Source organism: Phyllobates terribilis, unplaced genomic scaffold (genome assembly GCF_046119375.1).
Source record: "Phyllobates terribilis strain yellow unplaced genomic scaffold, ASM4611937v1 Scaffold_11__3_contigs__length_659146591, whole genome shotgun sequence".
NCBI classification, from domain to species: Eukaryota; Metazoa; Chordata; class Amphibia; order Anura; family Dendrobatidae; genus Phyllobates; species Phyllobates terribilis.
Window position 1 is genome coordinate 380,954,192 of NW_027362771.1, and position 288,358 is coordinate 381,242,549.

General features: G+C 44.6%; 1 protein-coding gene across 1 annotated transcript; it reads right to left on the minus strand.

Moving 5' to 3' along the window:
- Positions 1 to 29,173: 29,173 nt before the first annotated feature.
- Positions 29,174 to 201,556, minus strand: MINDY2 (MINDY lysine 48 deubiquitinase 2). Its single transcript, XM_073652964.1, has 9 exons — positions 200,856 to 201,556; positions 168,363 to 168,420; positions 95,566 to 95,630; positions 76,756 to 76,914; positions 49,394 to 49,496; positions 47,174 to 47,316; positions 44,611 to 44,784; positions 36,330 to 36,509; positions 29,174 to 33,918 (listed from the first exon to the last, which is right to left on the minus strand). The coding sequence occupies exons 1-9, from the start codon at positions 201,438 to 201,440 to the stop codon at positions 33,796 to 33,798; spliced, it is 1,590 nt and encodes a 529-aa protein (XP_073509065.1). The 5' UTR covers positions 201,441 to 201,556; the 3' UTR covers positions 29,174 to 33,795.
- Between the last annotated feature and the right edge of the window lie 86,802 nt (positions 201,557 to 288,358).

Below are 288,358 nucleotides of genomic sequence, written 5' to 3' on the forward strand. Positions count from 1 at the left end.
CCAACAGTCTTGGAGGGATCTATCCACTGTGGGTTAGTGTCAGACCAATAGCGGTAGTTTTGTTTAACTTCACCATTCACAAAAAAGTTTGCCTGATCACCAAACATAATGTTCTGTGTAAACTGAGGGTGCTGTTCCAATTTTTGTTTTACAAATTCAGTGCGCCAATCTGGGTCATCCTCGTTGAGATGCTGCAGCAGCTGGATTTTGTAAGGGTGCCATTTGTGAGTAGCTAATATCTGCCGAAGGGATGTTCGACTGATGCCACTCTCCAGTGACATGCGGCGAGTGCTACGCTGTGGGCTCTTGCTGAATGACGCTAGGACAGCCACTGATGTTTCTTCATTAGTGACAGTTTTCTTGCGTCCACATTTTGGCAAATCCAACACTGAACCTGTTTCACGAAATTTGACAAGCAGTTTGCAAACTGTAGCATGGGAGATGGTTGGTCTCGTGGGGTGTCTTGCATTGAAATCTGCTGCAATGATCCGGGTACTGTGTTCACAAGACAACACAATTTCTATCCGTTCCTCACGTGTTAACCTCTGCGACATGTCAATGGCTGTAAACAAAGAGAAACTTGTAAATAACTCAAGAAAGAATAAAGTTGCGCTAAAACCAAGCACACCATTGTTTTTCATATGACATTCTCAATAAGTTTGATGTCACATGAACCTCTTCCCATTGAAAAAAATTAAGTTGGATCCAAAATGGCTGACTTCAAAATGGCTGCCATGGTCACCACCCATCTGGAAAAGTTTTCCCCCTCCCATATACTAATGTGCCACAAACAGGAAGTTGATATCACCAACCATTCCCATTTTATTTAGGTGTATCCATATAAATGGCCCACCCTGTAGTTTGGGCAGCAAGAATCCAATGATGGGTTCCATTTCACAATTGTGTGCAACTCCTCCTAAACCAGAAGCGGATATCCTTTGAGGTGGATGTATCAGAGTTGTGGGAGCACTTTGAAAGTTTTATCTACAGTTTCCAGGACGTGACCCTCTTGACAGCACCACTGGACTTCTCTGCTTGGCCTCTGTAAGACATTATGAAGAGAAGTTATAGGAACCCTCCCATAACTGCCATCTTGTCTTTTCAATTACTACACCAAGATAAATTTCTCATATAAATGTTTATTTAAATATGAATTGAATATAATATTTGGAGGGTAAATAAATGTGCAATCAACATGTCCTGGAAAGCCAAATTACTAGTAGGATGAAGTCTCACTTTTCTATATGCCCATAATAGAAAAGATGCACTGTCATCAATACATAAAGTATAAATATGGGTTCTATGTCGGCATGGGAAATAATTATGAACAAAAGGGAAAAGACAATGGATCTAACAATCTGCACACCTATATGTCACGGTTTACAACTCATAACTCCATTATTAAAACCTAATTAAAAATATAAACATTGTGACTTAGCTGGGCATATGAGCGGTCGCAGCTGGAGAGCTCCGGGAACACCGGCCTGCATAAGACTCCACTGGGCAGGTGATACTGTACTTCAGCTGCAAGGTCCGCGGAATATCCCGATACCCGTTGATTATGGCCAGAGGTGCTGATAAAAAGCTCTGGGAAGCTGTTCACACAGCAGACATAGAAATCAAAAATGGCGCCTTTTGCAGGCACCAGGATGGGAAAAGCAGCAGCGACGTTATCCAGCTTTGCTAGGACCCCAGGCTAAAGGGTTTTCTCCCCTGTAGTGAATCATAACAGGACTAGAGGATATATATTTACTCACATGAGGAGGGAAGGAACCTACCCCGACGACGCCGTTTCGCAAAGTGCTTCTTCCAAGGGGGCACTTCCCTCCTCATGTGAGTAAATATATATCCTCTAGTCCTGTTATGATTCACTACTTATCCACTTACATCTGTTTATCCACATCCAGCTGTCTCTACTCATAATAAGGGATTTCCCTGATATATGCACTTTGCACCTTTATGTCTGAGATTAGTAACAGAGTCCAGTATTGCTATTTAGCCTGCAATTTTGGGTGTATTTACCTGGTTACTTTTGGCTGATATAGGATGATTTGATATTGTATGGGGCTATGTTATATAATTATTTTGTATTTATTTGAGAAGCTGTGCTTCCTGTTATTCATGTATGACGTTGATGGATGGAACCCGAAGGTCTCTGTTTCAGCAGCAGGAGGGAAGGAAGGGAGACACAGATTCTCTACTTCGTGGGTAGGCGGAGCCCCATAGGATAGTCACCTCAGATTGGAAAAAGATTACCGGCCCCTCCAGTATATAGGCTCCTCCTACTCCCATGTTCATCAGTCTTTTTTATCTGAGGTCTCAGAAGATAGTCGCTGCTTCGGCAGCTCCTCAGAAGAGTTGTTATTTTATATCCAGCGAGTCCTGGACCCCCCGTGGTCTAGAGGTCTCTGGGGGTCTCGGCGCTGCTGAGACCCCTGACCCTCCCCTGGCAGCTCTGTGTACCCCTTGAGGAGGTTCCCACTTATGCCTGCCGGCCCCGGGGGATATAGGGCGCTCCCTGGCGGAGGCGCACACCACACATCTGAGAGGGTCCCTGTGTGCTCCGCCATAGGGGGGAGCAAAGGGCCATGGCGCCACACATCCCTGAGGATCCCTGTGGCGTTCAGCTGGGTAAGTGCTCTTTGGTCTAAAGAGTATCTTTGACGGCTACGGCAAGTGTACTGCCTGTGTGTTTCTTGTCTATTTCAGACGCTGCCTTGACTGGGGAGCAGAGACGGAGGCCAGTAATTTTTGTTTTTATTTGCGCATGCTTTTTCGTTTTTGCTTCCTGCCTTCATTGAGGCAGGAAGCTCCCTGTATTGGCGCGCGTTTTCTTGCTTTTATTGACTTGCTTCCTGCCTTCATAGAGGTAGGAAGTTTTCTGCCCTCATTTTTGTCGTTTGAATAAGGTGGGGGTGTGGCCTAGCGGGGGCGTGGCTTAGCGTCTCCTGGCTTCCTGCCGTCATTACTTAGGCAGGAAGCGCTTGGTTGAGCGTGCGCTGGCGGTCCCTGCTTCTCCCTCCGGCGTCCAGCGGCGCCTCCTGCTCTCTGCTCCCCGTCCGTCCACACACTTAGGAGGAGCGGTTGCCGCAGTACCGGTGAGTCCCCTCTGCCTCTGGCAGGGGTTCTTTGTCAGTGCTGTCTCTCCAGGCTACCTATTAGGAGTCCTCAGGAGCACTGCCGCTTTCTCTCCTAAAGCTATTTACTTCACTGACCTTTTAGGCTGTGTAGTATTATAGTTGCTGTGATGTTAACCCCTTCTGAAAAAGTGGAACTTTAGGGGAAACACATGGTGTTTAAGGGAGTTTCCCCCTATTGATTTTTTGCTTGCCATTTCTGGGGTAGCTCTTTTCTAAGGGTGAGCTTTAACCCTTCAGAGCCTGTCGCATATATATATAAAGAAAAAAAAAAAAGTTAGTTTTGAAAACAGGCTGTGCAGCTTTCACACTTTTTTTTTGCCATCCTTGTTGTACATCCTGGCATCTGGTGTTGGTGGCATGTCGGATCAGGGGCCTGGGAGTGCGGATCGGTCTCCTGATCCGTTTCAGGTTCAGTCGCACGCCTCTGATACACTCAGGCCTTCTACTACATCAAGTTCAACGCTCAGTGATGTTAAGGTGGAGGCGCTCACTCGCTCCATTGATAGTCTCTCTAGTCTCCTGGGACAGTGGGTGTCAGCTAGATCACACCCAATGCCACGAGGTAAAAAGCGCCGCAAGACTATGGTGGCGTTGTCTCCCTCGCAGAGCGCATCAGAGGCTTCGGATTCACCAACAGATTCGGTTGATGAAATTTCTGAGTCCGAAGAGGAGGATCAACAGGATCGCTCTGTTTCTCTTTCTGGTCGCGTAGATGGGCTTATTAAGGACATGCGGGAAGTATTAGAGCTGTCTGAAGAGCCGACAAGACCGTCTAGGTCGGGCCGTCTGTATCAGAAGACGCGCCGTGTTTGTTCTACATTACCTGCGCATGAGGAACTTAACGAAGTGGTGGAGAAGGAGCGTCAAGTGTCCGGATAAACGCTTCCGAGGAACGCGTTTTTTTGATGCCCTATATCCCTGTGCCAAGGAGATGGTTACTAATTGGGTTCCCTCTCCTGAGGTGGATATATCTCTGTCTCAGCTGACCAAGTCTTCCCTGCTTCCTGTTAAAGGGAGAGCCAATCTTCAGGATCCTTTGGACAGAAGATCGGAGTCAGCGGCGAAATCCATCTATGAAGCCGCGGGTCATGGTTTCCGAGCGGCCTTGGGGGCCATGTGGGCCGGTGGGCTTCTCTGCGGTGGTTGGATCAGCTGCGTGCGGCGTGGCAGGATGGGACTTCGCGTTCAGAAGTGGAAAAGCTTTTTCAGCGAATGGAAGAAGCTATGTGTTATGGCAGAGATGCAGTACTGGACACTGCTTCAATTCTGTCCAGGGCTCAGGCTTCGGCAGTCACGATTAGAAGAGCTCTGTGGCTTAAACAGTGGACCGGGGATGCAGTATCCAAACAGAGATTGCTTAGTCTGGCATATAAGGGCGGTCAGCTCTTTGCTTCAGATCTTTTGGAACTAATTGCTAAAGCTAAGGATGTTACTCTGCCTGGGGAAAAAGGCAGTGGCATCCACCTCCAGCAGGACAGGGCCCGGCAGAGGTCTTCGGTCCTTTCGGGCCAGGGGACGATTCAGTCAGCCTTCTTGGAGATTGGGTCGTCCCTCATCCTCCGGCAGATCCGCCCAGAAATCTTGTACTACTTGGAAGCAACGGTCCCGTCAGGACAGACGGGAGGTTGATAAAAAGTCCGCTAAGGCTGACTGACGCCAGGGATCCCCCCGAGGGCTCTCGGGTGGGAGGTCGTCTGCTACAATTCGGGTCGATCTGGGCATCCCACATAGCAGACGCCTGGGTGACACGGGTTATGTCGGTAGGCTATTTCATAGAGTTTCATTCGCTGCCTCCAGACAGGTTTCGTCTGACGGGCATTCCGTCCGTGCCAAGACTGGCTGCCGCACTGTTTCAAGAGGTCGACTCTCTCCTACAGCAGGGTGTGGTGGTTCAGGTTCCTCCGAAAGACCAGGGAAAGGATTTTTATTCCAACCTTTTTGTGGTCCCCAAAAAGGAGGACAAGTTTCGTCCGGTGCTGGATCTCAGGGATTTGAGTATTTACGTCCGGACACGGAAGTTCCGCATGGAGTCTCTCCGGTCGGTGATAGCGAACCTGTCGCAGTACGATTTCTTGGTGTCCATAGACATCCGCGACGCCTATTTGCATATCCCTATCGGCAGGGCTCACCAGCGTTTCTTGCGTTTCGCTATAGGTCAAACCCATTACCAGTTTGTGGCCCTGCCTTTCGGGTTGGCCTCAGCTCCCAGGGTTTTTACAAAAATTCGGGCTCCTCTCATGGCGCTTCTTCGAAGACAGGGGGTTACGATCCTCCCCTACCTGGACGACCTGTTCATAGTGTCACCCACAGCGGAGCAGGCAATAGCGGCTCGCGATCTCTCCCTTCAGTACCTGATGGACTTCGGGTGGCTGATCAATTGGAAGAAATCGTCATTGGAGCCAGCACAGTCCATTCTTTTCCTGGGGATGCAGTTCGATACTGTTCGGGCAGTTGTGTCCCTGCCTCCTGTCAAACAGACGAACCTTCGTCTTCTGGTCCAGGCTATGAGGTCGGCGCTGTCAATGTCCCTTCGGGAATGCATGCGCCTTCTGGGTCAAATGGTGGCAACTATGGAAGCAGTACCATTTGCACAATTTCATTCCCGGGATCTCCAGAGCCTTATTCTGACCCATTGGGATCGATCGCTAACTTCTCTGGATCACTCGGTCATTATCTCCCGCAGGGTGCGAGAATCTCTTGGATGGTGGTTACGTCCGGAGACTCTATCCGTGGGGAAATCCTTCCTTCCTCCGAGATGGTCGGTGGTGACAACCGATGCCAGCCGGACAGGCTGGGGGGGAGTTTGGAACAACCTCTGGATTCAGGGAGTCTGGTCGCCAAAGGAGTCGTCTCTCCCGATCAACATTTTGGAGTTGAGAGCAATATTTCTCTGCCTCCAACATTGGACGGTCTTATTGAGCGGTCTACCGGTCCGGATCCAGTCGGACAATGCTACGGCTGTCGCGTACATCAACCACCAAGGCGGGACGAGGAGTTCCAGTCTCATGTCGGAGGTCTCTCGGATCCTGGTCTGGGCCGTGTCCAAAGTTCCAGCAATCTCTGCAATTAACATTCCAGGGGTGTTGAATATCTCGGCGGACTTCCTCAGTCGCGAGCAAGTGGACCCTGGGGAATGGAGTCTCCATCCAGAAGTGGTTTCTCTGCTGTGTTCCCGTTGGGGGACTCCTCAGGTGGACTTGATGGCATCCAGGCTGAACGCCAGGGTTCCGACGTTCATGTCCAGGTACAGGGACCCGGAGGCGGTGGCGGTGGATGCTCTAGTGGCCCTGTGGGGTCAGTTCAAGCTGATCTATGCGTTTCCGCCGATATCCTTACTACCTCTGGTGATCCGACGGATCAAACTCGAAAGGGTATCAATAATTCTGATAGCACCAGACTGGCCGCGGAGGACATGGTATTCGATGCTGGTGTCTCTTCAGGCGGCACCTCCTTTTCCGCTGCCCCTTCGCCCGGACTTGCTCACTCAGGGGCCCATTCGTCATCCGGACCTGAGGTCCTTTTGTTTGACGGCGTGGCTCTTGAGACCGAGATCTTGACCCGTCGCGGTTTTTCGCCCGAAGTCATTGCTACCTTGCGGGCGGCCCGGAGTCCAGCTACGTCCAGGATTTATCACAGAACTTGGGAGTCTTTCTATTCATGGTGTTCTGGATCCTCAAGAAACCCGAGGGTTTTTTCCATCCCCAACTTCTTGGCCTTTCTGCAATCTAGTCTGGCCAGGGGTTTGGCAGTTAGTACGGTGCGGGGACAGGTATCTGCTCTTTCCGCACTTTTTAGGAAGGCTATTGCCTCTCGCAGGGATGTGCGCTCTTTTTTTCGCAGAGTCGCACGTCAGTTTCCGCCACGGAGGGCAGTTGTGGCTCCATGGCGGCTTAATCTAGTCCTGGAAGCCCTTCAGCATAGGCCTTTTGAGCCTATGGATTCTGCTAAACTTTCACTACTTTCTTGGAAGGTGGCCTTCTTGGTGGCAGTCACCTCTTTGAGAAGGGTATCGGAATTGGCAGCACTTTCTTGCTCACCTCCTTTTCTGGAATTTTTTCCGGATCGCGTGGTGTTTCGTACTCGTGAAGATTTTTTGCCTAAGGTAGTGTCACAATTCCACATTAATCAGGACATTGTGTTGCCTTCTCTTTGTCCAGGACCTAAGAATCCAAGGGAGCGGGCCTTGCACTCGTTGGACTTAGTGCGGGCATTGAAGTTCTATCTTACGATCACCCAAGGTTTTCGGAAGTCGGACTCTCTTTTTATAATTCCGGCAGGTCGTCGGTGTGGTCAACGTGCTTCCAAAGACACGATAGCTCGGTGGATCCGTTCAGCTATCCTGGAAGCGTACCGGCTCAAGGGCGAGCCTTGTCCAGTTAAAGTTAAAGCTCATTCCACGAGAGCCATTGGCTCATCGTGGGCTTTTCGTCAGGGGGCGTCAGGGCAGCTCTGCCGGGCGGCCACCTGGCGCTCCGTTCACACCTTTACTAAGTTTTATAAGGTGGACGTAAGTGCTTCAGCCGATGCGGCCCTGGGACGCAGGGTCCTGCAGGCGGCGGTAATTTAAGTTATCCCTTTACTTAGTTTTCCGTTATTTAGCGCGGTTTGCGCTCTTGCCTAAGTTTTGGGGTATGGAAGCTTCTGCCTCTATTTCCCACCCTTAAGTAGGTACTGCTTTAGGACGTCCCACGAAGTAGAGAATCTGTGTCTCCCTTCCTTCCCTTCTGCTGCTGAAAGCCGGATTTTGGTAAGAACTTACGTTTAAAATCCTTTTCAGCGAAGGAAGGAAGGGAGACACAGCACCCTCCCAGGGCAGAAGTGTTTTTTTGTGTTTCTAGATGCAGCGCGTCTCCTTCCTGATGTCGATCTTCTGGACTGGGTTTAGCGCTCTACGGCTCTCCTTCCAGTTTCGCCAGCTCTACACAGTTGTCAGGTCCAATGGGGTATGCCTAAGACTGTGTGTTTCTATTACATAACCTGTTTTCTCTCATTTCTGAAATTTCAGAAGGGGATATGTTGTTCTGCTGGTTGGTCTGCTCTTCCTTAGCTTGTGTACGGACTGATGAACATGGGAGTAGGAGGAGCCTATATACTGGAGGGGCCGGTTGTCTTTTTCCAATCTGAGGTGACTATCCTATGGGGCTCCGCCTACCCACGAAGTAGAGAATCTGTGTCTCCCTTCCTCCCTTCGCTGAAAAGGATTTTACAGGTAAGTTCTTACCAAAATCCGGCTTTTTTAATTATTTTTTAATTATTTGTTGATTTTAAAGATTGGAAATAAAATCTAATTTTTTATCTACATATTTTATCCATCTTCCTTTGAAGCTGGGCCAATTGAGCTTGAGCTTTTTGTGCGTTATATTGTGAACTCAGGAAGTATATTTATGTGACCTTTGTGACTTATCCTCAATTACCAGCCAGATGAGTTTGCTGAAGAATGAATTTTCCTGTATGCGATGAGGTTTGCAAAAAGTTTCTGAACTACAGCAGCGGAGGGGAGAATCTGTGACCTGGAGGAAAAAATACCCCAAATAGAATGGAACTCATGCAGACATAATTTCCAAATTATCCACTTTGGACCATAAAACTGAGATTTGTTGTAAAGGCTCAGGAGAAACAATATAAGGGTCGTGTGCATTCCTGAAAAAACTGAAGGAAATAACTCCACAGCGAACTATGAAAAATGAACCCACTCATTATTTGGTGCCGAATTCTTGTTCCCACTTTACGCTGTGGAAAGAGCACATGGGGTACCTACCAGGCCACTACCACCAGGGGCCCCTCCACATCCAGTTCTCATTAAGTTGCTCCATTATCAGGACAGAGACGCCATCATCAGAGCTGCCCACACTAAAAGGGATTTCTCCATCAATGGTCATAAAATATATTTTTTTTACAGATTACTTCATCGAAGTCTCAAAACGGAGAGCACAATTCCTAGGTATAAAGTGTCGCTTACGTAACTTGCATATTTCCTATTTATGCTATACCGAGCGAAACTGCCTCTTTAGCATGTTCAAAGAAAAGGCTCTCTCCCAGAGATCTCTGCTCATTCAGATCCATCCAGCAAAGACTTTGACGCAAACCGCCACATTGATGCTCCATATCACAAGCTATGCTCCATCGGTACCTATCCGATTGACTGTAGGAGAGCTATAACTCTTGTTAAGCCATGGCCCAGTGGAACTACGTATTCTATCTATTCTTCTTTAATGGCAGGCTCCCAAGGAATGTTTAGTTCCTTCTGACAGTTCACATAGTCCATCCTGCAACCAGGCAAAGAGCGGCTGATGCCTTCTTTTATCTGTCCTCATCAGATGGAAATGTGATTTCACGTCTGTTTGTTGGGGTTTAGAGTTCGTTTCAAAATATGCTACACATTTCTTAATGCAATACCGTTATTACTCATCTTGTGTGTGATCTGCTTTACTAATGTGATTCTGTATGGGAAAAGGTGATATTTTTCCACTGCACATTTTTCTGTTCATATACAGATGGTGTCATTGGTTATTGCACCCAAGTTTCTCACATGGAATTTCAGGGGTTTGAGTGGTGTCTCAAAGAGCGGAGCTGTCATGGTGTATATCTGGGAGCTTTTGCCTGCAGTGGTATCTGCAGGAGAAACACCTGGAAAGAGATAAAGCTGCGTCCATAAATCGATCCTGGATTAGCCAGTTTTCACTCTCGAGCTACTCCAGAGGGGTTGGTATTTTGGTGCATAGATCCATTCCATTTGCATTAATCTTCTCTAAAATTGATGAAGGGGGGTAGATTCATTGGTATCCATTATAAAATATACTCCAAGGCAATTCTTTTGATATCCGTCCTCCTCCCTATAATAACTACGTGATGAAGATGATAGCAGCATTTATTGATAGAATACCAGATGTCTCTGTACTTTGGTGAATTACTATTGGAAATTTCATTGACATTTATGGCTTGTTAACCCAGAAAGCAGCTGTTCTCCCGTTTTTCCAAATCTCATGAAGCCCTATCACATATTGATTTTTGTGTCGATAATGTTAGTTCCCTTTGCACCACTCCACAGGCTCCATGCTTCCTTGGGGCAACTTCCCATCAAATCACCAGCAAATTTAGAGACAAGCTTCATCTGCCATTTTGTTTATGCTTGAAAAAGGCCGCTTGCTGGCTGAAACGTTGCTGTATGATGCATTTTGGATGAATAAAGGAATAGAACTATCTCTGGTGCCTTGTAAACAATTTGTCCCCAGCTGTTGATTTGGTCTTGGGCTCAGAACATATCCTTCCTCTTGTGGAATCAGTGGAGTATCTGCCTAGAGTCTTATCAGACCGCTCGCTTCTTCTGACCTCCCTATGTTATTTACCTAGACCAATAACATCTTTGGTTTTATGGGCTTTGTACCCTTCCTGGCTCCAAATCACAGATGATAATCTGGCGTTATCCACTGTCATATATTATTTTCAGGAAAACAATAACACCATTTTGCCTAACATTACTTGGGATGTCATGAAGGCGTGGTGAAGAGAGGTATTAATACAGGCTAGTAGTAGGTCTAAAACCAAGGCGACACAGTTTGGGGAATTCCTCCATTATCATGTTAAAACTACAAAGGAATGGTTTGTTGTAACTGGAGCAGTGGGGATTTATGAAGTTGGAAGGAGGCGCAGAAAGCATACAATCTGCATGTGAATGAAAAAGCCAAAAAGAAGCGCATGTTTTCTCAGCAATGTTTTTAGAGGAGGGGGGTAAGAGTGGAGCACCTGCTGGCAGTGATTGCAAATGTTCAAGCGGGGTCCTCTTTTATAGGGGCCTTAAGGGATAAAGAGGGTATAATAGTCAACCAACCAGACCAGATAGAAAATATTTTTTTTTCAGAATTCCATCAGAATCTTTATAGATCCAAGCTACTTCTTAAAAAAGAACAACAGATTTTGGTGTATTTGGTTGAGATTGATCTCCCCAGATTATCAGAGGCTGACTGTAATGACTTAAAATAGTCCTCTCCAACTTGAAGAATTACAACTGGCAGTGGCTCCTATAGCCAGTATAAGTCTACAGGCTCACTGTAGCGTCGGCGTCCCTGCCCCCTGCCTGATATCCGCTTACCAGATTGCAAGCCTGCGGTCCGACGGTCTGCTCTCCGACACCTGTCAGTCTGTCTATGGACCAGCCTGCCCGCTCACCTGGGAGCGCTCACCTGTTACTTGCCTGCTAGCCTACCTGGAGGCTCTGCCGTCACTTGCCGTGACCACCTGCCTGTCCAGAGACTCTCGCCCGCTCACCTGGGAGTGCTTACCAGCCACCAGCCCGCTGTCCTTCTACCCAGAGACTGTCCCTGTCACTTGCCGTGACTACTGCCCCTCTACCCAGAGACTGTCCCTGTCACTTGCCGTGACTACCTGCCCGTCTTCCCTGGGAGCCACCCGCTTCCTTACAAGGACTGCCCCCTTGTATAGTTGCACAGAGGTTCCACCTCCCAGACCCGTTACAGTTTGCTCGGGCCATGGAACCCGGTGGCCCCCAGATCTCCGATCTGCACCAGGAAGTCTTACGTCAGAAAACTCAGCAGGAGGTGGTACTGTCCTATCTACGGTCCGTTAACTCTCGTCTAGGCGCATTGTGTGACTCGTCTATGTCTACCTCTGGTCCAGCCGTGCCCATTCCTGCGGTACCGCAATCCAGTCCCTTCATGGTACCCGACTATGGACCTTGGCTTCTGGCACCTCCACGCTTTGCCGGCGAACCTACTTTAGCTCGGGGTTTCATAAACCAGTGCACCCTGCACTTTGAGCTATTGGCATACCAGTTCATCTCCGACCGGGCCAAGGTGGCCTTCATCATGTCCCATCTCACTGGGGAGGCACTGGCATGGCTAAATCCCCTGTGGGAGAGAGGGGATCCCCTGGTGTCCGACCTGCCGTCTTTCCTCGCTGCTTTCCGGAAAGTCTTCGATGAACCTGGGCGGAAAACCTTTTCTGCCTCCTCTCTGCTACGTCTCCGCCAAGGGAGTCTCACCGTGGGCCAATATGCCATATGGTTCCGCACCCTCGCTTCTGAGCTTCCTGGGAAAATGAGGCTCTGGTGTCCGTCTTTTGGGAGGGTCTTTCCGGTCGTATTAAGGACGAGCTAGCTGGTCGGGACATTCCTACCACTCTGGATGACCTGGTGTCACTAGCTACCCGGATTGGCATCCGGTTCCAAGAACGTGCCAAAGAGACTACCTGGGAGAAAGACTTTTCTTGCTCTGCTCCTACTTCTCTGAGACCTGCCTCTCAACCAGTCACTCCGCGGGCGCCCTCGCCTGAACCTATGCAGATTGACCAGACCAAGATGGTCAGATCTCGCCAAGAATCTCGCCGAGCCGAGGGAAGCTGTTTCTATTGTGGCAGTATGGAGCACTTCATCCGTTCCTGCCCGGAGAAGCTGGGAAACGCCAGTGTCTAGGACCGCTCGGAGAGGTCGTCCTAGACAAAAGTAAGCCCTCTCCGTCTCTGACTTTACCGGTCTCTATTGCTTGGGGAGAAAACCATCACTTTGAACTCGCCCACCTGGATTCTGGAGCTGCTGGAAACCTCATCTCCCAGTCTCTGGTAGAGAGATACCGTATTCCCACCAAGTCACTGGCTGAACCATTATCAGTCGCCTCCGTGGATGGAAGACTTCTCTCGGAGACCATCCTGCTCGTCACTGAACCCATAACCCTGCAGGTGGGAATGCTGCACTCTGAGGAAATCTCATTCCATGTGCTGTCCGGACTTTCTCACTCCCTGTTGCTAGGTCTACCTTGGCTCCAGACACACGAACCCGTATTGAACTGGCGATCCGGTGAAGTACTCCGATGGGGTCCAGACTGCCATAGGACCTGCCTGGTTCCGGTCCGCCCAGCTCGCCCTCCGCCAACTCCAGCTAATTTACCAGGTCTCCCGGCTCCTTACTGGCCCTATGCGGACGTCTTCGGTAAGAAGGAAGCAGAGACGTTGCCACCCCATAGGCCATATGACTGCCCGATCGACCTGGTACCTGGCACCACTCCTCTCCGTGGGCGTATCTACCCGTTGTCTGCAGCCGAGACCCGGGCCATGTCTGAGTACATTGAAGAGAATCTGGCTAGGGGATTTATCCGAAAATCTATCTCCCCGGCTGGAGCCGGATTCTTCTTTGTCAAAAAGAAAGACGGCTCGCTACGCCCCTGTATTGACTATAGAGGACTCAATCAGATCACGGTTAAAAATAAATACCCCCTTCCGCTCATCTCTGAGTTATTTGATCGTCTTAAAGGCGCCAGGATCTTCTCCAAGCTGGATCTACGTGGAGCGTATAACCTGGTCCGTATCCGTCAGAGAGACGAGTGGAAAACAGCATTTAATACCCGGGACGGACACTTTGAGTACCGTGTGATGCCCTTCGGTCTCTGCAATGCTCCCGCCGTCTTCCAAGAACTTGTCAACGACATCTTCCGTGACCTTCTTTACTCCTGCGTGGTGGTATACCTGGACGACATCTTGGTCTTCTCTCCGGATCTTCCCACACACCGGAGGGATGTTCGTCAGGTCCTGCTTAGGCTCAGGCAGAACCACCTCTATGCTAAATACGAGAAGTGCCTTTTTGAGCAGACCTCTCTTCCTTTCCTGGGCTATGTTATCTCCCAGACAGGCTTGCGAATGGATCCCGAGAAGCTCTCTGCTGTCCTAAAGTGGACCTGTCCGGAGGGCTTGAAGGCGATACAGCGATTCCTGGGCTTCGCTAATTACTATCGTCTCTTCATTCCTCACTTCTCGTCACGGACTGCGCCCATATCTGCGCTCACCCGTAAGGGAGCAAATCCCAAGGTATGGTCATCCGAAGCTGAGGAGGCCTTCCTTTCCCTGAAACAAGCCTTCTCCTCTGCCCCTGTGCTGCACCGTCCGGACTGCAACAAACAGTTCTACCTGGAGGTTGATGCCTCCTCCTCTGGAGCCGGAGCGGTGCTCACCCAGAAGTCTTCCTCCGGGAGAATGGTAACCTGCGGCTTTTTCTCTAAAATCTTCTCCTCCTCTGAGCGCAATTACTCCATAGGAGACCGAGAACTGCTTGCCGTTAAATTGGCGCTGGAGGAGTGGCGTTACCTGCTTGAAGGGGCTCTATACCCGGTAATCATCTATACGGATCACAAGAACCTGGCATATCTCCAAAATGCCCATAGACTTAATCCACGTCAGGCCCGGTGGTCTTTGTTCTTTGCCAGCTTCGATTTCATCCTTCATTTCCGCCCGGCGGACAAAAATGTCAAAGCTGATGCCTTGTCCCGATCCTTCCTGTCCTCCGACCAAGAAGAGGAGCCTATGCACATTATCGACCCCTCCAAGGTGATGAATGTGGCCCCCTTGGATTTAACTCGTCTTCCACCCGGCAAGACGTTCGTGGCGCCTCCAGACCGTGAGAGGGTTCTTCGCTGGGGTCATTCTTCTAAACTAGCTGGCCATGCCGGCCAAAAGAAGACCTTCCTACTCATTTCCCGGCATTACTGGTGGTCTACCCTGCGTAAGGATGTGGTAGACTTCGTCTCTGCCTGTTCATCTTGTGGCCGCAACAAAGTTCCCAGACACTTACCAGCTGGTCATCTCCTACCGCTTCCCATACCTGTTGCCCCGTGGCAACACATCGCTATGGACTTCATTACCGATCTTCCTGTCTCTGCCGGGTGTACTGTCATTTGGGTGGTCGCGGACCGCTTCTCTAAAATGGCCCACTTCATTCCCCTGCCTGGTCTTCCGTCTGCACCTGAGCTGGCTAAGGACTTTATTCGCCATATCTTCCGTCTCCATGGCCTACCCCTCCACATCGTGTCGGATCGAGGGGTTCAGTTTACCTCACGCTTCTGGAGAGCCACATGTAAACTGCTGGACGTCACCCTGGACTTCTCCGCTTACCACCCTCAGTCCAATGGTCAAGTGGAGGGGATCAATCAGATCCTTACCAGCTATCTCCGGCACTTTGTTAATGCCCACCATTCTGATTGGGTGGACCTCCTTCCTTGGGCCGAGTTCTCTTATAATAACCACGAGAGCGAATCCTCTTCCAAGTCCCCGTTCTTTATTGTCTATGGCCAGCACCCCCGGATTCCGTTTCCTGTCTCCGCCTCTGTGGACAACCCTGCCGCGCAGTCTCTTGTCAGCGAGTTTTCTACCATTTGGGAGAGTACCAGGTCTGCACTTCTTCAGTCCTCCGAGCGGATGAAGCGTTATGCTGACAAGAGACGTCTGGATCCGCCTCAATTCCGTCCGGGAGACAAGGTTTGGCTCTCTTCCAAACATGTACGGCTCAAGATACCCTCCTACAAGTTAGGTCCTCACTTCATCGGTCCTTTCGAAATCCTCAGGCAAATTAATCCAGTGGCCTACAAATTAAAACTCCCGGCCACCTTACGGATTCCCAACTCCTTCCACGTATCTCTCCTCAAACCCGTTGTCTTTAACTCTTTTTCCCACAATCCAGGTACTCCTCCTGCTCCGGTTTCTGCTGAAGACGTCTTTGAGGTAGAGAGTATTCTGGCCACTAAGAGGGTAAGAGGAAAGACCTTTTTTTTTGGTAGATTGGAAGGGGTTTGGTCCTGAGGAGAGAACATGGGAGCCCCGGGAGAACATCCATGCCCCTCTCATCCCTGCTAAATTTCTCTCTGGCCTAAAAAAAGGGGGGGCCTAAAGGGGGGGGTACTGTAGCATCGGCGTCCCTGCCCCCTGCTAGGCAGGGACGCCGTTCACCTCTCCGCTCCGTGCCCGGCGGCTTCCTCCCGCTCTGCTGGCAGCGCGCGCTGCTTCCCGGTCTCTGTGCTTAGGGCGCGCGTGCGCTCCCCCTCTCTTAAAGGGGCCGCGCGCGCCGTCCTAAGGAGTCCCCGGCCAATGGCCGGAGGATCTCTCCATATATAAGGCACCTCCTCCAAAATGGAGGTGCCCGAGCAATGTTGTTGCAAAGCCTTCACTCTGCTTCAGCCCTCAGGTCCCGTTGCCAGTGACCTGCCAGTCACCTGCCTGATTCCTGCCTGTTACCTGCCAGTCATCTGCCAGATTCCTGCTTGATACCTGCCTGATATCCGCTTACCAGCTTGCAAGCCTGCGGTCCGACGGTCTGCTCTCCGACACCTGTCAGTCTGTCTATGGACCAGCCTGCCCGCTCACCTGGGAGCGCTCACCTGTTACTTGCCTGCTAGCCTACCTGGAGGCTCTGCCGTCACTTGCAGTGACCACCTGCCTGTCCAGAGACTCTTGCCCGCTCACCTGGGAGCGTCCACCCGCTACCTGTCTGCTAGTCTACCTGGAGGTTCTGCCGTCACTTGCCGTGACCACCTGCCTGTCCAGAGACTCTCGCCCGCTCACCTGGGAGCGCTTACCAGCCACCAGCCCGCTGCCCTTCTACCCAGAGACTGTCCCTGTCACTTGCCGTGACTACCTGCCCTTCTACCCAGAGACTGTCCCTGTCACTTGCCGTGACTACCTGCCCCTCTACCCAGAGACTGTCCCTGTCACTTGCCGTGACTACCTGCCCGTCTTCCCTGGGAGCCACCCGCTTCCTTATAAGGACTGCCCCCTTGTATAGTTGCACAGAGGTTCCACCTCCCAGACCCGTTACACTCACGACAGAGATCTATAAGAAATTTGGGGGTATATTGCTACTGCAATAACCATGCACTTTTTAAGAGGTTGTTCAGTGGTGGGAACACTACCTAGCTCAATGCAAGAGGCAGTAATAAAAATTATACCTAAACCGAGTAAGGACCTTCTTCTCCCTGCCTCTTATCGCCCTATATCCTTCTTGACCAGAGACCTAATGATCTTAGCGAAAATACTGGCATTCGACTCTATTGAATGGGAGTTCCTGTGAGCAGTGCATCTCGTGGATAAAGTTGCTGTATGGGAGGCCTGTAGCTACATTACAGGTTAACTGGCAGCTTTCCTCCGCTTTTGGACTAGGTAGGGGCACCGGACAGGGTTGCCCGCTGTCTCCCTTGCTCTTCGCACTAGCCATTGAGCCTCTTGCCGCAATCATTAGGACTCATCCTGGTATCGAGGCTTTCCGTAGAGGAACGATAGAGGAGAAAGCGGCGCTTGATGCTGATGATGCATTATTGTTTATAGCAGAGGCCTCCACTACCCGTGGCAATGGAGACTATTGACAGATTTGGGAGATATTCGGGTTTAGTGATTAATTGGAGTAAATCAGTCCTGCTTCCACTGGATAAGGGTGACAATGATTCTTTTTATGCTAATTCTGGATTACGAGTAGTCTCTGAGTTTAAATATTTGGGTATTAACATAACGACGCAAATAAACAATTATGAAAGATTAAATATAACCCCAATTCTTGCAAAATTCAAACATAAAATGGGACCTTTATCTAAATTACCATTGTCAGGGGTAGGTCACACTAATTTAGATAAAACGATATAGATGCCCACTCTCCTATTTGGATGCTCCAAAGATAATTTTTTTTTAAATGGACTAATTCTTGGAGTTTGCTTGCCTCAAATTAGGCTGGAGCCATTGCAAAGAAACCAAATCCATGGGTTTATTTTACAGCAGCCCAACTCCAACATATTGGGGGATGGGATGATCTTAAAGGGATGGGGGGAGCACAGCGTCCTCTACTTCAGCATCACTTTATGAGGTAGTAACTCTAATGCTTCAGCGGATCCCACTGATTCTGAGATTGTTTTTTCGTGACATATTATACTTCAAGATAGTGGTAAAGTTTATTTGATATGACTTGCGTTTATTAGTGAAAAAAACAGAAATATGGCGAACATTTTGAAAAGTTTTCCAATTTTCAAAATTTTAATTTTTATGCCCTTAAATCAGAGAGATATGTCACATAAAATAGTTAATAAATAACATTTCCCACATATCTACTTTACATTAGCACAATTTTGGAACCAATTTTTTTTTTATTAGGAAGTTATAAGGGTTAAAAGTTGACCATCGATTTCTCATTTTTACAACAAAATTTACAAAACCATTTTTTTAGGGACCACACCACATTTGAAGTCACTTTGAGGGGTCTTTATGACAGAAAATACCCAAAAGTGACACCATTCAAAAAACTGCACCCCTCAAGATGCTCAAAACCACATTCAATAAGTTTATTAATCCTTCACAGCAATTAATCGAATGTGAAAGGAAAAAAATGAACATTAACTTTTTTCACTAAAATTTTACTTTAGACCAATTTTTTTTATTTTCAAAAAGGTAACAGGAGGAATTGGACCCCAAAAGTTGTTGTGCAATTTCTCCTTAGTACGCTGATACTCCATATGTGGGGGAAAGCCATTAGTAACATAACATAGTTTTTAAGGTTGAAGGAAGACTAAGTCCATCTAGTTCAACCCATAGCCTAACATGTTGATCCAGAGGAAGGCAAAAAAAAACCATATGGCAAACACTAAGCTCCACATTGGGTAAATAAATTCCTTCCAGACTCCACATATGGCAATCAGACTAGTTCCCTGGATCAACGCCCTATCAAGGAATCTAGTATATATAACCTGTAATATTATACTTTTCAAGAAAGGCATCCATGCCCTTCTTAAATTTTAGTAGTGAATAACTCATTACAATATCATGCGACTGAGAGTTCCATAGTCTCACTGCTCTTACAGTAAAGAATCTGCGTCTGTGATTATGATTAAACCTTCTTTCCTCCAGACGTAGAAGATGCCCCCTTGTCCCCGTCTCAGGCCTCAGAGCAAAAAGATCAGTAGAAAGGTCTTTGTACTGTCCCCTCATATACTTGTACATAGTAATAAGATCACCCCTAAGCCTTCGTTTTTCCAAAGTAAATAACCCCAAGTGTAATAACCTGTCTTGGTATTGCAGACCCCCCAGTCCTCTAATAACCTTGGTCGCTCTTCTCTGCACCCGCTCTAGTTCAGCTGTGTCTTTCTTATACACCGGAGACCAGAACTGTACACAGTATTCTAAGTGTGGTCGCACTAGTGACTTGTATAGAGGTAAAATTATGTTCTCCTCATGAGCATCTATGCCTCTTTTAATGCATCCCATTATTTTATTTGCCTTTGCTGCAGCTGCCTGACACTGGCCACCAAACGTAAACTTGTCCACCAATACACCCAGATCTTTTTCAGTGACAGTTTTGCCCAGTGTTTTACAATTAAGCATATAATTATACATTTTATTTCCTCTACCCAAGTGCATTAGCTTACATTTATCCCCATTAAAGCTCATTTGCCATTTATCAGCCCAAGCTTCTAGTTTACATAGATCCTCCTGTAATATAAAATTGTCCTCCTCTGTATTGATTACCCTGCAGAGTTTAGTGTCATCTGCAGATATTGAAATACTACTCTGTATGCCCCCTACAAGGGGGCAAAGTAAACTCCGATGTTTCATTGGGGCTTCAACGCGACATCGGAGTTTACTTTGCACATGGGTGAGTCATTCGACTTGCTGAAGACATCACTATGATTGCCTTACATTTCTATGAGAATGGCTGGAATGGTTACTGAACCTGTATACCTATAGATTCCATGCCATCTCTTGGGTTCTTTTGACTATATATACTGCCATTTGGTTAGACTATCTATGTACGTTTCTTTATGCGGCTAGTCACACTTATATCAGAGTGTAACCCCTGTTCAAATGTTGTCAGAGGATCTCATGTGTATCTCCATACATAACTGTCACCTTGAATCTGTGTTTTCCATCCCCGGTGACCTACTAATTTGCTAAGAGTATATTGATTTTAAAATTTATACTGAATAAAATTTGTCTTTTTAATATTATCCAATATTGTTCCATACTTCTTTTTGGGGGTCATACTCCATATATTTCTATAGGCTATGCATTCCAGTAGGAGTACCCTGTGTATATAATATGGTGCCCTTCCATACAGTCCCGTTCAATTGTATTCTTGATTTGTTTTTTACTGAATTTATTTAATTTTCTGTATTTATTTAATGCCTCATCACTACCTACTTGCTTTAGTTCTCTAAATGCTTTTTTTGTCACTTATTTCGCCCCTTACAGCTCTATTTAGTCATAGTGGTTTCCTCCTATTTCTAGCATGTTTATTCCCATAGGGTATATATTGTGCACAGGTCCTATTCAGGATGTTAATAAATGTCTCCCATTTGCTTTGTGTAGTTTTATGTTTCAGGATATCGTCCCAGTTAATTGCACTAAGATCATCTCTCATCTCTCAACCGTTGGAAATTTGCCTTCCTGAAGTTTAGTGTCCTTGTAACCCTTCTACTACACATCTTATTAAAGGATAAATGAAAATGTATTATTTTGTGATCACTATTACCCAAGTGACCCCCAACTCGTATATTTGATATGCGGTCTGGCCTGTTGGTTAATATTAGGTCTAGCAGTGCCCCCCTTCTTGTTGGGTCCTGAACCAGTTGTGAAAGGTAATTGTCTCTCATAGTTGTCAAAAACCTATTACCTTTGCTTGAACTACAGGTTTCTGTTCCCCAATGTGTTTCAGGGTAGTTGAAGTCTCCCATTATAATGACTTCTCCTTGAGTCGCTGCTTCATCTATTTGCTTTATGAGGATATTCTCCGCTGCTTCCATTATTTTTGGAGACTTATAACAAACCCCTATCAGTAATTTATTATTTTTTCCCCCTCCCCTTATCTCCACCCACAGGGACTCTGCATTTTCATTAGATTCACATCTATTCTCATGCAAGATGGGTTTTAAGGATGATTTTACATATAAACACACACCCCCCCTCGCTTGTTTGTACTTTCATTTCTGAACAGACTATAGCCCTGTAAATTAACTGCCCAGTCATGGCTCTCGTCCAGCCATGTTTAAGATATCCCCACCATGTCATAATTATTTTCCAACAAAATTAATTCGAATTCCTCCATTTTGTTGGTGAGGCTTCTGGCATTAGTGTACATGCATTTTATGTATCTGTCTGTACCTCTATTCCTTCTTACTATACACTGCGTGCAGAATTATTAGGCAAATGCGTATTTTGATCACTTTGATACTTTTAATACATGTTGTCCTACTCCAAGCTGCATAGGCTTGAGAGCCAACTACCAATTAAGTAAATCTGGTGATGTGCATCTCTGTAATGAGGAGGGGTGTTGTCTAATGACATCAACACCCTATATAAGGTGTGCTTAATTATTAGGCAACTTCCTTTCCTTTGGCAAAATGGGTCAGAAGAGAGATTTTGAAAAGTCCAAAATTGTGAGATGTCTTGCAGAGGGATGCAGTAGTCTTTAAATTTCCAAACTTTTGAAGCGTGATCAGTGAACAATCAAGCGTTTCATGGCAAATAGCCAACAGGGTCGCAAGAAACGTGTTGGCCAAAAAAGGCACAATAAACTGCCCATGAATTGAGGAAACTCAAGCGTGAAGCTGCCAAGATGCCATTCGCCACCCGTTTTGCCATATTTCAGAGCTGCAACGTTACTGGAGTATCAAAAAGCACAAGGTGTGCGATACTCGGGGACATGGCCAAGGTATGGAAGGCTGAAAAACTACCACCTTTGAACAAGAAACATAAAATAAAAAGTCAAGAATGGGCCAAGAAATATCTTAAGACTGATTTTTCAAAGGTTTTATGGACTGATGAAATGAGAGTGACTCTTGATGGGCCAGATGGATTGGCCAGAGGATGGATCAATAAAGGGCACAGAGCTCCACTCCGACTCAGACGCCAGCAAGGTGGAGGTGGGGTACTGGTATGGGCTGGTATCATCAAAGATGAACTTGTGGGACCTTTTCGGGTTGAGGATGGAGTGAAGCTCAACTCCCAGACCTACTGCCAGTTTCTGGAAGACAACTTCTTCAAGCAGTGGTACAGGAGGAAGTCGGTATCGTTCAAGAAAAACATGATTTTCATGCAGGACAATGCTCCATCACATGTGAAAAAGACTTAGGTATACTAATAGATCATAGACTGAACATGAGTCAACAGTGTGATGCAGCAGCAAAAAAGGCAAATACAATTCTGGGATGTATTAACAGAAGCATACAGTCTAGATCACGTGAAGTCATTATCGGTCTTTACTCCTCTTTGGTCAGACCTCATCTGGAATACTGTGTACAGTTTTGGGTACCACATTTTAAAAAAGACATAGACAAACTGGAGCAAGTTCAGAGAAGAGCGACCAGAATGGTGACTGGTCTGCAAACCATGTCCTATGAGGAACGGTTGCAGGATTTGGGAATGTTTAGCTTGCAAAAAAGAAGACTGAGAGGAGACTTAATAGCTGTCTACAAATATGTCAAGGGCTGTCACATTGTAGAAGGATCATCTTTATTCTCATTTGCACAAGGAAAGACTAGAAGCAATGGGATGAAACTAAATGGGAGGAGACACAGATTAGATATTAGAAAAAACTTTTTGACAGTTAGGGTGATTAATGAGTGGAACAGGCTGCCACAAGAGGTGGTGAGTTCCCCTTCAATGGACGTCTTCAAACAGAGGCTGGACAGACATCTGTCTGAGATGATCTAGTGAATCCTGCTTTGAGCAGGGGGTTGGACCAGATGACCCAGGAGGTCCCTTCCAACTCTACCATTCTATGATTCTATGATTCTATGCATCCAATTACTCCACAGCCTGGCTGGCCAGTAAAGGTCTAAAAGAAGAAAAAATAATGACATGGCCCCCTTGTTCACCTGATCTGAACCCCATAGAGAACCTGTGGTCCATCATAAAATGTGAGATCTACAAGGAGGGAAAACAGTACACCTCTCGGAAGAGTGTCTGGGAGGCTGTTTTGGCTGCTGCACGCAATGTTGATCGAAAACAGATCAAGCAACTGACAGAATCTATGGATGGAAGGCTGTTGAGTGTCATCATGAAGAAAGGTGGCTTTATTGATCACTAATTTTTTTGGTTTTTGTTTTTGCATGTCAGAAATGTTTATTTCTAAATTTTGTGCACTGATATTGGTTTACCTGGTGAAAATAAACAAGTGAGATGGGATTATATTTGTTTTTTATTAAGTTGCCTAATAATTCTGCACAGTAATAGTTACCTGCACAAACAGATATCCTCCTAAGATAGCCAAATCTAAAAAACCCCACTCCAACTTCCAAAAATATTAAGCTTGGATATTTATGAGTCTTTTGGGTTGATTGAGAACATAGTTGTTGATCAATAATAAAAATAATCCTCTAAAATACAACTTGCCTAATAATTCTGCACACAGTGTATTGACTCTTCTAACCCCACCCCCAATTTCTTTATTTGTGCCCAGATCACTATCTGCACTATCTTCCCCACCTATAAAATGAATACCCTCCCCCCCCAATCCCTAGTTTAAACATTGTTTGGGCACACGTCAGGGCTCAGAAGGGAAGGAGCACCCTTTGACCTTTTCAATGCAAAACTCGCTGGAATTGAGAGCGGACACCATGTCGCATTTGGAGAGCCCCTGATGTGCCTAAACAGTGGAAGCCCCCCACAAGTGACCCCATTTTGGAAACTAGACCCCTTAAGGAACTTATTTAGATGTGTGGTGAGCACTTTGAATCCTCAAGTGTTTCTCAAAAGTTTATAACGTAGAACCGTAAAAAATAAATATTTTTTTCCACAAAAACAATCTTTTAGCCGGAAATTTTTTATTTTCACAAGGGTAACAGGAGAAATTGGACCCCAAAAGTTGTACAATTTCTCCTGAGTACGCGGATACCCCATGAGTTGGAGAAAACTACTGTTTGGGCGCAAGTCAGGGCTCGGAAGGGAAGGGTTGACGTTTTGGAATGCAGACTTTGTTGGAATGTTCTGTGGGCATCATGTTGCGTTTGCAGCCCCCCTGATGGGCATTTTCACTGTTTAGGCACAAGTGCCCCTTTTTGGAAACTAGACCTCCCCCCCAGTGAATTTAGATGTGTGGTGAGCACCTTGAAGTCCCAGGTGCTTCATAGAAAATTATAACGTTGACTTGTGAAAAATAAAAAAAATAAAAAAATTTTTTTCCACAAAAATGTTTTTTAGCCCAAAAAAAATTATTTTCACAAGAGTAACAGGAGAAAGTGGACCTCAAAATCTGTTGTGCAATTTCTCCTGTGTACGCCGATACCCCATGTGTGGGAGAAAACTACTGTTTGGACCCACGTCAGGGCTCGGAAGGGAAGGAGTGACATTTTAAAATGCACTTTGATGGAATGGTCTGTGGGCGTCATATCGCGTTTGTAGAGCCTCTGATGTGCCTAAAGTGCCCCCTTTTTGGTACTGATCTCCTGATATGTGAATTTTATAATGTAGTGTGATACGTAAGTTGTGTAGTGTTCGTCAGGTTGTCATATGTCAGTTGTGTAAGTCAGAAATGAATTTAGTAGTGCATGGAAGCATGGTACCTTCTGAAGCAGTCTTTCTTGCACAGGCCAGGTTTGTCGGGGCAGGTGTCTCATTGATAAATGGGGTCCTTGCGTATTCCCCATTTGTCACACACTCGGTACTCCTTTTGCTGGCCTGGTACGATTTTATGTCCTTCAGTTCCAGAAGTACTGGGGCCCGCTCCGTCACCACTGCTAAATATGAGGGCTTTGATCTCTACCTCCTGGAACTGAAGGTATGATGTAGAAGTCTAGCCTGCACATCGTACCATATGCACAGCTAGCTTCTTGTACCACACCTTGGCCTTTCTCAAAGCACTGTACTGCTGGAGGGCTTCATTAGAGAGATCATCTCCCCCCTAAGTACCCCAGTACACAGTCTGGTTTGACGACCTGTGTAGAGGAACCTCATACAGTGCTGAGGGTGCTGCCATCACCATGTATGGTGGTTAAAAGAAGGACATCCCTCTTGTCCTTGTACTTGACCACCAGCAGGTGGTTGCTACATTGGTATCTGCTCTGACCCCTTCTGAGCATCTGCCCAATTAGCGTCTTCGGGAGGCCTCTCTGATTGTTGCAGACAGTACCGCAGGCTGCGATATCTCGCGCAGTGGGGGACTTGAAGAGTGGGATGCTGGTATAGAAGTTATCCATGTAGAGGTGATAACCTTTATCTAGCAGTGGGTGCACCAAATCCCACACAATATTCTCACTCATTCCTAGAACAGGGGGGCATTACCTTCATAAACTAAACTTGTGAGTGTACCCTGAGGTACTCTCACAGTTTATACAGCTTAATTCCGTACCTGGCCCTCTTACTGAGCAGGTACTGACAGAATCCAAGCCTCCCCTTAAAAGGAACTAGAGACTCATCTACGCAGATGTCACTTTTTGAAGTGCTCGATGACTGGCCGAACTTCGAAAAGACTATCAAAGTTGGGGTCATCGCGTGCAGGACAACGTACATTATCGTTGTAAAGCAAGAACATTTGGATGGCCTCAAAACGTGTCTGGGTCATGACCATTCGGAACACTGTTATACAAAACGTCAACACTCCAGTATTGCCGAGCTTCTTGTTTCTTCAGGATCCCCATGTGAAGAACCAGGCCCCAAAACTTCATCATTTTCCAACTGGTCTCCTGTAGACACAGTATAAATTATGAATAGCGTTTTTCTGCCAAAAATTGTTGAGCGTACAAATTAGTTTGGCCCACAATTAGGTGTACAAAATTCTCAGAGAAAAAGACTTTGAAAAAGTCTTTTTGTGAGGCCGATGGTGTCAACCTTGATTCCCGATTCCACTACAAAATCAGGAATCAGTGGCTCATAATTTTCAGGGGGCAAGGTCCATACGGGGTCAGTAATGGGGGGTGCTGGTTCATCTTCTGTCCTGGGGCATCTGCGTGGCGGTTCAGCAGCACCTGAGGAGGAGGAGGAGTCAAAAATATAAAGAAAGGTGGGATCCTCTCCCTCTCTGTCAGAAGCAAGGAAAGCGTATGCCACCTCCTCTGAATAGCGGGTTTGGGACAAGCGGGACATTTTTTTTTCATGTACAGTGGTGGAAATAAGTAAAAAAAAAAAAAAATTATCTAATTTATACAATGTGATTTTCTTGAATTTTTTTGGGATATTCTGTCTCTCAATGTTTAAATTAACCTACCCTTAAAATTATAGACTGTTCATGTCTTTGTCAGTGGGCAAACTTACAAAAACAGCAAGGGTTCATAAGAGAGATAGAGAGAGGGATAGAGAGAGAGATAGAGAGAGAACTGTGGGCACTGATCAGCGCTTGGCCGCTGCAGGAAGCACGAAAAAAAAACTGCGAAAAAGTTGAGCGATTGAGTACTGATCAGCGCTTGGTGGTAGAACAGAGGGGTGGGGAGGGAGAAAGAGGGATCAAAAAAATCTTACAGTTGTCTTGTCTTCTTTCTTTTGTCGGATGTCTTCTGTCCCAGCAGGAGCAGCGATTGTGGTGTCACTGGCTTCTGTGGCACCGCAAGGCCCAGCAGAGTGCACGATCTGACAGTGTGTCACAGGTGTGTCAGAGGTGACAGACAATCGCCCTGCAGTTGGTTGCAGGAGATCTCTACGTTTGGCATTACAGACATCTTCTTAGAGGCTGTTTCTAGGACTCAGCAGCTACCTCCCTCTGGCTAATTAACACCCTGCCTGGGTGTATAAATACCTGCTGTGTTTCAGAGGGAGGTGCCGGTGATATTCATTACTACTTGTGAAAACACGTGTTAAACAGCGAGCACAAGTATTGATCGGTGATTTGCAGCACCGATCAACGCTCGGTGGCTGCTTGATGCATGCACGGAGGTGGTGCAAAGTGGGGGGGAAATGGACAGGGACAAAAAAAAGTCCTGGAAAACAGCGAGCATGGACGTTGATCATTGATGTAGTCACAGATCAGCGCTCGGCCACCTTCCAAAAATCGAGCGATCAAGTACTGATCAGCACTCGGTGGCAGAACGGAGGGGTGGGGTGGGACGATGGGGGGAGAGGGGGATTGGGGTGGATGAGGAGGCATTAAAAAATCCACTTCCTTTGGAAGTGCATTGAGCTATAGGTTGGATTGCTGCTAAAGGGAAAAGAAAAAACCTCTTTAAATCTTCTTCCTTAGTGAGTGTGAACGAAGCGTAAGTGCGAATGGAAGTAAGTGTGTGACTTGTGATTCAGTGACTTTGGATTCAGGGAGTTTGGAAGGGAGGAATTTGGACTAAATTGCTGACTGTATTTTATTAATTCTTTACATTTCTTTTTACTTAACATTTCTGTTTAGTGCAATCCCCATTAGGAAATGAGCTCAATTATTGACAATGCTATCCAGTGTACATCTTGCCACATGTATGCAATACTTGAACAGCCAGTCGTGGGTGCATACTGCTGTGTGAGATGTGTGCACGTTGTGCGTTTGGAAGCCCAGGTACTGACTCATTGCCAGAGAAAGTAAAAATAATCCCAAAATGTTCTTTAACTAGATAAATAGTAAGAAACAAAAATATGATAGTGTTGGCCCCCTTAAAAATAGTCTGGGTGAAATGGTGGATGAGGATGAGGGAAAAAGCCAATATGCTAAATGATTTTTTTTCAACAGTATTTATACAAGAAAATCGCATGACAGAAAACATGATCAGTGATAAAAATTCTCCATTAAATGTCACTTGCTTAACCCAGCAGGAAGTACGGCGGCGTCTAAAAATCACTAAAGTTGATAATTCCTGCAGTACTCGCGGGTGTATCCCATCCGGGCCCGAGGATTTAAGTAACGTCATAGATAGACCAATATTTTTCATCTTTAAAAGATTCCATAAAACAGGGTCTGTACCACAGGACTGGCGTATAGCAAATGTGGTGCCAATATTCAAAAAGGGGACAAAAACCGAACTTGGAAATTATAGGCCAGTAAGCTTAACCTCTACTGTGGGTAAAATCCTGGAGGGTTTCCTAAGAGATGCTATACTAGAGTATCTGAGGAAGAATAACCTCATGACCCAATATCAACATGGGTTTACGAGGGACCGTTCTTGTCAAACTAATCTGATCAGCTTTTATGAAGATGTAAGTTCCGGACTGGACCAAGGAAATGCAGTGGATGTTTTGTATGTGGACTTTTCAAAAGCTTTTGATACGGTTCCACACAAAAGGTTGATACATAAAATGAGAATAATGGGGATAGGGGAAAATATATGCATGTGGGTTAATAGGAAACAAAGGGTGGTTATTAATGGAACACACTCGGACTGGGTCTCAGTTAACAGTGGGTACCACAGGGGTCAGTATTGGGTCCGCTTCTTTTTAACATATTTATTAATGACCTTGTAGGGTCTGACCAACAGGACATCCTGAGCAAATTAGACATTGATAAATCCCCTGGTCCAGATGGCATTCATCCACGGATACTGAGGGAATTAAGCTTAGTAATTGACAAACCGCTGTATCTCATATTCTCAGACACTCTGGTAACAGGGGTAGTGCCACAGGATTGGATGATAGCCGATGTGGTACCGATATTTAAGAAAGGTAAAATGGTGGATCCAGGTAACTACTGTCTGGTAAGTCTGGCATCCGTAGTGTGCAAAATTTTTGAGGGCATCATAAGAAATGACCTGCAGAGTTATATCGCAGAGAATATAATAAATGATAATCAGCACGGATTCATGAAAAATAAGTCATGTCTAACCAACATGTTGGGGTTCTATGAGGAGGTAAGTGCAAATCTGGATGTTGGTAATGCGGCTGATGTGATTTATATGGACTTTGCAAAGGCATTTGATACAGTACCACATAGCAGCCTTAGGGTTCTTTCACACGTCAGTATCTCCGGTACGAGTGGTGACAGTTTCCACACATACCGGAGACACTGACACACGCAGACCCATAACTAGGGATTTTATTAATACCATTACTAGAATCACTAGAGTAATACAAAATATAATACTAATTAAAAAATTATAAACGGGTTCATTTTTAATTGTAATAGTGCAGCAATAATAAAAATGCTAATAATACATTTGTGAGGCCTAGTCCCAGTTAGTAAGTTAGTGTAGTGTTAATGTAGGGAGTACAATTGGGGGAGAAAGGTTGAACTGGATGGACCTAGGTCTTTAGTCAACCTACGTTTCTATGCTATGCAAAGACATTTTGACTGATATGATCATAACTTCAAACGGTTGTCTGTGAAAAATGCTTCTTTGGAGTTTTTCATCCATGAAATAATTTATTGTACCACAACACGATCATGGGTTTTGCAGTGCTTTATTTTAAATAATTTAGGATATAACAATTCTGAAGTGTTTAGAGTTGACATGGTTACTCATAGCTTTGTGTTTTGAACTACTATCTCCTATTAATCTTCAAAGCTGTAAGAACTGATTCCATCAACAAACATACACAATTGACTAATCACAGATACAAACAGTATATACTCACACACCATAGAAAAAAACAGTTAAGAACACATTCAGACATGGGTGCAGTGCCGAAATACAAAAAAAGTAAATCCAAAAGATCAGAGGTCCAGTTCTAGGATAGATGCAAAAGAGTAAGAGGCAAAGGAAATATTCTAAAACTTGATAAAAGTACATACCCAGAAGGATTAGTAACCATGTTGTAAAGTTAACTTCAGGAGAACTTTTACACCAGTCAAGATGTGGCTATAACCCAGAATTTTGCACCTCAACCTCACACAAATAATTGAGTTTAGAATATCATATGGTTAGGAAATGACCAGTAATAGGACATCATACTGGGTTGCTAAATAATGATTTGCAGCCATAATCCAGCAATAAAATCATGCCCTTAATGTAGCATAAAGTTATTTATATTTATGCAAAAATGATATTGTTGTTACCACAAATGCAAATTATCTTTGACTAGTCCTGTGGGTTTTTTTTTTTCCTGCCTTGATATGTCCGGCTTCACAGTTGTTAATCACAAGCCCACTGAAGACTATAGGATGTGATTAACAACTGAAGCCGGCAGATCTATAAAAACAAGGCCCTGCTTGACTAGTCAGAGATAATTCATATATGCAAGTGACAAAAATAAGGGCAGGTGTAGACAACCGTATTTTCGGTCTGTGTGCAAACCGACAAAACACCCATGTTATTCTATGGGGCCATGCACATTTCCAATTCTTACCTTGGACAGAGTCTGTCCAAGGAAAAAAAAATCACTATATGCCCCAGTTTGAACTGATATTCGGATAGCCCTCGGCCAATCAAGTCAATGAGTCCATGGAAACCATTGGACTGAACTCGAATGATATCCGGTTTCCACGGACTGAAAAAATGGAGATGTTTTGTCCTCCATCTTCTCACCCGAGAGAATTGTATGACACTATGATAATACTCTCCTGATCAGAGGTTGATCAGAGTGTCATTTGCATGATCCGTCCAATTCTCTTGGATGAGATAGTCTACAGTCGTCTGCACCTGCCCTAAAAGTAATGAATAACTCTGTGCTACATCAAGGACATGATTTTATTGCTGGATTAAAACTGGAAATCATTGTGGAGGCAGTATGAGAGGCATTGGGGGACCGGACAGGTATCCTTTAAACCGTATAAGGTTCAAACAATCTTATACAAGTTCTGAAAATTCAATTTTCGAGTGCAGGACCAAGGTTACTAATCAGATCGGTAATAACCTCTTAACACAATGGAGGAGGAGATCTTTTCAGTATTGACTGTGTAAATCCAATTGGTCAAAAGTCTTATAGTAGAAGAAAAAGTCACATTCAGATTATCAGGTTGTTTCCGGAGATTCTACCATTAAAAAGATTTAAGTCAGTGGTATTTTGCAGAAACCTATGCTAAAAAAATGATGCCATTTTCAATTTTCCACATAAATAGCTATATAAAACATAGGAAGATTGCCATTTTTAGACAGGCCACTAGGCCTTACATTAGACCCACACTTACTGTTCTGTTCAAATGACTTTTCAGTATTCTCATTATCAACACAGACATGATTACAATGAAAGGTAACAACTCTCCACACATTGAACAACACAGGATTCACAAGGTCATGTTACAGCTCACCTCCAGCTCCTTTCACAAAGACCTTTTTACTGATGAGCATCCTCATTAAATACTTCAAAACAATTCAATATGGTCTGAATCATTCTACTACTGCTTATAGCCATGGACTCAACAAGAAGTGTCAAAATGGCAAAATTATTATTTTTTCTTAATATAGTGATTTAATGCAAAATATATTTAAACATGTCATTTTCTGATATCATCTTTTAAGAACTCATAAATCGGTTAAGAAGGAACAGGGTAGAGAAGGAAGGGAATAATACACTGCAGTGGCATTACCCCCGACACAGGGCTTGTTTGTATAAAATCTGCATATGCAGATTAGTAGATTTAAGACAATTAAGACCATTTGCATACTTTTTTTATGCTTTGGGAAAAAATAGAAAGAAAAAAAAATGATTGCAGAGAGGAGTTCAGGATTTCCATAGTATTGTACATGTGATCATTCCACCATCTGTGTAACACTAAGAAAATTATAAAAACTTGAACTTTTGGTGGGCTTGTGCACTAGATTTGGGCAGCACTGTTGTAGGGGGTCTATGATTTTGTGCAATATATTACAGAAATTAGATATATAACAGATTAACAAGCAATATTCCCAATCCATATCGGATGTGTAGTGTAGGACATATGTTGGGAGAAGAATCCTTCATTTACATTTCTCATAGTTATTACATGGCCTATATGTCTGTACTTTAACACTTCGACCAAGTTACTAATGTAATAAGACAGTGCAATACACACATGTAGAGTGTATCTTGTCAATAACAGCATATACATATATAAAAATAATTATAATACTTGCTAACAGTGTAAATTACTTCTCTACCTCTACTAATTTTGCATAAAATGACTAAACGCAGGTAATCGGGAGTGATTATTGTGCAATGTTTAGAGGCCGTCAACAACCCCAATAAAGAGCAAACTCTTTGGGTGAAATGATTTTTAAACTTGCTTAAAAATCATAGTTCTCGGCAGCACATTGTCCTGTGTAAATAGGACAAGTGCTGCTGAGAACAAACAATCTATTCACACAGAACTATCGTATTAATGATCATTCTGTGCGCATGGAAGTGCGGTCGGCCTGCCTAAACATCAGTTTATATCTGGCCAATCAGCGGTCGTTTAACAGTGTTTAATCTGCTTGTTTGATCAGAAGGGCTAACTACAGCCTTAAGGCTCATGCAGACGTACGTGGATCTTGGTCTGATCTCAGACCGCAATGCACAGACTGGCCGCAGGTCTCCCAACCCGAGCGTGATAGCCTCATAGAAATACATGAGACCCGCGGCCAGTCTGTGCTCAGACCGGTTCGCACGGATGTCTGTATGAGCCCTAACAGTCGAGGCTTGCTCATGGTGTTGGGAAGCCATAAGCTTAAGAATGGCTGGACACTTAGCAGAAACTAAAGATGGAGTCAGGAGGAGAGGCAGTATGCTACCTGGATATTCTTCATCTCTTACCATCTTGATAATTACATTTGGTAAAATATGAAGAACCACATTTGAAGCAATTTTTGTAGATGAGAATTAATGCCTATCTATAAAATAAACAAGAAAAAAATAATAGCTGCAAAATTCCAAAAACTGGCTGACAAAAGTAGGTTATTTTGTCCACCTCTCATATTGTATTCTCCAGCTCTGGAGCTGTCCTTTAAGAAAAGAATGAAAATGAAAGAGAACCCAAGTACCAATTTGAAGAACGTGGAAAATAAAAACATTGTGTGTTAGAACATATGTTCTACATTTGACCAAATATTATTGGAGGTTAAACATTAGAAACCAAGACAGTCCAAATATATTTACATCAAGATACAAGCTTCGGCTTTAGATGAAAATCTTGCAACAAGCAAAAATGCAGTTCATAGGTTATTATAAAAAGACACGAACATAAATGATGACAGACTGATTGTCAATCCTAGGGTCAGAAAACATTGAGCATGACAACATTACCCAGAATGGCCGTAACATTAATACACTGCGGCACCATCGCTCTCCAGTCATTTACAACCACGTTGTGTGGTGATGTGCCCCCCGGCCTACAGACATGTGCGTACTGTAGTGTGTAACAGTCTCACCATTATTAGCTTAAAAATTAAAGGGTCTCTACCTTTAGTTCGTTCTTAGACTGGACAAACAAATCCGGTTGTTCAACCGTGTCACCATATACAGAATATTATGTACATGAAAAAGTCACACTGGTCCTAAATATTAAAAAAGTGTATTTGTCACAAAATCTTCAAACCTGATATTTTTAGGCACAGAGCCCAGGCTATGACACAGTGAGGGGGCAAATATCCCCTTACTTACATTCTATGTAGCTATGGGGTAAGAAGTAGAAAGAGGACTTGGGCCGACCACATACTGCAATGGCGAACAGCACAGGCGGTGGGAAGAAGCCAGAACATAAAAAGCAATGCATGCTGGGACACTAGTCTTCATCCAGCCTTCCCTTACATCTGTGCCCTTTATAATACAGTCCTTTCCCTAAGACTTATCTGACAAAATGTAACCACATCTTTGCTCCCTGTGGTCATAAAAGTCTGCAGTATTTTATGGCTAAATATCATGAGAGAAGCTAGGATTTATTTAAAAAGATGTAGTGATGTACTTCTTGTCCCAAAATGTGGGACAAGGACACAGGATAAGATCACACAAGTCCAAATGACAAGAGAGTCTAAACATGTCTGTAATAAATCCCCCCTTTCCAAACTGAAACACGGCTGGGGGGTTCAGGCACAGATGGCTTATAACCGGTGTCTCCATCTCTCCATACACTAACATGCCTCTTCATGGTTTCAGAAAAGGACATTCATTTCTGTTATAAAAGTATGCAAGAATTCTTGTCCTTCTCCTTCTCTTTGGGCTCTTTTCTCTTTTTCTCACTGCTCCCTGGTGGTCGTCCACTGGAAGGACTGGCAACTGCCTGAGGTGGCTGTCCTGCCTGGAATGAAAACATGAGACGCAATTAAAAAAAAACAAAACATTTTTATTAGATACACTGCAAATAATGAAGTAACTAGAGCAGCAAATACATGTATAGCTAGAATGTATGTATGTATATATCTATCTCAGTAACGTGGGCCCACCCTACTGTGCAGAGGGGAGCTGTGGGCCCACCCTACTGTGCAGAGGGGAGCTGCAGGCCCACCCTACTGTGTAGAGAGGAGCTGCGGGCCCATCCTACTGTGTAGAGGGGAGCTGCAGGGCCCATCCTACTGTGTAGAGGGGAGCTGCGGGCCCATCCTACTGTGTAGAGAGGAGCTGCTGGCCCATCCTACTGTGTAGAGGGGAGCTGTGGGCCCATCCTACTGTGTAGAGGGGAGCTGTGGGCCCATCCTATTGTGATTAGGGAGGTGACTTTAAATGTTTAGTGTGCACTTAAGAAGCACTATTATTATAGGAGCACTCAGAGTATTGTAACCATCAAAGGTGCATATGGGGCATTATTACTTTCCAGAGGCAAAATGTTGACACTTCTTTCTAGGTCACTTGCACAGGGCATTAATATATTCTAGGGGGCTATTTTATCATCTAGACAGCACATAGGAGGCATTTTACTTTGTAAGGGGTGCAGTGGTGGGCATTATTATGTGGGGCACCAAGAGGAGCGCTGTTATTGTGCCAAACAGCAGGTCCAGTAATCGGGCCACATAGAGCAGAAGCGGCTCAGCATTGGATTGAGCAGTTTGTGTAGGTTGGGAATAGATGGAGATGGTGTTGGAAATGTGAGAAGTCAAATATGTCTTTGTTGTCAAATCTGTAGGAAGGTCGGGGCTGGAAGAAGTTGTCATGTCGGCCTGGGCCAAATGGAAATGTGAATTACTCCATCAGAAAGAACTTCACCTGTAAGTAACCATATATAAAATTGTACTGTAATCTCTTACATGTTCTACAGTCACCAAATGGCAGCAATATCAGTGTTGATCTTTGCATAGCGATTTATTTTCAGTAACATCGCGGTCATCTGCTGAGGTCCCCTATATACCTACATTTAGGCAGCGCTGTAGTTGTAATCAGGGTTACCTGGTTAGGGGCCCACTCTATCTATACACACAGTAAGAAAGTCTATACAGATCTGAAGGATTTTAGAAAAAAACATGTTCTACCCTTTTGGGCTACGGAAGAGCTTTATGAAGAAATCAGTAATTCTCAGTCGCAGAACTTGCCACAGTCCTGTAAACATTTGCAGGAAAATTGCATTTAAAGTGTTTACTGTATCGAAGATTTCTTCAACTCTGACAAAAACTATTTTAAGAAATTCAGAGCCAGGCCCGTAGAGGACCTCCAGGTACATGTGGGCTGCAAACCCTCAGAAATGTAGCTCTCTCCAATGAGCCAAAACACCATGCTGTTGAGCAGTAATGTTTTGATTCCTCAGTCCCCATTGCTTGTTCTCCAGTATTTCTCTGCATACAGGAGTCTATTGGCTTTGGCCTTTCTTGAGGACCATTTCTGACAAGACTTCTACTACAAAGAGCTTTTCAGCTTGCTCTACTCCTTTTAATTTAGGAAGGCCCTTTAGTTTCCATGCCCATCCACTGGGATTCTGTTTAACAAGTGTGTTGAGTCCGTTCAACAGAAGTTATCAGGCCATCTGGAAACTAGTCTACATCACAAATGACAACATGTAGAAGACTTTACAAGGTGGAAAATAATCATTCACCATCAGTAAACCTGAAAAAAAAATCTCTCAATTATTTTATGGACAATTCATGGCTAATAAAGTGGTGGTCTAATCTTCATAAATGGGTAAAATGACAATCCTCTTATAAACATAACTTTGCAATTCACCTAATTTAAAATCCTCTCCACCCTGAAGAACCAAGGTATTTTTAATTTTATGGTCTACCTAGATTACTGGCCATTGCTAAAGTCTAGCAGCTATGACCATTTTGCTAGGTAAGGAGTGCAGCACTTGCAAGAAGCTATTTGCCTTGAGAGCAGTGCTTGCAAGCTTTCTAGCAGTGTCCTTGTGCTCCTTCGATGGCTGCCTCTTCTTGCAGCATCAGAGAGACGACACTTCAGGCCAACGGCTCAGCCATTCTGCTGGTCTGAACGATCAGTCATCAGGAAAGCACCACATCCCACAAGACTCGGGAGTGGTGAGCTCCTGAAGATAGAAGGTACGATAACTCCTTTAACCACTTGTCTAACAAAGTATAACAGAAGACACAGGATGTCCAAGACGTCTGCACACATATAACCAGTCATTCCATCATGGTGAGATCCCCTTTTTACTTTACTGTATTTTTTATACCTACTTTGCATCTTTATCACCAGAGACTATCATTTATCTATGGTGTTAGATGACTTTTGATGCTAAATTATGGACTTTTTTCTTTGATCAAATACCGGTTGGGGGGCAGAGGCGGCCGCCTGCTCCTGTTCCTGGTAATATTGAGAGGCTCTCCTGTCCTCTTCTTCCTGAAGTTTTTTAGCCAATTCGAGATCACTGATGCCTTCTGGTATCTGTTCCCAGTCAATGTCTTGATTCTGCTGCTCTTGCTGTAGTGATAAAGCCATCAGATAGTCCTAGGAAAGATATAGCTCATCAGTATTTTATAGAAATAAAGACATTTTTTATGCACTGTTCAGCATGATTCGTGACCATGCCAACTTATTAGCGCAATATTTCCACAACCCCTCCATTATCCGTCTAAAGTAGTGGAAACATGTCAGCGTCCTATGTAATAGCGGAGATCTTTATTTGAGATATGGCTGCTTCCAAAAGTAGATTTATATGGGATTCTTAGCAAAGAAAGTAACAGAAATTGGGGTGCTCCAGATTTATGGGACTATGATATCATTAAGGGTCCAACTTGTTAGCAGCACATCCTTTATGTATTTTGCTACAAAACTGCAGTGAATGTACAATACGACTGCAGTAAATACGCAATGTGTGCATGTACCTGCCAAAGTCCACACTGCGCACTAGGTCGCACTTGTCACTAGAACACCTGCTTGAATATATATTATTACATACAGTAACAATCACTTACCCACTTTTCTTTTACACTTGCACAATTCACTAATCACATTTGTGCATACATAGTATACACACATACTACAAGGAGATAAATGGCTGTCTCTCCTACTTCAGCAAAACCCTGATATCAAGAAGAAGTCACCTAAGGGCTTGAATCTGCAATATGCCCTCCATTAATGCTATAGCACTCCATTTATTCTGGAAAAAGCGCTGATCCACTGGGTACAAACAGCAGCATTTCCCAAATGCCTGCCTTCACCGTCTCTGCATTCAGATAGAACTCATATTGTTTTATTGCATCGACTGACCTGAATATGCCACAATATAATAAAAGACATCGCTTCTGGGATCCCGAGGATCAACGCTGGAAGTACATTTTTCAGCAACTGTAAGCAATGGTGAAACCTACTTTATGAAAAAGTAGATATCATCTCAGACTTGGATGGAGATGTCTTCACTTTATTTGATGAGAACATCAGTGTACTTAAGAAAAAAAAAAAAAATAATAATAAATTTTCAGTCTGGATTCTAGCTAGGTTAAGGCTATGTGCACATGAAGCGTTTTTGATGCGTTTTCGCGGCGGTTGTCCCACTGCGGAAACGCTTGTTAATAGGTCTGCCAACTGTAGCAATGCTTATCCAGATGTGCTGTGCACATGATGCGGAAATTTCTGCTCCGGATTCGCATTGCGGTAAAAAACGCAGCATGGCTATTGTTCGGCATTTCCGCCGCAAATTCGCGCCAATTGACTTGAATTGAAACGCAGCAAAACCGCAGGTAACCTGTGGATTTGCTGCATTTCAATTAAAGCCAATGGCCGCAAATTTGCGGCGGAAACGCGCAGCTTGTAGTACCCAGGTCGGAGAGGAGGACTACTACTCCTCTCATCCGACCGCCGCTCTCGATGATAACAGTGAGAGCGGCCTGGCTGGGAGGAGCAGTAATCTTCCCAGCCAAGTCAGCTACCACGCAGTGTAAAAAAAGAAAAAATAAAGTAAAAATTTTTTAAAAAATCCTCAGTCACCTGTCCAGCGGCCGCTGGTGTCCGCCTAGTCTCCGGTGGCGATGCGCTGCTCCCGGCGGGCACCCGCAGTATACTGTGCTTACAGGACCTGCGGTGACGTCAGCGATCGGTCATGTGACCGATCAGCAGATCGCTCACGTGACCTCACCGTGAGAACCTTCAGAAGAAAGTTCCCAGGGTGATGGCGGTGAGAGCTCACCGGGGCTTATCAGCTGATCTTCAGTTGATGAATCCCAGTGACCTCCTGCACAGCAATGTACACTGACAGGGGTGATTTTACACTCCTGTCAGTATACACTGCTGTCTTCTACAGCTGTGACTTCAGTGATTGCTGATGTCACAGCTGTAGAAGTGACCCGGATCGTCGTGGGACAATCGTAGGTGGTACGTGGACTGTGTTGTTGACGGTGGACAGGTGAAGAATATGGTGGTTTGTTATTTTACATTTCTTTCAGGAGATCGATGGCTTCGTGCACCCGTACAATAATTAAGAAAAAAAAAAAAAAAAACATGTGTTTTTTATTTCATTAAAATACTTTATTCTGGCCGTGTTTTTATTGAAAAGGTGGCGATAACTTTACTACGAAGTTAGTAATGGGGGTGTCTTATAGACGCCCTCCATTACTAACCTGGGCTTCACGTCAGCCACCAATACAAGGCTAACGTGAACCCCAACTGCATTACCCCACTCGACATAGCTACAGGGAAGTGGGAAGATCGAAGGCTAAGCGCCAGATTTGGCGCATCTTATGGATGCACCATTTATGGGACTGCTGAGGGGTGATATTAATAGCTTCGGAAGGGGCTAGTATTCATGGCTTCTTCCCTGGCTATTAATATCAGCCCGCAGCTGTCTAGTTTAGCCTTTTCTGGTTAGATTTTATAAGGGGACCCCACGTCAATTTTTTTCTGGGGTGCCCCTGTAATCTAGCCAGTAAAGGCTAAACAAACAGCTGTGGGCTGATATTAATAGCCAGGAAACATTGTTGGCTAGTGGTCCCTTCCCCGGCCCCCAGCGGTCGGGCTTTCCCTCTGCTGGATATAATGACGCGGCAGCCCACGCCATTTTTTATCTTTTTTATTTTAGGCTCTGTGCCCATGATCCGGTCGTAGCAGCGCTTTGGACACAGCATATTCCGTGTCCAAAACGTTGCATTCTATTGAAAGCAGGTAAATCCACATGTGTTCACTGAACCATGCGGATTTATCACATTCAATACATTCTAGTGGTTAAATTTCTGTTGCGGAGACTAGTAACGCCGCAAGAGAATTTGACATGCTGCGGTCCTGGAAGACGTGCGGCATGTCAATGTCCACGGGTGGTCCGCAGCCTTTGATGCACGCATAGTGGACATCCACTATGCTGTAACATCTGGACGCTGCGGGTTTGACGCTGTATAAACATGCAGCGTCAAACCTGCAGCGGCTCCTGACCGTGGCCATGTACCCAAACTCACCCGCAGCATGTCAATTTCTGTAGCGGACACGCCAGTCTCCGCTGCAGATTTTGACCGATTGAAGTATCATTATATGCAGTGGTTTCACATAAACTGACAACAAAATTGCAGCATTAGAACACCGCGTTTTGGACGCAACAAAAATAAGCTGCGTCCAAAGCGCTGCTGAGTGCTGATCGAGGGGATGTAGGGGCTAACACACCAGCTGTGAGCTCTTAGTTATGGCCAGGGACAATGTTTGCAAATGGCACCTCCCCAGCCTAAAAATAGCAGCTCACAGCAGCCACATAAATTACATGAATAGAAATGCTACTGAAGATGGGGCGAATGGGATCAGCTGACAAATACAGTAGGTACGGAAAGTATTCAGACCCCTTTAAATTTTTCACTCTGTTTCATTGCAGCCATTTGGTAAATTCTAAAAAGTTCATTTTTTTCTCATTAAAGTACACTCTGCACCCCATCTTGACTGAAAAAAAAACTGAAATGTAGAAATTTTTGCAAATTTATTAGAATAGAAAAACTGAAATATCACATGGTCATAAGTATTCAGACCTTTTGCTCAGTATTCAGTAGAAGCACCCTTTTGAGCTAGTAGAGCCATGAGTCTTCATGGGAATGATGCAACAAGTTTTTCACACCTGGATTTGGGGATCCTCTGCCATTCTTCCTTGCAGATCTTTTCCAGTTCCGTCAGATTGGAAGGTGAACGTTGGTGAACAGCCATTTTCAGGTCTCTCCAGAGATGCTCAATTGGGCTTAGGTCAGGGCTCTGGCTGGGCCAGTCAAGAATGGTCACAGAGTTGTTCTGAAGCCACTCCTTTGTTATTTTAGCTGTGTGCTTAGGGTCATTGTCTTGTTGGAAGGTGAACCTTCGGCCAAGTCTGAGGTCAAGAGCACTCTGGAAGAGGTTTTCATCCAGGATATCTCTGTACTTGGCCGCATTCATGTTTCCTTAAATTGCAACCAGTCATTCTGTCCCTGCAGATGAAAAACACCCCCATAGCATGATGCGGCCACCACCATGTTTCACTGTTGGGATCGTATTAGGCAGGTGATGAGCAGTGCCTGGTTTTCTCCACACATACCGCTTAGAATTATCACCAAAAAGTTCTATCTTCGTCTCATCAGACCAGAGAATCTTATTTCTTATAGTCTGGGAGTCCTTCATGTGTTTTTGAGCAAACTCTATGCGGGCTTTCATATGTCTTGCACTGAAGAGAGGCTTCCGTCGGACCACTCTGCCATAAAAGCCCGATTGGTGGAGGGCTGCAGTGATAGTTGACTTTGTGGAACTTTCTCCCATCACCCTACTCCATCTCTGGAGCTCAGCCACAGTGATCTTGGGGTTCTTCTTTACCTCTCTCACCTAGGCTCTTCTCCCACGATTGCTCAGTTTGGCTGGTTTGGCTGGACGGCCAGGTCTAGGAAGACTTCTGGTGATCCCAAACTTCTTCCATTTAAGGATTATGGAGGCCACTGTGCTCTTAGGAACCTTGAGTAATACAGAAATTCAGACATTCTTTTATAACTTTGGCCAGATCTGTGCCTTGCCGCAATTCTGTCTCTGAGCTCCTTGGGCAGTGCCTTTGAGCTCATGATTCTCATTTGGTCTGACATGCACTGTGAGCTGTGAGGTCTTATATAGACAGGTGTGTGCCTTTCCAAATCAAGTCCTATCAGTTTAATTAAACACAGCTAGACTCCAATGAAGGAGTAGAACCATCTCAAGGAGGATCACAAGGAAATGGACAGCATGTGACTTAAATTTGAGTGACTGAGCAAAGGGTCTGAATACTTATGACCATGTGATATTTCAGTTTTTCTTTTTTAATACATTTGCAAACATTTTTTTTTCAGTCAAGATGGGGTGCAGAGCGTACTTTAATGAGGAAAAAAATGAACTTTTTAGAATTTACCAAATGGCTGCAATGAAACAAAGTGAAAAATTTAAAGGGGTCTGAATACTTTTCGTACCCACTGTAGCTCTTTTGTTTGGTCATGACAAGGTGTCAATCAGACCTTTTCATGACCAAACCTAATTAAAAGAAAAGTAAAGAACACAGACACAGAGTAAACACTTTATTTGAAATACAACAGACACATTCTTTAATCATTTAAATTAACCAATATACTCACCCCAGTTCTGACGGTAATCCAAGGGTTTAAGCAATGTTCCACCAAATAACTTTATTTAGCTCCAAAAAGCATTAATTGATGTACAAAACGCTTAAGAATGCGTCAAAAACGCATGGAATTTCCGAATGCGTTTTTCCTGTCAAGGAGATGTAGAAACGCTCAGGAAATTTCTGCTTCAAAGACGGACCGTGCGCACATAGCCTAAAATTGTAAACCCTTTTATATGGAAGAAAAGGACTCTCCCATAAATAGCCCTCCTAAAAATTAATTATTCCAATTAAGCCTGCTGTACAAAGATATGAAATTTTTGGGGTATCTAGGGTACAATAGATAGTATAGGTGTATAGGTATCGTACCAAAAAGTACAATAAAGCAATATGCTGAGATATCAACCACTGCAGGGGATGTGAATAGGCTGTTGGGGTAAAAAGAAATAAATTGGTCACAGTCTAGTCTAATTGGGGAAAAGTCGTTTTGCCAAACTGATCAGGACACAACTGCAGGTCTAGAAATCGCAACTTTAAGCATTTGCTGCAAACATTTCTGCATCACAAACATGTCTCTTGGCAGGAAAAATGCTGCATAAAATATGGTGTCTTTTTCTAATGCATTAGAAGGGTTGAAAAACGCTGCAAAAATGCAGAGAATGGACATGCTGTAGATTGGAAACAGCATCGTATCTCCAAGGAAAAAATAAGCAGCAGGTTTATGAAATTTCAGAAATCTCATTTATTTTGCTGGAGAAATAAAATGCTGTGTTTTTCTTGGCAAAAACGCAACATGTGGACATATGAAATGACTAACACATTAATCTTCCTTGTCGCTGGCTCAGTAATAAGGTCTTCAAACCTTCTGCAGGTTGATTCCCAGGACAGGTTATGGGTTCGTAAATGTTTTTAGCATAACATAAAAGGCAACCTGTTGAGGTGTTGTGGAGAATCAAAAGTGGAGCTTGCAAGGCCTGCATTTTGGACTACGTCAGCATAAAATGACCGTTCAAACTAAGCACAAGTGTTCAATGCAGCCTTGGCAAGGTTCAGTAGTTCAGTTCTCCTTTCCACCTACTTGATTTCCATCTATGTCTACTCTGGCTCCTCTAAAGCCGGAACTGTATCAAAGAACAGAAGGAAGTCAAAGAAGTAGGTGCACTAAACTGCTTGGCCACACCAAGGGTACACAGAGCACCTGTGCTTGGTTTGAACAGTCATTTTGTGTTGATAGACTTTAATTAATAACTTGAATGCTGAGCTCATGAGGGATTTTTCCAATCCCGGATTACCTTTTATTTTGTTATATTTATACATAATTAAGGAAGTTGTCTCTTCAGAATTCGGATCCTAGAAAACAGTTCATTTTGCAGTTGGATTCAATTTATCGTTTATGTAATCCATGAACGGCTGGAGTCCCATATGCCATAACAAGGCAGTTTCTTAGGATACTGTTATGTGTAATGTTTTGATGCAGATTTTTGATGTGAAAACAAGAAATGGATTGTGAAAGAATTTCTATAGCAAAGGGTCTACTTCTCTCCTTGTTATTCCACTACTAATATTGGCTTTGAAAACCAAATTAAAAATGGTGCATGTGAAAGAACCAAATACTCAGAATCCTCCATTTTCTTCGGAAATGTTGTAAAAAAATAATAGCTGTATACAAAATAAACAACCCCACAAAAACCATTTCCCTACCCTATAGCAACTGTTTGCCCAACAGAACCTGTAGATGGTCATTACTGGCCATTTCACAGAAGCGATACAATCACAGCTAAATACCAGCGCTTCTAGTGAATGAAAATACTCATTGAGGCCGTCATCAATTCCGCACATTATATATACTAACTGCTATACTTTACTAAACTCTGGAGTTTCAGTGCCAGGCTGCAAACATGAAACAACAAATAATTATAGGGTGCCAAAGTCATCAGCAAATGTTGCCGAGCCGATAAATAATGCATTGAAGTCTCCTAAGCTTCGCTGTAATACTAGGCAGTGAGATGACAACAGCACTCAATCACTGCTCACATCAGTGGGATTCCTGCGCTAATGGCAAAAATCAAATAGAATTTTCAACATGATTCTTGAAATAAAAAAAATAATAAAGAGCCCTGTTGTGAATCTGTTAAAACTATTTGATTAAACAGGAGGCCTTGCCAGAGACTGAACTCCCACAGCGGCCATCATAGCTTCGCTTCATGGCATTAACGATTTCCCTACATTTTCATTACTTTCAACGGAAAGTAGACCAAACTTCAATACTTGTATTGCCCATGCAATAACAATTATGAAGAACCGGCATCTGCCCAGCTTCAGTGCTCCTGCAGTTGGAGTATTGGGGTGAGAATGCTGATGGTCCAAACTGTTCATGAGGAGCGAACTGCCACTCAAAGCTGTAGACGTGAGAGAGAATAACTGCATAGCATCATTGGGAGCACATAAATCAGGCAAGAGGCCAATGGCCAATGCCAATGGTTCCAACAGTCAATCATTTAGGAGCACAGTGTCACCCTGCAAGCAAAAAGGTGATGATTAAGATTGATCATGAGAATAACCCTGTAATGGCCACATATAGGAAGGCTACCATGCCTTTGACACAATAGGACATATTTATCAATAATATTTACATTTTAAAGAGTGCCAACTTAGACTGGACAGCCTTAAAATGCGCCTGACTTATCATTCACTTTTTTTCCATCTTGAGATGGTCTAGTCTAAGTTTACAGTAACTATTAACTGGCTTACTTTGTGTCAGAAATTTGCTCTACATATTGTTGCATTGATTTTGCATGTAAAACTACTCCCCTTTCCAGCAAGGCCACACCCCCTTGTCACACAAAGTGCAGAATGCATGTAAAACACATAAGAAATATGGCATAAGTTATGAAAGACTAATAGTGCCAGGATTCTGCAGTGTTTCGATGTAGTAGATCTCCCCCATGACCAGCAGTTTAGCTACTTATTATACAAGTCTGGAGACTATGATGACTAATGAGGAGAATGTGTTTTCTGTCCAACTAATGACCAACATACCTGATCAATCTGGTCTTGCTGCCCTTGGTACACAGTTTCTGGGTCAGATGGCGGTCTGAGGTGGAAATCAGAGTCACAGAAGTTTCCATCTCCATCCACATTATGTAAACTTTCCCAGACAATGTTTTCTTCCGTGAGAAATCCCTGGTCCGTAACAAGCAGGTATAGCAGTCCCTAATGACAACATTAATACTAATATATGATAACTGAATAAGAAAAAACTACTGGTCATTTGTAACAATGGTAAGGAGGATCTTCCAGCTCGTGTTTTAATGGACAATGATGTGAAGGTTCACTAATAATGTTAAATCATAAAAAAATCTCCTTTACCACTGGGAGGTTATCCTGAGATTCCACTGGAGCAACACAACACGGAAGGTAGAGTCCCTTTCTCTAGTCCTAAATTCAGAACACATATATTACTTTCCTAATCCAGCCGTAGTTTTCACCAAGTATAGGCTTTGTTTGCGAGTATAAGGGCTGAGGTTAGTGTGGATGTGGGATTGGGCACCTAGGCCCGTATCACCTGGGAGGTAGTGTCGATGTAAAGTCGCTAAGGGACGATTTCCCTGAATAGTGCGTGTCTTTTAAGCTGCCAATTTGAGAGTTCTTCAAGTCTGTATATTTGTTCTACTTTAGATTTCCATTGGGTGACAGAAGGTGCTATGCTGGATTTCCATAGTTTGGAAAAAGGTTTAGAAGGCATATTTGTGGGGCCAAGACGTCTTTCTATTATGAAAGATGATTCTGGGGAACAGGAGATATCAGGCTGTTTTTTTTCCCAATTGTGCCATGTTATCTCCTATGAGTATATCATTTCCTACTCTACTCATATAGTAATTTTCACATCTTACTTTGCACATTAATATAATGTGCCATTGAGAGTCAATATATACTCATATCTATACTCTTAATATTAGTAATTCTTTGTAGAAGATAAAACACACGTATGAAGATTATAGGGCAATGTTCTGTGCACTGAATAAAATAGGATGTGAGCAATGACAGTGGAGGTTGGGGGCTATACTTCACACATAGAGACGGAAACACAGAGCATTTAAAACAGGCCACTGATAACTGCACTTCTATCCCGTTCTGAGCATTTATCTTCCATGCTGAGCATTGTGCTGTTTAGGAGATAATTTGATAGAAAGCTCCTAGGAGGCATTTGGCAGAGTTTTTTCAGCAATAATTCAGAGGCTCAATTATAGCCTAGAAAAATACCATATAATTCACTATTGGTGGTGTCTACTCAGCAGAAATACGTTCATTTAAGTAGGTCGTTTGCAGCACAAAATGTATCTTGCAGCATTAAAACAAAACTGTGGAAGTTCACAGTCCATGAACGACGGCAATTCTCTGCCCATGACAATGAGCACACGATATAATAACACACTACAACTTCTAGATTAAATTAGACATCCTCGCTTTCCAATTAATTTTGGCTCAGAAGCCGTGAAAATTTCACCTCTCTTTATTCAATGAAAAATTAATATTATTTTAATGACAATCAACAGGGATCCTGAAATTCTCGTAGCTCAGGCTTTTTATATGATCGGCTAATTATAGAGCAATTAATTTCTCACCAAGGAAAGGAGAGAAAATAATGGGAAAGTGAGCTCATATAGTGCAAAAGATCACTCCACCAGATAATTGTATTATATCTAAACCTTACTATAGTGCGCGGTCAGCCCAGGCCTGGCTTAGCATGGATTCCATCTCATCTGGTTTAGACCAAAAGCATCAATATAGAATTTTATGTGTTCCTCCATTGAGTCTGCTATCATGAATGGTTTTCTTTTTTCAGGGTAAAGCTCCACTTTATGTAAGTTTGCCTGGTATGATCGATGATCTTCTCTATAACTGCAGCATCTGTCCTCAGTTTATGAAGCTTGCATAACACAGACAAGTGTAATGGCTGTCCGAAATAAAGGCATCAGATACAATAACTTGGGTTTGTACCCTCTGATCATGTAATTTTCCAAAGATTGATCAATGCTTGGCACTTTAGGTAGGATCTGATAATGCATTTGTAGGACTTTCATAGGAAACCCGTCCAATAACTAGAGAACCTCCAGACAGAGCATGACTTAAATCCATGGCCAGTGTAGATGGGGATATTTGGCCACATGCTGCAGCAAAATTATGGGTTACCACAGCTGTCCAATAACCTCAACATTTCCCTATCGGGTAGTAGTTTTGGGACTACTGCAACAATTCTGGTTGAAATTTTGGAAAATGTCACGTCACCTGTGCCTAGTTCACTATAGGAAACATTGAAGCAGCATGGTTTTAACGGAGACTGTAAGGCCACCAAAAGCTGCAATGGAGTACTAGTCTAAATGTAACAAGACGCTGCACAGCCCACTTCAAATAATGGCAATTAGTTAAAGGCCTTCAAAGTTGTTGCGACCAAAACTGGTCAGCCACTAAGGTAAAATAGGCTACTAGGCTTCCTGACACCACTTGCCCAGATAAAACTGCGACTGGTAATGATAGGGAAAGCCAGTAAGACCAAGTGTCACCAAAAGCAATTTCTCATTTTATGTTCAAAGAAACCCACCTTATATTTGGTCATAGTGCTAAAATGATTGTTCCTGAAGAATACACATAGCTCTCCCTCCTGTAGGGTTGAGGTCAGTTCACTGAGCCCGTGGAAAGTCAGCTGTGTGGCTGTGCTATTTAGAAACTGTTCTGCTACCAAGCCTAGAAGAAAGCACAATGTAGAGTCACTTCTCGGCAGGAACAAATACAATGGACTACACAAGGCACAGATGACCATACATGTAGAGATTTGTCACTAATATGTCAGGAGATTTATTCCGCCCTCCATCTGAGGTAGAGGTCAGATATACAGCTTAACACTAGAAGTCCCAGAAATTTCGAGCTCCCTGGGTTCCAAAGGAAGGAATGTTAAATGACCCCTCTCTGGGACTTCTAGTGTTAAGGCCCCGGCCCCACTATCAGCATTCGGTCAGTATTTTTTCTCAGGAGTGGGAGCCAAAACCAGGAGTGGGTGATAAATGCAGAATTGGTGACTTGTTTCTATTATACCTTTTCTCTGATTGTTCTTCACCTGGTTTTGGCTCCCACTCCTGAGAAAAAATACTGACCGAATACTGACAAAAGACAGATAGTGGGGCCGTGGCCTTCGTGCGTTACTGCTGTACTCATTTCTTGGTTGTCACATGAGAGGAACACAACAGCACAATGTTGTGTAGGGGGGGCACCCCAACTCTCCTCAGAAAGAATTAGTCGGATTTTCTGAGATTCCAGAATATACTCGTATATATCGTTTTTGCCATGCATTTCAAAAATTGCGACAAAAAAGTTTAACTGCTAGTTTGGAAAATTGCAGAAGAAACCCAGCAAGATCACATTGTGTGAACATATCCTTACAGTTACCCATGTATTATAGCACACACAGACTCACACTAGTATACCAGCATTATTCTATTATAGTACTAATCAGGGGTGAACAACCTGCGGCCCACGATGCCATTCTGTGCGGCTCCCAACTATATGGACAGAAAATGCTTGACTGACAGGGTAACTACATGTGATCAGCCTCACACAGAAGAGGAGCGGCAGCAAGTACTAATGGTGCCCGATGTAGACATCTCTGGATGCCTCATGCATCAGAAGAATGGGGTTTCGTCACCTGTTTGGGACTCCAGAAAGGAGTATGTGAATTAGACAGGTGGCCTTCCGTGTCTGACTCGTTCCACTGTAGTCTATGGGAGTTGTGAAACATTAGGCAGGAAGCAAAAACCCACCATCAATTGTAGAGAGCTATGTGCATAACCGGCCTCTTCCTCTTTAGGGCCCATACACAGTTTTTTTTTAGTATTTGAGAGGATTTTACTACAAAATCCACATTAAAATTTTTCAAATACTCATTGAATAAACTTTTTATTAGTTTTACTGGCAAATTTTCATAATAACGTGAAAACGAAATATACTGTGTGCACTAAAGGAGCTATACAATATAAATCAGTCCAGTTCATGATGTGGATTTAGGAACAGAATCTATTCCTAAATCCTCGTCAAAAAATTCTGTGTGAATGTACCATGCAGGCTACATTCCTACTGAGTATTTGGTGAGTTTTTGATGTTGCAGATTTTCTATACCCTTTCCGAACTTATTAGATCAATTATATTACTTGTGTTTTTTCACATTCATTTTTACCGCCTTCTTAGTGCAGCTATTCTCATCTATTTTGGTCATGTATTTAATAAAAATTTGGCATTGACAAAACTTTATTGATACAGTCATGTGCGGAATACATGTGGTTTTCATCGATGCATTTTTCACATCCAATGTAAGTCTATAAGGAAAATCCGCACATAAAACTCAACGTACTTTAAAGAGAAAATGACATGTTGCAAATAGGAAACACGCACCGTCGGTCAGTTTATGCTGTGTAAAAAAAACAATAAAAAAACCCACAATAGGCACGAGATCTCTATACGTCCCAGACACTTTGCTGGAACTGTAAAACTCATTGAGTACTGATTGGTACAGGTAAGAGTTCTATAAGTAGAATTTGTACCCATCAGACATTTATGCTATATTCTTTCAATATGCCATAAATGTCACAGACGGTAATACCCCTATAAGTTTTAGTGCAGTCCCTGAATTGGTTAAAGTGTCCGTGGAGGGGTGCCATAGGTTTGTTACTTCTGGAAGTTCTTTTCTTACCATAAAATTAAAGGACAGATGAAAGTCAAGTTCCCCACTGATATGCGATCTAGCAATAATAAGCCAAAATCACTCACCCACCTTCACTAACTAGCTCACTGTTCTCCGACTGCTTGCAGGAAATAACCTTCTCCACCAGCTGGTTGTAGCTGCAGTTACCCACAGCCGTCACAATCTCAGCAATCTAGGAGATCAAATGCAACAGGCAATGATAGTGAGACAATTGGTGAAATTACAGGATTAGAGCTGTGATGTGATTTACGTTCACAGATAAACTTCAAAAGGAAACAATAACACGTAAAGGCTGAAAATAAAAAAATGTCAGGAAAAAATATGCCGCATTTTACAGCATCTATATACAAACAAAAATAAATGTAATGAGTTCAGGAGGCCGGGAGAATGGAGCCAACACTTGAATGAGGATGGAAAACATCGAGCAAACTCAGTCTTTACAGGAGACTTGCTCAATTCACTTTTCTACACTCAGTGTTGAAGGAGCAAGATACAAGAGGCCGCTTCTCTCAGCCCGTACACAAATACTTGGGTGAATACAAGGAGGAATAAGAAAAAAAAGTGATCACGCATCCTGCCATAGGAATGGGGTAGGGAAGATATGCAATATTTGTGATGATCAGAATAATATCACAATCTAATCCATGCCTCCCCTGACTTTCTTCACCCCAGGATGGACACTGAACCATCGCCACCAGTGCTTTTCCATCGCACACCAATAAAAAGGTAGAGAAAGTGTGGATCAGACTTAACGCCACTTCCCAAGCATCTGCAGTGCCCACTTTGGACATGAACAGATCAAAACCAATATTAAGAAGTAAAAGGAGTGGCAAGAGATTGGGGGCCATTAGGTATAGTTATTATACATTATGAATATACAGCCACATCTACTATGAGGGTGGAAGACATATCAGAATCACTCTTGACACGTCGTCTGCTACAGTAAATGCTTATTATTACGGAACATCTTTTCTAAGAACCACGTGACACAACATAGCTGAATGCGTCTCTCGCATGCTGCTTTGTCAGTGGAGTCCTGGGGCAGTGTCTGCCGCCATTATTTATAGTACGCACGTACCAATAGGCACTGATCATAGTAATCGACATATCTGATGGACGTCACCACAACACCGGCCAAGCACAGTGTCCTGGAAGTTGCACTGCACAAGCATGCACAGTGTCTAACTAGCACGCCAGTTTTACACACATGCACAGTGTGAATAGTCGGCGATGCAGTGACATCCATCAGACATAAGTCGATTCTCTGCCTAATTAGCTTGTGATAATTAAACCCACCTACCGTATATACTCGAGTATAAGCCGACCAGAATATAAGCCGAGGCACCTAATTTATTTATTCTAATTTACTTTGATTTGTATACCAAGCAGACAATTGTGATCAAACTGCTCTTTCTTGGATATTTATTAAAAATAGAAAAAAAGATTCCTGTTCCCTAATCTGAATTTACAGGTTAAAGAGGACCTATTACCAGTTCAAAAGTGTCCAGTTTTTTATTCCGCTGTTCCCATGAGTAATCTGCTGAGTTTTGTTTTTCTAAATCCACCATATGGTTATAGAGATATATGCCTTTTTATCTAGTGCTGATTCTTCTTATAACTATGGGAGGTGGCTCACAGCATTGTCTGGAGATCTTTAGGCTGCTCTGCATTATCACCCCATGTGCCCCACCCCCTTGGTGAGGACCATCAAAATTAGCACTAAATATAAAAGGCCATATACTGGATTTAAATAAAAGAAATAGCAGAATACGAAGGGGAGCAAAAACTGGCCACTTTTGACCCAGTGACAGGTCCTCTTAAGCTAATGGTTGCATTTCTGTTACGGGCAATTCAAGTTCTCATAATTAAGTCCCATTGTTCTGGGTTCCTTACTATATAATTTTAGATCCAATCAAAGACTCACATTCTAGAGTGCGATAAATCACTGCAGGGATTTGTAATTATGGGTGATTAATTGTACTTTAGTCTTCCAAATTGAAAAGCACCTAGCATGAATATCCTTTTGTTAAAGTTATACAATTTGCTCAGTTATTCTTATGAGCCCCCAGCATATTAGTGAAGCTTTCACAGACTTAGTCTCTCCAAAGATTCTGTAGAGGAACTAAAATTCCAAGTTACAATGTCATTTACATCGCCCCAGTTGAGGCTGGCACAATGATTTCAGGTGCTGCCATGATCTCTCAGACAAGACCACCACATCCTTCCCCATAAACAGAAGAAAATGAAGAGGTATTGAGAAATTACCAGCTGGCAGTATTAAAAATAAATTCCATTTATATTTCTACAGTTGAAATTTATCATTTTGTGCGCTCTGCCTGAATGGAAAACTTACTAACTGAAAGAATAATTACAGGTTTTTATAAGTTCACTTAGTAGCTTTTATTAGTTCCAGGGACCTGGCAGGTTCTAAGATTTATTTTCTACATAGAAAACCTACCAGTACTGGGTCGCAGCCTGGACATGGCACAGAGAGGACGCGCACACACACGGAGAATGCTCTAATCAGACCATGTTCCTGGGGGCATTATAAGCAATTTACAGCCTCCAACATGCCGTCCGTTATGGGAAAGAAAGACAAGAGATCAGAGGTTAATCTGAGGTCCTCCACCTCTGTCAGTACGCCTGGTATGCAGCGTTTCTTATCAGAGGCCTCCTCTTCCTGCACCAGCGCCATTACCGCTTCACCTCAGGTGGAACAAGAAGCAGTCTTAAAGAGAACCTGTCAGCAGGATTTAGCCCTATAAACTAAAGGCATAGCCATAATGGCGCCGTTATGCTGATTAACATGATATCTGATGGGAAGGGATCCGCTCAGTGACTGCTGAACACTCACCTTGTGAAGCTTTCAGAAAATGACGACTTTTGTGCTTCAGAGCATGACGTGGAGGCAGGGTCTGGGCCCTGGACAGTCCCAGAATCCATATATCTAACTGGACACCTGCTCTGCCATTGCCACAGAGTGTTCCAGCACGTCGCAGAAGGCATTCAATGGATCAGGAACTTGAGAGTGAATGCCCCTAGATGGGAAAGGAACCTGCCAATCATATGAGCTCTTGAAGTTAATCTTGCCTTCCCTGATGAGAGAGACAGTTTGCAGATGCTTATTTTTTTCTTTAAAAATGTTATGATGTTATCTGTGTGACAGTGTGGCAAATCAGGGATGTTCGTGGGCAGAGCCGATTTTTTAGCGCAAACAAGACGGAACCCCGAACAAGAGTTTGAAATGCCGAACAAATTCGCTCAACACTAGTTTTCATTACCGCAGGACTCGGTTTGTCTCCAATCTGTGGAGGGTTTTTTCGGAGCTCTGGCCCTCATCTATGATGCCCCTGACCAAGTCGCCTTGACCGAGTCTAGGCTATGTCGCCTTCAGCAGGGGATTCAGTCAGTGGAAATATACAGTTCGGAATTCCGTAGATGGGCAACGGATTCCAAATGGAATGACTCATCCCTTAGAAGTCAATTTTGTGAGGGGCTTACTGAAAGGTTGAAAGATGCCTTGGCTGTATATGAAACTCCTCAATCCTTGGAGGCACCCATGTCTTTGGCCATAGATCTTGATAGACGCCTTCGGGATAGACGGGTGCAACCACCTTCTCCAGGGCCTTTTTGCCGGGGTTGTGTAACTCTGCCAGGGGAGCGGTCTGGGGGAAAACCAGTACTGGAGGAGGAACTCATGCAGCTAGGGGGTGTCTCTACATTATACATCTCCCGGAGATTCGCAAGAAAAAAGGCATATGTTTTTTTTGTGGGAAAAAGGGACACTTTGTTGGGACCTGTCTTTCAAATCCGGAACAAAAGGAGACTCTATTAACTCTCGGTAGTCTGGAGTTGGATAAACAAGGGGTGCATTTGTGGCCAAACTGTAGTTCCCACTTTGTCCTGACAGCAGAGGTGGCGCTAGAGAGCAAAACCGAAAAAATTTCTGTGTTTGCTGACAGTGGAGCTGGAGTCAGCATGGTTGATGCTGAGTTTGTAAAAACTCATGGTCTTACTTGCTGTGCTTTAGCTGAACCTATTCCCATCTTTGCAATTGACTCGGCGCCACTTGCATAGAAAGCATTTACTCAGATTGTACATAATGTAAAACTGAGGGTGGGGTCAATTCATTGTGAAATCATCCCTTGCTATGTTCTGGACAATCTTCCTACTCCGATTGTCTTGGGTATACCTTGGCTTGTTAAACATAATCCGTTGGTGGATTGGCAAATCGGGGAGATTATTGAATGGGGAGATTACTGCCATGAGAACTGTCTAGATATTTCCATTGCTCCTGTCACTATGGAAATATTACCTGCTTTTCTGTCTGGTTTTGAGGACGTTTTTTCTGAGAAGGGGTGTCAGGATTTGCCTCCTCCTCGTGCTTATGACAGTCCTATTAACCTGTCCACCGGAGCTAAATTACCGAAGTCCAGACTGTACAATATTTCTGGCCCTGAGAGACAAGCCATGAAGGATTTCATTGCGGAAAGTCTGGAGACGGGACATATCAGACCCTCATCTTCACCCGTGGCGGCAAGGTTCTTCTTTGTGAAGTAAAAAGATGGCAGTCTACCTCCCTGCTTAGATTTCCGGGAATGAAATCAAATTACCATTTGTGATCCATACCCTCTTCCTCTGATTCCTGATTTGTTCAGCCAGGTTGTGGGAGCTAAGGTATTCTCCAAGTTGAAATTAAGGGGAGCCTACAATCTGGTGAGAATCAGAGAAGGGGATGAATGGAAGACAGCGTTCAATACCAAGGAAGGACATTTTGAGAGTCTAGTTATGCCTTTTGGTTTGACCAATGCACCTGCGGTATTCCAGCATTTCATAAATTATATTTTCCATCATTTGGTGGGGAGGTTTGTGGTGGTCTATCTGGATGATATTTTGGTTTATTCACCTGATTTTGAGACTCATTGGGGGCATGTTAACCAAGTGCTTCAGATATTAAGGGATAACAACCTTTATGCCAAAGTAGAAAAATGTGTTTTCGCTGTTCAGGAGGTGTAGTTTGTGGGGTACTTGTTGTCATCTTCAGGTTTTCGGAAGGAACCGGAGAAGATCCGTGCAGTTCTTGACTGGGAACGTCCCGAGAACCTGAAGGCTCTACAACATTTTCTGGGCTTTACTAATTTTTACAGGAAATTCATCCAAAATTACTCTGTTATAGTGAAACCCCTTACTGACATAAATAAGAAGGGGTCTGATTTTTCCAAATGGTCGGATGGTTCACTTCAGGCTTTTTCTTCCTTAAATAATCATTTTGCCAATACACCTATACTCAGTCAACCCGATGTTTCTCAACCCTTTATTGTGGAGGTCGATGCTTCGGATGTCAGGGTTGGGGCTGTGCTGTCTCGATGTGACTTCTTTTCAAAAAAATTGTCTTCGGCTGAGAGAAATTATGACGTGTGTAATAGGAAACTTTTGGCGATCAAATTGGCAACATTGGTTGGAGGGGGCTGTCCATCCTATTACTGTTACTACTGACCATAAGAACCTGTCATATCTCCAGTCAGCTAAATGTCTCAACCCTAGGCAAGCCAGATGATCCCTGTTTTTTACTAGGTTCAATTTTGTTGTAACTTTTTGTCCAGAGGTCAAAAATGTCAAGGCTGATGAATGGTCACGGAGCTTCCCTGGTAGTGGTGACCCTGAGAATCCTGCCCGGATATTACAGAAAGGGGTAGTCATTTTGGCTCTTTATCCTGAACTGGAGGGTGAGGTGCTGGAGGCTCAGGGTGTCGCTCATGCCTCCTACCCTTCAGGAAAGTTATTTGTACCATCTGATCTGTGCCGCAACGTAATCAAGGAACATCATAACTCTGTGCCTGCTTGGCATCCAGATGGTAAGGCAACCGCGGACCTCCTCTCTCGTCGTTTTTGGTGGCGGGGTTGCATCGGGATGTAACTGAACATGTAGCTTCTTGTAGTATTTTCACGAGTTCTAAGGTTTCGCATACCTGTCCGTCTGGTACTCTTCTTCCATTATCTATCCCTAGTAGGCCATGGACACACTTGTCCATGTATTTTATTACTGACCTACCGGTTTCTGCAGGCAAAACGGTGGTTTTCATCGTAGTAGATAGGTTCAGTAAAAGAGTTCACTTCGTTGCATTACCTGCACTTCCCAATGCCAAGACACTTGCTCAGGTGTTCATAAATGAGATTGTGAAGCTTCACGGGGTTCCCTCCATTGTGGTGTCATATCGGGGGACCCAGTTTGTTTCCAAGTTCTGGAAGGCATTCTGTTCTCAACTGGGGGTGCAACTGTCCTTTTCCTCTGCCTTCCACCCTCAGTCAAATGATCAGACCGAGCGTGTCATTCAGAACTTGGAGACCTACCTCAGGTGTTTCGTCTCCGAAAATCAGGAGGATTGGGCATCCTACTTACCGCTGGTAGAATTTGCCATCAAGAATCCACTGGCAGGTCACCGTTCTTCGGTACATACGGTTATCATCCACAGTTTGGTACCTTCAGTGGGGGAGGAGCTTCGGGAGTTCCTGAGGAGGAACGGTTTGCTTCGTCGCTCTCCTCGGTATGGCAGGGTGTTCTGTGTAATTTGAAGACCATGGGAGACAGGTATAAACGTATGGCTGACAGAAAACGCTTGACAAGTCCGGACTTGAATGTGAATGACTGTGTGGTTGTCTACCAGGAATATAAGATTGAAAGTTCTTTCTTGGAAGCTGGGACCTAGGTTTATTGGTCTCTATAAAATAACCGCTGTCCTTAACCCAGCTGCGTTTCGTTTTGAACTTCCTCAGGCCCTTAAAGTCCACAATGTGTTCCACAGGTCCTTACTCAAAAGGTATGTGGAACATCTTGAGCCCTCACCTCTACCACCGCCCCCAGTAATAGTTGATGGTAATCTGGAGTTCCAGATTTGAGGATTGTAGATTCTCATCTTAAACGTCATTCTCTACAAACCTGGTGCACTGGAAAGGCTATGGTCCAGAGGAGAGGATATGGGTTTCCGCGTCAGAGGTGAACGCTCCCAGATTTGGGGGGGGTTACGGTCACGGGTGTGTCCGAGGTGACAGACAGCCGCCCTGCAGTGGGTTGCAGGAGATCTCTACGTTTGGCATTGCAGACAGCTCCTTAGATAAGAGGCTGTTTGATGTCTGTCTGCAGCTACCTCTCCCTTGCTAATTAACTCTCTGGCCTGGGTGTATATATACCTGGTTTGTCGGAGAGGGAGTTGCCGGTTATACTCATGTCTACTTGTGAAGCTTAGCAGGAGCAGTACTTCGTCCTCTCAGGAGCTTGAGGCAGTGTGCTTATTTGGAGTTCATCTAAAGCCAAGCAGTTTTCCCCCTGTTTTGTCTACCCTTGTTGTCTATAGAGTTTAGCGGAGGTTGACTAGTGCTCATCTCCCATCCCTAGCAGTAGCCATATGCCAGGGAGAGTATGGCGAGGCACACGTGCGGCGATTACTGAAGAGGCAATATAGGGAAGCTAGTTGAGACAGGGCGACGCCAGATCAGACTAGGAGGTCTCCACTTCCCCCTTTCCCTAGTGTCTGGGCTACCTTTCCTTTTCCCTCTGTGTTGCACTAAGTCTTTCCCACACCTGGCGTCACAGTAGGAGAGGCCATTAAATCATTCCCTATCGGAAAGAGCCCTGGGCCAGATGGATTTAAATAGATTTTACATGATGTTTGCACCCCGGTTATTACCATGTTTAGCCAAAATATTCAATAATATCTCAGAAGACTCCCCAATATCATTAATTAGTGTAGATGTTAAAATATTCTCTAAAATAAATGAAACGTTGCTCTCCCACTACCTACCCTCAATTGTTAGCAACATTCAGGTTGACTTCATTAAGGGTACAGAAGCTTGTGATAATACAAATAAATCATTGTTAATTTCACTTGCAAAACAACAGCGAATCCCGAAGTGCCTCGTTTCTGTCAATGTTGAAAAAGTGTTCAGAGGCCATTGGACTTTCTTGAAGAGCATAATACAAAAAATTTGGTTGGGCCCTTCCTTGCTATCTAAAATTCTATCCTTACACACTGACCCTAAAGCGAGAATTAGGGTAAATGGCCTTCTATCTGACACATTTTCTATTAAAAATGGGACAAGTCAAGGGTGTCCCATATCACCTCTCCTATTCATATTGGTGATGGAATGTTTAGCAATAGCATTAAGTAAAAATCCAGATATTGGTGAAGTTACTATAGGCTCACATCATTATAAACGCTCTCTATACGCAGATTATTTGTTTATGTTTCAAGCCCAATGATCTCATTTCTCTCTATAATAAAGAAATTTGAAAAATTCAGCCATGTAAGCAATTTTAAGGTCAACTATAGTGATGAGCGAGTACCGTAATATTCGTAATCGCTATACTCGTAACGAGTACTTTTGTAATAATCGCGTATTTGTTCCGAATAGCGAGTACATTTTAAGTCAATGGGAAATGCGAGTAATTTTCTGCTGGACCCTACAAAATGGTCTGGGGGCCTGAGGAAAAGGCTGAAATGGATGGGAAAGTGATATAACAAAATGGGAAGAGCCTGGAGAATGTGCCTGCATGCATTTCTGCCTCGCATATGATTTATGGGAATAAGCTTGTCGCAGTATTACGCCACTTTTACAGACACAGAAGAACAACTACCAAACCTAACCTAAATTGCATTTAACAGGCCAAAAAGGTTAAGAAACAGTTTTTCCTGCACAATCACTTGTATATAAGGCTAAATAAACCAGAGAAACAAAAAGATATCCCTTTTAGCCTTTGTTCACACATACTGTTGTGGCTTTTGTTCGTCTGTTTGAATTGGGAGGGCCCTGACTTATACATTTTGTAGGTCCCTCTGTCATACATCATTTTTAGTTCGCTATTCCCTAGCACTTTACAAGCACAGCTTGAACGTACTAGTAGGTATGTTGATCTTTGACCCGAGAGGCTTCAGGTGGCTCTGTAACATGTGTTTTGGAGGGGCAGCTGTTACTTAGACATTTGGGCGGTCCCTCCATCATTGACACTCACATAATGGAATACATATTCAATAGCAGTTTACAATGTGCCCATTGTAGTGTTGGGCTTGACCCTCCTCCACCACCAGTATGTGATACTGCGGCCCTAAATTCAAATGTTCAGAAGCCCTGCTGTAGGCAGGAAAACTGAGTTTTGTGAGAGCCTTCGTGTGGCCCTGTAACATACATTTTGAAGTGCCCTCCTCTAGAGATTTTGGAGGTCCCTCTTGTGTACAATACATTTGAGAGTGCATTCACTTATTCATATTGTAGGGCCCTCACTCTATTATTTAACTTATTTAAGAGCAGAGACTACAGAGAAAAAGGCCAAGAGACATGGAGAACTAGAAGGTAGCAGTGAGTGCGGCCTGCGATCCTCAGGTTGAACTCTGTGAACCGGAAAAATAAAGCTGCACTAGTCAAGTGGATGACGAGCTCAAATATATCACTTGTGCAAGTCAAAGGACAAAGGCTATATGGTGACCCCTCTCCAGGATGGGTTGGAGAAGCTTCTCCAAATGGCTCAGAGATTTTGACTGTCAATATTCCCCAGATTATATAGGAAGAGAAGACTTCTTGATACTGTACTACTTGGTCTAGTGCAGAATGTGCATCGTATTTCCAAAATTTACTCCTGGGGGCTGTGTGATAGGTGCAGGGAGATTCCATGACAATGGCCTCCCTTGTCAAACATTATCTACGACGGAGTACTGTAGTAATTGTGGCCCTCAATTCAAGTTTTCAGAGGGCCATCAGTCGGTCATCAACAGTCAGTGTAAATTTCTATTGAATATTTATCCCCCATCTCAGTCACAATGTGGCACAACCTGTGACAAGGGCCTCCAATGACAAATATATTAGTTTGGTAGGACCACTGTACATTCCAAATTTGTACACTGCACAATGTGCATAGGGTTTGTAAAAATGAGCCCTATGGGCTGAGTCATGGTTGACGTAGGTAGCCACCATCCCAAGGGCCTCCAATCACAAATAGTAGTTAGGCTGGAGTAGGAATACTGTCCTGGTTTGTCCACTGCACAATGTGCATAGGGTTTGTAAAAATTAGCCCTATGGGCTGAGTCATTGTTAACGAAGGAAGGAAACGGGTTTTCATGTGAAGGGGGTGACGTTAACAGAAGTAGAATGGATCTGCATTTTTGGTGAATTTAGGTTGGCTTGTTGTCATCTGGAGGGATTACAAAATGTGGAGATATCTAGTCCTTGCTGAATTTAATCAGAGTAAGTCTGTCTGCATTTTCCGAGGAGAGGCGAGTGCGCCTATCAGTGATGATTGCCCCAGCGGAATTGAAAACATGCTCTGACACCACACTAGCAGCCGAGCAGGCCAGCACCTCCAAGGCATATAAGGAGAGGTCGGGCCAAGTGTTCAGCTTAGACACCCAATAATTAAAGGGAACTGAAGTGTCAGAAAGGACACGCGTATGATCACTTAAGTACCCCTTGACCATGTTCTGCAACTTATCCCTCCTTGGCACTGTTACAGGCACAGATAGCCCTTGCTGTTGTGCTGATTTATTGAAAATTGCCCAATTTGTGCACATTTTCCCCCCACCTCTGTTGAAGCTGGTGTTCGTGTCTCTCCCCATTATCCCTTGGTGTCGAAAAGAGCCGGTACCTCTGCCACCAGCATTGTCTGAGGGTGATGATTTCAGCAACTGATCTACAGCGGCCCTCTTGAACGATTCCACTGTAAAACGCTTTCATGACTCCAAAAGGAGAGAAGGAAATTTCTCCATGTACCGTGGATAGAAAAAGGTGGCCAACCAGTATAGGTTGTTGGATAAAATGTGTATCACGCGAGGGTCTTGCCACAGACACTAACACATGAACTGTGCCATGTGGGCCAAGCTGCAAAAAGGCAAATGTTCTGTGTCCCCAACAGTAGAAAAAGTACCCATCCTCTCCTCACGCTGACTGGCCTCCTCATCCTCCTCTCCAGCCCATCGAGCCTGGACAGACATGAAGCTTGGGTTGGGTGTTCCCTCTGCAGGATTAAGAGTTCCATCGGTAGCACAGAAAAACAAGTCCTCTCCCTCCTCATCTTCCTCCTCTTCACCCATTGTTGCCTCAAAATATTGGCTGGGCTGGGTATTAACACCTTTTAGGAAATCTGGCTCCATACCAACATGCTGGGCACTCAAAGCTTCCTCTTTGAGATTATGCAGTGATTGTTTCAAGAGACACAGCAGCAGGATGGTTACGCTGATAATAGCCTGATCACCGCTCACGAGGTTGGTGCCGCACTCAAAAGTTCTCAAGAACCTCACAAATGTCAGCGATCCACACCCACTCGACAGTTATGTGTGGTGACTCTCAGTCTGACGGGAATGCTGAAGCTGGTATTCAGCTACTGCTCTCTGCTGTTCACTAATCCTCACCAACATATGGAGTTCCACCGAATGGGCAGGTCGCAAATGTGTCGCCAACATAGGTGGAGTTCCACCGCATGGGTAGGTCGCAAATGTGTCGGTGACTTGGCAAATTCGAGCACTTTTGCAGCACTGTAAGAGCAGCAAAAGCGGTAGAGGAATGGCGGAAATGGGCACTAATACGGCGCACCTTCTCAAGTAGGTACGGCAAGTCACGGTAAGTTATCAGAAATTTCTTAACAACTAGGTTCAGCACGTGAGCCATGCAGGGCACATATACCAGCTTGCCGACCTTTAAAGCCGCTACCAGGTTATGCCCATTATCGTAGCCAACCAGACCGGGTTGGATGTGCAGTGGGGAGAGACACAGATCGGTCTGTTGCTTTAAAGCTTGCCACAGGTCTGCTGCAGAGTGTGCTTTCTGACCTAAACAGATAAGCTTCAGCAGAGCATGTTGCCGCTTTGCCGAAGCGCTGCTGCACAGGTCCCAGCCTGGCAGTGATGGGCAGGGTAATTCAGCAGAGGATAAGGAGCAGGAGGAGGGGAGAGAGGAAGTGGAATATGAAGAGGCGGAAACCCTGACAGAAGTTGGGCCCACTATTCTTGGTGTGGGTAGGATGTGTGATGTTCCCGTTTGCGCCTTCGTGCCACCCTCCATCAGGTTCACCCAGTGTGTCGTGACAGAAATGTATCGTTCCTGTCCACAAAAACTTGTCCAGGTGTCTGTTAGGTGGACATTCCTGTTTACGCCGTTGATGAGAGCACAGTTTAGATTGTTTAACACGTGCTTATGTAACGCAGGGACGGCACACCGGGCAAAATAGTGGCAGCTGGGAACACTGTATCGTGGGGCAGCCACAGCCAAGAGATCACGGAGAGACTGTGTTCCCACAAGCCTAAAAGGCAACATCTCCACAGCTAGCAATTTGGCAATCTGCGAGTTTAGTATTTGTGCCTGTGGGTGCGTGGCTGGGTATTTACGCTTTCTTTCCAAGCTCTCAGGCACAGACAATTGGACGCTTTGCTGGGACAAGGAAGTGGATGTGGTTGATGTTTGTTGTGTGTGAGCAACCACAGCTTGTGGCAGAAGGTATGAGCGCCTGCTTCCTGAACAGCAGATTCTGAAGGACATAGCCCAGGCGACATGGCATTGGTTTGACCCGCAGACACAGATTTGGTACCCTGGTGTTCCACCCACCTACTGGGATGCTTGGCTGCCATGTAGCTTTGCATACTGGTGGTGCTTAGGTTGCCTTTGCCCTGGCCTCTGCTCAACTTGGTATGGCAGATGCTACAGACTACAATGTTTTTCTCTGAAGGACTTTCATACAACAAATTCCACACCGCAGGTGAACGACCTACTGCCCTGACTTAGGCACACAGTAGGAGTGCTCTTGGGAACAGTTGACCCAGTTCTCACTCTGGGCAAACCACAACCCCTTGGTGCCTGTGTTGGTGCTACATATTCATCTTCCTCTGTGTTGATGTCTTGGCTATGCATGCCAACGGGATCAGAGGACTCATCATCGACCACCTCGTCTTCCATCTCATCCTCCTTCCCAGTTGACATTGTAGGCTGACCTGATGACAACTGTGTGTTATCATCAGCCTCCACCTCTCGAGACAGTAAATGATGTTCCACCATGTGGCTTTCTGCTGGCCGTAGGTCCTCAAATACTTGAGCATCAACGCACGCCACCTCCTCTTGTCCCCCTTCAATGCTGCACGGTGATAGGCCAGAGCCAACCAAAGGATACATACCAAACAGATCCTCGGAGTGGCCAAGATTAGGGTCATATGTCTCCTGTGACTGATAATGGTGGGAGGAAGGAGAACCAGCTTCAGGATTGGATGGGCCAGCCTTCTGCGTATCCACATTAGACTGTGTGGTCGTGGAAGATTTGTTGCTGCTTGACAACAGCGTAGAGGCCTTGTCTGCTATCCAAGACAGAATCTGCTCTCGCTCTTCTGGCTTCTATACACGTTTACGTTTCAGACCGGGAAATTTGTCCAGGAACATAGTGGATGCATCAAGCTTCTTCTGACCTGACACAGACTGAGTGCCTTATCGCGCAACAGTGTCAACACCACGTCCATGTCCCTTAACAGGCTTTTTTGGCATTTTGGGTTTTGTTGACAGATTTTCAGATGTTGATGGCACAAGCCAAGCTAGCTGTCAGAGCCAAAATAGTGGTTAAAATGGGCTGGTGCGTGGTTTGTAGCAGGCAGTAGGAAATGTTTGGTCCACTGCTTTGTGCAGGGCACTCAATGATTTTTTAAGTGGACTAATATGGACAGAAGGCAGGCTGACACCCCAAAATAGTGGTTAAAATGGCCTGGTGCGTGCGTTGTAGCAGGCATTAGGAAAGGTTTGAACTGCTGCTTTGCACTGAGTACCAAAAACCTTTTTAAGTGGACTAATGTGGACAGCAGAAGCCAGGCTCTGACCCCTAAAACAGCAGGGAAAATAGACCGGTGCTAAAAAAAAAAAAAAAAAAAAAAAGGCAGCACAAAATGCTACTTCTGTGTGTGCTGGAAAAATATTGCTTTGCCTTTGACAAGACCTGTTTTAAGATGGACACTGGAAGAACACTACCTAATACACAATCTCTCCCTCCCTGTACTCTGACTTTGTTGTGTGCCTTCTGCTCTGAAAAGAGCTACTTTTTGGTGGTATTATGGAGCTAGTGAGTAGCTCCTTTAAACACAGAACTAGTATACACTTCAGGTAGCCCTTAAAAGGACTTTTGTTTTATCAAGAGGCCTAAACACTCTCCCTAGCAACTCAGCGATCTCTCCCTAGGCTATTACAACGGAGTCTCCAGATGCAATGTGCACAAAATGGCGGCAGCAGTGCTTAAATAGACGCAAATGATGCTGGGCGGCCAGCCAACCACAGTAATGCCGCAACTGTGGCATTACTGTGATTGGTTAAGAAGCCCAGCATGTTTAGTGGCTGCAAAGGAGGCTCCAAAACTGCAGGACGGGACATCCGACTATAGCAAGGCGAGTACACAAATACTCGCAGAATAACGAGTAACCCGAATACCGTACTATCCGTGCGAATAGCATATAGCAAAGGATACACTCGCTCATCACTAGTCAACTACTCTAAAAAAGGAAGCCAAGAATATGGATGAGCGGACCTGTGGAAGTCACAATCAATCGGGACCCGAACATTGGAGCTGGAAAATCTCTCTCATGTCCTAAACAAGCCTAAAAGCAGTCTTGCTGCACAGTAGCAATGCGCTACCTTTAATTTCAGTTGGTTAAACAGTCCACATGAAAAAAACCTATGACAACATGAAACAGCAGTTGAGGTGCCTGAACTGTGAGGAACATCCGTGGCCACCAGGTGGTGACTTAAAGATGGTTGCCCTCGTACTTGGTCTCCAGGGTGGATACACATAGTATAGATGCTTTTTGCGTGAGTGTGATAGTCGTGCAAGAGAATATTACTACAATAAAACAGACTAGCTTCTCTGACATTCACTTCAGCCAGGGAGTAAAAACGTCCTACGTTCAGCATTTGTTGACCCACATAAGATTTTGTTACCACCATTGCATATTAAGTTGGGCCTAACGAAGAACCTTGGATAAAAATGCAAAAGTATTCAAGTATCTCACTGATAAATTTCCAAGGTTGAGTGAAGCAAAGATAAATTTAAGGAGTCTTTATTGGGCCTCAGATCCATAAGTTTATTCAAGATGAGGAGTTTCTCTGTTTGTTGCAGGGCAAGGAAAAGTATGCATGGGTATCATTCACATTAGTGGTAACTAATTATTTTGGGAAACTCAAGAGCAGATAACTATTAAGAGTTTGTGGAAAATCTCCTCAAAACATATAAGGATCTTAACTGTAACATGTCCTTAAAGATTCATTGTTTACAGTCGCAACTAGACTTCTTTTCCAAAAACTGCGGAGCAGTGAGCGATGAGCACGGTGAATGATTTCACCAAGATATTGCGACTATGGAGAAAAGTTATCAAGGAAAATGGAATCCATCAATGCTTGCAGATCACTGCTGGACAATAAGAGATGATCTTATACCGGAGTACAAGAGATGAGCAAAAAAGGGTTGTCACTGAATGAGGATTAATGTTTGCAAATGCACACAGGAACATTAATTTTTGGAGACATGTCCTGTGGTCTGATGAAACTAAAGTTGAACTTATTCGGCCATAATGATCATCGTTACGTTTGGAGGAAAAAGCGAGAAGCCTGGAAGCCTAAGAACTCCATACCAACTGTGAAATACGAGCGTGGCAGCATCATGTTGTGGGGTTGTTTTGCTGTAGGAGGGACTGGTGCCTTTCACAAAATAGATCATGAGAAAAGAAGATTATGTGGCAATACTGAAGCAACATCTCAAGACATCAGCCAGGAAGTTAAAGCTTGGGCGGAAATGGGATACTGACCTGAAGCATACTGCCAAAATGGTAAAGTGGCTTAAGGATAACAAAGTCAATGTTTTGGAGTGTCCATCACAAAGCCCGGATCTCAATCCTATTGAAAATTTATGGGTAAAGCTGAAAAAGCAGGTGCGAGCAAGGCGACCTACAAAACTGGGTTAGTTACACCAGGTTTGTCAGGAGGAAAGGGCCCAAATTCCGTCCAACTATTGTGAGAAGCTTGTGGAAGGATATCAAAAAAGTTTGACCTAAGTCATTCAGTTTAAGGGCAATGGTGCCAAATACTAATGAAATGTAAAACTTTTGACTTTGCCGTAAATAATAAAAACGGCTTAAAACATTCTCTCTCTCTCTCATTATTCTGGCATTTGGCAAATATTAAAAATTTTCAAAATGGTATATAGTAGCGCTAATAGGTCTCCCTGATGTTTCCTGCTGCAAGTAAGGACTCCTACCACGGGTTGTCAAGTAAATACAAAATTAATAAAATAAGCAACTTGCGCTGGAGACGCAGGAGGAAAAGGGGTGATATCAATGGGGTAGTTATGGGGTGATATCAACGGGGTAGTTAAAAAACCAAGGTAATGGTAATAATCATTAGAATTGTACAGTAATGAGTAAAAACAAACCATTTTATTGGTTAAAGGGGTATTCCCATCTCCAAGATCCTATCCCAATATGTAGTAGGTGTAATAATAATAATACTAGCAAATACCTACAATTAGAAATGTAGTATAGTTTTTCTGATTTGCTATGTCTCTTTCCTCATGTGCAGGCATTGCAGGACCTTATGTATCCATGGTTACGTCCACTGATAAAGTGACAGTTAGCTGCTAGTGGTCGTAACCGTGGATACCTAAGGTCCTGTATTGCCTTCACATGAGGTATGTGGCATAGCGAATCAAAAATACTATACTACATTTCTAATTGTAGGTATTTGCTAATATTATTATTATTACACCTACTACATATTGGGATAGGATCTTTGAGATAGGAATACCCCTTTAAGTTAAAACAATTATTAAAGATAAAAGATGGCGTGCGGGTTAGATCGGGGGATTTAAAAGATGAAAACCGTTGTAGGCGGGGAGTAAAAGATTTCCTTGTAGCTTTTGGTTTAGTATATAGAATGGTGCTTAGTTTTCCAATGTGTTTAACATGACTTAGAATGCAGTCATCCCCTGGAGGAGAAAAGAGAAGAGAAAAAAAAAAAGAACCTCAGGTACACTAGTAATTGCCTGTGGAACTGTGGATAGAAAAACAGTTACCTTCCTAGGGGTGGGGGAGGGGTGTTATGGAGGGAGGATCCGGGTAGGAAACCTTCTCTGTGGACTGAAGGAAAAATAGACAAGTAAGGTAAAAAGTGGTTAAGACAATAGAGAAAATGTTAGGATATGGATATATACTATGTATTTGAAATAAATTTGTTGTAATTTTTTCATACTTGGAGGCTCCAATGTCGTCTATTTTTTCCATGCGCTTTCCCCTCATATACTTGTACATAGTAATAAGATCACCCCTAAGCCTTTGTTTTACCAAACTAAACAACCCCAAGTGTAATAACCTGTCTTGGTATTGCAGACCCCCCAGTCCTCTAATAACCTTGGTCGCTCTTCTCTGCACCCGCTCTAGTTCAGCTATGTCTTTCTTATACACCGGAGACCAGAACTGTACACAGTATTCTAAGTGTGGTCGCACTACTGACTTGTATAGAGGTAAAATTATGTTCTCCTCATGAGCATCTATGCCTCTTTTAATGCATCCCATTATTTTATTTGCCTTTGCAGCAGCTGCCTGACACTGGCCACCAAACGTGAGCTTGTCATCCACCAATACACCCAGGTCTTTTTCAGTTACAGTTTTGCTTAGTGTTTTACAATTAAGCATATAATTGTACATTTTATTTCCTCTGCCCAAGTGCGTTACCTTACATTTATCTCCATTAAAGCTCATTTGCCATTTATCAGCCCAAGCTTCTAGTTTACATAGATCCTCCTGTAATATAAAATTGTCCTCCTCTGTATTGATTACCCTGCAGAGTTTAGTGTCATCTGCAAATATTGAACTACTACTCTGTACCTACAAGGTCATTAATAAATATGTTAAAAAGAAGCGGGCCCAATACTGACCCCTGTGGTACCCCACTGTTAACTGAGACCCAGTCTGAGTGTGTTCCATTAATAACCACCCTTTGTTTCCTATCACTGAGCCAGTCCTTAACCCACATACATATATTTTCCCCTATCCCCATTGTTCTCATTTTATGTATCAACCTTTTGTGTGGAACCGTATCAAAAGCTTTTGAAAAGTCCATATACAAAACATCCACTGCATTTCCTTGGTCCAGTCCGGAACTTGCCTCCTCATAAAAGCTGATCAGATTAGTTTGACAGGAACGGTCCCTCGTAAACCCATGTTGATATTGGGTCATGAGGTTATTCTTCTTCAGATACTCTAGTATAGCATCTCTTAGGAAACCCTCCAGGATTTTACCCACAGTAGAGGTTAAGCTTACTGGCCTATAATTTCCAAGTTCAGTTTTTGTCCCCTTTTTGAATATTGGCACCACATTTGCTATACGCCAGTCGTGTGGTACAGACCCTGTTATTATGGAATCTTTAAAGATTAAAAATAATGGTCTATCTACGACGTTACTTAATTCCTGCAGTACTCGCGGGTGTATCCCATCCGGGGATTTGTCAACTTTAGTGATTTTTAGACGCCGCCGTACTTCCTGCTGGGTTAAGCAAGTGACATTTAATGGAGAATTTTTGTCATCACTAATCATGTTTTCTGTCATGCGATTTTCTTGCCCAGACTATTTTTAAGGGGGGCAACACTATCATTTTTTAGTTTTTTACCATTTATGTAGTTAAAGAATATTTTGGGATTATTTTTACTTTCTCTGGCAATGAGTCTCTCTGTCTCAATCTTTGCTGCCTTGATTTGGTTTTTACAGAATTTATTTAATTTTCTGTATTTAATGCCTCATTACTACCTACTTGCTTTAGTTCTCTAAATGCTTTCTTTTTGTCACTTATTGCGCCCTTTACAGCTCTATTTAGCCATAGTGGTTTCCTCCTATTTCTAAGATGTTTATTCCCATAGGGTATACTGTATATTGTGCACAGGTCCTATTCAGGATGCTAATAAATGTCTCCCATTTGCTTTGTGTAGTTTTATGTCTCAGGATATCGTCCCAGTTTATTGCACTAAGATCCTCTCTCAACCGTTGGAAATTTGCCTTCCTGAAGTTTAGTGTCCTTGTAACCCCTCTACTACACATCTTATTAAAGGATACATGAAAACTTATTATTTTGTGATCGCTATTACCCAAGTGACCCCCAACTCGTATATTTGATATGCATTCTGGCCTGTTGGTTAATATCAGGTCTAGCAGTGCCCCCCTTCTTGGTGGGTCCTGAACCAGATGTGAAAGGTAATTGTTTCTCATAGTTCTCAAAAACCTATTACCTTTGCTTGAGCTACAGGTTTCTGTTCCCCAATGTACTTCAGGGTAGTTGAAGTCCCCCATAATAATGACTTCTCCTTGAGTCGCTGCTTCATCTATTTGCTTTATGAGGATATTCTCCGCTGCTTCCATTATTTTTGGAGACTTATAACAAACCCCTATCAGAAATTTATTATTTTTTCCCCCTCCCCTTATCTCCACCCACAGGGACTCTACATTTTAATTAGATTCACATATATTCTCAAGCAAGATGGGTTTTATGGATGATTTTACATATAAACACACATGCCCCCTCTCGCTTGTTTGTACGGTCATTTCTGAAAAGACTATAGCCCTGTAAATTAACTGCCCAGTCATGGCTCTCTTCCAGCCATGTCTCAGATATCCCCACCATGTCATAATTATGTTCTAACAAAATTAATTCTAATTCCTCCATTTTGTTGGTGAGGCTTCTGGCATTAGTGTACATGCATTTTATGTATCTCTCTGTACCTCTATTCCTTCTTACTATATTGACTCTTCTAACCCCACCCCCAATTTCTTTACTTGTGCCCAGGTCACTATCTGCACTATCTTCCCCACCTATAAAATGAATACCCTCCCCCGCAATCCCTAGTTTAAACACTCCTCCAAACTTCTAGCCATTTTCTCCCCCAGCACAGCTGCACCCTCCCCCCCACCCTTGAGGTGCAGCCCGTCCCTAGTGTAAAACCTGTAGCCAACTGAGAAGTTGGCCCAGTTCTCCAGGAACCCAAACCCCTCAATCCTACACCAATTCCTGAGCCCCCCACCCTTGAGGTGCAGCCCGTCCCTAGTGTAAAACCTGTAGCCAACTGAGAAGTTGGCCCAGTTCTCCAGGAACCCAAACCCCTCAATCCTACACCAATTCCTGAGCCACTTATTTATCTCCCTAATCTCCCATTGCCTCTCTGGCGTGGCACGTGGTACAGGCAGTATTTCAGAGAATACGACCTTGGAGGTCCTTGCTTTAAGCTTGCAACCTAATTCCCTGAAATCATCTTTAAGGACCTTCCACCTAACTCTAACTTTGTCATTTGTGCCAATGTGCACCATGACTGCTGGGTCCTCACCAGCCCCTCCCAGTAATCTGTCAACCCGATCAGCGATGTGCCGGACTAGAGCGCCAGGTAGGCAGAACACTGTTCGACGATCCCTCTCTTTGTGACAGGTTGCCCTATCAGTTCCCCTATTAATTGAGTCCCCCACTACCAGAACCTGCCTGGCCTGCCCTGCTCTCCTATTTCCCACCTTACTGGAGCTGACACTCCTCCGGCTTTCAGAGGACATGCCTTGCTGCAGCGGTGCTGCCCCTGTACAGACACCGCCCTCATCTGCCAACTATGCAAACTTATTGGGGTGTGCTAGATCAGGACTAACCTCCCTGGCACTCAACCATCTACGCACACCCCCCCTTCTGTCACCCAGCTAGCTGCCTCACTGTCCTGCAGCTCCCTATTACCACCCTCCCCCACATCTACCCCAGTGAGCAGCCGCTCAGTGAGCAGCAGACTCCTTTCCATATTGTCAATGGATCTCAGTGTTGCCAGCTGCTCATTTAGATCCAGTACTTGGGCTTCCAAATGCAAAACGTGCTCACATCTCGCGCAGCAGCATGCAACCCCGACCGGCTGTTCAAGGATTGCATACATGTGGCAAGATGTACACCGGATAGCATTGCCAATAAGGGAGCTCATTTCCTAAAGGGGATTGCACTAGACAGAAATGTTAAGTAAAAAGAAATGTATAACTCCAAAACCCATCAGCTAAAAAGAATTATACATAAGCACTGGGATATCCTGAAAGATGATAAAATCATTGGGGACAAGATTTCCAAAAACGCAGATTAATTTTCAAAAAAGCCTGCAATCTGGGTAACCTGTTAGCACCCTCCTTTCAAAATTCATCTAATAAAAATAAAAATGGTCCAGTGCTGCCATATACTGCAGAAACAACTGGCTTCTACCCTTGCAAAAAATGTAAGGTATGCAAAAATATCCACACAAAAAAATATTGAAGAAGATGAGAGGCTGTGTGCCCACGATGCGTATTTCATGCGCTTTTGGTGCGGAAATTTCCGCAGCGTAAACGCATGATAAACGCATGGTAAGCCTTCTGTCATGGTCCCATATGCAATTCGACACTTTCAATGTCCATGCTGCGGATTTTTCCGCAGCGTTTATACTGTGCTCAAAAATCCGCAGCATGTCCATTAACCCCTTTACCCCCGAGGGTGGTTTGCACGTTAATGACCAGGCCAATTTTTACAATTCTGACCACTGTCACTTTATGAGGTAATTACTCTGGAACGCTTCAACGGATCCCCCTGATTCTGAGAATGTTTTTTCGTGACATATTGTACTTCAAGATTTTGATAAAATTTCTTTGATATCACTTGCGTTTATTTGTGAAAAAAACGGAAATTAGGCAAAATTTTTTACAATTTTGCAATTTTCAAAATTTGAATTTTTATGCCCTTAAATCAGAGAGATATGTCACATAAAATAGTTAATAAATAACATTTCCCACATGTCTATATTACATCAGCACAATTTTGGAACCAAATTTTTTTTTTGTTATGGAGCTATAAGGGTTAAAAGTTGACCAGCGATTTCTCGTTTTTCCAACAAAATTTACAAAACCATTTTTCTAGGGACCACATCACATTTGAAGTCACTTTGAGAGGTCTTTATGACAGAAAATACCCAAAAGTGACACCATTCTAAAATCTGCACCCCTCAAGGAGCTCAAAACCACATTCAAGAACTTTATTAACCCTTCAGGTGCTTCACAGGAATTTTTGGAATGTGGAGAAAAAAATGAACATTTAACTTTTTTCACAAAAATGTTACTTTAGACCCAATTTTTTTTATTTTCACAGGGGTAACAAGAAAAAATGGACCCCAAAATTTGTTGTGCAATTTCCCCTGGGCATGCAGATACCCCATATGTGGGGAAAAAACACTGTTTGGGCGCACGGCAGGGCTCGGAAGGGAATGAGCGCCATTTGACTTTTTGATTGTAAAATTTGCTTGAATAATTAGCGGACGCCATGTTGCGTTTGGAGAGCCCCTGATGTGCCTAAACATTGGTGCTCCCCCACAAGTGACCCCATTTTGGAAACTAGACCCCCCCAAGGCACCTATCTAGATGCATAGTGAGCACTTTGAACCCCCATGTGCTTCACAAATTGATTCGTAAAAATGAAAAAAAAAAAAAACTTTTTCATTTTTACGAATCAATTTGTGAAGCACCTGGGGGTTCCAAGTGCTCAGTATGCATCTAGATAGGTGCCTTGGGTGGTCTAGTTTCCAAAATGGGGTCACTTGTGGGGGAGCTCCAAAGTTTAGGCATGCAGGGGCTCTCCAAACGCAACATGGCGTCCGCTAACAATTTGAGCCGATTTTCCATTCAATTTATTAGCGGACACCATGTCGCGTTTGGAGAGCCCCTGATGTGCCTAAACAGTGGAGCTCCCCCACAAGTGACCCCATTTTGGAAACTATACCCCTCAAGGATTTTATTAAGGTGTATAGTGAACATTTTGAACCCAGAGGTACGACACAGAATTTGATAACATTAGGTCATCATATTGAATAAGTTGTCATTAGTCTTGAGCGCAAGTGCTCGCTACTTGAGTTTGCATCGGGCACTCAGGTATGCACCATGTACTGCGTGTGCTCGAGTGACATGCTCGAGTCCCCGCCCGGATGTTTCACGGTTATTAGATACCCAAAAAAAAAACATGCGGGGATCGCTCGTGCATGGCAGGCAATCCCCGCAAAGTTTTTTGGGCCGTGAAGCATATGGGGCGGAGACTCGAGCATGTCACTCAAATACCCACGATACTCAATGCATACCAGAACACCCGATGCAAACTCAAGTAGCGAGCACTTGCGCTCAACACTAGTCGCCATATCGTCATCTTTTTTTCTTACTTTTGAAAAAAATCCCAACCCCATCACAACCCTAACCCCAACCCCAACCCCAACCCCAACCCCAACCCCTAGCACAACCCTAACCCTAGCACAACCCTAACCCTAGCACAACCCTAACCCTAGCACAACCCTAACCCTAGCACAACCCTAACCCTAGCACAACCCTAACCCTAGCACAACCCTAACCCTAGCACAACCCTAATCCTAGCACAACCCTAATCCTAGCACAACCCTAACCCTAGCACAACCCTAACCTGAGAGTTTATTTTTTACGCCGTTCCTCATGCGGTATAAGTGATTAGATGACTTTATTCTTCGGGTCGGTGCGATTACAGCGATACCAGAATCATATGGGGTTTTTATGACTGACAGCTGTCACACACTAAAAGATGCATTTTTTGTAAAATCTAGTTTTTGCATCGCCATATTTTGAGAGCTATAATTTTTCCAGATTTTGGCAGACAGTCATTTGATGGCTTGTTTTTTGCGGGATGAGTTGACGTTGTTATTGGTGCCATTTTCAGGCACGTGACATTTTTTGATCGCTTTCTATTCCGATTTTTGGGAGGCAGAATAAACAAAAACCAACAATTTAGGAATTGTTTTTTTTTTTTTTTTTTTATTCTGCTCCGCGTGTGGTAAAATTGATAAGGCAGCTTTATTCTTCGGGTCAGTACGTTTACAGAGGTACCACATTTATATCGTATTTCTATGTTTTGCACTTTTACATAATAAAAGCAATTTTATAGAAAAAAATATTTTTTAGCATAGCTTTATTCTGAGAGCTATAACTTTTTTATTTTTCGGCTGATGGAGCTGCATGGCGGCTTGTTTTTTGCGGGATGAGATGACGTTTTCAGCGGTACCATTTTTATTTATATTTGTCTTTTTGATCGCGTGTTATTCCATTTTTTGTTTGGCGGTATGGTGATAAAGCATTGTTTTTTGCGTCGTTTTTTATTTTTATTTTTTACCGTGTTCACTGAAGGGGTTAACTAGTGGGACAGTTTTATAGGTCAGGTTGTTCCGGACGCGGCGATACCAAATATGTGTACTTTTATTGTTTTTTTTTTATAATAATATTTATTGATGGGTACATTATATTTTTATTTTTGGTGTATTTTTTTTTTTAAATATTTTTACAATTTTTTTTTTTCACTTTCTGATAGTTTTTATACTTTATTACTTTGTCCCACTATGGGACTTTCACTTTTTTTTCTCTGATCGCCTGCATGGCACAGGAATGCAGCACCATCCCTGTGCCATGCAGACTGTCAGCGCTGGACAGGGAGAAGATTGTTTGGAGATGCACTGCGCATGTCCAAAAAATCTTCCTGCTGTCTGGTGACCCGGATGTTGTCATGACGACATCGGGTCGTCATGGCAACATCCTGGAAGCCACGGCAGACAGCGCTGGAAGCCGGAAGAGGAGGTGAGTATCTGCGATCACCTCCCCTTGCCACCGCAATGCTGCGATCGACTTCAATCGCAGCATCGCGGGGGTTAATGTGCTGGGAGCGGTGCGTGACCGCTCCCTGCACATAGTACCGGGTGTCAGCTGTGACAATCAGCTGACACCTGGCGGCGATCGCGCCCGCACAGCCTGTGTGCGTGCGCGATCGCCATGACGTACTAATACGGGTCTGGCTCTTAAGTCCCAGGGCACAGACGCGTATTAGTACGTCTAATGTTGTTAAGGGGTTAATTTTGCGGTAGCGCAGCGTTTTCGCCGCCATTGACTTGCATTAGAACGCGCCAATGTCGCAAGACTGCATCTGTACTTGCGTAATTGGCGCGTTCTAATGTGCGGATGGTACCCGGGTGTAGAGGAGAGGAGAGTCTCCTCCACACCCAGGTACCATAGAAACTGTAAAAAAAAAGACTAAAATAAAAAATAAAGATTATATTCACCTTCTGGCGGCCCGCGCTGCACTCCTTCTCCTTTGCCGGCACATCGCGTTGGACTGTAGGACCTGCGGTGACGTCACAGGGCATCGCGATATCTCGGCAGCCAGGAACGAGCGCAGCAGCACACCCCGGGCCATCGGAAGGTAAGTATACATTTATTTTTTTATTTTTAACCATTCTGAAGGTCACACTATATAAATCCATGCTGCTTGCATGGATTTATATAGTGTGACCTAGTTGTCAAGCACTTTCAAAGTGATGCTAAAAATCGCTTTGAAAGCGCTTGTCAATCCGCATGCGGAAACGCATGTGAATCCGCATGCATTACGCAGGAAAAACGCATGTACAATCAGCATGCATTTTTTCTGCCAGGGAGATACAGAAATGCTGCAGAAATTTTCTGCTTCATTTCAGCATTGTGGGCACATAGCCATAAGGTATACCAAAATATCAGACTTCATAACCTGTAAGAGCAAAGGGGTTATCTATAGCCTCAAATGCCCATGTCAAAGATTGTATGTAGGAAGAACAAAACGTCCCATGTACATTAGAATAAATGAGCATTTATGAAACATAAAAAAGAAGTTTGATGGTCACCCCCTTTCCAAACACTTTGCTGAAAAACATGGGGGCTCTCTACAAAACATTCAAGTGACAGGCATGCAACTTGTACACAGACAATGGCGCCAAGGCAACTTTATCAAACTGATGTCGCGTACAGTAAGTAAATGAATTTTTTACCTTGACACACTGAAACCAAAAGGCTTAAACTCTTTGCTTTCAATGAGTGTCAGCTGCAATCCATCTGCAGCAGCTGCCATTCAACCAGTCATAAAGATGTGATGCATATAAGGCTGCGTGCCCATGTAGCGTTTTTCAAGCGTTTTTGATGCGGAATTTCCGCAGCGGAAATGCTTGTAAAACGCTTGGTAACCCGCACCCCATGGTCCCCAATGGGATTCCGCAAGTTCTATGCACATTCTGCGGATTTTTCCGCAGCGTTTATGCTGCGTTCAAAAATCCGCAGCATGTCAATTAATTTTGCGTTTCCGCAAGCAGAATTGCCTTTGTCCAATGCATAAAAAACGCAAGGCAATTCCGCATGTGGAAAACGCGCGATAAACGCGTGCGGAATTCTGCATGCGTTTTTCCGGGAGAGGACTTGCAGAAATGAAGCAGATTTCTGCTTCATTTCTGCAACGTGGGCACATAGCCTAAAAGGGATCCCTGACAAACCCTGGACCAACCCAGAGGAAGGAAACCGTTGTTTCTGAAACGCGTAGGTCTTTCTGGTCCCTACAGGCGCCCGTACTTGGTACATACCACGTGACACAGCGTCATGCAGGTCCTTCAGACCTTCACAACCACGCCGACGCCGGGAGAACGCGGGAAGCATTGAGTCACTGGCCAGGACTCTGCTCCTCCCCCCTCCCCTTGCTATTTTCATCCACTCGCTGGAATGCCGGGGAGAACACCCGCCTTACCGGGCGGCCTCACGGCCTTCCAATCATCACCGACCGCCTGCACTCTGGATCTCCGAGGACCTGGATGCCGGTACTGTAAGTGAAGACCTTACCTACGGTATCATCACCTCTTCTGTTAAGCGCTTATACACGCAGCCGCTCACCACAACACCAACGCTTCTGCAGAAAACTGCAAGTGTGCATATGGAACCAGCTACCTGAGAGGAATCTCAAGCACATAATTCACCCTACTCTGCAGTACCTATCTCTGATTGGCCGGCAGTCTGTATTGCCGTGCACAGACCCGACCAGTTCTCTGTGCCACAATACACTTCAGCTGAATGTGCATCCAAGGACGCAAATCCAGTTGAAGTTTGCACTGGCGGGTCCCTCACACGCAGGGGGCCCAGCATGGTCACAACCTCTGCGACCGCGATTGCTACACCCCTGCACTTTGCTTGTTAATCAGGTGAATGCCGAAATATTTACAAGGCCCACAATCTTACAAAAGCTTGTTAAGCGATTTTTGTTTCCCTGTCTAAAATTCACTTTTAATAGGGATTGAATAATTTCATTTTTAGAGATGGGCAAAAAAAATTACACTGCATTTGTCCAACTGAGACTGAGTACTGAAGTGGATGTCAGATCAGTCTAGTGGGAACCTTTTTGCTCAACTCTAGTTATATACTTTATACTTCAGGGGTGACAATCTGGCTCACAGGAGGAAGTAATTGAATAATTTCTCTTTTGGTTTAAATAAAGAATAAAAAATAAAATGGATTAAAAAAAAAAAAACATCAGTGTTTAAGAAATGAAAGATGTAAAGGGTGCATACCTCTGGATCCACCAACCAGCCATGATATAAGGGTATGTCCAGAAGATCAAACACAATGCACTCAGGTGTGTACTCAAAGACTCGCACTCCAGTGAACTTCACATTGACATCTAGGCCGGTCTGTAACTTGTGTAGGATTGCCATAGCATCACTCATATTCTGTAACACAGTAACAAAAGTGGTTTTACTGAATTTCCTTCAAAATGTGATATTACTGCTAATATTAGAAGGTAATATAGAGCCCACAATGAGTATTTACAGTCCTGTTCTACACACAAACTGTAGCCCATATACTATATGCTTGATAATAAAGTAACACATTTATAATACAGTTTAACCCCTTTACCCCCGAAGGTGGTTTGCACGTTAATTACCAGGCCAATTTTTACAATTCTGACCACTGTCACTTTAGGAGGTAATAACTCTGGAAAGCGTCAACGGATCCCCCTGATTCTGAGATTGTTTTTACGTGACATATTCTACTTCATGATGGTGGTACAATTTCTTTGATATGACGAGTTTATTTGTGAAAAATCGGAAATTTGGTGAAAAGTTTGAAAATTTTAATTTTTATGCCCTTAAAATCAGAGAGATATGTCACACAAAATAGTTAATAACATTTCCCACATGCGTACGTTACATCAGCACAATTTTGGAACCAAAATGTTTTTTTTTTTTGTTAGGAAGTTAGAAGGGTTAAAAGTTGACCAGCGATTTCTCATTTTTCCAACAAAATTTACAAAACCATTTTTTTGGGACCACATAACATTTGAAGTGACTTTGAGGGGTCTTTATGACAGAAAATACCCAAAAGTGACACCATTCTAAAAACTGCACCCCTCAAGGTGCTTAAAACCACATTCAAGAACTTTATTAACCCTTCAGGTGCTTCACAGGAATTTTTGGAATGTGGAAGAAAAAAAATAAACATTTTACTTTTTTCACAAAAATGCTACTTTAGACCCCAATTTTTTTTATTTTCGCAAGGGTACCAGGAAAAAATGGACCCCAAAATTTGTTGTGCAATTCCTCCTGAGCACGCCAATACCCCATATGTGGGGGAAAACCACTGGGCACACGGCAGGGCTCAGAAAGGAAGGAGACCATTTGACTTTTTGAATGTAAAATTTTGTTTGAATAATTAGCGGACGCCATGTTGCATTTCGGGAGCCCCTGATGCGCCTAAACAGTAGAAACCACCCACAAGTGACTCCCTTTTGGAAACTAAACCCCTCAAGGATTTTATCAAGGGGTATAGTGAACATTTTGAACCCACAGAATTTGATAACATTAGGTCATCATATTGAATAAGTTGCTATTAGTCTTGAGGGCAAGTGCTCACTACTTGAGTTTGCATTGGGTACTCGGGTATGCACCAAGTATCGCGGGTGCACAAGTGACATGCTCCTAGCCCAACTAACCATAGCCTTAGCATAACCCTAGACCTAGCACAACCCTAACTGTAACCCTAGACCAACCATAGCACAACACTAGCCCAACCCTAACCGTAACCCTAGCTCAACCCTAGCCGTAACCCTAGCCCAACCCTAGCCGTAACCCTAGCCCAACCCTAGCCGTAACCCTGGCCCAACCCTAATCATAGCCTTAGCCCAACCCTAACCTAATTAACTCTAGCCCAACCCCAGCCCTAGCCCAACCCTAGCCGAAACCCTAACCATAGCTTTAGCTCAACCCTAACCGTAACCCTAGCCCAACTCTAATCGTAACTCCAGCCCTACCCTAACCGTAGCCCTAGCCCAACCCTAACCCTACCCATAACTCTAGCCCAACCCTAACCGTAACCTTAGTCCAACCCTAGCCCTAGCACAACCCTGGTCCTACCCTAACCCAACTCTAAGGCCACGGCCCCACTATCAGTATTTGGTCAGTATTCGGTCAGTATTTTTCCTCAAGACTAGGAGCCAAAACCAGGAGTGGGTGATAAATGCAGAATTGGTGCACTTGTTTCTATTATACCTTCTCTCTGATTGTTCCTCACCTGGTTTGAGCTCCAATTCCTGAGAAAAAATACTGACCAAATACTGATAGTGGGGCCGTGGCCTTAGCCTATCCCTAGCACAACTAACCCTAACCCTAGAGTTTATTTTTTACGTCGTTCCTCGTGCGGTATGTGATTAGACGACTTTATTCTTCGGGTCGGTGCGAATACAGCGATACCAGATGGATATCGGGTTTTTATGATTGACACCTGTCACACACTAAAAAAACACATTATTATTTTTTTTTGCAAAGACTAGTTTTTGCATCGCCATAATTTGAGAGCTATAATTGTTCCATATTTCGGCCGACATGTGACAGCTTGTTTTTTGCAGGACAAGTTAACGTTTTCATTGGTACCATTTTCGGGCACGTGACATTTTTTGATCGCTTTCTACTCTGATTTTTGGGAGGCAGAGTAAACAAAAACCAACAATACAGGAACAGTTTTTTTTTTATTTATTTTTTTTTTATGCCACTCCGCGTGTGGTAAAATTGATAAGGCAGCGTTATTATTCTGGTCAGTAGGTTTACAGCGATACTAAATTTATATATTTTTTTGTTTTTGCGCTTTTACACAATAAAAATTTTATAGAAATTTTTTTTTTTTAGTATCTCTTTATTCTGTGAGCTATTACTTTTTTATTTTTCGGCTGATGGCGCTTCATGGCGGCTTGTTTTTTGCGGGACAATATGATGTTTTCAGCAGTACCATTTTTATTTACATTCGTCTTTTTAAGAGCGTTTTATTCCATTTTTCGTTCGGCCTATTATGATGATAAAGCATCGTTTTTTGCTTCTTTTTTTTACCATGTTCACTAAAGGGGTTAACTAGTGGGACAGTTTTATAGGTCAGGTCGTTCCGGACGCGCGATACCACACATGTGTACTTTTATTGTTTTTGTTGCTCATAATAATATTTATTTATGGGTACAGTATATTTTTATTTTTTTGGATTATTATTTATTTTTTTTTTTTTACTCTGACACTTTTTGAACTTTTACACTTTGTCCCACTATGGGATGCAGCACCATCCCTGTGCTATACAGCCTGTCAACACTACACAGGGAGAAGTTGCTTTGATCGCGCACTGTGCATGATCAAAGTAACTTCTTGCTGTCTGGTGACATGACGACATCCGGGTCTCCATGACAACCACCGGGACCCGGCAGAAACTACGCGGGACGCCGGAGAGGAGGTAAGTATCGGCGCTTACCTCCCCTTTCTCCCGGAATACTGCAAACGACTTAGATCACAGCATTTCGGGGGTTAATGTGCAGGGAGCAGTGCAGCACCGCTCCTTGCACATAGTAACGGGTGTCAGCTGTGTGAATCAGCTGACACCTGGCAGCGATCGCCCGGCACCGCTTGTGTGCGGGCGCGATCACATTATGTGTAATAGTTCGTCCCTGGCCTAATAGTTCCAGGGCACAAGGACGTACTACTACCACATATTTCAAAAAGGGGTTAAAGAAGCACTCCTCCCATCAAAGTTTTTATCCTCTTAATATATTGCAATCACATTATAAGGCACTGCGTACTTACAATTGCTCATTTGGCCTTTCTACCCAGTTAATTCTTCTCTTTTCTTTGCTCTATGTAAAAACAGGAAGTCTCTTGTCCTTGCATTTAGCATTCCCCTCTTCAACTCTTGTCCCAGCAACTCTGCTCCTCCCCTCTGCCAGATACTTTTGCAGTGACTCATACAAGGAAAATGGACTTCCTGTTTCTACATAGAGCAAAGAAGAATTCAGCAAGTCAGTTTTTAATCACGTGATGTCATAGACCTAATGGAAAAAAGAAGAATTAACTGGGTAGAAAGGCAAAATGAGCAATTTTAAGTACACAGTGCCATATAATATGATGATTGCAATTAATTACGATAAAAACTTTGATGGCAGTGCTACTTTAAGATGCTTCAAAAACAGTTTCCTAAATTCGAATGGAGGAGCAGCATTTAATAGCCACAATAACACTTTTTTATTACATAATAAAGGGGGAATTCCCTATGTAGCAGTCCCTACTGCTTTCTTCTAGGTAAGCCAAGCATGTATCCCTGTCCCTAGCTTTGTCATTACCCGACAACTAGAGCTCGGCACTGGAAGAGCAGCCTGCCTGGGAAACAATATGCTCAACACACATTTTTTAGTTTTAATTTTTGTTTGTGAATCATTATTAGGTACAAAAATTAAATACTGAAAAAGAACTGTAGAATGAGAATTTGTTGGGGGCTTGTAGTTTTGTTCCGGCTGCCTTATTTAGTTCAGCAGTACATCAGTGTTATAACCTATTCGTGTGGAAGAATTGGGTTAATGTGCTCTTTTTATAGGTACCGCTCTTCAGTCGGTGTAACACAAGTGAGTTACTATACAGTACAATCAGCCAAGAAAGCACAGAACATGGCACGCATTAATGCATGGACATAAGTGACTTAGTAGCTGAAGAAACTCATACAATGTAACTTGGATTATCACATTTGGACTTTACAGTTTAACCTCTTTCGGACAGGTAGTCTTTGCACTCCATCAATACTTGATCGTTCTGTTCATGCAATCTCCTTAGTAGCCCAGAATTTAGCAGAATTTTAATGCTTGTCGGTGCCGTTTGTTAATTCATGTATCCAGCAAAGCTGCTAAGTGACATCAAGTTGCTCACCATTTATCCCCACCCTATATGGCTTGATTGGCATTCATAAGGATAAGGGTCATCATCATAAGCCCATCATGAGTCAATGGGACACCGAAATCTGAGTAATAGCTACACACTTTACAATGGGATTTAATGGTAAAGAATACTAAGACTAACAGAATAGGACTCTTAACCAAAATCATTCACAGTGTGTGGCGAGGATGGAGTAATTACATAATGTAGAAGAACTTCTTGGTAACTTTCTCCATTGAATGCAACTTTCGGGAAAGAACACAGGACATTCTAAACTTAACAGTTATCATTGTAAGTAAGGCTATGTTCACACTTTGCATTTTTGCATCTTTCTAAGCAGCATTTTTTTTTAAACTTAAAATCTGCTTTTGACAGTACCGAAAAAAGCTATGAGATTTCAGAATTCTCATTAATAAACTTGTTTTTTTCCTGATTGAATTGGAAACCTGCTGCATGTCAATTCTAAGCGTTTTGGCAACTTTTTTTTTTTACTTATAGAAAGCAATGAGTAAGTGCAAAAACGCTGCTATCAGGTTTTGCAGATGTTCTGGTAAAAAAAAAAAAAAAAAAAAAAAAAAAAAGACACACGCAGGTACAACAGAATGCGAAACCCATTTATTTTTGTGATTTTCCCAAGTAGAAAACATAATGTCTTTGTTTTGTCGCATGAACATGAATTTTATTTGATTTTTTATTGTAAAGTAATTTGCACTTTTTTTTAATGCAATCTTTTTATTTCCCCCACTCAAACCATAATTAAATTAGTGATAATTAGATTGTTTAATTTAAGACATCATTAATGTCCTACCCTTTCAATTTTGTTCAGAATATTCACTATTTTTTCAGACATACAAAAACTATATTTTAAAGCAATCCTTGTGTGTCTCCCACTCCAACCATAGTTTAATTGAACTAGTGATAATTAAATTAATGGTGTGTTAAATAAAAGTAAACAATGTTCTACCTAGTAAACGTAAAAAACATTTCCCCTTAATTCAATAAATCAAATTGCCCTTTTATTTGCAAAATTGTTTCCCATGCTACGTGCATTGGTGGCCTAACATCTTGCATTGTTTACGCTTGCAAGGTGGAAGCAAAGCTGAACTTTTGGATCCTGAAAAAAGTAAGCAAAACACTCATCTAAAACACAGAAATAATGCAGCAAGAAAAAGCGGCAAAAAAACGCCTGCGTTTTGGTTGTAGCTTTTTTTCTGTGGCAAGAGATCAGGTTCTGGCTGCAGAAAAAACGCCCGCAAAAATACAAAGTGTGAACATAGCCTAAGAGTACTACCCTTAGATTGCTTTTTGGACAGGAAGCAGCAAGCAGGAAGAAATATACAGGGTGGGCCATTTATATGGATACACCTAAATTAAATGGGAATGGTTGAGGATATCAACTTCCTGTTTGTGGCACATTAGTATATGGGAGGGGGGGAAACTTTTCCAGATGGGTGGTGACCATTGCGGCCATTTTGAAGTCAGCCATTTTGGATCCAACTTTATTTTTTTTCAATGGGAAGAGGGTCATGTGACACACCAAACGTATTGAGAATTTCATAAGAAAAATAATGGTGTGCTTGGTTTTAACATAACTTTATTCTTTCATGAGTTTTTTACAAGTTTATGACTACTTATAAAATGTGTTCAAAGTGCTGTCCATTGTGTTGGATTGTCAATGCAACCCTCTTCTCCCACTCTTCACACACTGATAGCAACACCGCAGAAGAAATGCTAGCACAGGCTTCCAGTATCCGTTGTTTCAGATGCTCATCATAAATCATAGCCTAAACTTTACAAGCTAATATCTCCGCAACAAAGATGAGAAATTAAAAAAATTAAAATAAAAGATGCTTTATTATATTTATACCATTCCGTGATGTGGCGCCAGTTTACCATGCAAAACTGGTGAAAGGTCCTATTTAAATTTTCTTATTCAACATAATTTTAGCCACTTTCTCAGGGTAAATATGAAACCCTTTGGAATACTTTCTTGGAGAGGGAACAATTTAGGATCAGATAAGTTCATATTTCATTTTATCTAGATTTACATTACACATTCTTTGTACCGTCAGGAATTTTTATGAATGCAGTAAGTAAAAAGCCAAACTTCCCCACTAATGTGCAGCCACAGTAACATCTTTCATAGGGTTTGACAACACAAAGCACCTGATAAAAATTACAGCTCAGTTATGGCCGACAATAAAGCAAGTCTGCAGCGGTGATAAACGTCTTATGTAGACTTCGCACAAATTACCCCCTCTGCATAAAATGCCTCTGAAAGAAGGACTATTGTACTCATACCATCTTTTTGTAGAAGGGATGTGAATACACTATCTGGAGAGAAACTACGAGGCAAGACATTAGAATCACCCAGCGCTACATTATATTGTAATGACAATTATAAACCATAAATTCATTTTTCACAGTCCATACTGACCATAGCCTCATTTCACAATTTTGTAATCAAAGGGATTAATTACCAGATTACACATATACTCAATACAGTATAATTGCACCCTTTGAGGTTGCCTCAATTTATTAAATTGGTTAAATTGCAAAAAGCAACTTTGCAATTTAAATCTTTTTATTAACCCCTTCCCACCATAGCAAATTTTAGTATTTTATTTTTTTCCTCCCTTTCTTATAAACGCAATACCGTTTTTAATTTTGCAGACCACATAGCTACCATGTATGGCGACTTGTTTTTTTTTGCAAATCAGGTTTTTAATGACACCATTCATTTTACCATACAGTGTATTTTAAAAAAGGGAAAAAATTCCAAAGTGGTTAAATTGCGAAAAAAACTGCAATCGAAGAATTGTTTTTGGGTTATGCTTTTACGGCATTCCTTTTACTGTAAGAATGATTCTCCATGTCAGTTCTAATAAGGCGATGCCACACTTGTCCAGTTTATTTTTATTACATCAGAAGTGAAAAAAATTGCAAAATTTATAAAAAAACAAAACAAAAACCACACCAATGTTTGTATCACCATTTTCCTAGTCCCATAACTTTTTTTCAGCCATCTGAGTTCTGTGACGGCTTTTCACATTTTTATTTCACTATAGCGTCTATCGTCCTGGTAAATTTTATATTTTGGTATGGACGTTACTAAATAAGTTTTTTTTATTCTTTCTTAATATGTTTATTTTAAATGAGAAAAGGAGGGTGATTAAAACTTTAGTTTTTTTTCCCATATATGTTAAAATATACATACAAATTTTAATGTAGTGCCGGCGTCCCTGCCCTCTGCTAGGCAGGGACGCTGCTCCCCTCACCGCTCTGCCCCGTGCCCGGCGTCCCTCTCCCGCTCTGCTGTCAGCGCGCGCTCCTTCCCGGTGTCCTCCTCCCGCTCTGCTCTCAGCGCGCGCTCCTTCCCGGCCCCTGTGCTTAGGGCGCGCGCGCTCCCCTCCTCTTAAAGGGGCCGCGCGCGCCGTCCTAAGGAGTCCCCGGCCAATGGCCGGAGGACTTCATCATATATAAGGCACCTCCTCCAAAATGGAGGTGCCCGAGCAATGTTGTTTGCACCTGTGTCTCACCTGTGCTTCAGCCCTCAGGTCCCGTTGCCAGTTACCTGCCAGTTACCTGTCAGATTCCTGCCTGATTACTTGCTACCTGTCTGCTAGTCTGAGGTCCGACGGTCTGCCTTACTACTCCTGTCAGTCTGTCTAAGGACCAGCCTGCCCGCTCACCTGGGAGCGCACCTCAGCTACCTGCCTGCTTGCCTGAGGTCCGACGGTCTGCCTTACAACTCCGGTCAGTCTGTCTATGGACCAGCTTGCCCGCTCACCTGGGAGCGCTTCTCCGTTACCTGCCTGCTTGCCAGCCCGGAGGCTTCGCTGTCACGTGCTGTGACCACCAGCTACTCCACACTCTTGCCCGCTCACCTGGGAGCGCTTCTCCGCTACCTGCCTGCTTGCCTGCCCGGAGGCTCCGCTGTCACGTGCTGTGACCACCAGCTACTCCAGACTCTTGTCCGCTCACCTGGGAGCGCTTCTCCGCTACCTGCCTGCTTGCCTGCCCGGAGGCTCCGCTGTCACGTGCTGTGACCACCAGCTATTCCTGAGACTCTTGCCCGCTCACCTGGGAGCGCTTCTCCGTTACCTGCCTGCTTGCCTACCTGGAGGCTCCGCCGTCACGTGCTGTGACCACCTGCTATTCCAGAGACTCTCGCTTGCTCACCTGGGAGCACACATTCTTCATCTGCCTTGCTAGCCTACCTGGAGGTTCAGCCATCACAGGTCGTACCTACCCCTTTATCCAGAGACTGCCCTGATCACTTGCCGTGTCCTCCTGCCCGTACACCCAGAGACTGTCCTGGTCACCTCCTGTGACTACCTGCCTGGTCGCCACCCGCTCCCTTACAAGGACCGCCCCCTTGTATTGTAGCCCAGAGGTTCCGCCTCCCAGACCCGTTACATTTAATATATATGGACAAGAAAAAAACTAAAAAGTTGAAAGCACCCCTCCTTTTCTCATTTAAAATATATTAAGAAAGAATACAAAAACATATTCAGTAAAGTCCATAAAAGTCCAACCAAAATATAAAAAAATGTGCATATATACTACATATATGTATATATACACATACATTACATACATGATTTTCTAATTTTGTGAGAAGCACATCAAAAAGTTAATTTATTTCAGTTCTTCAATACAAAAAGTGAAACTCATATTATAAACAGAGTGATCTATTTCAAGTGTTTATTTCTGTTAATGTTGATGATTATGGCTTACAGCCCATGAAAACACAAAAGTCATTATCTCAGTAAATTAGAATACTTTATAACAACAGCTTGAAAAATTATTTTAAAATCCGAAATGTTGGCCTACTGAAATGTATGTTCAGTAAATGCACTCAATACTTGGTCGGGGCTCCTTTTGCATCAATTACTGCATCAATGTGGCGTGGCATGGAGGCGATCAGCCTGTGGCACTGCTGAGGTGTTATGGAAGCCCAGGTTGCTTTGATAGCAGCCTTCATCTCGTCTGCATTGTTGGGTCTGGTGTCTCTCATCTTCCTCTTGACAGTACCTCATAGATTCTCTATGGGGTTAAGGTCAGGCGAGTTTGCTGGCCAATCAAGCACAATGATCCTATTGTTTTTAAACCAGGTATTGGTACTTTTGGCAGTGTGGACAGGGCCAAGTCCTGCTGGAGAATGAAATTTCCATCTCCAAAAAGCTTGTCGGCAGAGGGAAGCATGAAGGGCTCTAAAATTTCCTGGTAGACGGCTGCGCTGACTTTGGTTTTGATAAAACCCAGTGGACCTACACCAGCAGATGACATGGCTTCCCAAACCATCACTGATTGTGGAAACTTCACACTAGACCTCAAGAAGCTTGGATTCTGGCCTCTCCACTCTCCCTCCAGACTCTGGGACCTTGATTTCCAAATGAAATGTAAAATTTACTTTCATCTGAAAACAACACCTTGGACCACTGAGCAACAGTCCAGGTCTTTTTCTCCTTGGCCCAGGTAAGAAGCTTCTGGCATTGTCTATTGGTCATGAGTGGCTTGACACAAGGAATGCGACACTTGTAGCCCATGTCCTGGATACGTCTGTGTGTGGTGGCTCTTCAAGCAATGGTCCAGCAGTAGTCCATTCCTTGTGAATATCCCCCAAATTTTTGAATGGCCTTTTCTTAACAATCTTTTCAAGGCTGTGGTTATCCCGGTTGCTTGTACACCTTTTTCTACCACACTTTTTCCTTCCACTCAACTTTCCATTAATATTCTTGGATACAGCACTCTGTGAACAGCCAGCTTCTTTAGCAATGACCTTTTGTGGCTTACCCTCCTTGTCGTGTGTGAAAATGACTGCCTTCTGGACATCTGTCAAGTCAGCAGTCTTCCCCATGATTGTGGAGCCTACTGAAACAGACTAAGGGACCTTTTTAGACGCTTAGGAAGCCTTGCAGGTGTTTTTTGTTATTCTAATTTACTGAGATAATGACTTTTGTGTTTTCATTGGCTGTAAGCCATAATCATCAACATTAACAGAAATAAACACTTGAAATAGATAACTCTGTTTGCAATGACTCCATATAATATATGAGTTTCACTTTTGTATTGAAGAACTGAAAAATGAACTTTTTGATGATATTCTAATTTTGTGAGAAGCACCTATACATACATCAGTATATATAATTTTCCTTTTTATCCCCCTAAGGCAGTGTTTCTCAACTCCAGTCTTCAGGACCCCCCAACAGATCAGGTTTTCATGATCTCCTTAGTATTACACAGGTGATGAAATTATTATCAAGGCATTAAAAAATGTCACAGGTTCTCTCACCTGTTCAGTACTAAGAAGATCCTGAAAACCTGATCTGTTGAGGGGTCCTGAGGACTGGAGTTGAGAGACACTGTCCTAAGGGGACTTGAACTTATGATTATTTGATCACTAATTGTATATATTACATTACAGCTGTATTGCAGCATATACAGAAAATCACAATCGCCTATTAAACTTACAGGCACCATCATGGCAACCCATAAGCAGCCCGAGATATTATCCTAAGTAAGAGGCGATGGGATTGTGAAATGGAGAGCCCCAGAACACAGCAGCATTTGAGGGGAAATAGGAGTGTTCACAGCTCAGCTCCTGAGCCTGATCCATACACCTCTGCCCGACTTGTCATGTACTTGTATGGCGAACGCTGGGAAGGGGTTAAAGATACTGTTCATTTTCAAAAATGGTGTGACTTCTAAATCTTTAGTTTACTGCTCATTGCCTAGGTTACTGACCACCTCTGCTTTCTATCAAAGGTGTCCGGTTTCCTAGGCAAGAAATGTGCGATAGCAACGGTTATCTTTAAGCCTCATTCACACGTCTGTATTTATTAAACATATCCGTGAAAAAATGGTATTGATGTCATCAGTATTTATCACGGATGGATAAAGAAAGAAATTACATATCTTCTCCTATACTTTGCAATGTTAAACGTGGATTGTACACTGATGCCATCTGTGTGCTTTACGTGTTTTCACTGACCCATAGACATGTATTGGCCCTTTTCATCTATGCTGCTGAAAAAAAAAAAGGACATATCTCTGAGTTTTGCACAGACATGGTCGGTGAACACGGACATGTGAATAACATTGTAGATTATAACTGGTATGTGTTGTATCCGTGATAAAAAACGATACAACACTAACGTCTGAATGAGGCCTTAGAGCTTGCAAGCACTGATCTGAAGCTGGCTTTATGGCTAGATCTGACCAGCTTTAACACTTCTCTGATGCTGAATAGGCAAAGCTGCTTCTGCTTGCAACATGGGAGACTACATAGTTAGGTCCTGCATTGTAATTGTGCTGCTGTTCCTAATCTTCAGGAGTGCACCGCCCCTTCAGAAAGAAGAAAGCAAGGAAGCAGACGAGCTAAACAGAAAAAAACATGAGACATTCCCTTTAAACATACATGTGATGTAACATCCCGTCCTTTGTCAGATCACCGTGTATGGAGTAGCTTAGGAGCTGAACCAGCATCATGCCACGCAAATGTAGGATGGTGGGACAGCAGTCCGGCGCTTCAGCGATGGAGATACAGTATATGCTGACCCACCAAAGTGGTACAAAGTATAGATACCAGTGTTCACATGAATATAAACCTTGTTCCCTGCAGATATCAGCTCATCCATTTATATATGCTAATTTATGATATGTATAAGCTGCAATGGTGTAATGTGACCACTGGTTCCTTATTACGCTCTGCAACGTTTTTTTCTGTCAGTTGATCAGTTTGAGTGCAGGAGGAGAGAGAGGAGACAGCGCCACCATTTTGTCGGATGGAAAAGGACCGCAGATGGCAAAGGTGGGCGAGTACACCCGGAGGCCCACGTGAGTAGTGACGGTTGTCTGGATGGATATACCCCCGTTTGGGAAGGAAGCCCCCTCAGTTGCCTGCTGGCACCTGACGAGTCAGACCCGGGTCTTAAAAAGATTTAAGGCCCTCAGCATCATTGTAGAGGGTAACCGTGCACGCAACTACATTTTTTTTGGCGCCTAAACCGAAGTCTTATCAGAGGCCTGTATATAGCTAGTCAGTTAGCTAAATGGTGTTTTTGCGCAGGCTAGAACTTTCCCCACTAACGGAGCCTGGGATCTTGTTGTTATTTAGACTTTTATCTTTTTATTTTATGCTGGACTCCTGAGTATCTAGTATGGTGTGGTCGTACTTCACATGCTATATAATTAAGTAGCTCGGAACCTTACGGACAGACTTGTTTTACATAGTAAGGTGCTTGAAAGGCACCTATGAACATTGCTATTGTAAAAGTCCCTGATCCAAAGTCCTGTTGGAGCAGCTGCTGTTAAAACTTAAACGTGTACACTAAGCGCTTTGGGGAGCCGGGATATTTAGAAGTAGTATTATAAGATTGTAAAGATTGTAAACTGCTGTGTTGCACCGCGGGCAGCCCAGGCCTCGTATTCACTGAAATTGTTCCTGGTTCGAGTATTAATAGTTTTTATATTCTGAAGTTCATATCGTGGGCTGCCCTGCCGTACAGCATAATAGTCTCAACTCTGTATAAGATAGTCATACAAACATGCTGCTTCTTGGTCAGTCGTATTGCATTATGCATTGGTCATAGCAATCTGCTTCTTACTTGTTTTAACTTCTGCCTTCTCATATCTCATCCGTCCTTTAACACATTCTGTGCACTCACTCCATATCCACCCCTCCCTTCTCCCATGTATAACTCTGAGGCTCTACTGACATTTCTCACCCACTCCAAACCATCCACTTCCACTATACAGCACTCAAAACGTTTATATAAATCATTGCACCACCTGCTCTCTCTCTTTTTTCTCCTTCTCCTAGTTGCTAGCGACATCTCCCCCCAACCCTGGGCCTCCCTCCACTAGCATACACCACTCTCCTCCAGCTGCATATAGAAACCCTGCTAATCTTATTAACATTCAGTGCATGCCCTCTCCTATCGCTTTCCATTGTGCTCTCTGGAACGCACGGTCTGTGTGTAACAAACTAACTTACATTCACAATTTTTTCCTCTCTAATTCGCTTAACCTTCTGGCTATTACAGAAACCAGGATCCAGCATTCAGACACCACCGCAGCTGCTGCTCTCTCCTTTGGTGGGCTGAAATTTTCACATACTGCCAGACCCGAGAATAGACAGGGTTCTCCTCCTACCTCTCTGACCACTCCTTCACTGTTTCTTTTGCCGGCTCCTCTTCCTCTCCTCGTCCCCTTACTATCGGAGTTCCGCAGGGCTCAGTCCTAGGCACCCTCCTCTTCTGTCTATAGACTGCCCCTATTGGACAAACAATCAGCAATGTGGGTTACAGTATCATCTCTATGCTGACACCCAACTATATACCTCTTCACCCCTACCCTAATACAAAATACCAAGGATTGTCTGTCTGCTGTGTCCAATATCATGTCCTCCCTTTATCTTAAACTGAATCTCTCTAAAACTGAACTTCTTGTGTTTCTCCCCTCTACTAACCCAACTCTACCTAACATCGAAATTACCTTGGAGAGTTCAACCATAACTCCCAAGCAGCACGCCCGCTGCCTTGGGGTCATATTCGACACTAACCTTTCCTGGACTACTCCAACTCTCTTCTGATCGGTCTCCCTCTTACCAAACTTTCTCCTCTCCAATCCATCCTGAATGCGGCAGCCAAGGTCGTATTTCTGTCCAGCCGCTTCACCGATGCCTCCATCTTGTGCCAGTCATTACACTGGTTACCCATCCGCCTCAGGGTCCAATATAAACTCATTGCTCTCACCCACAAAGCTCTCCACAGTTCTGCACCTCCTTATATCTCCTCTCTCATCTCTGTCTATTGCCCTACATGTGCCCTCCGTTCTACAAATGACCTAAGACTAACATCCCCCATAATATGAAACTCGCACCTCCGTCTCCAAGACTTCTCTCGTACTGCGCCAGTTCTCTGGAATGCACTACCCCAGGCAATCAGACTGATGCCTAGCCCCCATGTCTTTAAGCGCGCTTTAAAAACTCATCTCTTTAAACAAGCCTACCACCTTAACTACTCAGTAAACTAAGTTTCCCCTGTCCCCTCCTTCTAAATATTATTCAGAATCTGTTCCCTACTCTTCATCTGTCTCCACACCCTCCATGCACAAGATAACTGCACTCGGTACTTAAGTATTGCACTTAAACATACAGGCTGATGACTGGATCATACAGCTTTATATGAAAATCCCTATTTATTATAATTGCCAGACCTGAAATAACAAGCACTTTTCACCTATTTTGTCCCCCCATTTCCTTGTAGAATGTAAGCTTGCGAGCAGAGACCTCACTCCTATTGTAACTGTTTAAACTGTCTTAAATTGCATTGAATTTATTGTCTGTACATGTCCCCGCTTAATTGTAAAGTGCTGCGGAATTTGTTGGCGCTATATAAATAAAAATTATTATTATTATTATTATTAACTCTAGGCTGAGTGTTTGGATTTGTATACGTTGTGGGTGTAGTTTAATATATCTCGCTCTTGATTCAGTAAAAACGTATTTTCTGGGGATAAACTGTCTGGGTCGTCTTCATTGTCTGTGACTTCGTCGTATCCTGAGAACTCGGCTTACACAGATGCTGGCTGTGTTACATAGCCGGCACCTGCCTTCAACTACAGCGACCGGGGCTTGCTCAGATCATTGTAATTTAACAATTTAAATGCCACTGTCAATCTCTGAAAGTGGCATTTAGATTACGTCAGCAATGGTGCTTCCACCAGCCCCTCAACCCAATCGTGGGAACAGATGGGTGGCTATGGCAGCCAGGGGGCCTACTGAAGGTCACTGTACATGTCATCTTAGTCCTCCTGCTGTTTTGAGAATGCCAAGGGGGTGTAAAGCTATGATAAGAGTAAAAGGTGGGTGCTTTGAGGAATCTAAAGTTTAACACGTGCTTGTTTACGTCTTGTTTCTATGAGTTCCCGTCATGGTTTTGAAGCCTTCAGTCTGAATCTACAATGTGCAAATTCTAATAAGAACAAGGGAAACCACTGCATGAACAGGTGTGTGCAAACTTTTAGCTGGTCTTGTATGTCAATGGAAAAATAAAAAAGCTATGGTGCTTGGGAGAAGGGGTGAAAACACAAAAGCATAAAAGATGAAAATCACCCAGTCAGGAAAAGGAGACCCATCATCACCCTTGACATATCCATTTTAATAAATTATTGCATTCTTTATTAAATTATTCTGGGCCATCTTTTTTAACTCCATATTGTGCTGTTCCTCTTATTCCAACTAGAAATATCTGAATAAATTGAGAATAGGGTTTAGCATTTCCCTTGTGAAAGGGATAAACACTCATGGGACATTACACGACTAAGGACACACCCTGAGCTGGCAACATCAAATTGTCAATTCACAAAATTTCTACAAGGAACAACAGAGGAACCGTGCAACAAGTTATAGGACAAAATGATTCAGAAATGTAATATTATCGGAAATATAATAAGCGACCTAAAACAGAAATCCAGAAAGTTACAAACAGCGTTGCGCATTCTGTGACTCTTTAGCTGTGGGACAACTACATGACTTTGACATCAGGGCAGCCACAGGCTTCCATAGCATCCTGAAACCCAACAGTAAGTCTGACATGTGGACATAAAGTTATAACAATACACTGGATTCTAATTTCATTTTGGCGGTGCTGTGGAAAGGATTTATTTTTTTAATACCAACAGTCACTTTATGTAAATCCTACACAACTGAACTCAAGCGTCCACTACTGAAAAAAAAAAATCACAAATTTAGGATAATAGTGTTTGGAGAGCTTTATCAGCCTCCTAATACTAGTCCGGGACTGCTGTCAATCATTAATGTAGCGTGCTGGGTCACAGCCCATAGTGGCATCACTGACATCCCTATGTGCACAGAAAGGAGGAGAAGAAAAAGGGAGGAGAAACGATGAGAATAAAGTGCTTCCAATACCACACCCCTGTTAAAGTTCCCTTTTAAAAGTAGAGGAATTGGGGGCTTTGGCTCCAGACCATATAAAGCGTTAAAAAAAAAAAAAGGGACAGACTCCTTTTATCCATTTTAAGACCAGGTCACATTCTCCTGATACAGACCAGGCACTTGCGCTTTTAACAACTCTAAATGCTTTTCCGAAAAATCGGATTTTCTAATTATCTTTGAATGGGCCTTGGTTTTTATGTCTTGTAATTCATGTTTATTTTTCACTTTGTTGTTTGTTTTTGTGTTTAGTTTTTTACAGCCAGTCTTATTAAAAAATATTTGAAGTTGCATTCCTCTTTCCGTATAAATTATTTTCGTATATAGAACTTTTTTTGCTGACAGGAGCAGGGTGACAAACAACGATTTGGACTGGCAGTGTTTTAATTTTTTTATTTTGTTTTATTTTTCTTGTTTCTTCATTTTTTTCACACACTGTGCCCCCCATAATGTCTGAAGAGACCTTTTGGGGGGGGGGGGGGTCTTATTTCAACATACTAATATTCTTTTCATTGTCAGTTTCCCCTGGCATTGTTATCTGACTCTTGAATACACTGCAGCTTGCAAAGGAGGGGGCTGAGAAGCCAGGAGAGAAATCCCCCACAGCGACAGCCAGCTACACAGGATGTCCCTTCCCCCGACACCATGTGCTTCTTTGTTCAAGAAACATAATTTAACAGCAGTTATGGGAAAACTATACAAACGAGTGATAACCCAACCAGATTTTTGGATACTGAAAGGAATGGAGAATCTCACCAGCCCTTTCTCCGCCGCCCAGCAAGCAACGATAGGGAGATATGCAGCACAGCCTTTCAGAAGCCCCTAGGGCCACGGTGTTTGGTCTCCACGCGTAGCAGGGGCCCGGCTAGATCCGATAACACCAGAACCAGCTCCCTAGGATCGTCCAGTAGGGAAGTGTAACCAATTTTAGTTTTTAGAGTTGTAGCTGAGAGAGACCAGGGGGAGGAGAGTTGAATCCAGCTTGGTGGCAGGAGTGGGCGGGATCCAGAGAGTTTAACAGTTCCAGCAGCCCTGAGCTCAGAGTCTTTGCTTCTGGGGAGGTCGTGACATCAAGACGTGTGGGACAAGTCCATCAACCAAGTGAGGGCCCACAGTCTCCAATGTCGCAGCCCATCCCCCGAAAGCCAGGCCTTTCCATCTAAAACCGGTAAATGACTCGTAATAACTGCTTTATACCTTTTGTACCCATGCTTTTGTGCTTGCAATTCTGACACTGTATATATATAACCCTTATGTATATAGCGTATTGTTTAGTGTGCCCTTACGGTGATTAAATATAGAATTGAATCTTGGGCTGTTCTTTTATCTCGATCCACAAACCTTACACCTGTTGTTCGGTCCAACGAACACGCTCCCGGGCTGGTTTCTAGCCCGATATAGTCCGTTGTATCAAATAGAAACTGGTGGCAGCTCTCCCAGGCCGACTAGGCTCTGCTTCACTGGAGCTAGTGAGTGGAGCCTCTCAGCCTGTCAGGGTTGTGGGTGAGTGGTTCCACGCCAGTGACTGAGTGGGCCACCTCTACCCACTCCCTAGTGCCTTCCTGTACCCGTGTGGACAAGGAGTGTCTGTGCATAACGTACCAACCTGACCTTACGCGTCGCTCAGGGGAGGTGCGGAACATCAGGTAGGTGCAGAGGGCAGGTCCGTACCACGTTCTCCGTCTGACGTAACTGTGACGTCAGGCAGGAGGCGGGGTGTGGATTCATCACAAGCGGCGGCAACAGCGAGATTCTGCGGGGTCCCTCTGTTGCCGTTTCTTCACACATAGTAATAAACCTTCTTTGCCTTCTCTGTGGTAGTCTGGCTGTGTCTGACAACTGGCTCCTCACTCTTAAAAGCTTGCAGCACATTGTGCAGCTGTAACTCTGCATTAATGTTTTAGAACGTCAGTGCTGAGAAAGTGTGGACGCCCGGATTTTTATAGTCTCAGGCTGTCCACAAATAGTTAATAATAAATAAAAATTAAAAAAAAAAAAAACCTGTTCGGGGGTCGTTTGTGATCCAAAACACTCTGGTGAAAGAATACATAGGCAAACTAAGATGAATCCTAGCTGCTAGAAATACACATTATAAATAATAATTATGACTAATTGTTATCGATCAGGTTTGGAGAAAGTACACCATTACACAAGCACAAGAATAAAACAGATAAAATGGAAGTTATTACCTGCTCGTAATTCAGTCTTTGAGCCTCAGAAATCTCTTTTGGTTTGGCTTCTAAAATGTAGTCACCTACAAAAAAAAAACCTTTGTAAAGTATAGACAAAGTTACACTTTTCCATTTTTTAAAAGCCAGCAAAAAAGGAAAGCAAAAAGAAAATCAGCCAACAGAAACATTAAATTTTGCATCAAAGAAAAAAACAACTTTTGACATATCAGTTATGAAATCTTCATTAATATCGGTGCATTCAGTTAAACTAATGTTTTTTGATTATGCCCAATCTGAAACTTATAGTTTAAAATGGTTAATCTGAACCAACAGTACAATACACTAAACTGGAATTTGTAGCCGCCATGCCCAAAACACAAGCTTGGGAACCAAATTTTACCACATAATGGCACAAGCACAAAGAGTTCCAGTCCCGATGCTGAATGCCTTCAGCATCAGAGTTTTCAAGCTTAAACTGTATTGAAGGCCACATATTTAGTGAAGCATGAAATAAATCAGATTATAATATCATACCTAAAATCACAGTATAGACATAATAATGATATGCAAATACTAACAAAGAAAAAAAGTAGAAACTCATCGAGTATGAGTGCCACACCCAGAATTATATGAACTTGCTTGCCTTGGCTGTCATCAATGAGGTTATTAATGGTTGTGTGAGGAATGTTCTGCCACGTTGAATGCAAATTATCAAAATTTGCTTCTTGCAGCTCACTTTGTAGTTCCTGACCAATGACGTCCCAGATATGCACGATGGGAGACAAGTCCGGAGACGCTGCAGGTCAAGGTAGCACGTTTAAGTCATACAGGCTGCTCACAGTAGCATGAGCAACATGTGGCCTGGTGTGGTCATGTTGAAAAATGGTTTCTGTTACACTTGAGAAAGGGCCATATCACTGATTCCACAACTGAATCAATGTAATACTAAGCTGTTGATGTACCCGAAATAAAAACTAGTGGGGGCTGGCTACAGTACATTATGAAACTGTACCCAGAAAAAGGGCCAGTTGAACGTTCTTTATAAAAGTCTTTTCATGGTGTTGTCCAACTGGTCTCCAGACCAATCTCCAGCATGGAGTCTCTCTCTTGTCTTGAAGAGTTCATACCTCCAATTCAGCCAACATTGTTGTCCTGCTCTCCTTTGTGATAGCCTTTGAGAGCTGTGGCATGTGGTCAAAGGAACATCTGTAGCTGAACATCTCTCTGAACACTGTTTGAAGCCTTAGGCTTGGGAAATGACGTCCAATTTCACTTACAGTACAGACAGGATCACTACGCACCATTCTTTCTAATCTGACAATCCATCCATGAAGAAATTCATCTCTGTGCGCCTTATGCTTTCATTCTAGTTCATTGTCGTTCTCCCAACCACTAGGACAAACAATGAACACTGCAGACATCTTAGTGTATGTGCGTTACGATCTGCTAGAGGGATAAACCAAGGCCTCCCACATTAAGGGTTGCTCACAGCGTATAAATCGGATGAGTGCAATTCAATTAAGAATTGGATTGCATTGGGTCCAATGTTATACTATGGGGGAGTGCACATCTGCAATTATTTTCTCATGCCGATTTGCGGTTGCATTAACCGGTTCCCAACCGCCCACTGTAGATAAACGTCGGTGCTTGCTGGGCTCTGTGCAGCGCCGACGTTTAAAAATGGTGGGTGGTCTCGCAGCGCTCAGGACCCCCAGGGTCCTGCAAGCGCTGGGATTCCGATGCAGAGCGTTAGCTCTGACAGGGGACATCATCGGGACCTGATTGGATCAGGTCCCAGTGATGTTAACCCTTTGCTATGTTCTATATGCCGCGATCTACAGTGATCGTGGCATATAGAAGATAGAAGGAGGAGAGGGGGTCGTCTTACTTACCTCTCCGACGACCCTTGATAGCTTCCAGGACCTGGGGTTGCTATGGCAGCTGGAGGTCACATGACCGCCTCCAGATCTGCCATATATGGTGTCCTGCCTGGCTCAGCCTGCAGCTGAAGCCAGGCAGGAGACTGACTGTGAAACAGTCAGCGAAGATCTCATGTAATGTAATACATGTCTATTACATTACATGAGATTAGCGATCAGAAAAATAAAAATGAATGTCCCATACAGGGACTAAGTAAAAAAAAAAGTTTTTAAACTGTTAAAAAAAAAAAATCACAAAATAAATTACAAAATAAATAAAATATTAAACCGATAAATCCGTATATTTATGCAAAAATAAAAAAAGTACACATATTTGGTATCACCGCGTCCGAAACAACCCGAGCTATAAAACTGTCACACTAATTAACTCCTTCTGTGCACACCGTAATAAAAATAAATAAAAAACGGAGCAAAAAAATATGCTTTTTCATCATATCGCCAAACAAAAAGTGGAAAAACTGCGATCAAAAAACAAAATAGAAAGAAAAATGGTACCGCTGAAAACGTCATCTTGTTCCGCAAAAAAAAGCCGCCATACAGCTCCATCAGCCAAAAATGAAAAAAGTTATAGCGCTCAGAATAAAGCAATGCAAAAAAAATTTTTTTTTCAATAAAATTGTTTTATTGTGTAAAAGCGCCAAAACATTAAAATACAGTAAGTGTAGTATCGCTGTACACGTACTGACCTGAAGAATAATGCTGCCTGATCACTTTTACCACACGCAGAACGGCATAAAAAAAACCCTCAAAAAACAATTCCTGAATTGTTTGTTTTTGTTAATTTTACCTCCCAAAAAACGGAATAGAAAGCGATCAAAAAATGTCACGTACCCAAAAATGGTACCAATAAAAATGTCAACTCGTCCCGCAAAAAACAAGCCGTCACATGACTGTCAGCCGAAATATGGAAAAATTATAGCTCTCAAAATATGGTGATGCAAAAACTAGATTTTGCAAAAAAAAGCATCTTTTAGTGTGTGACAGCTGTCAGTCATAAAAACCCGATATAAATCTGGTATCTCTGTAATCGCACCGACCCGAAGAATAAAGTAATCTAATCAGTTATATCACACTAGGAACGGCGTAAAAAATAAATAAAACCAATTCTTCACCTGCTACTGATTTGTTTATTATGTCTCCCAAAGATCGCAGTAAGGCTCTGCTCACATTTATCCTGCGCTCTGCGCTAAGCGCTTACACCAGAGTTTCCGTGTAAATCTCTGAAATATGTGATTCAGCCGGAACCCATGACGGAAGATTCCCTGTAATGAGGCAGATATAGGCCACTGTGGATGCCATCTGGCCTGTGATCCCATGGTGTCAGTTTTTTTAGGCGTGCATAAAAGTGCGGTTGGCCACAGTTTTGTGCACTTCAGAAAAAAAGGACACTGCTAAACAGAGGCCAGACGGAGTCCAGAGTAACTCTGCTGCCTCATTACAGTGAATGGATCCCGCAGGGGTTTCATCTGAATTACATCACTTGGAAATTTACATGGAAACTCCGATGTAAGTGCTCAGCCTAGAGCGCCGGATAAATGTTACGTAAAATGTTCCCAATAAAAGCTTCAACTCAGTCCTCAAAAAAAGCTAGTCCCCACTCAGGTCCGTCATCTGTTAAAAATATAAGGGACTTCCAAGTTACTGGTAGCAGAAAGGCTCTGGAAAAGCGAAATGGCCCTTGCCCCCCAAAAGAAATTCTGAAAATTTTGTGCTCCCAAATCCAAATGCCTATTCTACAATAATTTGTTCTCCAATTGTCAAATAGCACTTCGTCCCCCCCAGATCTCGCCGTATGGCTGAGCGGTACGATACAGCCACATATGGGGTATTGACACTTTTAGAAGAAATTGTGTGACACATTTCGGCACCATTTTTACCCATTGCCCTGTTTGAAAATGTAAAATCTGAGGGTAAAACATCTTTTTGTGGTAAAAATATAATTATGCTTTTTTCACTGCCCAATGGTATAAATTTAAAAATTAAAAAATACTCACTACTTCCCTAGATGAATTCCTTGAGAGGTGTAGTTTACAAAATGGGGTCACTTGTGGGGGTTTCTGCTGTTTCGGCATGTCAGCGACTCTTCAAATGTGACATGGTGTCTGCGGCCTATCCCAGCCAACATAGCGCTCCTTTCTCTTCCAAACCCTGCCGTACACCAAAGCAGTGGTTTTCCCCCACATATGGGGTATCGGCGTACTCAGGAGAAATTGTACAACAAATTTCATGGTGCAATTTATCCTGTTACCCTTATGATAATACAAATTAGGGAATGAAAAACATTTTTTGTGGGAAAAATGTGAAAATTTTATTTTTACGGCTCAATATTATAAACTCCTGTGAAGCAGCTGGGGGTGCAAGGTGCTCACCACACATCTAGATAAGTTCCCTAAGGGGTCTAGTTTCCAAAATGGTGGCACTTGAGGGGGGTTTCCACTGTTTAGGCACATTAGGGGCTCCCCAAATGCGACATGGCGTCTGCTAATTATTCAAACAAATTTTACATTCAAAAAGTCAAATGGCGCTCCTTCCCTTTCAGACCCTACTGTGCGCCCAAACAGTGGTTTGCCTCCACATATGGGGTATCAGCGTGTTCAAGAGAAATTGCACAACAAATTTCATGGTGCAATTTTTCCTATTACCCTTATGATAATGCAAAATTAAGGGATGAAAAACGGTTTTGTGGGAAAAATGTGAAAATTTTATTTTTACAGCTCAATATTATAAACTTCTATGAAGCACCTTGGGGTTCAAGGTGCTCACCACACATCTAGATAAGTTCCCTGAGGGGGTCTAGTTTCCAAAATGGTGTCACTTGTGGGGGGTTTCCACTGTTTAGGCACATCAGGAGCTCTCAAAACGCAACATGGTGTCTGCTAATTATTCAGACAAATTTTACATTCAAAAAGTCTAATGGCGCTCCTTCCCTTCCGAACCCTGCAGTGCGCCCAAACAGTGGTTTTCCCTCACATATGGGATATCAGCACGCTCAAGAGAAATTGCACAAAAAAAATTGGGGTCCATTTTTTCCTGTTACCCCTGTGAAAATAAAAAAAATTGGGTCTAAAGTAACATTTTTGTGAAAAAAGTTAAATGTTCATTTTTTTCTTCCACATTCCAAAAATTCCTGTGAAGCACCTGAAGGGTTAACAAAGTTCTTGAATGTGGTTTTGAGCACCTTGAGGGGTGCAGTTTTTAGAATGGTGTCACTTTTGGGTATTTTCTGTCATAAAGACCCCTCAAAGTGACTTCAAATATGATGTGGTCCCTAAAAAAATGTTTTTGCAAATTTTGTTGGAAAAATGAGAAATCGCTGGTCAACTTTTAACCCTTATAGCTCCCTAACAAAAAAAAATTTTGGTTCCAAAATTGTGCTGATGTAAAGTAGACATGTGGGAAATGTTATTTATTAACTATTTTGTGTGACATATCTCTCTGATTTAAGGGCATGAAAATTTAAAGTTTGAAAATTGCAAAATTTTCAAAATTTTCGCCAAATTTCCAATTTTTTCACAAATAAACGCAAGTGATATCAAAGAAATTTTACCACTATCATGAAGTACAATATGTCACGAAAAAACAATCTCAGAATCAGGGGAATACGTTGAAGCATTCCAGAGTAATTACTTCATAAAGTGACAGTGGTCAGAATTGAAAAAATTGGCCCGGTCACGAAGGCAAAAACAGGCTCTGGTGCGAAGTGGTTAAATTTGAGATTCCACACCACTATCAGAAATCTACTCAAACAGTCCTTGTAAGGACTACTTCTGAAGAATATTAATCCTGATGATTGCCTAACTAGTGCTGACTTTGTGGAGACATAGTATAGTACAGAATAGGGTCCATTGCACATTCTTTCTGCTAGCTGGAATTCCTATCAATGGCCTTAGATATCAAGGCTAATAGTATTCTTTTTGCTCTTAATCCTGCTAATATTGGAGAAAAGCAACATAATACACCATTTTACTGTTCCATTTGCTTGTTAGCCGCATACAGCCAGAGTTGGGTGATTTGAATAGTATTGCTGCATTGTGCAAGCTGAGAAACGTTTCCATCATCTCAGGTGGTCAAATATGATTGCAGTATTAATCCTGATTTTTTTTTAGAAGCTGCAAAATATTATACTGCATTTTAAGTCTGCTACTTGTGTGTCCAAAATATATCCACACTTGCTCGCTGACCAATAGCATCTGTCATTAGATGTGATCAAATACTGCGGTATTAATCCTGACATTTTTTTGCAAGCTGTAAAATATCAAACTCCATTTAAGATGGGCAAAGAGTGTGGTAAGGGACGGGGAAGTGGACATGATGGTGCACGCAGAGCCCGAAGCCGCAGGCAAAATGAAATTGTGCCTGCAGAGGGAGCACAACAAGCACGCACATCATGTCGACCTAGCTTCCTGTCCCACTTTCTACAGGGCCGCGGAACACCACTCCTGAAGCCAGAGCAGTGTGAAAAGGTTGTTGGTTGGATACCAGATAATGTTTCCAATCAGTTTGCCACCACCACCCTGTCTTCCACACTGTCCAGTCTCAGTAGTCGTGAGTCTGAACCATATATTCCTCACCCTGATCCTCCTTCCTTCCACCATGCAGAGTGCATCCCACACTTGGACACTCCAAAGAGCAGAGACACACAATCGCCAGCAAGTCAGGAGGAGGCTCAAAGTGCATACGAGGAAGACCAGGTGGTGGACGATGAAGTCACTGACCCAATCTGGGAAGGTGACATGCATAGCGAGGAAAGCAGTGCAGAGGGGGAGGGAGGTGTAGCACCACAAAAGGCAGGTAGAAGCAGTGGTGTGGCCACAGACACAAGGCAGGCAACTGTTCCCCAAAACACCAATACGAGGGAAGTTGCCAGTCCAACTGCGGTGTCTTCCTGAGTCTGGCTCTTTTTTAAAGACTGTCCAGTTAACCCAAAAAGATGCCAGCATCCACAGGGGCAGCAAAACTACAATCCTGACCATCACCAGAATGCTCAGGCACATGACAGCAAAGCACCCGACTAGTTTGGCCGAACGCCAGAATCCACAAACAGTGTCTGCGGGTGACACCACTGCCTCTTCCGCTGTTCTACATGCATGCAAAAACGCAGCCACCCACCCACAGGCCACAATACTAAACTGACACATTTCTCGACTGTTTGCACTGGAAATGTTGCCTTTTAGACTTATTGAGACAGAAATTTTCTGAAACCTGTCCCTCGGGACTCGGTCCCAGCTGCCACCATTTCTCCTGGTATGCCGCCCTTGCCTTACACAAGCACGTGTCCCAGAACATTACCCGTACCCTCACTAACGCAGTTACTGGGAAGGTCCACCTAACCAAGGACACGTGGACAAGTGCTTGTGGCCAGGGACGGTACATTTCACTGACGGCACACTAGGTTAATATTGTGAAAACCAGAACCCAGTCAGACCCTGGGACGAAACACGTCCTCCCGACGTAGAGGTTTGCGATCCCTGGGTCAATCAGGGTTGCTCCCACATTCTACAGCTCTTGCGCCTCCTCCTGCTCCTCTTCAGCCTCCATTTCCGAAATGACCGTATCAGTCGCAAGCTGGACTGGAAGCAATGCAGCACTGCCTCAGCCAAGTGGCAACAGGCTATGCTGGAGCTTATCTTCTTAGGCAACAAAGGGCAGAGTTGTTGAAAGCTATAACAGAGCAAGCAGATCTGTGGCTCTCACCGCTGAACCTACAGCCAGGCATGGTCGTGTGTGACAATGGCCAGAACCTGGTGGCGGCTCTGAAGCTTGGCAACCTCGCACACGTACCATGCCTGTCCCACGTGCTCAACTTAGTGGTTCTGCGGTTTCTCAAAACTTATCTTTGCAGCTTCCAGCTCACAGACTGGTGAGCGAGGTCATCACGCATTGGAACTCAACGTTGCATATTTAGGAAGGATTCGTGAGCAGCAGAGGGCAGTTGTAAGGCACAGAGGAATCTGGTACTCAACAAGTATTGGGTATCCAACCTTGACACGTGGCATGAACTGTCTCTCTATGCCTTGGAGGTCCTGGCCTGCACTGCTGCCAGTATTTTGTCAGAGGGTATTTAGTGCAGCCAGGGGTATTATAACTGATTGGCACATCCGCCTTTCAACTGAAAATGCTGACAGGCTGACTCTTATCAAAATGAACAAGGACTGGATTGGGCCAGACTTACCACCACCGGATGATAGCAGCGGAACATAAACTGAAATCCAGTGCTTTTTTTTTTGGAGGGTCTAGTCCCATGCACCTCTGTTTTAGGTCGTCTTCCTCCACCACCATATCACCAGGGTGACCATTATGCAACGCCCACAAAAATTTTTTAAGATGAGCCTAGCAACTATTTTTAAAAGCCTGCCTCTAACATTCTATAGAATATATATTTATACCCCACAGGGGTAAATGCCTGTGCACATAGTGCATAGGCATTACCAGTCTAGAAGACCCACTCCTTAATAATGAAAAATATTTTTTTTTACTGAGGCTCTCCACTACGTCTCTTCAAATTGGTATTGGAATGCGTCATAATTTTTGGCAGCCCTTGCACTTACTGCATAATCAATAACAGTATAGGAGACCCACTCCTAAATAATGGGAAGGCAATTCAAATTGATTCTATATTCAACAATATTAATTAACTCTTATCTGAAATTTGTGTAGGGGTGAGCTATTGCACTATGGCTAGCATGTTACACGCATCCAGATAGGGATTACTGCCTTATACTCTTGCTGCTTCAAGCAAACCAAAAAAAATCTTGGTTATTTATTTTGCCTTATGTACAAGTTATTACCCAGGAAAGAATATTTCTTAACATTTTTTCCAGGAAAATCTATTTTAGTGTTGTTTTTGTATGTTTTATTGTCAATCTGTAAAAGTGGGGTAATACTCTGACAACATAGTTCACAGCAGTGACCTGGGATTCAGAGATGCTTCCAGGGGCTTCCCCATGTAATTTCAGCACTGTTTCCAACAATTTCACCAATTTTAAGTCCCCCTCCAGAACTCCATGGGGACCGTCAGAAAAATGCACGGGTTTCCCAATGACTTACATTGTACTCGTTACTCGGATAGACCACCCGAGCATTACAATTTACTCGACCTGAGTAACGAATACCTGAGCATTTTAGTGCTTGCTCATCACTAATAAGGACTAATTGCTTCTTGATGTGGTCAAGTTGATAATTTTTTTTTAGGTCTGAGGCAGGATTCTGGGGTACAATAGATCACAATAATGATGAATTGCTACAGTGACAGCCATAAAGCAAGGCTTGATACGCTGACATACAGAACAAGAAACATTGGAGGTGACTGAGCAGAACAGAATAACTTTCAGAACTGACAAATGAGAGCTCTCTTGATATTAAAAGATCTAATACACGTTACATCCATATTCATGTCTTTTTTGAAAATGTATCTGTTGTAAAATCTCACACTAGGGCCAAGATCACACGAGCGTATAAATAAAAAAAATCAATCAATGTTCATCCAGCAAAACAGACGATATTCTTCAGTATTGCCATCTGTATACCATCCATGAGACCATTTTTAACATCCGTATGGCATTCGTATTAACACATCAGCAAGTAATAAGATTTACAAGAGCAAAACACATTTCCAATGTTAATAATGTCATTGAATCCATGAAAATAGAATGCTATATGGTTGATCCGTATGGTATCTGATTTTTTATTTTGCATCCATAGAATGGAATGGGAAAATCTCGTCCGAAATACAGAAGATAATAGTGTAAGCTGAGATTCTTTTCACCCGAACATTCGATCCGTGTGAAAAAAATCTAAAGGTCATCTGAACAACCCACTTGAATAACACTGATCCTAGTGCTGTCCGTGTGATGTTAGTTTTTTCCACAGATAAAAATTGGGGTCGTGTGAACATAATAGAAAAAATCTGTGCAGATATTGTCATGGAGTTGTGATGAAATCTGCATGTATTACATGTGAAAGTGGTGCGTATTTTACCGTATGCAAAGAATGAAATCCACAGTGAACATTTACAGAAAGAATTGATATGTTGGAGGTTTAGAAATCCACAGTGCAGGTGAATTTCTGCCCAGAACTGATCCACCGCGTGTGGATGAGATATGTCAGTTCTGCTTTGCTCTACTGTAAGCCACTGCTGATATCTGTCCATGACTATAGACCAAAAATAAGCAGAAAATGAAAATTGTGTGAGCAAGCCCTCAGAATCCCACTGAATACATCATTTCCAGACAATGCCACATATTTTATTGATGAAAATCCATTACAGACGCAATTGAACATGGAATCCCGCCTTTTAACCTGTACTACGCTGCGGCCAATAGCAGCTCTCCTCCATACTCTGGTACCACATAGTACCTGTAAAAAAAAAAAAAAAAAAAAAAAGAATTTAAAATAAAAAAATACATTATACTCACCTTCTGATGGCCCCCCGGTCTCCTGTACGGCTTGCGATGGTCTAAAAGGACCTTCCATGACATCATTTAGCCGGCTGAATGGATTTATATAGTGTGAACAAGTTGTCAAGCACTTTCCAAGTGATGCTAAAATCGCTTGGAAAGCGCTTGACAACCCGCATGCGAAATCTCATGTGAAGAACGCTTCACATCCGCATGTCCCTGGCAGGAAAAATGCATGTACAATCCGCATGTAAAATCCGCATGAACAATCCGCATGTAAAATCCGCATGAACAATCCGCATGTAAAATCCGCATGCGTTTTTTCTGCCAGGGAGATGCAGAAACGCTCAGGAAAAATACAGAGAGTTTCTGTATCGTGGGCACATAGCCTTAGTATATACTGTATTGATCCATCATGTTAATAAAGAATGGTATAGTTGTACCTGATTATGATGCAGTCCTGCACAGGGTGTGGCGCTCTCCCATGAGAGCGCCACAATATATTATCACAACATATTAAAGGAACATATATTATTTGCCATATCGGCAATTATCACCTACTATTTGCAATTCTACTCATCCCAATAACAACTATCTTAATATTTCCAATATTTTACACCCCAATTGATTTGCATTTTGGTCATATCAGGCTATCAAATACTTTTCATTGATTTTTTGTTCTTCCTGCTGTTCTCTTGTTTTATCCGTTTGGGTCTCTTTTGTTACTCAATTTATCTTGTGTGCGCTCCTTTCTTTTTGACACCTCAAACCCACTTGTTATTATAATAAAGGTATTTTAATAACCATCTATGTTTTGACCACTCATTCGGGCTATTCATTTTCGGTTTTGCACTCATTGTAGGTGCACATTCTATATGATGTATGTTCATCTGTGTAGTTAGTGTATGTGTGCATATCTGTAATTATGTATATATCAGTGTTAATCTGTGCGTATGCTGTGTTTGTGCTAATGGTTGTTGTGTGTGTGTGTGTGGGGGGGGTCAATACTTTTGCAAGCTACTGTATATAATTGAGTTTGTGTACAGTACAGACCAAAAGTTTGGACACACCTTCTCATTTTAAGATTTTTCTGTATTTTCATGACTATGAAAATTGTACATTCACACTGAAAGCATCAAAACTATGAATTAACACATGTGGAATTATATGCTTAACAAAAAAGTGATGAGTCTGCTGATAGAACTCTGTGTGGCATTGACCTGGTCTCTAATCTGAGCTGCTGTTAACCTGCGATTTCTGAGGCTGGTGACTCGGATAAACTTATCCTCAGAAGCAGAGGTGACTCTTGGTCTTCCTTTCCTGGGGCAGTCCTCATGTGAGCCAGTTTCTTGGTAGCGCTTGATGGTTTTTGCAACTGCACTTTGGGACACTTTCAAAGTTTGCCCAATTTTTCGGACTGACTGACCTTCATTTCTTAAAGTAATGATGGCCACTCGTTTTTCTTTACTTAGCTGCTTTTTTCTTGCCATAATACAAATTTTAACAGTCTATTCAGTAGGACAATCAGCTGTGTATCCACCAGACTTCTGCACAACACAACTGATGGTCCCAACCCCATTTATAAGGCAAGAAATCCCACTTATTAAACCTGACAGGGCACACCTGTGAAGTGAAAACCATTTCCGGTGACTACCTCTTGAAGCTCATCAAGAGAATGCCAAGAGTGTGCAAAGCAGTCATCAAAGCAAAAGGTGGCTACTTTGAAGAACCTAGAATATAAGACATATTTTCAGTTGTTTCACACTTTTTTGTTAAGTATATAATTCCACATGTGTTAATTCATAGTTTTGATGCCTTAAGTGTGAATGTACAATTTTCATAGTCATGAAAATACAGAAAAATCTTTAAATGAGACGGTGTGTCCAAACTTTTGGTCTGTACTGTATATCAGCCATGGGCAGACATCAGAAGTACTATTCAGACATTAACCTGTACATAACATCTGATGTCTGTTCACACAGTATACCACATACAGTATATAGGGGAATACATGACTGGTATATAATACACTGACTACAGACATCTGATGGTATATAGCAATGTGTATTTTTAAAACATCTTGTATCACAGCAGATAAGTCACTAAGAATCTTTATACTGGATGTGGTATATTATGTACAAGGATAAACACTGTACTGAACACACCTGGACCTGCCTACAGGACCTCACATATTATATATGGGGCCATATAATAGAATCTGATGTGCTGTAGGTTCAGGTGTAATCAGTCAGGGTCCTGTATTGTGAGGTCTGTGGCCTCTGCTGGGGCTCAGGGTGATTTATTCCACCAGTCTGAACTTTCCACACTGACAGGACGACCCTAATCTGCATTGAAGTTCAGACTCCTGCAATAACTCACACGGAGCCCCAGCAGTGGACCCAACCTGATCATATAGAATCCTGGGTGAGGAGTAGTGTTGAGCGAGCACTAAAATGCTCGGGTGCTCGAAGCTCGGGCCGAGCTCGCCGTGATACTCGGGTGCTCGACCCGAGCAACGAGCCCAATGTTAGTCTATGGGAGACTCGAGCATTTTTGCGGTGGCACCCCCGGCAGTCTTTTAAAAGCCTAACAAGTGCCCAAAACGATAGTGTCAGTGCTCAAATGACATGGGGACAGCATGGGGATCGCCCCAGGTCACTGCTGTCAACAACGTGGTCAGAGGTATTAAGCCACTTTCTCGGGCTCACAATAAAACGTTCAAAAACGTAAGTGAAACTTTTTTCCTGTGAAAAGACTTGTGTATAAGTTAAAATAAATGACCAAAAACATAAATACTCCTCCACACCTTCGGCTATGTTCACAAGTAGCATTTTTTATGCGTTTTTGCACTTTTGTATTGCTTTCAACTATGACAAATACATTCACCGGGAAATGTAATTTTAACATTTTACAACCTTATCTGGCCATGTGCTGTGTGACAAATGCATAAAGTGCTGAAAAGACATGGGAACAGCATGGGGAAGACCCCTGGAAGCATCTCTGACTCCCAGGTCACTGTCTAAAAGTGTGCCCATCAGAAGTGATCCTTGCCGCATCAGAAGATGCAGACTTGCAACTATCCCCATGCAAGTTCTAGTCCCAGGGCAGTGTTCAATTGTACCTCCCCCATTCCTTGCAATGCAAGCGCAAGTATGCAGCCTGCCACCCACCCACCCCCAGGCTGCAATACCATACTGCTTGCTTGCTTGAACTTGAAATTGGGCCTTTTAGGCATGTGGAGGCGGAATCTGGCCACCACGTCATGGCTGTGTTGGCGGCCTGGAATCCATACTCAGTCCCCAGCTGCCCGGCGGCCGGGTGTCCATACTCAGTCCCCAGCCGCCTGGTGGCCGGGTGTCCCCGCTTGCTCCCCAGCCTCCAGGGGGTGGCCGGGTGTCCATACTCGGTCCCCAGCCACCCCTATTTGTCCCGGTAACCTTTCCCACACTTTTCTTAGCATGGCCTGCTTTAGGGCAGCATTGGCCGAGCCCACCGGACTATCAGACTCCTCCGGTGGGCCCTGGCGTCTCCATCAGGGGAGTGGAGAGTGCCAAGGTGAGGAGCATGATGAGGATGATAGAAGTTAGCATCTGCTTTGTTTTGTTGTAATGCAAGCGCATGTACTGTATGTAGTAGCGGCTAGGCCTGAGGTGGTCAGCATTTTGGCGCATATCCTACCTCCTCCAAGGATTGCTGGATGTTTTCCTGCTACTAGCCAAGTTCTATGACTCCCGTTAAAACAAAGCTTCAGGTGATAAATGATGGATGAGGTAGTGGCAAAGGAGAAAGAGCAGGAGGAACAGGGACCATTCACATCAAAATCAGGCCAGTCAACCAGATATGTCTTGTAGGATATGTTTCTGTAACAAAAGGAGCGGTTCGGCTACACAGTTATAGGGCATACAGTGAGTGCAATGCCTACCAAAAATTTCGACTTGGAAATGACATGGAGGTCAGAGGGCATTAACTAAACCTTTTTTTCCATTTATAGCAACTGGGTCTCCTGTGCACTGTTGGCCTAAGCAGTGAATGGAAGGCTTTCCAAAAATTATGAGGAACTGCAATGCCCCTTACAAGAGCTATGTGTGGCACCCCAGGGGTCTGGTCACCACAGTAATAGAGATATTACGTCGGAGAGCAAGTGGGAGGTTTCCTGGTCAGGATCCTTTAAACATGCAACATCCTCCTGCCCCAGCCCTGGGAGGGGACAATTCTGCCCTTATAAACTGGATCTGGGGCGGGGTTGAGTGAGTCAGAGAACAGAGAACAGTCAGACTCAGAGTGAGAGTGAGAGCAAGGGAAAGTAACAGCAAGGAGTTCTGTAGGAGCTAGGAGCTAAAGACCAGGGGCTGGAAGCTGAGCAGAGCTCGCCCTGGCAGAAGACAATAGGAACCGGACACAGGAGTCCGAGGCTGTGAGGACTTATATATCCAGCAGCAGAAACCAGCCAGCAGGGGATTTCAGGTCCTCTGGCCATAGAAGCCCGGAGGCTCAGTCACAAGCAAGGGACCAGTACTGCCGTCGTGGAGCGGAGGTTAACAGAAGGCCCCAAGTCACCATCCATACGGGTGAGCACTACACGGTACACTCAGGGACGTGGGCTACTTCTACCCGCTTACAGCAAGGTAGCCAGGAAGAGTGCAGACAGACGGGAAGGCCTACAACTCCACCTGGCCAGGGGAACTCCTGCTTGCTCACAGACTGACCAGGCCTCTTATGCTAGCCAGTACTCCCGGGAGGGTCTACCTTATAATCATCAGTAAAGACCCTGAACTGCACTGCAAAGACTCTGAGTCGTTCCTGCTGCGCTCGTGCACCATCACCCCCATCATCCACACTCACTGCCCTGAGACTATACTCCTCCCGTGGGGAGTTATCCCATTCTCTGCTGCGCACACAACGCCAGCCTCAGCGGTCTGCCTCGCAGCGGTGGTACTCCCTGACCGCAATCCACGGGTGGCGCAGTCGGACAATTAACCTCAAAACCTAAGAAAGACTGCCACTGGTTTGACCAGCCTGAGCCACGGAGACTACAGACCCCAGAGACCCGGCACCGGGTATCCCACGCACATGTACACACGGCCCAGGGGGCGCGTCACATGCAGTACAGCATATTACAAACATAAGTCCCATTATTGTGGAGTGGGTGTCCCATAGTATTTGCTTATGCCTTGCAAGCAAAAGCTGCCAAAAATTAGGACGGAGCAACTTGCAATGCCCCTTACAAGAGCCATGCAGTACAGCATATTACAAACATAAGTCCCATTATTGGGGAGTGGGTCTCCAATAGTATTTGCTTATGCTTTCCAAGCAAAAGCTGCCAAAAATTAGGACGGAGCAACTTGCAATGCCCCTTACAAGAGCCATGCAGTACAGCATATTACAAACATAAGTCCCATTATTGGGGAGTGGGTGTCCCATAGTATTTGCTTATGCCTTGCAAGCAAAAGCTGCCAAAAATAAGGACGGAGGAACTTGCAATGCTGGCACCCTGGTGGTATATTGGTGGTGGAGGCTGAGGATAAGGAGAAGAAGATTAAACAGCCGAAACGAGGAAGCGTATACCCATGTGTGGGTGTGAAGCGGTGCATGTGAATACACCTCCCGAAATAACACAGTGGATTTGACTTTATGTTACTCTGCTGTCATTTGGTGGTGATGAGAAGTCTGGCCCAATCCAGCCCTTGTTCATTTTGATAAGGGTCAGCTTGTCAGCATTGTCAGTTGACAGGCGAGTGCGCTTATCAGTTATAATTCCCCCAGCGGCACTAAAAACACGCTCCGATAACACGCTAGCGGCAGGGCAGGCCAGGACCTCCAAGGCGTACAGAGCGAGTTCATTCCAAGTGTCCAGCTTGGATACCCAATAATTAAAAGGCACAGAGGAATCACGGAGGACGCTGGTACGGTCGGCAAGGTACTCCCTCACCATCTTTTGAAACTTTCCACTCCTTGTGAGAGTACCCCGCGCCTCAGGGCCTGTAAGCTGGGTGGGTGTCAGAAAACTGTCCCAGAACGTTGACAGTGTTCCCCTGCCTCTGCTGGATTGGAGTTGCATCTCTCTCGCCTGTACGCCTTGGTTGGGCAACGAACTGTGACCTCTGCCGCTAGCGTGTTCAGATGGGAGTTTTTTTTAAGAGTTCTGCAGCAAGGGCCTTCTGGTACTGCCCCATTTTTGTAGACCTCTCCACCTCAGGAATAAGAGAGTGAAAGTTCTCCTTGTAGCAGGGGTCTAAAAGTGTCACCAACCAGTAATGACTGTCACCCAACATATTGACAACGCGAGGGTCACGGTTAAGGCAGCGTAACATAAAGTCAGCCATGCGTGCCAGACTGGTAACGGGCAAGACTTCCGTGTCCTCACCAAGATGACGACTGACCATGCTCTCCTCCTCCTCTTCCTCCTCCCCCCTGTCCTCAGGCCACCCACGCTGAACCGACGGTATGACACTTGTACAGGTACTACCGTCTACAACGCATGATAGCAGCTCCTGTTCTTCCTCCTCCTCCTCCTCCTCTCCCTCATTGTCCCCCAATGCACGTTGGGATGAAATGAGGCTGGGCTGTGTGTAATCGCCCGCTACGGCTTCTTGATCCATCTCATCATACTCTGGCTGCAATGCCTCCTCCTTAATTCTCTGCAGAGAGCATTGCAAAAGACAGACAAGTGGGATGCTGACACTAATGATGGCGTCATCGCCACTCACCATCTTGGTGGCCTCCTCAAAGTTTGTCAGGATGGTACATATGTCAGACATCCAGGTCCACTCCTGAGGTCTTATGTGTGGAGTCTGACCTGAATATCGACGGCCTTGTTGCAGCTGGTACTCCACAACTGCTCTCTTCTGCTCACAAATCCTTTGCAACATGTGGAGGGTAGAGTTCCAACGTGTGGGGACATCACACACACCAGTCGGTGTGCCGGAAGCTGCAAAAGCTGCTGCAACACAGCAAGGGCGGCGGAAGCTGTAGCCGACTTGCGAAAATGAGCTGACAGGTGGCGTACTTTCACGAGCAGATCTGGCAACTCGGGGTACGATTTAAGAAATCGCTGAACCACGAGGTTAAGCACATGAGCCAGGCATGGTACGTGTGTGATCTCACCTCGACTCAGAGCCGCCACCAGGTTACGGCCATTGTCACACACGACCATGCCGGGATGTAGGTTCAGCGGTCTCAGCCACTTTTCTGCCTGCTCTTTCACAGCTGTCCACAACTCACAAGCAGTGTGAGGTTTATCACCTAAGCTTATGAGTTTCAGCATAGCCTGTTGCCGCTTGGCGGAGGCAGTACTGCAATGCTTCCAGCTTGTAATTGAGGAGGTGATATCTGAGATGGAGGCTGAACATGAGGAGGAGGAGGAGGATGCGCAGGAGCTCTACACTGTGGGGGCAACTCTGACTGACATAGGGCCCGCAATCCTCGGTGTGGGGAGGATGTGTTCCGTCCCAAGGTCCGACTGGGTCCCGGCTTCCACTATGTTTACCCAGTGTGCCGTCAGAGAGATGTACCGTCCCTGGCCACAAGCACTTGTCCACGTGTCCGTTGTCAGGTGGACTCTCCCAGTAACTGCGTTGTTGAGGGCACGGCAGATGCTTTGGGACACGTGCTTGTGTAGTGCGGGGATGGCACACCGGGCAAAATAGTGTCGGCTGGGGACTGAGTACCGAGGGACGGCCACCGCCATAAGATTGCGGAAGGATTCCGTCTCCACCAGCCTAAAAGGCAGCATTTCCAACGCAAGCAGTCGTGAAATGTGCAAATTTAGGACTGTGGCCTGTGGGGCGTTAGCTGCGAATTTCCGCTTTCGTTCAAAGGTCTGGGATATGGACAATTGAACGCTGCGGTGGGACGTGGACGTGGATGTTTCTTTAGAAACTGCCATAACAAGTGAAGACTGAGAGGAGGGGGCATCTTAACATGCAGTATGGACAGGGGATTGCCTTGCACACACAACAGGGGGTTCTATTGCACGCACAACAGTGGAAGAAGCAGTGGTGACACCCGCTGACACTGGTCGTGGACCCTGGGTTTCGCCCCACAAAGTCGGGTGCTTTGCTGCCATGTGCCTGATCATGCTGGTGGTGGTCAGACTGGTAGTTTTGTCACCCCTGCTGATGCTGGCATGGCAGGTGGAACATATGGCCTTTTTGGGGTTATCAGCAGAGTCTTTAATAAAATTCCAGACTCTGGAAGACCTACCGCTTGTACTGGCAACGTCCCTCGTGTTGGTGTTACGGGGAGCGGTTGCCTGCCTTCTGTCTGCGGCCACCACACTGCTTCTTCCTGCCTGTTGGGGTACTCTGCCTCCCTCCCCCTGTGTGCTGCTGGCCTCACTCTGCATGTCCTCCTTCCACGTTGGGTCAGTTACTAGATCATCCACCACCTCCTCCTCTTCCACTTGCGCACCACGATCCTCCTCCTCACTTCCTGGCAATTGTGTCTCGTCATCGTCCACCTCTTGTGACAGATTGCCAACGTCGACTTCCTGTGGCCGTGGCTGTTCAAATATTTGGGCATCGCAACATGGGATCTCCTCTTCCACCACTTCAAGCGTATCAGGCGAGGGGCCCAAATATGGAAATGGGCCAGTGAACAGCTCTTCAGAGTGTCCAAGTGTGGGATCACTTGCTGTCTGACGACACTCGGCATGGTGGGAGGAAGGAGCATCAGGGTGAGGAGGAGTATGCGGTCGAGACTCACGGCTACTAAGAGTTGACCGTGTGGAAGACAGACCGGAGGTGGTGGTGCCCAGGTAACTGGAAGTATTTTCTGCTATCCAATTAATAACCTGTTCACACTGATCAGTTCTCAATACTGGTGTTGTTCTGTGCTTCCCTAGTAATTCGGTCAAGAAGTGGGAGCGAGAAGATGTGGCTGTTGGTTGTGGCACATTTTCACCTTGGCCACGGCCCCGTCCTCTGCACGAACCATCACCAGAACGTCCACTTCCACGTCCCTTGCCACGCGCCTTGCCCATTGTAAATGAAGTAAAATAGCTTACACTTGCACTATCAATGGAAAAAGGGTAATAAAGAGTAGATTAGAACCATGGAAGAGGAAAACCACAGTTATTGTTTACTGGGGTATACCACACTTTTTTAAAATAGAGATATTTGCGGCTGAACAGTGAGCGACACACTCAAACTGCTTTTTTTTTTAGATACCAAAGGCCCAAAACTGGATAGTACAGTGATTTGACCCGTGGAACTGCGAAACCACACTGGGATGTCGGGCCTACACATGACTATTTTCAACAGATATATTTTTGTGTCACAACAGTCAGGAAACACTACTGTTTTTCTTTACGGAAAAAACTACCAAAAGCTGAATAATAGAGATTTTTTACCGTGGGATGGCAAAACCACAGTTATTGTTTACTGGGGTATACCACACTTTTTTAAATAGAGATGATATTTGCGGCTTAACAGTGAGCGACACACTCAAACTGCTTTTTTTTTTTTTTAGATACAAATGGCCCAAAATGGATAATACAGAGGTTTGAACCGTGGAAGTGCTAAACAACACTTCTGTTTCTCTAGCCTACACCAGACTATTTTCAACAGTTATATTTGTGTCTGAAAAATCAGAGACACGCTTTTTTTGGGGGGGGGGGGGGGCGACAGACGACACACCAAAAGGTTAATAAGACGGGTATTTGTACAGTGTGAAGGAGGGAAAAAAAGGAGGATTTAGATGAAAAAAAAAAGATTTTTCCTGGCCCCCGACACCTGGTGCTAAGTCCAGCAATTTCAGCAACAGGAGCACACAGGACTGTAATGCAACGTTTGCTGGTATAACCACTGTGTCTCCTATACAGCCTGCCTGCCTGGTATCTGGGATGGATATTAGTCCTGAAAAGGACTGTTTGTTTGTTCTGGCAGCCTTTACAGACCCTACACTAACTATTTCGCAGTTTATATCTCTCCCTAAATCAGCAGCGCTGTCCCTACACTGTCTAATCCGGAGCGACTGTGTCCAAGATGGCGGCGCCCGGTTTTAAATACTCGAGGTGACGCTGTGCGGCCAGCCAATCACTGTAATGCCCACAACCAACATGGCTGCAGCATTACAGTGACTGGCTGGCAATCCCTGCATGTTCATTGGCTCTGTAAAGAGCGCCAAACATGCAGGGCGGAGACCCGAGCTCCCGCCCGAGTAACCAGGAAATGCTCGGTGCTCACCGAACATGCCGAGTAGCGTGATGCTCGGGCGAGTACCGACCAGTGTCGAGCATGTTCGCTCAACACTTGTGAGATGAGCGGTGTCCTGCTGCCCCCTCACTGCAGACCTTCTGACCACATATTTATCCACGGTGGTCTCCGATCCACAGGCTCCTCTCCGGCACTAAATCAGCAACAGGTGCCCTGTGTCATCAAAGCAGCAGACGCAGCCACATAGTGTGCAGTGCAGGGAGCGTGTCTGCATCTCTGCGATGTGACAAGCACAGCTGCTGAACAATGGTACAGTGCGGTTCCCCGTATTTTTCGAACCACAAGAAACACTTCCCCCAAACTTGGGAGGAAAATGGGGGGTGCGTCTTATGGTCTGAACAAAGACAGTTGAATACTTGATAGTTGCGGTGGTGGTGGAACCCGGCGGTGGCGGCAGCAGAAGAGGTGAGATGCTGCGGGCCAGTGTCTAGCTGGGGGGCGGTGAGCGGCCATCTTCCTGAAGCTGTGATCTACAGGAAAATAGCCGAGCAGGCGCATGTGCAGATTGGTAGCATGGACGGCCATTTTCTTGTAGATCACAGCTTCAGGAAGATGGCTGGAAAGCCGAACTGAATGATCCTGATCCTGCACTGCTATTTATGCATTATAACTGCGATCAGACTGCAGAAAGTGAAAGTCCCACAGTGAGACAAAATAAAAAAAGTGAGAATAAAGTCAAAAAAAGTTATACAAACATTTTTTAAAAAATTCAAAAATAAGTAAATATTGTACCCATAAATAAATATGAAAAAAATAAACAATAAAAGTACACATAGTTGGTATCGCCACGTCCGGAACGACTTGACCTATAAAACTGTCCCACTAGTTAACCCTGTTAGTGAACACTGTAAAAAAATAAAATAAAATAAAAAATGAAGCAAAAAACGATGCTTTATTATCATACCACCGAACAAAAAGTGAAATAAAACGCGATCAAAAAGACTAATGCAAATAAAAATGGTACCGCTGTCCCCAAGCACACTCTTACACCTTTCTACAGCCATGTGAAAACAATACGCCATAATAGACCAGAAAACATGCTGCTTTAGGCTGAGCTCACACGATGTGTTTTTAATGCGTTTCCGCGGCGTTTTTGCAGTTGCGTAAACGCCGCGGAAATGCATTAAAAAAGCATGGTAGAAGGGCAGCAATGTTCCCCAATTGAAATCCGCATGTGCTGTGCCCATGATGCGGATTTTTCCGCAGCGTAAACGTTGCGCTCAAAAATCCGCGGCATGTCAATTAATTTTGCGTAAACGCGGCATTTTCACCGCCATTGACTTGCATTAGAACGCGCCAATTCCACAAGACTGCATTTGTACTTGCGCTATTGGCGCGTTGTAATGTGCGGATGGTACCCGGGTGTGGAGGAGAGGAGAGTCTCATCCACACCCAGGTACCATTAAAAAAAGCTGTAAAAAAAGAATAAAATAAAAAATAAATGTATATTTACCTTCTGTCGGCCCGCGCACCGCTCCAGCTTGGTTCCCGGCACTTTGCAGTGAGTTGAAGGACCTGCGCGGACGTCAGAGTCATGTGACGGGTCACATGACGCTGATGTCGGCAGGTCTTTCAATTCAAAGTTGCCGGCGAGGGAGAACGGATTGAGCAGGACAGCGCGGGCCATCAGAGGGTAAAGTATACATTTATTTTTTATTTTTTACCACTCTCTCGGGTCTCACTATATAAATCCATGCCGGTTGCATGGATTTATATAGTGTGACCTAGTTGACAAGCCTGGAAAGCGCTTGTCAATCCACATGCGGAAACGCATGTGGAAACGCATGTGAATCCGCATGTATTCCGCAGGAAAAACACATGCACAATCTGCATGCGTTTTTTCTGCCAGGGAAATGCAGAAATTTTCAGCTTCATTTCTGCATCGTGTGCACATACCCTTAGAGAACGTATTAGAAGTCGCTTTTATCATCTAGGGCAGTGATTTTCAACCAGTGTTCCGCGGCACACTAGTGTGCCGCGACACATGGTCGGGTGTGCCGCGGGGAAAGTTCCCCAAACTATGGTGCCCCCTGTGTTTTGTTTCCCGGCAATGCGCTCGATGCGCAGTCACGCCTTCTTACAATGTAGGAGACGTGTACAATAACACATGCGCAAGCTTTGAACCTCGCGCGACTTAATGACGTCACCGAGGCCGGCGCGTCATCCTGAGAGCGGAGAGACTCTCGCATTTGCCCGCCGCCAAGGTAATGCCCGCCAATAATGCTGACTATATGAGCTTTTGCCTGAGTATATGAACTGTTGGCAGAATACTCAGCATATGAGCTGGTACTTTTAGTACTCCAGCATTATACTGCATATAACAATGAGAAATGTAAAATGAGAAATACTATAGTCATGAGGCTGGAGTACTACAAGTACCAGCTCATGTGCTGGGTATATGAGCTGGCACTTGTACACTGGCCTCATGGCCATAGTACTTCTCATTGTACCCCTTTATATTGCAGTATATGAGCCACATAATAATCAGCACCATATACTGTGGCGCTGTACAGTGCACATCACCACAGTATATGATGCTGATAATCATGTGCTCATATACGTGGGACTGTATTTATGAGGTTACATGGGATTGAATATATGAGGGGGTTATCCTTTTTTATTTCACTTTTTTAAAATAAATAATTTATTGAAAGGACCTCTGCCAGGCATATTTCACTCGAGGGCTAAAAAAGTAGCTCTTGTGGTGGTAAGAAGCTGATTTAAAACCCCCAAGAGTGAACTCCGTGAGAGTTGTATGTATGGAATAATAAATGATATTAGTACCGTTCTTCAGCAGTCATGTCCTGCTTGAATTGACTCTAGTGGCGTAGCACTTGGCAGCCGGCTCTATTCTACTTCTAGAGAAAGCTGAGTGCTACGTCACTAGTGTCAATTCAAGCAGGAAATGCAGACCGTAGTAATATAAGTTATTATCACACACATACAGCTCTCGCGAAGTTCACTCTTGGGGGGTTTAAATCAGCTTCTTGTCACCACGAGAGCTGCTTTTTAAGCCCTCAGGAATGAAATATGCCTAGCAGAGGTCCTTTAAGTGTGGCAGATAATGTAATACTCTTGTATTTTAGTGTGTGGCTGCGCACACTATCTCAGCAGTGATGGAGAAGTATTTGAGAATGGAAAAGGCAAATGCCGAACAGGACCCTGGACACAATTCTAACCCAAATGAAGGCCCTAGTATGAGAGTTCGACAAAAGAAAAAAGACAAGACGGTGAGCTCAAGGCAATACAGTGAAAGCTATCTTTCATTTGGATTTACTTCCACTGGGGATGCGACAGCACCAACACCACTGTGCTTGGTGTGTGGTGAGAAGCTTTCCAATAGCGCTATGGTGCCAAGCAAACTTAAACGCCATCTCCAAACGAAACACCCTTCCGTTCAAAATAAACCGATGGAGTATTTTGTACGCTTACGTACAAACAATGAGAAAGGGGCAACTTTTTTGAGAAAAAGCACAAAGGTAAATGAGAGAGCCCTCAAAGCTAGCTACCTTGTTGCTAAACTCATAGCTAAATCAAAAAAGTCCCACACTGTGGCAGAAACATTAATACTATCAGCTTGTAAAGCTATTGTAAATGAGATGCTTGGCCCTGAAGCAGCTAAAGAGATAGCTAAAGTGCCTCTCTCTGATAACACAATTGCCAGACGGATTGATGACTTGTCTGCGGACATTGAAACAGTTGTTTTGGAAAAGGTGCGCATCAGTAAGAAATTTGCCTTGCAACTTGATGAGTCGACGGATATCAGTGGACATTGTCAGTTGTTGGCCAATGTGCGTTTTGTGGATGGTGAAGCCATTAGAGAAAACTTCCTATTTTGCAAGGCACTGACAGAAAAATCAACAGGAGAGGCAATATTCCAAGTCACATCGGAATATCTTGATAAAAGTGGACTTACATGGGAAAACTGCACAGGTGTCTGCACTGATGGAGCCGCAGCCATGGTCGGGCGCATCAAAGGCTTTGTAAGTAGGGTTAAAGAAAGAAACCCAGATGTTCTTGCTACCCACTGTTTCTTGCACCGTGAGGCCCTCGTTGCAAAGACCTTACCAGCAGATCTAGCTCCTGTGTTGGATGATGTTGTGCGCATAGTGAACTTTGTGAAGACGTGACCTTTGAGATGTCGCTTATTTGCGTCTTTGTGTACAGAAATGGGAGCGGAACATAAAATCTTATTGCTCCACACGGAGGTCAGGTGGCTGTCACGCGGCAAAGTGCTGGCCCGTGTGTATGAGTTGCGAGAGGAACTTAAAATATTTCTTACAAACTAGAGGTCCGATTATTCAAAGCTGCTTGCAAGTGATGAGTGGTGTGCAAAGCTGGCATACCTGGCTGATATATTTCAATATCTGAATGAACTAAACACACGGATGCAAGGTCGAAATGAAAACCTGCTTACAAGCACTGATAAAATGAACGGATTCCGTTTAAAGGTGCAGCTCTGGCAACAACATGTGCAGGGTGGCAACTTTCAGATGTTCCCACTCACCGAGAAACTGCATGATGACAATACTGCTGCAATGTGCGAAGCGATTGGCAGACATTTGAAAACTCTTGAGGAGAAGTTATCGTTCTATTTCTCTTCAGCCTTCACAGAATGCCTTGACTGGGTTAGGGACCCATACAGCTCATTATCCGTTGCTGGAAAGGACATGACTTTAAAGGAGCAAGAGGAACTCGTTGAACTGAAGCAAGATCGCGGTTTAAAGCTAAAGTTTGCTGATCTTCCTTTGGACAGTTTTTGGTTATCTGTTGCCAAGGAGTTCCCCATTCTGGCCAACAAAGCTATTTTGACATTGCTCCCATTTTCAACCACATATCTATGTGAGCTGGGCTTTTCAAGCTTGACTGCGATAAAAACTAAAAACAGGGAGAAACTGAGAACTGTTGAGGAAGAGCTTCGTGTGCGTCTTTCCACCATTCCTGCCAGGATATCCCTTTTGTGTTTATCGAAACAGGCCCAGGTTTCACACTGAGTGAGTAAAATAAATTTAGAATCTATATTATTAACTATATGTATAATATGACTGTTTTAGTGTCATTTTGTGCTATTTTGGTTGGTGGTGTGCCCCAGGATTTTCTAAGTATAAAAAGTGTGCCGCGGCTCAAAAAAGGTTGAAAATCACTGATCTAGGGAACAAAAGTGGTAAATTGTTAGCCAGAGCTATCCATCCACGCAGTCCGAATACATATCCCTTTCATAAAAAATTTGAAGGGGAAGAAAGTCGACAGTACCAAAGACATACTTACAAGCTTTAGTGAGTATTACAAATCCCTTTACAATATAACTGGACACTTTAAAGATCTCCCAATACAGTCATTCTGCAATAAAATCAAACTATATCTGCAGCAGAATAAATTACCTACAGTCCCAGAGGAAGTACTGTACTACTAGATTTAGAAAAAGACTTTTCATTAGAAGTCACTACAACCATAAAAGAATTAAAGCAAGGGAAAAGCCCCGGCCCAGACGGATATTCCGTCTGTTTCTACAAACAGTTTTCTGAACTAATAAGCCCCTTATTTCTTTCAGTATGTAATTCCATATTTCAGGGAGACTCCTTCCCATCCCAGGCCTTATCCGCCCACATCACAGTGCTTCCCAAACATGGGAAAGATTTGTCATTGTGTAGTAGCTATCGTCCCATTTCCCTAATAAATCTAGACATCAAAATATATTAAAAATAATCGCAAAAAGATTATGCCCTCTTCTCCCAAAATTGATAAATCAAGACCAGGTGGGATTTGTCCCGGGACGTGAGGCGAGAGACAACACCCAATAACGACTATTTGGTTGATAGATGGTGCGGGGAACGGGGGAGATTTCTGTGTATCCTGTCGATTGACACAGAAAAATGTTTGCCAGGGTTCACTGGGAATTGGACTACAAGAAAATATGCTCCGTAGAATAACAATTCTATACACCTCACCTATAACACAAGTAGAAGTCAATGGCTCCATCTCAAATCCGTTCCCAATACGGAATGGCACGAGGCAAGGTTGCCCACTTTCATCCCTTTTATACATACTAACCATGGAATACCTTGCAAACGCAATAATGCCTCGATCCAAGGAGTGAGGCTCCAATCGGAGGAACACAAATTGGCACTATTCGCAGAAGATATCCTTATATATATCACATTCCCGACTAAGCATGCCGAATATCATTTCGGAATTACAGAAATTTGGTTCCATAAGTAACTTTAAAATGAACTCACACAAATCTGAGATAATGAACATATCATTACAGCTATGACTAGTGGCTCAATTATGTACTATCTTTCCCTTTAAATGGCGTTCCGATGCAATTACATATTTAGGAATCAAAATAACTGCCAAAACATCCCAATTGTAGATGCTAACTTCAAGAATGCTTTATATAAAGCAGAGTTAGACTTAGAAAAATGGCACAAATAAAAGCTATCTTGGTTTGGCAGGGTTAATGCAATAAAAATGGACATCTTGCCGCGTCTCTTATTCTTTTTCCAAACAATCCCACTGTATTTACCTGCCTCCTTTTTCTCCAGACTTAAGAAAGCGATCACTAGATTCATATGATCTCACAAATGACCACACATCTCCTACTTCCTATTAAGCAAATCTAAATTAGCTGGTGGTATTGGATTGCCCAACTTCACTCTCTATAGCTATGTCTCACTAGGTACATGTATACTAGATCTATTTCACAATAAAAACAATAAAAAATGTGTCAACTTGGAAAAGGGCCTCTCTTGTCATGATCCACAGGCGGTTCTATGGTCTGCGAGAGCAAGCCCTGACAGGACTCTGCTGGCCGAAATATGGAACAACTATAGCTCTCAAAATATGGCGATGCAAAAACTAGTCTTAGCAAAAAAAAACAAAAAAAAAAAACAACATCTTAGCGTGTGACAGCTGCCAAACATAAAAATCTGATATGGATCTGGTATCGCTGTAATCGCACCGACCCGAAGAATAAATTCGTCTAATCACTTATACCATACAAGGAACAGCGTAAAAAATAAATAAAACCAATTCTTCACCTGTTGCCGATTTGTTCATTCTGCCTCCCAAAGATCACAGTAAGGCTCGGCTCACATTTATCCTGTGCTGTGCTAATAACCGTGACACATGCGGGATGGTGACTCGAGCATGTCACTCGAGCACCCGCGATACTTGGTGCATACCCGAATACCCGATGCAAACTCAAGCAGCGAGCACTTGAGCTCAAGACTAATGACAACTTATTCAATATGATGACCTAATGTTATCAAATTCTGTCGTACCTCTGGGTTCAAAATGTTAACTATACCCCTTGATAAAATCCTTGAGTGTAGCTTCCAAAATGGGGTCACTTGTGGGGGGTTTCCACTGTTGTCGTTATGTCAATGACACACACACACACACATATATTATATATATATATATATAGAAAGGTGCATAAAAGTGCAAGTCAACTCACCGCCTTATGTGGACTCCTGATATAAGAAGGATCTGCTGTATTCATTGATCCTTCTTATATCAATCTACCTGTCCTGGTTTCTGTCTATTAATTCTTGTATCATCCCTCATAATCATAGCACTGAATTCACACCTGTGTATCTGTGTCACCCAGTATATTTTCATGGTTGTAATTTCCTGTAATCCTTTGATCCCCATTCACACATCACTATCCAGTTTGGCCTGTCTGCAGTCCTTGTTCTATAACAAGTAATATGCCCACATTAGCACCTCTGTCTTAGTTAATCCCTGCTGTGGTTCTCTGATCCCTGGCTCTTCGCCTCTGCTCACACCTGGTCTAATCATAGATGTATAAATGTGCACAGATAGGTCTGATGACCGTGGTCTGTGTATCTACAGCAAGTGTATCGGCAATAAGTGTATTATTACTAAAGGAATATACCAGGAATAGACCAGAAGGGAACAGTAAGCACTGCTTATCACATTTTCCCAGCTTTTCTTTGAACCTACTCCTTTCCTTTCATTATGCTAACATATGCTCTTACAGTTTTTGCTCCACTAATCCTCAACCTCCTTCACTATCCAAAAACCCCCAACTCCCTCTAACCAAATAATCATCTCTCCGTCCCTCTTACCTCCCCACCTGACCTAATCTGCCGACCTGCTCAACCTCAGATCTATGCTAACAAGACAAGCCAGCGACTCACCTGCTCTACCTCTGCTTCTACTGCAACCTGTGCTACCTAAAACCTGTCCCGCTGATGCCCACCCCCCTGCTCCCTCTCTCTGGAGCACTCTGGAATGCCTGCTCTGTCTGCAATAAGCTCCATGTGGTTCATGACCTCTTTACCTCTCGCAATTTCTCCTTCCTGGGCCTCACTGAAACATGGCCAACACCCTCTGACACTGCCTCCCCTGCTGCACTTTGTTACGGCAGCCTCCATTTCACCCACACTCCTCACCCTGGCAACAGACATGGTGGAGGAGTGGGTCTTCTCCTTTCTAACAACTGCACCTTTAACCCAATCCCACCTCTACCCTCCCTTATTCTCCCTTCTTTTGAAGTCCACTCTGTCAGCATCTACTCTCCCGCCAACCTCCAAGTGGCTGTCATTTACAGACATCCGCGCCCAGTCACTCACTATATTGACCAATTCTCCACCTGGCTTCTTCACTTTCTATCAGCTGACAATCCCACCATCATCATGGGCGACTTCAACATCCCCATTGACACCCACCAGTCAGCAGCCTTCAAACTCCTGTCACTTACTTCATCTTTTGGACTTACTCAGTGGTCCTCGTTAGCCACCCACAGAAGCGGACATACATTAGACCTTATCTTCACCCGTCTATGCTCCCTATGTAACTTCACAACCTCCCCTCTCCCCCTATCTGACCACCATCTACTCACTTAATCATCCCGGTCCTCCTCTGCTGTCACCCATGTCCAGCAACTAGCACACCCCCACAGAAACTTCGCACATCTAGACACTCACACACTCTCTGTCTCTATTCCACCACTGACATCCATACCTTTACTCCAAGATACAGACAGCGTCACTACCTTCTACAATGCCACTCTCGCATCAGCTATTCATGCAGTCGCCCCTCTCTTGCATAGCAGAGTGCGACAAATCAATAGACAACCCTGGCACAATAACCTCACTAAAAAGCTTCGGCAAGTGTCCAGGGTTGCGGAGCGGCATTGGAAGAAAACACATTCAGACGATGACTTCACTGCATTCAAACAAGCAACACACACTTTCAAATCAGCCCTCACCTCTGGTAAACAAGCCTACTGCACAACTCTTGTATCTTCCTTATCTTACAATCCCAAACAGTTATTCAACACTTAACTCCCTCCTCCACCTTTCGACCCTCCTCATCTCTGCTGAGGACTTTGCCAGACATTTCAAAAATAAGACATTTCAAACAAGGCAAGTCTTTATTTTTCAACCACCACAACCCCTTTGTATACCAGACCAATGCCCTTCCCCTATAAGCTCCCTCTCCAACATCAGTGAAGGAGAGCTTACTCGCCTCCTCTCCAAATCACACCTCACCACTTGTGCACTCGACCCCATCCCATCCCACCTCCTCCTCCCCAACCTCGCTACCACACTTTTCCCAGCCCTAACCCACCTCTTCAATCTATCACTAACCTCTGGTACCTTCCCTTCAGATTTCAAACATGCCACAATCACACCCATCCTCAAAAAGCCATCCTTCGACCAGACTGCTATGTCAAGCTATCACCCCATATCGCTGCTCCCATTTGCTTCCAAACTTCTTGAGCAACATGTTCACGCTAAACTTTCCTCCCATCTCTCATCTAACTCCCTCTTCGACAACCTACAATCTGGTTTCCGTCCCCATCATTCCACTGAAACTGCCCTGACCAAAATTACTAATGACCTACTTACATCCAAAGCTAACAGACAATTTTCTATACTCCTCCTTCTAGACCTGTATCCGCCTTTGACACAGATGACCACGGCCTCCTACTACAAATACTCTCTTTCTTTGGCATCAAAGACCTTACCCTATTCTGGATCTCCTCATACCTTTTCAACCGCACGTTTAGCATCTCCCACTCCCATACTACCTCCTCATCTCTCCCCCCTCTCTGTTGGAGGCCCTCAAGGCTCTGTTCTGGGACTCCTACTCTTCTCCATCGATGCCCTTGGCCTGGGACAACTCAAATTCCCATGGCTTCCAGAACCACCTATACTCTGGTGCAGGGGTTGATTAAGAGTAGCCAGGGCCCCGGGCAGTTTAGAAGGCGTGCCCCCCACCCCCACCCCAGGTACCAGATGTATCACGTGACATGTCACATGATCCTTGTTGACAGATCATGTGATAGGTCATGTGAGTAACACACAGATGTTCTGATCACTTCTATAGACGGAAAATGACGGAAATTTTTTTCCATTATGTACAACCGTATACATAACATAGCACTGTATATAGCAGAGCAGGGGTGGGAGAACCAATAGGCTGAAATTAATTCTGCTCCATATTAATACTAACAAAATAATAAAAAAAATTATATTAATTGTATGACATAATATTGAGCAGAGTTAAGTATGCTGACATCCCCCTATATACAGTATGAGTCCCCACAAAACTCCCTATGCACAGTATAAGCCTCACATAGAGTATGAGCTCCGCATAGCTCCCTATATACAGTATGAGCCCACATAGCTCCCTATATACAGTATGAGCCCCACATTGCCGCCTATATACAGTATCATCCCCCACATAACCTCCTATATACAGTATGAGCCCCTCCCATAGCTCCTTACATACGAGCCCCAAAATAGCCTCCTATATACAGTATGAGCCCCAAAATAGCCTCCTATATACAGCATCATCCCCCCACATAACCTCCTATATACAGTATGAGCTCCTCACATAGCTCCTTATATACAATATGAACCCCAAAATAGCCTCCTATATACAGTATAAGTCCCAAAATAGCCTCCTATATACAGTATGAGCCCCCAAATAGCTCCTTATATACAATATGAGCCCGTACAAAGCTCCCTTCTCTGATCGACTGTCAGTTCCACAGCCAGCTCAGAGAATGGTCGAATGCCTCTCTGGGGGCGGCAAAATGCACCTGCCTAGGAGAAACCTCTGACCACCACATGAGGTGGCCAGAAGGCACCCCCTGATGGCTGTACCCAGGTCACATGCCCCTCCTCTGCCCCTAGGTACAGCCCTATACAGTCTATATGAGAATACATGACTGGTATCTATAATATAATCGGAGACGTGTCCATCTGTTTGAAGCCGCTATAGACTGTACATGCAATGCACCTGCGCAGTCTGGCCAGAGACAGAAGAACACATCAGCCGTTAAAGGTAAGAGGGCGGAGGATGAGGATAAAGGATTGTGATGCCGGAGATCGCGGTATGCGTAAGAGCTGACCGCATACCGCTATCTCTGGCGCCATTAGGACACATACCTCGATCTTCATTTTGTTGAAGACACTGTGTGCAAATTTGTCTTCAACAAAATGGCGCCAGAGATCGCACTATGTGCAGGCATGAACTCTGGGCGCCACACTCCTCCAGCCTTGCCTAGACCTCCTTCTCTCCTCCACACTTATTCGTTCACCACCCAATCGCCTCCAAGACTTCTCCCGAACATCCCCCATCCTCTGGAATTCTGTGCCCCAACACGTCCAACTATCCACCACACTCGGATCCTTCAGACGGAACATGAAAACCCATCTCTTCAAGAAAGCCTACAGCCTGCCATGACTCCGCTGCCTCCTCAACACGACTCGAGCTGCTGCCTTACCAATACCGGACCTGCGCCTCACCAACACCAGAGCTGCTGCAACCCCCCACCTACTGTCTCCTTCCCCATCATCCTGTAGAATGTAAGGGTCCTCTTCCCTTTGTACCAGTCTATCATTGTTTATTTGTTACTGTAAGTGATATCTTTATTTTGTATGTAACCCTTTCTCATGTACAGCACCATGGAATCAATGGTGCTGTATACATAAATAATAATAATAATTAATAACTCATTAAAAATGGCAAATCACAGCAAGTGATAAAAACGTTTGTAACCAAATTAGCATTTTTAAATTCTGCATCTCGTGTTCTTGTGTCACAAAAAGATTTTTATTTAAATGTGCGCAATCCCTTGATTTTGCAAGAAAATATGAGAATAGTGAAAGAGAAAATAAATAGAATTAATTTTGTAAAGTCATAAAGGGTAAAATCTTATCAGAAGCCAGTATCAAACTCTCCTAAACGGTGTTATCCCGGTAATGAAATCTATGAATTACCGTATTTTTCAGAGTATAAGACATACTTTTTTTCTCCAAAATTGTAGAGGAAAGTGGAGGTACGTCTTATAGTCGATTATACAAAAATACTGTGGCTGGTGGGGGATGTGGGAGAAGCGACAGCGGTGGAGTAGCGGGGCACAGGAGGCAGCAGCCGCTTACTGCAGCCTACACTGTGCCCGCTACCAAAGAAAATGAATATTCACTGCTCCCCACACCCATCAGCGTGTGGAGCAGTGAATATTCATTTTCCTTAATAGACGGCACACTGTGCCTGCAGCGCGGCTCCTGGTATGTATGGCCCCCCTCATCCCTCTTACTTGTATGTATGGCACTCTTCATCCCTGTATGTATGGCCCTCCTCACCCTAGTATGCTTGGCACCCCTTGATCTCCGTAGCGCTGCACAGAAAAAAAATAAAACAATTATACTAACCTCCTCTCTCCTCCAGCGTTGTGTCCCACTCTGTGCCAGAATAGTCACTGCTCCCCACACCAGGACTGCATTGCACTGTAGCCGCAACACGTCTCCTGCTGCGCTCGGCTGTCAGCGTGCCCGCTATTAAAGTCCATGAATATTCACCACTCCTATGGGAGAATGAATGGTCACTGCTCCCCACGCACCCAGTCACAGTGTGGGAAGCAGTGGCTATTACGGCACAGCATCTCGCTGGGTGAGGGCGTAAGGCAGTTACGCCAAGCGCGGCTCACACAGTGTGAACCCTGTCGGCAGCAGAGGGACACAGCGCTGGAGGAGAGAGGAGGCGAGTATATTTGTTTATTTTTTTCTGTACAGCGTGAAGGGGATCAGGGGGTGCAAAGCATACCAGGATGAGGGGGGCCATACATACAGGGATGAAGGGTGCCATACATACCAGGAAGAGGGATGAGGGGAGACATACATACACGGATGAAGAGTGCCATACATACCAGGAACAGGAATGAAGGTGCCATACATACCAGGAAGAGGAATGAAGGTGCCATACATACCAGGAAGAGGAATGAGGGGGGGCCATACATACATACATACATGGATGAGGCATGAGGGGGGCCATACATAAAGGGATGAAGGGTGCCATATGTGACACCCCAGGGGTCTGGTTGCCACAGTAATAGAGATATTATGTCTGAGAGCAAGTGGGAGGTTTCTCTGGTCAGAAGCCCTAAGCATGCAACACTGCCCACCCAGACCTGGGAGGGGAGGAATCTGCCCTTATAAACTGGGTCTGGGGCGGGATTAGTGAGGCCAGAGACAGAGCCTGCAGAACAAGCAGAGCAGTCGGAGCCTGGAGAGGGAAAGTGAGAACAGGAGCTCTGTAGGAGCAGCAGCTGAAGGCCAGGGGCTGTGAGCAGAGATATAGCTCGCCCTGGCTGAAGTTACTAAAACCGGACACAGGAGTCCGAGGCTGTGGGGACTGATATATACCCAGCAGCAGAAACCAACCGCCAGGGGATTCCAGGTCCTCTGGCCATAGAAGCCCGGAGGCTCAGTCACAAAGAAGGGACCAGCACCGCCATCCAGGAGCGGAGGCTAACAGAAGGTCCCAAGTCACCAGCCATACGGGTGAGCACCACACGGTATACTCAGGGACGTGGGCTACTTGTAACCGCTGACAGCAAGGTAGCCAGGAAGAGTGCAGATAAACGGGGAGGCCTACAACTCCACCTGGCCAGGGGAACTCCTGCTTGCTCGCAGACTGACCAGGCCCCTTATACTAGCCAGTACTCCCGGGAGGGTCTGCCTTGTACCATCAGTAAAGACCCTGAACTGCACCTCACGTCTCTGTGATTCCTTGCCGCACCAGCACCATTAGCACTGGGACCCTCACACCATCACTCCCATCATCTCTCACATTAGCTGCCCTGAGGCAATACTTCTCCCGTGGGGAGTTATCCCATACTCGGCTGCGCAAACAACATCAGCCTCAGCGGTCGGCAGCGCAGCGGCGGTCCCCACTGACCGCAATCCACGGGTGGCGTAGTCAGACATTTGCTATACATTAAGACTGCCACTGGTTTGACCACCCTGGGCACGGACCGGGTCACCGCCACACGGAGACTACAACCCCCGGCATTCTACAACAGGCCCGGTTCCGGGTTCCCCTGCACAACACAGGCCCAGGGGGCGCGTCAACTTTGGCGTAGTCGGCAGGATTTCGTGCCCGCAACCACCGGGTACTGCGTGCCTGAAAAAGAGACTTTTATACTTACCTGTGGTGAAGTTTCCCGCCGTCCGGAGCCGATTCCCGCCATCAGACGCCATCTTGGACCGTTTCCCGCCGTCTTCTGCCTTCTTCCCGCCATCCGCAGCTGCTTCCCGCCTTCGGACGCCATCTTCGGGACGCCGCACGGGAAGAAGAGGGGCGTGGACGCCTAAAGCGCGCGAGATCCGAAGCTCCGCCCCACGCTCCGCCCCACGCTCTGACGCTGCGCAAGGTCCTGGAAGGGAGGAAGAGCGACGCTGACGTCATCGGAGCGCGACGCCAGGTCCTCAACCCCGACGATCGACTGCGGAGCCGCGGCCTACGGAAGAAGAGCATCGCAAGGTAGGCCACGGTCCACTAGGGGGGAGGAGGATGCCGGATACCGAGGGGAGCTCCACTGCCACAGCAGTCATGCCATTCACCATGCCCTATATCCCGGGGGCAACCTGGCTACCCCAGTACTCAGGGGAGTCACATACTCTAAATGACTTTAGAGAAAGACTGCATAGCCTCTTCCAGGTGTACCCCCTCACAGAAGAGCAAAAAGTGAGCATCCTGGTGGCCCAATTAATCGGGGCAGCCCAAAGGGAGGTAAAGTCCTGGCCACCTGGGAGGAAGAGGACTGTCAGAGAAATACTAGCCCGGCTGAAAGACACATTTGATACCCGCACCTCAGCCGAAATAAAGCTCAGATTTTACGGGTGTAAACAGCGGGCACATGAGAGTATAAGAGACTATGCTCTAAACCTACAAGAGGCCCTGAGAGCCATTAAGCAGGCAGACCCTGACAGCGTGGGAAATGAAGATAAGCTGTTGACTGAACAATTTATTGAGGGTCTACTGTGCAATGCCCACCGAACCCAGTTGCGGGCAATGGCCTTACAGGACCCTGACCTGGACTTTGCACTGTTCATGGACAGAGCCATCCAGGTGCTCCGAGAACCGGCACCAGGTGGCGCTGTGACCCACAGGAGCCCTGCTATCACTTACCACCAGGAGACGGCGCCCTTGTCTGCAGGGCCTGTGGGAGCTGATGCGCAGGCTTTAAACAGTGACCCGGCTACAGACCTGCACCATCAGGTCCAAGAGCTGACTAAGAGCGTTGCCGCGCTAACCAGAACTGTGCAGTCTTTACAGGTCTCTTCTCCAGGAAAGATCCAGCTGGCATCCGGACCGGAGGACGTCCCGTGGCACCGACTGAGGAGGACCCCACCGTCCAGAGGAAGACCCAGCGACAGATTCAACGAGGACGGACGACCCATCTGCCGCCGCTGCAATCAACTCGGACATGTGGCAAGGTACTGTAATTTAAACGGGCACAACCTGGGATAGAGGGCCAACCCCCAGGCATAAGACCATCAGGCCCATCAAACTGGCGTGATAAATAAGTAGGGGGACGTCCAATCTTGCCTGTGGTATTGGATGGCATTCCTATGAGTGCCCTACTAGACACTGGGTCACAGGTGACCACCATCCCGTACGTGCTCTTTAAACAGTACTGGAATGACTCGGACATAACCCGCTACCCAGATGACGACCTGAGTATCATCGCCAGCAATGGTCAGCCCGTGCCGCAGGTGGGATTCAAAGAGGTGACCATTAAGATCGGTAAAGTCGAACTGGCGGCACAAGGACTGATTATAGTGGACATAGACAGTCATGAGAGTCACCCTAGAATAACTTTGGGAACTAATGTGATTGAAAATGGTCTTGCAGAGGTGATTCTCATTTTACAGCAGGTTGCCAAGAACGCCAGTTCCGGCCAGCAGCGTGTGCTCCAAAAAGAGATCCGGGCACTGATGAAGCGGCAACAGGTGGAACTATCTGGTGGTGAGATAGGTAGCGTGAGAATGTGTGACCCGTTCCCTATTGCCATGCCCCCAAAAAGTGAGATGATGATTTGGTCCAGGCAGCTATTGGTCTAAGAGGTAGAGACTACCAAGCAATGGTAGAACCCGTCTACTCAGACAGTAGGCCCACCATTTTGACAGCACGGGGGGTGGTCGATGTACGCCATGGGAGGGTGCCCGTTCGCATCATAAATATCGGGGAGAGAGAAGTACACCTGCCCCGGTATGCCACGCTAGCCAAATTGTTCACCATCAACCAGAACTCTGTACAGGCCGTGGAACCCTTGCCTCCATCTCAACCAGAGGAAGGTAACGGCTCTAAGAAACCAATGGAGGACTGGTGTCAGCAACTGCATTTGGGTACTGACTCCACTCCCTCACACCAGAAACAGGGAGTCTATCGGGTGGTTCGAGAGTACGAGAGAGTGTTTAGTAAACACCTGCTAGACTTCGGGCGAGTAAAGGGGGTAGAACACCACATCCCCACGGGAGACCATCCTCCCATAAAGGAGAGATACTGACCCGTACCCCCGGCACACTACCAACACGCCAAGGGGATGCTTAGAGACATGAATGAGGCTGGGGTAATCAGGGACAGCTGTAGCCCCTGGGCAGCTCCACTAGTCTTAGTGAAAAAGAAAGACAACACCATGAGAATGTGTGTAGACTACAGGAAGGTCAACCGTATCACACACAAAGATGCGTACCCGTTACCAAGGATAGAAGAGTCCTTAGCTGCATTAAAATCTGCTAACTTCTTCTCTACTTTGGATCTCACTAGCGGGTACTGGCAGGTTCCTGTAGCAGAGGCGGACCAGGAGAAGACAGCATTCACCACCCCGATGGGTCTCAGCGAATTTAACTGTATGCCGTTCGGGCTCTGCAACGCACCAGGAACCTTCCAACGGTTGATGGAATGCAGTCTGGGACACCGGAACTTCGAGACGGTCCTGTTATACCTGTACGATGTCATCGTCTATTCCAAGACCTACGAGGACCACCTGAAACACCTGGCAGAAGTGTTTGAAGCTCTGGCAAACTACGGCCTAAAGGTGAAACCCTCCAAGTGTCACCTCCTGAAACCAAAGGTGCAATACCTGGGACACGTGGTGAGTGCTGACGGAGTGGCTCCTGACCCTGATAAGATCACCGTGATTAAGGCCTGGCCAAGACCCTCCAGCATAAAGGAAGTGCGGCAGTTCCTCGGGTTGGTAGGCTACTACCGAAGATTCATTCCCGGTTTCACCAAAATGGAAGCCCCTATGCAGGACCTCCTGATAGGTCAATCTCGGAAAGCCAAAAACCAGAAGCCGCCCTTTAGGTGGGAAAAGCTGGAAGAGGAGTCCTTCTGCCAGCTGAAGATGGCCCTCACGGGGGATGAAATCCTGGCATATCCAGACTACAGCCAGCCCTTTATCCTCCACACGGACGCAAGCAACATCGGGCTAGGAGCCGTACTGTCCCAGATCCAGCAAGGGAAAGAACGGGTAATCGCTTACGCCAGCCGAAAGCTACGGCTCACGGAGAGGAACCCTGAGAATTATAGCTCATTCAAGCTGGAGTTCCTGGCAGTAGTGTGGGCAGTGACCGAACGTTTCAAGCATTACCTTGCCTCCTCCAAATTCACCGTGTACACGGATAACAACCCGTTGACACACCTGGACACTGCAAGGCTCGGTGCCCTGGAACAGAGATGGATGGCCCGCCTGTCCAACTTTGAATTCACCATCAAATACCGGGCAGGACGCTCAAATGCCAACGCGGATGCCCTGTCTAGAATGCCGAACTTACCGGACGTAGGGGAAGATCCAGAAGATCTGGAAGAAGTTGAGCTCCCTGCGTTCCACCGTCATGGGATTACCCTGTTTTCCCACCGTGTGAAGGACAGGCGCTCCGTGACGTTCAATCCCTTGCCCCACTACAACTGGGCGGAGACGCAAGACAGTGATCCCGCAGTCCATTTGGTGAAGGAAAAGCTGACCCAGGCCGATGCCCATCTTGACCCAGATGCTCCGGAGGAGACCAAGCAACTGTGGAAGGAGAAAAGTAAGCTGTTCCTCTACAGGGAGAAGCTGTGCCGGAGAATGGTTAACTCTCGAACACATGAGTTGACCTGGCAGGTAGTGGTCCCAAGACGAGACGCGGCTATGGTTCTGAAGGCATACCACAACGGAGCAGGGCATTTCGGATGGAAGAAGCTGGAGTTCTTGTTGCGTGAACGGTTCTACTGGGTAGGCATGAGAGGAGCCATCGAGAGGTGGTGCAGAGACTGTGGCCCGTGCCACCTGAGAAGAAAAGACCGAGCCAGCCAGAAGACTCCCATGCAGCCCATCATCACCAGACAGCCACTGGAACTGGTAGCCCTGGACCATGTGAAACTGGCTCCAAGCAGATCTGGGTATGTCTACGCCCTCACAATCGTAGATCATTACTCCCGGTTCCTGGTGGTGGTCCCGGTCAAGGACTTAACGGCTCAAACAGCAGCTAGAGCCTTCCAGCAGCACTTCTGCCGTCCACACGGGTACCCGGACCAAGTGTTGACAGACCAAGGACCAGCCTTCGAAGCGGAGGTCTTCCAGGAGTTCTGCAACCTGTATGGCTGCAAGAAGATAAGAACAACGCCCTATCACCCTCAAACCAATGGACTCTGCGAGAAGATGAACCAGGTGGTGATAGATCTGCTAAAAACATTGCCCCTGGAAGAACGCAGTCTGTGGCCTGAGAAACTGCCCGATCTGGTGGACCTGTATAACCACATCCCTGTAGGTTCCACCAACTGTACCCCGGCTTACCTAATGAGAGCAAGACCTGGTAAGCTGCCTATTGACCTGGATATGGGAGTCCTGACGCCTGAGGACACCTCGCCAGAGGCAGACTGGGATACAGAACGGCAGCAGCAGTATCGGAAAGTACAGGAGAGCGTCGAGCGAAGTCTGTCTCAAGCTAGAGAAAAGCAAAAGAAGGCTTATAACCAGTATGCTCCCGCTGTTCCCCTGGTACCTGGAGAGCAGGTCTTGAAGAGGAAGAGGCGGCTCCACAAGTTGGACGACCAGTGGGAGAAGGACCCGTACACCGTACTGCCATCAAGCCATGAGAACCCAAAAATCTGCGTAATCAGTAAGGATGGAGGAGAAACCACAGCCATGGTCTCCAGAGACCACCTGAAGAAGTGTCCCGAGCAGCTGCAAAGCCCTGAAGAAGATCAAGGAAACCCTCAACCCGCAGAGGAAAGGGAAGAAATGATCAGTACCGCACTCGGAGACTTCCCCCGGTCTTGGACACAAGTAAACGGCGCTGTCATGGTACCCGTCCTCACCTTTCTTCAGCCAGCCCCGCAAGTGCCTACAGAGGAACCGGTAGAGCTGGAAGAGCAGCCGGCCCAAGAGGCAGAAGAGTCCACACCAGCAGTACAGGAGGATCAACCCTCTGCTAGTAGTGAGCCTGCCGTGCCCCTAGTGAGCCAAAGAGTGCGCAGACAGCTGCCCAGCTTACCCATAACACCTCCTACACCCTGTAGTGCAGAACCAGTTAGTGAGCTCCGTAGGTCCACTAGAGTCACTAGAGGTCAGATGCCCGCACGCTGGAGAATCTAAACTAATGCACTGTGAATTTATCTGCTAACTGTTTATGGTTTATGTTTGTTGCCTGTTATTAATTATGTTTCTCAGTTACCCTGCAGATTTTTATGGACTAACAGGTTATGGACGCTGGATAACCGGAACATTCTTGTAGATAGTTGCACCTTGGTGCCTCTTGTGAAGACGGCCGCGGAAGAGAAAACCTGTCTGGCGTGGCCTACTTGCGGCCCAAAGTAGCTAGCTCCAGCCTTGCAGCCACGCCCAAGGACAACGCAAGGGGTTTGCTTTGGACAGGTCCCCTACTTCCCTTAAAACTTCACCTTGGGTGATATGGACACCCGGTTGCGGACACGCCGTGACCTTTAAAGAACTAAAGCTTCTTGTAAATATGTTATTGTATTATTGTTATACCCTGTATTTATGTTTCTTTAAAAAATGTGTTTAGTCCTGGAGTACTAAAATTTACTAGGGGGGAATGTGACACCCCAGGGGTCTGGTTGCCACAGTAATAGAGATATTATGTCTGAGAGCAAGTGGGAGGTTTCTCTGATCAGAAGCCCTAAGCATGCAACACTGCCCACCCAGACCTGGGAGGGGAGGAATCTGCCCTTATAAACTGGGTCTGGGGCGGGATTAGTGAGTGAAGCCAGAGACAGAGCCTGCAGAACAAGCAGAGCAGTCAGAGCCTGGAGAGGGAAAGTGAGAACAGGAGCTCTGTAGGAGCAGCAGCTGAAGGCCAGAGGCTGTGAGCAGAGATATAGCTCGCCCTGGCTGAAGTTACTAAAACCGGACACAGGAGTCCGAGGCTGTGGGGACTGATATATACCCAGCAGCAGAAACCAACCGCCAGGGGATTCCAGGTCCTCTGGCCATAGAAGCCCGGAGGCTCAGTCACAAAGAAGGGACCAGCACCGCCATCCAGGAGCGGAGGCTAACAGAAGGCCCCAAGTCACCAGCCATACGGGTGAGCACCACATGGTATACTCAGGGACGTGGGCTACTTGTAACCGCTGACAGCAAGGTAGCCAGGAAGAGTGCAGATAAACGGGGAGGCCTACAACTCCACCTGGCCAGGGGAACTCCTGCTTGCTCGCAGACTGACCAGGCCCCTTATACTAGCCAGTACTCCCGGGAGGGTCTGCCTTGTACCATCAGTAAAGACCCTGAACTGCACCTCACGTCTCTGTGATTCCTTGCCGCACCAGCACCATTAGCACTGGGACCCTCACACCATCACTCCCATCATCTCTCACATTAGCTGCCCTGAGGCAATACTTCTCCTGTGGGGAGTTATCCCATACTCGGCTGCGCAAACAACATCAGCCTCAGCGGTCGGCAGCGCAGCGGCGGTCCCCACTGACCGCAATCCACGGGTGGCGTAGTCGGACATTTGCTATACATTAAGACTGCCACTGGTTTGACCACCCTGGGCACGGACCGGGTCACCGTCACACGGAGACTACAACCCCCAGCATTCTACAACAGGCCCGGTTCCGGGTTCCCCTGCACAACACAGGCGCAGGGGGCGCGTCACCATACATACCAAGACGAGGGGGGCCATACATACAGGGATGAAGAGTGCCATACATAACGGGAAGAGGGATGAAGGTGCCATACATAACAGGATTGGTGTGAGGTGGAGCATACATACCAAGAAGAGGGATGAGGGGGTCCATGCATACCAGGAAGGAGGATTGGGGTGTCATGCCTACCAGGATGGTGGATTGGGGTGCCATGCATATTAGGATGGGGATGAGGGCCACGTATTACAGGAAGAAGGGGGCCATATATACCAGGATGGGAGATATAGATACAGAATTGGGGGACATTACCCCTATTACAGTGTCAGCAGAAGACCCCCTCCCCCTTAACAGGGCATCAGGACCACATTTTTTGCTTACATTTTTTTTTTCTATTTTCCTCCTCTAATACCTAGGTGCATCTTATGGTCCGATTCATCTTATATCACCTTGTCTCTCAAAAAAATCCAAATGTCAATCTCTATCATACAGAAGCAGGTGGGACAAGCTGACAGTGACATCATGGGATGTAAACTGAAGACTCAATTATCTGAGCTCTTCAAAGAATCTGTTAATTTTAAAATGGCCATGCTAAATAGAGCTTTTTGGGACATTTTTGACAGAGATCAGATATGGTTTAGGGAGTGGCTAAGGATAAAACTGTAATTATATGTTGCATAAAAGTGTTCTACAATGTATTGTTATTTATAATTACAGTGGTGGCCAAAAGTATTGGCACCCCTGCAATTCTGTCAGATAATACTCAGTTTCTTCCTGAAAATGAATGCAATCACAAATTCTTTGGTATTATTATCTTCATTTAATTTGTCTTCAATGAGAAAACACAAAAAGAATTGTCCTAAAGCCAAATTGGATACAATTCCACACCAAACCTAAAAAAGGGGGTGGACAAAAGTATTGGCACTGTTTGAAAAATCATGTGATGCTTCTCTAATTCGTGTAATTAACAGCACCTGTAACTTACCTGTGGCACCTAACAGGTGTTGGCAATAACTAAATCCCGCTTGCACCAGTTAACATGGATTAAAGTTGACTCAACCTCTGCCCTGTGTCCTTGGGTGTACCACATTGAGCATGGAGAAAAGAAAGAAGACTAAAGAACTGTCTGAGGACTTGAGAAACCAAATTGTGAGGAAACATGAGCAATCTCAAGGCTACAAAGTTCATCTCCAAAGACCTGAATGTTCCTGTGTCTTCCTTGCGCAGTGTCTTCAAGAAGTTTAAAGCCCATGGCACTGTGGCTAACCTCCCTAGATGTGGACGGAAAAGAAAAATTGACGAGAGATTTCAACGCAAGATTGTGCGGATGGTGGATAAAGAACCTCGACTAACATCCAAACAAGTTCAAGCTGCCCTGCAGTCCGAGGGTACAACAGTGTCAACCCGTACTATCCGTCGGCGTCTGAATGAAAAGGGACTGTATGGTAGGATACCCAGGAAGACCCCACTTCTTACCCCGAGACATAAAAAAGCCAGGCTGGAGTTTGCCAAAACTTACCTGAGAAAACCTAAAACGTTTTGGAAGAATGTTCTCTGGTCAGATGAGACAAAAGTAGAGCTTTTTGGGAAAAAGCATCAACATAGAGTGTACAGGAAAAAAAGAGGCATTCAAAGAAAAGAACACGGTCCCTTCAGTCAAACATGGCGGAGGTTCCCTGATGTTTTGGGGTTGCTTTGCTGCCTCTGGTACTGGACTGCTTGACCGTGTGCATGGCATTATGAAGTCTGAAGACTACCAACAAATTTTGCAGCATAATGTAGGGCCCAGTGTGAGAAAGCTGGGTCTCCCTCAGAGGTCATGGGTCTTCCAGCAGGATAATGACCCAAAACAAACTTTCAAACCATTTTATAGTGCTTTTGGAAGACTTCTAAGGTGACCAGCAATGAGTCCAGACCTGAATCCCATAGAACACCTGTGGATTGATCTCAAAATGGCAGTTTGGAGAAGGCACCCTTCAAATATCAGGGACCTGGAGCAGTTTGCCAAAGAAGAATGGTCTACAATTCCAGCAGAGCATTGTAAGAAACTCATTGATGGTTACCGGAAGCAGTTGTTCGCAGTTATTTTGGCTAAAGGTTGTGCAACCAAGTATTAGGCTGAGGGTGCCAATACTTTTGTCTGACCCATTTTTGGAGTTGTGTGTGAAATGATCAATGATTTGATTTTTGCTTCATTCTCTTTTGTGTTTTTTCCTTGCAAGCAAATTAAATGAAGATAATAATACCAAAGAATTTGTGATTGCAATCATTTTCAGGAAGAAACTGAGTATTATCTGACAGAATTGCAGGGGTGCCAATACTTTTGGCCACCACTGTACATACAGTATAATTGTGTGGTTACATAGTTCTTTGCAAGTTTATACATCTATATACATACAGTATATATAGTATACTTGTATATGTAAAGATTGTGTACAACTGTATTTATATATCTACTAGATGGATGCCCGATGGAGGGCGGTAATGTCACGATTGGGGCAGGCTTTGCAGCGTTAAACCCCCACCCCCCATGTGCTCACCCACCTATCTACTTTCTCTTTCCCCCATGTGCTGACTTCTCCCGTCTGTGCTCTCTTCTTTGACCTGTCTACCCCATTTGCTATCCCCCTTGTCTGCTGTCTCCTTCCTGTGCTGTGTTCTCCCCTCATGTGCTGTCCCATTTGAGCTGTCTCCCCCCTGTGCTCTGTCTCTCTCCCCCCTGTAAGCTTTCTCTCTCCCCCATCTGCTGTCTTCTCTCATGTGATCTCTTCTTTGACCTCTGTACCCCATGTGCTCTCTCCCTTCCGCCGCTTGGAATTCTGGGATCCGGACACATCTGGACGGAACAGGATGTGAAGACATTACAAGGTAAGTATATATTAAGTGTGACAGAGTCACTGGTATGGTATATGAGGGGAGGTATGTGTCGCACAGGTTGCTAGCCTGTGCGAACTGAAACCAGTGGACTTTCTGCCAGCATGTTATATGCTGGGGGGTTAATTCACTTAAAGGGCGTGGTTGTCGGGGAATGACATAGTGATGGGAGGGGAGTCATTCCCCATACCTCCACCTCTGGGTGTGGCTGAGCATCTTTAAATGTTCAGTCCTGGTTTTTTTTCTGTGTGTTGTGTTTGGAGAGGCAAGGTCTCCAAACTGGACAGCTATAGCTCAGGAGGGAGCTGAAGGCTGGACATAACTTGTGTTTGCGACCCGCACACACACATATGGACTGTGCTATAGTTTATCTTTTGTTTTGTTGTTTAGCCAAGTAAGGCTGTGTTTATTTTGCTGGAGTGCAGAGCGATATGCTGTTAATAAAGCCTGCAAAGAAGACCCGGGTTCCTGAGTCTTCTTCCGGAAGTGGCCGAGCGAGTCGTCCTACCACATAAGATAGTGATAATTAAAATTTAGTTTATTAATAAATTAGGACTTCATATATAAATTAAAGCAACAATATTTAGAATTGCATTAGAGCATATTAAAAAATATTATATATACACATACATAAGCACAGTATATGTATAAGATATTTTAATTGCTTTGTTCCTGTATGATATGAATTTGATATTTAATCTTATCTTTTATGTATTAGAACCCTCCTGTTTGTTTTTTCCATCTTGTGTTTTGTGGTCACATGACCATCTGCCTTTATATTCCAGCTCCCCCTTCTGGCTGTGCTGGACTTCAGTGTTTGACTGTCTCTCTAGCCAGGTGCTTCGGTGCCTTTCTTTGTCAGTTTGCTTGGTCCTTCTGGGACCTCTAGTACTTTTTGTCAGTTTGTCTTATTGAGTTCTGCAACAACTTCTCTGTTTAGGAGGTGTCCCATTTTTGTCCCAGTCCTTAGTTCTTTTAGGGACCCCTCCCTTAATGCTATAGGTTTTCGTTCGGACTAGCCGAGGACTAAGGTGGGTCTGTTCACTAGGAACAGGCAGCCCGGTACATCGTAGGGATTCAGCTTAGTCTTACTGTAGGGACAGCTTTCCCCTATCTTTCCTTAGTACATGTTGCAGATCATAACATTATGTTTCTTTAGAATTTTCATTTCAAAGCAGGGTTTGATCAAAATCTCTTAAATGGATTTATTTCTTTATTTAAACATGAAGTTGTAATGACTGCATGATTTTTTTGCATGTAACATTTTAAAATACCAATAATATTTAACTAATTGAATCATATGTGAAACATTTATAAAATTATTTTTTTCTGTGTGCTGCTATTATTTTCTGTGTGCAGAGTTGTTTCTGTGCATGGTAAGGTAACCTTACCGCATGACATGTGTGACAGTTGCAGCAGATGTCATTAGAACTTTGGGCTAAATATAAGGATTCCATACATTCTATTTTCAGTTTGTGTAATTTAAAGGGGTATTCCCATATGACCTTTTTCTGGCCATCCACTAAATATTACAAACAATGAGTAGAAATAGTAGGCAGAGTACTTTTCAACCATGATTTCTGCCATTTCAGAGTCCCTGTGTGCTCCTCCTGGCTTCACTTCCTGAAAGTGTTATGTGACTGGCCACAGACGCTGTTAGGCTATGTGCCCACGATGAAGAAATGCTGCTGATTTTTTCCACATCTCCCTGGCAGGAAAATGCGGATTTTACATGCATTTTTACTGCCAGGTTGAAGCCTTTGTCAAGCGTTTTTGCATGCATTTCTGCATGCGGGTTATCAAGCGCTTTTCCAAGAGATTTTAGCATCACTTGGAAAAGTGCTTGACAACTTGGTCACACTATATAAATTCATGCAACCGGCATAGATTTTATATAGTGTGACCAAGTTAGTTAAAAAAAAGAATAAAAATGGTAAAAAAAAAAAAAAATTATACTTACCTTCTGATGGCCCCCGGTTTTCTCCGGTCTCCCCGGCGGCTCGCCATGGTCTAAAAGGACCTTCTATGACATCATTTAGTCATGTGACAGGTCACGCGACCGCTGACGTCGGCATGACTAAATGACGTCATGGAAGGTCCTTTTAGACCATCATCGCGAGCTACCGAGGGCCATAAGAAGGTGAGTATAATTTTTTTTTTTTTTACAGGTTCTATGGTACCCGGGTCTGGATGAGAGTCTCCTCTTCTCCAGACCCGGGTACCATCCGCAGATTGAATCGCTTAATATCCGCATGTGCACATGTAGTCATGCGGATATAAAACAATTCAATGCAAGTCAATGGCGGCAATTACGCTGCGTGTCCACAAAATTAATTGACATGCTGCATATTTTTCCGCAATGATAATTCGCAGCAGAAGTTTCCGCAGCATATGCACAGCACATGTGGTTAATCATTGGGGACCATGGGGCACGTATTAACAAGCGTTTTTGCTGCGGAAATTCCGCTGGCAAAAACGCTTTAAAAAACGCATAGTGGGCAAGCAGCCTTGGACAGAGAAAGTCGCAAACGGTCTCTTCAGAGAGGAAGAGGATTAGAACTCTAGTGCCACCTACAGGAAGTAGCAATCCTATTAGTTAATAGTGACCCTTTAACAAGCCTTATCACATGACATAGGATAAAAAGCCAAACCAGAATTTGCAGACACGGTTTCAAGGGTACTGCCCCTCGTCAGTGCAAAGTGTGAGTTCTGGCTTGGCTGGATGAGAGGCGTCAGACGGTATCTAGGGGTAATATTTCTCCTTGCGGAGAGTGACATGTTAAGCACAGAGAACGTGACAACACTATTTTCATTGATGTGCGAGCTCGCTCCCGATGCTACTGGTTGCCAAGTTGTAAATTCCTCATAGCGTGGCTCTGGAAGTGAACGTGATTTACACTGACACACCAGCACCATGGTAAGGCTGGTTCACTGTTTATAATGTAAACCCACATTGTCCAACTGAAAAACGCTGCCCCATACACAATGACTGCTCTGTGTAATGTGTGTGCAGCGTTACTCAGTTATAGGCAAAAGTGGAGGGTTGTGTGTATGTAACAGTATTGTGAATGGATGTAGCAGAGTCGAGTGCGCGCCGACGTAGCAGAGTTGAGTGCGCGCCGACGTAGCAGAGCTCAGTGCACGTGCGCGCCGACGTAGCAGAGCTCAGTGCACGTGCGCGCCGACGTAGCAGAGCTCAGTGCACGTGCGCGCCGACGTAGCAGAGCTCAGTGCACGTGCGCGCCGACGTAGCAGAGCTCAGTGCACGTGCGCGCCGACGTAGCAGAGCTCAGTGCACGTGCGCGCCGACTTAGCAGAGCTCAGTGCACGTGCGCGCCGACTTAGCAGAGCTCAGTGCACGTGCGCGCCGACTTAGCAGAGCTCAGTGCACGTGCGCGCCGACTTAGCAGAGCTCAGTGCACGTGCGCGCCGACTTAGCAGAGCTCAGTGCACGTGCGCGCCGACGTAGCAGAGCTCAGTGCACGTGCGTGCCGACGTAGCAGAGCTCAGTGCACGTGCGTGCCGACGTAGCAGAGCTCAGTGCACGTGCGTGCCGACGTAGCAGAGCTCAGTGCACGTGCGTGCCGACGTAGCAGAGCTCAGTGCACGTGCGTGCCGACGTAGCAGAGCTCAGTGCACGTGCGTGCCGACGTAGCAGAGGTCAATGCATCTGTGTATGCACATATAAAGGTCTTGGTGATGTTAGGGGATGTGCACACGATCCTTTCTGGAAGCGCTTTGAACGCAGTATACTTGCTGCGTCCAAAGTGCTGCATGCAGGTGTATCCACATGTGTTCATTGAACCATGCGGATTCACTGCATACTATACATTGTATCGATCTAGCGTCTCCGGTCTGTGAAGACGCGCCGCATGTCCGTGTCCGCGGGTGATCCGCAGCAGCACGGGAACGCACAGTGGACATGAGATTTCTTGAAATCCCATCCACTATGCTCTAACATCTGGCCGCTGCGGATAGCACGACCTGACCGTGTGCACATACCCTTAGGGTACTAGCTTAGCATAAAAATTGCTAAACACACTTCAGTATGTGTTCTTTTTTTATTAATCAAATTTGGGAGGTTTGGGTATGTGGTTATTATTGTGGCTAGGGTTAGTAAGTGGGTTGGGGTTCAGACTAGGGTTCGTGTGTAGGTTAGTTATACATTTTGTGTGTGGGTTAGGATTAGTGTTTTAGCGTTCAGATAAGGGGTAGGAATAGGGTTTCTATGTGTGTTAGGATAAGTGTGTGGTCTATGACTAGAGGTTATGTTAGGGTTAGGATCATGGTTAGGATTTGGGTTATTGGCTACATTAGGTTTAGTGTTTGCATTTGGATCATATACTCTTCTTAATTGTTTAAAATGGCAGTGGGCTCTTTTTGGCTATTCTGGCAAATCGATTTTCAACTTGTTCAACTACATTGGATCCATCAAATTTTTTATCATTCTGCACAAATTTGGCCAGTGCATATCTAGTGTTTTGATTGGGGTTAGTGAGGTTGAAGTTTGGTAAGGATTGTGTGTGTGCAGACTATAAAGCCCTTATTTATTCCATACCACTGTTGCGTATGTAGGAATTTTTCCCTACCAGCATTCTCTGGATAAACATATTAGCAATGACTGAACAGTGCAACTGTAAGCCAGTTTACAACCTCTGTCCAACTCTTGTCAGCACGCAGTCAGTCATTCTTCAACAGATGCTTTCCTTCTGGTGCAGATTGTCTGCTCTTATACGGACATGGCTTGCAAACATGTACATATGTAGGGGTGTAACTATTGCGGTCGCAGAGGTCGCGACTGCGACCAGCCCGTGCAGCTGAGGGGCCCGCTGATGCCAGTTCAAACTTCAACTGGATGTGCCTACTCGGATCCAGCTGAAGTGTATTGCAGCTCAGGGAACACTCCAGGTCCGTGTACGGCAATACATGCTGCTGGCCAATGAGAGGCCGGCAGCTAACGTCGGCGTGCACATGACTTGTGGCGCATGGCAGTGATGTCATGTTCGCCTGTCACTTGCATGCTGACATCAGCTACTGGCTTCAGAAAAAGATGCCGCATGGCAGGGGGAACAGAAGGAAGGCGAGTATAATGTATTTTCTCTAGCAGCAGTAGAACAGGGGACATTTACAAGGATGGGGCCAAGGATGGGGAACATGAGTACATAATGGGGGAGGGGGGGGGCAACTCATATGTCCTTATAGGATTTAGAATGCTACAAGGGCCCATGCATCTGACCAACATGTGTTGGGTGGCAAGTCCAAATTTTGCATCAGGGCTCATCGGACTTTAGTTACACAAATGTACATATGGGCCTTATTTGCTCACTGACAAAATGTGTATAATGAGGAATTCTTCAATTAATTTTCTTAGTTATGTGCTGTGAATTTATACATAGGACCAGTGGCACACGAACAATGGCAGCAGGCCACGCAACTGCTCTGGAGCCCGTGCGTGAGCCAGGGAACTATCGAAGAACTCACTGTGGGGGTATCATATAGAAGAAAAATTACTGTATATACTCAAGTATAAGCCGACCCAAATAAAAGCCGAGGCACCTAATTTTACCACAAAAAATAGACTTATCGACTTGAGTATAAGCCTAGGGTGGGAAATGCAGCAGCTACTGGTAAATTTCCCCATCCTGGTAAGCATTGCTCACTCATCCCCAATCCTGGTATGTATAGCCCTCTTATCCCCAATCCTGGTATGCAAGGCCCCATCATCCCCAATTCTGGTGTGCATGGCCCCATCATCCCCAATTCTGGTATACATGGCCCCCCATCATTGCACACATGAAAAAAAACAATTATACTCACCTTTCTTCTCTCTGCTCCAGCGCTGCGTCCTTAATAGCGCACACTGTCAGTCGGAGCCAAAGGCTTCCAGCTGCTGCTCATCGATCCTTTGTGCCTACTACTAAAGAGAATGAATATTCACTCCTCTCCATGCCCATGGCATTCTCTTGATGAGCTTCAAGAGGTAGTCACCGGAAATGGTTTTCACTTCACAGGTGTGCCCTGTCAGGTTTAATAAGTGGGATTTCTTGCCTTATAAATGGGGTTGGGACCATCAGTTGTGTTGTGCAGAAGTCTGGTGGATACACAGCTGATAGTCCTACTGAATAGACTGTTAGAATTTGTATTATGGCAAGAAATAAGCAGCTAAGTAAAGAAAAACAAGTGGCCATCATTACTTTAAGAAATGAAGGTCAGTCAGTCTGAAAAATTGGGCAAACTTTGAAAGTGTCCCCAAGTGCAGTTGCAAAAACCATCAAGCGCTACAAAGAAACTGGCTCACATGAGGACCACCCCAGGAAAGGAAGACCAAGAGTCACCTCTGCTTCTGAGGATAAGTTTATCCGAGTCACCAGCCTCAGAAATCGCAGGTTAACAGCAGCTCAGATTAGAGACCAGGTCAATGCCACACAGAGTTCTAGCAGCAGACACATCTCTTCAACAACTGTTAAGAGGAGACTTTGTGCAGCAGGCCTTTATGATAAAATAGCTGCTAGGAAACCACTGCTAAGGACAGGCAACAAGCAGAAGAGACTTGTTTGGGCTAAAGAACACAAGGAATGGACATTAGACCAGTGGAAATCTGTGCTTTGTTCTGATGAGGCCAAATTTGAGATCTTGGGTTTCAACCACCATGTCTTTGTGCGACGCAGAAAAGGTGAACGGATGGACTCTACATGCCTGGTTCCCAACGTGAAGCATGGAGGAGGAGGTGTGATGGTGTGGGGGTGCTTTGCTGGTGACACTGTGGGGGATTTATTCAAAATTGAAGGCATACTGAACCAGCATGGCTACCACAGCATCTTGCAGTGGCATGCTATTCCATCCAGGTTGCGTTTAGTTGGACCATCATTTATTTTTCAACAGGACAATGACCCCAAATACACCTCCAGGCTGTGTAACAACTATTTGACCAAGAAGGAGAGTGATGGGGTGCTACGCCAGATGACCTGGCCTCCACAGTCACCAGACCTGAACCCAATCGAGATGGTTTGGGGTGAGCTGGACCGCAGAGTGAAGGCAAAAGGGCCAAAAAGTGCTAAGCATCTCTGGGAACTCCTTCAAGATTGTTGGAAGACCATTTCCGGTGACTACCTCTTGAAGCTCATCAAGAGAATGCCAAGAGTGTGCAAAGTAGTCATCAAAGCAAAAGGTGGCTATTTTGAAGAACCTAGAATATAAGACATATTTTCAGTTGTTTCACACTTTTTTGTTAAGTATATAATTCCACATGTGTTAATTCATAGTTGTGATGCCTTCAGTGTGAATGTACAATTTTCATAGTCATGAAAATAAAGAAAAATCTTTAAATGAGAAGGTGTATCCAAACTTTTGGTCTGTACTGTATATTTTTTTAAAAAAAAACAGTCTTTAAAGCTGGAGGTATAGAAATTGGCTCCATTAACCATTGCTGAACCCTCAGAAACGTCTTGAAGAATCCAGGTTGGGACAATCAGGTCACCTGGCCCCAGAACTCACTGCTCTCGGCTACTTTCCTAAGCTTGTCGTTACCTCCTCTCTTTGGGGGCCCACCAAAAGCAGGGTGCCACTGGTGGGGTTACTTGGCCTTGGAAGCCCCAAAATCGCAGCTACTCTATTCTCAGTGGGCCAGCGGAAGGGTGAGGACTCTGTAATTTGCACCATCTTGGGTACTTGCTGGGACTGTTCTGTTTATTGTCAGCTTTGTGATTCAATAAAGTACTGCCACACTGTTTTACCCTCACCCTGTGTTGTCTGAGTAGTGTTCCGCCAACGGAAGACCCCGGGTCTACACATATTGGTGGCAACAGTGGGATACTACTCAGCTCAGTAGATCTGGGGAAGCAAAAAGGTGACTGGTGTTAGCACATACTGTCCAAAGGGCTCCATAACCAGGTAGGCATATAGACAGACCCAGTAGTCCATAGGTGAGACATAGACAGCGGGTTTTGGATACTACCATGTCCAACCCCACCAGCCCAGCCTTGGAAGGAGGACCGAAGAGGATATACAGCAGCAACAAGAAACGGTAACTACAGGAGCTGTGCCAGCTTCAACAGATTGAATACCAGGCCATCGACACTCATTTAATTCAGTAACCACAAAACGCTGAGGATGGCATGTGTGGACACAATGGATAAGAGTCGGTTATCGTCAATTACATGGAGTTTATTCGCAAGGAAGACATGGAATATGCTCTGAGGAAACTGCATGATGCAAAGTTTTATTCTCATGAAGGCGAGACCTCTTACATTCGTGTCTGCGCTTAAAGACATGCTAATGGACTGTCTCCAAAAAGTGGAGAAGGATGATTGGGATTCTATAATTTCTGGCTGATTAAGATTGGTGGAGCAATGTGACGATACAGCTTCTAATCTTCTAATCTTAATCAGCCAGACATCTAGATTTGTTAAGCCAAAAGAAATACCCTATTGCGTTTGTGATGACTTGTGAATGTATGTGTTTATATAGCTGGTCAAGAAGAACAGACCAGTATTTGTGTAACCCTGATTGCTGTCTTCTCTTGGTTCTGAAACAATGATATTTTGTTACTATGGTAATTGTATATTATACGAAGGCCAGCTAGATGGTAATTTACGAGAGCCACCTGCAATACAAACTATGTAAATTTTTTAAAGGCTCAAACAATGAGACCAGAGCACTGTGGAATAATACCCTCCCTAACCCTTGCCCCGTGGATGTGTACTTGAAATAATAAATGTGAACTATTTAAGGAACTTATGCCTCTGTGGCTAGCAGATTTGAAACAGAGAATTGACGGAGACTTTACAGGGAGAATCAAGGATCAGACTCTCTTCAGACCATCAGCTTGGTAGCACGGCTTTACCCAAAGAGACACAGATTTGGATTCTACATGAGTCCAGCCTAAGGATATATGGCCCTGACTGGAAAGATACAGATCTGCTCCACTGACCATCTGAGAGCCCAAGGATACATTTGGGGAGACCAGGTTGGGACAATGAAGTCACCTGGCCTCATGATATGGTGGTATTTAGGGTTGTCAGGTGGTACCCTTCGGTCGCCTGGAACCCATGGAGACATTCAGAGAAGCTAGACTGAGACCAGCCGGTCATTTGGACCCACGGAAAATATCGGAGAGGCCAGGGTGGGACCTTCGGGTCTTCTAGCCTTGTACCTCGATGGACTGTTGGTTTCCTAAGCTTGCCACTATCTCCTCTCTGTGGGAGCTAGCCAGAAGAAGGGAGCTGGTTGAGGTAGTTGGCCCTGGAAGTCCCAAAGTTGCAGCGTTTTTATCCCAGACGGGCCAGCGGAAGGGTGAGACTGTGTAATCATGTACCATCTTGGGTATTTGCTGGGACTGTTCTGTGTGTTTATTGTCAGTTTGGTGATTTAATAAAGTATTGCCACACTGTTTTACACGCACACTGTGTTGTCTGAGTAGTATTATGTCCACAGAAGATCCTGGGTCTTCACACATCCATTATAACCAGATCTTTATATTTACACAACCTTTTATTATACAGGTTGGCATTACTACAATGTTTATTTTAATTACCTATTTAAAAAAAAATGTTTATACTATCACTGTGCTCTATATGCATATACTGAATAAAAGGGATATATATACCGTATTTTGTGAATTATAAGACACACCCCAAATTTTGGTGTACAAAATAGCAAAAAAATGTTTGTTTTTTTTAAATGGTGCGCCTTATAATAATTTTTACTTGGGGGGCAGCAGTGGTGGATCAGGGGTCACACATACCGGAGTTTGGTGGTGGAGGTGGCTGCGGCAGGAGTTGGGTGATGCTGCGAGCCCCGGCCTCAGAAGAAGTGTCGCTGACTCAAGGTGGTGGTGGTGGTGGCGGTAGCGGGTGATGCTGCTGCCCCGTCCTCAGAAGTCGGCGGTGAGGTTCCCTATCCCGTACATAGCCCTGCGCTGTGCCTCGGCAAAAAGGCCGCAGGAGCATACTAAAATCGAGATCTCGTCTCCCGAGATCTCAATCTGCGCATTGTTCCCTGCTCACCAAGTTGATTGCCTATTTTCCTATAACCAATCCCAGCCTTGTGCAGGTCTACAATTTTGTCCCTGGTGTCCTTAGACAGCTCTTTGGTCTTGGCCATGGTGAAGAGGTTGGAGTATGACTGGTTGAGTGTGTGGACAGGTGTCATTTATACAAGTAACGAGTTCAAACAAGTGCAATTAATACAGGTATTGAGTGCAGAGTAGGAGGGCTTCTTAAAGAAAAACTAACAGGTCTGTGATAGACAGAATTCTTGCTGGTTGGTAGGTGATCAAATACTTATTTCATGCAATAGAATGTTAATTATGTAAAAATCATACAATGTGATTTTCTGTTTTTTATTTTTAGATTCTGCCTCCCACAGTTGAAGTGTACCCAAGATAAAAATTACAGACCTCTCCATTTTTTGTAGGTGGGAGAACTTACAAAATTGTCAGTGTATCAAGTACCATATTTGTCGGACCATAAGATGCACTTTTTTCCCCCAAATTTGGGAGGAAAATGGGGGATGCGTCTTATGGTCCGAATGCAACTTACCGGTGGTAGTGGAGCGGAATCGCAGGGCCCTCAGTTCCCTCGGAGGCGCAAGTATAGGTGAAGTGGGCCGGTATCTGGCTGGGGACCGGGGCCTGGCAGGGGACCGAGGCCAGGGTCTGGCCGTGAGGCAGAGCTGTGTGAGTGGCTTTCCGTTGGCCGCGGCCATGTTCAGGAGGCTGTGATATACTGGAAAATGGCCGTCCGAGCCAGCACATGCGCTTTGCCCCGCCGGTGGCCATTTTCCTGTAGATCACAGCTTCAGAAAGATGGCCGCGGGCATCAGAAGCCGCTCACAGCAAGACACCATAGATAGATCTGAAAAAAGGGTCAAATATATTCATTCAATTAAAATACCTTTATTGTAACAGATAGGGTACATGGTGGCAACAAAAAGAGCACAAACACACATAACAATGTAGCATTAAAGATAAATATTATTGCATATATTAAGTGCAAAAAGGTAAAAATGATTGCATATATAAAGTACAGAAAGAACATACGAGCTCAATAGGCACAGCTGGGTTATACTTATGGATGCAATATAACTGTACAAAAAAATTTTAAATTCAGAGTATATATTTAGATATCAATCCAGGATTGCAAAGAAATAACAAATTAAGGCCAGGTATAGGTATACGAAAGATAGTAACTGTATTATTTATAGGTCAATTACAATTTATTCAATATTTAAATCTATATTAGTACAGAACAGCAACCATAATAAATAATAATCAGTTGCACTATATGCTCACTATAACCACTGTGCACATGTAGTTGTTACTATATGGCAATGTTTCTCAACTCCAGTCCTCAGGACCCCCAACAGGCCATGCTTTCAGGATTTCCTTAGTATTGCACAGGTGATGGAAGTTCTCTCACCTGTGCAATACTAAGGAGATCCTGAAAACATGATCTGTTGTGGGGTCCTGAGGACTGGAGTTGAGAAACACTGCTATATGGCGTACTGATGGTACATACCTAGTTTGTGGGGCACAGACGTATTGGCCAGACTTAGGGCTGAATGGTCCTGCTGCTGTTGTGGCGCTCACCCCGGCTATTGAGCGCTGATGTGCTTTCTGTACTTTATATATGCAATGATTTTTACCTTTTTGCACTTCATATATGCAATAATATTTATCTTTAATACTACATTGTTGTGTGTGTGCGCTCTTTTTTGTTGCCACCATGTACCCTGTTACAATAAAGGTATTTTAATTGAATATATTTGACCTTTTTTTCGGATCTATTGGGTGTTTGCTTCCGATTGGTCTATCCAATTTAACTATTTTCTATTCTGTTGGTGACTTCTGCCACTATTAGTATATACAAGTTGAAATGTATATTATCTGCTTCTCCTTTACAATTTCTTCTTAACCAATTGTTTTCTAGAACACTAAAGTGTCTGGTCAGCTACACATGAATGGAAAAGACCAAGCAAAACGCGCGCTCGTCATCTGTCTGCAGGTCCTTTACTAAAGCCGGCAGAGACTTTTATGTCAAACAATGCTGCTTTTAATATCTGTACAATTTAATGCCAGTGGGAATGAACATTGCACAGAGGAACATTCAAACAAGAAAAACTAAGGATCTGGCAAGATGAATTCGATTTAATTTATTTTATTTTAACCTGAAGATGTGTAGCAACATCTTATCTTTTCCCAAGTTCTCCTAATATTACCGTCTCCTTCTGAGTTTACATTATAACTTCTACTGACAAATACTTGACATTTACGGCACCATGTATATACATAGTATGTGTTTCTACTAGGGTAGTTTACAAGTTACCATTATGCAGATATATAGTTATGATATTCCTCTATTCACTAGCTTAAGAGATGTCCAATAGCAAAAAGAAAAAAAAAATACAAGCTAAATGTTCTTAAGTGAATCCTGGAATCAATATTAAATATTTAATCTATTGAACTTCTTCCATTAAAATGTTATGAAATATCACAGTACAAAAAATGAATAATAAAAACCAAGTAACTAGTCAAAAGTCTACTTTAAGAAAGTTGCCACATAAACTCATTAGGTTCAATCATGGCATATGCACCCTCCTGTATTAAAACTGGTGTTTAAATATTTTTGTAATCCAATTTTTGTGTGATGCATCAGCACTAAAAAGTCTGTTTTTTGAAATGAGAAAAATATAGGATTAAATTAAATTTATGGGATCAAATAACTAAAAATTGGCATATTGGCATATGTATTCACCCCTTTTTGTTACGAAGCCCCTAATAATTTCTAGTGCAAGCAATTACCTTCATAAGTCACATGATTAGTGAAAGGAAGTCCACCTGTATGCAATCTAAGTTTCATATGGTCTGCCATTATATACACACCTTTTCTGAAAGGCCACAGAGGCTGCAATACCATTAAAGCAAGAGGCACCACTAACCAAATAACATCATGAAGGCCAAAGAAATCTCCAAACAAGTCAGGGACAAAGTTGTTCAGAAGTACAAGTCAGGGTTAGGTTATAAAAAAAATATCCCAATCTCTTGATGATCCCCGGAGCACTATCAAATCCATTATCATCAAATGAAAAGAACAAGGTACCACAACAAACCTACCAAGAGACAACTGCACACCAAAGCTCTCAGCCCGGGCAAGGAGGGCATTAGAGAGGCAGCACAAAGACCAAAGGTAACCCTGAAGGAGCTGCAGAGTTCTCAAGTAGAGACTGGAGTATCTGTCCATACGACCAACCACAATAAGCTGTACACGTCATAGAGGTGGCCTTTGTGGAAGAGTGTGCAGGAAAAAGCTTTTTTTTTTATTTACACACAAAAATTTTAAAGGCTTGTTTTGAATTTGCCGAAAGACACGTGGGAGACTCCCCAAATGTAAGGAGGAAGGTGCTGTGGTCAGATTAGACCAAAATTGAACTTTTTGGCCACAAAAGTAAACACTGTATCTGGCACCAAACCAACACAGCTCATCACCTTAAGAACACCATCCCCACAGTGAAACACGGTGGTGGCAGCATTATGCTGTGGGGATGGTTTCTGCCAGCAGGGACAGGGAAAAAGGTTTGAGTCGAGGGGAGGATGGATGGTGCGAAATACAGGAATATTTCTGAGTGAACCTGTTTCAATCTGTCAGTGAACTGAGACTGGGACAGAGGTTCACCTTCCAACAAGACAAAGGACCCAAAGCATACGGCTAAACCCACACTCGTGTGGTTTAAGGGAAAACGGGTAAATCTTTTGGAGGGGCCTAGTCAATTAGCAGACATTAATCCAATTGAGAATCTGTGGTCAGACTGAAGATTACTGTTCACCAGAGGAAACTAACTTGAAGGAGCTGGAGCAGTTTTGCCTTGAGGAATGGGCAAAAGCCCAGTGGCAAGGTGTGGAAAGCTCAGAGAGACTAACTGCCGCAAAAGGAGGCCTACAAAGTATTGACTTTGTAGGTGTGGGGGGGTGGGGTGAATAGTTATGCACACTAAAGTTTTCAGCTATTTTGTCATATTCATTGTTTGCTTCACAATAAAAAGAAAACCAAATATTCATAGTTCTAGGCATGTTCTTTACATGAACTGACGTGAACCTTAAAAGAACTGTGAAATTCCAGGTTGTGAGGTAGAAAACACGAAAAAAGCCAAGGGTGAATACTTTGCAAATCAATGTACGATCTGATGTCTTATTCCAGAGAATTCCACATTTTTTTATTTTCTCATTGAGATCAGTGTCCATCCCATAGTCTTTAACAGCTCATTTACATATAAGAAAAACCTGGATTTCTCTAGAATAAGACATTTGATCGCAGATATCAAGGTATCACTTTATTCAACTTACAATTACCTATGTGCCCCTATAGATTGCTTAGGAGGGCTGATCCTACTCCTCGAATCTCTTTAAATCTAAGGGGGTAGTCTCATCAGAGACAAAATTTGGACACCAGAACGATTAGTTAATCGCTCAACTCAACCATCATTTAAGTCTCAATCCTAGTAAACCAAATTACCATTAAATTTGCCACAGCCCGGCAGGCAAGTGTACTAATATACGAACGTCCAGATGAAAGCATTACATTGAGGGCAAGACTCGACCAGAACAGAAGCTCGGTGCTTACAGGTACTATGGTACCCGGGTCCGGAGGGGAGTCTCCTCTTCTCCAAACCTGGGTACCATCCGTACATTGAAAAGTATTGAATCTGCATCTGCAGATGCAGTGATGCGGATGACATGCGGTCCAATGCAAGTCAATGGCGGCGAAAACGCAGCGATTCCGCAAAATAATTGTAGTACTGCGGACTTTTCTGCAATGATAATCATTCTACCTTCTTCCCAAAATCCACAAGGACCCCCTCTGTCCTCCGGGACGTCCGATTGTGTCGGGTATAGGAGGTTTAAATGGTCCAATATGTACTTACATTGACAATCACCTTCGCCCACTAGTAGAGACTTTACCCTCCTATATCAAAGACACATCGGATGTCCTCAGACGGGTTGATGGAGTCCTTGTGGATAATCAGACCCTAATGGTCAAGGCTGATGTAGAGAGCCTGTATACCTGTATCAAACATGAACTCGGGTTGGGAGCGGTACGTCTCTTCCTCCGGGGTTCGGACCTGGACGGCCCCTCGTGTGATTTTTTGTTAGAGCTCCTCCACTTTGTCCTGCATCATAATTATTTCCTTTTCAAGGATGTAGTTTACTTGCAGAAGAACGGCACGGCCATGGGCGCAACCTGTGCGCCCTCTTACGCCAACCTCTTCCTGGGCGCATGGGACAGAGATTTTTGGTGATGGGGGCGTGCGGGGCACCGACATGGTCGTGACGTGGCTTAGATATATAGATGACATCTTTTTTCTCTGGCAGGGCTCAGTGGAGGAGCTCAATGAGTTTATGGGCAGGTTGAATCAGAATGAATGGGGGATTAAACTCACATATACTTACCATCCATACAAAATGCCGTTTTTGGACATCAGTCTGGAAGTTGATGAGGTGGGCCATATCCAGACTGATGTATTTCGTAAATCCACAGCGACCAATTCCCTCATTCATGCCTCATCTGCCCATCATACCACAACCATTGGTGCCGTCCCGGTCGGACAATTCCTGAGGATGAGACGGATCTGCTCGTCTGACTCTCAATTTTAGAGACAGGCAGCGGACCTAACCAAACGCTTCCAAAACCGGGGATACAGTAACAGGTGCATTGGTCGTGGCTATAGGAGAGCAAGGGGAACGTCACGTAACCAATTATATCCTGCCCTTGCTGATGGGAAGAAGGATTTGGGGAGGATCCGCTACATCTCCACCTTCAATCATGAGTGGGAGGAGATGCGGCGGATCTTCTCCAAACACTGGGGAATCCTTGGTGTGGAGCCCTCCCTATGGGAATTCGTAGGAGATCATCCGCTTATGACACCTAGGAAAGCTAACAACTTGGGAGACGTACTGACACGTAGTCACTACGTCCCCCCTCATACCAACCCATTTGGATCCCGGGGAACCAGGACAGGTTTCTTTCCATGTGGCCACTGTCTGGCGTGCACCAATGCCGTGCGCTCTGTCTCCTTTACCTCATCTGATGGCTCCCGAGAATATCAGATCCGCAACTATATCTCTTGCGGTTCGACTCATGTAGTGTACTACGCCACTTGTGCCTGTAAATTGATTTACATTGGCTTGACTACTAGGGAGCTCAGAGTGAGGATACGGGAGCACGTGCGCGACATCTGTGCAGCCAGGACGGTGGCCGACCCAGAGGAATTGAGAACTCTCCCACGTCATTTTCAACGCAAACATAATTGTGATCCCAAATCCTTGAAAATACGTGGGATTGATATTCTACATCTGGGATCCCGTGGAGGTAATTGGGGCAAAATCCTTGCCCAAAAGGAAACAAAATGGATTGTTTACCTGGATACTATGGCTCCTCGGGGTCTGAATGAGGCACTCGGTTTCGCCTCCTTCTTGTGATGAATGTCTCGTCTGCTATGAGCTTCTCCGCTTTTTGCCTTATGGATCTAACTCTGGCATTAAGTTTTAATTATGTTTTTAATTACTGTTTATTATTATTATTTTTCCTTTTTCTTCCTTATTTTTTATTTAGCCTTGAAGTGGGACAACACTTAACCATCTGGGGCAACTCACATCACTGGATGTATGGGATGGACTATGCCTACCTTAAATTATGTCCTATATATATTTATTATATCGCATTAATGTTGTTTTACATCAGTGTTAAATATAATTGCATTATGCTGAGATTTATAGTGTCCCGCTTTTCTTCTCTCCCTCCCTTCTATTTTTCTATTTTGCCACTGTGCTGCCCTGCGACCTACGATGTGGTGCGCATGCGCGTCGGGTGCGTGGTCTCTGGTCCGGGTTCGGCTGTCTCCACCCTGGCCGCGCACTTCCGGTTTGCGGCACACGTGCTTCCGGAGGTGCGCTGCCAGGTGACGGCTTTTGCCCGCACTGTGGGGCCTCAGGACCCGGCGCATGCGCCGTACAACACCGGTCGGTTGGGAACTTCCGATCACGTGACTGATATTGCGGTCACATGATCGTTAGGGGAGGCATTTAAAAAGGTCCTTCATCCACCTGATATCATGCCTCTTGAGAAAGCCTGCAGTATTAGCGGCGAAACGCGCGTCGGGGCTCTTTTCTGGCCAGATGGCGACCTGATCCTGTATTTCTCTTGTCTGTTCCCCCCTTCTTCTGGCTCCCCTGTGAAATTGGCCAGTAAGCGGAACCCTCGGTTGAATGCTATGTCACTGCAATCACACACAGTTGTGGATAATATATATTAGTGGTCCGCTGGGCGTGCCATATCTATATCAGGGTTTACACTTTGTGTTAGCCTTTTGGGGTACTATGACCTATGTGTACATTATATTTCACCATGTATTGTGATAAATAATTTATATTGTGATATTATTCTTGTGGACTAGATTTTAACTATATATTAAATAAAGAAATCTGTTTTATGCCATCTAGACTCTGTTTCTCCTGTTATACATATAGTATTGAGTAGGCATGTGGCAGACAGACATGATGCATTGACAAGGTGTCTGTCAACCTGTTTTGAAGGATGAAGGCCGTCTTTTGTGTAATGATAATCCGCAGCGGAAATTTCCGCAGCATGTGCATAGTACATGCGGATTATCATTGGGGAACATGGCAGGCCTTCTACCAAGCGTTTAAGCGTTTCTGCAGCGGAATTGCCGCTGCGGTAACGCTTAAAAAACGCATAGTGGACACACAGCCTCAGAGTTTTTCACAGGTACTTTGGTGGCTTACTTACTTGTTAGTACCACTCAAAGCCAGATTTTGAGGACATGACCAGGAGTGTGTCGACTGGGGTAACAGGGCATGCAACAGCGACCAGGCGGTGCAATGACTTCTATACATTGTATCACTTAAGCCAGAATAGGAAGGAGAAAGCCACTAGTTGTGGGTGCGTTGAAAGGTGAGAGGAGGGGTTGGTTATTTTTAAATCAATGACTGGTGGCATCACTGTATATATTCTCCATGGAAAAAGACATCACTGTGTTTGCAACCCTATATTCTAACATCACTACCTTCCTTATTCCTGTACTGGTACATCACTGTGCTTATTAACCACAATACCGTGACATTGCTGTGTGCATTATGCCTGCACCGTGACATTTCTGTGTGCATTATGCCTGCACCGTGACATTTCTGTGTGCATTATCCCTGTACTGTGACATTTCTGTGGTTAATGGTTTCTGTACTGTGCAACACTGTTTATTATTCATGTACTGTGACATCACCAACTTTATTAACTTTTTGCTGTGGGGGGGATTTTACTATTGCACATGGGCCACAAAAGGGGTCACAAGCATTACTATTGTATGAGGGACACAGACGAGGACATTTATACGGTGTGTGTTTGTGAGGTGGGTTGGGGGGCAGAAATGCTGAAATCAGTACTAATTTATTATAGTTTTTGGGGTACTGTTACTCTGAAAGGAACAAAAGCAAAGTACTGGTAATGTGTGGGGTGCCAGGAGGGTGCTGTGGCATTTGACTAGAAGTTGAGGGGTAGGGTGCTCTAGAAGCCATTGGCCAGAAATGTGTGTGTGTTACATTTTGCAGAGACAAATAATGGCTGGAAGAAGTCTTAGCGGTTGGATTCGGAGGAAGAAGAGAAATTGAATGCCTTTTATTGGAGACTAGTGAAGCACTGGATTTACTTTTACAGTGCACACATACATTGTCTTCAGAGAGCCTGTGTATAACTAGTTTTCTCTATTATATGGTGATAATATTGTTATTATAGTTTTTGTTTTGTTATTGATAAGTATGGTGGTATTATTTAGTCACCACTGTATGTGCTAGTAATATATGGCCATGTTCTGGTGTTATTATTTACCCAAGTATTTATTACTGGTAATATTTGTCTTGGTGTAGAGTTTTTTTTCAGTACAGTATAGTAATAGTTCTTATTTAGTGACTGTATGCCTCATTAAGAAGTATTACTTTATAAATGGTCTTGTTGCTGTGTTTAGTGAGTCATTTACATATTATTTATTTATTTTTAACTTCGGTGAACAAAAACTTATTTAATGTCATTGAGGCCCATGCATCTGGTCAACATGCCTGGCTCAAATATTGCAGGATTTTCTTTCCGGTAGATTTATAATAGAGAAATAGTATTTCCATTATATATATATATATATATATATATATATATATATATATATATATATATATATATATATATATATATATATATATATATATATATATATATATATATATATATATATATATATATATATATTATATATATATTTTTTTTTATTTTAAGAGATGTTAAGTCCCTGAAACCAATCAATATTTCCATTCACAGACAGGAATCATAAATAAGTCTTAGAAATGTTGAGGAATTGAAACTAATTATTCTGTAAATATACATAATTTCCGTTTTACAATTATGAGGATATATCCACGTAGGACTACCTACACAATTTAATCTTTGGAAATGATCTGTTTTTTCAATCTTGAAGCAAAAACACAAAGACAATTTTTTTTATTTTTTTTTTTACACACATAATGATTAAATGTCATCTACTTTCAGTCACTCAGAAATAAGTTGATGGTCATTCAGAGCTATGACGTTAGCTTGTGGTGTTCCCAAGCTGGCCACATCAAAAGCAGACCATATTGCCACAAACCCAATAGGGAAAGTTTGTTCACATCTGTAATTAGAAAGCTAAAAGCAAAAACTAAATTGTTGTCCTCTGCAAACTTAACACCATTTGGTGAAGTACAGGAATCCACAAAAGCAAACATATCTTTACCCGTGCACTCACAAGCTCTATCAGGTAAAGTCACACAAGATGGAAGTGCTGTGTATCTACAAAAGGTAAAAGCAGAAAAAAAGAAGAAGGCAGACAAATTTAATTAGATCTAATCTACATGAGAAAAACTGCCACATGGAAACAGTGCAGATTATTAAATCAGCACCATGTCAATATCTAAGGCACACAATGCAAAAATTTCTTGCCAATTTTCCCCAGGAATTGATCCTTCCAGCGCTCCTGAGGATCCAGCGAAATCCACACTCAGGATCTACGGCGGCTCTGGAAGACATGCCTGTTTCATTCTTAAGTCACAAGACAGCGGCAGCCTGTGATTAGCTGCAGCGGTCAGGTGACTACAACAGCATGTCATCAGATGTTTTTCACATGTCGTGCTCTTCAGATCACCTGAACACTACACCCAATCACGGGCTGGAATGCTCCTCTGACTTCTGAATGGAGAAGGCATTGCTTCTGGAGAAAGAGCAGACAGCACTGGATCTGCAAGAGCGCTGGAAGACTAGTATGCCAACATTTTTCATTTTAAAGGGGTTGTTCAGTCTAAAACGGCAAGTCTGCTGTCGCTCTATGTGACTGCAGACGTGCAATTCGAATTCTCTGCCGAGAACAGCATTCACATAACCGCAAGTATGTAATATGCATACTCCTGGCCAGAATCCGACTAGACAGTTTCTGGCACGCTCCATGCAAGTGTATTGAATGAGGCAAGAAATAGTCTAGTCAGATTCGGCCCAGGGGCCTGCATTTCACATACTTGCGGTCATGTGACAGTCGTTCCTGGCACTGACACTGGAGAATCCTCACAGTGTGAAGTGCGCGCTATGTGACAATTACGGGTAGACCCATTCTGGCGAATACTGGGGGTTTGAACAAAAGGCCCTGCGAATATGTGGATTTTTATCTACAACCCCATGTACTCAGGTTGAAATTATATGTTCGGGACACCATGCATCCGCTAAGTGTTCGGGAGGGGCTCCACATTCCACAGGGTACCCTTTTGGTGTACTTGGACGTGGAGTCCCTTTACACTAATATCCCACATCATGTGGGCCTCCAAACGGTTTCTTCAATTTTATTGGAATCGGCTGACTACTTCATCTTTGATTCTACCTACCACAGGCAGGTCTCCAGGACTGCGATGGGAGTGCGTTGTGCCCCCTCCTATGCCAATCTATTCTTGGGTTGGTGGGAGGGGGAGCACGCATACCCATCTTGGCTTTTCCGGGGACATGTCTATAAGTGGTTTAGGTACATAGATGATATCTTGATGTTGGGACGGGATCTAAGGAGGCATGTTTGGAGTTTATATCTGAATTAAATTTTAATCTGTGTAACATACAGTACAGACCAAAAGTTTGGCCACACCTTCTCATTTAAAGATTTTTCTGTATTTTCATGACTATGAAAATTGTACATTCACACTGAAGGCATCAAAATTATGAATTAACACATGTGGAATTCTATACTTAACAAAAAAATGTGAAACAACTGAAAATATGTCTTATATTCTAGGTTCTTCAAAGTAGCCACCTTTTGCTTTGATGACTGCTTTGCACACTCTTGGTATTCTCTTGATGAGCTTCAAGAGGTAGTCACCGGAAATGGTTTTCACTTCACAGGTGTGCCCTGTCAGGTTTAATAAGTGGGATTTCTTGCCTTATAAATGGGGTTGGGACCATCAGTTGTGGTGTGCAGAAGTCTGGTGGATACACAGCTGATAGTCCTATTGAATAGACTGTTAGAATTTGTATTATGGCAAGCAAAAAGCAGCTAAGTAAAGAAAAACGAGTGGCCATCATTACTTTAAGAAATGAAGGTCAAGTCAGTCCGAAAAATTGGGCAAACTTTGAAAGTGTCCTAAAGTGCAGTTGCAAAAACCATCAAGTGCTACAAAGAAACTGGCTCACATGAGGACCGCCCCAGGAAAGGAAGACCAAGAGTCACCTCTGCTTCTGCGGATAAGTTTATCCGAGTCACCAGCCTCAGAAATCGCAGGTTAACAGCAGCTCAGATTAGAGACCAGGTCAATGCCACACAGAGTTCTAGCAGCAGACACATCTCTACAACAACTGTTAAGAGGAGACTTTGTGCAGCAGGCCTTCATGGTAAAATAGCTGCTAGGAAACCACTGCTAAGGACAGGCAACAAGCAGAAGAGACTTGTTTGGTGTAAAGAACACAAGGAATGGACATTAGACCAGTGGAAATCTGTGCTTTGGTCAGATGAGTCCAAATTTGAGATCTTTGGTTCCAACCACCGTGTCTTTGTGAGACGCAGAAAAGGTGAACGGATGGACTCTACATGCCTGGTTCCCACCATGAAGCATGGAGGAGGAGGTGTGATGGTGTGGGGGTGCTTTGCTGGTGACACTGTTGGGGATTTATTCAAAATTGAAGGCATACTGAACCAGCATGGCTACCACAGCATCTTGCAGCGGCATGCTATTCCATCCGGTTTGCGTTTAGTTGGACCATCATTTATTTTTCAACAGGACAATGAGCTCAAACACACCTCCAGGCTGTGTAAGGGCTATTTGACCAAGAAGGAGAGTGATGGGGTGCTACGCCAGATGACCTGGCCTCCACAGTCACCAGACCTGAACCATATCGAGATGGTTTGGGGTGAGCTGGACCGCAGAGTGAAGGCAAAAGGGCCAACAAGTGCTAAGCATCTCTGGGAACTCCTTCAAGATTGTTGGTAGACCATTTCTGGTGACTACCTCTTGAAGCTCATCAAGAGAATGCCAAGAGTGTACAAACCAGTCATCAAAGCAAAAGGTGGCTACTTTGAAGAACCTAGAATATAAGACATATTTTCAGTTGTTTCACACTTTTTTGTTAAGTATATAATTCCACATGTGTTAATTCATAGTTTTGATGCCTTCAGTGTGAATGTACAATTTTCATAGTCATGAAAATACAGAAAAATCTTTAAATGAGAAGGTGTGTCCAAACTTTTGGTCTGTACTGTACATCTCAATTACCAGATCTCGGCAGATTTGGTTAATTTCCTTGATGTACAACTGAGTTTGGTGGGCCACTATATTCAGTTCAATCTACACTGTGTGCCGAATTATTAGGCAAATGAGTATTTTGATCACATGATATTTTTTATACATGTTGTCCTACTTCAAGCTGCATAGGCTTGAGAGCCAACTACCAATTAAGTAAATCTGGTGATGTGCATCTCTGTAATGAGGAGGGGTGTTGACTAATGACATCAAAACCCTATATAAAGGTGTGCTTAATTATTAGGCAACTTCTTTTCCTTTGGCAAAATGGGTCAGAAGAGAGATTTGACTGGCTCTGAAAAGTCCAAAATTGTGAGATGTCTTGCAGAGGGATGCAGCAATCTTGAAATTTCCAAACTTTTGAAGAGTGATCACTGAACAAACAAGCGTTTTATGGCAAATAGCCAACAGGGTCGCAAGAAGCGTGTTGGTCAAAAAAGGGACAAAATAACTGCCCATGAATTGAGGAAAATCAAGCGTGAAGCTGCCAAGATGCCATTTGCCACAAGTTTTACCATATTTCAGAGCTGCAACGTTACTGGAGCATCAAAAAGCACAAGGTGTACGATACTCACGGACATGGCCAAGGTAAGGAAGGCTGAAAAACGACCACCTCTGAACAAGAAACATAAGATAAAACGTCAAGAATGGGCCAAGAAATATCTTAAGACTGTTTTTTCAAAGGTTTTATGGACTGATGAAATGAGAGTGACTCTTGATGGGCCAGATGGATGAGCCAGAGGATGGATCAATAAAGGGCACAGAGCTCCACTCTGACTCAGACGCCAGCAAGGTGGAGGTGGGGTACTGGTATGGGCTGGTATCATCAAAGATGAACTTGTGGGACCTTTTCGGGTTGAGGATGGAGTGAAGCTCAACTCCCAGACCTACTGCTAGTTTCTGGAAGACAACTTCTTCAAGCAGTGGTACAGGAAGAAGTCGGTATCGTTCAAGAAAAACATGATTTTCATGCAGGACAATGCTCCATCACATGCATCCAACTACTCCACAGCGTGGCTGGCCAGTAAAGGTCTAAAAGAAGAAAAAATAATGACATAGCCCCCTTGATCACCTAAGCTGAACCCCATAGAGAAACTGTGGTCCATCATAAGATGTGAGATCTACAGGGAGGGAAAACAGTATACCTCTCGGAACAGTGTCTGGGAGGCTGTGGTGGCTGCTGCACGCAATGTTGATGGAAAACAGATCAAGCAACTGACAGAATCTATGGATGGAAGGCTGTTGAGTGTCATCATGAAGAAAGGTGGCTTTATTGATCACTAATTTTTTTGGTTTTTGTTTTGGCATGTCAGAAATGTTTATTTCTAAATTTTGTGCACTGATATTGGTTTACCTGGTGAAAATAAACAAGTGAGATGGGATTATATTTGGTTTTTATTAAATTGCCTAATAATTCGGCACAGTAATAGTTACCTGCACAAACAGATATCCTCCTAAGATAGCCAAATCTAAAAAAAAAACCACTCCAACTTCCAAAAATATTAAGCTTGGATATTTATGAGTCTTTTGGGTTGATTGAGAACATAGTTGTTGATCAATAATAAAAATAATCCTCTAAAATACAACTTGCCTAATAATTCTGCACACAGTGTATATCGTAAAAGCTCGTCAACAAATACTCTTCTTCACTATAGTAGTTTTCACCCTGTACATCTTAAACGAGGTATTCCCTATAGCCAACTTCTCAGAGTAAGACGTAATTGTAGTAATACTGTTGATTTCACTTCACAGGCGGATGATTTAACTTCGCGTTTGAGAGCTAGGGGATACCCAAAAAGAGTGCTTCACACCGCCGCACTGAATAGAGTGAAACATCTTGATAGAACAGATCTTCTCCAGCCTAAGCTCAAGAAAGAGGACACTACAATATGTTTAATAACTAACTACAAAAATCATTGGAGGGATCTACAAGATATTCTTTGTAAGAACTGGACCATCCTGTTGTCTGAACCAAAATTGAAGCAAGTTATATCGGCTAAACCATTACTTAAGGCAAGAAGAGCAAGAAATCTCAAAGATAAATTTGGTCAGGAGCCATTCTGTACAACCAACCACTAGGCTGAACAGAGGCATCGTTCTGAAAGGGTCACATGTGTGTGGGAATTGTTCCATATGTTCATTCATGCGTCCACATATGTCTATATTAATCCGACAGACCAAAAGGAATTTACTTTGGAACATTATATTATCTGCTGGACAAAAAATATGATCTATGCCCTTGTGTGTCATGCCCACTTTTTATATTGGCCAGATGTCACAGAAACTCTGTAAAAGGACTCAACAGCATCTTTCGAACATGGCTTTTGCGGAGATACACTTGAAAGCACAAAAACAGATCTCTACTGTGGCCATGCACTACTTACACCACCATCACTGTAAAGCTGCTGGGACTAAAATGTATGGTCTGGATTGCATATCTTCTAATATCAGTGGAGGAGATATCACACCAGCTTTATTGCGCCTAGAATCTAGGTGGATACACAAGGTAAATTGTGTGTCCTCTAGAGGACTCAATTGTTCTCTGTTTTTTATAAGAGATAAGTACACAAGATGTGTTCTTTTCCTGTACCATAGTTTAATCAGTACGGATTACGTTTTTGGCAAGGATATCTTCTGATTATCCAAGCTGAATAATGCTCTATTAAATTTAATGAATGTGATGATGTACTGTATGTCCTTTATAATGATAACCATCTTTAAATTTGTGCTTATACAATTACTTCCGGATTCTTTTGTACTATACTTATGGCATCTATTGATGATACTCGGTGCACGGTGTGTCCTTATTTTGTATAATGGGTTGCTATTCATATTTATGCTGTTTTAGGTAGTATTGGGATGGTTCTCCCCTTTTCTCCCCCTATTTGGGCATCTTTGGAGGCAGTTACATTTTCCTCCTAACTGGGCTAGCAGGCTTTTTTGGACAACCCCCCTATGTATATACATATATTTTTTTATCCTTCTTTGATATGAGGATTGACGTTTTAATATAGGTGTCTGGGTGGTCATCACCTATTTACCCTTTGTGCCTCCGCTGCGCACTATGGACCAGCTTGGAACACAAGCTTGGGGCCCTTTCCTTATGTTCACACGACACTTCCGGTGACATGTGAACTTGGCCCTCCCTGGTTTTGCGTGCCAGCTGGAGAGGCACGCCATGGGTATGGTAATTTTTCGCTGATGCGCGGCACTTCCGGCAGTGCATTCCAGTCTGAGACGCAAGTCGTGGAAACTTGATATACATGCCAGGGATATTTGTGCTCCATCCGACAATGGCACTTATTAGGTTGGAAATCTGATGGGGATTTCGGAGCTGCTTATAAACGACTGGGGATCACCTATAGAGTAATATATGAGGTATGACATGCTCTGATCCAAGTTTGGTACTGGTTTTTTGGAACCCTTGATTGCTGAACCAACAGGTGCTAATTTCACTCTTACTATTTATATCACTCCTGTTTATATCTTGACATCATACCCCTGAGGAAGCCATGGTTAATTGGCGTAACGCATAGGGTCTTCTATCCCCGTTATTCCTTCTGTCTGTGTGGACACTAGTAGTCTGTATAACATGTTGTTGATATCCCTTCAGGGGGCTGTCTAATTTTTCCTCTCTTTAGTCTATATGTTGTTCAATCATCCCAGATTCATGGGTGTATTTGTGGAGGGGACTATTGGACTCCCCTTGGGAAATCCTTCTATAATATCCATTATATAGAAGTATTTGTACATGCATTTTTTGACAAATTATACATATTTGGTAGACCTATATATGTCCACTTATATTTATTGCTACATGATACTATGGGGATTGCTGTTTCTGTGTTTTAATTATGTTTTTAATTGTTGTGTATAACTGGTATGTTTAATAAAATTGGTTTCCTTTTTTAGTAAATTGGTATTTGACATCTTGGTTATTTATAATGCCTGGTGCCTATCTTTGAACCTCCTTACTTTTGCTTGTTTCCTCTATGTGACAATTCACTAGTCTGAAGCTGTATAGAGTGACTGCAGACTTGTCATTTTAGGCCAGACAACCTTTAAGTGTGTCTATGCCTTACATCTTTTTTATTTTCTCTATATTGGACAACCTCTTTAAAAGGGAACCTGCCAGCTGATTCATGTTGGCTGAATGAATCTGAGCCCGGCTCCTACATTTGCGCTTTTGTGCACTTGTATATTTAATAGTAAAAAGGTGTGTGGGCCCTTAATATGTTTTTTCGTTTCGCAGCCTTTTGGACTTGTCACATTGTCCTTGGCCGCACTTTTAACAGTTTTTCTCCGAATTACTGATGCATTTCAGAATCAAACAAATGTTTACAAAGCAGGTCTCCGATTCATGCTGCCTGTTGATCGGCCAGCATGAATCAGCGGATATTTAAGGGAAAACCTAAAAGAAAAAAAAAAGTTGTAGCAGTTGATTTCCTCTTGGGTCGGCAGTAAATGTTACACGGCCTAAACCTGTGCTTTGGCTGCTGTAATCACAAGGCATTTTTAAAACATGCAATTTAAAATACAGTCACACAAAATACAGTACCTGTAATTTCCTATTTAGGTAGGGTATTCAAAATATTTAAGGCATCACTATGTGTTTTGCTTTCTCTCCATCTCGGGTAGCTGACATCAAAAGCCAATAATTAATCAGCTGCATTATTTAAAATTTCCCCCATACCCGTTAAAATGGAGCAGTAGTGTGCATGCCCACCCGCCACTCCATTCATTCTCTATGGAGCTGCCAGAAAAAGCAAAGTATGCACATTGCCACTTCATAACAAGAGGGATGAAAATGCCCCGTTCTTCCTATTGGTGGGGGATCTTAGAGTTTGGACTCCCACTATCAATAAGGTATCACTTATCTTATGGATTGTTGATAGAGGGTCTATGGTGAAAACAAGTTTCAGTAAATTAATGGGCATTTCATATAAAAATCACCATACAAAAGAAAAAATACCCAATAGTAACCATTTATCTCCATGGGAACAACCCAATACTGCAGACCCCTGCAAGGACATGAGCCAAGCATTTTAAATTTGCATGCCAAAATAATTTCAAGTAAAGCACCAAGAATTTTCTAAAAACAAAAGAAAACACATTTTCTGCTTACCCAGATATTCCATGAGCTGCTCGGCAGTGATAATCTCCATCATGGGCGGTAATTTCACCTGAAAACCAGAAAAGTATTGTTTTGTTTTTTTTAAAACCATATTCAATTTATCTTTTCAAAATTGATAATTAAAAGCGCCCAAGAAAAAGTATGCGCTGCGGATTTACATGAAATTTCAAATGTGGGGTACATTAAAAAAAAATGAAAACACTAGAGAAACTTTGTATACCAGACATTACGAGAAACACCCAGCTCACCGAGACTGACATGTACTCACACCAGTCAGTGGCTGTGTGATAAAAGCTAGCATGAGTATGTATACGGAACAAAAATCTAAACACAACACTATAGTTTTTGTTTTCATTTTTCATGAGCTGAACACAATCTAATTCTTAGACTTTTTTATGTACACAAAAGTCCTTTTTCTCTTAAATATTGTTTACAAATTTGTGTAAATCTGTGTTAGTGAGCACTTGTCCCCCTTTGCAAAACCTTTGTATTTTTTTTTTCATAAATACTGCCTCCCTTTTGGATTAAATATAAAACTTAATAGTCCAGTTTCTTTTGCTCTGTAATCGTTCCTTCCCCGAAGTCATAAGCTACCAGAAAGCAGGCATCTGATCACGCCTATATTATATCTTAAAACTGATCGGTGGTGGCAGCGAATAATCGTAATTAGGCTATCGTGAAGCTGGCAGTGACAGTACGGGGGCGTATACACATATTCCATGCATTGGAACCCGGATGTGTATACGCCATATGCTCACTGCTCGCTTGCCGATAACTACGTAGTGAGTAATCGGGATCGTGTGTGCGCGAATCCCTGACAAACCTGACAAACTGACGGCAGCGGTGGGATATTGTGTGATCCTGCCGGTGTCGTCCCTGACAGTATGTAGACTAAGTAAAAAAATTCATAATTTTTTGGGGGGGCATAAATCCCAGCACTTGGACAGCCATCGATCAAACATGTAAGGTGTATTTTAGCCATCTGTCATAAATGTTTTTTCTGTGTGAGAAAACACTAGGCTGGATATTTCACTATTGGATATAATTTTATGGGCAGCTTTGTCTGGTTTAGCTACTGCCGGATGTTTTGTTGCTAAGAGACAATTCCAGTAGTTTTAGAATGAGGATCCTTTACAAAAGTGTTAAGAAAAAAAAGAATATTTCTAATTAATGACATGCCACTGATGCTCAAACATGAGAGTTAAAAGCAGAAAACGAAAAATCTGTTATTCTCACTAAGCACAACAATCATCAGCCACACTCAAAAAATCAAAGTGAGTTGTACTCACTTAGCAGAATGTAATACATCATGTTACTGAAGGAGACTAAGCTTGAAAGAATCGTTTGATCCGAGTTATTAGGAATAAAGGGAATGTGAAGGAATATATTTATTAGACAGGATACATTAGACGTGATCTAGTGAACATTACATATTTATGAACTCTTCATGAATTCTGCCTCACGTACCTTTCACATTATTTTGAGAAGTCATTTTGGAACCTAACCCGGAAATGTGATGTTATTCATAATTTTTAGCTTTTCTTAAAGAAAACCTGTCACTTGTTCAATAAAATAAAATAAAAAAGTTAAATACCTAGTAAAAATCCCTGATCAGCTTCCCTCCAGTCCAGTTCGTGCTGCTTTATTCTATTGCAGAGATATTCACATTGGTTGCTTTTGGAGTGCACTATGTGAAATCTCTGCTTACAGATCAACCGGGAGGTCTTCAGACTTCTCTGGGAACATGCTCTTTCACCCTTCTCTCCTTGTGAGGGTCAATCACAGCTCAGCGTCTCAGTTTGCTAGATCAGCTGCGGAGCTGTAATTGGCAAAATATGTGAGGGAAGGGTAAAGGACTCAATAGAAAAGTAGGAGATTTCCCATACTGTGCTCCATAAACAATAAATGCCAATAATTCTGCAATGCAGTTACGCAGTACAAAACGGAAATGAGCAGCAAAATTATAGAAGCTCAGAGATTTTTGAAAGCTATGTAGCTCAACTTTTTGAGCAAGTGACAGGTCTTCTTTAACCCCTTTTTGACGTTTGCCATAATAGTACGCCCCACGTCAGATACCCGTTTGGTGTGGGCTCCGGCACTGAGCCTGGACCTTTAAGGGCACATGACAGCTTATCTATACAGCTGACATGTACCCGCAAGAGCAGCGGGTGGAATCGCAATCCACCCGTGGCTGTTAACTATTTAAATGCCGCTGTCAATCTCTGACAGCGAAATTTAACTCGCGCTTCCTGGAAGAGCTTCGTTGGCTCCGCCCATCAGCGACCCCGTCACAGGATCACGGGTCACCGATGGGTTGGCATGACCGCTGCGGTGGTCATTGCCGGATTGCTATGAGCACCGCCCAGCAGTCGGCACTCCTAGCAAGTGAACACTTCTGCTACACACAGACGATCTGCTCATCACCTGTATGTAGCAGAGCTAATCAGATAAGTGCACCTTCTAGTTTCCCATGAAGACTATTGAAGCATGCAAAAAGTTAAAAAATGTTTTCTAGAGAGATTTTATATATATATATATATATATATATATATATATATATATATATATATATATATATATATATATATATATATAAAAAAGAACCTATACATGTTTGTTATCTACGAACTTGTAATGACCTGGAGAATCATAATGGGAGGTCAGTTTTAGCATTTAGTGAGCATGGTAAAAAAAAACAAAACCCTGTGGAATTGCACTTTTTTGCAATTTCATCGCGTCAGTGGTGTCGTTCTAAAGAACAACTTGTCCTGCAAAAAATAAGCCCTAACACGGCCATATTGACAGAGAAATACAAAAGTAATGGGTATAGGAAGAAGAGGAGCAAAAAACAAACTCAAACGGAAAATGGCCCAGTCTTTAAGGGGTTAAGGTAATATTAGACTGTAGCAATACTAGGGTGAATAAAGTTCAAAAGAATAACCGTCTTTTTTTCAGCAAGGATAGGCTGTTAGAATACTGCTTAAATATTATGGAGTTAGTAGCAGCTTTTTAAATAGAATGTAATGAAAAAAAAAAATATTTTTTTTTAATTAAACATACGTTTCACATTTTATTTTTTTAAATCACTATATTGAAATAAAATTCCTAAAGTCTTGCAATTTCCACGTTGGCTGCAATGCTTTATGGTGTTGTCCACTACTTCACAACCTCTTAATAGCTCAGCTTTCAAATATTTGTGAAAATTGTACTTGAGCATAAGTCACAACACTTTTGCTATCAGCATTCCAATCAAGACTATCTTTACCCACTCTTTGAAAAGAGGGTGAAGCTTGACTTGGAGGGAATGAAGTCAAGCGTGCCCGACAAAATGATCATATAATATGCCCCAAAAGTTGGATAAGTATGACAGAAATGTATGCACACATTTGTTGCTGTGGAACCCGCAGCTAAAAGATGTGAAAAAATGAATTAAAACATGTGCGCCTGATAGTGAATTTACAGTGGCTTGCAAAAGTATTCACCGCCTTGCCATTTTTTGTGTTTTGTTACCTCTCAACCTGGAATTTCACAGGTTTTTTTTGAGTGTTTTCATCAATTCATGTAAAGAACATGCCTACAACTGCGATCATTTGGTTTCCTTTTTATTAAGAAGCAAACAACAAATAGGACAAAAAACTGAAAACTTCAGTGTGCATAACTATTCACCCCCCTAAAGTCAGTACTTTCTAGAGCCTCATTTTGCAGCAATTACAGCTGCAAGTAGCTTTGGATAAGTCTCTATGAACTTTCCACATTTTGCCACTGGGATTTTGCCCATTCCACAAGGCAAAACTGCTCCAGCTCCTTCAAGTTAGTTTCCTCTCGTCAACAGTAATCTTCAGTCTGACCACAGATTCTCAATTGGATTAAGGTCTGGGCTCTGACTAGGCCACTCCAAAAGATTTACACGTTTCTCCTTAAACCATTGAGGATTCATGGAGCACCATCACATGTATAGAACATGGTACCACAACAACCTGCAAAGAGGACCGTCCAACAAAACTCCCAGCCTGGGCAAGGAGGGCATTAATCAAAGAGGCAGCACAGAGACCAAAAGGTAACCCTGAAGGGGCTGCCGAGTTCCCAAGCAGAGACTGGAGTATCTGTCCATATGACCAGGGCTGTGGAGTCTGAGTCAGAGTCGTGGAGTCGGAGCCCATTTTTGTGGAGTCGGTATAAAATGGACCGACTTCAACTCCTAAAATTGGGTACAGTAATTCAATGCAGTTTGTGGGGAATATTTTTTCATAAGAATTTGGGAAAGTTATGAAATGTCCTATAAATGTCTGTCCTATTCCTGATCTAAGGGTCTAGACTTTTAGCTGAGATTAGCCTGTGCTACAGTAAATTTATCACTTAAACATGAGCCATGCATGAAGGAGTCGGAGTCGTGGAAATTCAGGAGTCGGAGGTTTGGTTACCGACTCCACAGCCCTGCATACGACCACAATAATCTGTAAACTCCATAAAGGTGGCCTTTATAGAAGGGTGGGCAGAAAAAAACTTTACTTACCCACAAAAATTGTAAGACACGTTTTGAGTTTGCCAAAACACATGTGGCAGACTCCCCAAATGTATGGAGAAAGGTTATCTGGTCAGATGAGACCAAAATTTTACTCTTTGGCCACAAAAGTAAGCGCTTTGTCTGGAGCCAAACCAACACAGCTCATCACCTTAAGAACACCATCACCACAGTGAAATATGGTGGTGGCAGCATCATGCTCTGGGGATGTTTTTCGGCACAAGGACAGGGAAAATGGTCCAAGTCATGGAGAAGATGGATGGTGAGAAATACAGGAATATTCTAGAGCAAAACCTGTTTCAGTCTGTCAGTGATTTCAAACTAGGACGGAGGTTCACCTTCCAACAAGACAAAGATCCAAAGCATACTGTTAAAACAACACTTGAGTGGTTTAAGAGGAAACGTGGAAATGTTCAAACCGGACCTTAATCCAATTGAGAATCTGTGGTCAGACTTGAAGATTGCTGTTCACCAGATGAAACCATCTAACTTGAAGGAGCCCAGTGGCAAGATGTAAAAGCTCATAGAGACTTATCCACAGCAACTTGAGGCTGTAATTGCCTCAAAAGGAGGCTATACAAAGTACTGACTTTAGGGGGGTGAATAGTTATGCACACTGAAGTTTTCAGTTATTTTGTCCTATTCATTGTTTGCTTCACAATAAAAAGAAAACCAAATGTTCACAGTTGTAAAAACTAAATGTGAACATAATTCGCTTGTGTCTACATTTTCCGAGATCCATAAAGTTTTCATTTCTCGGTCGTTGGACAGGTTTGAGGGCTTGTGTTTTGCAAACTGAGCTGATGTTTTCACCCCATTTTGGGGTATATATATTAAGTTTTGCTGACTTCTTATTGCATTTTCTGTGGCCTTGTGGAGATTAAAAAAAAAACACGCAATTCTGGCATCACGATTTGTTTTCTTGTTATGGTTAGATAATTTTATAGCACATAAAACCAACACCGCATGTCAATATAAGGATTACAGGAAACTTCTTCGCATAAGTCAGATTTATAGAAACCTCATTTGTATTGTATTACACAGTGCATTTTAAGCTGCAAATCCATGCAGAAAATATGCAGCAACTACTCAACGTGTGAAAATACTAATGGTATGTTTACACGGGTTGGACACGAAGTATGTTGGAACAGAAAATCCGCAAGGTAACAGTAACCGAACTGTGGGAGAAAATTCATAAGACCAAATCCATGCGCTGCACAGAAAAACTGCAGTGTTATGGATTGTGCAGCTTGAATTTCGATGCATTCATTTCTCCAGCAGATAAGCTTAGGTTACTCCTCTCCCCCATATGAAAATACATACAGTGGATATAAAAAGTTTACACACCCTTGTTAAAATACCAGATTTTTGTCAAGCAAAAACATACCAAGAAAAAATATTTCAGAACTTTTTCCACTTTTAAAGGCAAACAAATAAATTGGGTGGAAAAAGAATACTTAAGAACTAAAACAATGTGGTTGCATAAATATGCACACCCTTAACCCCGTTCTGACGTGCTCAGTAATAGTACTTCCCTGTGCCTATTGGACCAGGTATGTACTATTATGCGCACTACGATCACGCCCGCACACAAGGTTCTCACAGCGGACACCCGGTGTTATGTGCTAGGAGAGGTCAAGACCTGCTCCTGGCACATTAACCACCGAAATGCTGCAATTGAAATCAGGATGACATCCGGGTCACCAGACAGCAGGAAGTTACTTTGATCATGCACAGTGCACGATCAAAGTAACTTCTGAGTGCGCAGTGCTGACACATAGAATAGCATAGAGATGCTCCTGCAAGTGATCAGCCTGCAAAAAACTAAAGTCCCATAGTGGGACAAAGTGTAAGAGTTAAAAAAAAGATTCAGAAAGTGAAAAAAAAAAAAAAAAAAAAAAAAAAAAAAATTGTAAAAATATATATATAAAAATAATAATCCAAAGAAAATAAAAAATATATATACTGTACCCATAAATAAATATTATAAAAAAAACATAAACCAATAAAAGTACACATATTTGGTATTGCCGCGTCCGGAAAGACCTGACCTTTAAAACTGTCCCACTAGTTAACCCCTTTAATGAACACGGTAAAAAAATTATATAAATGTGGTACCGCTGTAAACATACTAACCCGAAGAAATACACTGCCTTGTCAACTTTGCCACACGCGGAATGGCATAATAAAAAAAAAAAAAGAAACAATTCCTGAATTGTTGGTTTTTGCTTATTCTATCTCCCAAAAATCGGAATAGAAAGCGATCAAAAAAAGTCATGTGCCCGAAAATTGTACCAAGAAAAACGTCAACTTGTCTAGCAAAAAACAAGCAGTCACATGTCATTATAATTATAGCTCTCAAAATATGATGATGCAAACACTAGTCTTTGCACAAAAAAAAAGGGTTCTTTAGTGTGTGATAGCTGTCAATCATACAAACCCTTTATGAATCTGGCATTGCAGTAACCGTACCGACCCAAAGAATAAAGTCATCTAATCACTTATACCGCACGAGGAACAGACTAAAAAATAAACTCTAGGGTTAGGGTTGTGCTAGTTTAGGGATTTTTTCAAAAGTAAAGAGAAAAAAAAAAATGATGACAATATGGTGACTAGTGTTTAGCGCAAGTCCTTGCTACTGGAATTTGCATTGGGTGCTCGGGTATGCACCGAGTATCATGGGTGCTCGAGTGACATGCTCGAGTCTCCGCCCCACATGCTTCGCGGCCAAAAAAACTTGTGGGGACGCCGGCCATGCACGAGCAATCCCTGCATGGTTTTTTTTGGGTGTCTAACCACTGTGAAAGAACGGGGCAGGGACTCGAGCATGTCACTCGTGCACCCGCGATACGTGATGCATACCCGATGCAAACTCTAGTAGCGAGCACTTGCGCTCAAGACTAATAACTTATTCAATATGATGGCCCAATGTTCATAATGTTCACTATACCCCTTGATAAAATCCTTGAGGGGTATAGTTTCCAAAATGGGGTCACTTGTGGGGGGATTTCCACTAGTTAGGAGCATCAGGGGCTCTCCAAACGAGACATGGTGTTCGCTCTCGATTCCAGCCAATTTTGCGTTCAAAGAGTCACACAGTGCTCCTTCCCTTCTGAACTCTGCCGTGCGCCCAAACAGTGTATTTTCCCCACATATGGTGTATCGGCGTACTCAGGAGAAATTGCACAACAGTTTTTGGGGTCCACTGTCTCCTCTTACCCTTGTGAAAATAAAAAAAAATTGGGGCTAAAAGATAATTTTTGTGGAAAAAGTTTGATTTCTTTATTTTCACGGCTCCATGTTATAAACTTCTGTGAAGCACCGGGAGGTTCAGGGTGCTCACTACACATCTAGACAAGTTCCCTCAGGGGTATAGGTTCCAAAATGGTGTCACGTGTGTGTGTGGGGGGGAGGGTTTCCACTGTTTAGGCACATCAGGGCCTCCTCAAACGCAACATGGCGACCGCTAATTATTCAAGCAAATTTTACATTCAAAAAGTCAAATAGCGCTCCTTCCCTTCCAAGCCCTGCCGTGCGCCCAAACAGTGGTTTTCCCCCACATATGGGGTATTGGCGTGCTCAGGAGAAATTGTAAATAAAAAAATTGAGGTCTAAAATAACATTTTTTGTGAAAAAGTTAAATTAATTTTTTTCTTCCATTTTCTAAAAATTCTTGTGAAGCACCTGAAGGGTTAATACAATTCTTGAATGTGGTTTTGGGCACCTTGAGGGGCGCAGTTTTTAGAACGGTGTTACTTTTGGACATTTCCTGTATAAAGGCCCCTCAAAGTCACTTCCAATGTGATGTGGTCCCTAAAAAATGGTTTTGTAAAGTTTGTTGGAAAAATAAGAAATCGCTGGTCAAATTTGAACTGTTATAAATTCCTAACAAAAAAAAAAAATTTGGTTACAAAATTGTGCTGATGTAAAGTAGACAAGTGGGAAATGTTATTTATTAACTATTTTGTGTGACATATCTCTCTGATTTAAGGGCATGAAAATTCAAAGTTTGAAAATTGCGAAATCTTCGCCGAATTTCCATTTTTTTCACAAATAAACGTCAGTCATATCAAATAAATTTTACTACTATCATGAAGTACAATATGTCATGAAAAAAAACAATCTCAGTATCAGGGGGATCCATTGAAGAGTTCCAGAGTTATTACCTCAAACTGACAGTGGTCAGAATTGTAAAAACTGGCCAGGTCATTAAGGTGCAAACCACCTTCAGGGGTAAAGGGGATAAACTAATGCTTTGTTGAAGTACCCTTTGAATTTATGAAAGCTCAGTGTTTTTAGTTAAGAGTATCAGCATGGCACATCTAGAATTGCCACCCTTTACCCACTCTTTCTTGCAGTAGTGCGCCAAATCTGTCAGACTGCAAGGACATCTCCTTTGTACAGCGCCATCTTCAGGTCAAACCATAGATTTTCAATTTAATTCAGGTCTGGGCTCTGGCTGGGCCATTCCAAAATGTGGATCTTCTGGTTAAGCCATTCTTGTGTTGATTAGGAGGTATGCATAGGGTTGTTGTGCTGAAAGGTGAAATTCCTCTTCATCTTTTTAGCAGAGGTCTGAACATTTTGATGCAAAATTAACTGATATTTGTACCTTTTCATAACTGCTTCCACTTTGACTAAAGCCCCAGCTGCCAAAAAAAAGTCCCAAAGCGTAATGCTGTCTCCACTTTGATTCACTGTGTGTATGGTGTTCTTTTGGTGATGGGCAGTGTTTTGACAAAACATAGCCGGGATTGGGCGTTTTTCATAGTAAAAAAAAACGATTGTGTCTTGGCCACTCTACCACACAGGCCAGACATATGAAGAATTGTTGTCACATGCAGTACACAATCACTACTTGCCAGAAAATATTGCTGCTCCTTTACTGTTGCTTTAGGCCTCTTTGCAGCCTCTTGAATAAATCTTCTGGTCTTTTCCTACATTTTTGAAGGATGTCCAGCTCTAGGTAAATATTTTTGTGCCAAATTTAAGCCACATCTTGATGATCCTCTTTACTTTGTTCAATGGTATATCTAATACCTTGGATTTTTTTTTGCACCCTTCTCCTGACTAAATTTCAACAAAGATCCCTGTGTTGTGTCATTACAGACCAAGTCTTTTGCTATAAAATGCAACTAAGAAAATGTCAGAAAAATCCTCCTAGAACAGCTAAACTTTACATGGGGTTAACCAGATTTGCTTTAAATGTTGCTAGCTGTGTACTATTATTTATCATGAATATAAATGTGATTTGATAATTCTGAACACAAATAGGTCCCCAATTATAAGAGCGTGTTCATACTTATGTCTTCCAAACAAAACCCAAATAATGTTTACAAGACATAGCAAAGTTTATGAATATAGATGGTATCACCAGATATCCTGCTTGAATCATGTAGAGAGTAGTGTTGAGCATTCCGATACTGAAATATCGGGTATCGGCCGATATTCGCGGTATCGGAATTCCGATACTTAATTCCGATACTTTTGCAATATCGTATACCGGAATCGGAAGTTCCCATAATGCAATGAGCCATTTTCATTTTATTCAGCCAATGAGGATCCTAAGAAGTGTGGGCACATCCTGTTAGGCATGCAGGCATCTTAACTAATGGCATGGCTGTGATTGGCTGCTGAAATGATGTCATGATGCACTATAAAAGCCGCCGCCGCCATTTTGAGCTCACTCTGCTGTGAATTCAGTTAGGGATAGGACGCTGTTGTTCTGAGGGACAGTTTTAGCTACCTATTTGGTCTATTCTGCTTTACCCAAGCTACTTTATAAATCGCTGTGCCTTGCAGTGCTAGTGCACAGTTCTCTGCTGTTCACCGCTTTCTGCAAGGTCTCTGTGTGTGAGTGCAGCTCACCCTGTAGTGTGTGCTTCAACCACGTCTGGTTGTAGTGCACTCAGTGTGTGTCACTGCCTCATACATTGTCCTTTTTTGCCAATTCACAATTTTTCCTGATATCTCCTATTAGTGTGGTGGTTCCATCCGTATTCAGCTAAATTGGTTCCAAACACACTATATAGGAGTAGATAGAGAAATTTTTTTGGTCTTGCAGCGCTAGTGCACAGTGCTCTGCATCTGTACTGTTCACCGCTGTCTGCAAGGTCTGGTGTGTGAGTGCACCTCACCCTGTAGTGTGTGCTTCAACCACGTCTGGTTGTAGTGCACTCAGTGTGTGTCACTGCCTCATACATTGTCATTTTTTGCCAATTCATAATTTTTCCTGATATCTCCTATTAGTGTGGTGGTTCCATCCGTATTCAGCTAAATTGGTTCCAAACACACTATATAGGAGTAGATAGAGAAATTTTTTTGGTCTTGCAGCGCTAGTGCACAGTGCTCTGCATCTGTACTGTTCACCGCTGTCTGCAAGGTCTGGTGTGTGAGTGCACCTCACCCTGTAGTGTGTGCTTCAACCACGTCTGGTTGTAGTGCACTCAGTGTGTGTCACTGCCTCATACATTGTCATTTTTTGCCAATTCATAATTTTTCCTGATATCTCCTATTAGTGTGGTGGTTCCATCCGTATTCAGCTAAATTGGTTCCAAACACACTATATAGGAGTAGATAGAGAAATTTTTTTGGTCTTGCAGCGCTAGTGCACAGTGCTCTGCATCTGTACTGTTCACCGCTGTCTGCAAGGTCTGGTGTGTGAGTGCAGCTCACCCTGTAGTGTGTGCTTCAACCCCGTCTGGTTGTAGTGCACTCAGTGTGTGTCACTGCCTCATACATTGTCCTTTTTTGCCAATTCATAATTTTTCCTGATTTCTCCTATTAGTGTGGTGGTTCCATCCGTATTCAGCTAAATTGGTTCCAAACACACTATATAGGAGTAGTTAGAGGAGCCTTTCTGCAGCATTGGGCCCTGCAGCCCCAGCCAGATTAGTATTAGCCTATTTTTTGTAGCCTCATCTATTGCATTGTAGGTTACCTTCCTACATTGTAATAGCTACAAAAAGTTTGTGATACTATCGTTATTACATCTTTAGGCACATCCAGTGTCTTTTTGTGACAAAAAAAACCTAAATAAAGTTCACCAAACACTCCACTTTACAGTTGTGTAGGCCACATTAGCTCATATTAATGTCTAGTCCACACTTTATAAAATTAGTGTTTCTTATACCTGTTAGCAGCTGTTCAGGAATAAGCACACTAAGCCCTTAGTACTTTTCTGCCTATCTTTATCAGTCTACCAAGATGAAGAAGGCAGGGAGTAAGGCATGTGGTCGTGGGCGTGGAGTTTCTGCAGGGAGAGGACGTGAGGATTCTGTGCCTGCAGGGAGAGGACGTGGGGATTCTGTGCCTGCTGCGGGCACCAGTGACTCAGCATCCCCCAGTTTTACCAGGGAACAGTCCTTTATGCGCAGCTTTGTAGGAGCTAGCCGTACCCCACTGCTGCGCGAGGACCAAATTGAAGCCGTTGTCGGATGGATGGCAGCTAACGCATCGACTTCAATTAGTTCCAGATCCTCTCAGGTCCTGAGCACTGAAGAGCACCCATCTGTCTCTTCACCACCTGCCAAATTGCCCAGGCAGTCAGAGAGCCCTGGACAGGAGCCATCTCTACTTCTGTTCTCTGAATCTCTTGGCTTGGAAAGAGGGGGCCAGCCAAGCAGAATTCGAGAATTTGAAGAAGAGGTAGTATGCAGTGATGCGCAACCGTTTTGTCTCTCTGAATCTGAAGAGGCGGGTGGGCCAGTGCCTATGGTCAGCAGCACACCTCAGTACGCATCTGCTGATGAGACTCAGGTGCCACTTTCTGGTGCGTACTGTGCTGTCGAGACTACCCAGGAGAAGCAGTTGTTTGAAGAGGGTGGTGTAGATGATGAGGTCCTTGACCCATCATGGCATGAGGGACAGGAAGGTGGTGGGAGCAGCTCTGAGGAAGAGATTCCCCGAACGGCCCAAAAAGGAGGGAGAGGGAGGGGGCAGACTTGGTTGCCTGTAGCCTCCACTTCGGCACCCATTAGGAGCATGGCTCTTCCAAAATCCAAAGCGGGCGCTCCCAAGACTTGCAGTGCCTGGTCCTTTTTTGACACAGTTGCAGATGACATTTGCTTTGTCAAATGCAAGCTGTGTAATCAGAAGGTGAAAAGAGGGAAAAGTGTCAGCAACCTCAATACCACAAATATGTGGAAACATGTGCGGACCAAGCACGTGGTGGAGATACAAAAACACACTGAAGACCTAGGCCAACCTACAGCGCCACCTACCACCTCTTCAGCTCGTGTTGTAGCCTCTTCCTCCAGCTCACACACCGCTGGTTCGGCTTCCTCACAGGATCGCCATGGAAGAATCTCTGGCACTGTTGTACAGAGACACAGTGTAATTCCACCCACAGCACCACTTTCCCAGTCATCCTCACACTCCCAGGCCAGTCTACAGCCATCGTTAGCACAGGCATGGGAGAAAAGGCGCCCATACTCGGCAAACCACCCCCGAGCACAGGCTCTGAATGCTGGCATTGCTAAACTACTGGCCCTTGAAATGCTATCATTCAGGCTGGTGGAGACTGACACATTCCGTAACTTTATGGCATTGGCAGTCCCACAATACAACGTGCCCAGCCGCTTTTATTTCAGCAGGCAAGCCGTCCCTGCCCTGCAACATCATGTGGAGGGAAAAATTAAACATGCGCTACAAAACGCTGTCAGTAGCAAGGTCCACCTGACCACCGATGCGTGGACCAGTAAGCATGGACAGGGACGATACCTTTCCCTCACTGCCCATTGGGTAAATGTTGTGGAGCCGGGTACAGATCTTGAGAGTGGCGCTGTACGTGTTCTGCCAACTCCAAGGATTGCAGGAATCCAGTCTGTACACATTAACTCCTCCTCATACTCCAGTTCCTCTGAATCAGCGCTGCAGGAGCCGTCACGGTCTACCTCCACATCGACCCGTGAACGGTTACCTGTTATGGTGACCAATATGAGCACAGCCGTGGCCAAACGTCAACAGGCGTATTAAAATTAATTTCTTTGGGGAATCGAAGCCACACAGCGCAGGAGCTCTGGAATGCCATCAAGCAGCAGAGCGACGCGTGGTTTGTGCCAGCGAATCTCCAGCCAGGCATGGTAGTGTGTGACAATGGCCGAAATCTGGTGGCAGATCTGGGCCTAGGCAACCTCACTCACATCCCATGTCTGGCACATGTGCTCAACTTGGTCGTGCAGAGTTTTTTGAGGGACTATCCGGATCTTGATGCACTGCTTCACAAGGTCCGCATAGAGTGCGCTCACTTGCGGCGTTCCAGCAATGCAAGATCACGCATTGCAGCTCTGCAGCGCCGATTACGTCTTCCGGAACATCGCATCATATGTGACCTACCCACCAGGTGGAATTCAAGGTTACATATGTTGGAGAGGTTGTGTGAGCAGCAGGCAGCAGTAATGGAGTACCAGCTGCAGCAGGCGCAAACAAGTCGCAGTGCGCGCCGTTCACACTTCACCACCACTGAGTGGGCCTCTATGAAGGACATTTGCCACGTTTTGCGTGCCTTCGATTATTCCACGCGGATGGCGAGTGCAGATAAAAACTAGTCAGCATGACTATCCCCCTTATCTGCCTGCTTGAAAAAACACTGCAAGCACTAAGGGACGAGGTTTTGGAAGAGGTGGAGGATGAGGAGTCACAAATGCCATCTGCTTCTCTACAGTCTGCGCGACGTGGTTCCTCACAAAGGCCTAGGCAGGGGACACTTTGTGAGGAGGATGAGGAGGAGTCAATGGATGAGGAAGACATCTGTCCAGAGGAGGGAGGTACACAATGCTCTAGTAGTCAGTATCTAGAGCGAGGGTGGGGTGATGCAGAGCAGGCAGAGATCACGCCTCAAGCAGGGGACAGCGTTTCATGGCCAGTTGGCAGTCTGCAGCACATGGTTGATTTCATGCTGCAGTGCCTGAGAAACAACCGTCGCATCGCCCACATTCTCAACACGGCTGATTATTGGGTGTCCACCATCCTAGATCCTCGCTACCGGGACAACTTACAAAGCCTCATAACACCGTTGAACCGGGAGCGTAAAATGCGGGAGTACCAAGACGCACTGGTGCATTCCATCATGTTCTCCATTCCAACCGAGAGCAGTGCTGCTAGTGCTTTACAAAGCAGCTCAGTGCGTCGAGGCAGTGGAGGAAGCTCTGCTCAAAGAGGGAGCAGAAGCAGCGCCTCAGCACAAGGCAAGACCAGTATGGCCGAAATGTGGCAAAGTTTTGTGTCCCCGTCGCCACAAATGTCTACACCATCACAGACGGCTCCAGTCAGCAGGAGGCAACGTTTCCGTCAGATGGTGACAGACTACATGTCTTGCCCTCTTAGTGTACTCCCAGACGGCTCTTCTCCCTTCAAGTTTTGGGTCTGTAAGCTGGATACATGGCCAGAGCTTAGTCAGTATGCATTGGAGGTGCTAGCTTGCCCTGCTGCTAGTGTATTCTCGGAACGCGTCTTTAGTGCCGCAGGTGGTGTACTAACAGACCGTCGCATGCGACTATCCTCCGATAACGTTGACCGGCTTACTTTTCTCAAAATGAACAAGGCCTGGATCTCTCATGAATTTGCCAGTCCTCTTCCAGAATAAATAATTGGTTGGCAACAGTATCCAGGTCTCCTGTTCTGTTCATGTTTCTACCACCTGAACTGTAATCCCTGAGCTCCAACACCGCCAGTTGGCGCTCGGAAGTGCCGTCTGCACAGTCAACACTTGCTGCCGTGTTATTGGGGTTCAGTAACGTCAGCTGTTCCCCTCCTGTGCGGACGGCAATTTCTCCTGCTCTGTCCACATTCTCACTACTACAGATTTTAAAGTTGCTCCAATTACACCTCTGGCTCCTCCGTTTTTAGTATTTACCCTGGGCTCCAATACCGCTAGTTGCTGCTCAGAAGTGCCGTCAGCACAGTCAACGCTTGCTCCAGTGTTATTGGGGTTCAGTAACGTCAGCTGATCCCCAGCTGTGTGTCCGGCAAATTCTCCTGCTTTGTCCACATCCACTGTACTACAGATTTAAAACCTCCTCCAAATACACCTCTGGCTCCTCCGTTTTTAGTATTTACCCTGGGCTCCAATACCGCTAGTTGCTGCTCAGAAGTGCCGTCTGCACAGTCAACGCTTGCTCCAGTGTTATTGGGGTTCAGTAACGTCAGCTGATCCCCAGCTGTGTGTCCGGCAAATTCTCCTGCTTTGTCCACATCCACTGTACTACGGATTTAAAACCTCCTCCAAATACACCTCTGGCTCCTCCGTTTTTAGTATTTACCCTGGGCTCCAATACCGCTAGTTGCTGCTCAGAAGTGCCGTCTGCACAGTCAACGCTTGCTCCAGTGTTATTGGGGTTCAGTAACGTCAGTTGATCCGCAGCTGTGTGTCCGGCAAATTCTCCTGCTTTGTCCACATCCACTGTACTACGGATTTAAAACCTCCTCCAAATACACCTCTGGCTCCTCCGTTTTTAGTATTTACCCTGGGCTCCAATACCGCTAGTTGCTGCTCAGAAGTGCCGTCTGCACAGTCAACGCTTGCTCCAGTGTTATTGGGGTTCAGTAACGTCAGCTGATCCCCAGCTGTGTGTCCGGCAAATTCTCCTGCTTTGTCCACATCCACTGTACTACGGATTTAAAACTTGCTCCAATTACACCTCTGGCTCCACTCTGTTTTTAGAACCGCCAGCTGGTTCTCGGTAGTTCCATTTGCTCTTGTACCTTCTACTACCCATCCGGGTTCCAGTACCGTCAGCTGGTTCTCGGCAGTGACTTTGGCACGGGTACTCCCTCCTGCCGAGCCTGGTTCCAGCACGCCAGCTGTTTCCGGGTAGTGTCAACGTCACTTTGCCTCCAATGCGTTGTCCTGTCGTGTTGCGGTCGGGTTAGCCGACTCTATGGTGCCTGCAGTTTAGGTGACTCCTATGTGGGCTGCGGGATCTGGCAATGAAGGCTGGTTCCATAGTGCCAATAGGACAAGCACCCCCTGTAGGACTGTGGGTTTTGGTAACTACGGCCGGCTCGCGGCCTTGAACTTTTTTTTACATGGGTACCTTCTGCTACCCATCCGGGTTCCAGTACCGTCAGCTGGTTCTCGGCAGTGCCTTTGGATTAGGTGCCTCCTTCTCGGTATCCAAGTTCCACCAACGTCTGCTGGTCCTTGGTAGTGCTTTCTGGCACAGGTACCTCCTGCTTAGTAACCGAGTTCCAGTACCGTCAGCTGGTCTTCGGCAGTTCCGTTGGCTCTTGTACCTTCTGCTACCCATCCGGGTTCCAGTACCGTCAGCTGGTCCTCGGTAGTTCCTCAGCTTTCTTGTACCTTCTGCTACATTTCCAAGTTCAAGCTTTTTGAAACGGTTCTTGGTAATCACTCTAGATCTCCCTGACGAGGACCCTGAAGACCAACCCTAAGAAGACGAGGACCCCGAAGACCAACCCTAAGAAGACGAGGACCCCGAAGACGACGACCCTGAAGACCACCCCGAAGAAGACGAGGACCCTGAAGACCACCCCGAAGAAGACGAGGACCCTGAAGACCACCCCGAAGAAGACGAGGACCCTGAAGACCACCCCGAAGAAGACGAGGACCCTGAAGACCACCCCGAAGAAGACGAGGACCCCGAAGACCAACCCGAAGAAGACGAGGACCCCGAAGACGACGACCCTGAAGACCACCCCGAAGAAGACCAAGAAGATGACCCTGAAGAAGTTGACCAAGAGGACAAAGAAGAGAAGACAAGCACCAAGATACAGAAGAACAAGAGACAGAAAACCAAGAAGCAGAAATACAAGAAGCTGCAGAACAAAAAGCGGAAGAACATTAAGCATAAGACTAAAAATCAGAGCAAAAGATAATATCTAAATTATAAGCAGAAGATGACTAAGCAGTGTATGGGGGTGAGTCCGTTCCTCCTCGTGGTGCCCCTGGAAAAGACCTGCTGCTGCAGGCCAAACTGAACGCGGACAAATCCTGTTGTAAATCTTTTGTGACGGGCAGAACGAAAGGTGTAATGTCCAACCTTTTATAGATAACTACAGGAATGCCTGCCACAAATAAGAATATGATGAAGAAGAAGAAGATGAAGAAGATGAAGAAGTAGAATATGAAGAATGTAAAAAAAAAGAATAATACGAAGAAGGTGAAGAAGAAGAAGATGAAGAAGGTGAAGAAGAAGTGGATGAAAAAGATGCTGAAGGAGAAAGTGTGGGAGAAGTAAAAAAGAAGGTGAAGAGCATGAAAGTAGTGAAACATAAATATCTGACAAAATATAAAAATACTTAACAGTCAATATTTCCGTAACTCAGAACGTCTTAAAAAAAAATATTAATTTCTGCTATTCCATTTGATTGGGCTAAACCTCTATGCCTTTATTGTCTCCCCCACCTCCCCCAATACATTCTACATTATTCTTAGTTGTTTTCCTTCATGTAGAATTAACCTACAAGGAAAGAAAGGGTTTATTTTCATTCCGATATTTCTGTCCCATTGACTTGCATTGGTTTCCGGTATCGGAATCGGCGATATCCGATACTTTTTCGGTATCGGTCCGATCCAATCCGATCCGATATTTCCCGATATTGGAAGGTATCGCTCAACACTAGTAGAGAGGTTTTTAATTATTTTTGTACATGCAGCCATTTTCTGTCATACAATTAAAAGGGGTTGTCAAATCTTAAGTGTGCAAAATTGCAAAGTGCTGGCATGAAGAAAACAAAAAAAAAAAAAAAGCAACTTTGCAATATACCACTTATTAACTCTTTAAGGAGCAAGGATTTTATCATTCTTCAGCTTTAGTTTTTCCTTGCCTTCTATCAATAGCCGTAACTTTTTTTATCTTTCTGTCAAAAAAAAGGGACATCTCATCTTCAAGTCTTCTAAAGAAGTGGAGTTGTCTCAGGAAGCTGATATGAAACATTGTCATAGCTTTTATATTATTCCTGATTGCTAAAGTAGGTCATGTGCCTTGATCTAAAATTATTAAGTATATGATGATTAACTATTACGGGTGTGTCAGAGGTGACAGACAGCCGTCCTGCAGTTGGTTGCAGGATATCTCTACGTTTGGCATTACAGACAACTTCTTAGAGGCTGTCTCTAGCACCCAGAGGCTACCTCCCTCTGGCAAATTAACACCCTGGCATGGGTGTATAAACACCTGCTCTGTGCCAGCAGGAGGTGCAAGCGATATGCATTACTCCTTGTGAAGGCTTGAGCAAGAGCAGTACTTCTTCCCCTCTGGTGTTGAGGACCTGTGCACAGTTGTCTGGAGTCATCTAAAGCTAAGCAATTTTCCATTGTCTGTTCCCCCTTGTTGTCTTTAGTGTCAGTGGGGATAGACTAGCTTTCATCCCCTTCCTTCCCTAGCCAGGGCCAAAATGCCAGGGAAAGACAGGGCGAGGTACGCATGCGGCGATTGGTGAAGAACCAATATAGGGACGTTAGTGGAGACAGGGTGACGCTAGATCAACCTAGGAGATCTCCACTCTCCCCCTTTCCCCAGAGTCTGGGCTTCCTTTCCCTCTTCCCTTTGTGTTGCACTAAGTCTTTCCCACATCTTGCGTGACACTATCTCCTGCACCGAGACTGTCGCTAATACAATTTTCACCTCTAGTAACAACCAAACACCAGCTGAAAAAAAAAAAAACTTTAGTGCTGAGAAGTTGACCATGCTCAGCTCCATGAAGCAAATCTATAATCAGAAATCACAAAACAAACTACAAACCTCATTAAAAATGTTGACCTACTGAGACGGATGTACTTACTTCAAATCTACTACTTACTAAAATCCATGTCAAGAGGACTGTATAATCCCTCATTGAAAGGTTTCCTGTCCAACATTAAAATGAGTCCTGCTTGATCTACTGCCATGCTCATTTTAAAACTGTGCAGGAAAACTTTTGAAAGAGATTACACAGTCAATCTGACATGGGTTTTTAAAGTAAGTACACCAGCCTCACCAATTATAACAGACCTATTTAAAGTTTTCAGTTTAATTTGTGAAATCTGGGAACAGATTTGCTTTCAAGGGGTTATCCATGCATATAATATTGATATACTATCCTCTGAAAAGGTCATTAATATCAGAATGCTTGAGCTCTGACAAATGGAATTCCCACCAACCAGTTGTGATTAGGTCCGAGGTGTGCTACATTCAATGTTTACATCGGGTTGCTTCAAGAGCTAATAATTGATTGGTGATGGTACCGAGTGTCGGACACCCACTGATCTGATAGCTCTCAAAGGATGGTGATACTAAAAATCCTTTTATTTAAAAAATATATATATTTTTTGAGATTAAAAGTAGCAAAAAATTAAAAAAAATAAACAAATAAATAAATCTGGTATCGTTGTAATCATACTGACTTGAAGAATAAAATGGACTTATCAACTATGCCGCACAGTGATTGGCGTAAAAAGAAAACATTAACTGCTATTAACTTGGTTTTGCCTCCCAAAAATTGGAATAATGTTTTGGTTCACATTTATCCTGTGCTGTACACTTATGTCGGGATTCAAGTCAATAACAGCGAAAAGCAGGATTCAGAAGAAACTCCAGACTGTATCATTCATTGTGAGGAGGCATAATGGCCTCTTAACTCTGCTAATGTTCCAATGGTGTCCCATGTTTTTAGGAATGCACAAGAGGGCAGTCGACTATGCTTTGTGCACCTCTATTAAAAAAAAAAAAAAAAAAAAAAATGCACACCGCAAAGAGGCTAAATGGAGTCCAAAGTAAGTCCCATCTGCCTCATTATAGTGAATGGATTTGTCGGTGTTTGTCTGAATCGTGTTTTTTGCAGATTTAAAAACAGAAACCCGGACAGAAGTACTCATAGTTAAGCAGATAAATGGAAATCTAGGCTAAAAGCAAAAAAATTAAAGTGTCATTTACCCCAAAATGGGACCAATAAATCTTCAACTGAGCCTACAAAAAAACAAGTCCCCACTCAGGTCCGTCACGTGACATTTGTCGTCAAGCTTACACATATACTTTAAAGCCCAATGCATCTCCCACCTCCTCTGTAGTCCTACGAGGGGTTCATCAAAGGACTTGGAAGGCCAGGGAGCTGTTGCTGGTCACTAGCGACAAGCCATCATGTACGGTTAAAAAATACCATTAGATTGAGTAACGTCACAGCATTAATCAAGATGCAAAAAAAATCCAACTAGGTCTGACTTTTTGCTTGTCATGATCCTGCAGGGCTTGTATTACAACCCCATTCACCTGCGATGAAGCAGCCCCACATAGACATCTTTGGAACATGTGTCACAGCCAAAGTCGCCATGTAGCCTCAACTTTAACACCTTTACCCCCGAAGGTAGTTTGCACGTTAATGACCAGGCCATTCTTTAAAATTCTGACCAGTGTCACTTTATGAGGTAATAACTCTGGAATGCTGTAACTGATCCCACTGATTCGGAGAATGTTTTTTCGTGACATGTTGTACTTCATGATAGTGGTAAAATTTATTTGATATGACTGACTTTATTCACAAAAAAAAAAAATGGAAATTCGGCGAAAATTTTAAAAATTTCACAATATTCAAACTTTGAATTGTCATGCCCTTAAATCAGAGATATGTCACACAAAATAGTGAATAACATTTCCCACATGTCTACTTTACATCAGCACAATTTTGGAACCAACATTTTTTTTTGTTAGGAAGTTAAGGGTTTTCCAAAAAAAAATTACAAAACCATTTTTTTGGGAGGCAACATAACATTTGAAGTGACTTTGAGGGGCCTTTATGACAGAAAATACCCAAAAGTGACACCATTCTAAAAACTGCACTCCTCAAGGTGCTGAATACCACATTCAAGAACTTTATTAACCCTTCAGGTGCTTCACAAGAATTTTTGGAATATGGAAGAAAAAAATGAACATTTAACTTTTTTCACAAAAATGTTACTTTAGACCCAAATTTTTTTTTTTTTTTCGCAAGGTTAACAAGAAAAAATGGACCACAAAATTTGCTGTGCAATTTCTTCTGAGCATGCCAATACCCCATATGTGGGGGAAAACCACTGTTTGGGCGCACGGCAGGGCTCGGAAGGGAAGGAGCACCATTTGACTTTTTGAATGTAAAATTTGCTTGAATAATTAGCGGACGCCATGTCGCGTTTGGGGAGCCCCTGATGTGGGGGGTTTCCACTGTTTAGGCACAAGTAACCCCATTTTGGAAACTACACTTTTCAAGGATTTTATCAAGGGGTATAGTGAACATTTTGAACCCAAAGGTACGACACAGAATTTGTTAACACTAGGTCATCATATTCAATATGTTGTTTTTAGTCTTGAGCGCAAGTGCTCGCTACTCGAGTTCGCATCGGGTACTCAGGTATGCACCAAGTATCGCAGGTGCTGCCCTCATGTTTCACGGTTGTTAGACAAAAAAAAAACAAAAAAACGTGGGGATTGCCTGTGTATGGCAAGCAATTCCCTAGTGTTTTTTTTGGCTGTATAACAGTCGCAAAACATATGGGGAGGAGAGTCAAGCATGTCACTAGAGCACCCGCCATACTCGGTGCATACCCGAGCACCCGATGCAAACTCAAATCGCGAGTACTTGCGCTCAACACTAGTCGCCATGTCGCTGTCTTTTTCTCTTTCTTTACTTTTGAAAAAATCCCAACCCCAACCCTAACACAAAGCTAATCCTAACCCAAACACAACCCTAAAACAAACCTAACCCCAACCCTAATACAGCCCCAACCCCAACACAACCCAACTCTAACCCAAGGGAACCATTCACTATAATAAGACAGCAGGATTACTCTGGACACCGTCTGGCCTCTGTTTAGCGGCGTCCTTTTTTTCAGAGGTTCACAAAACTGTGTCCGACAGCAATTTTATGCACGCCTAATAAACAGACGGACAACGTGGGATCACTGGCCAGAAGGCGTCCACAGTGCCCCCATCTGTCTCATGATAGGAAATCATCTGTCAGGAGCTCTGACTGAATCACGTATTTCAGAGATTTAAACAGAAACCCCGATGTAAGCGCTCAGCACAGAACGCAGAATAGATGTGAGCCGAGCCTTACTTCGATCTTTGGGAGACAGAATGAACAAATCAACAGCAGGTGAAGAATTGGTTTTATTTATTTTTTACGCAGTTCCTCAAGCGGAATACGTGATTAGACGACTTTATTCTTCAGGTCGGAGCGATTACAGCGATACCAGATTTATATCCGGTTTTTATGTTTGGTAGCTGTCCTGTGCCCAATCAGCACTGGCGTCACTGTCCTCGCCTTCGATCGTATAAGTACTTAATAGGAGATGAGCGGCCACCCGAAGCAGATTGGGAGCAGGGCTCACATGATATAAGCAGCTCGCATAAACCCTGGGAACGCGAATGCCAAAACTGCTGGAATGGTGCTGGCACGGGAGTTGAGTACTGGTGTTTTTATTTTAACAGGGGCAAACATTCAGAGTGAGAAGGGGGTTCTCCTAGTAGTGTACAACCCCTTTAATCCTCCTGCATCAAGTTTGTTTGAACTTGTCAAAAAACACCGGCTTGTTTTTCCTAATTATTTCTACTAGAGAACAAAAAAGTTGACCTGAGTTGCACAACAGAATACAACTGGAGCTGCTGAAAAAGAACTAGTATAGCCCTAATGCAGATCAGTAATGTATACTCTACGTACTAAGCAGCCGTATACAAGCCTAATACCAGTATTTGTGGTGCTAACTGAAAATTGGTTGCCTGCCAGACTTATTGTCCAACAAAAGTATCTGCCTTCACAAAAAAAAAAAAAAAAGTACAGCTCACAAGCACACAAGCCCACAGACAAGCTCCCTAACCTGGGGGAAAACCTTCTCAGATGAGTGGAGGCTTTTGTAGACACAAAGGAGGGTCACCTTAATGTTAAAGTAGCACTCCAATCAAAATTGTTATCCTCTTAATATATTGCAATCATCATATTATATAGCCCTGTGTACTTACAATTGGTCATTTTGCCCTTCTACCCAGCTGATTGTTCTCTTTTCCATTAGGTCTATGACAGGGATGTAAAACTCAAATACACAGAAGTCCAAATAAGTCACCGGCCAAGCTTCATATTTATTAAAAAAAATGTCTACAATTGAGGAAGTTTTTCCACATCATATTTAATGATGAACCTTTTCATATGGAAACAAACTTAAAGGGCTTGTCCAATGAACAAAGTACATTTTAATTAATAGATCTCAGAATAAAAGTGGCACATTATCACAAATGAGACATACTGGAATAATACAGTGGTGGCCAAAAGTATTGGCACCCCTGCAATTCTGTCAGATAATACTCAGTTTCTTCCTGAAAATGATTGCAATCACAAATTCTTTGGTATTATTATCATCTTCATTTAATTTGTCTTCAATGAAAAAAAACACAAAATGAATTGTCCTAAAGCCAAATTGGATACAGTTCCACACCAAACCTAAAAAAAGGGGTGGACAAAAGTATTGGCACTGTTTGAAAAATCATGTGATGCTTCTCTAATTCGTGTAATTAACAGCACCTGTAACTTACCTGTGGCACCTAACAGGTGTTGGCAATAACTAAATCACACTTGCAGCCAGTTAACATGGATTAAAGTTGACTCAACCTCTGTCCTGTGTCCTTGTGTGTACCACATTGAGCATGGAGAAAAGAAAGAAGACCAAAGAACTGTCTGAGGACTTGAGAAACCAAATTGTGAGGAAGCATGAGCAATCTCAAGGCTACAAGTCCATCTCCAAAGACCTGTATGTTCCTGTGTCTTCCGTGCGCAGTGTCATCAAGAAGTTTAAAGCCCATGGCACTGTGGCTAACCTCCCTAGATGTGGACGGAAAAGAAAAATTGACGAGAGATTTCAAGGCAAGATTGTGCAGATGGTGGATAAAGAACCTTGACTAACATCCAAACAAGTTCAAGCTGCCCTGCAGTCCGAGGGTACAACAGTGTCAACCCGTACTATCCGTCGGCATCTGAATAAAAAGGGACTGTATGGTAGGATATCCAGGAAGACCCCACTTCTTACCCCGAGACATAAAAAAGCCAGGCTGGAGTTTGCCAAAACTTACCTGAGAAAGCCTAAAAAGTTTTGGAAGAATGTTCTCTGGTCAGATGAGACAAAAGTAGAGCTTTTTGTCAAAAAGCATCAACATAGAGTGTACAGGAAAAAAAAAAAAGAGGCATTCAAACAAAAGAACACGGTCCCTACAGTCAAACATGGTGGAGGTTCCCTGATGTTTTGGGGTTGCTTTGCTGCCTCTGGCACTGAACTGCTTGACCGTGTGCATGGCATTATGAAGTCTGAAGACTACCAACAAATTTTGCAGCATAATGTAGTGCCCAGTGTGAGAAAGCTGGGTCTCCCTCAGAGGTCATGGGTCTTCCAGCAGGACAATGACCCAAAACACACTTCCAAAAGCACTATAAAATGGTTTGAGAGAAAGCACTGGAGACTTCTAAGGTGGCCAGCAATGAGTCCAGACCTGAATCCCATAGAACACCTTGGAGAGATCTCAAAATGGCAGTTTGGAGAAGGCACCCTTCAAATATCAGGGACCTGGAGCAGTTTGCCAAAGAAGAATGGTCTACAATTCCAGCAGAGCATTGTAAGAAACTCATTGATGGTTACCGGAAGCGGTTGATCGCAGTTATTTTGGCTAAAGGTTGTGCAACCAAGTATTAGGCTGAGGGTGCCAATACTTTTGTCTGACCCATTTTTGGAGTTTTGTGTGAAATGATCAATGATTTGATTTTTGCTTCATTCTCTTTTGTGTTTTTTCCTTGCAAGCAAATTAAATGAAGATAATAATACCAAAGAATTTGTTATTGCAATCATTTTCAGGAAGAAACTGAGTATTATCTGACAGAATTGCAGGGGTGCCAATACTTTTGGCCACCACTGTATGTTATGTAACTGCAGTAAAAAGCATATGGCCCTTAGCCCAATTTAAATATGTAATAACAAAAGGATAAAAAAAAAACAAAACAAAACAAAAACTTGAATTAATAAATAATACAGATAATAAAGTATGATGCCAACAAAAGTGCCCTCCAATCACAGTAAGAAAGCCTCTCACACATGGTAAGATGATCCGGGATGACTTCGCCAGCAAAGTATGATGCCCCAATTGAGATTCCCATATAGTCCTCCACACAGAACGGGTCCCGCATAGTCCTCCACACAGAACAACGGGCCCCGCATAGTCCACGGTGTCGCGGGCCAAATACAAACACCCTAAGGGCCAGATTTGGCCTGTGGGCCAGAGTTTTACCTGTGTGGTCTATGACATGACATGATTAAAAACGAACTAGCTGAATCCTCCTAAGCTCCATGTAGAAACAGGAGGTAAATTTTCCCTGTATAACTCTTCAGTCATAGCAAAAGTCCCTGGCAGAGGGGAGGAGGGAGCAGCTGGGTCAGGAGTTGAAGAGGGGAATGATAAATGCAGGGACAAGACACTTCCTTTTTCTACATAGAGCAGAAAAAAAAAGAGAAGAATTAGCTGGGTAGAAAGGCAAAATGAGCAATTCTAAGTGCACAGTACTGTATAATATGATGGCTGCAATACAATAAGAGGAAAAAACGTTGATGGGAGGAGGAGTGCTTCTTTAATGCCCATGGTTCCAAAATAAAAGCACGCAAGCTCATACACGTTATGTTCTTGTGTCACCATGACACAGATTCAACCCAAATTTAGTGTCTGACTGCGGCTCTCTGAGTGACTATTACTACATTCTTCTATCAAACTGGACCACGCCATGGGGAGACACGGAGTCCAGGTTCTGATACAACCATGCGACAACCAAAGACTCTTATGTATCAACTAAGAAGAGCTATGAAAGAAATACTTCAAGTATTATAAACTATTACTAGAATATGTGATTGCTCCTGTGTTCTCTATGAGAGAAATCAGACATGTTAGATAATGTTCGGAGAAAGTCGAGAGGCCCCCATAGACAGTCAGCCAATGTTAGTCTATTGTGTATGGGGGTCTAAACACAATGCCAATATCATCTGGCAGTAGGATATTTGCCTACAGAACTAAAGCCCATTGGTGGTGAGTCGGGAGGCCCGCATACACACTAGATGGTTGGCAGATACTGGTTCAGAGGACTTATCTCTAATGTGTATCCTTTCATTTTCCATATAATTAAAACTATCTGCTGCTGATAGGTACTTAACGAAATACAAAGTTGTCCATAGACATGAGATATTTATCTGCAGACCAATGGTTGATCCAATCTCACCTTGACAAGATCTGTTGCCAAATTGAAGTCTGTGGTGATCATACAAATTAGATTAGGTGCAGCTGCTACGAAACAGGCTGGATCTGTAGATAAATATCTCATGTACATGGTGTCCATGTCACAACAGGTACATAGACAACCAGTGAGATATAGATTTATTATATTATATAATATAAAAACACACACACGAAGAAAGTATTCAGACCCCTTTAAATTTTTCACTCTTTGTTTCATTGCAGCCATTTGGTAAATTCTAAAAAGTTCATTTTTTTCTCATTAAAGTACTCTCTGGACCCCTTGACTGAAAAAAAAACAAATGTAAATGTAATTTTTGCAAATTTATTCAAAAAGAAAAACTGAAATATCACATGGTCATAAGTATTCAGACCCTTTGCTCAGACACTCATATTTGTCACATCCTGTCCATTTCCTTGTGATCGTCCTTGAGATGGTTCTACTCCTTCATTGGAGTCTAGCTGTGTTTAATTAAACCGATAGGACTTGATTTGGAAAGGCACACACCTGTCTATATAAACACCTCACAGCTCACAGTGCATGTCAGACCAAATGAGAATCATGAGCTCAAAGGAACTGCCCAAAGAGCTCAGACAGAATTGTGGCAAGGCACAGATCTGGCCAAGGTTACAAAAGAATTTCTGAAGTACTCAAGGTTCCCAAGAGCACAGTGGCCTCCATAATCCTTAAATGGAAAAAGTTTGGGACCACCAGAAGTCTTGCTAGACCTGGCCATCCAATCAAACTGAGCAATCGTGAGAGAAAAACCTTGGTGAGAGGGGTAAAGAAGAACCGCAAGATCACTGTAGCTGAGCTCCAGAGATGCAGTAGGGAGATGGGAGAAAGTTCCACAAAGTCAACTATCACTGCAGCCCTCCACCAGTCGGGCCTTTATGGCAGAGTGGCCCGATGGAAGCCTCTCCTCAGTGCAAGACATATGAAAGCCCTCATAGAGTTTGCTCAAAAACACATGAAGGACTCCCAGACTATGAGAAATATGATTCTCTGGTCTGATGAGAAGAAGATAGAATTATCACCAAAAAGTTCTAAGAGGTATGTGCAGAGAAAACCAGATACAGCTCATCACCTACCCAATACAATCCCAACAGTGAAACATGGTGGTGGCAGCATCATGCTATGGGGGTGTTTTTCAGTTGCAGGGACAGGACGACTGGTTGCAATTGAAGGAAACATGAATGCGGCCAAGCACAGAGATATCCTGGATGAAAACCTCTTCCAGAGTGCTCTGGACCTCAGACTTGACCGAAGGTTCACCTTCCAACAAGACAATGACCCTAAGCACACATGATTCATCTGAATCATCATCGCCACACAATAAAAGAAAAAAGAATAGATCTGCCTGTAGCCAAGCATTTTTGTTCCCCTGATCACTGCATAAAAGATATGAAATTACTAGTATTAAAAGGTAACTTCAAATCTGAGCGAGAAAGGAGAGTCTCAGAATATAAACTGATGATGACCTTTAACACTTTCAGAGCAGGAATGAATGTGTCGCATGGATTTATGTCATTCTACATCAACTAAGGAATGTGCTCCTCAGACTCTCAGACCTGTGAGGTCATCACAACACTGGACACAGGACAATAAAACCTTCACACTCCTTATCTATTAACTGCTAAAATATTTATAGCCAGAACTGTTTATCGCTCCCATAATAACTCTGCTTTTCATCACCTGTCTTACCTATTGCATTTTTTTTCTCTTGTGCGTCTTATTGTGTATAAATATGTGACTCTTCAGATTTTGTGTTATACTATGCCTGATGAAGAGACCTGAGTAGTCTCGAAAGCTTGCAATTTGTTACCATCTTTTCAGTTAGCCATTAAAAGGCATCAACCACTGAGGACTCTCAAATCTAAATATTTTTCTATCTACTGGCTAACACGGTACAAGAATATATATTTTCCCTATATCAAAAATTTCTACATTTTTGTTTTTTTTTCAGTCAAGATGGGGTGCAGAGTGTACTTTAACCCCTTTCCAACCCATGACGTCTTAGTACGCACATTTGCCTCCCCCCGGTTCAGTGAGGGCTGCTGCGCTGAGCCCTCACTGAACCGAGCACATGTCAGCTGATTCTTACAGCTGACATGTGCCCGCAACAGCCGCGGGTGGAATCGCGATCCACCCGCGGCTGTTAGCATGTTAAATACCGCTGTCAATCTCCGACAGCGGCATTTAACGCGCGCTTCCGGGTTGCGCGTCATAAGCCCCGCCCATCGGCGACCCCGTCACATGATCGCGGGTCGCCGATGGGCGTGCATGACAACCCAGGGTCTGCAGCAGACGCCTGTGGTTGTCATGATCTGGTCGCTATGAGCGCCACCTAGTGGTCGGCGCTCATAGCACAGGACCATTTCTGCTGCATGCAGGGGATCTGCTCGTCCCCTGTATGTAGCAGAGACGATCAGACAACTGCTGCTTCTAGTCTCCTATGGAGACTATTGAAGCATGCAGTAAGTGAAAAAAAAATGTTTTTAAAAATATAAAAAAAATATAAAAAGTTTAAATCACCCCCCTTTCGCCCCATTCAAAATAAAATATATAAAAAAAAAACCACATACGCATATTTGGTATCGCCGCGTTCAGAATCGCCCGATCTATCAATATAAAAAAAGAATTAATCCGATCGGTAAACAGCGTAAAGAGAAAAAAATTCTAAACGCCAGAATTACGTTTTTTGGTCGCCACAAAATTGCAATAAAATGCAATAACGGGCGATCAAAACATCGGATCTACCCCAAAATGTTATCAATAAAAACGTCAGCCCGGCGCGCAAAAAATAAGCACTCACCCAGCCCCAGATCACGAAAAATGGAGACGCTACAGGTCTCGGAAAATGGCGCTATTTTTTTTTTTAAAAATTTTACCAAATTTTGGAATTTTTTCTCACCACTTAAATATAAAATAACCTATACATGTTTGGTGTCTACGAACTCGTAATGACCTGGAGAATAAGAATGGCAGGTCAATTTTAGCATTCAGTGAACGTGGTAAAAAAAATAAATAAAAAACAACTGTGGTATTGCACTTTTTTTGCAATTTTACCGCACTTGGAATTTTTTTCCCGTTTTCCCGTACACGATATGGTAAAACTAGTAATGGCGTTGAAAAGTACAACTTGTCCCGCAAAAAATAAGCCCTCACATAGCCATATTGTCCAAAAAATAAAAACGCTATGGCTCTGGGAACAAGGGGAGCAAAAAAAGAAAAAGCAAAAACGTCAAAACCCAAGGTTGCGAAGGGGTTAATGAAAAAAAAATGAACTTTTTAGAATTTACCAAATGGCTGCAATGAAACAAAGAGTGAAAAATTTAAAAGGGGTCTGAATACTTTCCGTAACCACTGTATAGACACCTGTATACATGTACACAGGCAGCCATAGATGTGTGTGTAAGGCTAAGTACCCAAAATGCAGAAATGCTGCAGATATTTTCCAAATCTCCTTGGCAGAAAAAAGGCATGCGGATTTTACATGTGTTTTTCCTGCCAGGTAAAAGCATTTGTCAAGCATTTTTGTATGCATTTCTGCATGTGGGTTATCAAGCGCTTTTCCAAGCGATTTTAGCATCACTTGGAAAAGTGCTTGACAACTTGGTCACACTATATAAATCCATGCAACAAGCATGGATTTATATAGTGTGACCAAGTTAATAGTTGAAAAAATGATTAAAAATGGCAAAAAAATAATAAAAAAAACCCATTATACTTACCTTCTGATGGCCCCCGTTTTTTTCTCCGCTGCGCCCGGTCTCTTGTACGGCTCGCGGTGGTGTGAAAGGACCTTTCATGACGTCAATTAGTCATGTGACAGGTCACGCGACCATCGAAGTCAGCAGTCGCGTGACCTGTCACATGACTAAATGACGTCATGGAAGGTCGTTTCAGACCATTGCGAGCCGTCGGGGAGCCAGGACGCATCATACAGGAGACTGGGGGACATTGGAAGGCGAGTATGTGTTTATTTTAAATTCTTTTTTTAACAGGTTCTATGGTACCCGAGTCTGGAGGAGAGTCTCCTCTTCTCCAGACCCGGGTACCATCCGCACATTGAATCGCTTAATATCCGCATGTGCACATGTAGTCATGCGGATATTATGTGATTCAATGCAAGTCAATGGCGGCAATTACGCTGCGTGTCTGCAAAATTAATGGACATGCTGCGTATTTTTCCGCAATGATAATTCGCAGCGGAAATTTCCGCAGCATGTGCACAGCATATGCGGATTATCATTGGGGACCATGGGGCACGTATTAACAAGCGTTTTTTAAGTGTTTTCACGGAGGAAATTCCGCGGCAAAAACGCTTGAAAAACCCATAGTGGGCACGCAGCCTAATATAGACACCTGCTGCATACATGTACACAGGCAGCCATAGATGTGTGTGTAATACATAGACACCTGCTGTATACATGTACACAGGCAGCCATATACGTGCGTATGTACACCTGCTGCATACATGTACACAGGCAGCCGTATAGGTGCGTACGTACACCTGCTGCATACATGTACACAGGCAGCCATATATGTGCATACGTACACCTGCTGCATACATGTACACAGGCAGCCGTATAGGTGCGTACGTACACCTGCTGCATACATGTACACAGACAGCCGTATAGGTGCGTACGTACACCTGCTGCATACATGTACACAGACAGCCGTATAGGTGCGTACGTACACCTGCTGCATACATGTACACAGGCAGCCGTATATGTGCGTACGTACACCTGCAGCATACATGTACACAGGCAGCCGTATAGGTGCGTACGTACACCTGCTGCATACATGTACACAGGCAGCCGTATAGGTGCGTACGTACACCTGCTGCATACATGTACACAGGCAGCCGTATAGGTGCATATGTACACCTGCAGCATACATGTACACAGGCAGCCGTATAGGTGCGTACCTATACCTGCTGCATACATGTACACAGGCAGCCGTATAGGTGCGTATGTACACCTGCAGCATACATGTACACAGGCAGCCATATAGGTGCGCATGTACACCTGCAGCATACATGTACACAGGCAGCCATATAGGTGCGCATGTACACCTGCAGCATACATGTACACAGGCAGCCATATAGGTGCGTATGTGCACCTGCAGCATACATGTACACAGGCAGCCATATAGGTGCGTATGTGCACCTGCAGCATACATGTACACAGGCAGCCATATAGGTGCGTATGTGCACCTGTAGCATACATGTACACAGGCAGCCATATAGGTGCGTATGTGCACCTGTAGCATACATGTACACAGGCAGCCATATAGGTGCGTATGTACACCTGCAGCATACATGTACACAGGCAGCCATATAGGTGCGTATGTACACCTGCAGCATACATGTACACAGGCAGCCATATAGGTGCGTATGTGCATCTGCAGCATACATGTACACAGGCAGCCATATAGGTGCGTATGTGCATCTGCAGCATACATGTACACAGGCAGCCATATAGGTGCGTATGTGCACCTGCAGCATACATGTACACAGGCAGCCATATAGGTGCGTATGTGCACCTGCAGCATACATGTACACAGGCAGCCATATAGGTGCGTATGTGCATCTGCAGCATACATGTACACAGGCAGCCATATAGGTGCGTATGTACACCTGCAGCATACATGTACACAGGCAGCCATATACGTGTTATGTACACCTGCAGCACAAGCCTTCCCTTCCTCCCCCGCCCTACAGGTAAAGGTACCTTCCATGCCAGGAGCAGCACGTTCATGATGGCCAGCAGTGGGCACGGTCCATTCTCGTTCTGGGTGACTATGGGGGTGCTCTGCTCCTTCCAGCGGATCCACTTGATGTGATAGACGGACTGTCCCGGGTACCGGTCCTTGGCAGCCTGCGCCTCCTTGGCTTCGTCGTCCTCCTCTGCCCCCTCGCTGATCAGCTCGGAGCTGGGGCAGGAGATGAGGTTGGAGAAGGACTCCAGGGAGTCCAGGCTCTGGGAGGCAGCAGGGATGCTCTGCCCACTACTGCTCGGCTCCTCCGGAGTGAGGGCAGCGGGCACAGCTAAGGTGTGGGCAGCGAGTCCACTGATTGCCGCAGCTCCAGCAGGACTGTGCTCCGAGGCCTGGGCCTGCACGGCCTCCTCCTGCCCTCCTGCAGCCGCCGCCTCTCCGCTTCTTGGAGCCGGTACCGTTTGCCGGGCGCTGCCATCCCCGGAACACGGCGGCTTCGTAGCCTCCACACCTGTCTTCCCCGGGTCCAAGGCCGCAGTTTCCGCGCTCTCTAGCAGCACACTGCCACTGGAAACTGGCGCTGTCCCCGGGCTCTCCATCACCGGGAGTCGCCTGCTGTTTACCGGGACCACAGCGGCTCTTCAGCAGCTGGCCCAGCAGCCATGACAGCCCCGCCCCTCCTGACGTCATGTCACAGCTGTAAGCCCGGCACCGGATGTACAGGCGGCGGGGCCAGTGTCCACCTTCGCGTTGTCAATAAAGTTGTGTGAGGTGAAGGTGGCATGTGACCCCAGCTGCTCTGCACATGGCCTGGTAGTGCCCGAGTGATGGAGGGCAGTGTGGGCTCACTGTGGACACAACAGCTCTCCTTTTTGGTGGCTGTATCTAGAGCAGTACCACCTCTCCTCTGGTCCTATTCACATGATACATAATGATCCATGGCAAGATCTGCACACTCATCTGCCCTTGATTATTACACACTTGTTTTTTCATTGTTTTTTTCATTGTTTTCCCATGATGAGTTTTTGATGCAGAATTTCTGTACCTATTATGTAAATTACGTTATTTCCATTTTTTATTGTTTTTTTTTTTACATGTATTTATATCGTGTTGTTGATGCATTTTTATTGTCTCTTGTTGGTGTGTCATAAAGCTGCTTTATTTTTGATACTTCCCGGTATTTGGCTTTGACAACATTTTATTGCTATACTTAGGTGCGGATTACATGTGTATTTTACCTGTGGATTTTCCTCATCTAATATCACCAGTTCAATGGAAAAATCTGTACATAAAACACCATACCCGCAAGAGAAATTGACATGCTGTTACGATACAGGCGTAGTCCTGCTGGAAACCAGTGGTCGAAGGAGCACAAGCAGGAACAGCAAGCGGTTATAGATGTACTTGGATATAGCAAAGGAGGTGTAGGGAACAATGCATAGACGAATGAGAACAGGCTGGGTAGGAATTTTCAGGAGCTGGAGACTATAACTAAGCTAACAGCTAGACACAATACTCAAGCAATGAGTGAGAGATCCATGTGGTTTTAAGTAGGCCAAAATAGGAAACAAGATGGATTCCAAGGTTCAGAATCTGCCATCTTAATTGCAGAACACAACAGCAGCCTCCAGTGGTAAGGAGTGGGATTGCAGCATAATTATTAAGGTGAACAATAGGAGCCACTAGTGGTCAAACTGTAGAAAGACAACAGGAATTCTGACATGCTGCGGCTATGAAACGCGCACCGTAGGTCAGTTTACACTGAGTAAAATAAAAGCACAGTGGGCAGGAGATTTCTATACATCCTGTCCACTTTGCTGGAACTGTAAGATAACCACAAAAAATAGCTATTAGGGTATGTGCCCACGTAGCGTTTTACAAGCGTATATGCTGCGGAATTTCCGCAGCGGAAACGCTTGTGAAACGCTTGGTAAATGGTCCCCAATGAGAATACGCAATTTCAATGCCCATGCTGCGGATTTTTCCACAGCATTTTCGATGCGCTCAAAAATCTGCAGCATGTCCATTATTTGTGCGTTTCTGCATGCGGATTTGAGGTCCCAATGCACTAGAAAAACGCAAGGCAAATCCGCATGTAAAAACGCTGCAAAAACGCTTGTATAATCCGCAAGCGTTTTTGACTGCCAAGAACATGCAGAAACGCTGCAGAAATTTTCTGCTTCATTTCTGCATCGTGGGCACATAGCCTTAAAGCAAGATAATGCTATTTCTGTGCCAATCATAATACACAACAATTAGACACATCAAATACAAGGTATATTCATAAAATCACTAAATTTATTGAATCATGAAAATGAAAATCAAAATGCAAAGAATAGGGGAACAAGGGTAAAAAATGTGTCAGAGGGAAGGGCATACAAAGGGGGGGGGGGGAGTTTGTCAGTAAAAATCAGTAATAAATAGAAGAGACTCACATATCCAAATACATAACAATTGAAACGACAATGGAAAATGTCACCAGGATGTGTGGCTGTCAGCAATATACATCAAAAATCTAAGTTAGGGCAACAGCATGAGGGGAAGGATAAATAGATATATAAATAAATAAGTATATGAATAAATAAAGTGCACAGTGCTACATGTAAAACACTACACAGAAAGGCTGAACCTGTATGCCAATAATATTCTGCTTTGAAGAAGCCTCCAATTAACCTTTTTTCCCCTAAACCTGTGTAAGGCTGTGTGCCCACGATGCGTTTTTTAAGCATTTCCGCAGCAGCAAAAACACTGCAGAAACGCTTAAAAAACGCATGGTAGAATGCCTGCCATGCTCCCCAATGATAATCTGCATGTGCTGTGCACATGCTGCGGAAATTTCCACTGCGGATTATCATTGCGGAAAAAAACGCAGCACTACCAATTATTTTGCGGAAGTGCTGCGTTTTCGCCGCCATTGACTTGCATTAGAACGCGCCAATTCCACAAGACTGCATCTGTACTTGCGTAATTGGCGTGTTCTAATGTGCGGATGGTACCCGGGTGTGGAGGACAGGAGACTCTCCTCCGGACCCGGGTACCATTGAAAACTGTAAAAAAAAGAATAAAATAAAAAATAAATATATATTTTCCTTCCGGCGGCCCGCGGTGCACGCCTCCTTGCTTGGCTGCAGTTCGCGATGGAATGAAGGACCTGCACTGACGTTAGAGTCATGTGACGGGTTACGCGACGCTGACGTCGGCAGGTCCTTCAATCCACCGCTGCCGGCAGCCGGGACGGTGAAGCAAGGCAGCGCGGGCCATCGGAGGGTAAGTATAGATTTATTTTTTTATTTTTTACCATTCTTTCGGTCACACTATATAAATCCATGCCATTTGCATGGATTTATATAGTGTGACGAAGTTGACAAGCACTTTCCAAGTGATGCTAAAATCGCTTGGAAAGCACTTGTCAACCCACATGCGGAAATGCAAGTGAAGAACGCTTCATTTCCGCTTGTCTCTGGCAGGAAAAACGCATGTACAATCCGCATGTACAATCCGCATGCGTTTTTTTCTGCCAGGGAGATGCAGAAACGCTCAGGAAAAAATCCTGAGCATTTTTGCATCTGGGCACATAGCCTAAATGTTAGTGTAGTTTAGTGTCAGTGTGTTAACATACTCACAGATTGTCATCTTCTACAGTATCCAGCGCTGCTCTGCTCCTCTTCTGAGTCACGTGACAGTGATTCAGACTCCCCGCATTACACTGCGCTCTGTGTGAGCTGGAAGTCTCTTTTACAGTGTAAATCTATGGAGCAGAGTTCAGATGCTCCACAGACTTACACTGTAAAAGCCACTTCTGTGGCCCTGGGCTATGAGAAAAGGGTGTTCTGGTGGTGTGAGGCAGGGGAGGAGTCCCCACTGCACACACTGACTTTGCGGTGGGCTTCAGGAAAATAGAGGAGGACTTCAGGTAAATGGCGCCAGTCGTCACCCCACTCCTGCTGTTAAATGATGTAAATGTGACCCTGCTCCTGCCTCCTATGACCCTGCTCCACCGCCCCCGACCCCCCGATAAGCTACATTGGGACTGTAAGACGCATGTGACCCCTGACATGCCTGATCCTGATAAAAGGTTAAAAATTCATTTTTTTCCTTTTTACTCGTCTAAACGTGGGGTGCGTCTTATGGACCTGTGAGTCTTACAGTCCAAAAAATACGGTAAGTTAGGAGATTCGAGGAATTGACAGGGTTATGGTGAGTATGAGGGGAGGTAATTTGAAAAGAACTTTGGCTCAGAAAGAATCCAGATGGATTTATATTCTCCTCATGGACTCCCAAGTATATTAACAACATACCCACTGGGCAATTCTTGCAGATGAGAAGGATTTGGCTAATGATGCTCTATTGAAGAAACAAGTATCGGATCTCAAAAGAAGATTTAAATCAAGATCTTATCATGAGACTAATATCAAACAATGATACAAACGTGCTAAAATGATGGCATGGCAATCTTTACTGAACACCACATCATACCGGCATGAATAACAGGATATAGTCAGATTTATGTAAACATTTTAATCAAGATCCAATGAGGTACGTTAGGCACTTGGCAAGTATTGGGACATACTACTCACTGATCATACTTTGAGTGCATACTTACCAAGACCCCAGGCATGACATTTTGTAGATCCAGAAACCTTAGGTACATGTTAGTACACAGCTACTATCAAATTGTCAGGTTCCAGTGAATATTTGGATCACGGGATGTCCCCTGAGGATGTAAACCATGTGGTGATTGCGTCGCTTGCCCCAATTTGGAGAGGGTAACTCATTTCTTTGACTCCAGTGGGCAGAGGGAATATCAGATCACACAGTATCACTGGCAGCATCAAAGGAGTGATTTACCAGCCCTTTTGTCCTTGTGGTCTTCAGTATATTGATTTAACATCTCGAAGGGCTAGGGAACACATCCTGTCCATAAGACCAGCAAATGAAGAGAGAGATCTCTCCAAATTGACTTCAATTCCGTGACACTTCAAAATGCGTCATTAGTGTAATGCCTCCTTGCTGAAGATTCGAAGAATAAACAGGATCATGGTGAGTATTAGGGGGTAATTTGAAAAGAACTTTGGTTCAGAATGAATCCAGATGGATTTATACTCTTAAAACAATGGCTGTGCGTGCACTCAACGAAAATATCAGTTTGTTCCTTTTCTTTAAATTTTTGTTGTCCAAAAAGTTGTCTATCTCCCCCTTTTCCATTTTTTTTATTGACCTTTTAATTAATTTTTATTTTAACATGCCTTTTTACTTGTTTTGCAGGGCTTATAGTACACAACAGTCTAACATGCATGCCTTCAGCATCTCATTTTTTAGAAATTTATCACATATCAGAACTTGGTCCAACCTTTGTGCATCACTGTCTAAACTTCAAGAATACTTTGACTTCTTTATTAATTCCATATATTTTTTCATGACTAATTGCTTTTTTTTGTAGCAATCTCTTTGCACTATTTACTTGCCTTTTGGTTATTTTGCAGTATTTCTCAAGTGTTTTGCACTCTCAGCTGTACTTGTTGAGCACTTGCACTTTGTATTATCACAATATCTCATCTTATTTGACCACGTTAGTATATATCCTTTTTGGTACTTATCTTCTATGCATGTCACAGCTCCCTTTTACTTTTTGTTCACAACTACATTTCACCCTCTTATGCTCTCCCCCACTCACCTTTTTTTTTGTCTGCTTTTCTTACCCCTTCTTTGCTATTCCATTCCATTACCACCATGTGGCTTTGTGTATTTATACCATATGTCAGGGGCGGACATACCGCCTGTGCAGCCAGTGCAGCTGCACCGGGATCCAAAGGTGGAGGGAGGCCCTTGCAGGGCGGCTAATACTGAGGGCAATCTGGCCTGTTTCTCAGAGCCTGAGGCTCCGGGAGCCCCTTGGCCAGACTGCCCTCATCATGTGTGGCAGGCATGGAGCAATCCCTTCAGCTACGCTACCGACAGGAGAAAATGGCAGTGGAGTGGAGCTACAGGGTTCCATTCTCTGCTTCCTGCCCAGTGCGTTCTCCCTGACAGAGGCTCGCATGGCTTGATGATGTCAGCATTCAGAGCGCGCCTGTGTCAGAGAGAAAGTTGCCGGCAATGACGATGCTGCGGGTTAACGGGCAGAGAGGTGAGTGTTTTATTTTGCTTGTTTTTTTACTAATACACTGGGGAGAGGTCCAGGACAATGAGGGGTGGGGAAGGAGAACAATGATGGAGGTGGGGGAGACAATGATGGGGATGGGGGAGAACAATGATGAAGGTGGGGGAGACATGATGGGGATGAGGGAGAGCAATGATGGAGGTGGGACAGAACAATGATGGAGGTGGGAGAAAGCAATGATGGAGGTGGAGGAGAACAGTGATGGAGGTGGGGGAGACAATGATGAGGAAGGGGGAGATGACAATGATGGGAATGAGGGAGAACAATGATGAAGGTGGAGAAGACAATGATGGAGGTGGGAGAGAGCAATGATGGAGGTGGGGAGAACAATGATGGAGATGGGGGAGAGCAATGATGGAGGTGGGGGAGATGACAATGATGGAGTTTGGGGACATGACAATGATGGAGGTGGAGTAGATGACATTGAGGGGGTGGGGGAGAACAATGATGGAGGTGGGGGAGAGAACAATGATGGATTTATTTTGATTGGTGCTTGGCTAATAGTATATTAATGGTGGGGTACATATCTGTAGTTGGGGCACAGTGTGGGGGAAACACATGTATGTATACAATATATGTGACCTTGTTATTTTCAGGGCTGTGGTGATCATCGTGACAAGACGAGTCGTGACTAGGAGATGTCGACATGATGGTCTGACCAGATGGAGAAGCAGCAGCAGAAAATGACTCTAATCAGACGAGACATTAGCTTACATAGATGTAAATTTTATCCTGTATCTGCACTTTGTGACTTGGAGTGATAATGTTTTCTGTACAATCCCTTAGGCTACATTCTCACATTTGTGTGAAATGTTCATGAGATGCCAGAATTTTTTTATTGGACGGCACAAGGACTCGTTTTCGGGGTCCATTCACACATTCGTGAAAATCATGGATCTGAGAATAAAGTCCGTGAGGGTCAGAGCATGTCCTGTTCTGATCCAATTTTGAGGATCCGAATAGGACAATCTCAATGCGTCTGTAAAAGCGGGCAGCACACCGACACTTCATCCGGATACAATAATGTAGCCTTATTATGGATAGCACAGTCCCTTAGTAAATAGTCTGCTCACTTATTATGTATAGCGCCGTCCTTAGTTACATAGTTTTCTCTTTTATTATGTTTAACACCATCCCTTATTACCTACCATCCTCTCTAGTTACATATGGTGTCGTCTCTTATTATATAACTTCCTCTGCAGTTATGTACAGTACTGTCCCTTAAATAGTGTATTCTTGTTATTTTTGTCAGTCACAGCACCCTCTTTTATTACATAGTCATCTCTTGTTAGAAGTAAAATGACTGCTGAGGAGGCAGCATATGACCAGAAGACAAGTCCTTCAGCTGCCTCCATCAGCCATCATTGCATTATATATTTAACAAGAGAGGACGGTATGTGATAAAGAACAGGGCGATAAAGATTATCCGATATGTAAGCGACTGTAATATACATAATAAAGATGACTATGTAAGATATATATAGCCACCTACACACGTGGTCAAAATTGTTGGTAGCCCTCATTTAATTAAAGAAAAACCCACAATGGTCACAGAAATAACTTGAATCTGACAAAAGTAATAATAAATTAAAAATCCATGAAAATGAACAAATGAAAGTCAGACATTGCTTTTCAACCCTGCATCCACAGAATTTAAAAAAAAATTAAACTCATGAAATAGGCGTGGACAGAAATGATTGTACTCTTAACTTAATATTTTGTTGAACAACCTTTTGAGGCAATCACTGCAATCAAACGATTCCTGTAACTGTCAGTGAGACTTCTGCACCTCTCGACAGGTATTTTGGCCCACTCCTCATGAGCAAACTGCTCCAGTTGTCTCGTGTTTGAAGGTTGCCTTTTCCAGACGGCATGTTTCAGCTCTTTCCAAAGATGATCAATAGGATTTAGGTCAGGGTTCATAGAAGGCCACTTCAGAATAGTCCAATGTTTTCCTCTTAGCCATTCTTGGGTGTTTTTAGCTGTGTGTTTTGAGTCATTATCCTATTGCAAGACCCATGACATGTGACTGAGACCAAGCTTTCTGAAACTGGGCAGCACATTTCTCTCTAGAATCCCTTGCTAGTCTTGAGATTTCATTGTACCCTGCACAGATTCAAGACACCCTGTGCCAGATGCAGCAAAGCAGCCCCAGAACATAACAGAGCCTCCTCCATGTTTCACAGTAGGGACAGTGTTCTTTCCTTGATATGCTTCATTTTTCCTTCTGTGAACATAGAGCTGATGTGCCTTGCCAAAAAGTTCCATTTTTGTCTCATCTGTCCATAGGACATTCTCACAGAAGTTTTGTGGCTTGTGTAACGGGTCTGGGAGGCGGAACCTCTGAGCTACTATACAAGGGGGTGGTCCTTGTAAGGGAGCGGGTGGCGACCAGGGAAGACGGGCAGGCAGTCACAGCAGGTGACCGGGACAGTCTCTGGGTGAACGGGCTGGAGGTCACGGCAAGTGACCGGGGTAGTCTCTGGATGAACGGGCAGGAGGTCACGGCAAGTGACCGGGGCAGTCTCTGGATGAACGGGCAGGAGGTCACGGCAAGTGACCGGGGCAGTCTCTGGGTAAAGGGTAGGTACGACCTGTGATGGCTGAGCCTCCAGGTAGGCTAGCAGGCAGATGGTAGATGTGTGCTCCCAGGTGAGCAAGCGAGAGTCTCTGGAATGGCAGGTGGTCACAGCACGTGACGGCGGAGCCTCCAGGTAGGCTAGCAGGCAGGTAACAGGTGTGCGCTCCCAGGTGAGCGGGCAGGAGTCTCTGGAATGGCAGGTGGTCACAGCACGTGACGGCGGAGCCTCCAGGTAGGCTAGCAGGCAGGTAGCAGGTGTGCGCTCCCAGGTGAGCGGGCAGGAGTCTCTGGAATGGCAGGTGGTCACAGCATGTGACGGCGGAGCCTCCAGGTAGGCTAGCAGGCAGGTAGCAGATGTGCGCTCCCAGGTGAGCGGGCAAGCTGGTCCATAGACAGACTGACAGGAGTTGGAGGGCAGACCGTCGGACCTCAGGCTAGCAGGCAGGTAGCAGAGGAGCGCTCCCAGGTGAGCGGGCAAGCTGGTCCTTAGACAGACTGACAGGAGTCGGTAGGCAGACCGTCGGACCTCAGGCTAGCAGGCAGGTAAGCAGAATATCAGGCAGGAATCAGACAGCAAACTGGCAGGAATCTGGCAGGTAACTGGCAACGGGACCTGAGGGCTGAAGCAGAGTAGTGAACAGTGCAACAACATTGCTCGGGCACCTCCATTTTGGAGGAGGTGCCTTATATATGGTGAAGTCCTCCGGCCATTGGCCGGGGACTCCTTAGGACGGCGCGCGCGGCCCCTTTAAGAGGGAGGGAGCGCGCGCGCCCTAAGCACAGTGGCCGGGAAGGAGCGCGCGCTGCCAGCAGAGTGGGAGGAGGACGCCGGGCTCGGAGCAGAGGGGTGAGGGGAACAGCGTCCCTGCCAAGCAGAGGGCAGGGACGCCGGCGCTACAGCTTGTCAACATGTAGTTTGGCAAATTCCAGTTTGGCTTTTTTATGATTTTTTTACAACAATGGTGTTCTCCTTGATCGTCTCCCATGAAGTCCACTTTGAATCAAACAACGACGGATGGTGCGATCTGACACTGATGTTCCTTGAGCTTGAAGTTCACCTTTAATCTCTTTAGAAGTAAGTTATCCTGGGCTCTATTGTTACCATTCGTATTATCCGTCTCTTTGATTTGTCATCAATTTTCCTCTTGCGGCCACGACCAGGGAGGTTGGCTACAGTCCCATAGATCTTAAATTTCTGAATAACATGTGCAACTGTAGTCACAGGAACATCAAGCTGCTTGGAGATGGTCATATAGCCTTTACCTTTAACGTGCTTGTCTGTAATTTTCTTTCTAATCTCCTGAGACAACTCTTTCCTTTGCTTCCTCTGGTCCATGTTGAGTGTGGTACACCCCATGTCACCAAACAGCACAGTGAGTATCTGTAGCCCTATATACAGGCCCATTGACTGATTACAAGATTGTAGACACCTGTGATGCTAATTAGTGGACACAACTTGATTTAACATGTCCCTTTTGTCACATTATATTTAGGGGTACCATCATTTCTGTCCAGGCCTATTTCATGAGTTTAATTTTCATAGATTTTTATTATTTTTGTCAGATTCAAGTTATTTCTGTGACCATTGTGGGTTTTTCTTTCATTAAACGAGGGGTACCAACAATTTTGACCACGTGTGTATATATATATATATATATATATATATTTATTTATTTTACTCACTTATATAGTTCCATTAATTCCACAGCGCTTTTACAGACATTATGGGCACTGACTGATATTTTGACTGCACGTCTACCTCTTGGCTTTTGAATTGATGGATGGACTTAATTTCGTATTCTCCCTACTGTCATGGCACTCACATGATGCAGTTTGGATTTTTTTTTGGCCGGGAGACTATTGATGAGCTGGATGATGCTGTTTCTCTTTTCTTGGGAAATCTTCTTCATGGCTGCTGCTCGATTTGACCCAGTGACCTTTCTCCTGGGAAACAACTGCATAACACACTGAGCTATTAGGGAATGTGAGAACAGGTTGTAATTTGTAGTATACAGGAAGATTTTTCCACCACCAGGAGCAAAAGAGTAACAATGCAGTGACATGACAAGAATCTGCATAACTAATCATTTGCTAAATATTTGCCAGTCAAATTTATGTATGAGATAGCTAAGATGATTGTCTATAAAATGATTCGAAGCAGTAGTAGATATGAGATCTGGAGCCTGAAAGTCAAAAGTTCAAAACATTGTTACCCTCTTGCTCATCAGTGTAGGTACTTTGACCAATGTGCACTGCTGTACTCAGCACACTGCAATGCACTGTGTGTTCTGACTCACATCATAACCTGTGTTCATCAAATTTGTTCGGCATTTCAAATTCGGGTTTGTGTTCGGGGTTCTGGCTTGTTCGCGCCAAAAAATCAGCTCCGCCCATGAACATCCCTGATTTGCCACGCTGTCAAACAGATGAAATGCCGAACAAATTCGCTCAACCCTAATCATAACCAGTATTAACTTTTTCGGTAACTTGTGCAACAGTAGTATTTCTGTGGGACAAGACCAGATGGACAAGCCTTCATTTCCCATGCACATGGATAAGCCTTATATGGTTTTTGACTACTTTTTTGGTACTATACCTAATATATTCTACTCCGTTAACAGGTTCCATTGTACAAGAATAATTAATGTTGTTCACTTCACCCATGAGTAGTTTTAGGCTGGGTTCACAAGTTGCTGGCATGCTGCCTTTTATTTTGTTGCAGCCGCAGGAAAAATATTGCAGTTTAACCATGATTGTGGCAAGAAAATGCAGCAGAGCGACAATGTAAGAAGAACGCAACCAAAATTACCGTATTTTTCGGACTATAAGATGCACTTTTTTGCTCCAAAATTTTGGAGGAAAATGGGGGGTGCATCTTATAGTCCGGGGGGTATATATATATATATATATATATATATATATATATATATATATATACTGTATATACATGTTATAAAATGTTAAAAAAAGTTCCAGGTGGGAGCACACAGCTCAGCGGATGCTCTGGTGGATGATGCTCTTGCTGCTTCTCGCCTTCTCCTTTTCCTTCTTTGTGACAGGATCCACTCCGAAGCATTTCCACAGTCGGAGGGTACAGTACAGACCAAAGTTTGGACACACCTTCTCATTTAAAGATTTTTCTGTATTTTCATGACTATGAAAATTGTACATTCACACTGAAGGCATCAAAACTATGAATTAACACATGTGGAATTATATACTTAACAAAAAAGTGTGAAACAATTGAAAATATGTCTTATATTCAAGGTTCTTCAAAGTAGCCACCTTTTGCTTTGATGACAGCTTTGCACACTCTTGGCATTCTCTTGATGAGCTTCAAGAGGTAGTCACCGGAAATGGTCTTCCAACAATCTTGAAGGAGTTCCCAGAGATGCTTAGCACTTGTTGGCCCTTTTGCCTTCACTCTGCGGTCCAGCTCACCCCAAACCATCTCGATTGGGTTCAGGTCTGGTGACTGTGGAGGCCAGGTCATCTGGCGTAGCAACCCATCACTCTCCCTCTTGGTCAAATAGCCCTTACACAGCCTGGAGGTGTGTTTGGAGTCATTGTCCTGTTGAAAAATAAATGTTGGTCCCATTAAACGCAAACAGGATGGAATAGCATGCCGCTGCAAGATGCTGTGGTAGCCATGCTGGTTTAGCATGCCTTCAATTTTGAATAAATCCCCAACAGTGTCACCAGCAAAGCACCCCCACACCATCACACCTCCTCCTACATGCTTCACGGTGGGAACCAGGCATGTAGAGTCCATCCGTTCACCTTTTCTGCGTTGCCCAAATACACGGTGGTTGGAACCAAAGGTTTCAAATTTGGACTCATCAGACCAAAGCACAGATTTCCACTGGTGTAATGTCCATTCCTTGTGTTCTTTAGCCCAAACAAGTCTCTTCTGCTTGTTGCCTGTCCTTAGCAGTGGTTTCCTAGCAGCTATTTTACCATGAAGGCCTGCTGCACAGTCTCCTCTTAACAGTTGTTGAAGAGATGTGTCTGCTGCTAGAACTCTGTGTGGCATTGACCTGGTCTCTAATCTGAGCTGCTGTTAACCTGCGATTTCTGAGGCTGGTGACTCGGATAAACTTATCCTCAGAAGCAGAGGTGACTCTTGATCTTCCTTTACTGGGGCGGTCCTCATGTGAGCCTGTTTCTTTGTAGCGCTTGATGGTTTTTGCAACTGCACTAGGGGACACTTTCAAAGTTTTCCCAATTTTTCGCACTGACTGACCTTCATTTCATAAAGTAATGATGGCCACTCGTTTTTCTTTACTTAGCTGCTTTTTTCTTGCCATAATATAAATTCTAACAGTCTATTCAGTAGGACTATCAGCTGTGTATCCACCTGACTTCTGCACAACACAACTGATGGTCCCAACCCCATTTATAAGACAAGAAATCTCACTTATTAAACCTAACAGGGCACACCTGTGAAGTGAAAACCATTTCCGGTGACTACCTCTTGAAGCTCATCAAGAGAATGCCAAGAGTGTGCAAAGCAGTCATCAAAGCAAAAGGTGACTACTTTGAAGAACCTAGAATATAAGACATATTTTCAGTTGTTTCACACTTTTTTGTTAAGTATATAATTCCACATGTGTTAATTCATAGTGTGAATGTACAATTTTCATAGTCATGAAAATACAGAAAAATCTTTAAATGAGAAGGTGTGTCCAAACTTTTGGTCTGCACTGTATATACACATACAGCTCTGGCAAAAATTAAGAGACCACTGCACAGTTTTCTAAAAATCACCATCTCTACATATCTGACAGCCATTCCATTCCAGTGTCAGTTGAATTCCAACCAAAGTACACCTCATTCTACTTAATGTGCTTCTGATTAGGTGATCACCTGAACCAAATCTTATGTAACGAGGGAAAGTATAAAAAACACTGCTGTGGTCTTCACAATCCTCTTGCAATAGGACAAGCTGGATGGCAAAACAAGTGCTAGGAATAGCCCAAAAGTAATTTGAATGAAAAAATAACTTTTAACCATGCCAAAGGAGTTGAAAAGAAAAGTCTTGAGTGAAGAAAAGAAGCTCTCAATTCTGGCTTTACTAGCAGAGGGATACAGTGAGCATCATGTTGCCTCCATCCTTAAAATTTCGAAGACAGCAGTCCATTACAACAAGGTCAAGCAGCAGACATTGGGGACAACAAAGCTACAGACCGGCAGTTTGCGAAAGCGACTCTCCACTGACCGGGATGACCGTCATCTTATTCGAATGTCACTCAGCAACCGCAGGATTACATCAAGTGACCTACAAAAGGAATGGCAAATGGCAGCTGGGGTGAAGTGCACGGCAAGAACAGTTCATAACAGGCTCCTAGAGGCCTCAAGTCATGTAAAGCTAGAAAAAAGCCTTTCATCAATGAGAAGCAAAGGAGAGCCAGGCTGAAGTTTGCCAAAGACCATAAGGATTGGACCATAGAGGACTGGAGTAAGGTAATCTTCTTTGAAGAGTCTAATTTCCAACTTTCCCCAACACCTGTCTAGACGGAGACCTGGAGAGACATACAAACCACAGTGTTTTGCACCCACCATCGGTGATGATCTGGTGATGCTTCAGCAAGGCTGGAATTGGGGATGTTAATCTTTGAGAAGGATGTATGAATCAAGCCACATACAAGGTTATCCTTGAAAAATACTTGCTTCCTTCTGCTCAGGCAATGTTCCCCAACTCTGAGAACTGCTTTTTCCAGCAGGACAATGCCCCATGCCACACAGCTAGGTCAATAAATGTGTGGATGAAGGAGCACCACATCAAGACCCTGTCATGGCCAGCATAATAACCAGACCTGAACCCCATTGAAAACCTCTGGAACGTAATCAAGAGGAAGATGGATAGTCACAAGCCATCAAACAAAGAACTGCTTAAATTTTTGTGCCAGGAGTGGCATAAGGTCACCCAAAAGCAGTGTGAAAGACTGGTAGAAAGCATGCCAAGACACATGAAAGCTGTGATTAAAAATCATGGTTATGCCACCAAATATCGATTTCTGAACTCTTCCTGAGTTAAAAAATGAGTATTTTTGTTTCTAAATGAATAAGAACTTGTTTTCTTTGCATTATTTGAGGTCTGAAAGCAGTTTCTTTTTTATTATTTTGACGATTTCTCATTTGCTACAAATAAATACAAAATTTTTAGTTTTGAATTTCGGAGGCATGTTGTCAGTAGTTTATAGAATAAAACAACAATGTACATTTTACTCAAAAATATACCTATAAATAGAAAAATCTGAGAAAATGAAAATTTTGAAGTGGTCTCTTAATTTTTGCCAGAGCTGTATATATATTGTAAGGTGCATAATGGATGCATCGTTGATGGGAAGTTTGTATCACAGAGATGGCTGTCTTCTGTGTTGTACCCCGAATTGTTGCTATGGTGCACGCAAGCACTAAGAGGACTGTTTGGTGCACCTGGGACCGGGTTATGGGTAGTTTAAGAGATGGGCGGGTCTTGCTACCCACATACCTTCCCTCTGGGTGTGGTTAAGGTATAAAATGGAGGCCGTTGTTTGGCACATGGTCTGTATGTTTGGAGGGAGAAGGCCTCCTGTGTGTTGTGGTCTCCCGACTGAGCCAGTGGACTGGATGCTGTCCAGCCTGTCTGCCCACAGAACTAGATAACCAGAGACTTTGCCTTAAGGACTCTTTAATTTTGCCTGAACTAAAGGCTGTTTGTATTACTTTTTGCTTTTGCCTGGTTTATGACGTAATAAACCAACATGGACATTTAAAGGAACACGCTTCCTGCTTGCCTCCCGAAGCACCTGAGTGAGAATTACCCCCACAATATACAATGTCCTGTAGACAGAGGATCAGTCAGTCCAGGGTGCTGTATACCCCTGTCTGCAGTGCTGTATCTGACACTAACTGAGTTATTGCTGCAGATTGACCTTCCATACAGATCAGCTTACGCTGCACCTGATGACCCCACTGACGGCACGACCCGATCTGTGTGAAGGGTCAGTCAGCTGCAATAAATCAGAAAGTGACTCAGAAGGATTGCAGACAGACACTTGATCTGGCCATGAACATACCAAGAGTGTGAGGGGAGCATTGTCCTATCACCTCCTCCTGAGAACGTCAAAGATGTACCGGGCTGGCCAGATGCTGTGTGTGCTCACAAATGCCTCTCCGGCGAGATGTAGCCCAGCACACTAGATGACGTGAGCTGAGCAGACACATTGCACACAGTGTGGGCGAGTCTGCAGAGCTGGGATGCGGTTGCAGGCACCTCCTTTCTAGCAAAGCGACCCGAAACAGCTGCTAGGGTAACGGCCCAGTAAGGATTTGCCCCCTATCCCCCGGCCCAGCCCACCCCTGGTCATCAGGTCGTCTCCTGGCTGTCTGTGGTTTCCCGCTCATGAGTTACTTTGTGTGCGGTTTCCAGTAACCTTGCAACCAGTCAGTGGAAAACTTCACCTGCTTGTTTGCAGCTTCCAGGACCTCTTTAAGACTTTCTGTTTGCCTCCACATATTCGCCTGCAGCTCTCAGGACGTCTTATGTCCGCTTGTGGCTTCCAGGAACCCTGTAAAACATTCAGGTTGTCTCTACGCGTCCGCCTGTGGCTTTCAGTAACCCTGCTAGCTGTTTCACATGTGCTATACCCACCTGCTGCACTGACGCCCATGGTCCGTGTGCTCACCTGGACCTTGGGCTTAGAGGTTTAATTTCATCTGGTGAACCCTCTTTATGTAACAAAATACCAAGACCATGGATCTCAAAGGCGCAGCAGTACAACACTGTTGCAGTGGATTATGGACTTTTTTTGGGAGGGCCCCTTTCAGGGGGAATACTGTTATGCACCTGTCCCGGTCTGTTAAATTTCCTTGTGCTCCATATCAGGCTTTGCAAGTAGCCCAGCGTGCTCCCATGACATGCATATAGGTGTGTTTTATAGAAGGACTCCCAAGACACACATGTGAATTGGTATTGTATTAATACTTGCTAGTAACTCTTTTAGATGTCTGTGCACAGTTCCAGTTCACAGTCACCAAGATGTTTCTTAGCTGTCTGTGGTTTTCGGTCCATGAGTTACTTGTCTGCGGTTTCCAGTAACCTTGCTACCTGTCAGTGGAGAACTTCATTTGCTTGTCTTTGGTTTCATTGTGCCTCTACATGTCCTCCTGTTGCTTTCATGACGTATCCAGTCCACTTATGCATTCTATGACCTCTTTAAGACTTTTAGTTCGCTTCCATGTGTCCACCTGTGGCTTTCAAGATGTCTCCTGAGGTCTCCAATCTCCTCTAGCTGTTTCCCGGATGCTACACCCACCTGCTTCACCAACGACGTGTGTTCACCCTTGGGCTTAGAGCAGGGATGTCAAACTCAAACACACAGAGGGTCAAAATGAAAAATTTGGACAAACTCGTGGGCCAACCAGTATACAGTAGTGTTCAAAATAATAGAAGTTCAATATGACTAACCAGATTAATCACTGCTTTTCATATAAATTATATTACCACATGTCAAACAATTTACCAGTTGGTGCAGTAGATTCTAAGAAAACCAACAGACTCAGCATTCATGATCTGCATGTTTTGAGTCTGTGTATTTGAATAATTAATTGAACGGCGGTGTGTTCAAAATAATAGCCGTGTGAAGTTCAATTAGTGAGGTCAATCATTCTGTGAATAAACAAGTGTGAATCGGGTGGCCCTTATTTAAGCGTGAAGCCAGCACATGTTGTACAGGCATTTCTCCTTGAAAGCCTGAGAAATATGAGTCGTTCGAGACATTGTTCAGAACAGCGTACTTTTTTTTTTTTAAACTTGATTTGTTTATTAAACAATTTTATAAGCAATTCTACATTACATTTGGTGTCGGAAAACATCCAGAGATAGCACATCAACATAGATATACATCAAGAATGACATATGAAAGTAAACATGTCAAATGGGTTACCACATACATATATATAGTTTCCTTGTCTTAGGAATGTCCCATCTTCTGAAATTATATGCAGAGAAAAAGATGGAAAATAGGATATTTTCCTGATTAGGATACAATCCAAACTTGAAACTTTTAACCACAACTTATCAAACTTATGCTGTCTTTTCCATGCTTAAAAAATCTCACATCATAATGTATAAGGAAGGATCTAGATGTCTGCCTCCATGAGTAACATTTGTCATCCGTGACATGTGATTTACTATTCATACACATATCTCTTGCATATTTACTTTCAAGCTCAAGCCTTTCGCCTAAGTAGAGATTGTAAGACATGACGAATTCCAATAGTCCCATATTTTGGAGAATTTTAATGGACAGCCTCTATTTTGGTATATAATCTTTTCAAATGGAATTACTGAGTTAACCAGAGCAATCCAGTAACGCAATGTTGGCTGTGTGTTGCCCATCCATCTCAAAGCCAATAATTTCCGTGCCAGAAACAAGGTTTCCCACAAAAAAATCTTAATATAATGGTCCAAGGCATCATCCTCCATTACCCCAAAAAGGAAAATCAGAGGATCACATGAAATTGGAATGGAGATTAAAGAGGATAATAGGGAGGTAACTTCCTGCCAGAAGGACCTAATAATGGAGCAGTCTCAAATTAAATGGACAAAGTCAGCATCTACTATGGTATGACAACGTAAACATTCTGAATTAGAGGAACGCCCCATTTGATATAGTCTGTGGGGTGTGAGATATGACTGATGAATAATATAAAGCTGAATCATCTTATTATTAGCAGATGGAGAGACAAATGATGGAGATTCCAAAATTTCATTCCATTCCTCCTCCCCCATATTCGGAATTAGAAGTCTCCATTTATTTTTTGCTAGCAAAGGAATACGATCTAAGGCTGTTGATAGCAAATATGTATACAAGCTAGATAAAAGACCTTGTGGGCCTTGAGATTTAAGTATTCCTATTAAGGGAAATGAGGAAATAGTTTGATTTATTTCACAGTTTTGTAAATGAGACCTAAGTCCGTTCCTAAATTGGAGATACCTGAAGAATTGAGATCTTAGAACCTTGAATTTATTTTGCACCTGTTCAAATGACATCAGTATAGCTCTTTCATAAATATCTATCAACACACAGACCCCATTAGCTATCCAAAAGGGGGCAGATGGATGTTCCATTAATGTCTCAAAAAACGGATTCCCCCATATAGGCAGAACAGCCTACTTTGATTAAAAAGTTGATTGGAGAGGGTAAAACTTGTAAAGAAGTGCAGACAATCAGACTATTCAGCTAAAATGATCTCCAATGCTTTAAAATGGAAAGCAAAACCAGAGAGACATGAAAGAAAATGGAAGACTATCATTTGAATGGATCAAAGAATAGCCAGAATGGCAAAGGCTCAGCCAATGATCAGCTCCAGGATGATCAAAGACAGTCTCAAGTTACCTGTTAGTACTGTGACAGTTAGAAGACGCCTGTATGAAGCTAATCTCTTACCAAGAAGTCCCGCAAAGTCCCACTGTTAAAAAAAGACATCTACTGAAGCGGATACAATTTGCCAAAGAACACATCAACTGGCCTAAAGAGAAATGGAGACACATTTTGTGGACTGATGAAAGTAAAATTGTTTTTTTTTTGGGCACAAGGGCCGCAAACAGTTCGTCAGACGACCCCTAAACTCTGCATTCAAGCCACAGTACACTCTGAAGACAGTGAAGCATGGTGGTGCAAACATAATGATATGGGCATGTTTCTCTTACTATGGTGCCTGAACTATTTACCGCATACCAGAGATCATGGACCAGTTTGCATATATTAAAAAACTTGAAGAGGTCATGTTGCCATATGCTGAAGAGGATATACCCTTGAAATAGGTGTTTCAACAAGACAACAACCCTAAACACACCAGTAAATGAGTAAAATCTTATCTTGATTCCATTCCAACAAAATTGAGGTTATGGAGTGGCCAGCCCAATCCCCAGACCTTAATCTGATAGAACACTTGTGGGGCAACATAAAAAATGCAGTTTCTGAGGCAAAGCCAACAAATATCAAAAAATTGTGGGATGTAATCAAAGCATCCTGGGCTGGAACAACAGTTAACAGGTGCCAGAAGTTGGTTGACTCTATGCAACATAGATGTGAAGCAGTTCTAAAAAACTGTGGGTATACAACTAAATATTAAGTTAGTGATTCACAGGAATGCTAAATCATAAAAAAAGAGTACATATAGTGAGTTTGTAAAGGCAAATGCAGACACTGCTATTTTTTAGAACCGCCCAATGCTCATTTGTTATTTTCGGTAAAGTAGTTAAAAATGATATACATTTCTCTTCATGTTTTGAATTAGAAAACAGTGTGCAATGTTCCGAATTCATGGAAATAAAAACTGGCATAAAGATTGTGTGCTTAACTCATGTTTTTAAACAAACTCCTATTATTTTGAACACTACTGTACATTATAATGGGACTGACATAGTCCTCCATACAGAATAAAGGGCCGTACATAGTCCTCCATACAGAATAATGGCCTCACATAGTCCTCCATACAGAATAATGGGCCTCACATAGTCCTCCATTCAGAACAATGGGCTCCAGATAGCCCTCCATACAGAATAATGGGCCTCACATAGTCTGCATTCAGAATAATGGGCCCCACATAGTCCTCCATACAGAATAATGGGCCTCACATAGTCCTCCATATAGAATAATAGACTCCACATAGTCCTCCATACAGAATAAGGGCCCCACATATTCTTCAATACAGAATAATGGGCCCCTCATACGGGTGGCGGTTCTGGTGTTGCAGGCCAAATATAATCACCCTACAGGCCAGATTTGGCCCACAGGCAAGAGTTTGACATGTATGGCTTAGAAGATTCACCTCACCTTGTGAGCCCGCTCTGTGTGACGGGTCTGTCTGCTCTGGAGTCTGCAGGGCTCGGCATGGTTTCCGTTAAAAAAAAAATTTCATCTGACCTTGAACAGTTTTCTATTTTGTCTCAGAAGATTTTCAATGAGCTTTTATCCTGAATAGACAGCAGAATTTTTAGATTGCACTGATATATGGCTTATTCTTTGCATGTCCCTGGGCCTATGTACAGAGTATTTTTTGGCTTTCACTAAAGTAAGATGATAAGAATTAATTTAAAAAATCAAAAGCAGATTGTTTTTTTCACTGATCCATGGGCTGAAATTTGATCCTAAGGAGTGCCACTGCAGTTTCTGTGAGTTTAAAAAAAAAAATCATACAGGTTTCTAAAACTGTAAAGAAATAATACAAGTCACACTAGAAAACAAAGACTATTTTATAGATGCATTTTACTACCTTTTACATCTGTTCCATTTTGTATTTAAAGGGTTAGTCCCATAATAGCAAGTTATCCATAGTATAACGGATAAATTGCTGAATATTTGGGGTGGCACTTTTAAGATCTGGAACCCTAGAATAGAGCAGAGGTGCGCAAGCTTGACCACAGCTCTATCCATTGTGTATGTGACTGTCGGAAAAAGTACATTGCTGAGCCATTTCCAGCAGTCCCATAGCCAATAAATGGAGTGGAGGTTGAGCATGTGCACCTTCGCTCTATTAGCTCTACAGAGCTCTGTTCTTGAGATTGCTAATGATTTCAACATTTGGATCCCCAGTGATCCAAAAGATAGCCATAGCCTTATGTCAGAAGTATAGGTTTTCTCCAATATTTACTCTACCTCCAATTAAAGGCTCTGAGTGACATTTGCAACCGAATAAGCTCACATTGGCATGTCAAGCATACAGTTAGGTTCATATATATTTGGACAGAGACTATATTTTTCTAATTTTGGTTCTAGACATTACCACAATGAATTTTAAACAAAACAATTCAGATGCAGTTGAAGTTCAGACTTTCAGCTTTCATTTGAGGGTATCCACATTAAAATTGGATGAAGGGTTTAGGAGTTTCCGCTCCTTAACATGTGCCACCCTGTTTTTAAAGGGACCAAAAGTAATTGGACAGATTAAATAATTGTAAATAAAATGTTCATTTCTAGTACTTGGTTGAAAACCCTTTGTTGGCAATGACTGCCTGAAGTCTTGAACTCATGGACATCACCAGACGCTGTGTTTCCTCCTTTTTGATGCTCTGCCAGGCCTTCACTGCGGTGGTTTTCAGTTGCTGTTTGTTTGTGGGCCTTTCTGTCTGAAGTTTAGTCTTTAACAAGTGAAATGCATGCTCAATTGGGTTGAGATCAGGTGACTGACTTGGCCATTCAAGAATATTCCACTTCTTTGCTTTAATAAACTCCTGGGTTGCTTTGGCTTTAAGTTTTGGGTCATTGTCCATCTGTAGTATGAAAGGACAACCAATCAGTTTGGCTGCATTTGGCTGGATCTGAGCACACAGTATGGCTCTGAATACATCAGAATTTATTCGGCTGCTTCTGTCCTGTGTCACATCATCAATAAACACTAGTGACCCAGTGCCACTGGCAGCCATGCATGCCCAAGCCATCACACTGCCTCCGCCGTGTTTTACAGATGATGTGGTATGCTTTGGATCATGAGCTGTACCTCGCCTTCGCCATACTTTTCTCTTTCCATCATTCTGGTAGAGGTTGATCTTGGTTTCATCTGTCCCAAGAATGTTCTTCCAAAACTGTGCTGGCTTTTTTAGATGTTTTTAGCAAAGTCCAGACTAGCCTTTTTATTCTTGATGCTTATGAGTGGCTTGCACCGTGCAGTGAACCCTCTGTATTTACTTTCTTGCAGTCTTCTCTTTATGGTAGATTTGGATATTGATACGCCTACCTCCTGGAGAGTGTTGTTCACTTGGTTGGCTGTTGTGAAGGGGTTTCTCTTCACCATGGAGATTATTCTGCGATTATCCACCACTGTTGTCTTCCGTGGGTGCCCCGGGTCTTTTTGCATTGATGAGTTAACCAGTGCTTTCTTTGTTTCTCAGGATGTACCAAACTGTAGATTTTGCCACTCCTAATATTGTAGCAATTTCTAGGATGGGTTTTTTCTGTTTTTGCAGCTTAAGAATGGCTTGTTTCACCTGCATGGAGAGCTCCTTTGACCGCATGTTTACTTCATAGCAAAACCTTCCAAATGCAAGCACCACACCTCAAATCAACTCCAAGCCTTTTATCTGCTTAAATGAGAATGACATAACGAAGGGATTGCCCACACCTGTCCATGAAATAGCCTTGGAGTCAATTGTCCAATTACTTTTGGTCCCTTTAAAAACAGGGTGGGACATGTTAAGGAGCTGAAACTCCTAAACCCTTCATCCAATTTTAATGTGGATACCCTCAAATGAAAGCTGAAAGTCTGAACTTCAACAGCATCTGAATTGTTTTGTTTAAAATTCATTGTGGTAATGTCTAGAACCAAAATTAGAAAAATTTGTCTCTGTCCAAATATATATGAACCTAACTGTAGCACCCAATTCTAGAAAGCAGTATACTGCACAGTATAGGCAGGGCCGGTTTTAGACAAAGTGAAGCCCTAGGCAAAACTTTAAAGTGGGGCCCCAAAAGTTCACATATTGCACCATCACACAGAAACATTTTGGTTGTATTTATAATGCACTCCCCATAGTCCTCCATATAGTATAATACACTCCCCATAGTCCTTCATATAGTAAAATGCACACCCCATAGTCCTCCATATAGTATAATGCACCCCATAGTCCTTCAAATAGTATAATGCACACCCTATAGTCCTCCATATAGTATAATGCACCCCATAGTCTTTCATGTAGTATAATGCACCCCATAGTCCTCCATATAGTATAATGCACCCCATAGTCCTTCATATAGTATAATGCACCCCATAGTCCTCCATATAGTATAATGCACCCCATAGTCCTCCATATAGTATAATGCACCCCATAGTCCTTCATATAGTGTAATGCACCCCATAGTCCTCCATATCGTATAATGCACCCCATAGTCCTTCATATAGTATAATGCACCCCATAGTCTTTCATGTAGTATAATGCACCCCATAGTCCTTCATATAGTATAATGCACCCCATAGTCCTTCATATAGTATAATACACCCCCATAGTCCTCCACATAGTATAATGCACCCCATAGTCCTTCATATAGTATAATGCATACCCCATAGTTCTCCATATAGTATAATGCATCCCCATAGTCCTCCATATAGTATAATGCACCCCATAGTCCTTCATATAGTATAATGCACACCCCATAGTCCTCCATATAGTATAATACACACCCCCTGGTCCTCCATATAGTATGATGCACTCTTCATAGTCCTTGATAGAGTATAATGCAGCCAACCCCCCGAGAGTATAATGCAGCCAACCTCTCCAGAGTATAATGCAGCCAACCCCCCCAGAGTATAATGCAGCCAACTCTCCAAGAGTATAATGCAACCAACCCCCCAGAGTATAATGAAGCCAACCCCCCCAGAGTATAATGGAGCCAACCCCCCGAGAGTATAATGCAGCCAACCCCCACCAAAGTATAATGCAGCCAACCCATATAGTATAATCTAGGCTCCCCCATATACTATAATCTAGGCTCCCCCATATAGTATAATCTAGGCTCCCCCATATAGTATAATCTAGGCTCCCCCATATAGTATAATCCAGGCCCCCATATAGTATAATCCAGCCCCCCCATAGTATAATGCAGCCTCCCATAGTATAATGCAGCCTCCCCATAGTATAATGCTGCCTCACCATAGTATAATGCAGCCTCCTCATAGTATAATGCAGCCTCCCCATAGTATATTGCAGCCTCCCCATAGTATAATGCAGCCTCCCCATAGTATAAAGTAGCCCCCCCCCAGAGTATAATGCAGAGCACCATATAGTATAATGCAGCCTCCCCATATAGTATAATCCAGGCCACCATAGAGTATAATCCAGGCCCCCATATAGTATAATCCAGGCCCCCATATAGTATAATCCAGGCTCCCCATATAGTATAATCTAGGCTCCCCCATATAGTAGAATCTATGCTCCCCCATATAGTATAATCCAGGCCCTCATATAGTATAATCCAGGCCCTCCCCATAGTATAATGCAGCTTCCCCATAGTATAATGCAGCCTCCCGATGGTATAATGCAGCCTCCTCATAGTATAATGCAGCGTCCCCATAGTAAAAAGTAGCCCCCCAGAGTATAATGCAGAGCACCATATAGTATAATGCAGCCTCCATTCCTGCAGTGTTACGGTTACTGCGTACTCACTGATTTACTAAAAAAATAAGTACAATACTTACCTTTCCTCATGATTCCCTCGTTGCTTCGGTGTCCACAGTGCTTCTCAATAGCTCCAATGCCGGCACAACGTGGCTCGCGATGAAATGACGTCATCGCGCACGCTTCAGGCAGAGGAAAAGGGTGAATGATGGGTCAGGGAGCGGCACATGACTCTCTCTTCTCCATCATTGCTTTCAACTGTAACGGCCTCATAGATGCCGATACAGTTGAATGCGCGATGCACAAGGAGGGGAGGGGGGCCAGCGCTGGCATACCCCTGACTCATGGGCAGTGCGCCACTGGTTGGGGGTCCCTTGTGGAGTGGGGGCCCTAGGCAGCTGCCTAGTCTGTTTGCCCCTAACGCCGGCCCTGAGTATAGGTTTATTTACTGCGGTGTTTCCCATCTTATTCAGCTGTGGGTCACTCCGGCTAAAAAAAACATATTATCTGGTGCACTTCTAAGGCTGGGTGCCCACGTAGCGTTTTTTAAGCGTTTATGCTGCGGAATTTCCGCAGCGTAAACGCTTGTGAAACGCTAGGTAATCCACACCCCATGGTCCCCAAGGGGATTCCGCATGTTCTATGCACATGCTGCGGATTTTTCCACAGCGTTTATGCTGCGTACAAAAATCCGCAGCATGGCATTTAATTTTGCGGAAGCGCAGCGGAACTCCCGCCATTGACTTGCATTGAAACGCATAGAAACCGCGACTGTACATTTCTACAAGCGGCCTCTATGCGTTTCTATGTGCGGATGGTACCCAGTTCTGGAGGAGAGGAGACTCTCATCCAGACCTGGGTACCATTGTACCTGTAAAAAAAAGAATAAAATAATAAATAAAGTTATATTCACCTGTCCAGCGGCTTCTCTCTGAATGCCGGCATCGCTTGAGGACCTGCGGTGACGTCACAGTCATGTGACCGCAGGCCCTTCACCGCTCTGTCTCGCGATATGCCAGCAGCCGTGAACCAGACAGGAACGAGCGCTGCTGCACACACCGGGGCCTCGGGGGTGAGTATAGCTTTATTTGTTTTAATTATTACGGTTCACACTGTATAAATCCATGCCGTTTGCATGGATTTATATAGTGTGACCTAGTTGTCAAGCACTTTCCAAGTGATGCTATCGCCTGGAAAGCGCTTGTCAATCTGCATGCGGAAACGCATGTGAATCCGCATGTGGATCCGTATGTATTCTGCAGGAAAAACGCATGCACAATCTGCATGCGTTTTTTCTGCCAGAGAGATGCAGAAATGCTGCAGAAATTTTCTGCTTCATTTCTGCATCGTGGGCACATAGCCTAAGAAACTTTTTTTTTTTTTACAAATAACCAAAAATTACTAAAAACATGAATTCACAATACCTAGAAATCACTGTTAGTATAAAAACGTTTTACTTTAATATTGTAAAGAAAGAAGCTTAGCTTTTCAGTGTGACATTGGTGCTTTTTGCACAAAGCTTGCGTCTTCAGACGCATTTTTGAAAGACAAACTCTTAATCCTTAACATAAACCAACTGATTTATTTGTTGGCAGAGATGGTAGGATATTCTGTCTGAACTGAAAGCCAGAAATTAACATACTGTGCCCCCTGAATATAAAATAAATATATTGGGTTATCTGAATAAATTACATAACCCTGAATATACAAATACTAAATTTGTGTCCAATAAATATACAATACACTGTGCTGAAATTCAGCCATGGCATTTGAAAACCCATAGGACAATGCTGTCCCCCAATCTTTCCCTACATGAGGGTCTCTATTAATAATATTTATTTTCTTGGAGGAAATCAAGATTTAATACAAGTCTTATATTTCCAATAATACAGCTACTAATATTATGCTTTGCTTATATAGCACCATCATATTCTGCAGCGCTGTACAGACGTCATCATCGCTGTCGCCAATAGGGCTCACAATCTAAAATCTCAGTATAAAATCAATATATCTTTGGAATACGGGAGGAAATTAGATTAACCGGAGGAAACCCATGCAAATACTTGGACAGCAATTAAACTCCTTGAAGATGTTGTCCTTGGTGGGATTTGAACCCAGGACCCCAGCGCTGTAAAACAACAGTGCTATCCACTGAGCTTATATAAGATATAGTAATAATATTGCCATATAACAAATTCCACCAGACCATAACCAAATACTACCAGAATATACAGTATAGTAGTAATATGACAACTACTGACCATTAATCAAATAACTTTTCTAGGACTGATATTACCACCCTACAGTAACCATATAATGGGAATATGAGTTCCACACCAATGCTCTGCAGACCATATCTATGTACACTGTACAGGTTCTCACCAGTGACCTTCTCACAGATCGTAGTCATTCATTTTTACCCTTTTTTATTAATTGGCAGGGACTGCCATGCCCACTTCTTCCATCTCACTGCAAAATGTAACAGGCAGACATATTTCGCTTACCGGTTTTCCAGGACCCTCCTCACACAAACCATAAAATACTATAGTACTATAACCAGTGCCCTAGATAGTAACAATATACTCTCTGTGCCCTGTACAGTAATAAAGGTAAAACAATTAGAAAAAAAGCGTTCTAGTGGGCGCTGTCATGTATAAACTAAGATGTATTAAAAGGGGGAAAAACATGCACCCCCTTACGAAGGCTATCACCAAAACGCGTGTTGGGGTGGATGCCATCCAGCATCGGGGTGTTTCTCATTACCTCCATTTACTTCAGTAAGTGCAATTATTACTAATTATTACTGAGATTTTGCACCAGCATTTCTTCTCATAGGGCACGTCTGTTTTTTTCATGACATATTCCTTATTGATAAAGATGTATACACATATGATATTGGTCTTCCTATAGATGTGCCCATGTACAGTTATTTACGATATTATGTACTTACTTTTACTACATTATCATATGATGGGAATTGTACATGTAAATAACATAGGGTACTTAGTTACCACTATTTTTATCTAAAGAGCATAAAAAGCATCCCACCACATTAAGTTGTACCCATCGGGACAGTTCTGACCTGTCTCTAGTATTAAAACCTTACTATGTGTCAAACGATGTAAATGTGAATAAGGGCAGAGCAGGACTGAGTCAGACTGAGCCATCCATGGAAAGCTATACAGGTGGAATACTTAGCTCAGAAAGAGGAGATGGGTGTCTCCGTCTGGCCCTGTCCTGCTCTGTGTCTTCCCTATGTTATTTACATGTACTATTACCATTTACTGATTTACTTGCTGTAGGGTATATGCTCAATTTTGCTTTTTTATTCTTGGGTTTTGTCTATGAAATAGCCACAGTGTGAACATGCTCTTACACTTTGCACATATACCAGCTTATAATCGAGCTCAGTTTTTTGGTTTTGCTGTGTTGTCTTGTATTTTGTACAAACAGGGGGGCATGACTCCCCTTTGAGCAAGTATTCCATGTGTATAACTTCCCATGGATGAGTATCTCAGTCTGGCCCCATCCTGCTCTGTCCATATTCTCATTGATGTTGTTTGACACATGGTAAGGTTGTAATACTAGAGATGGGTTATGCACCTTGACATGGTAGGATGGCTTTTATGCTTTCTTGATCAAAATAGCATTAACTAAGTGCTCTATGTTATCTACATGCACTATTACCATTTACTAATTTACTTGCTGTAAGGCATACGCTCATTTTTGGGATTTTTGTCAATGAAATGACCACAGTATGAACATGCTCTTACACTTTTCATGTATACCAGTTTATAATTCAGCTCAGTTTTTTGGGGTTTTACATTATGATATGGAATAATTACTCCCTATTTATGTACCTTTGTTTCTATACTTCTGGGTATGTGCCCTCTTTCATTATTTTTGTATATCTACCTGTTGCCTTTTTTGATCTTCAATAAAGCATTTTGCATTTTTTACCCCTGACTACATGAATTTATTTGATCAGTTGTTTCTCATTGTTTCTTTCCCTATTAACTATCCTGATTGTCCAGTATTGGACACCATAGTCCTAATTTACTACAAACTGTAGTTTTATACTTTATTCTGCATAGCAGTAGGTTTATTCTATATATTTACCACATTGACACATATCCAGTTAGGTCCATATATATTTGGACAGAGACAACATTTTTCTAATTTTGGTTCTAGACATTACCACAATAAATTTTAAACAAAACAATTTAGATGCAGTTGAAGTTCAGACTTTCGGCTTTCATTTGAGGGTATCCACATTAAAATTGGATGAAGGGTTTAGGAGTTTCAGCTCCTTAACATGTGCCACCATGTTTTTAATGGGACCAAAAGTAATTGGACAGTGTTATGCACACGCCCGGGCTAGAGCGGCGTGTGCATGTGATTGGTAGTGATTCCACTGGACCGTGCCGGAGAGTGTATGCCTGGAGGGGCGTAACTAAGTATCTACCCGATCCGACCAAGGTGGCACGACGGCATACGACGCCAGTGCACCAAGGAGGAACCGAGCAGAGGGACCAGGTGCTACTCCAGGACAGACCCCGGACACGGCTGTTGACCCACACAGGGAAATACAGGAACAGACTGGTATGCAGGCAGGCGGGTATGCAGGCAGGCGGGTATGCAGGCAGGCGGGTATGCAGGCAGGCGGGTAAAGGCAAGCACAGCTAGAGTGCAGACGGGGAGGCACTAGCAGGTAGGAACACAGGCGGGATAGAGCCCAGTACACACCGGGACTCAGGAACAATACAGGCAGGATAGGGCCCAGTACACACTGGGACTCAGGAACAATACAGGCAGGATAGGGCCCAGTACACACTGGGACTCAGGAACAATACAGGCAGGATAGGGTACAGGCAGGGCAGGACAGGACTGCCGGAGCAGCGGGCAGAAGCAGGGCAGGACAGGACTGCAGGAGCAGCGGGCAGAAGCAGGGCAGGACAGGACTCTGTTCACACGGAACAGACAGGAAGGGAAAGACAGAGCCAGACACCCACAGGGTACTTGCAGTGAAGTAGCGAGTGGACCAAAAACTCACAAACGGGAGTACAGAGACAACAAGCAGGAGTTAGGTACGAGTACAGACTCTGCAGGAAAAGGAAGGGAATGGACATAGACAAAACAGGTAAAGGATAGGAGAGAGTTCAGACTGGAACTGAGTGTACGGAGGAGACCGACACTGCAGCGGGATACAGGAGCGGGTCTGGGAATACTGCCCCCAGAGAGGCGGGACGAACAGGCAAGGAGCGTGTTCAGACAGGACAGACAAGATACAGGACACAGTTCAGACACGGGAGCTGACACCGCAAGGCAGGAGACATACAGGACTTAGTTCAGACACGGGAACTAATACCGTAAAGCAGGAGACATACAGGACACAGTTCAGACACGGGAGCTGACACCGCCAGGCAGGAGACATACAGGACTTAGTTCAGACACGGGAACTAATACCGAAAAGCAGGAGACATACAGGACACAGTTCAGACACGGGAGCTGACACCGCAAGGCAGGAAACATACAGGACTTAGTTCAGACAGGCCTGGAAACAAGCCTCCAGGAAAGGCAGACAGGGAAACAAAGACGGGACCTGGCACCTTCAGAGTGCAAGCACACACTGAAAGAAACACATATGCTCAGGCAGGGATAGAAGGGAGCTGCTGAGCTATATACCAAGTGTCAGACAGCAATAGGCTGAGGACGCACAAGGGGTGTGACCCACAGCAGGTACAAAAGGCAGGAAGTGATCGGGCGCCGCCCTTAAGCAGCAGAAACAGACACAGACACAAACAAGACAGCATGGAGGGAAGCCAGAGAGACATTCTGGACAGGAGATCAAGTGCGCGCTCCTGCACAGTGGGAGATGGACCACTATGCAAGGACGCCGCCAGGTATGTTACAGTACCTCCCCCCTTACGCCCCCTCTTCTTCAGGCCTGCCAGAATCTTCCGCAGGGAATTCGAGGACCAGTCGTTCACTGGGTTGGAGGGGGACAGAGACTTGAGGGTAATCTCTGCTTCGAGGTACATCTTGTCAAGCTCACAGGAAGAAATAGACGGGTTATCAGGTACATAATGAGGAAAAGTCACTGTCTCTTTGTTATCTGGTGGTACCCCGGAGGATTCAGGAAACAACTGGAGGTCCTCCGCCGGGTCAGAAGAGTACTGAGGCTCAGAGAAAACATCTGCTTCAGAGTACACAAGGTCGGACTCACTGGAGGAAGCAGGCGAGGTATCAGGTACAGGAAATAGGAAAGTCTCTGTCCATTCACCACCAGGTGGCACCCCGAAGGGTTCTAAACACAACTGGAGGTCCTCCGCCTGGTCGGAGGGGTGTAGAGACTCGGGAGTAACTTCTGCTTCGGAGAACACTAGGTCGGACTCACTGGAGGAAGCAGGCGAGGTATCAGGTACAGGAAATAGGAAAGTCTCTGTCCATTCACCACCAGGTGGCACCCCGAAGGGTTCTAAACACAACTGGAGGTCCTCCGCCTGGTCGGAGGGGTGTAGAGACTCGGGAGTAACTTCTGCTTCGGAGAACACTAGGTCGGACTCACTGGAGGAAGCAGGCGAGGTATCGGGTACCGAGTATAGGAAAGTCTCTGTCCATTCACCACCAGGTGGCACCCCGAAGGGTTCTAAACACAACTGGAGGTCCTCCGCCTGGTCGGAGGGGTGTAGAGACTCGGGAGTAACTTCTGCTTCGGAGAACACTAGGTCGGACTCACTGGAGGAAGCAGGCGAGGTATCGGGTACCGAGTATAGGAAAGTCTCTGTCCATTCACCACCAGGTGGCACCCCGAAGGGTTCTAAACACAACTGGAGGTCCTCCGCCTGGTCGGAGGGGTGTAGAGACTCGGGAGTAACCTCTGCTTCGGAGTACACCAGGTTGGACTCACTGGACGAAGCGAGCGAGGTATCAGGTACAGAGTATAGGAGAGTCTCTGTCCTTTCGTTACCAGGTAGCACCCCGAAGGGTTCAGGAGGTCTCAGGGAGGACAGACCCAGGCGTGACTGCTTGCCTCTAAGTCTAGCACGTCTGGACTGCCTCTTGAGGTTGGAAGAAGTATTCCGGAAAGCGTAGTCACCCTGTGAGGATTCTGGGTGGGCAGTAGTCTCATTGGGCTGGAGAACTATTACGCTACCCACACACATTACCCATTGGGGCTGCTCCGGGATATTGGGAAGTGAAGCTTCAGCAGGAGCCTCCGGGTTAGGATCATCGAAGACCATTAGAAAGGCCACCAGGAAGGCCATTAGGTCCCGGAGGATCGGATCCTGTGTCTCATATAGGGGGTTGATCCATTCCAAGGCATCCCCCGCCAGGTAAGACATAATAAAGGCCACTTTAGCCCAATCGGAAGGAAAATAAAGAGGGTAGGCCTTAAAGTGTAGCATGCATTGCTCCACAAATGCACGACACTGTCTTGGATCCCCATAGTAACGTGGCGGATCCGCAGGAACGAGAGCTGATAGATCCATCTGGACGGTGCGTAATTCGCCTGGAACTCAGCTAAGGGAAAAAAAATTTATTTATTTATTTATTTTAATGCAAGTCTTCGCTGGAAACTTCTCAGAGAGCGAAGGCCGTGGGGCTCAACGGGAACCATGGCCTGAGCATGCTGTTATGCACACGCCCGGGCTAGAGCGGCGTGTGCATGTGATTGGTAGTGATTCCACTGGACCGTGCCGGAGAGTGTATGCCTGGAGGGGCGTAACTAAGTATCTACCCGATCCGACCAAGGTGGCACGACGGCATACGACGCCAGTGCACCAAGGAGGAACCGAGCAGAGGGACCAGGTGCTACTCCAGGACAGACCCCGGACACGGCTGTTGACCCACACAGGGAAATACAGGAACAGACTGGTATGCAGGCAGGCGGGTATGCAGGCAGGCGGGTATGCAGGCAGGCGGGTATGCAGGCAGGCGGGTAAAGGCAAGCACAGCTAGAGTGCAGACGGGGAGGCACTAGCAGGTAGGAACACAGGCGGGATAGAGCCCAGTACACACCGGGACTCAGGAACAATACAGGCAGGATAGGGCCCAGTACACACTGGGACTCAGGAACAATACAGGCAGGATAGGGCCCAGTACACACTGGGACTCAGGAACAATACAGGCAGGATAGGGTACAGGCAGGGCAGGACAGGACTGCCGGAGCAGCGGGCAGAAGCAGGGCAGGACAGGACTGCAGGAGCAGCGGGCAGAAGCAGGGCAGGACAGGACTCTGTTCACACGGAACAGACAGGAAGGGAAAGACAGAGCCAGACACCCACAGGGTACTTGCAGTGAAGTAGCGAGTGGACCAAAAACTCACAAACGGGAGTACAGAGACAACAAGCAGGAGTTAGGTACGAGTACAGACTCTGCAGGAAAAGGAAGGGAATGGACATAGACAAAACAGGTAAAGGATAGGAGAGAGTTCAGACTGGAACTGAGTGTACGGAGGAGACCGACACTGCAGCGGGATACAGGAGCGGGTCTGGGAATACTGCCCCCAGAGAGGCGGGACGAACAGGCAAGGAGCGTGTTCAGACAGGACAGACAAGATACAGGACACAGTTCAGACACGGGAGCTGACACCGCAAGGCAGGAGACATACAGGACTTAGTTCAGACACGGGAACTAATACCGTAAAGCAGGAGACATACAGGACACAGTTCAGACACGGGAGCTGACACCGCCAGGCAGGAGACATACAGGACTTAGTTCAGACACGGGAACTAATACCGAAAAGCAGGAGACATACAGGACACAGTTCAGACACGGGAGCTGACACCGCAAGGCAGGAAACATACAGGACTTAGTTCAGACAGGCCTGGAAACAAGCCTCCAGGAAAGGCAGACAGGGAAACAAAGACGGGACCTGGCACCTTCAGAGTGCAAGCACACACTGAAAGAAACACATATGCTCAGGCAGGGATAGAAGGGAGCTGCTGAGCTATATACCAAGTGTCAGACAGCAATAGGCTGAGGACGCACAAGGGGTGTGACCCACAGCAGGTACAAAAGGCAGGAAGTGATCGGGCGCCGCCCTTAAGCAGCAGAAACAGACACAGACACAAACAAGACAGCATGGAGGGAAGCCAGAGAGACATTCTGGACAGGAGATCAAGTGCGCGCTCCTGCACAGTGGGAGATGGACCACTATGCAAGGACGCCGCCAGGTATGTTACAGACAGATTAAATAATTGTACATAAAATGTTCATTTCTAGTACTTGGTTGAAAACCATTTGTTGGCAATGACTGCCTGAAGTCTTGAACTCATGGACATCACCAGACGCTGTGTTTCCTCCTTTTTGATGCTCTGCCAGGCCTTCACTGTGGTGGTTTTCAGTTGCTGTTTGTTTGTGGGCCTTTCTGTCTGAAGTTTAGTCTTTAACAAGTGAAATGCATGCTCAATTGGGTTGAGATCAGGTGACTGACTTGGCCATTCAAGAATATTCCACTTCTTTGCATTAATAAACTCCTGGGTCGCTTTGACTTTATGCTTTGGGTCATTGTCCATCTGTAGTATGAAACGACAACCAATCAGTTTGGCGGCATTTGGCTAGATCTGAGCACACAGTATGGCTCTGAATACATCAGAATTCATTCGACTGCTTCTGTCCTGTGTCACATCATCAATAAACACTAGTGACCCAGAGCCACTGGCAGCCATGCATGCCCAAGCCATCACACTGCCTCCACCATGTTTTACAGATGATGTGGTATGCTTTGGATCATGAGCTGTACCACGCCTTCACCATACTTTTCTCTTTCCATCATTCTGGTAGAGGTTGATCTTGGTTTCATCTGTCCAAAGAAAGTTCTTCCAGAACTGTGCTGGCTTTTTTAGATATTTTTTAGCAAAGTCCAGTCTAGCCTTTTTATTCTTGATGCTTATGAGTGGCTTGCACCGTGCAGTGAACCCTCTGTATTTACTTTCATGCAGTCTTCTCTTTATGGTAGATTTGGATATTGATACGCCTACCTCCTGTTGGATATTGATACAACTACCTCCTGGAGAGTGTTGTTCTTTTGGTTGGCTGTTATGACAGGTTTCTCTTCACCATGGAGATTATTCTCCGATCATCCACCACTGTTGTCTTCCGTGGGCGCACAGGATGTACCAAACTGTAGATTTTGCCACTCCTAATATTGTAGCAATTTCTCGGATGGGTTTTTTCTGTTTTTGCAGCTTAAGGATGGCTTGTTTCAGCTGCATGGAGAGCTCCTTTGACCGCATGTTTACTTCACAGCAAAACCTTCCAAATGCAAGCACCACACCTCAAATCAACTCCAGGCCTTTTATCTGCTTAATTGAGAATGACATAACAAAGGGATTGCCCACACCTGTCCATGAAATAGCCTTGGAGATAATTGTCCAATTACTTTTGGTCCCTTTAAAAACAGGGTGGCACATGTTAAGGAGCTGAAAATCCTAAACCCTTCATCCAATTTTAATGTGGACACCCTCAAATGAAAGCTGAAAGTCTGAACTTCGACTCCATCTGAATTGTTTTGTTTAAAATTCATTGTGGTAATGTCTAGAACCAAAATTAGAAAAATATTGTCTCTGTCCAAATATATATGGACCTAACTGTACATGTCATTTCCTTTGTTTTTTTTGCTATCCTCTATATACAGTATGATGTTCCCACAGCTTCCCATATACATTATGATGTCCCCACAGCTCCCTACATACAATATGATAGACACACAGCTCCCCTATATACATTATAATGTCCCAGACAGCTCCCTATGTATAGTTTGATGACCCCCGCAGAGCCTTATATAAAGTATAAGTATGATAACACACAGGTTCCTATATACAGTATGATGTCCCTACAGCTCCTCATATAAATGATGTTGTCCCCACAGCTCTGTATATACAGTATCATTGTCCCTATAGCTCCCCTATATACAGTATCATTTCCCCACAGCTCACCCATATACAGAATGGGGTCCCCACACATACAGTATGATGGCCCCCCTCTGTACAACAAGCATCCACAGCCAGGGCAGGACTGGGATTAAAATACAGCCCTGGCACACAAACCTCAGCAACCCACACAGAATATTGTTTAACCCTTTCTTCTATCAAGGAAAATTAGCTAAATCTTGCTCTACTTGGTCATGCCCCTCATCACTCAAACCAACTTAAACATGCAAGACCAGCTTCAAAAGTCTAAGTCAAAATAAAGGCCCCGTCACACATAACGAGATCGCTAGCGAGATCGCTGATGAGTCACGTTTTGGTGACGCAATAGCGATCTCGCTAGCGATCTCGTTATGTCTGACAGGTAGCAACGATCAGGCCCCTGCTGTGAGATCGCTGATCATTACAAAGCTTCCTGGACCATTCCTGGGTCGTTGCGCTCCCGCTGGGCAGTGTGCATCGCTGTATTTGACACCTTGTCAACGACCTCGCTAGCGATTCAGAACTGAGACACATAGAGGTGCATAAATTGGACTTTTCTGCGTTCATCGTCCTCGATTGGTGGTCGCTACTGCGTCCTTGTTTTTTCAGATCCCACCAGCGTTCTCCGGCTGTGACTCCACTTTGAACAAATCAGACATCTTTAGCGAAGTAGGTATTGTTTGGGGTCTCAAATGAGTTTCCATTTTTAATTCATTTATAGGACATCTACCAATTATTTGCTATCATTGCTCTTCAGGGAGGGAGGGCTTGGCTTCTATCTGTATATATATGCTTTTGCATGGGCAGATATTTTAGGGGTCTCGTGCACACACACCCACACAGCACGTTTTCTGACACGCTGTCGTGGCCAACCGCTTCAGAGTTTTTCATACGCCAATTAACATGAAGCTTAAATCAATAGACTCTGTTCTTTTGGCCTGTTGCACGCTTCAAAACTTTCTTCGTCGACGTGATGCAATTACGTACTGTCCACCTGGCTTTGTGGACTCTGTGGACCGAGCCAATGGGGAAGTGGAGCTCGGTGAATAGCGTGCAAACGATCCTGCAATTGCAGGCCTTCAACCAGTGGGACATGGCAGAAACACCCACGATGCGAAGACCTGCCGCGACAACTGCTGCCAGTATTTTAACGGTCCTGGTGCCCCGTCACACATAACGAGATCGCTAACGAGATCGCTATTGAAGCCAAGCCCTCCCTCCCTGAAGAGCAATGATAGCAGATATTTGGTAGATGTCCTATAAATGAATTAAAAATGGAAACTCATTTGAGACCCCAAACAATACCTACTTCGCTAAAGATGTCTGATTTGTTCAAAGTGGAGTCACAGCCGGAGAACGCTGGTGGGATCTGAAAAAACAAGGACGCAGTAGCGACCACCAATTGGGGACGATGAACGCAGAAAAGTCCAATTTATGCACCTCTACGTGTCTCAGTTCTGAATCGCTAGCGAGGTCGTTGACAAGGTGTCAAATACAGCGATGCACACTGCCCAGCGGGAGTGCAACGACCCAGGAATGGTCCAGGAAGCTTTGTAACGATCAGCGATCTCACAGCACGGGCCTGATCGTTGCTACCTGTCAGACATAACGAGATCGCTAGCGAGATCACTATTGCGTCACCAAAACGTGACTCATCAGCGATCTCGCTAGTGATCTCGTTATGTGTGACGGGGCCTTAAATGTCCCCTTATAGGCCAGACCTATTCAAACATTTCCAGTAGGATAAACTGTATAGGGTTTGTCAACACCTGGACAACCCCCGCTTAATCATTTAGGACCCAAATAAGATAAAACCACTTGATACTCAACTCCTGCAATGGCACCATGCCAGTGAGATCAGCACAGCTGTTCTCGGCAGAGTGACGTGACTTGTATCATGTGCCAGCTGCAGCCAATGGCCATCTGCTCGTCAACTGCAACCTTTACTATATCATTAGAGCGAATGTCCACCCTGACAGATTATTGATGAGCTGTAGCCAAACAGCGGCCGCTCATAGGTGAGTATACACTGTTTTTATTTTAATTGGGGTCCTGAATTGATTAAGCTGCAGTTTTCCAGCAGTGGATAATAACGTTAAGGCCACAAAACGTAATTCTGAGTAGAGATGCGTCAGAATTGACCAGACATTTCAGGAGAGATAACAGACCCTATTTCAACCAAGTGACCCACAGGGACATCTATTCTAAGTTTACACATTATTTTCTTTTCTTCTCCATCTGGCCCAGACCACACAGACCAGACAAAAGACAAACTAATTCAGAACCCAGAACAGATCCCTAAATAAATTTAATTTATAAAATTTCCTAAATTAACAAGTCTGTTTTTGTAATACACGTCCTATTCACTTTTTAAAGAGAATCTGTCAGCAGGATTTAGCACTATAAAGTAAAGCCATGGCCATAATGGCACTATGATGCTGATTGATCAGATACCTGCTGTGAAGGAATCCGAATAATCATCCTCTAAAGTTTTCATCTAATGACATCTTCTGTGCTTCAGGGTGGGCTTGGGTCTTCTTCTGCCCCTCCACCAACCTCCTCTGTTTCTTTTACAGGTCACTGAGACCTGCCTCCTTTTTAAAATATCACGCCATTAACATGATTGAGGTGGGCGGCATGTGCGCAGAGTGATTTTACGGCCGGTCTTCAATAACATGGCACCAGAGGGAGCGTATGTGCAGATCGAGATTTCAACTTAAAGGGGTTTCCCACGAACAAAAGTTAATTTTAAAAATTGTCTGTGTCTGACCGTGTACAGAACAAACCACATCTCCTGGTGGGGGGAGCAAAAGACTATACAGACATTACAGCTGGGGATCACAGAGGAGTCATTTTGTGAGGTAAAATACTGTTTAAAAACAGGCAGTGAAATGTTTTACCTCACAAAATGAATCCTCTGTTTGTGGGAAAACCCCTTTCATGAAGACGTCATTGAGCTGAAATCTCAATCTGCGCATGTGCCGCCACCAGCACCTTTTTCTTGAAGACTGGCTGTAGATCTGTACAAGAAACAGAGGAGGCAGGTGGAGGGGCGGAGAAGCATAAGAAGATCCTGCCCCCTAAGCCCACCCTGATGCACAAAAGACATCATTAGATGAAAACTTTAGTGGATAATCATTCAACAACCACTGATCGGATTCCTTCACACAGGTATCAGATTAATTAGCATCACAGGGCCATTATGGACAGGGCTTTACTTTATTGCGCTAAATCCTGCTCATAGGTTCTCTTTAAGGATAGCACATGCCTCTTTTCACGTTTTGTTTTTTTTGTGGACCCACGGTATGCAAAAAAGTCATGGAATCAAGATTTGTCCGATTTGCACAACCAAACTCACATTTCAGTGAATAGGTCTGTAATGTAAATAGATCACATCCAGACTAAACAGCGGAAAAAAAAATGTTGGAGGGCCCTATGAATCTGGAGGTCCACTGAGGGGCAATAATATCATAGTGGGTATTGTTGGAGCCTATAACCACCCTTGGGTCCCTTTCACATGGCCAATAATATTCTATGTATTCTCTTAGGTAGAATATGTTCCTGTGAAGACACAGGGTCTTCTGTGGGCATAATGCTACTCAGACAACACAGGGTGAGGGTAAAACAGTGTGGTAATACTTTATTGAACCACCAAATAGAAAATAAACATATAGAAAAGTCCCAGCAAATACCCAAGATGGTGCAAAATTACACAGCCTCACCCTTCTGCTGGCCCGCCGAGAATAGAGCGGCTGCAACTTTGGGCCAACTACCTCAACCAGTGACACCCCACTTTGGGTGGACACCCACAGAGAGGAGGTAGCGGCAAGCTTGGGAAGCTGACAGTCCATTGAGGTACAAGGCCAGGAGAACCAAGGGTCCCACCCTGACTTCTCCCAACATACCCCAACTTTGATTTCTCTGAGTGTATCTATGGGTTCCAGGTGACCGGGTGTGTCAGGGTTGACAGACAGTCATAGGTGTCCAGCTGTAGAAGGTCGCTGCGTTTGGCCTTACAAACATCTCCCTGATCCCAGGGGTGATCCTTACCTTGCTTGGGGATTATGCCTTTCCCTTTAGGACCCTGAAGTATTCTCACCTTTCTGCTGTTAATCAGCACTTCCTTGCTGTGTCCTTAAATACGCTCAGATCCTCAGAGAGTTGCTGGCTATAGCGTGTTATTCCTATTCAGGCCTGGGATTCTAGTAGTTGACTAGAATTACCTTGGAGTTCCTTCGTGGATTGTTGCCGTGCTTTCTCCGGTGTCATCTTGGAGCTAAGTGTATTCACGTTTGTTTTCCCCGTGTGTACTTTAGTTTGTAGTGAGGCTGACTTAGTGCTCACCCCTCCCTACCTAGGACCTAGCCATAGGGTCAGCTAGGACCAGGTTTCCTGTTCGGCGATAGGTGCAGAACCTATTTATTTAGGATCTATAGGAGAGTCAGGTTTGTCATTAGATCTGTTTAGGGGTCTCCACTCTCCCTTTCCCTAGTTGTAGGGCTCCCTCCCCCTTTCCCTTAGGCTGACATCCAGTAGAATTCAAATCTCTCTCTGGATAGAGCCATGCTACCAAGCTGCTGTCCTGAAGAGTCTTTCTTATTCTCATTACAGCATGATAGAAAATTCATTTTTATATTTACATCTGTGGCTCAGGTCATCATTCACAGGTCAGGGGGGGAAGATGCAGGGCTCATGTCTCATTGTTTGAGCATTTGATCAATTTGCTTGGTTTGTATTTCTGTTTTGTGAGTCAACAAGCCAGCTGGTTTGGTTCAATATGTAATTAGCAAACATTATTGTTATATTACCCTGAGTATTACCCAGCCAAAGAAAAACACAAATTCAAAAGTCAACATAAACATAATAGTGTATTTCTCCTGGCCTAATGAATTTAGACGTCTGGATAATGAAGATTAGAAGCTGTGTCATCACAGTTTCGTTATAGACTATCAACATGTTTACATCTTTATTTTTTGTGGACAATCGATCTGCAAATCAAAACTGAGACAGGTCAATTTTTATCCGATTTGTAGATAAAGATCACCTATTGAAGTCAATGAGTCTGTTAAAAAAATAGACAGAACCAACCATGTTGCTTGTACTGCCTGTTTTCCAGTGTCTAAAGGTAGGGCAAGCTAGGCTAGGAAACTTTTAGCTTTTTATTTTGCATATAAGAAAAATATGCCACACTGAAGGGAAAAACTGACACACCAACCAAAATTGGATGAAAATTCTAAAAAAAACACTGATAAAACCTGACATATCAGGCCTTAATCAGATGTCAGTGACCTTTCGTGTATGCAAAAAATTACCCAATTTTTGTCAGTTTTTCTCATATGCAAAATAAATACATAAATTGAAAAGCTTATCCTGATAAGTGTTTAAAACAGATAGCACACGGATGCGGATGACAATGTGTGCTGTCAGAGATTTCACGGACCCATAGACTTGATTGGAGAATTTTGAGCCACACAGTCCTCAAAAAAATAGGACAAGTGAACTGCCATACAGATTATACTGGGTATGTTCTATCTGTAAAAAATATGGATATGACACAAACATGAAAAACGGACATCTGAATGAGACCTAAAACATATGTTTACACACAGATAAGGGAGCTAGAAAAATCTATTTCAGATTGGCAATGAGTCATTAGCAGAACTTTCCAAAGAGAACATGTCAACTTGGAAAATGCCATTTACCTGCAGTATTTAGCTGGAGGAAATAGGGTTAATCTGCAAGTTAATAGCATTACAATGCTGTCCTACCACCTAAGTGAAAGTGCAGCTACAGAAAGAAAATGAACTTATTTCCTCCCAGGAGCCGGCTTTCATTCACGTGGCGAGCACAGAGCAGCTACAATCACCACTCGCTATAATGAGCGACATCTACTGTATAAGCACGCCCCGGCACTTTGATTGACAGTTTGTTCTGCAGATACACGCTGCACCCTGATCTGTCAATCAAATTGTTGGGGCGTGCTTACAACCGCTGCTCAAAGTATACGGACAGGTAACTGTTAGCAGATATGGAAAGCATGCATTTATCCAACAAATGCACATTTCTTATTGAAATTATTAGAATACTGATTTAACACGACTTTGAATCCACGACTTAGAATCCCGGCTAGAACTGTGGTCGGCGCTCATAGCACTGGAGCATTTCTCCTGCATACAGGCGATCTGTTCGTCACCTGTATGCAGTAGAAACGATCAGGAAACTGCAAGTTCTAGTCTCCTATGGAGACTATTGAAGCATGCAGAAAGTGTAAAACAATTTTTAAAAAAAATATAAACGTTTAAATCACCCCCCTTTCGCCCCATTCAAAATAAAATAATAAAAAGAAATTCCCACATACACATATTTGGTATCGCCGAGTTCAGAATAGTCCGATCTATCAATATATAAAAAGAATTAATCCGATCGGTAAAAGGCGTAATGAGAAAAAAATTCTAAACGCCAGAATTATGTTTTTTTGGTCATTGCAATATTGCAATAAAATGCAATAACTGGTGATCAAAATATTGGATCTACCCCAAAATGGTATAAATAAAACGTCAGCTCGGAACGCAAAAAATAAGCCCTCACCCAGCCCAGAGCACGAAAAATGGATACGCTACAGGTCTCAGAAAATGGCGCCATTTTTTTTTTTTTTTTTAGCAAACTTTGGATTTTTTTTCACCACTTAAATAAAAAATAACCTATATATGTTTGGTGTCTACGAACTCGTAATGACCTGGAGAATAATGGCAGGTCAGTTTTAGCATTCAGTGAACGTGGTAAAAAAAAAAAAAACAAACTGTGGAATTGCATTTTTTTGGCAATTTCACCGCACTTGGAATTTTTTTTACAGTTTTCCAGTGCATGATATGGTAAAACCAGTGATAGAGTTTAAAAGTACAACTCGTCCTGCAAAAATTAAGCCCTCACACGGCCATATTGACCGAAAAATAAAAAGGCTATGGCTCTGGGAAGAAGGGGAGCAAAAAACGAAAACGGAGAAAACTCAAGGTCCTTAACACTAGGACTACTGGACTCGTGACCCCGCCTAGAACTACTGAAAGGAGTCATTTTGACTCCTTGCTTGTTTTCGTTTATTTTTAGAATTTCATTTGTGGTTATTTATTAATAATTATATTTTTTGTAATGTATTATTATTGTGAGATCCAACAGTAACGCTTTTGATTGTTTTTTTTCTGCTTTTCTTATTTTTCTACAGAAAATAACAATAATTATAATAGACGTTTTTCAAACATTTTTTTTTATTCAAGTGCACACATATAAACAACAACTGAAGAACAAAAAGCAGAGAAAATGTAGGTGGAGGAGCATAAAAATGAAAATATGGCGCAGAATTCACCTTCTAAACATTTGGTGTTTCGCATTTTAGGCATTGCCTTTGATTTATGGCAGTACATTGCCCACACAAAGACTTACCACAAGTCTTACAATTTCCGACAGATCTATTTTTCTTGCACTTTTCTTTGATCTGGCAAAATTTTGTTTGAACCATCACTTCTGAGCATGTAGAAACTTGGGACGTGGAACCCTTTTCCCTATCTGTGACATAAGGACCACTCAACTCTCTCACAAGCGTTTGCAAAAATGCCTTGCGTGACATTTTTTGGTGGGTAATCTCCTTGAATATTATCCATGCATTTATACCCGCAAAGTCTGAGGCATTTTCAAATGCATGAACAGGCCATCTCCTTGTGCATGTTCGTGTGGTATATTTTCGTGCCATCTGATCCACTACATCTACTCCATATTTTGTTTCATTGTAAAACTTTACCGTTTCTGGAGTTTTTTTAGCGGAATCAGACGCAACAACAACATCTGGATGGACGGAACTCAAAATGACAACATTTTTGTTGGGCTTTCCTTGATATACTGTAAGTGTAAAATTGTCTTCATTTCTAAACACTTTAGTGTTGTACAATTCCTCTTTCATGGATTTTATTTCTTTAGGCACTTCTCGCCTTATCTTGTTCAGTGTTCCCACGATGGTTGTTCCTTTGCTTTTTAGCTGTTTAGCTAATTTTACTGAAGTAAAATAATTATCGGTTGTAACATTGCGACCTTTTTTCAAAAACGGGTCCAATAACTTCATTACCACATGGTCAGCTAAACGGTCCTCAGCACGGCGTGTGTCATCTTTGCCTAGATAAGGGAAGCCATTTGCCAGATATTTGCTCCTCTTATCAACAGCTAGCCAATATTTGTGGCCATATTTATCTGGTTTGGAAGGCATGTACTGCGTGAATGGACACCTAGTTTTGCTTGGGAAAAGTTGCTCATCCACCATTATGTATGGGCCAGGTTTGTAACACGCAATACAATTTTCAATAAACCTGTCCCACACAGTAGAAAATAGAGCAAACTTGTCCGTTTGCAGTCTCTCCGATCGAGTAGATTTCTCATTAAATCTGAGAAACCTCATAATTTCAACAAAGCGGTCCCTAGACATTGTCGCTTTGCAAAACGGTATTCCCCAGTCATTACACCAAATACTGCTAATCGAGTGACGGTTCGTGCCAGGTATTCCACGAGCATAGAATATCGCAATGAATGCATCTAGCTCCTCATCAGATAGAGTTTGTTCAGCATTACACAGTAATACAAGCAGGTAAAACACAAGGAAAATGTGAAAAGTTGACATGTAAATTGAACTACATCTATATGAACATCAGGGTAAATAAGACAGAGTGAAAAAATTATGCACAAAACTTTATAGCAACATTTAGTGACAAAAGGACCTCAAAATATAGTAGGGAGTCAAAATGACTCCCTTCAGTAGTTCTTGGTAAATTTTGAAAAAAACGCGCAAATTTTTCACCAAAATTATTTATTCTCACAAAATCTTTTTTCACATCATATTTGAGGAAAAGTCACCGAGTTTCAAGCCGGAATTCTGAAAAATGTAGTCACAGAAGAGAAATAAAAAACGAAAGGAGTCAAAATGACTCCATCAGTAGTTCTAGTGTTAAGGACCCTGTGCGGGAAGTCAGGACAGAGCAGAGATGACAAAGTGTTACTGCACAATTAGCACACTCTTCTTTGCATTCAGATAGGGTGACAGTGTCATAGGTGTGTCACATGTAACAGACAGTCACTCTGGATCTGGTTGCAGAAGGTCACTGCGTTTGACACTGCAGACGCCTTCTTAATCCTTCTCACTTTTGAACCCAGCGGCAACCTCCCTCCTACTCTGATTGACACACCCTGGTCTGGGTATTTATAAATTCTCAGTCTGCTTCAGGGAGTCGCCGGTGATACTATTTTCCCTTGTGAAGGCTTGAAGCAATGGCAGTCGTCTAGCTTACTCTCTGGTGCCCTTGGAGGACGTTTGGTGCTTTCTCTCTGGTGTCTGCACAAGCTAAGTCCCCCCCTCCACACCTTTGTTTGTCTCCCTTGTTGTCTTTAGTTTGTAGTGGAGACTGACCAGTGCTCACCCTCCCCCCCTCTGTATCTAGGGCCTAGATCTAGGGATATACAGGGATTATGTTTCCTGGACAGGACAGGTAGGGTGATATTAGATCTGCCTAGGGGTCTCCACTCCCCCTTTCCCTAGCGTTTGGGTTACCCTCCCCTCATCCCTTCGTGTTGCACTTAGTCTTTACCACACCGTGAGTGACAGACAGGCCACTTTATAAGGTATGATGTCCTCCACAGCAACCTGTATATAGTATGGGGCCTCTTCAGCCCTCTATATACAGTATGATGGCCCCCAAAAAGCTCTATACACAGTATAATGATCACCACATCTGCCTAAATACAGTATGGGACCCCACAGCTCTCTATATACAGTATAGTGTCCCCACATTCTTGTGAAAGTACTGACAAACAAAAAATTCTATAAACGCATCTATCCCTGAATTTGCTGGTACTGTCAGCGCCTGAGCACAGGTGGCATGGCATGGTGACGTCATCACTCCACCTGCGCCAGAACACTGGCATCCTCCCAGCGTTCTGTAGGCTGCAGGTGTAAATCAACCTGCAGCTTATAGAATGGAGAGAGGAAATGCAGGGAGACGATGTCTCTTTGGTCTATGACAGAGTTAAAGGGAATCTGTCAAGTGAAAAAATGCTGTTAATCTGCAGGTTAATGGTGTTCTCAATCTGCCCAGCGCCCCCGGCACAGACTGACAGCCGGCCCTAATGATGAAAGCAGCGGTCAGTCAGTGCTGGGGGCGCAGTAACAACCGCGCTCTCTATACACAGAGCAGAGACTGAAAGCCAAATGCTGCCGGGAGGAGTAAAGTTCATTTTCTCCCAGCAGTGGGGCTCAAAGTGCTGGCACCAGGCAGGTTCACAACACCATAAGCCTGCTGATTAACCCCATAGCTACAGGTTAATAGCGTTTTCTCAGGTGACAGGCTCCCTTTGGATTGGCGTGCACAACGTTATAGGTGTAAATGGTGGTCGCTCTGGGTGGCGCTCTTCATGTGCGTGGGCCAGGAGCGACAACCCCCTCTGCTCTGCTACTGCTGGGGCTCTCTCAACTATGGAGAGGAACCCCCTAACGCCTGCACTGTGACTATGTGACCACTGTGGGGCGCAAGTAGATGATAAAAGTATCTGTATGGCAGAAGATGGGAGGCTCTAGAGGAGAGGGGTCACGTGCTCCGGACCCTGCAGCCTGTGCGCCTCTTTCAAGTGTCTGCAGGTGTCGTTCATATATGGCCCATAGCCAAAGTACAAAACACACAAACAAGTTATCATTACCAGGAACCTCTTCTGCCCCCACCACGGCTGGCAAGGTGGTAAAGCACATTCACCTATACATATCGCATACACTGGCACACACAGTGCAGCTGTCTCCCATGTCATGTGCGGTTCCCCACCGCAGGTGTGCACACAGGGCTATTCCCCATGCTGATGAGTAGCGCGTCCTATCCTATCAGTCTCTGCAGCCTCAGGACCGCAGCTCCTGCATCAGCACCAGAGGTCGCAGCCTGCACGCAGCCTCCCTGTACAGCCGGTGACGTCACTAGTGAGCTCCCGCTCTAGACATCCACATAGGAACACTCCAGAGACTAGAGGGTTAATTGATTTAGCAGTCGACGCCCGTGACGTAGCCGAAGCCAACAACACCCCGCCCATAGCAGTGAGCGGCACTTCCCACCGTGGATCACTATTTGGCAGGAAGTTGAGAAAGGACACTGGGCATGCGCAACATATAAACACCCACTCTCTGTTAAAGGCGCAGAGCGCATGCTGTGGCGGCTTCTTGCTGTTATTTGTGGGTGGCGTGCCGGGACCGTGGGAGGGCTACAGCTAACCTGGGCAGGAAGAGGGCATTGTGCTGCAGAGGAGCAACAAGGATTAGTGCAAAGCAAGCTGGGAAAAGTGACTACTCCAGGCTGCTACCTTCCCTTGTTAGCTGTTAGCCTACCAACAAAAACACTATGGCTCATACAATAATGTTATTCCAGGGGTTGAGTGTTCTGATAAAGGTCTGCAGCCATTGTCTCCTGAGGCTGTGTGCCCACCGTCAGGATTACGTGTATTTTCTCTGCGTTGTACAGTACGAGCACAGGGGACGGGGTTAATAGTAATCTCAGGCCCACTGTGCTTCTGCTTTACGCTGTGTAGACTCACCTGTAGTGCGGGTTTCCAAGTGACGGCATATCAATTTCTCCATCGGGGACGCCCAGCCTTCCGTGCAGAGTTTCCTCTCAGGGCTCATACTAATATATGTGTGAAAATAAAACGTTCAGATAGCTGGACCGAAAAATCGGAGGAGTGTCATGCGGTATTCATGCTAGAACAATGCGATTTTTCACACCTAGCATCCGATTGTCATGACATGGGCTTTTACATAAAGGAATTCTCTATGTCATTTACACATATTTTTTCCAAGGAAATATTGTTCACTTCATGGCCATTTGGGCTTAATAAAGTTCACTTTTTTCAAAACATTTTTGAAATTGGAGTGCTGCCTTCTTTCTATATTTACTAGTATGTAGAGCCCTGGTACCCTCTGTGAGTATTAGTTAACCCTCTGTCACATACAATATCGGTTCTAACGAGTTCACATACAATGTGACTGTCAGGCGCAGGCTAGAAAAATACCTATAATATCTAATGTTTGCAATTTCAGTGCTCTAAAAGTGATCAGTGACCTTCATAGGGATGTAATAAAAGAGACTACACATAATCAAGTGCAAAAAAAACCCATTTACTTAACATAAAACTAATAACTCTGAAATACAAACATTTCAAAACTCCCGCCAAATAGTCCCCAGTTCGACTCTGTCAAAAAACTCTACAAAGAAAATTTATGGAAACAAACTTAATTTTAAGGTACCTTAAGTACTATTAAACACATATTCAATCAGAATTAGATCCTGAAGTTTCCCCAGAAAAATTACACTTGCAGAGCAAAGAGCAAGAATTACACATCTTTTTTGCATGTGTCAGGCAGATTGCATTATGACATTTGTGACATTCATAATTAGAAAGCCTTCCGATTCCGCTTTCCGTGGTGCAAGTGGTGCATCGCCTTCTTTTGGGAGGTGGTGCAGGTGGTGAATTTTCACTATCATCTTCTGGGCGGAATCTTTTGAGCTGAACTTGAAGGCGAGAGGGGATACCGATTGTTTTCATACTTCTCCTGCGTAGCTCTCCAAGCACTAGTTCATGGGCCAATTTTTTCAGATAGAATCGTCTACGGAGTGGTTCAAGCTTGTTTTCAAGGTAAATGACTTGTGAATTTATACCACCCAAATTCAACATAGCAAAAAATATGACCATTGGCCAGCGTTTGGTGTTTCTGCTGACGTTGAAAGTTGAGCACATCTGATTAGCTGTATCAACACCCCCTTTGCTTGCATTATAAAATGTAATTATCTCCGGGTTTTTTTGTGCCTCAGTCCCAGGATCGATGGCATCATCATCATGAAGTGTTGATAGAAGAAGTACAATTTTTTTTGCTTGTGGTACATAGGAAACCAAAACCTTTCCATTATGGAATGCAAACATACTGCTGTACTGTTGTCTCCCTTTCACACTTACAAACTGTGTAGGCAATTCTTTTTTATTTTTTCTTACAGTTCCGACATATGAAAGCTTCTGCATTTTCAGATAATCAATCAGATCACAATTTGAAAACCAATTGTCAGCTGTTATATTGCGACCTGATCCAAATAAGGGCTCAGCCAGTCTTTTTACAACATCACTGGGTTTGTTGCTGACACAGTAAGGACCTTCTGGTTGTTTTCCTGCATAAACTTCCAGGTTGTAAGTGTAGGTCTTACTGGCATCAACAAGGGCATACATTTTTATTCCATATTTGTTAGGCTTTGATGGAATATATTGACGAAAGGCACATTTACCACGAAAACCAGGGAGCATTTCGTCAATAGTGAGATTCTCCCCAGGGCAATAGCTTTTTTTTACAGTTTTCAACAAATTTTTGGAATATATCACGAATTGGAGCAAGTCGGTCATGTGTTTTACGTTCGGTTCGGGTAGTTCTGTCGTCAAAACCGAAGGCAACGAATTAGAAGCTTGAATCTGTTTATGGACATAACAAGGCCAAATTTTTCAACTCCATCCCCATCTTTACTCCAGAGTTCCTCCAAACTTTGTCTATTTGCCCTATAAACTCCTGCAAGGTATAATAATCCAAAAAAAGCACGCAGTTCTATTTCATCTGTGGCCTTGATGGTTCTGTTGCAGATGAACTTGTCCTTTATAATGTCTATATATTGGTTGGTATATGTGACAATGGAGTCCAGAATGTCATCTGTGAATAAACTATTCCAGCATTCAACTGCAGTTTTTGCATTACTTGCAGTTCCTATAACTGCAGGAAGGTGAGTAATAGTGTTTAGAGGTTCCCTACGTTTTTTCTGGAGTGGCTTCTTGTTCCATTAGTTTTTTTTTATCTTTTCCCATATAATAAGATTCTACATCTTCATCCTCATCACTGTCACCATCTTGCTCTGTTTCAGAATCCACTTCACATACTTCCACCTCATCATGAGAATCAATCTCACTTTCCTCTCCTAAATCGTCATTCAGTGTGGGGTCTGCATCATCTAACAGCATGTTTGTTACTGCCTCAACATCAAGGTTTTTTGATAAATTGTACATTTTCCTTTCCATTTCAGCATATAATCTGAAGCAAGAGAAGGAATATGTGTTAGGGAACTACTGTATATGCCTGAGCAGCACACTTTCTTTTTTAATCTGCCTTATTTCTATGAAATATCCTCACACTTTGTGCTATACATTCATAAAACAAGCTAAATAAACAATTGTGATGCATAAAAACATAAAATACCAACCTTATTGAGTGTGACGTGTTCACATACAATGAGCCTGAGAGATTAGCGCAGTTATATCTGTCCTCCTGAAGCTCTGCAATCCAACTGTGGTATGAAGTTTCACAGAGCTGCTAGAGACAGGAGACTACCTGGAGGGAGGGGATTTCCTCACAATCTGGTGAGGAAGGAGAAATGAAAGTAAAAGAGATGTGCCTGTCAGGCCTATTGTATGTGACGGAGGGTTAAATAAAGAACACTCATATAACACATCCTAGATGTGAATGAATGAAATATTCTTATTGAATACTTTGTTCTGTACAAGGTTGAATGTGCTGACAACAAAATCACACAAAAATCATCAATGGAAATCAAATTTATTAACCAATGGAGGCCTGGATTTGGAGTCACCCCCAAAGTTAAAGTGGAAAAACACACTACAGGCTGATCCAACTTTGATGTAATGTCCTTAAAACAAGTCAAAATGAGGCTCAGTATTGTGTGTGGCCTCCACGTGCCTGTATGACCTCCGTACAACGCCTGGGCATGCTCCTGATGAGGTTGCGGATGGTCTCCTGTGGGATCTCCTCCCAGACCTGGACTAAAGCATCCGCCAACTCCGGGACAGTCCGTGGTGAACGTGACGTTGGTGGATGGAGCGAGACATGATGTCCTAGATGTGCTCAATCGGATTCAGGTCTGGGGAATGGGCGGGCCAGTCCATAGCTTCAATCCCTTCATCTAGCAGGAACTGCTGACACACTCTAGCCACATGAGGTCTGGCATTGACCTGCATTAGGAGGAACCCAGGGCCAACCGCACCAGTATATGGTCTCACAAGGGGTCTGAGGATCTCATCTCGGTACCTAATGGCAGTCAGGCTACCTCTGGCGAGCACATGGAAGGCTGTGCGGCCCTCCAAAGACATGCCACCCCACACCATTACTGACCCACTGCCAAACCGGTCATGCTGAAGGATGTTGCACGCAGTAGATCGCTCTCCACGGCATCTCCAGACTCTGTCACGTCTGTCACGTCCCAGTGTGAACCTGCTTTCATCTGTGAAGAGCACACAGGACGCCAGTGGCGATTTTGCCAATCCTGGTGTTCTGTGGCAAATGCCAAGCGTCCTGCATGGTGTTGGGCTGTGAGCACAACCCCCATCTGTGGACGTCGGGCCCTCATACCACCCTCATGGAGTTGGTGTCTAACCGTTTGTGCAGACACATGCACATTTGTGGCCTGCTGGAGGACATTTTGCAGGGCTCTGGCAGTGCTCCTCCTGTTCCTCCTTGCACAAAGGCGGAGGTAGCGGTCCTGCTGCTGGGTTGTTGCCCTCCTACGGCCCCCTCCACGTCTCCTGGAGTACTGGCCTGTCTCCTGGTAGCGCCTCCAGCCTCTGGACACTACGCTGACAGACACAGCAAACCTTCTTGCCACTGCTCGCATTGATATGTGCCATCCTGATGAGTTGCACTACCTGAGCAACTTCTGTGGGTTGTAGAGTCCATCTCATGCTACCATGAGTGAAAGCAGAACCAACATTCAAAAATGACCAAAACATCAGCCAGAAAGCATTGGTACTGAGATGTGGTCTGCGGTCCCCACCTGCAGAACCACTCCTTTATTGAGTGTGTCTTGATAATTGCCAATAATTTCCATCTATTGTCTATTCCATTTGCACAACAGCATGTGTAATTGATTGTTAATCAGTGTTGCTTCCTAAGTGAACAGTTTGATTTCACAGAAGTTTGATTTACTTGGAGTTATATTCTGTTGTTTAAGTGTTCCCTTTATTTTTTGAGCAGTGTATATCTATATGTTTGCAAATCTAATCTAACATACCAAAGAGAGAGAAAACGGATGTGACAAAAATGCATACAAAACACAAGGAAAAACGCAAGTGAGCTGCGGTGCGGGATTCATGCGGAAATTCAGCTGCATGGAAGCCTGAATAAACACTGATCGTGGGAACGTACCCTGAGTGTGCAGTGTGCATGCTGTCAGGATTCTCCAGTGTGGTGGATGGTCACATAACTGCAATTAGGCGATTCGCATACTTCTGGCCAAATTTTGATTACATGTGCCTGACTTCTCTCAATTTAATTGTATTGAGTGAGGCCGTGCTTGTCTAGCCAGCACATTTCCACATGCATGCAAATCTCCTTCTCAGTCACATGACTACCCACTCTCACTGGCAATACCGGGTAATCCTGACAGCGTGCGCACTGTAAGGACTCAGAAGGGTACAGCCATACGGAGTGACTGCAGACTTTTATGCGAAGACTGAACAACCCCTTTAAGCAGGGTCGGACTGGGCTGGCGGGATACCGGGAATTTTCCCGGTGGGCCCCGCCCCCTGCTGCAGAGGAGAGGGGGAGAAGAGAGCAAAAAAAAAAATCCTGCGGTTTTAAGGGGCACGGGCCCTTTAAAAGCGCAGGCACAGTGTATGCGGGGACGCGCGCACGCGGCGTTCATTACCTGAACCACCGCGGCGCACGTCCCTGTGAAGCAGCTGAAGCTGCGCGTCTCCCTTCGTCGGCCGGCTTATGACGTCATCGTCATGCGCCTGCTGTGAAGGAGGCGCGCAACTCAGGAGAAGGAGGACGCCGCACGGTATCGCAGGAAGGTAAGAGGTGTATGTGTGTGTGTGTGTGTGTGTGTGTGTGTGTGTGTGTGTGTGTGTGTATGTAATGGTCTGGGCCCCTGGCTGGACACACAAGGGGGGAATCCCAGCTGGACAGTGGACAGACACACAAGGGGGGAAGCCCAGCTGGACAGACACACAAGGGGGAAGCCCAGCTGGACAGACACACAAGGGGGGAAGCCCAGCTGGACAGACACACAAGGGGGGAAGCCCAGCTGGACAGACACACAAGGGGGGAAGCCCAGCTGGACGGACACACAAGGGGGGAAGCCCAGCTGGACGGACACACAAGGGGGGAAGCCCAGCTGGACGGACACACAAGGGGGGAAGCCCAGCTGGACGGACACACAAGGGGGGAAGCCCAGCTGGACGGACACACAAGGGGGGAAGCCCAGCTGGACGGACACACAAGGGGGGAAGCCCAGCTGGACAGACACACAAGGGGGGAAGCCCAGCTGGACAGACACACAAGGGGGGAAGCCCAGCTGGACAGACACACAAGGGGGGAAGCCCAGCTGGACAGACACACAAGGGGGGAAGCCCAGCTGGACAGACACACAAGGGGGGAAGCCCAGCTGGACAGACACAAGGAGGGAAGCCCAGCTGGACGGACACACAAGGGGGGAAGCCCAGCTGGACGGACACACAAGGGGGGAAGCCCAGCTGGACGGACACACAAGGGGGGAAGCCCAGCTGGACGGACACACAAGGGGGAAGCCCAGTTGGACGGACACACAAGGGGGGAAGCCCAGCTGGACAGACACACAAGGGGGGAAGCCCAGCTGGACGGACACACAAGGGGGGAAGCCCAGCTGGACGGACACACAAGGGGGGAAGCCCAGCTGGACGGACACACAAGGGGGGAAACCCAGCTGGACGCACAAGGGGGGAACCCTGGCTGGACACACTCGGGGGGAACCCTGGCTGGACACACAAGGGGGGAACCTTGGCTGGACACACAAGGAGGGACCCTGGTTGGACACACAAGGGGGGACCCTGGCTGGACCCAGGCAAAGGGGGGGTGGCCAGAATGGATATATGGGGGGGGCAGGCTGGACTCATGGAGGCCAGGATGATATATGGGGGGCAGGATGGATATATGGGGGGACATGCTGGACACATGGGAGGCCAGGACGGATATATGGGGGGGCAGGCTGGACACATGGGAGGCCAGGATGGATACATGGGGGGGCAGGCTGGACTCATGGAGGCCAGGATGGATATATGGGAGGGGGCAATCTGGACACATGGAGGCCAGGATGGATCTATGGGGGGGGCAGGCTGAACACATGGAGGCCAGGATGGATCTATGGGGGGGGTCAGGCTGAACACATGGAGGCCAGGATGGATATATGGGGGGGACAGGCTGGACACATAGGGGGCTAGGATGGATATGTGGATGGGCAGGCTTGATACACGTGGGCTAACATAAATATATGGAGGGGCACGCTGGATATATGGGGGGTGTCAGGATGGATATATGAGGAGGCAGGCTGGACACATGGAGGCCAGGATGGATATGTAGGGGGAGCAGGCTGAACACATGGATATATGGGTGGGGCAGGCTGGACACATGGAGTCCAGGATGGATATATGGGGGGGCAGGATGGATATATGGGGAGGTGTCAGGATGGATATATGCAGGGGGGGGCAGGATGGATATATAGAGGGTAGGCTGGACACATGGAGTCCAGGATGGATATATGGGGAGGCAGGCTGGAAACATGGAGGCAAGGATGGATATGTGGGGGGGCAGGCTGGCCACATGTGAGGGGGCAGGCTCGATACACGTGTGCTAGGATAAATATATGGAGGGGTCAAACTGGACAAATGGGGGCCAGAAGGGATATATGCAGGGGGGTGTCAGGATGGATACATGGAGTCCAGGATGGATATATGGAGGGGCAGGCTGGAAACATGGAGGCAAGGATGGATATGTGGGGGGGGGGCAGTCTGGCCACATGGGGACTAGGATGGATATATGGAGGGGGGAGGGCAGGCTCGATACATGTGGGCTAGGATAAATATATGGAGAGGCCACCCTGGACATATGGGGGCCAGAAGGGACATATGGGGGTGCCTGGCTGGACAAGGGACTTAATTACTGTTTGGGGGCCAGATTGAGGAACATACTTTATTAGTTTATGGTGGCCAGTGGGGAACATTATTACTTTAGATTCCAATTATTATTATTACATTATTACTTCAGTAATATAATTTACTTTTTAGGAAACTGTTTTCCATGGGATGGGAAACAGTCCTGTTACTGTGCTGGATGGCACTATGTTGCTTTTTTTCTTCAACTGGTGTAGTGTAGAAGTCGGGGGGGAGTGGGAATATTCTCTAGAAGAGATCAGTTATTGATAACTGTGTGTTATGAAACAGGCCTGGACAGAAATGATGGTTCTTCTTAACTTAATATTTTGTTGAACAACTTTTTGAGGCAATCACTGCAATCAAACCATTCCTGTAACTGTCAATGAGACTTCTGCACCTCTCCACAGGTATTTTGGCCCACTCCTCATGAGCAAACTGCTACAGTTGTCTCGTGTTTGAAGGTTGCCTTTTCCATGTTTCAGCTCTTTCCAAAGATGCTCAATAGGATTTAGGTCAGGGCTCATAGAAGGCCACTTCAGAATAGTCCAATGTTTTCCTCTTAGCCATTCTTGGGTCATTATCCTGTTGCAAGACCCATGACCTGTGACTGATACCAAGCTTTCTGACACTGGGCAGCACATTTCTCACTAGAATCCCTTGATAGTCTTGAGATTTCATTGTACCCTGCAGAGATTCAAGACACCTTGTGCCAGATGCAGCAGAGCAGCCCCAGAACATAACAGCCTCCCCCATGTTTCACAGTAGGGACAGTGTTCTTTTCTTGATATGCTTCATTTTTCTGTCTGTGAACATAGAGCTGATGTGCCTTGCCAAAAACTTCCATTTTTGTCTCATCTGTCCATAGGACATTCTCCCAGAAGCTTTGTGGCTTGTCAACATGTAGTTTGGCAAATTCCAGTCTGGCTTTTTTATTATTTTTTTTTTTACAACAATGGTGTTCTCCTTGGTCGTCTCCCATGAAGTCCACTTTGGATCAAACAATGACAGATGGTGCGATCTGACACTGATGTTCCTTGAGCTTGAAGTTCACCTTTAATCTCATTAGAAGTTATCCTGGGCTCTTTTGTTACCATTCATATTATCCGTCTCTTTGATTTGTGATCAATTTTCCTCCTGTGGCCATGTCCAGGGAGGATGGCTACAGTCCCATAGATCTTAAATTTCTGAATAATATGTGACACTGTAGTCAAAGGAACATAAAGCTGCTTGGAGATGGTCTTATAAATTTTACCTTTAACATACTTTTCTATAACTTTCTTTCTAATCTCCCGAGACAACTCTTTCCTTTGCTTCCTCTGGTGCATGTTGAGTGTGGTACACACCATGTCATCAAACCTCTCAGTGAGTATCTGTAGCCCTATATACAGGCCCACTGACTGATTACAAGATTGTAGACACCTGTGATGCTAATTAGTGGGCACAACTTGATTTAACATGTCCCTTTTGTCACATTATTTTCAGGGGTACCATAATTTCTTTCCAGGCCTATTTCATGAGTTTAATTTTTTTTTAAATTCTGTGGAAGCAGAAAAGCAATGTCTGACTTTCATTTCTTCATTTTCATAGATTTTTAAATGTATTATTACTTTTGTCAGATTCAAGTTATTTCTGTGACCATTGTGGGTTTTTCTTTCATTAAACGAGGGGTACCAACAATTCTGATCACGTGTGTGTATAGTATATACAGAGCTCCTGTGTATGTCACTGGTGATCACTGTATTACGTATACACTATATACAGAGCTTCTGTGTATAATGTCACTGGTGACCACTGTATTACCTGTACACTATATACAGAGCTGCTGTTTATAATGTCACTGGTGATCACTGTGTTACCTGTACACGGACACTATATACAGAGCTCCTGTGTATAATATGACTGGTGATCACTGTATTTATTACCTGTACACGAACACTATATACAGAGCTCCTGTGTATAATATCACTGGTGATCAGTGTATTACCTGTACAATGACACTATATACAGAGCTCCTGTGTATAATGTCACTGGTGATCACTGTGTTACCTGTACACTAACACTATATACAGAGCTCCTGTGTATAATGTCGCTGGTGGCAATAACAGTGTTGTTAGTATTGTGGTTTGTATTCATGATCAGTATTGTAGTATTTGGTCACTTTGGGGTGGTAATATGTGGTCTGGTCATGGTGTGGCCGTATTTGTTCCTTGTATGTGGTATTATTCAGTCACTATGTGGTGGTAATATGTGATCTAATCATGGTGTGGCGATATTTGTCCCTTTTGTATGTGGTATTATTGGTGTTGATATAGTGAACTGTGTTGTGTATGTGTCACGGGTGTGTCGCCACGAAGATCATCACGATTACACAGCCTGACTTCTCGCAGCTGACTTTTTGGTGCTTTGTGTTTTTCGGCAGTGAGGGAGTTAATTCTCTCTCTCTCTGTGCTAGACGAGGTCCAGCCTCGCCCAGCTGCAATCAATGCTGCTGTAGTGAGACTCCTTCAAATGCCTGCTGGTCTGTTAGGGAAGTGTCGGTGAAAGCATTTCATGCAGACTAACAGAGCGGATCGTGGTATTTGGAGTTTCAGAGATAAGTGTATTCGGAGAGTTTTTTCCCTTCCTCGCTTTATCATTTATCTCCTTTCCCGTTGGTGTTCCCTCTGTTGTAGTTGTGTAGTTTTTGTATGCAAGGTGGTTTTGGTTTTTCCCTTGTACTGTCTCGTTCGTCTAAGTACTGTGTGTGGGCATATTATTACTTGTCCCCTTTTGTTGTGATCGGGGTCCTTCTCAGGACTAGATTACTTAGGTGCAGGGATCCTCAGGAGGTAGGGGTTACGCTGGCGGCCTGGACCTCTGTACCTTTAACAGTACCTCCAAGTTGAGGGATTAGTCAGGGCCCCAGCTTAGGGTCAGCTTAGGCCCCCTACCTCCAGTATACAGAGACAGCGTGACATTTTCACCGACCACTTAGTTTTTCTCCAGCTACCATGGATCCAGTAGCAGGTCTAGCTCGGCAGTTGCAGAGTTTGTCCATGGAGCTGGCGGACGTTAGGTCCAAGGTTTTGTATCCTCAGGAGCAAGCCGGACCAGAACCTAAAGTAGCTCTCCCTGACAGGTTCACTGGGGGGCGGGACAAGTTTTTGTTTTCCGGGAGGCATGCAAGTTGTACTTTTGGCTGCGGCCTCGGTCATCGGGGAGTGAAGAACAAAGGGTGGGAATTGTCATCTCGCTCCTACAAGGGGACCCACAATCTTGGGCGTTCTCTCTTCCCCCGGGCTCCCCGGCTCTCCAGTCAGTGGATAGGTTTTTCGCTGCTCTGGGACTCGTATATGATGACCCAGATCGGATCTCCCTTGCTGAGTCTAAGTTACGTAGGATCCAGCAGGGAGATCGTCCGGCGGAGGAATTCTGTTCGGAGTTCCGTAGGTGGGCCACGGACACCCAGTGGAATGGCCCGGCTCTTAGGAGCCAGTTTTGTCAAGGTTTATCCGACAAATTACAGGATGTGTTGGCACAGTATGACTCTCCCGCGTCACTGGAAGCCGCTATGGCCCTTGCTATTCGCGTTGACAGACGGCTTCGGGAGAGGTGCGGGATAACTCTACCCCCTGTGATGACTCCACCTCCTACAAGGTCCCCTCATATGGTGGTTCCCCTGGTCAGTCCAGAGGAGCCTATGCAATTAGGAGGGACATCATTTCGGGGGAGGGGACCGGTGGTGCGCCATAAGACAGGAAGGTGTTTCTTCTGCGGGAGAAAGGGACATTTTATTGGGGGGTGTCCATCCCGTCCCTTGCAGAGTGAAGAGTCGTCGGAAAACTGTTGATCCCAGGTTGTGTGGTGGACGGCAATCTGGGAGTAGGTATTTCGTCCCTAGGTTCGTCTCAGTTTCTCGTACCGGCGGAGGTGGTGGTGGGTACGAGAACTGAGAGGATATCTGTTCTTCTGGATAGTGGGGCCGGGGCTAATCTGGTTGATGCTCGGTTTGCCCGGGTTCAAGGTATGCGATTGAGTGAGTTGGCTAAACCCATCCCCATATTCTCGATCGATGCCAGGCCTCTCGGTCAGGGAAGTTTTTTGCAAGCTGTGCATGACGTAAAACTTCAAGTGGGGGCGATACATAAAGAACTGTTGTCTTGCTACGTGTTGGAGGGTCTTCCCACTCCTATAGTGTTGGGCCTTCCTTGGTTAACTAAGCATAACCCGGTTATTAATTGGCAAACCAGAGAGATAAGCCAATGGAGTAAATTCTGTAATAAAAACTGCATGAACACGGTCATCGGTGCGGTTACTCCTTGGGTCTTACCTCCATTTCTGGCGGACTTTGAGGATGTATTCTCGGAGAAAGGGTGTCAGGAACTACCTCCTCATCGCGAGTATGACTGTTCTGTAAAACTGCTCCCTGAGGCCAAGTTACCTAAAGCTAGGTTGTATAACCTTTCTGGTCCTGAGAGGCAGGCCATGAAGGATTATATTTCAGAAAGTCTGGCTAAGGGGCATATTAGACCTTCATCTTCACCGGTGGCTGCAGGGTTCTTCTTTGTTAAGAAGAAAGATGGAGGCCTACGCCCTTGCCTGGATTTCCGTGAACTTAATCGGATTACGGTCCGAGATCCGTATCCGCTCCCACTTATTCCCGATCTCTTTAATCAGATCGTGGGCGCCAAATGGTTCTCTAAATTGGATCTCAGGGGGGCGTACAATCTGATTAGGATGAAGGAGGGGGATGAGTGGAAGACGGCGTTTAACACTCCGGAGGGGCATTATGAGAACCTTGTCATGCCATTCGGTCTGACTAATGCCCCGAAGGTGTTCCAACACTTTGTTAATGACATTTTTCGCCGCCTGGTGGGACAGTTTGTTGTCATATATCTGGATGATATCTTAATTTACTCGCCGGATCTGGTGTCTCATCAGGAGCACGTTAGGCAGGTGTTACAGATCTTGCGGGATAATAAACTGTATGCCAAATGGGAAAAGTGTGTGTTCGCCGTACAGGAACTCCAGTTTTTAGGCTTCCTGGTTTCAGCGTCCGGTTTTCGTATGGACCCTGGGAAAGTGCGGGCAGTTCTTGAGTGGGATCGGCCAGAGAATCTTAAGGCACTACAACGTTTCCTGGGGTTTGCTAATTATTACCGGAAGTTCATTCGTAATTTCTCGTCCATGGTTAAGCCTCTCACAGACATGACTAAAAAGGGGACGGATTTTTCTAGGTGGTCTGACAAGGCTTGTCAAGCATTCTCCTCCTTGAAAAAATGTTTTGCCTCGGCACCCATACTCATTCAACCGGATGCGTCACAGCCATTCATTGTAGAGGTAGACGCTTCCGAGGTAGGGGTGGGAGCAGTATTGTCACAAGGTTCGTCCCCTGGTAAGTGGCATCCGTGCGCCTTTTTCTCTAAAAAATTGTCGTCCGCTGAGAGGAATTACGATGTCGGCAATAGGGAACTCTTGGCCATTAAGTTAGCTTTTGAGGAGTGGCGCCATTTTTTGGAGGGGGCAGTCCATCCGGTCACCGTCATCACTGATCACAAGAACCTGCTATATCTGGAGTCCGCGAAACGTCTGAATCCCAGACAAGCTAGGTGGTCATTGTTTTTTACCAGGTTTAATTTTGTCGTTACATATCGTCCTGGGTCAAAAAATGTAAAGGCGGATGCCTTATCTCGTAGTTTCCCTGGGGCCGGGAATACGGACGACCCGATTCCTATCCTTCAGGAGGGGGTGGTGGTTTCGGCAGTATGCTCTGAGCTGGAGGAGGAGGTATTGGAGGCTCAGGGGGACGCCCCTGTTGGACCTCCGGGGAGACTGTTTGTTCCAGATCAGTTGCGACAAAAGGTGATCGAGGCACACCATAACTCAGTTTTTGCAGGACACCCGGGGAGTAGAGCAACTGTGGATCTCCTCTCGCGTCGGTTTTGGTGGCCTAACTTACATAAGGAGGTGGTAACTTTTGTCGCGTCCTGTGGGGTTTGTGCGCGCTCTAAGACCTCACATACCCGTCCGTCTGGGGCCCTCTTACCTTTGAAGATCCCGGAGCGTCCTTGGACTCATCTGTCTATGGACTTTATTACGGACCTCCCTCCGTCTTCGGGTAAAACGGTCATACTCGTTGTAGTGGACAGGTTCAGCAAGATGGCACATTTTATCGCTCTTCCGGCTCTCCCTAATGCTAAAACTCTTGCGCAGGTGTTCATTGGGGAGATTGTGAGGCTTCACGGGATACCCTCCGAGGTGGTGTCTGATCGGGGGTCTCAGTTTGTGTCCAAGTTCTGGAAGGCGTTTTGTGCACGGCGGGGTATGCATTTGTCGTTCTCATCGGCTTTTCATCCTCAGACCAATGGTCAGACGGAACGTATGAACCAGAGCTTGGAGACATATCTCCGGTGTTTTGTGTCAGAGAATCAGGAGGACTGGGCTTCTTTCTTACCTCTGGCAGAGTTTGCTCTTAATAATAGGCGGAGCGAGTCCACTGGTAAGTCCCCGTTTTTTGGGGCATATGGTTTTCACCCCCAGTTTTGTACTTTCAGTAGGGGGGGCTCTTCGGGGGTTCCTGAGGAGGAACGATTTTCCTCATCACTCGCTTCAGTATAGAGAGGGGTGCTGAAGAATCTGAATACTATGGGGAACCGATACAAACGTATGGCTGATAGGAGGAGAGTGTCTGGTCCGGACCTAAGTGTGAACGATCGGGTATGGTTGTCTACCAGGAATATAAAACTTAAGGTTCCCTCCTGGAAACTGGGTCCCAGGTTCATCGGGCCATACAGAATCAGTTCTATTATTAATCCGGTGGCATTCCGTCTTGACCTCCCCCCTACGTTTAAAATTCACAACGTGTTCCACAGATCATTGCTTAAGAGGTATCTGGCGCCGGTGGTACCGTCACCTTTACCTCCCCCTCCAGTGGTGGTCAAGGGTAACTTGGAGTTCCAGGTATCGAGGGTCATCGATTCACGCTTTAATCGCCGGTCCCTTCAGTACCTGGTTCATTGGAAAGGGTATGGTCCTGAGGAGAGGATGTGGGTTCCTGCGTCGGATATTAACGCAGACCGATTAGTTCGGGCCTTCCACACGACTCACCCGGATAAACCTGGCCCTGAGGGTCCGGAGGCCCCTCGTAGAAGGGGGGGTACTGTCACGGGTGTGTCGCCACAAAGATCATCACGATTACACAGCCTGACTTCTCGCAGCTGACTTTTTGGTGCTTTGTGTTTTTCGGCAGTGAGGGAGTTAATTCTCTCTCTCTCTGTGCTAGACGAGGTCCAGCCTCGCCCAGCTGCAATCAATGCTGCTGTAGTGAGACTCCTTCAAATGCCTGCTGGTCTGTTAGGGAAGTGTCGGTGAAAGCATTTCATGCAGACTAACAGAGCGGATCGTGGTATCTGGAGTTTCAGAGATAAGTGTATTCGGAGAGTTTTTTCCCTTCCTCGCTTTATCATTTATCTCCTTTCCCGTTGGTGTTCCCTCTGTTGTAGTTGTGTAGTTTTTGTATGCAAGGTGGTTTTGGTTTTTCCCTTGTACTGTCTCGTTCGTCTAAGTACTGTGTGTGGGCATATTATTACTTGTCCCCTTTTGTTGTGATCGGGGTCCTTCTCAGGACTAGATTACTTAGGTGCAGGGATCCTCAGGAGGTAGGGGTTACGCTGGCGGCCTGGACCTCTGTACCTTTAACAGTACCTCCAGGTTGAGGGATTAGTCAGGGCCCCAGCTTAGGGTCAGCTTAGGCCCCCTACCTCCAGTATACAGAGACAGCGTGACAGTATGGCGGTCATTTTGTTCTTGCTGATATTAACTAGGAAAAGATTTTTTTCCATTAGGCCACAGCCTCACCATCAGTATTTGGTTAGTATTTTTTCTCAGGAGTCGCTGCCAAAACCAGAAGTGGGTGATAAATACAGAATTGGTGACTTGTTTCTATTATACCTTTTGTCTGATTGTTCCTCATCTAGTTTTGGCTCCCACTCCTGAAAAAAAAATACTGACCGGATACTGACCAAATACTGATAGTGGGGCCGTGGCCTTAGAGATTAAATACTTGGACCAGAGCGGCAGAGATGCACTTACAGGGGTTCTCCAGGGAAAACAAGTAATCACCTCTCCACAGGATCAGTGATAATATTGATTGGTGGGGGTCTGACTGCTGGGACACAATTGGCAGAATGTGGAGTTTTTCTCCCCATTAGACTGGAGCTCATGTGAGATGCGACCACTGATCCATTCATTCCTAAAGTGGCTGTGAGCACTGCTCTTTTTTGGAAGCCCCCAAGAGAATGAATGGAGCTGCGGTCAGACGTCCCACCTGCCGCTGCATTTTAAAATGGGGATAAGTGTCCTGACAACGATGAAACTTCCCCATTCTTCTGATAGGTGCGTTTTCCAATGTTCGGACCCAAACGATCATTAAGTTACCACCTATCCTGTAGAGCCCATGGATCGGTGATAACTTGTTTTAACCAAAGAAGCCCTTTAATGCAATCTACCGTAATTGTACATCCCAGTTAGTGTCGCACAGTAGATGTGCCGGAGCCGCCAGTCAATGCTCCACTATAACAGGGATAGCGGATAGCAGATATTTGCATATGGCTGTAGGTGGGCCCCTAGAGTCAGTTCTCCCTGTGGGCCCCAGACACCCCAGTCCGACCCTGCCTTTAAGTATGCGTTAAAAGGAACCAGTCAAGTGATTCATGCTGCCTAAACTGCGACCATAGCCAAAGATGAGACTAGTCCAACTCAGCCCCTGGCAGGTTCCCCGCGCTGTTAAAGGTGATTGAGTTTCTACCTACGTACATTCAAAGGAGACTAGAAAAAGGATTGACTCAGGGGTCAATTAAATACAGTATAAGGGCTTCACACATCCTGATATTTCCGGTACCAGAAAAAACAGTACCGAAGATATTCGTGTTTGTGTGTGGCACACATGTGGCAACCGTGTGTCGCTCGTGTGCCGCATCAGGAGCACACACACTGGCGCCTGGGAATCAGCGGTACAGTTAGCGCTGTTCCCAAGTGCCGGGTTCTGAACGCTGCCCTCATCATGTTGGGAGTAGTATTCTGCTCCTGCAGTGTCCATGTTTAAAAATAAGAATAAAATAATAAAATCCTTATACTCTTTTGTCTGGAGATGTCCCCCGCTGTAATCCACTGACCCCTCATCCCGGAGGAGCCGGGGAGAATGGGACGTTTTGCAGACCATGCAGCGGGTAAAAAATGGACATGTCAGCGTGTTTTGCCCACGGACACATGGTCCGTGGAAACACACTGACATGTGCGCAGAACCATAGATTTGAATGGGTCTACCTGTGTCAGTGTCTCCGTAACGTGTGAAAACTGTCACCAGACGTACTGGACACACTGACGTGTGAAAGAGCCCTAACATAGAAAAGCCCCATTTAAACCATCTCACCTCCAGCTCTGGTCTCTGACTGGATCTTCAAACTATATTGTCTCTGAAATGCCAGAGTTTTTCAGACACTAATAACTGTCTGCAATTATGCAGCCACGCTGTGATTCATGCTGCCCACGGTTCTGTTACCTTTAATGTGCTTAGTACAAATCACCCCCCCAGAGCACTTCCAGGCTAGATTGATTTCTCAGCACTAGTGCATCGGATTGCTACTGTGCATTGCCATTTTGCTGTATACCAAGGTGGATGACACTAGACCATTGAGCTCATTGATTGGCTGCAGCGTCCATTTGTAAGAGATTGGAAGTCACTGCTGCAGTCTTGTTAACAAGAACTGGTGGAGAAATGGCGCTGGTGTGGCAGCAGCTCCATTAGGAAAGTACTGCTTATTTTGGTATTTTAAACAATTACCCCAAATTATGTATGAAAATAGAAAACCTCATTAACATTACACATGCATTTAGATGTAATTTTATATACTCTTTTTTAAAAAATTTGGATCACTTGTCTTTCCACTGCTAATGACTAGCACATGCCTGTTTTCAGGTATTACATTTGTGATACGACATGATAAATTGTAATTTTGGGTTATCGTAAAATATATGATCAAAGACAAGCAAATTTGCGCTGATCTTTTAGTCGTTGCATATGTTTATGCTGGTCAATATTTAAGAGCTTAAAGCACCACTAAAGAGTTTGTTTTATTTTTATTATTACAGGACTGGAGTGGTGCTACAAATGTAAGGTCCCTGCACCTAGTAATATACTATCTATATGATGTGTTATCCACGCCGCTCCTGTAAGTCTCCAGCAGTTTATGACCTGCTGGATCACTCCAGTGCTTGCTGGGCGAGCTGGATATCATAACTCAATGTACAAGTGCTTCTCACTAAATTAGAATATCATCAAAAATTAATTTATTTCAGTTATTCAATATAAACAGTGAAATTCATATTACATAGAGTCATTACAAACAGAGTGATCTATTTCAAGCAGGCTCGGACTGGCCTGGCGGGGTGCCGGGAAATTTCCCGGTGGGCCCCGGGCCCCGTGCAGAGGAGACAGAGGAGTATTAAAAAAAAAAAAAAAAAGGAAAAAAAAGTAGTCGAGGGCCCTTTAAGGGCGCGCGCATGCAATCTCACCCGTGTGTGTATATGCCTGTGTGTGTATATGCTTTCCTGCATGTGTGTGTGTTTATATGCCTGCATGTGTGTACAGTGTGTGTGTGTATATGCCTGCATGTGTGTGTAGTATATGCCTGCATGTGTGTACAGTGTGTGTGTGTTTATGCCTGCATGTGTGTGTATATATACCTGCATGTGTGTGTGTGTAGTGTGTATATGCCTGCATGTGTGTACAGTGTGTGTGTATATATGCCTGCATGTGTGCGTATATATACCTGCATATGTGTGTGTGTAGTGTGTATATGCCTGCATGTGTTTGTGTGTATGTATTTGAGTGCCTGCATGTCTACGTGTGTATATGTGTCATCACACGTGTGTGCGTGTTTCCCTGCGTGTCTGCATTTTTGTGTGTGATTGTCTGAGTGTGTCTGTGCATGACTGTGTGTGCATTTCTGTGTGTGCATTTCTGTGTGTATGTGTCCCCATTTCTGTGACTATGTGTATCTGCGTGTGTATATTAGGGCTCTTTCACATGTCCTGATATTTACGGGACTGGAGATATCATTGTCCACCTGTGTCATCCATGTGACACATACCGGCGCCTGGGAATCAGTGTACAGTTAGCGCTGTTCCCAAGAGCAGGGTGCTGAGCGCTGCCCTCATCATAGATCCCTGCCGGTGCTGCGATCAGCAGCAGCAGGGTCCATGATGAGAGTAGTAGTCTACTCCTGCCGTGTCCAACTGTAAAAATAGGAATAAAATAAAAAAATCCTTATACTCACCTCTCCTAAGTGTCACCCGCTGTAATCCGTGCGAGCGCTCACGCTGAGGGGAATGACTCCTGCAGCGAGCGGGCCCCGGAGCTGCGCTCAGTGATTGACAGGGCACCGCTTGTTGAGCGCAGCTCTGGGGTCCACTCGCTGCAGGAGTCATTCTGCTCGGCGTGAGTGCTTGCATGGATCACACTGGGTGACACTTAGGAGAGGTGAGTATAAGGATTTTTTTATCCTTAAAAACAAAAAAGCAAAAAACAATGCTTTATCATCATACCGCCAAACAAAAAATGGAATAACTCGTGATCAAAAAGACGAATATAAATAAAAATGGTACTGCTGAAAACGTCATCTTGTCCCGCAAAAAACCACCATACAGCTTCATCAGCCGAAAAATAAAAAAGTTATAGCTCTCAGAATAAAGCGATGCAAAAAAATATTTTTTTCTATAAAATAGCTTTTATTGTGTAAAAGTTCCAAAACACAGAAAAATGATATAAATGTGCTACCGCTGTAAACGTACTGGCCCAAAGAATAAAGCTACCTTATCAGTTTTACCACACGCGGAACAGCATAACATTTTTAAAAAAAAAAAAAACAATTCCTGAATTGTTTTTTGTTTATTCTGCCTCCCAAAAATCGGAATAGAAAGCGATCAAAAAATGTCACGTGCCTGAAAATGGCACCAATAAAAACGTCAACTCATCTGGCAAAAAACAAGCCATCACATGACTCTGTCGGCCAAAATATGGAAAAATGATAGCTCTCAAAATATGGCGATGCAAAAACTAGATTTTACAAAAAATGTGTCTTTTAGTGTGTGACAGCTGTCAATCATAAAAACCAGATATGATTCTGGTATCGCTGTAATCGCACCGACCCGAAGAATAAAGACGTCTAATCACTTATACCGCACGAGGAACGACGTAAAAAATAAACTCTCAGGTTAGGGTTGTGCTAGGGTTAGGGTTAGGGTTGGGATTTTTTTAAAAAGTAAAAAAAAAAAAAAGATGACGATATGGCGATTAGTGTTGAGTGCAAGTGCTCGCTACTTGAGTTTGCATCGGGTACTTGGGTACGCACTGAGTATCGCAGGTGCTCGAGTCTCCGCCCTATAAGCTTCGCGGCCAAAAAATCCTCGCGGGGATTGCCTGCCATGCACGATCGATCCCCCGCATGTTTTTTTTTGGGGTGTCTAATAACCGTGAAACATGTGAGTGGGGACTCGAGCATGTCACTCGAGCACCCGCGATACATGGTGCATACCTGAGTACCCGATGCAAACTCAAGTAGCGAGTACTTGTGCTCAAGACTAATGACAACTTATTCAATATGATGACCTAATGTTATCAAATTCTGTGTCGTACCTCTGGGTTCAAAATGTTCACTATACCCCTTGATAAAATCTTTAAGGGGTGTAGTTTCCAAAATGAGGTCACTTGTGGGGGATTTCCAATATTTAGGCACATCAGGGGCTCTCCAAACGCGACATGGCGTCCGCTCTTGATTCCAGCCAATTTTGCATTCAAAAAGTCACACAGTGCTCCTTCTTGCGGCGGCACCCCCGACAGTCTGTAGATAGCCTAAAAAGTGCCCAAAACAATAGTGACAGTGCTCAAATGACATGGGGATCGCCCCAGGAAGCATTTCTGACCCCCAGGTCACTGCTGTCAACAACATGGTCAGAGGTATTAAGCCACTTTTACGGACTCACAATAAAACGTTCAAAAACTAAACTGAAACTGTTTTCCTGTGAAATATGTTAAGGAATATCCTTTCCAGGGTAAAGACTTGTGTATAAGGTAAAATAAATAACCAAAAACAAAAATACTCCTCCACACCTTGGGCTATGTTCACAAGTAGCATTTTTTATGCATTTTTGCACTTTTGTATTGCTTTCAACCGTGACAAATGCATTCACCGGAAAATGTCATTTTAACATTTTACAACCTTATCTTGCCATGTGCTGTGTGACACATGCATACACTTTTCTTAGCCTGGCCTGCTTTAGGGCAACATTGGACGAGCCCACCAGACAACCGGAGACTCCTCCGGTGGGCCCTGGCTTCTCCATCAGGGGAGTTGAGAGTGCCAAGGTGAGGAGCATGATGATGATGATAGAAGTTAGCATTTGCTTTGTTTTCTTGGAATGCAAGAGTAAGTGTGCAGCCTGCCACCCACCCACCCCCAGGCTGCAATACCATACTGCTAGCTTGCTTGCACTTGAAATGAGGCCTTTTAGGCTTGTGGAGGCAGACGCCGGCCACCATGTCATGGCTGTGTCGGCGGCCTGGTATCCATGCTCAGTCCCCAGCCGCCTGGCGGCCGGGTGTCCACGCTTGGTCCCCAGCCACCAGGGGGCGGCCGGGTGTCCATACTCGGTCCCCAGCTACCTCTATTTGTCCCGGTGCGCCTTATACACAAGCGCGCATACGAAAACATTACCTGTGCCCTCCCCAGTGCATTTAGTGGGAAGGACAGCCTAACCACAAACACGTGGACAAGTGAATGTAGCCAGGGATGGTCCATCTCACTGACGCCTTCACACTGGGTTAATATTGTGGAAGCCAGGACACAGTTGGACACTGGGATGCAACACGTCCTCCAGACATAGAGGATTGCGGGTCCTGGGTCAAGCAGTCTTCAACACAAAGTTCAGAAGGTAGACAGCAGCAGTGGTCGGCCTCCTACACAACGAGTAAATTATTCATGATCATGAGGCCATCCATCTCCTTAGCTTTCTGTTCCTTGGAATGCAAGCGCATGTATGTAGTAGCAGCTAGGCCTGAGGTGGTCAGCGATTTGGCGCATATCCTACCTCCTCCGAGGATTGCTGGATGTTTTCCTGCTACTATCCCAGTTCTATGACTCCCGTTAAAACAAAGCTTCAGGTGATGAATAATGGATGAGGTGGTGGTAAAGGAGAAAGAGCAGGAGGAACAGGGACCATTCACATCAATATCAGGCCAGTCAACCACACATGTCTTGTAGGATATGTTTCTGTAACAAAATGAGCGGTTTGGCTACACAGTTATTTGGAGGCACTCCAATGCCCCTTGAAAGTGACATGGAGGTCAGAGGGCCTTAACTAAACCGTTTTTTCCATTTATAGCAACTGGGTCTCCTGTACACTGTTGGCCTAAGCAGTGAATGGAAGGCTTTCCAAAAATTATGAGGAACTGCAATGCCCCTTGAAACAGATATGGATTACAGCGTACTAAAAACCTTCTACCCATTATTGGGGAGTGGGTCTCCCTTAGTGTTCGCCTATGCATTGAAAAGCAAAACCTGACTAAAATTAGGAGGAAATGCAATGCCCGTTGGAAGAGTCGTGGAGGTTAGAGGTAATTAAAACAACATTTCAATGCCCCTTGGAAGAGCTGTGGAGTTCAGAGTGGTTTAACAAGACAGTTTTAATGCCCCTTGGAAGAGACGTGGAGGTCACAGTAGCTTAACAAGACGGTTTTAATGCCCCTTGGAAGAGACGTGGAGTTCAGAGTGGTTTAACAAGACGGTTTTAATGCACCTTGGAGGAGACGTGGCTGTCCCAGTGGAATAAAAAGACAATATCAATGCCCCTTGGAAGAGTGGTGGAGGTCCCAGTGGAATAAAAAGACAATATCAATGCCCCTTGGAAGAGTGGTGGAGGTTACAGTGGAATAAAAAGACAATATCAATGCCCCTTGGAAGAGTGGTGGAGGTCGCAGTGGAATAAAAAGACAATATCAATGCCCCTTGGAAGAGTGGTGGAGGTCCCAGTGGAATAAAAAGACAATATCAATGACCCTTGGAAGAGACGTGGAGGTCACAGTAGCTTAACAAGACAATTTTAATGCCCCTTGGAAGAAACGTGGAGTTCAGAGTGGTTTAACAAGACGGTTTTAATGCCCCTTGGAAGAGACGTGGAGGTCACAGTAGCTTAACAAGATGGTTTTAATGCCCCTTGGTAGAGATGTGGAGGTCACAGTGGAATAAAAAGACAGTATCAATGCCCCTTGGAAGAGACGTGGAGGTCCCAGTGGAATAAAAAGACAATATCAATGACCCTTGGAAGAGACGTGGAAGTCACAGTAGCTTAACAAGACAATTTTAATGCCCCTTACAAGAGCCATGCAGTACAGCATATTAAAAACATTCCCATTATTGGGGAGTGGGTCTCCCATAGTCTTTGCCTATGCCTTTTAAGCAAAAGCTGCCAAGAATTAGGACGGTGGAATTTGCAATGCCCCTTACAAGAGCCATGCAGTACAGCATATTAAAAACATTATTCCCATTATTGGGAGTGGGTCTCTCATAGTCTTTGCCTATGCCTTCCAAGCAAAAGCTGCCAAAAATTAGGACGGAGGAACTTGCAATGGCCCTTACAAGAGCCATGCAGTACAGCATATTAAAAACATTATTCCCATTATTGGGGAGTGGGTCTCCCATAGTCTTTGCCTATGCCTTTCAAGCAAAAGCTGCCAAAAATTAGGACGGAGGAACTTGCAATGCCCCTTACAAGAGCCATGCAGTACAGCATACTAAAAACATTATTCCCATTATTGGGGAGTGGGTCTCCCATAGTCGTTGCCTATGCCTTCCAAGCAAAAGATGCCAAAAATTAGGACGGAGGAACTTGCAATGCCCCTTACAAGAGCCATGCAGTACAGCATATTAAAAACATTATTCCCATTATTGGGGAGTGGGTCTCCCATAGTCTTTGCCTATGCCTTCCAAGCAAAAGCTGCCAAAAATTTGGACAGAGAAACTTGCAATGCTGGCAACACGGACCACGGTCACCCTGGTGGTATAGTGGTGGTAGAGGCTGAGGATAAGGAGAAGAGCAAAAAACAGCCGAAAAGAGGAAGCGTATACCCATGTGTGGGTGTGAAGCGGTGCATGGGAATACACCTCCCGAAATAACACAGTGGATTTGACTTTATGTTACTCTGCTGTCATTTGGTGGTGATGAGAAGTCTGGCCCAATACAACCCTTGTTCATTTTGATAAGGGTCAGCTTGTCATCATTGTCAGTTGACAGGCTAGTGCGCTTATCAGTTATAATTCCCCAAGCGGCACTAAAAACACGCTCCGATAACACGCTAGCGGCAGGGCAGGCCAGGACCTCCAAGGCAAACAGAGCGAGTTCCTTCCAAGTGTCCAGCTTGGATACCCAATAATTAAAAGGCACAGAGTAATCACGGAGGACGCTGGTACGGTCGGCAAGGTACTCCCTCACCATCTTTTGAAACTTTCCACTCCTTGTGAGAGTACCCCACGCCTCAGGGCCTGTAAGCTGGGCGGGTCTCAGAAAACTGTCCCAGAACGTTGACAGTGTTCCCCTGCCTCTGCTGGATTGGAGTTGCATCTCTCTCGCCTGTACGCCTTGGTTGGGCAACGAACTGTGACCTCTGCCGCTAGCGTGTTCAGATGGGAATTTTTGTAACAGTTCTGCAGCAAGGGCCTTCTGGTACTGCCCCATTTTTGTAGACCTCTCCACCTCAGGAATAAGAGAGTGAAAGTTCTCCTCGTAGCGGGGGTCTAAAAGTGTCACCAACCAGTAATGACTGTCACCCAACATATTGACAACGCGAGGGTCACGGTTAAGGCAGCGTAACATAAAGTCAGCCATGCGTGCCAGACTGGTAACGGGCAAGACTTCCATGTCCTCACCAAGATGACGACTGACCATGCTCTCCTCCTCCTCCCCCCTGTCCTCAGGCCACCCACGCTGAACCGACGGTATGACAGTTGTACAGGTACTTCCGTCTACAGCACATGATACCAGCTCCTGTTCTTCCTCCTCCTCATCCTCCTCCTCTCCCTCATTGTCTCCCAATGCACATTGGGATGAGATGAGGCTGGGCTGTGTGTAATCGCCCGCTACGGCTTCTTGATCCATCTCATCATACTCTGGCTGCAATACCTCCTCTTTAATTCTCTGCAGAGAGCATTGCAAAAGACAGACAAGTGGGATGCTGACGCTAATGATGGCGTCATCGCCACTCACCATCTTGGTGGACTCCTCAAAGTTTGTCAGGATGGTACATATGTCAGACATCCAGGTCCACTCTTGAGGTCTTATGTTTATAGTCTGACCTGAATATCGACGGCCTTGTTGCAGCTGGTACTCCACAACTGCTCTCTTCTGCTCACAAATCCTTTGCAACATGTGGAGGGTAGAGTTCCAACGTGTGGGGACATCACACACCAGTCAGTGTGCCGGAAGCTGCAAACGCTGCTGCAACACAGCAAGGGCGGCGGAAGCTGTAGCCGACTTCCGAAAATGAGCTGACAGGCGGCGTACTTTGACGAGCAGATCTGGCAACTTGGGGTATGATTTAAGAAACCGCTGAACCACGAGGTTAAGCACATGAGCCAGGCATGGTACGTGTGTGATCTCGCCTCACCTCAGAGCCACCACCAGGTTACGGCCATTGTCACACACGACCATGCCTGGATGTAGGTTCAGTGGTCTCAGCCACAGATCTGCCTGCTCTTTCACAGCTGTCCACAACTCACAAGCAGTGTGAGGTTTATCACCTAAGCTTATGATTTTCAGCACAGCCTGTTGCCCCTTGGCTGAGGCAGTACTGCAGTGCTTCCAGCCTGTAACTGATGTGGTGATATCTGAGATGGAGGCTGAACATGAGGAGGAGGAGGAGGATGCGCAGGAGCTGTACACTGTGGGGGCAACTCTGACTGACAAAGGGCCCGCAATCCTCGGTGTGGGGAGGATGTGTTCCGTCCCAAGGTCCGACTGGGTCCCGGTTTCCACTATGTTTACCCAGTGTGCCATCAGGGAGATGTACCGTCTCTGGCCACAAGCACTTGTCCACGTGTCCGTTGTCAGGTGGACTCTCCCAGTTACAATATATATTGTAAGATGGCCACCAGACATGTCCTTGAGGGGAGATATAAAACAAGGAGGAATAGAGGAGCTAAATGGTAGAAAACAGTGAATAATTTTAAGGGCTATTTGACCAAGAAGGAGAGTGATGGGGTGCTACGCCAGATGACCTGGCCTCCACAGTCACCAGACCTGAACCCAATCGAGATGGTTTGGGGTGAGCTGGACCGCAGAGTGAAGGCAAAAGGGCCAACAAGTTCTAAGCATCTCTGGGAACTCCTTCAAGATTGTTGGAAGACCATTTCCGGTGACTACCCCTTGAAGCTCATCAAGAGAATGCCAAGAGTGTGCAAAGCAGTCATCAAAGCAAAAGGTGGCTACTTTGAAGAACCTAGAATATAAGACATATTTTCAGTTGTTTCACACTTTTTTGTTAAGTATATAATTCCACATGTGTTAATTCATAGTTTTGATGCCTTCAGTGTGAAAGTACAATTTCCATAGTCATGAAAATACAGAAATATCTTAAAATGAGAAGGTGTGTCCAAACTTTTGGTCTGTACTGTATATCAATAGCATAAATGTAATCAGAATTGTACTACATATGATTATTACATAACAACCTATAGATAGATTGCACAACAGCAGATAATAGCAAATTCAACAACTTTGGTGTAGCATCGGCGTCTCTGCCCCCTGCCAGGCAGAGACGCCGTCCCACTCACCTCCTCGCTCCCCGCGCTCCCCGCTCTGCGTTCTCCAGCGCTCCTCTTCCTGCTGCCGGCGCACACAGCTCCCCGGGCACTGTGCTTAGGGCGCGCGCGCGCGCTCCCTCCCTCTTAAAGGGGCCGTGCGCGCCGTCCTAAGGAGTCCCCGGTCAATAGCCGAGGGTCCTCCCATATATAAGGCACCTCCTCCAAAATGGAGGTGCCCAAGCAAAAGTTGTTGCACAGTGTTTCTTACCTCTGCTTCAGCCCTCAGGTCCCGCTGCTAGCCTGACTTCCAGTCCTGCCTGTTACCTGCCTGTTACCTGCCGTGCCTGCCAGCCCGCTCACCTGGGAGCACTTGCCTGTTGCCTGCCTGTTACCTGCCGTGCCTGCCAGCCCGCTCACCTGGGAGCACTTGCCTGTGACCTGCCTGTTACCCGCTTGTTACCTGCCGTGCCTACCCGGAGGCTCCTGCCGTCACTTGCCGTGACCACCTGCCAGTCCACCTAGAGACTCCTGCCGTCACTTGCCGTGACCAACTGTCAGCCCACCTAGAGACTCCTGCCGTCACTTGCCGTGGCTACCTGACAGCCTACCTGGAGGCTTCTGCTCGCCAGCCTGCCTGCTGTGCCTACCTGCTATTCCGGTCAGTCCCTGCCATCTGTACCGTGGGAGTCACCTGCTCCCTTACAAGGTCGTCCCCAGAGTAGCACCTGGTCCCTCTGCTCGGTCCCTCCCTGGTCACGGAGTCGTTAGCCACCGTATGACCAGGGTCAGTCCGAGTTGATACTTAGTTACGCCCCTCTGGGTCCCTCCTTGCACCGTAGCACAGAGGTTTCACCTCCCGGACACGTAACATTTAGTATGTAAAATTGACAAACAAATAAAAAAACAACAGAATTCAACATATAATATAGTTACATTCTGGATACAGAGTAATATTTGTAAAGTAAATTATATATCATGATTTTATAATAGAAAACACCCATAAAAGTAAATACAGTAGTCATAAGGCAGGTAAGGGACAAACCCCATGGAACTGAATCCACCGTATAGTAAGGAGTACTGCGAGCTCATAAATAAATAGCAAGGTACCTATCTACAGACTGCGGTGCTGGGAGGGACTGGTATGTACGCTCCTGTTTCATTATGGGTGGGACCAGGTCATGGATCCTTATATCCTCATCATTATTGAATTTTATCATATTCTGACAGACTGGCTTCCCTTCACTTTTTCCTGCTGTAGCGTTTGTCGTTAAAAATGTCCTCTTTGCTATGGAGAATCATCTGTTTTACTTTTCTGGTTGTGAGTAATTGTACCGTCCTAGGATTGTGTTGTTACCAGTCCAGATTGCCATGCCTTATTATACTGACGATTCATATTACTTTGTATGATCATCATTTTGCAACTTATGATTTACTTTATTACATATCATACTGTATTATATATATTTCGGTATTTGTCTGGTCGTTTTATAGGGACTGATTTCCTCCTTCCCCTGGTACTCCTTTTTTCCATATATTTACCTGGCGGTGTGGTGCGGCCGCGCTGTGGTTTCTCACCTTTTTCTGCACGCGACCCGCTATCTTCTGCCTCCTGCGCATCCTCGGGAGCTGCGGCCTTGCCGCTCTCGCGCGCACCTGCAGTCGGCATGACGGCCTGGGCCTGTGCGGTGGTGATGGGGGACTCCCGGCGCATGCGCCCTCATACACCCTCTACTGGCGGAGTGTGTCCGCTATTTACACCATTGCGGTCACGTGATGATACTCGTGACCACTACTGGGGCGTACTTAAAGATCCTTCTGCACAGTGCCCCACAAGCCTCTTGAGAAAGCCCTATCTTCCAGCGAAACGTGCGTGGCGTTGCTTGCCACCACTTTTATTTGTGGCGCTCCACAGCTCTTCTGACCTGACTTTGGTAAGCCTCTTAATGTGATCCGCTACCTATATAGGACTATTATATGGCTTACTTATGCCTCTATGTATGTTTTGTGTGCTGTCCTTGTCTGCATGGCTTATAATGTCTTCACATTAAACTAGGCATATTTCAGGCTGATTTGTTCTTTGGTGCCACACTTTTTATTCTTAAAATAAAATATTGTCATGTATTTTTGTGATTTATTTTCTATGAATAAAAACTTGTCTTTTATGCCAGTAGCACGCTTTTTCTCCTTTTTCTATAATCTCATCCGAGTTGGCATTTACAATGCAAGTCCTAGCAGACTTTCTGACCGGATGTTACGGATCCGGGTGGTGGAACCTTTGTGCTGTGATACAAGGGGGGACCAGAGTGGCGTAACTAAGTGCCTACCCGGACCGACCCTGGCCACATGGCGGCTTAGTCGACCCAGGTACCACTCTGGGATCGACCTTGTGTGAGAGCAGGCGAATCCCACAGGACTGATGGCCTAAGTCGACAGGCACAGCTGATGAGCACGGCTGGTAGACAGGCAGGTGATACGGGTAGACAGGCCGGCGGGCACGGCAGATAGACAGGCAGGCGGGCATGGCAGATAGACAGGCAGGAGGGCATGGCTGATAGACAGGCAGGCCGGCACAGCTGATAGACAGGCTGGCGGGCACAGCTGATAGACAGGCGGGCACGGCTGATAGATAGGCAGGCGGGCACGGCTGATAGACAGGCAGGCGGGCACGGCTGATAGATAGGCTAGCAGGCACTGGAACCTGAGGGCTCAAGAGAGTGTTAGCACACAAACAACAACTTTGCATAGGCACCTCCATTATGGAGGAGGTGCCTTAAGTAGGGGCAGTTCTCCGGCCATCGGCCGGGGACTTTAGGATGGCGCGCGCGTCCCAGACAGACGCTGTGATGAGGCCAGGGGGAGGAGCAGGGAACGCCCGACCGGAAGCCGCGGTGGTGAGTAGATCGGCTTCTCTGTCGGGCAGGAGGCAGAGACTCCTATGCTACAGTACCCCCCCCTTTACGCCCCCTTCTCTTCAAGCCCGCAAGAAACTTTTCAAGAAGAAGAGGAGCATGTATGTTCTCCCATGACCTCTCCTCAGGACCAAACCCCTTCCAATCCACAAGAAAAAAAGGTTTTTCCTCTTACCCTCTTGGTAGCTAGAATGTTCTCTACCTCAAAAACGTCCTCAGTGCTGACTGGAACTGGAGCGGTACCAGGAACATCAGAGAAAGGATTGAGGACAACAGGCTTGAGGAGTGATACATAAAAGGAGTTGGGGATCCGTAATGAGGCAGGAAGTTTCAGCTTGTACACCAACGGATTAATTTGGCTCAGAATCTCGAACGGACCAATGAATCGAGGACCCAACTTGTAAGAAGGCATCTTGAGGCTAACATACAAAGAGGAAAGCCAGACCTTGTCTCCCGGATGGAAAAGAGGCGAATCCAGACTTCTCTTATCAGCGTGTCTCTTCATGCGCTCAGAGGACTAAAGAAGCGCAGATCTGGTGTCTTCCCAAATCACCGAAAAGTCACTGACGAGAGACTCTGTGGCAGGATTGCCACTGAAGAAGAGATGGGAAACGGAATTCGGGGGTGTTGACCGTATACCACAAAAAACGGAGACTTAGCAGAGGACTCACTCACATGATTGTTATAAGAAAACTCGGCTCAAGTCAGAAGTTCTACCCAATCGCTATTGTGAGCGTTGACAAAGTGCTGAAGAAAACTGGTGAGGATATGATTAATATGTTCCCCCTGACCATTGGACTGAGGATGATAGGCCGAAGAAAAGTCCAAAGTGACATCCAGCAGCTTGCACATGGCTTTCTAGAAGCGAGAAGTAAACTGAACTCCTCTGTCTGAGGCAATATGGAAGGGTAAGCCGTGGAGACGAAAGATGTGACGGATGAAGTCCTTAGCCAGCACAGGTGCGGACGGACGACCAGGCGAAGGAATGAAGTGAGCCATCTTGGAGAAGCGGTCAGCAACCACCCATATGACGGTAGAACCGGTAGATACCGGAAGATCAGTGTTGAAGTCCATAACAATGTGCTGCCAAGGAGCAGAAGGCATGGGGAGAGGAAGAAGACGACCAGTATCTTGTTATGGGCACAGGAGGAACAAGCTGCGACAAAATCCGCAACATCCTTGCGCAGGGTGGGCCACCAATAATGTCGGGCAATAAGCAGAAGCGTCTTCCTCTGGCCGGCATGACCAGCCAGTTTGGAAGAATGACCCCAGAGTAAAACCCTCTTCCGATCCTGAGCTGCCACAAAGGTCTTACCAGGAGGAAGATGAGACAGGTCAAACGGAGCAACAGACATTATTCTGGAGGGGTCAATGATGTGTAGAGGCTCCTCCTCTTGGTCGGTAAACAGGAATGAGTGGGATAGAGCATCAGCTTTAATATTCTTGTCTGCCGGGCGGTAATGGAGAGTAAAGCTGAAATGAGCAAAGAACAGAGACCATGTGTCCTGACGCGGATTTAGTCTTTGGGTGATCTGCAAATAAGCGAGGTTTTTATGGTCAGTGTAGATGACCACCAAATGCAGGGCCCCTTCAAGCAAGTAGCGCCACTCCTCCAGCGCTAATTTGATGGCCAACAGTTCTCGATCTCCTATGGAGTAATTGCGCTCAGACGGAGAAAAGAGTTTGGAGAAGAAGCCGCAGGTCACCATTCGCCCGGCCGAGGATTTCTGGGTGAGCACTGCTACGGCCCCGGAGGAAGAGGCATCAACCTCCAAGAAGAACTGTTTATTGACGATGTAGCACTGGAGTGGAGGAGAAGGCTTGCTTAAGAGAGACAAAGGCACTTTCCGCCTCGGAAGTCCATTCCCTGGGATTTGCCCCTTTATGGGTGAGAGCAGAGATGGGAGCAGTCCGGGAGGAGAAATGAAGAATGAAGAGGCGGTAATAGTTAGCGAATGCCAGAAGCCGCTGAATAGCCTTCAACTCCTCAGGTCGGGGCCACTTTAAGACGGCAGACACCTTCTCAGGATCCATCTGCAGTCCGGTCTCAGAGATGATATACCCCAAAAATGGTAGGGAGGTCTGCTCAAAGATGCATTTCTCATACTTAGCATACAGTCGATTCTTCCGGAGCCTCAGCAGTACCTGACGAACATCCCTCCGATGAAAGGGCAGATCGGGAGAGAACACCAAGATATCGTCCAGGTATACAACCACGCAGGAATACAGGAGATCTTGGAAGATGTCGTTCACTAACTCCTGGAAGACGGCTGGAGCATTACAGAGACAGAAGGGCATCACGCAGTACTTGTAGTGACCATCCCGAGTCTTGAATGCCGTCTTCCACTCATCTCCCTGGCGAATCCAGACCGGATTGTATGCCCCACAAAGATCGAGCTTAGTGAAGATCTTCGCGCCTTTTAGGCGGTCAAACAGCTCCGAGATGAGAGGCAGGGGGTAGTTATTTTTTATGGTAATCTGGTTTAGGCCCCTATAGTCGATACATGGACGAAGAGAGTCGTCTTTCTTTTTGACGAAGAAGAAATCCCCTAGCAAGATTCTCTTCTATGTACTCAGACATAGCACGGGTCTCGGCCAGTGACAAGGCTTAGATTCCCCCTCGAGGAGGTGAAGCACCAGGTATTAGGTCGATGGGACAATCATACGGCCTATGAGGTGGTAGTGTCTCTGCCTCCTTTTTATCAAAGACGTCCTTATATGACCAGTAGGGTGCCGGCAGGCCAGGTAGGTTAGCTGGAGTAGATGGAGGTCGAGCAGGACGAACAGGAACCAGACAGGACTTATGACATTCCTGACCCCAGCGGAGCACCTCACCCGAGCTCCAATTCAGGATGGGCTAGTGTCTCTGTAACCAAGGCAGGCCAAGCAAGAAGGCATGAGAGAGACCGGACAGCACATAGAAGGAGATCTTCTCTGAATGTAGCATTCCCACCTGAAGAGTTACAGACTCAGTGACAAACAAGATGGTCTCAGAGAGAAACTTTCCATCCACGGAGGAAACCGCTAAAGGATCAGCCAGACATATGGTAGGAATCTGATATTGCTCCACAACGGCCTCTTGAATGAGGTTCCCAGCAGCTCCGGAATCCAGATAAGCAGTCTCGAAGAAGCGGGTCTTATCACTGGTAATCGAAACGGACAGAGTCAAGGGCGGAGAGGAAGAAGTTTTGCCTAGGATGACCTCTCCAAGCGGTCCTAGACACTGGAGTTTCCTGGTCTCACCGGACAGGAGCGGATTAGATGCTCTATACTGCCACAGTAGAAGCAACTTCCCTCGGCGCGGCAGGCCTCTTGGCGAGACTTGACCATCTTAACTTGATCTATTTGCATAGACTCTGGAGAAGAAACCAGAGGGGATGTTGGTTGTGAGACTGGCCTTTGGAAGATTGGTGCGAGGCGCAGGGATCTTCTCTCTCGGGTCGCCTCCTTAGAACGCTCCTGAAAATGGATGTTGATCCGTGTAGCTAATGACACCAGGTTGTCCAGAGAGGGAGGTATGTCACGACTGGCTTACTCATCCTTGATCCATCCGGAAAGGCCTTCCCAAAAGGTGGACACCAGAGCCTCACTGTTCCAGGCAAGTTCAGATGCGAGGGTGCGGAAATGCACGGCATGCTTACCCACAGAGAGACTCCCTTGGCGGAGTCGGAGAAGAGAGGAGGCAGTCGAAGATTTTCAGCCGGGGCTCATCGAAAACCTTCCGGAAAGCCGCGAGGAAAGCCTGGAGGTCGGACACCAGAGGATCCCCTCTCTCCCACAGAGGGTTAAGCCATGCCAACGCCTCTCCGGTGAGATGAGACATGATGAATGCCACCTTGGCCCAGTTGGAGACGAACTGCGCCAGGAGCTCAAAGTGAAGCATGTACTGATTAATGAAGCCCCGACATAGGGCAGGATCACCACCAAAACGTGGAGGAGCAGATAGCTGGGGTCCTAAGCTGGGTGCCCAAGCACCACTGGGATGAGGTGCCGCCGGAGCGAGTGCCGCTTGGTTAGAGGCGGACACAGTCGGGGTGGACAGCGCGTCCAAGTGGGAGTTGACTGTCCACAGATAGGACAGGATAGTATCCTTTTGGGATGTCTGGCGAGAGACCTCTTGGTACAGGTTTGAGAGTGAAGGAGCCTGGGAGCCACCGGATTCCATGGCCTGTGCAAACTGTTACGGATCCGGGTGGTGGAACCTCTGTGCTGTGATACATGATGGGACCAGAGGGGCGTAACTAAGTGCCTACCTAGACCAACCCTGGCCACACGGCGGCTTAGTCGACTCTGTGAACCAAGGAGGGACCAGGAAGGTGAACCAGGTGACACTCTGGGACAGACCTTGTGTGAGAGCAGGCAACTCCCACGGGACTGATGGCCGAAGCCGACAGGCATAGCTGACGAGCACGGCTGGTAGACAGGCAGGTGATGCGGGTAGACAAGCAGGCGGGCACGGCAGATAGACAGGCAGGCGGGCACAGCAGATAGACAGGCAGGTGGGCACGACTGATAGACAGGCGGGCACAGCAGATGGACAGGCAGGTGGGCATGGCTGATAGACAGGCAGGCGGGGACAGCTGGTAGACAGGCTGGCGGGCACAGCTGATAGACAGGCGGGCACGGCTGATAGACAGGCAGGCGAGCATGGCTGATAGACAGCCAGGTGGGCACGGCTGATAGACAGGCAGGCGGGCACGGCCGATAGACAGGCTGGCGGGCATGGCTGATAGACAGGCAGGTGGGCACGGCTGATAGGCAGGCGGGCACGGCCGATAGACAGGCCGGCGAGCACTGGAACCTGAGGGCTGGAGAGAGTGTTAGCACACAAACAACAACTTTGCACAGGCAACTCCATTATGGAGGAGGTGCCTTAAATAGGGGCAGTCCTCCGGCCATTGGTCGGGGACTTTAGGATGGCGCGCGCGTCCCGGACAGACGCTGCGATGAGGCCAGGGGGAGCTGCGGGGAACGCCGGACCGGAGCTGCAGTGGTGAGTAGATAATAATAATAATCTTTATTTACAGTATATAGCGGCAACATATTCCGCAGCGCTTAACAATTCACAGGTTCATATACAACAGTCATAAGTAACATAGCTAAAGATAATACAATAATTACAGCAAAAATAATGACGACCCTGCTCGTAAGAGCTTACAATCTACAATGAGGTGGGGGTGACACAAAGTACAATGGCTTATTTACAAGGATGGTCCAGCCATCTTGAGGGGATGAGGGATAGATAAAGGCTGCATGAGCTCATCACCAGCCAGTATCTGTAGTGCTTTTGGGTTCGGTGGAGACTTATGTTTAGAGAAATGAGGGATGGGCTATAAGAAGATAAAAGGACTTAGATTAGGGAAGGTAATAGGCCGCTCTAAACAGGTGTGTTTTTAGGGAGCGCCTAAAACTGTGTAAGTTGTGGTTCATCCTAATTTCTTGGGGTAGATCATTCCAAAGAATAGGTGCAGTTTGGGAGAAGTCTTGAAGCCGGGAGTGGGAGGTACGGATTAGTGCGGATGTTAGTCGAAAGTCGCTTGCGGAGCGTAGAGAACGGGTAGGCCGATAAATAGAAATGAGGGAAGAGATATAGGGGGGTGCCACACTGTGGAGAGCTTTGTGGGTGAGAACAAGCAATTTAAATTGGATCCTTTAATTCATGGGCAGCCAGTGCAATGACTGGCACAGAGCGGAGGAATCTGAATAACGGTTAGCCAAGTAGATGACCCTGGCTGCAGCATTAAGGATGGACTGGAGGGGGGAAAGTCGAGTGAGGGGGAGGCCAATTAATAGAGAGTTACAGTAGTCAAGGCGGGAGTGGATCAGGGCAACAGTGAGGATTTTTGTTGTTTCCAAGGTTAGAAAGGGGTGGATTCTAGAGATGTTCTTCAGGTGCAAGCGACAAGAGCAGGCAAGAGATTGTATATGGAAGGTGAAGGAAAGATTGGTGTCAAACACAACGCCCAGACACCGCACCTGCTGGCTTGGTGTTATTGTGGTGCCACACACGGAGAGAAAGATGTCAGATTTAGAGAGGTGAGTAGATGGCGGGAGTAGAAGAAGTTCAGTTTTGGAAAGGTTGAGTTTCAGGTAGAGAGCGGACATGATGTTAGAAACTGCGGCCAGACAGTCACTGGTGTTCTGTAGTACAGCAGGGGTAAGGTCAGGGTATGAGGTGTATAGTTGTGTGTCATCAGTGTTAGAACTCTCCTGTTGGTTTTTTTCTAGTTTGTTGGTCACATGACCTTTTTTGCCTATTTAATCCGGCTCCGCCCTCCTGGCCTTGCTGGACTACATTGTAATTACTACTCTAGAGCTAGCTTGGTGCTTTGTAACCTTTCTCTGTTAGTTTTGCTAGGTCTTCTGACCTCTATATTCTATGTTGTGTGTTTGTCTTTTACTGCTACAATTTCTGCTAGGAGGTGTCCAACTTTATCCCAGTCCCTAGATCTTGTAGGGATCCCTCCCTTGCATCTATAGGTCTTCATACAGACTAGCTGAGGACTTTAGCGGGTCTGATCGCAGGATCAGGTTCCCCGTTACATCGTAGGGATCCAGTTTAGTTCTATTGTAGGGACAGATCTCCTGTCTTTCCTTAGTGCTTGTAGCAGATCATAACAATCAGCATAAAGATGGTACTGCAAACCAAATTTGCTGATGGTCTGTCCAATTGGGGCTGTGTAGAGAGAGAAGAGAAGAGGGCCAAGGACTGAACCCTGAGGAACCCCAATAGTGATAGGAAGAGGGGAAGAAGTGGAACAAGCGAACAATACACTGAAAGAGCGGTCAGATAGGTAGGAGGAGAACCAGGAGAGAGCAGTGTCCTTTATGCCGATTGAGTGGAGCATAGAGAGTAGGAGGTGGTGGTCAACGGTGTCAAAGGCTGCAGAGAGGTCAAGAAGAATGAGCAGAGGGTGGTCACCATTACGTTTTGCTGTCAGAAGGTCATTGGTTACTTTGAGTGCAGTTTCTGTAGAATGTAGGGGGCGGATGCCGGACTGTGATGGGTCTAGAAGAGAGTAAGTGGAGAGGTAACTGGTAAGGTGGGAGTAGACCAGGCGCTCCAAGAGTTTAGCGATGAAGGGAAGATTGGAGACTGGTCTGTAGTTGTTTGTGCAGGAAGGGTCAAGAGAGGGCTTTTTTAATAATGGAGTAATGATAGAGTGTTTGAAGGAGGAAGGGAAGATACCAGAAGATAGGCGTCTCTGTCGGGCAGGAGGCAGAGATGCCGACGCTACACCGGATATCTAGCATTTTTCTCTATACTAAGCATTGGCCTTCGTTCGTACACACAGGTATCAGGTTTTGTTGCGTTTTTAGTGAACAAAAAGCAGCAGTATGTGAAACCCAATTATTTTTGTGATTTTCCCAAGTTTGAACTATAATGTCTTAGTCTCATCAACTGACAATGGCAGTTAGGATTAGTACAATTTAATTAGGATTAGTACAGTTTAATTAAATTAGTGATATGTGAAAAGTAAACACTGGCTTACCAAGGTGTGAAATTAAACAATACCTGATCAAATCAAGGGCTGACCAAAGTGAGAAAGTGAACACCAGCAAACTCTCTGAGGACCTGAGTGTATTTAAGGATACAGAAAGGAAGTGCTGATTAACTGCAGAAAGGTGAGGATAACACAGGGTCCTAAAGGGAAAGTTATAATAAAGGAATCAAGGAGATGTTTGTAAGGCCAAATGCAGCGACCTTCTACAGCCGGACACCATATGACTGTCTGTCAACCCTGACACATCCGTGACAGTATGTCTTGCATTGGTGACCTGCATTCATGCTTCTGTGGTAAAAGCAAAGCTGAATGTTGGGATACTGAAAAACGCAGCCAAAAAAAACACAGCAAAACCTGTGAACATAGCCTTGCAGTGCGGAGCGCTATGTGTGAACAAATATTTTTTGTATTTTTTTTTACATGTATTCGCTTGGCTGATGATAACATTGTAATGCAGACAGTCCCATATTCTAGATTTGAACCACTTTTTTTTACTTGTATGAGGTTTCGTACAAACAAGGGTATGCATTGTACTTAACCCCTTCCCGACATGGGCGATATATACAGTGAGTACGGAAAGTATTCAGACCCCTTTAAATTTTTCACTCTTTGTTTCATTGCAGCCATTTGGTAAATTCTAAAAAGTTTTTTTTTTTTCTCATTAAAGTACACTCTGCACCCCATCTTGACTGAAAAAAACAGAAATGTAGAAATTTTGACAAATTTATTAAAAAAGAAAAACTGAAATATCACATGGTCATAAGTATTTTGCTCAGTATTGAGTAGACGCACCCTTTTGAGCTAGTACAGCCATGAGTCGTCTTGGGAATGATGCAACAAGTTTTTCACATCTGGATTTGGGGATCCTCTGCCATTCTTCCTTGCAGATCCTATCCAGTTCCGTCAGGTTGGATGGTGAACATTGGTGGACAGCAATTTTCAGGTCTTTCCAGAGATGCTCAATTGGGTTTAGGTCAGGGCTCTGGCTGGGCCAGTCAAGAATGGTCACAGAGTTGTTCTGAAGCCACTCCTTTGTTATTTTAGCTGTGTGCTTAGGGTCATTGTCTTGTTGGAAGGTGAACCTTCGGCCAAGTCGGAGGTCCAGACCACGCTGGAAGAGGTTTTCATCCAGGATATCTCTGTATTTGGCCGTATTCATGTTTCCTTCAATTGCAACCAGTTATCCTGTACCTGCAGCTGAAAAACATCCCCCATGATGCTGCCACCACCATGTTTCACTGTTGGCATTGTATTGGGCAGGTGATGAGCAGTGCCTGGTTTTCTCCACACATACCGCTTAGAATTATCACCAAAAAGTTCTATCTTCGTCTCATCAGACCAGAGAATCTTATTTCTCATAGTCTGGGAGTCCTTCATGTGTTTTTGAGCAAACTCTATGCAGGCTTTCATATGTCTTGCACTGAGGATAGGCTTCTGTCGGGCCACTCTACCATAAAGGCCCGACTGGTGGAGGGCTGCAGTGATAGTTGACTTTGTGGAACTTTCTCCCATCTCCCTACTGCATCTCTGGAGCTCAGCCACAGTGATCTTGGGGATCTTCTCTCTCTCACCAAGGCTCTTCTCCCACGATTGCTCAGTTTGGCTGAACGGCCAAGTCTAGGAAGACTTCTGACAGTCCCAAACTTCTTCCATTTAAGGATTATGGAGGCCACAGTGCTCTTAGGAACCTTGAGTAATGCAGAAATTCTTTTGTAACCTTGGCCAGATCTGTGCATTCCCACAATTCTGTCTCTGAGCTCCTTGGGCAGTTCCTTTGAGCTCATGATTCTCGTTTGGTCTGACATGCACTGTGAGCTGTGAGGTCTTATATAGACAGGTGTGTGCCTTTCCAAATCAAGTCCTGTCAGTTTAATTAAATACATCTGGACTCCAATGAAGGAGTAGAATCATCTCAAGGAGGATCGCAAGGATATGGACAACACGTGACTTAAATATGAGTGTCTGAGCAAAGGGTCTGAATACTTATGGCCATGTGATACTTCAGTTTTTCTTTTTAAATAAATTTGCAAAAATGTCTACATTTCTGTTTTTTTCAGTCAAGATGGGATGCAGAGTGTACTTTAATGAGAAAAAAAAATGAACTTTTTAGAATTTACCAAATGGCTGTGTCGTCACTGCTTTCTGGTTCTTCTATCCTCTAGTATACAGGCCCGGAGAGAATAAGACACAAGACAGGTAGTATGCGTCAAAAGACTCCAACTTTATTACAAAGCATAGGGTTTATATACACCATGGAGGCAGAAACGGATTTACCATATATGGTCCGATCATACAATTTAGCTGTGCAAACAAAAACTGGTTTTTGTTCTCGTGAAGCCTATGCTTGTGTTGATACATTTAATCAGACACATTCTGATGACTAGCAAGGACACGTTAGTTTCTATTGATACAAGGAAGGAACATTTAGTTGTTGTTTTTGACCTAAGGTAACCGTCAGACTTATACAGCAGAGATGGGGTCTTTGAACGTGAGGGACCTCATCTTCTGCTATAACAGCTGCAATGAAACAAAGAGTGAAAAATTTAAAGGGTTCTGAATACTTTCCGTACCCACTGTATACGGTACTGCGGGAGCTCAGTTCCCGCCAAGCAAAGTATATATATGGCACAGTGATCCAGAGGCGTATCTAGGGGGGTCAGCTGGGGCATGTGCCCCGGGCGCAGCCGGCAGGGGGACGCTGTCGGGCGGTGGTCCGATGTGTCTCCCCCGGCGTCTGGGTTCTGCCGCCCCCCGGACCGGGATTCAGCCGTTCTCTGAGTGGGCTGTCAATCTGACTGCCCGCTTAGAGAAGCTGCGGCATGCCGGCGCCCGGTGATTGTACTTGCGTCTTCAGACGCAAGTAAAATTGAAGCTCTTACCGTCTGCATAGAGCGACGTCAGCAGCGTGATCAGGTGATCGCGCTGCTGATGTCACTCGCCGGCGCTCACAGGAGAGATGAGTAAGTGCTCCTGTGGCTATGGAGCTGAAGACACCGCAGATTCAGTTTGGGGAGGTGCCATATTTATTAATTGTGCAGGAGGGCTATTAATTGTGCAGGGGTTGCTATTAATTGTGCAGGAGGCTATTTATTAGTTGTGCAGGGGGGCTATTAATTGTGCAGGGGCTATTAATTGTGCAGGGGAGCTATTAATTGTTCAGGGGGCTATTAGTTGTGCAGGGGGGCTATTAATTGTGCAGGGGGGCTAATAATTGTGCAGGGGGTTATTAATTGTGCAGGGGGGGCTATTAATTGTGCAGGGGGATAATTGTTAATTGTGCAGAGGGACTATTAATTGTGCAGGGGGCTATTTATTAGTTGTGCAGGGGGGCTATTAATTGTGCAAGGGGGCTATTAATTATGCAGGGAGCATATTTATTCATTGAGCAGGGGGCCATTTATTCATTTTGCAGGGGGTCTATTTATTTATTGTGCAGGGGGCATATTTATTCATTGCGCAGGGGGCATATTTATTCAGTGTGGAGGGGGGGATATATTCAG

Excerpts from the sequence above, each read along its gene's own strand:
- MINDY2 (XM_073652964.1), bottom strand. The coding sequence starts at position 201,440 with ATGGAGAGCCCGGGGACAGCGCCAGTTTCCAGTGGCAGTGTGCTGCTA. Across the intron at positions 168,421-200,855 it reads TGCTGCTCCTGGCATGGAAG|GTGAAATTACCGCCCATGAT; the intron begins GTACCTTTACCT and ends TCTGGTTTTCAG. Across the intron at positions 95,631-168,362 it reads GCAGCTCATGGAATATCTGG|GTGACTACATTTTAGAAGCC; the intron begins GTAAGCAGAAAA and ends TTTTTTTTGTAG.